Source organism: Suncus etruscus, chromosome 14 (assembly GCF_024139225.1).
Source record: "Suncus etruscus isolate mSunEtr1 chromosome 14, mSunEtr1.pri.cur, whole genome shotgun sequence".
NCBI classification, from domain to species: Eukaryota; Metazoa; Chordata; class Mammalia; order Eulipotyphla; family Soricidae; genus Suncus; species Suncus etruscus.
Window position 1 is genome coordinate 27,421,065 of NC_064861.1, and position 265,346 is coordinate 27,686,410.

Here is a 265,346-nt window from a genome sequence, read left to right on the forward strand (position 1 = left end):
CTGAAGTTATTTTGGGTGACAGTTTGCCACAATTGTGGTCCTAAAGAAATGAGTTCAGGGCCCGGAGAGATAGCACAGCAGCGTTTGCCTTGCAAGCAGCCGATCCAGAACCAAAAGGTGGTTGGTTCGAATCCCGGTGCCTGCCAGGAGATATTTCTGAGCAGACAGCCAGGAGTAACCCCTGAGCACCGCCGGGTGTGGCCCAAAAACCAAAAAAAAAAAAAGAAAAAAGAAAAGAAATGAGTTCAAAGAGAAACCTGACTGGTCAGTTGGTGGAAGGCCCCAAGATTAATGCCTCTGTATAGCAGGTATATAGATATATTTCTGGCAAAAGAGGCAACAGTCATGGTTTTGTGAAGGTCACAACTTCACTGAATTTCTAAGGATACCCAGTCCCCATGGATACAAGTAGGGCCAAGATAAGAAAGGGATATGATTTTATTTATCATAACAAGTTTAGCTTTAAAACACATTAAAATTTTTTAAAGCACCATGATTTACAAAGTTATTCATAGTAGGGTTTTAGACAGATTATGCTTCTGCACCAATCCTGCTGCCAGTGTCTTCTTCCCTCCACCAAAGTTCTCAGGTTCCTCCATGCCCCGCCCCCATCCTTGATAGGCACCTTTCACTTTAAAGTGTGACTATTGTAGTTTGGATCTCGTTTTTCCTCTTGTTGACTCTGGTCTGGATATTTAACTAGACCATCCGCTACACCACTGATGTACTCAAAACAGATTGCATTTAGGAAAAGAGTTTAGGGGCCAGAGAGATAGCACAGCGGTAGGGTGTTTGCCTTGCATGCAGCAGGCCCAGGATGGACGGTGGTTTGAATCCGGGCATCCCATGTGGTCCCCCGTGCCTGCCAGGAGCGGTTTCTGAGTGCAGAGCCAGGAGTAATCCCTGAGCGCCGCCAGGTGTGACCCCAAAACAAAACAAAAAAAAAAAAAAAAAAAAAGAAGGTTAGAGAAGGAAAGAAATAAACTGGAAAGTAAGAAGAGATAGATGAAAAACGGAATCAAGAAGACTCAGATGCATATGTATGTGGTGCAGAGGAATAGTACAGCTATACATATCCCAGCCAGTCAGCAACACTGAAAGCATGAGATTCAAACTTCAACAATCAATCTTTAAAAGGTCTGGGGGTGGCTGGAAGGCCACCTGGGCACAATGGTGGAGGAGAGTTGACACTGGTGGCTGTGCTGGATCACTATATACTTAATGCTCAACTGTGAATATCTTAATAAATCATGATGCTTTAACAAAATAAAAATAAAAAAATTTGGGCCGGGAAGGTGGCGCTGGAGATAAGGTGTCTGCCTTGTAAGCGCTACCAAGGAACGGACCGCGGTTCGATCCCCCGGCGTCCCATATGGTCCCCCCAAGCCAGGGGCGATTTCTGAGCACATAGCCAGGAGTAACCCCTGAGCGTCAAACGGGTGTGGCCCAAAAACCAAAAAAAAAAAAAATTTTTTTTTTGGTTTTTGGGTCACACCTGGAGGTGCTCAGGAGTTACTCCTGGCTCTGCACTCAGCGGTCACTCCTGGCAGGCTCAGAGGACTACATGGGCTGCCAGGATTTGAACCAGGGTCCGTCCTGTGTAGGCCACATGCAAGGCAAACACCTTACCGATGTGCTATCGTGCCAGCCCCCAAATAAAAATAATTTCAAAAAAGGTTCTTGTAGGGACCAGAAAGATAGTACAGCTGGTAGGGTGTGCTTGCCTTGCTGTTGGCTAGCCTGGGTTCAATTCTGGGCAGCCCATATGGCTCCTAAGCTCCACCAGAGAGAGGAATAAACCTTGAGCACTGCCAGTGCGCTCTCCCCCAACAAAACAAACAAAACAAAAATTCTGTAAACATCAGATCTAATAGGAATTTAGTGAAGAAATAAAAACAACTTAAGTCTTATAATTGGTGATCTCTTTGGCTTTTATTATTGTCATACATTGAATTTCGTGTTACCCAGGCCAAAAAATGTGGAGTTGGCAAACATCAGAGTTACTGTCAATTGTTCCAGCTCCCCAAAATGAATGGTATCAGTAGCTGTATGAGAGAACAGAGAAGCTGAAATCAACATTCTGTTAACTTTGGTTCTATTGCAAAAATATTCTGTTCCAGATATGCAAGATGAGTTTTTTTTCAAGGTTGGATCATGATTATACTATCCCTTAACATAGTGACTTAATAAAGTTACTGGCCCACAATAATTGCTAAAGAAATATGTTTTGAGTAAATTAATGCCACAAAGGTTAGTTTGGATTGCTAATCAGAACAGTATTTGCTATTATTTTGGATTTTGGCGTGGGATTTGTACACCCTGGAACAGTTTCTTCTTTCTGCAGCTAGTACTATTTTTTGTTGTTGCTGTTGTTGATAAAGAACATGCATTCTTGCACACAGGCACAGTGGTCCTGGAGAGAGTGGCACAGAAGTGTCAACAAAACTACTCTCAAATGGTGAGTTGCTTCTTTAAGGGGAGATTTTAATTGGGTTGGGTTTTAGTTGTTTTCTTTTTCTCAGAGGAGCCAAATAATTAAGAATCAGAAAATCATTTTTTTCGTTGTTGAAGTTGATAACTTTTCTTTGGAAAAACACCACGCGATGCCCAGGCTATATGTGCTGCTCAAGATTGAACCAGGCTTGCAATCAGAATGGTTGCATTCAAAGAAAGTACCTTACCTTTGCTACTCTCTTCAGTCCCTTGATAGTATTTTATTTTATTTTATTTTATTTTGGTTTTTGGTTTTTGGGTCACACCCAGCAGTGCTCAGGGGTTACTCCTGGCTGTCTGCTCAGAAACAGCTCCTGGCAGGCAATGGGGACCATATGGGACACCGGGATTCGAACCAACTACCTTAGGTCCTGGATCGGCTGCTTGCAAGGCAAATGCCACTGTGCTATCTCTCCGGGCCCCCTTGATAGTATTTTGTAGCTTCCTATACAGTTATCTTCCTTATTTACAAAAATTGCTTCTATTTCTCATCCTCTCTACATGTCTATCTTTATGAGTGGGCATTGTAAATATGCCTCTAATTTGGGAAGAGATATACTTGCATTTATTGTAATACATGAGGTGCAGAAAATCTTAAATACACCAGAGCTTGAGGTTTTGTTGTTTTTATCTGAAAATAATTGGTCAAGAATTTAGTAGCTTTGGGTCTGGCTCGATAGCACAGTGGGTGAGGCATTTGCAGTGCATGTGGCAGACCTGGATTTGATTCTCAGCATTCCACATGGTCCTCCTGGCCCTCCAGGAGTAATTTCTGAGTGCAGAGCAGGAGTAACCCCTGAATAGATGTGGCCCAAAATCAAATCAAAACAAAAACTAATTTAGTAGTGTGGACTGGAGTACAAGGGATAGGGTGCTTGCATGAAGGGACCCTCAGTTCAGTCTTCATCACCACATTTGGTTCCCTGAGCCCACCACGGGTAGTGTGAGTGCAAACACTGCAACATCCTTGGTGGGAGGTGGTGTAGTGAGAATGAGGAGGAAACCTGAATAATGAAAATGTCCTTATTGATAGCTCAAGAGATGAGTCCAACATCCTACTAGATTGGGAGAATCTGGGCAAAAGACCCGTCCACATTCTCTATTCACTCATAATATTCTCTATGAATAGCAAGCAAGGGAGCTGGAAATTGGCTGCAGAGAAGTACTCACTTTCTTGGTTAGTTCCAGTGGCAACTGACCTGGATGGAACTAACTACTTCTTGGCATATAACCCCAGCCTGGGGGTGCTGCAAAGAGATAATCCTTCCAAATGGAGCAATAGTACAATGGGAAGAATGTTTATTGTGCAGGTAGTCAACTGAGGTTCGATCCCTGGTACCATATGATCCCCCCGAGCCTGTCAGGAGTGATTCCTGATCATAGAGACAGGAGTCAGCCTTGAGTATCACACCTCAGAGTGTGGCCCCAGATCAAATAACATAAAACCAAAAAAAGAGATAATTCTTCCAGGTTGATTTTACTCAGCACTTTCCTTTTGAAAGGCCTAGGTCCTTCACTCAGATAAGTGGGGTGAAAAAGTTTGTTTCCTTGGCTCATCAAAGTAATCTTGCTGGGGCCCAAAAGATCAGATTATGCATAATTAAGATGCATTCTTGCATACAGCTGATCCCTGTTTGATCCCTAGAACCACATGGTGCCTGGCAAAGCCTGGTACAGCCCTGGAGGCCCCTGAGTATTGCTGAGGTGACTTAGGTAATTCCCAGCACTGCCACTTCTCACAGAGCTGCTGGTCCAGATGGTAGAAAACCCCCAGGATGGTTTCTAGGTCTCCTGTGCAGCACTGATTCTGACCATGATCCCTCCCCTGACCTTGAAAAAAATTTTTGGCAAATAAATTACTAAAAAAATTGTGGGAGTGGAGAGATAGGTTAGCGAGTTAAATAAGAATACTTGGCAGGTCAAAAAAAAAAAACAAAAAATCGGGCCTGGAGAGATAGCACAGCGGTGTCTGCCTTGCAAGCAGCCGATCCCGGACCAAAGGTGGTTGGTTCGAATCCCGGTGTCCCATATGGTCCCCCGTGCCTGCCAGGAGCTATTTCTGAGCAGACAGCCAGGAGTAACCCCTGAGCACTGCCGGGTGTGGCCCCCCCCCCAAAAAAAACAAAAAATCAGAGCAGTGACAAAAGCCATAAGGAGTCTGCCTTGTGTGCACTAGCTTAAGACAGACCGCATCTCATCCATAGAGTTCCCCAGTTTCCAGGAACTATTTCTGAGTGCATAGCCAGGAGTAACCTCTGAGTGTCACCGTGTGTGTGTGTGTGTGTGTGTGTGTGTGTGTGTGTGTGTGTGCGCGTAAGAATACTTGGTAGGGGATAGAGAGGTGGCTCAGTGGTTGGGCGTCTATCTTGCTTGTGCTAGCCTAGGAAGGAAGGACCGTGGTTTGATCTCCCCCCGGTGTCCCATATGGAACCCCAAGCTTGGAGTTATTTCTGAGCACACATACCCAGAAGTAGCCCCTGAGCATCACTGCGTTTGGCCCAAAAATCAAAAAAAGAATATTTGGCATACTATAGTAAGCTGAGAACCTTCTGCCTTCTGCACCTCAAAGGAAATAGTGAATAGGATACAAAAGCCACCCACAGAATGGGAGAAACTATTCGCCCAATACCCATCAGATAAGGGACTAATATCTAAGATATACAAGGTACTGACTGAATTTAACAAACAAAAAACAGGTGGCCGGAGAGATAGCATGGAGGTAAGGCATTTGCCTTTCATGCAGGAGGTCATTGGTTCGAATCCCGGCGCCCCATATGGTCCCCCGTGCCTGCCAGGAGCAATTTCTGAGCCTGGAGCCAGGAATAACCTCTGAGCACTGCAGGGTGTGACCCAAAAACAAAAACAAAAAAACAAAACAAAACAAAAACAAACAAAAAACATCTAATCCCATCAAAAAATGGGGAGAGGAAATGAACAGTCACTTCTCAAAGAAGAAATACAAATGGTCAAAAGGCACATAAAAAAGTGCTCCACATCACTAATCATCAGGGAGATGCAAATTAGAACAATAATGAGGTACCATCTCACACCACAGAGACTGGCACACATCACAAAGAACAAGAACAATCAGTGCTGGTGGGACGTGGAGAAAAAAAACTCTCATTCACTGCTGGTGGGAATGCTGTCTAGTTAGCCTTTATGGAAAACAATATGAAGATTCCTCAAAAAATTGGAAATTGAACTCCCATATCATCCAGCTCCTAGGGATATACCATGGGAATACAAAAACACAATACAAAAAAGCCTTCCTCACACCTATATTCATTGCAGCATTATTATTATTTTTTTTTTGGGCCACACCCGGCGATGCTCAGGGGTTACTCCTGGCTGTCTGCTCAGAAATAGCTCCTGGCAGGCACGGGGGACCATATGGGACACTGGGATTCGAACCAACCACCTTTGGTCCTGGATCAGCTGCTTGCAAGGCAAACACCGCTATGCTATTTCTCTGGGGATTGCAGCATTATTTACAATAACCAGAATCTGGAAACAACACAGATGCCCTTCAACAGATGAATGATTAAAGAAACTGGTACATATACACAATGTAATATTATGCAGCTGTCAGGAAAGATGAAGTCATGAAATTTTCCTATACATGGATGGACATAGAAACTATTATGCTGAGCCTGGAGAGATAGCTCAGCGGCGTTTGCCTTGCAAGCAGCTGATCCAGGACCAAAGGTGGTTGGTTCGAATCCCGGTGTCCCATATGGTCCCCCGTGCCTGCCAGGAGCTATTTCTGAGCAGACAGCCAGGAGTAACTCCTGAGCACCGCTGGGTGTGGCCCAAAAACCAAAAAAGAAAAAAAAAAAAAGAAACTATTATGCTGAGTGAAATAAGTCAGAGGGAGAGAGATAGACACAGAATAGTCTCACTGGGGCCGGGCGGTGGCGCTGGAGGTAAGGTGCCTGCCTTGCCTGCGCTAGCCTAGGACGGACCGCGGTTCGATCCCCCGGCGTCCCATATGGTCCCCCAAGAAGCCAGGAGCAACTTCTGAGCGCATAGCCAGGAGTAACCCCTGAGCGTCACAGGGTGTGACCCAAAAACCAAAAAAAAAAAAAGAATAGTCTCACTTACCTATGGGTTTTAGAAAAAATAAAAGACTTTATTGTAATAATGCCTAGAGACAATAGAGATTAGGACTGGAAGGACCAGGTCAGGATGTGATGCTCACAACAAAGAGTGGTGAGTGCACTTAGATGACTACACTAACAACTACCATGACAATGTTAATGAGTGAGAGAAGTAGAATGTAGAATGCCTGTTTTGAATACAGTCAGGGGGTGGGGAAAAAGGGAGATGGGGGACATGGGTGGTGGGAATGTTGCACTGGTGAAAGGGAGGTGTTCTTTTTATGAATAAGCCCAACTACAATCATGTTTGTAATCATGGTGCTTAAATAAAGATATTATTAAAAAAAGGGGGGGGGCGGTGAGGTGGTGCTAGAGGTAAGTTGTCTGCCTTGCAAGCACTAGCCAAGGAAGGACTGCGGTTCGATCCCCCGGCGTCCCATATGGTCCCCCCAAGCCAGGGGCCATTTCTGAGCGCATAGCCAGGAGTTACCCCTGAGTGTCAAACGGGTGTGGCCCAAAAACCAAAAAAAAAAAAAAAAAAAAAGAAAAAGAAAAAGAATACTTGGCTTACTGGGGACCCAGGTTTGATGCTGACACTATACCACATGATCCTCTAAACAGAGCTAGGAGTGAACCCTAAGTACAGAGTAGTCCTAGTCACCACTCTTTTTGTTTTTGTTTTTGGGTCATACCTGGTGGTGCTCAGGGGTTACTCCTGGCTCTGCACTCAGGCTTGGGGACCATATGGGATGATGGAAATGGAACTGGAGTCCATCTGGGGTTGGCCGCGTGCAAGGCAAAACACCTTCCACTATGCTGTTGCTCTGACCCCTAGTCACCACTCTTATGGCCCCTCCAAATCAAACCAAAAATAAACCTAAAAAATAAAATCTTACCTCTAGTAATATTGTTTTGCCAGACCACATCTCCAGAAAGTCTTAGAAACACAACAATCATTTTTCATTCTGGTAAAACAACTACTAGGAACGTTCCTGTAGACACAAGTTATATATTAAAATAGTATCTCTACAAATGGTATATTAAAACAAGATCTCCACATACAAGTAGTAAGTATAGGAAAGGGGCCGGTGAGGTGGTGCTAGAGGTAAGGTGTCTGCCTTGCAAGCACTAGCCAAGGAAGGACTATTGGGTGTGAGCCAAAAAACCAAAAAAAAGGGGGGGGGGAGAAAAAGTGATGTCATTACTTAGAGCCTGTCAAGGGAAGACATTGCTACAAGATTTTGACTTAGAGGTTACAGATTTTGTGTATGTGTGGAGGGGAAGGGGCAGCAGCCTTAGCCTTTGGAAAGCAACAGCACTTCTCTACTTCTGGCAACTAATAAATGTCTCCAGACATGGCCAAAACCTCATTCCAAGTTGAGAACTACTGTTGTAAACTAATCACCAAGAAATGACAAAGGCCCCAAGTCCAAATAGCCCTATAATATTCTCCCTCCAAAGACTCCTTTTTTTTTTGTAATAAGTTTTTTTTTTCTTTCTGGTTTTTGGGTCACACCTGGCAGCGCTCAGAGTTTACTCCTGGCTCTACACTCAGAAACTGCTCCTGGCAGGCTTGGGGACCATATGGGATGCCAGGATTCAAACCACCGACCTTCTGCATGCAAGGCAAATGCCTTACCTCCATGCTATCTCTCCGGCCCAAAAGACTCCCTTAAGTGATTTTTTGAAATGGACTTCCCCCTAGAAATAAGATAAAATTAGGTAGTTTGAACCACTCATATTTTTATAATTAAATGAGAATAACTGAGATGTATTTCTTTGGAGGCCATTGCCATTATGCTTTGGTTCTTTACTTTTTGGGGTCACACCTGGTGATATTAGGGCTTACTACTGCCTGTCTGCCCAGGGGTCACTCTGGGCTGTTCTCTGGGGACCATATGGGGTATAAGGGAACAAACCTGGCTCACTGTGTGCAAGGCAAGCATCTTACCCACTGTACTAGCTCTCTAGCCCTATATGCTGTGATTCTTACTAGATGCCTGCCTGTGTCTTACTTCCGTCAGTGAAAGACCTTCCATAGATGTACTCAGAGATTTGAGAGTATCTCTTGCAGTTGGGAGGGTGTATGTGAGGGGAGGCAGACTGTGAACTTATGTCTCATTCCTACATAGAAAATAGAGGAGAAGAAAAGCACTGGCAATGGTATGAGCAGCAGAGCTGAGGAATGTTGAGCTGCCCTAGGATGGGCCTGTATGCGCAAATTTGTCTGAACAAGAAGAGCAGGAGTGTTTTGTGTGGATCGCAAAGAACAGCCTGAAGAGTATCAGTAGGCAAATGAAGGACCAGAGAGAGTGAGTAAGATTAGGCACTTGTCTGGAGCCCTGCCAGGAGTGATCCCTGAGTATAGGGATCAAATCAAACAAAAAAATGACCAACCTAATTAATCTGGACAAGACCCTTTACTGCTAGTTAATTTAGACAAGACCCTTTACTGCTGGAAAACTGTCAAAATAAATATCCAGGGACTGGAGCACAATGGTAGGGTACTTGCCTTGCAAGTGGTTGACCCAGGACAGATCCAGGTTTGATTTCTGTCATCCTATATGGTTCCCAAGCCTTCCAGGAGCAGAGCCAGGAGTAACCCCTGAGTGCTGCCAGGTGTGACCCAAAATCAAAAAAAAAAAAAAAAAAAGAAGGTGACATTAAATATCTATTGGCCTCAGAGTGTAAACATCATCTGGAAGTAAAAGTAAAGAAAACTTTTGGGCCCGGAGAGATAGCACAGCGGCGTTTGCCTTGCAAGCAGCCGATCCAGGACTAAAGGTAGTTGGTTCGAATCCCGGTGTCCCATATGGTCCCCCGTGCCTGCCAGGAGCTATTTCTGAGCAGACAGCCAGGAGTAACCCCTGAGCACTGCTGGGTGTGGCCCAAAAACCAAAAAAAAAAAAAAAAAAAAAAAAAAAAAGAAATAGTTCTGTGGTCAGTGATTACAAGGAGTAAAATGTCCCTCTTCTCCAGCTGGGGACAGTAAGCCCATGGCTTACCCTGGGGAGGAGGCCCTCATCTCTGATCCAACCTGTTCTTCCCAAGTTAGTAGCCAGAACACCAAAGGGAGAGAGAGGATGTGGAAACAGAAAAGTTTTTTTGTTTTGTTTTGTTTTGTTTTTTGGGCCACACTTGGCGGTGCTCAGAGGTTACTCCTGGCTGTCTGCTCAGAAATAGCTCCTGGCAGGCACGGGGGACCATATGGGACGCCGGGATTCGAACCAACCACCTTTGGTCCTGGAACGGCCGCTTGCAAGGCAAACGCTGCTGCGCTATCTCTCCGGGCCCAGAACTTTCTATTTCTAAGGGGAACCAGAGAACCCATAGAACCTGTGTGAATATGACATAAGACCTATATCCATTGTATAAGTTTCAAGGGATGATGAATGATAAAAATGAAGTTTTGGTTTCATTTAAAATGATACCCCTGGACCAGAGAGATAGTACAGGAAGGAAGGACTTGCTTTGCATGTGGCTCTGTGGGCTGTGGCCAGCACATCTGGTTCCCAGACATGACCAGGGTTGACTCCTGAGCATCATGCCAGTAATGGCTTCAAAATACTGTTGGGTATGGCTCATCATCTCTCACCCCCAAATATACCCTACTGTGTGTTGAGTGTGTTGGCTATTAAAAAGTAGGATCTAGAATAGGATTAAAAGCATGCTCTTGAATTTTTGGTTTGTTAAGTCTTTAGGTCACATCTGTGGGGCTCAGTTTATTCCTAGTTATGTGCTCAGAGATCACCCTGGATGGGTTTGGGGAACCATATGAGATGCCACAAATTGAATCCAGGTTGGCAACATGCAAGGCAAGCACTCTACCTACTATACCATAGCTCTGGCCCCTGCACTTGAGCTCTACAGACAATGGGCACTGAATCTATTTGTCTTCAGAGAGCTGAGTAGGGCACAAAAAGACAAGGAAGTTCCTTCGGAAGCTTAGTCTCAGGTTTCACCCTCAGAATTCTGTACCTATCACAATCAGTTATGTCACCAAGAGACTTACATAAGCAGACCATTTTCAGGAGGCTCTGTGATGATTTGCTCTCATGAGCTTTCTGTGCTTTTGAGTAAGCATTAGAAGCAAATCCATGTCACCTATGTTCTTCAAGTGTAGAAACACAGGTAAAGCTTCCATTTAAGATGCTGAAGGAGGGGGGGGCCAGAGAGATAGCATGGAGGTAATTGTTTAAATGCCTTTCATGCAGGTCAGTGGTTCGAATCCTGGCATCCCATATGGTCCCCCGAGCCTGCCAGGAGCGATTTCTGAGCATGGAGCCAGGAGTAACTACTGAGCACTGCTGGGTGTGACCCAAAAACAAACAAACAAACAAACAAAAAAGATACTAAAGAAGGGATAGAAGTTGAATGCAGGGGCTCTCTCTTAATTAGGCTGTTAAGAAATCAGAGTTTGTCTGGTCCCTGTTTGGCAGATTCAGAAAACATTTTACATAAGCTTAATCAGGCTTAAAGACAGCCATTTGGAGAAAACAACTTTATAATTCAGCTCAGAGAACAGAAGCTGATTTATAAACCACGATGTGAATTTGCTGAGAAAAGCTTTATAGCTGGTATAACTAATACCAGCCTTGTGTTTTAGACAGAACTTCTGACTGGGTTTGCTTATTTATTTCAGACTCCTTGTGTGATGGGAAGACTAAACTACTTTAGAATAAAGAATACCAAAATTTTAACTTTATCAGGGTGTAAATTCAATAAAGGCAGAGATATTTGCCAATGAAAACCATGGGAGTAGATTATAGTAAGTAAGCAATCAATAAATGCTTTGGTGAATGACACTTTTTTTTTTTTTTTTTGGTTTTTGGGTCATACTTGTCAGCGCTCAGGGGTTACTGCTGGCTCTGTGCTCAGAAATCGCTCCATAGGGTGCTGGGACTCAAATCAGTCTGTCCTGGGTCGGCTGCATGCAAGGCAAATGCCCTACCGCTGTGCTATCTCTCCGGTCCCCTGTGAATGACAATCTCAATGAAATTTTTGAACCTTGATATTGGTCCTGCTCATTAGAATCTGTAGTACCTCTCCTGGAAGGGAGAATCCATAATACAACTTTGTTAGATGATGTGAGTTCTAGACTGTGGACCCCTCCCTTCTTTTATGACAACATCATCAGGGAAGGTGACACAGCTTATAGATGTGGTGGTGATGAAATTTGGGATCCACCCTGGCCTCGATAGCACATTTACAGACCTTCTTACAGGGTGACTTTTTCTTCCTTTCCTTTTTGTTTTTAGACCACACCTGGTGATGCTCAGGGGTTATTTATGGCTTTGCACTCAGGAAATCACTCCCGTGGGCTCAGGGAAATATATGGGCTACCAGGGAATCGAACGCAGGTCTGTCGTGCAAAGCAAGGACCCTACTTATTGTGCTACCGCTCCAGCACCTTTTTACTTATTTTTTAAATTTTATTTCTGGGTCACCCTGGGCACCATTCAGAGTTTACTCTTGGTTCTGTGTTCAGTGATCATTCCTGGAGGCAGTTAGGGTTCCATATACAGTGCTGGGGATCCTACTGGTATTAGTTGCTGGCTTGCAAGGCAAGCACCTTAAATCCTGTACTATCTCTTTGATGCTTTCTTTCTTAAAAATCTTGTCCCATTTTTCTGAAGGTTCTAATTTGACATTTTGTTGGTAACTGACTTCCAGATCAGGCAGGGAGTGGAAAATGGAATTGTGTTGGCTTATCTATGTTTTTACAGATGCCTAGGTGTGGCATCTTTGTGCAGGTGTGGATTGACCCAATGTTGAGTCCCGAAGCAGGAATATAGGGTTATCTCTGCCTTTGGACTTAAAAAAGCCCTTAATAGACTATAAAGCAGAGAACAGGTTGCTAGTGACATCTCTTGTGAACTCCTGGGGGCTGCAGGGGCCAGTAGCTTTGCCAGGAAGAAGTACCAAGTGAGGCTCAGAGAAGCCACCTCCTTCCTCTGCCTTTGAGTGGCCTTTGCAACGCTGCCTTAGTTATTAAGAAGTTCCCTTAGAGCTTGCAGTCAATCGATTTTCTATCGATTTATCGATCTTTTCCCACATTCAGAGAGGTTTTTTTTGACCTCTCCCTGCTTGATTGTGAGGTCTTAGGTGAAGAGCAAAGCTGGGGTGGGGGGCGGATTGGATGCGCCTTGTAACGGGAAACTGAGTCATCACACGGGTGTCGGTCCAGTGCTTGTCTGGTTAAGCCTTCCCTGCTCCACAACTGAGTCGGGGTCACCCTGGCCTTGTGCACTGGGCCTTGGGATGCACCTTGGGGTTCCACCTTGGCCTTGGGATGAGGGGTACAGCCCCTTGGGTGGAGGACCGAGATGCACCTCCATCTTTTGCAACGGCCTTTTCGAACTCTCATCCTTTCTCTTCCTTCCACACTTGAGGGTCCCTTCCCGACCCGTCCTTTGCACCGGGAATCAGAGAGGCCCAAAGTGGGAGGAGGAAAGAAAGGTGCGGGGCCATTCTTAGCCTGCCACAGAGTCCAGACCTCCCGGTGGACAAACAGGCCGAGCGCCAGGACCCCCCCCCCACACGCGGGGCTCGCCAGCACTGCGCATGCTCCGGCGAGCCCACTTCGTACGTCACATCCGGTCCCGCCCCCGCCGTTCTCCTCCCGCTCGCCGTTAGGGAGGCTCCGCGTCTCCATCGCCGCCGCGTCGCTCGCCGCTCTCCCCGCCTCTCCGCCGCCGCCACCATCACCGGGGGCACCCTAAGGGGGTCGCTGACCGGGCTGGCCCCGCGCCCCAGCCGACGACGCTTCAGCCGCCTCCCGCCCGTGGTGGCCGCCTCGGGAAGACGCGCGCTCGCCGCGGCCTCCCTGCTCGCCCACTTGCCGTCGCCGCGGGTCCTGGAGAAGCGGCCGCGGCCGGGGAGCGGGGCGTCGCGGTTCCAACGGTAGGGGAACGACCGCGGGCGTGTGCGCATGCGCGGGCGGCTTGCAGGCAGCCCGGCCGCCGCGGACCTTCCTGCCCGCCCCCCGCGCCCCCAGCGCCCGGCGTGCGCCCCAAGGGCGTTCGCTGCACGCCAGGCCGCTGGAGGGGGGTCGGGACGGTGCAATGCAGATGGGGGGGGCCCTCCAGTTTGGAGCGCTTCCCCCCCTCCCTTGCAGGTGCCCGCTTTGCAGCCGAACCCCTGTGCTCCTGCAACCTGCAAGGGTGTGTGTGTGGGGGTGTGGCAGGTTTCGTTTTTTTTTCTTCTTTTTTGCAGCCCGAGCTGCTGCTGGATCTTTGGGCCTCGCCCCTCCCCTCCCCTCCCCTCCGAGGGGGGAAGGCCCGGCTCCCCGCAATTGTTTGCTGAGCGGCCACCTCCCTTGCCCCACACTTCCTTCGGGGCTGGGCTGGGCGGGTGAGGGGGTGAAGCCCAAGTAAGCAAAGGAAAAAAAGAAGTGGGGGGTATGGTTTATTCCTGGCTCAGGAATAAATGCATTTTTTCTCTTCCCTAAGGTCATGTGAGACGAGTGGTTGCATGCATGCATGCAGACTTCCTTAAAATCGCTCGGAGAATGTGGCCAAATTGGGCTGCTGTCGAGGCCCGGGCGGGGTGGTGGAGGGGACCCGTGGAGAACGCACCCCGCCCTGGGCTTAGAAGGCCCAGGAGTTAGGGGGGCCGAGTTAAGGTTTATTAGGGGCTCTAGGGTTTTCGGGGATGAGATGATCGGACACGAAATAGGTTGACCCACTTGCCCAGTGGGAAGTGGGAAAAACACACACACACACACACACACACACACACACACACACACACCAAAAAGCAAGCATTTTTTTTAATCGATGAAAAAAACAAATCCAGCTAATCGACTTTGAAGACGATAGTTCGTTGTTGCCGAGTTTCCCCCCCCCCCGGGGGGGGCTCTCCAATATGCGGGGGTCGGGGCCTACGCATGTGAAAGTTGGACTTGTTCCTTGACCTCCGTCCGTGGAGCCTGCAAATCTGAAAAAGAGGGATCCGCACACTTTTAATGCAGCGTAGGCACATTAAATCGCTGGCGTGCACTTAATTTGAGAGGCAGACCTTGAAGTCGTTTTAAATGTCTCGTTTTAGGGAGGCGGTGTCTTCCCATTTTTGACTTTTTCCTTATTGCTAACTTGCAGTATTTTGTGACCTGCAGGTATTGTGCTTCTGTTAGTACTTGTTGAATGGAATGGAATGGAATGAATTGGATGCTATTTGTATATTCTCTAGCCCCTCCAAATTTTTTCTTTCTTTTAATTTTTATTTTGGGGCACACCCGGTGATGCTCAGGGGTTACTCCTGGCTATGTGCACAGAAATCTATTCTGGCTTGAGGGACCATATGGGATGCCTGGGGATCAAACTGTGGTTCATCCTAGGTCAGGGTCCATCCTGGATCAGATGCGTGCAAGGCGTTAAATGCCCTATCGCTGCGCCATAGCTCTGGCCCCTTCTTTTCTTTTTTTGTTTGGTTTTTGGGCTACATATCAGGCATTACTCCTGACTCTGCACTCAGAAATCCCTCCTGGCAGGGTCGGGGGATCATATGGAGTGCTGGGAATCTAACCTGGCCCTTCTGGGTCTGCTGCTTACAAGGCAAATGCCCTACCTACCCCTGTGCTATTGCTCTGAATTTCTTAAATTTTCCTACTTGTAAAAGTGAGGCAATATTTTATCTAGTGCTTTTTATTTATTTTTGTTTTGTTTTGGGGCCACACTATATGGTACTCAGAGGGTACTCTTTTTTTTTTTTTCCCCCTTTGCTTTTTGGGCCACACCAAGTGACGCTCATGGGGGACCTATGGGATGCTGGGGGAGTTGAACCATGGTTCCTCCTAGGTTAGGGCGTGAAAGGTAAACGCCCTACCGCTTGCACGACTGCTCCAGCCCCTCAGAGGGTACTCTTGACTCGTTGCTCAGAAAATTTTCCTGGCAGGCTCAGGATACCATATGGGATGTCTGGTATTGAACCCAGGTTGGCCACATGCAAGGCAAATGCCTACCCCACGGTACTGGGTACTGGTACTGGGTATTACCCAGTTTAATTGTGCCAACAATTAGGGATCTGTGACACAGCTTATATTTTCACAGAAAGGCCCTTTGCCATGTCATATGACATTGGGTGAAGTAACTGTACTTCTTTTATTAGAATGTCTTTAAAGGTTTTAGGACTAAGAAAAAGGCTGAAATGAATATAGTACACAGTAACCTATCATTCCCCTCCCCAAAAAAGCTACTTAAAAACATTATCGGGGCCAGAGCAGTGATGCAAGTGATAAGGCGTCTGCCTTGCCCACACTAGCCTAGGAAGGAATACAGTTCCATCCTCCGGCGTCCCATATGGTCCCTAAGCCAGGAGCGATTTCTGAGTGCATAGTCAGGAGTAACCCCTCAGCATCACCGGATGTGGCCCAAAAACCAAAAAAAAAAAAAATTATCATTCTGTTCATGCTTCCCCTTTAATTTTTGCCACACCCATTGACACTCGGGTTCCTCTCATCTTGGCTATGCCTTCAGAAATCTATCCTGGCTTGGGGAAACCATATGGGACGCTGGGGGATCGAACAGCGATCCCTGTCCTAAATCCGTCTTAGATCTGTCCCAAGATCTGTCCTAGGCTAGTGCTTGCAAGGCAGACACTTTACCTCTAGTAGTGCCACCGCTCCGGCCACCATGCTTCCCTTTTTGTTGTACATTAACTTTGATATGATATAAAGTATTTTAGTTATACATTCAGAAAATATTTAAAGTGTTAAATATACGCAACATTAAATTGACAGTTGTAGGGACCAGAAGTGTGGCTAAGCGACAGGATGTGCATTCATCTGGGAGGTGTTGGGGTCTTCAAGCTTCATCCATGTTGGAGCGTATATTCTTTTTTTTTGGGGGGGGGGGCTACACCCGGAGACGCGCAAGGGTTACTCCTGGCTATTCGCTCAGAAATCTCTGCTGACTTGGGGGACCCTATGGGACGCTGGGGTTCGAACTGCAGTGTGTCCTAGGTCAGCCGCGTGCAAGGCAAATCACCGCTCCAGCCCCTCTATTCTTATTTGTTAAGGCTGATTAATACATTCCATTGTATGTATTGACAGTATGCTTACATTTCATTTGTTGGTAGTTATTGGGACGGTTTCCAGCACCATTGTTCTATCTCTAGACCACACCTACTGATGCTCAGGGACTTCTGCCTGTTTCTGAGTGTGCTAGGGGTTTATTCCAGGGTATATTTGGGAAATGTGGTTCTGGGTCCTCCTGTATGCAAAGCAAGTGCTCAGTCATTTGAGCTATCTTCGACTCAACAATTTCCACCACCTTTTGGCTTTTGTCATGATACACTGCTATGATACACTGCTAGTGTATTAGTTTCAGTACTTGCTTTGAAATTTAGGGTGTTGGAACAAAACTTAGTCAGTGGGTAGGGTGATTGCCTTCCACACAGCCAATCTGGAATTGATCCCTGCACATTGCCAAGAGTTAATTCCTGAGTGCAGAACAAGAAATAAAATGGCACCACTGGTTATGGCCCTCCCAAAAAATTCAGGGGAAATAGTCCTAGGTCTATGTGCTAATTCTATGGGGGTTTTACTTGCTTTGTGCCACATCTGGTGGTGCTCAGGGCTTACCGTTACTCCTGGCTCTGCTAGAGATTACTTCTGGGCCTTGGGACCATATAGGGAGCCAGGGATTGATCTCAGGTTGGCTCTACTTAATAGAGCTGTACTATCAGTGGCCTCTAATTCTGTGGTTTTTTTTTTTTTTTTTTTTTGCCACATCCAGTGGTATTTAGGGATTGTTACTTCTGGTTTTGTGTTCAGGAATCACTCCTAGTGGACTTGGGAGACTAAATGGGATGCTGGGAATTGAACTCTGTTTGGTGGCTGTGCTATTGTTCTGACTCATCTGTGGTCTTAACTTTATATTTTCTTTTTTCTTTTTTTTGGTTTTTGGGCCATACCTGGCGGTATTCAGAAATTGAGAAAATTCAAAATTGCTTTTGGCAGGCTCAGGGGACCCACCATATGGGATGCTGGGAATTAAACCCTGGTCCATCCTGGGTCAGCTTTGTGCCCTATTGTTCTATCCCGTGTCTTTTTTTTTTTGGGGGGGGGGCACACCTAGTGACACTTGGGTTACTCCTGGTTATGCACTTAGACATCCCTCCTGGCTTGGGGGACCATATGAGACGCTGGGGGATTGGACTTTGTGTCCTATGTTAGCGCGAGCAAGGCAAAAATGTTACCGCTTGCACCACTGCTCCGGCTACCTTTCGTGTCTTAATTTTTTTTAAAAAACATGAGGACTTTCTCAGAACGTCTCCTCCACTTTTATTTAGCTTTTTTTTTTTTGGTTTTTGGGTTACACTTGGCAGTGCTCAGGGGTTACTCCTGGCTCAGAAATTGCTCCTGGCAGGTTTGGGGGACCATATGGGATGCTGGGATTCAAACCACTGTCCTGCATGCAAGGCAAACACATTACCACCATGCTGTCTCTCCAACCTCAGAGATTGACTTTATATCTAAAAAGGTTTCCAATGATTTTGTGTAGATAACAGCATACCATACATATTTGAGTATAAGCCGAGTTTTTCCGGCTTATACTTTGGTCATACAGGTTATTTGATTCGGTGTACTTGTGCGGGCACTGAGCGGCTGAACCAAAGAGGTAGGCGCCTGAACTGAATGGATGCCACTGAACTATTTAACTCACAATATTCTGTGCTTTGTATGAGACCGACAGCAGTGATGATGATATCTGCGAACTCAGTGATGATGACAATGTCCATGCTGATACCCTCATATCAGATACAACTGAATGAAACTCTGTTTGGACATACAGATGATGAGGAGGAGGAATCCAGTTTTGAAGGATTTTTGTTTTTGTTTTTTGGGCCACGCCCGACTGTGCTCAGGGGTTACTGCTGGCTCTCTGCTCAGAAATTGCTCCTGGTGGGCATGGGGGACCATATGGAATGCCGGGATTTGAGCCACCATTGGTTCTGGGTTGGCCGCTTGCAAGGCAAATGCCCTACCACTATGCCAGGGGTCTCAAACTCTCAAAGGCCCTCTGTACAACATTTGTGGCCTTGCCCTAGAAGAATCTTTTTTTGTTTTGTTTTGTTTTAGTCGTTTGGGTCACACCCCCCCAATGTTCAAGGCTTACTACTGACTTTGCACTCAAGGATCACCCCGACTTTGCCTCCTGTGGCCCCCAGGTAAATTGAGTTTGAGATCCCTGAGAGTATGCTCTCTCTCCAGCCTCAGTTTTGAAGGATTTTAACCTTTATGATTTAGCTTGATTATCGGTTAAGCTAAGGTTTTCTGCACTTTATTTAAAGTTTTTAAAGTCATTGTTGCTGGTTTACAGTTTTTCTTTAGCAATAAATACGAAAAACATTTAACCTACTGATTCCTCAATTATTGTAATTGTTTTGGGTATATATTTTTATTTTTGAAATTTACCAATGGCTGCTGCATTTTCCACCTCGGCTTATACTCGAGTCACTTAAGTTTTCCCAGTTTTTAGGGTAAAATGGGGGGGGGGGTGTCGGCTTATGCTCGAGTATACACGGTATTTAGATCTCAACTGAATATTTTTCAATACCAAGAATTTTTGTATTACAGAGGCGTGCTCCTTTAGTTAAAACCCTGTCCTAACCCTTTAGTTTTTTTTTTTTTTGGTTTTTGGTTTTTGGGCCACACCCGGCGGTGCTCAGGGGTTACTCCTGGCAGGGGGACCATATGGGACACCGGGATTCGAACCAACCACCTTTGGTCCTGGATCGGCTGCTTGCAAGGCAAACACCGCTGTGCTATCTCTCCGGGCCCTGTCCTAACCCTTTAGATTACTGCTTTTCTCTAGTCTTTTGTGAACATAAGAGGGATTTACTTAGTGAAAGGAAAGTGTAGCATATAGGTTATATATAAATTTGACTGAAGTCAGGAGCCTGTTTATTTTTGGGGGAGAGCAGTACTCCTTAGCAGTGCTGCAGGGCAATGTGTCAGCTTGATGGTTTGGTCATCAGGTCTGTGGTGCTCAAAGGTCATATGATGCTAAGGATTGAACATGGGGCCTCAAGCTTTTTAAGGTATGTGACCATCCGTTTAAGCTGTCTCTTTAACTCAGTTTTTACATGGTTGGTCATTTTCTTCTTGTGTATAATGAGCTAATTTGAGTAGGCTCATTTTGGGGCTACTTTGCAAATAGAAATATAAGGGCTCTGGAAAGGAAAGTAGTATACGAGCTCTTGTTAAATCATGTGATAAACTGGATATTAATTGTAATGGGATTGCAAAATAACTATCAGAATGATTTATTCACCAAAAAGATATTCCCTCAATGCAGATATTAAGAAACCCCCTTGTACCCGTGCCCTTCCTTCCTTCCTTCCTTCCTTCCTTCCTTCCTTACTTCCTTCCTTCCTTCCTTCCTTCCTTCCTTCCTTCCTTCCTTCCTTCCTTCCTTCCTTCCTTCCTTCCTTCCTTCCTTCCTCCCTCCTTCCCTTCCCTTCCTTCCCTTCCCTTCCCTTCCCTTCCCTTCCCTTCCCTTCCCTTCCCTTCCCTTCCCTTCCCTTCCCTTCCCTTCCCTTACCTTCCCTTCCCTTCCCTTCCCTTCCCTTCCCTTCCCTTCCCTTCCCTTCCCTTCCCTTCCCTTCCCTTCCCTTCCCTTCCTTCCTTCCTTTCCCTCTTTTCCCCATCCTTCCCTCTTTTCCATCCCTCCTCCTTTCCGTCCTTTCTTTCTCCCCAGTCCCTTCTTGCCACACTTGGTGATCTTGAATTACTCCTTGTTCTGTACTCAGGATGCTGGGAATCAAATCTGGGTTGGTTGTATGCAAGGCAAACTTCTACCCACTCTATTAGTGCTTCTGTTTTTTTATTAGTAAATACATATGTTAATTAGACTTTAACATTTCAAAATTTTTCTTGTGGTCAGAGTGATATACAGTATGTAGGGCACTTGACTTGTGCATGTTGATTCAGGTTTATCCCCATACCACACATGGTTCCTTGAGCCCACCAGGAGTGATCCCTGAGCATAAACCTAGGAGTAAGACCTGAGTATCACTGGGTGTTGCTCAAAAAATTAAATACTCCCCCTCCCCAGTTTTTTTTGTTGGTTATTGGGCCATCCCTAGTGGTGTTCAGAAATTGCTGCCATGCATCTCAGTTCTTGAAGGTTTGCTCCCAGTTTGGGCACCAACTGTGTATGCAAGTGTGCACTGCAGCCCTTAAGCCATCTCCCCAGGACTTTTTAAACTAACTTACTTACTTAATTAATTTATTTATTGGTTTCTGGGCCACACCCTGTGGCACTCTGGGTCACTTCTAGCTCTGCACTCAAAAATTGCCCCAGGCAGGCTGAGGGACCTTGTGAGATGGTGGGAATGGAACCTGGTCCCTCCCAGGTCAGCCGTGTGCAATGCCTTACTATCGCTCCAGCCCCAGGACTTTTTTTTAAACAACATATCAGCGAACTTGAACTTGAAGGAGTTTCTATTCTCTTAGAAATACATTAAACATAGGAATATTTAGAACAACTTGTGGCTAATGGTTTACAGTCAAGGAATGATAGACTGAGAGAAACTGAAATGGGTTAGAGAATTCCCCTTTAAGAATATTAGAAAAAAAGGGGCTGGAGAGATAGCATGGAGGTAAGGTGTTTGCCTTGCATGCAGGTCAGTGGTTCTAATCCCAGTGTCCCATATGGTCCCCTGAGCCTGCCAGGAGCGATTTCTGAGCATAGAGCCAGGAGTAATTCCTGAACAGTGCTGGGTGTGACCCAACCCCCTCCCCCCAAAAAAAGAATATTAGAAAATGGAAAGAGAAGCAGGAGAGAGCATCTTGGGTTGATGAACCACCAGTGATAACAGCAATAGGCAGAAGATATGCTTTGTATTGAAGAGATAATGAAATTTAATTGATTTCTACTGAAAAGGAAAAACTCCCAAGTATTTTTTTTTTTTTTTTTGGTTTTTTTTTTTTTTTTTTTGGTTTTTGGGCCACACCTGGCGGTGCTCAGGGGTTACTCCTGGCTGTCTGCTCAGAAATAGCTCCTGGCAGGCATGGGGGACCATATGGGACACCGGGATTCGAACCAACCATCTTTGGTCCTGGATCGGCTGCTTGCAAGGCAAACGCCGCTGTGCTATCTCTCCGGGCCCCCCAAGTATTTTTTATTAGGTTATTACCCAGGAGTGTTCCCTGAGTGCTGCTGGATGTGACCCAAAAACCAAAAAAAAAAAAAGTAAAAATCAGTAGGGGCCAGAGTGATAGCACAGCTGTAGGACATTTGCCTTACACCCAGCCAAACCTGGATGGCGGACCCCGGTTAGCTTTAAGGCATCCTATAGGTTCCCCAGGGCTTGCCAGGAGTGATTTCTGAGTGCAGAGCCAGGAGTAACCCCTAAGCACCGCTGGGTGTGACCCAAAAGGTGGGGGGAGTAAAAGTTAGTAAAGGAAAAATCAACAGGACTGGAGAGACAACTCAAAGGCTTAAGCATCATAGGCCCAAGTTCAATCCCTAGTATAAATAACATGGTCCAGGGGCCGGAGCAGTGGCACAAGTGGTAGGGCGTCTGCCTTGCATAACCTCAGAAATTGTTCCTGGCAGGCTCAGGGGACCATATGGGATGGCGGGATCCGAACCATCATCCTTCTGCATGCAAGGCAAACGCCTTACCTCCATGCTATCTCTCCTGCCCAATTTTTTTTTTTTTTTTAGTTTTTGGGTCATACCCGGCAGCGCTCAGGGGTTCCTCCTGGCTGTCTGCTCAGAAACAGCCCCTGGCAGGCACGGGGGACCATATGGGACACTGGGATTCGAACCAACCACCTTTGGTCCTGGATTGGCTGCTTGCAAGGCAAACGCCGCTCGCTATCTCTCCGGGCCCTCCTGCCCGATTTTTACTTTTTTATATGACTATAGTATATACTACATGCATCATGTAAAATAAGTGTTAATATCTCAAGACTTTAAGATCAGTAATAATCAAGAATTTTGGGGATGGCTGGGAAATAGCCCAGGAAGTAAGGTTCTTGCTATTTGCATTGACATTTTGGTCCCTTGAGCACCACTAGGGGTCACTCCTCAGCAGTCAGAACTAACTCACCCATAAGAGCCTTGGGGAAGTTAAATTACTTGTGGATGACCATAGAGATGACTCAGCTGTCTAGAGCTCGTATTTGGCATGTGAGTAACTGGTAGGTTTCTAGCTTCTTGGTGCTGTCAGGTCTGTGGCCCCCAAAAAGTCACATGTGGATAATTTTTGGGGGGAGGTAGATCTGGTGGTGCTCAGGGTTTATTCTTGGCTTTCACTGAGCACATTCCTGGTGCTGCTCAGAGGACCCTAGGAGGAGGTGCTGGGGATAGAACTTGGGTTTCCAAGTGCATTGCAAGTTCCCTTCCCTCCCCGCTATACTAATGTGCTAGCTCCCACATGTATATTTTTGCACACGTATGTGTGTATGGGGCAAGGGAGGTATTCAGTGCTCATACTCTTTGAGAGGTTAGCTGTGGTTAAATATTGCTGGAGAGTAGGGTGAAGATAAGGAGTGGCAGGAGACAAGTATGTACTTGTAGGTCATGAGAAGAAATTTTAGTTTATCCTGTATGCTGGAGGTTCTTAAAACTTGGTATACATTATAATTGCTTGAAGAGCTTATTAAATTAGATATCTAGACCATGTATGTTAGATAACATTGACCTTGGGTCCTCAGACTTTTTAAATGGGGCCAGTTCACTTTCTCAGATTGTTGGAGGTCCGAACTACAGTTTAAAAAAAACAACAACTGGGGGCTGGAGAGATAGCATGGAGGTAAGGCATTTGCCTTGCATGCAGAAAGACAGTGGTTCAAATCCTGGCACCCCATGTGGTCTCCTGAGCCTGCCAGGAGCAATTTCTGAGTATAGAGCCAGGAGTAACCCCTGAGCACTGCCGGGTGTTACCAATAAAAAAAAAAAAAAAAAAAAAAAAAAACCAAAACAAAAAAAAAAAAACAACTGAACAAATTCCTATGCACACTACATATAATCTTATTTTGAAGAAAAAAGCGGGGGGGGGGGGGGAACAAATACAATATTTAAAATGAAGAAAAGGAAAATTAAATCAGCAAATTTATCAGTATTTCAATGGGAACTATGGGCCTGCTTTTGGTGAGCTGTAGTTTGAGAACTGCCTGAGACTGAGAGGAAGAAGAGTTGAGAGAAAGAAAGGAGAGAAGAGAAGAGAAGAGTTGGAGAGTGGGGCACACATCCTACACATGTGCACAGTAGGCCTGGAACAAGTAGGCAGCTAAGCAGGCCAGCAGGGGCTGCAGAAAACCTGGCGGCCTGGATAAATATCCTTGACCTCATGTGCCCATGGGCCATAGTTTGAGGCTCCCTGATTCAGACTGTGTTCAACAAAGCCCTTCTCTCCAGATAAAGGTGGAGAACTTATGTTCTAGGTCTCTTTTTCAACCTGTATTCTGTTGGAATGGTGTCAGACCTACCAAAAGTTCCCATTTTGTACAGTGGGTAAGAGATTAAAACTACCTAAAAACTAATCTTATACTATTGGGTTTATAAATAAAATACTATACATAATAAAAGTATATAATTTTTTTGTTCCTAAGATGTTAGCTGGTCTATGAAATCTTTTTTATTTTCCTGGTCTGCAGTTGTAAAGAGATTGATGAAGTGGGTGATAACGATAGTATAGTAGGAAGGGTGTTTGCCTTGTATGCAGCTGCTCTAGATTCGATTCAGGCACAATATGTGGTTTCCTGAGCCCTGCCTGGAGTGATCTCTTAGCACAGTCCAGAGTAAGCCCTGAGCACCACTATGTGGCTCACTCTACCCTCTGCCCCTCAAAAGAAAATGTTGAAGAAAGCTGCGCTCAGTCACTTACCTGAAAAGTGAGCAGCTGGCACTTGGTATTGAAATGTGTATGTCTAATAATAAAATTTGTAATAATTAAAATACTGTTATTTTTGGTTTTTGGGCTACACTTGGCTATGCTCAGTGGTTACTACTGGCATTGCACTCAGAAATCACTCTTGGCAGGCTTGGTGGCCATATGGGATGCCTGGGATCGGACCCGGGTCTGTCCTGGGTTGGCCGCATGCAAGGCAAACGCCCTACTGCTGTTATCTCTCTGCCCCCCCCCCCCCAAATTTCTTAAATTGGGTGGGAGTGCTAGTGCAGTGGCAGGGCGTTTGCCTTGCATATGGTTGACCCAAGACAGACCTCGGTTCGTTCCCTGGCTTCCCATATGGTCCCCCAAGCCTGGAATGAGTTCTGAGCACACAGCCAGGAGTAACCTCTGAGTGTCAATGGATGTGGCCCAAAAACCAAAAAAATCCCAAACTTAAATACTAATTTTGTGTTTATTACCGTGTAACCATGTATTATATCCCTTGTAATTTTCTCTCTGATTAACAACAAAAAGGAGTCCAGAACTCTAGGCAATTGAAAACAATTGGGATTTTGTGCAAGTTTGATTTTAGTCTTGAGATCTGGGTGAATAGATGAAAGGAGATTTGGTCACAGGAGGTTTTGTCTCCCTTTGGCTTTATTACTTTTGTTTTGGTTTGAATAGCATGAAATCATGGCAGGAGGTTTTAAAGTAATTGATTGTGATCATGCAACCCTTATGAGTGCTTCGCAAAAGTCGCCAGGCTATTTACTAATAAACCTGTAGAGTTTAGCCAGTATACTTTGAATAGGAGGACTAATGCGTTGTCTCAAGGTGAAGTGTTTTGTTTCTAGTGGTCTGTGAGAAATGCTTGTGCTGTACCAATACTGCAGTTGGCTGACTGTCATCCTACGGAGTTATGCTTGTGTCCATTCTCCTGTGGAGTCATCACAAAGGATTATTCCCTCAAGTAATGTCTCAAGTTGGGCAAATCTGAGACATAAAAATAATAATTGTTGCCAGAAATACTTTATTCTTTTTTGTTGGGGGTCTGGTCTCACCTGGCTGTTTTCAGGAAGCTACTCGCAGCGGTTTCTGGGGCATTATGCCATGCTGGGCATTGAACCAAGGACTCTTACATGTGAGCAAAGTATATGCTACGGCTCTTTTAGCTATCTTCCTGACCACCCCCACTTCTTTTAAAGGAAATCTATTGAGGTTAGAGAGCTCTTTAATTTACAAAGCTTTGTAGTCTTGAATTCTCTTTTAGTTATACTTTATTGTAATTACACTATATTAACTGCAAAGCCAGTATGAATTTAATAGTAGACTTAAACAAAACAAGGTATTTTTCTGACTAATGTAGCGTCTATGAACTTTTGACAGATGAATTTATTGTAGGACCTTTTTGTTTGATCTTTCTGTTGACTTGATTGACTACTGTTAAGCGTCTTAGATGAATTCCTTGTCAGTTTCTCAGACTAGAAAGAACTCCTATAGAACCTATAGAGCTTATTGGCAACTTTTTCAGTTCCTCTTGTTGAACTGGAATGGAGAGGTGCTTCTTCGGTTTTGTGTTTGTTTAGAGCTTTATCTAAACTGGGATACATTTGCTAAGCTTTACCTTTGACTCATTGACTTAGACACCACAACACTTGTTTACAGACTTAAGTTTTGTTGTTGGGCTTTTCCTAGTAGTGTACTCAGAGTTCCCTTGGGGGAGTGTAAGGGGACCAAATTGATACTTATGCTGCTGTATTCCCCAGTGCAATGTATGTATTTTAGGATTTAAGCCATCTCCCTGGTCCTACAAGCTTAATGTTCTGTTTTGTTTTATTTGGGGGCCTCACCTGGCAATGTTCTGAGGCTGTACTTAGTACTTGGGAGTTACCCTGGCTTTGTGTGGGGGAATCCTGTGATGCCAGGGATTGAATGCAGGGCCTCCCTCATACATGCAAGGCAAGGGCTTCACTCCACTGCTGAGCTACAGCCTTGGCCACATTTTTGTGTTTCCACAGTTTATCTATATTGAGACCCAGTTCACTATGGGTGCTTTGTGTGGTAGTGATAAAATTTTTAGTGTTGACTAGTTATTGAGATGTTCTTTTAAAATTTCTTATCTGAATTGTATCCTATTTTGGCAAAAGCATTTTGGGAAAAGTTCTTTTTGTACATCTATCTGTTCAGTTTGAAGGTAGAATATTTTCCTCATGAAAATGGCAGTTTATCTTAAGAGGATGGGAATGTATCTACAGGTTGCCTTAATTGTAAAATCATAAAACATTTTTATTGTATTAGTTGTTTTGTTTGCATTTACTTCATCCTGTCTGTGAGGACATTTCATCAGACTTTTTTTGTTTTTGTTTTTGAGTCACACCCGGAAGTGTTCGGGTTGCTCCTGCTCTGCACTCAGAAATTACTTCTGGCAGCCTCGGGGGACCATATGGGATGCCAGGGATCTAGCCCGGGTTTGTCTTGGGTCAGCCATGTGTAAGGCAAATGTCCTACCCAATGTACTGTTACTCTGGCCCCTCATCAGATCTTTTGGGAGCATTTTCTGTGGCATCTCCAACTACTTTTCTTTTAGAGTTGAATATTGTAGTTTAGATTTTATGTTTATTTTCTAGGATTTCCATGATAAATTAGTACAAGTAAGGTTCTCTTTCTTTTTTGTTTTTTTGGGCCACACCCATTTGATGCTCAGGGGTTACTCCTGGCTAAGCGCTCAGAAATTGCCCCTAGCTTGGGGGGACCATATGGGTCCTGGGGGGATTGAACCATGGTCCTTCCTTGGCTAGCGCTTGCAAGGCAGACACCTTACCTCTAGCACCACCTCTCGGCCCCCAAGGTTCTCTTAAAATGGAAAATTTCCTCTCAGATTAAAAGTCTTAAAGGTTGGGTTGGAGCAATTGCGTAGGGTGCTTGCCTTACACGTGGCTGACCCAGGACCGACCTCGGTTTGATCCCCAGCGTCCCATATGGTCCCCTAAGCCAGGAGTGATTTCTGAGTGCATAGCCAAGAGTAACCCCTGAGCATCACTGGATGTACTCCCCGAATAAAAACCAAAAAAAAAAAAAATAAGTAAAGGCTAAAATTAAAATTCATGGGGTTGGGAGATAGTAAGACAGTACTGAGGGTAGGATAGAGTGCTTGTTTTGCATGTGATCAATCCAGTTTGATCCCCAGTATCCCATATGGTCCTCCAAGCATTGCCAGGAGTAATTCCAGGAGTACCGTATTTTTCTCACTATAAGACGCACCCCCACCCCAATGATGGGGGAAAATGTGTGTCTTATGAAAGGCATTCCATTTTGAGTTGAAGCTTGAATTCAGGGGAGGAGAGCATATACTAACCACCTGACATCTGCAGTATTACTCCCCTTTTATTATTGTGCACATACCACGTAGTCCGAGCAATCAGGTTAACACGTTTTCACCATCAAATATAGAGCTTTCCATTGAAGACTATTTGATTGCTGCTTTTATTTTTATTTTTATTTATATTTTGGTTTTTGGGCCACATCCGGTGATGTTTAGGGGTTACTCCTGGCTATGTGCTCAGAAATTGTGCCTGGCTTGGGGGACCATATGGGACTCCAGGGATTGAACCTAGGTTAGCGCATGTAAGGCAGACGTCCTACTGCTTGCGCCACTGCTCCGGCCCATACTTGAATTATTTTTTTTTTATATTAACGAAAAAGTATTTTAAAAAATGTTTTTTTTATTTTCTGATGTAAAAAAAAAAATTAAGTAAATGTCTTTAACCAGTTGTGGACCTGCATATTTGTATTTGTAAAAATACTTCAGCCTCGCAGACTGGTTGTTCCCAGTCCGCCATCTCCTGATGGCATCTCATGTTGCACCACTTGCTTTATATATATATATTTTTTTTTTGTTTTGTTTTCCACGTCTAAAAATTATGTGTGTCAAGTATAGTCAAGTGCATCTTTTGTTCTTTTTTTGGGGGGAGGGGGCACACCTGGCGGCACTCAGGTTATTCCTGGCTCTTTGCTCTGAAATTGAAATCACTCCTGGCTTGGGGGGGGGCATATGGGATGTTGGGAACAGAACCTGGGTCCACAGAACTCAGGTCCATCTTGTTTGGTCACGTGTCATGTCCTGCTGCTGTGTGATGGCTCCAGCCTCGATCAGGTGCATCTTAACAGAATAGAGTGAAAAATACAGTAAGTCCTGAGCATTGAAACAACAAAACCAAACAAAATATTAAGGTGTGGCAGGTCCCTTCTGCCAAAGAATCTAGGCAGAGAATTCTTTCTATGCTTCTGATAATTGTTCCTCGTCTGTGATAGCAAAGCTACATTCTGCCTCCCTCTTCACGGAGCCTCCTCAGTGTCCTTGTTTTTCTGTGCTGCTTTTACAAGGACATTAGGCATTGGATTTAGGGCTCACCCTAAATATAGGGTGATTTCATGAAATTGCATATGCAAAGAACCTCTATTTAAATGAGGTCACATTCTGAGCTTCTTGGTGGATATGAATACTTCATCCCATTACAGGTATAAAGGGAGTATTTAAATAATTTAAGATTCAAAAAGGGGTAGGAAACAGGATTAAGTGTCTAAACTTACTGGGCTGGAGAGATAGTACAGTGAGTAAGGTGGCTTGCCTTGCTTGTGGCTTAATCAAGTTTGATCCCTAGCATCCAATATGGTCCCCTGAGCCTGGTAGGAGTGATTCCTGACTCTCTGGATTGCCAAGCATGGCAAAAAAAAGCCCCCTAAATAATAAACAAAAAAACTAAACCTCAAAACTTTTTTGCAGTTTGCCTGAATTTTATTTTAAGCCACTATTCTGAATGCTCTCAGCAGTGCGCTCTAAATAGAAGTCTCCTATGAATAATTCTTTGCTAGACAGGTCCAAAGCATTGGCTGACCTGACCTTATTACCTTTTAGCAAGTTAGAATAGGTCCGGGGTAGCGAACAGGATTTTTATCCTCACTCAAAATGGCAAAATGCAATATGTGTTTCATATATTATTGTTAAAATTAGATGCTTTTGTGTGTTTGTCTGTTTTAGTAGGCCCCTGCGTAGTATGGCTCTCTGACTCTCACAGTTTAAAATTTTGGCTCTTTGTGTCGAACTTGTTTGCCACCCCTGGAATAGGTTAACTCTGGAATTTCAAATCGGACTCTCATTGATTTCAAATAATTTGAGGGCTAAAATATGAAGATTCTATGATACTTTAAATTATAAAAATTCACATAGATAAATAGTATAGTATAATGATTAAGAACAAGGGCTTGGGGAAGGGGCCCAGAAAAATAGCGGGAGGAAATAGTGCAGTGGGTAGGGAACTTGCTTTGTGCTGTTGACCCCACTTTGTCCCTCCTTGCTGGTCAATTCCTGCAAGAAGAAATCCCTAAGCATATCCCTTTATTCAGGGAGTAAGTTCTGAGCACTACTATGTGTGGGACCACCCTACAAAAACAGAAGCAAAAACAACAAACCAAAAAAGAACAAGGACTTTGCAAGCTACACTTTTCTGAGTCATATCTTTAAATACTGTCGCTGCTAGGGGGGCTCTGGGTAAAAGAAAAGCTTTAGGCATTTGTGAATCTCTTTCAAAAGAAAGGTTTATAAAAATAGTATCAATACGGGCCGGAGAGATAGCATGGAGGTAGGGCATTTGCCTTTCATGCAGAAGGTCATCGGTTCGAATCCCGGCGTCCCATATGGTCCCCCATGCATGCCAGGAGCAATTTCTGAGCATGGAGCCAGGAAAAACCCCTGAGCACTGCCGGGTGTGACCCAAAAACCACAAAAAAAAAAAAAAAAAAAATAGTATCAATACACGTAAAATATACAGAATGGCATAGCCTATTATTACTACGCATTCAATGTTAGGTTGTAATGATTTATTCATCATCATCATCATTACCCCTTCATCAGTTTCTTCAGGAGAGTGAAACTCATTACCTGGTAGGTTCATTACTCCTTTGTTTTTAATAGTGAGAATGAATTTGTACTTAGAGATTTTAGACTCCCATTCTACATTCTAAGCTTTAGGAAAGATAAGATTGTTAAGAAGTTGGGTAGTAGTAGATATAACTGGTTCCTGGTTTTAATAAGACATTTGTAATTACATAGTGATGTGTAGAGCTTCCCTCTAAAACTCTTCTAATGATGGGTTTGGGGAGCTACAGGATGTGGCTTCTTCGTAGAGTACTTGCATGAAACCCTGAATTCAATTTCCAGTCCACCGGTCCCTTGAGCAATACCCAGTGACAGGTGAGACTCCTGAATACCGATGGGTATTGAAATCAAACAGGGAAAAAGAAAGGCAAAAGCACAAGAAAAATAAAACAGCAAACCAAACCAAAATACTTATTCATTGTACAGCGGTCAGATTGCCCTTTCTATTATAGGATGAAACATTTTATTATACTCTACAAAGGAACTTACATAACTTAATTTTGTTTTCATTTTTCTGTTTTTAGATTTTTTGGACCACACTTGGAGGAGCTTAGGGCTCTGGGATAACTTGGTGATACCTTCCTTATGGGGTGCTGGGAATAGAGCTTGCTTTGGCTACATGCAAAGCTAGCTCCTTGCAGGAAGTATAAGTTCTCCAGACCTACATATAACTTTGAAGTTGTTTTTCAGTTCAGTAACTTGTGCTTTAGCAGCCATTTCAGGAGGTATAATTATCTACTAAAGGTTTGTTGTGGAATACAGATTTTATACCCTTTGGTTTATTATTATTATTTTGCCACACTCAGTGGTGCTCTGGACTTAAAGATCCTGGCTGCGCTAAGGGATTACTTTTGGTGTGGTTTAAGGACCATATAGGATGCCATAATTGATTATGTGCAAGGCAGATGCCCTACCACTATACTATTGTTCTGACCTCTGGGTTCTTGTTTTTTGGGTCACTCCTGTGGGGCTTATGTGGTATTGCTGATGGTATTCTGCTTTCAAGACCATGTACTGCCAGGGAAAACCTTGGTCTCCCACATGCAAATAGAAGATAGCCTACTTTATTTTTATTATTTTTTTTTATTTTGGGTCACACCCAGCAGCGCTCAGGGGTTATTCCTGGCTCTATGCTTAGAAATCGCTCCTGGCAGGCTCGGGGAACCATATGGGATGCTGGGACTCGAACCACTGACCTTCTGCATGAAAGGCAAACAAACGCCTTATCTCCATGCTATCTCTCCGGCCCCAGAAGTACAATTTTTAAGTGTTGCCTACTGAGTTACCTCCCTCTCCATGGCTTTTATTGTAATTCCTGCATGTAACTTGTAAGACAACTACTTCTTTTTTTTTTTTTTTTTTTGGTTTTTGGGCCACACCCAGCAGCGCTCAGGGGTTACTCCTGGCAGGCGTGGGGGACCATAAGGGATGCCAGGATTCGGACCACCTTTGGTCCTTGGTTGTCTGCTTGCAAGGCCCTACTGCTGTGCTATCTCTCTGGCCCCAACTTGAAAGATTTCTTTGCAAACCACACTGAATGATAATACTCCTTTGCTTACTTGAATCCTGTTGAACAGAATGCTACAATGTAGCTTACTGAGCTTATGAAAAGATTTCGTGGTAGATAACTAGAATTTACAGCACATGATGTTACTGAATACTAAATACTTTGACAGATAGGTTTTTCCTTCTCTCTCCAGCCTATTTGCTTTTGTCCTGTCTTCTCATGTTCTCCCTTTGTTGTTGTCAGGTGTTGCACACATCTGGCTGTTGGTGCTTGCATATTTTATTATTTTGGTTTTTGGACCACACCCAGCATCACTCTGGGGTTACTCCTGGCTCTGTGCTCAGGAATAATCGCTCCTGGCAGGCTTAGGGGACCATATGGGATGCCATAGATCAGGGGTGGCGAATAAGTTCGAACAAAAAGCCAAAATTTTAAACTGTGAGAGTCAGAGAGCCACACTACGCAGGGACTTGCCAAAACAGACAAACACACAAAAGCATCTAATTTTAACAATAATATATGAAACACATACTGCATTTTGCCATTTTGAGTGAGGGTAAAAATCCTTTTTGCCACCCCTGCCATGGATTGAATCCAGGTCCGTCCCGGTAGGCTATGCCCTACTTTGTTATCACTCTGGCCCCCAGTGCTTGCATATTTTACCTGTGCTTACTTGGCTGTAGTGCAGAGAGGGCTGCACTCCTTCCATTGTTCTTGGGCCCTTCCCCTTTGCTGGGGCTATACTCTTTAGTTGTGCTTAAGTACTTTCTGGTTATGTAGTGTTTACTGGAGGCTGCTGCTGTGTTGTTAACATGCAGGTGCTTGCCAGGGACTGAACTTTCTAGCTGAGATGCTCACACTTTTTTAAAAAAATGGTGCTGGGAGACATGCTAGGAACGAGTGGAGGGAGGATAACATTGGTGGTGGGAATGCCCTTCATTTATTGTCACTATGTATCGTAAATAATTCTATGTAAATGAACTTCAGTCACAATAAAAAAAAAAAAGAAAAAAGAAATGGTGCTCACAGGGCTGGAGCGATATCGCAGCAGTAGGGCATTTGCCTTGCACGCGGCTGACCCAGGACAGGCCTTGGTTCTATCCCCCAGTGTTTCATTTGGGTCCCCCAAGCCAGGAGCGCATAGCCATAGCCTGAGCATCACCGCATGTGGCCCATAAACCAGAAAAAAAAAAAAAAGGTGCTCACAAGGAATAAAGCATCTTTTATTGTTGGGGATCAGAGATAGCAGAATAACCAGATGCATTCTTGAGCATGTGGTAGCATTGGGGGGTTGAACTCAGCATCTTAACGCTTGCAAGTCAGATGTTCTAAGTCACTGAACTTGTTTGCTAGTCATTTTGCCATTTATTAGGCAAAGATGAGATAGGAAATTGGTTTTCTACCACCCCCTTGTATTATTTCACCTGTATAGGTGTTTTTTCTTTATATAAGGAGATCTAGGCTTAGTTACACGGAAGAAGTTCAGGTCATAGCTGCAGAATGGTGGAGTTGATACTGAATGTTAACCTTCCTGGTTCTGTTACCTGCACTTCCCCAGCATGTGCTATTACCTGTCTAAATCAGAAACCTCAGACAACTGACATTTATACACTGAATAAGTGCAGTCTTAAGCTCATTTGACACTTTTTTTTTTTATTTTTTATTTTTGGGCCACACCCGGCGTTGCTCAGGGGTTACTCCTGACTATCTGCTCAGAAATAGCTCCTGGCAGGCACAGGGGACCATGTGGGACACCGGGATTCGAACCAACCACCTTTGGTCCTGGATCGGCTGCTTGCAAGCAAACGCTGCTGTGCTATCTCTCCAGGCCCCATTTGACACTTTAAACTGGAAATGGTTCCTTGTTTCTGAGTGCATGCTGAAAAAAGTGCTGAGTGCTCTGAGTTTGCTGTTTGTTTGCTTGCACTTGGATCCTGTTGAGGAAATTGGATTATTTGAATGGGTCCAGTCTCTAAAGATACATACCGTCAAATTCAACGTGAAATACTTCCATTCCTTCCCATTTTATTAATTATATGGTTCTTATACAGGTTAGCCGTCTTAACTGAAACCCTTCTGAGGTTTTGCCTATAATTAGGTCACAGAAAGATTTTCATACAGGTACTTTTCAAAATGTACTTCAGTCTTTTTTCATGGCTATAGATGTGGGAAATTAATGCAATATTTGGGATGGTTGTTTTGGATCACCCTCAGCTGCACTCGGGATTTATTTCTGTACTCAGGGATCACTCCTGGCAGTGCTGCTCACGGGATCATATGTGGTGCTGTGGATCAAACTCTCATGTATCCAACTCCTAATAGAATTTTTTTCCTTCCCAGATTAACTGCTGAAGTACTGATCGAGTTCTGCGTTTCTTCAATGAGGAACTACAGGCTGATCTTCTGCCATAATCTCAAACAGCCATAAATGACAAAAAAATGCTTGCTCAGTGAGGGTAGCAGGTGCAGAAGCCGTTTTTTAAACTTAGGTGTTTAAGTACTCAAAGGTAAGTCTCTCTTTTTTTTTTTTTAAACATCATTATCCCAGGCTGAATAAATCCAGAGACTCAGGGTTTACCTTACTGCTATTTATTAACTTGAGGTTTTGTAATTATTAGCTGGCAGATTGTGTGAATGGAATGAAGAATGTCTAAAAATAATGTAAATAGATGACATTTTGCTGTTCCAAAGTTACTTTCCACTGTTTCTGTTAAGTTAGATGGATTGCCTTTTTTTATATTGTGACTTTTATTTTGTTTCAGTGGTTTAGTATGTATGGACCTAATTTTTGTAAAGCAAGAATTTTTAGTAGATTTATCTTTGTGCTGTTAGCTTTTTTTTTTTTTTTTGTGGTTTTTGGGTCACACCCGGCAGTGCTCAGGGGTTATTCCTGGCTCCAGGCTCAGAAATTGCTCCTGGCAGGCACGAGGACCATACCGGATTCGAACTGATGACCTCCTGCATGAGAGGCAAACACCTTACCTCCATGCTATCTCTCCGGCCCCTGTGCTGTTATCTTTCTATTGTATTGTGAAAGGAATTTTCTTTTGGGAGATGTTAAGAGGCCTTTTATTTCATTATCAGCTTTTGTAAAATGAGGACTCAGTGGCTATTCTTGTTGCTTTGTTGGGTTTACTCTTGAGTAGTGCTCGGGGGTTGAAATCTGGGCTTCTCACATGCTCTGCAGTCATATTTAGTCTTGAGTTTTTTTTTCTGGCCTTGTGTTGTTTCTGGTTTTTTTTCTGGATACTTTGGCTCTGTTCTCAGGAGTCACTCCTGGTGGGCTTGGTGGACCATAGGATTGCTGAGAGTGGACCTGAGTCAGCCACTTGCAAGGCTAGCACCCTATGCAATGTATATCTCTCAGGTCCATAAGCAAGATAGTTTTTTTTTTTTTTTTTTTTTTTTTTTTTTTTTTTGTCTTTTTGGGTCACACCCGGCGGTGCTCAGGGGTTACTCCTGGCTATCTGCTCAGAAATAGCTCCTGGCAGGCACGGGGGACCATATGGGACACCGGGATTCGAACCAACCACCTTTGGTCCTGGATCGGCTGCTTGCAAGGCAAACGCCGCTGTGCTATCTCTCCGGGCCCAAGCAAGATAGTTTTAATGAACAAAATTAAGTTAGATAGGGGCTGGAGCGGTGGCACAAGCAGTAAGGCATCTATCTGCCTTGCCCGGGCTAGCTTAGTATGAACAGCGGCGTCCCATATGGTCCCCCAAGCCAGGAGCGATTTCTGAGCGCATGTCCCTGAGCGTCATCGGTGTGGCCCAAAAACAAAACAAAGAAATTAACTTAGATAGACATGAAGGGAGATAAAGAGAACCAGTATATGTTCAAGTGAGAACATGGGTCTCTCCAGAGTGGAAAAGCAAGCAAGCAAAGATATGTGTCTAAAGGAGAACATAGGCTTGAGAGAGCAAGCCTAAAAATAGTTTCTTTTTTTGGTTTTTGGGCCATACCCGGTGGTGCTCAGGGGGTGCTCAGGGGTTACTCCTGGCTGTCTGCTCCTGGCAGACACGGGGGACCATATGGGACACCGGGATTCGAACCAACCACCTTTGGGTCCTGGATCCGGCTGCTTACAAGGCAAACGTCACTGTGCTCTCTCTCCGGGCCCTAAAAATAGTTTCTTATCTAAATGAATAGAAAATGAAATTTTCTGGTCCCATTTTCATCACAATATCTCAAAGACAAAAATTCTTCTAAACCAGATCGGAAAATCTTTGGAGTAATTTTGCAATACTAATAGGACCAATAAGAACATTCTTATTGAAAGTTGATACCTATGATCATTTTTCTTTGTGTATATGAATATATTATGTATATATACTATGGCTGCTCTGTCATGTAGAAATTCTTAATCTTAATCTTTTTGTTTTTGGTTTTTGGGTCACACCAGCACACGCTCAGGGGCCACTCCTGGCTCTACTCTCAGAAATCGCCCCTGGCAGGCTCGGGAGACCATATGGATGTCAGGATTTGATTCACTGTCCTTCTGCACGTAAGGCAGATGCCTTACCTCCATGCTATCTCTCCGGCCCCATCATTTTTTTTTTCCCATCTTAATCTTATTCTTACTGTGTATCATTTATTAAAAAAAAAAAATGGGGCCAGAGAGATAGCACAGTGGTAGAGAGTTTGCCTTGCACACTGCCAATCCAGGATGGATGGTGGTAAAATTCCCAGCATCCCATATGGTCCCCCAAGTCTGTCGAGTGATTTCTGAACAGATAGCCAGGAGTAACCCCTGAGCACAGCAGGGTGTGGCCCAAACCCCCCCCCCCCAAATTATCGCCTGTTTTGTTTATTTTAGATGCTTATGAATTGAGTTTGTTTGTTGTTTTATTTTTCTTGGTTTTTGGGCCACACCCGGCAGTGCTCAGGCGTTACTTCCTGGCTATCTGCTCAGAAATCGCTCCTGCAGGCATGGGGGACCATATGCTACCAACCACCTTTAGGTCCTGGATAGGATGCTTGCAAGGCAAACTCCACTGTGCTATCTCTCCAGCCCCATGAATTGAGTTTTGATAAAATTTTTGTAGCAGAGTTCATACATTGGGTTTGGCTTTTTAACTCTCATTAATAAGCTTGACTAATAAAGATCTTATTTGGGTTTTGGGACCACATTTAGTGTTGCTTACAGGGTTATTCCTGACTCTACTTGAGAGTTGTGCCTGTTTGGTGCTTGAAATGGACTTGGTCTGCCGTTTGCCTGGCAATTCAGTCAAGCTCTTCTTAGAGCCTTATTTTCCCCTTTGTTGTTATTTACTAACATTTAATGATTAGTTTTGCCACTGTTTAATGGATAAGCAAATATAAAAGGAGCCACTCACAAATAACTACATATTAGGGAAACTGATTGATGGTATTGAGCTTTACTATTGGAAACTGATATGGGCCTGATCACATTTGATTACATATTTAATAGATAAAAGCATTCAGGGTGTAAAACATTTTTTCTAATGTATTTGGTCTGTTGCCACCTCTGTTAATCATTCCAGCTGTTTTCCTTTTTTCTCATTTTTTGTTTTGTCTTTCATTTGGCAGAAAAGACAGCTTTGATTTCTGGCTGCAAAAAAGATATGAGGAAGAGCTCCTCCCCTTCCTTGAGTAACTGCAACTCCGTTCTTGCTAACAAAATATTTGGAATTCCACTTGATGAGCTGCAGCAGGGAGGACATCCAGACAATGAGGTTCCGTTCATAGTCCGCCACGTTGTGGACTATATTGAGGAACATGGTATACATTTCCTTATTTCTAGGGCTAGTCTTTGTTTTATAAATACAACTTTTTGTCTCCTTTTTGCCTTATATATTTTTTTCTCATACAGGAAGTCCAGTACAGTGAGGAAAGAAAATAGAAATTCTTAATTTAAAATTGTGGCTTAGAAAAGTCCAGGCTAGAGCATTTTTAAATCGTATGGGGGTGTGTGTGATAACATTTATAATAGATATGAACTCGGGTGGGGGTAAAAGAAAATAAACTCTGATATGTTGCATTTCTGGTATTTAGTGCCAAAACTACTCCAGAAAAACAGATATTTCAAGCTGGTTGCAGAATGAGCTAAGTATATGATTAAGTAGTTAGAGTTGCAGTTTGTTGAATTTTTGCCTTGAATTAATGTAGGAGGTCTGGAGCAACAAGGACTTTTTCAAGTCAATGGAAATGCTGAGACAGTGGAGTGGCTTCGGCAGAGATACGACAGTGGAGAAGAGGTGGATTTGGTTAAGGAAGCAGATGTTCCCTCAGCTATTAGTCTCCTTAGGTTTTTCCTTCAAGAACTTCCTGAACCTGTTATCCCAGGCAGTTTTCATATTCACTTGATGCAGCTTTCTCAAGGTAATACAATTTGATTCTTAATCAGTCCTTTAATATTTCTTTCAAAGCCCTTGCTCTTTTAGAAATCTTGATATGTAAATAATAATCACATAAGTTTTCTTATATTCTCACATATGTACGTAGACTTGGAGTTGTATCTTGTGATTCAGCTTCTTAGCTGCCTGTGGCATTATTTACTTCTTCTGGTGTTAATGGTGGTTTTAACCTAAGGCAATGGTCCTCAAACGTTTTAAATGGGGCCAGTTCACTGTCCCTCAGACCATTGGAGGGTGGACTGTAGTTTAAAAAAAATATGAACGATAGTGGCCCATGAGCTGTAGTTTGAGAGGAGGGACCGGTACACTTTTCACACCTGCACCTTGCGGTCCCGGTATAGTTGGCAGCTAAGCAGGACTGGCATCCGGGCAAAAACATCCCATGGGCCAGACCAGCCAAGGTAAATTTACCTCAGTAGGCTGCATGTGGCCTGTGGGCCATAGATTGAGGACTCCTGACCTAAGATGTAAGAGGAGAAGACAAAGGAAATAGAGTAGGGGAGTAGGAAAGAAGGAATCGAACTGATCCTTCTCGGGCAAATGCCTTACTGCTGTGGTATTTCTCCAGCTCCATCGCTGAGGACTTTTATACCTGTTTTGATAAATTTTCTGAGCAGAAATCAGAAAACTTCTATTCAGGTTTGGGATGTGTCTTGTTTTTGGACATCTCACTAAAAGAAATAAAAAAAATTGAACATCAGATTCTAAGTCAAATTAAAACGTCGATTTGTCCTTGTTTCTACCCTGCCTGCCTTTTATTTTACTTTATTTTTTTGGTTTTTGGACCACACCCAGTGGCTCTCAGGGGTTACTCCTGGCTCTGCTCAGAAATTGCTCCTGGCAGGCTTTGGGGACTATATGGGATGCCAGGAATTGAACTCAGTTCTGTCCTGGGTCAGCCTCGTGCAAGGCAAACACCCTGATGCTGTGTTATCTTTCCGGCCCATATACCCAGCATTTTAAATTTTAATGCTCATGCCTTATAAATGTGTTAGATTTGCATTGTGTTGCAGAGGTGGCCAAACTCATGCCATGTTCATATGAATGCTTTTTTTTTTTTTTTTTTTTTTTGGTTTGGCCACACTGAACTGTTCCACGCTACCTCCTGGTTGTGCATAAGGATCACTCTGGTTGTTTCAGGGGACCATATAGGGTGTTAAGGATTGAATCCTGGTCAACCACATGCAAGGAAAACACTGTTTTGCACTCTGCAATTGCTCTGGCACCCATGACTAGTAGTCCTTTTACCAAGATTTATTTTTTTGGTAAATAATAATTACATGTAAATCATAATTACAGAAGTTTTCTTATATTCTTATTTATTACATAAACTTGGAAGTTGTATCTTCTGGTTCAACTTCTTAGTTGCCTGTGGCACTATTTACTGGTGTTAATGGTCTTAGCCTAAGACAGAGGTCTGAAACTTTTTCTTTTCATTTCAATGTTTTAATTTTTATTGTTGCTTTACATAGAGTTTCTATAAAATTTTAATGTTTGGGCCCGGAATGATAGCTCAGTGGTAAGGCATTTGCATTGTACATGGCTGACCCAGGACCGACTATTGTTCAATTTCCGGCATTCCATATGGTTCTCCGAGCCTGCTAGTAGTAACCCCAGAGCATGACCAGGTGTGGCCCAAAAACACCAAAAAGAAAAAATGACCAAAAAGTAGAATCATGGGGGCCAGAGCAGTGGCTCAAGCAGTGGGGCGTTTGCCTTGCATGCACTAACCTAGGACGGACCACGATTCGATCCTCTGGCATCCCATAAGGACCCCAAGTCAGGAACGATTTCTGAGCACATAGCCAGGAGTAACCCCTGAGCGTCACCGGGTGTGGCCCCTCCAAAAAAGTAGAAACATAATCAAGAAAAAAATTGTTAATTAAAACAGACCTATAGGTCACTGAGCTCTTCTGTATAACAGATGTTTGGAAGCATACAAAAGAACATGGATGTGTAGTAGGTTACATTTTAGGAAAGAAATAAAAACGTGAAATATGAAGTAAACAGCTTTGATAAAAACACCAAAGAACTAGTTTCATTTTTCATTAGCCAGTTCACCCTGTATGCTTGACTTTTATCCTCCCCTTCTCTTCTAGAAACTATTAAGTTGTTGTTACAGCTCCAGGTTTTTTTGTGTTTTATTTATCTTTTAAATTTTATTTCATTGAAATCATTGTGGTCTAATTCAACCATAGTTGGATTTCATATATGTAGTGAATCAGGGCCATTCCACTACCAGTGTTGACCTCCTTCCACCATTATTCCTAGAGTGCATCCTATACCACCATCCTTTGCCCCCTGACCTGCCAGTATAACAGCCCATTTAAATTTCGATTGTTAAAGTTTAGGTCTCTTGATTCTACTGTTGTTGATTTTGGTCTGGATATTTAGTTCTGTCTCTACCAGTGTACCTGAGACCACTTGGCCCCTGGCTCATGGCCCCATCCCCATCCTTTCTTTTTTTCTTTCTTCTTAATTTTATAGAAAAACGCAGAAATATGAGGTAAAACAAAGTAATTCATGTCCCAAGATTCTATGAAAAAGATGGGAGTCTATTTAATAAGACTTAAAAAAAAGGGGGGTGGTGTAGTTTTTTTTTTTTTTTTTTTTTTTTTTTTTTGCAAATGCACAGCAAAAGTTGGGGAAAATAGAAAGGAAAAACCTTTGGCCTAAAAACAGGGTTTCCCTACCAATGAAACATCTTGCCATAAGACTAATTACAGGCGCTGGGTATACTAAGTTGTGTAACCCTTAAGTCTTCATTCATGGTTGAGTAAAAGTTTTTTTCAATCACTGTTGTTGCAGTTTAATTTCTGTGATTAGAGATCTTGGTTTTACACAGATCGTATGTTGAACTCAGGTTATCATGGAGTGTCTTGGTTTCATCGCACCATTGGGTGGCGATATAGGGAACCCGGCCCTGAAAGCAAGCTGTTGCTGTTTCCAAGTCACCAGGGTGTCATATGAACCCACTGGAGCAAGTCCATGCCAGGGCACCATTAGGGCCTTCCCCATCCTGGGGCTGGTGCAGAAAACTGCTGGTTCCAAAGATGGGATCCAAGGTCCAGGGTGAACCCGAATGGCTAGTTCACTATGAAAATGTTCAGGGTGAAAGGCCCTCCTGCAATCTAAAATTAATCAGTTCCTATTTGTATTAAAAAAGAACTTTTTTCTGTACATAAGATTTTCCCATTTTAATGTGTCTAAGCGAAAAGAACACTGCCACACGGTACTAGTGGTGCATATGGAGATAGAAATAGCAAGCTAAACAATTCCTATAACTTGGTTGTAACATGAACTCAGAATTCAAGAGAAACTTATCTACTAAAGTTCCCTACAAACACAATCCAAAAAAGGGATGGGAAAAACTATATCTACATAAAGAAAATACACAATAAGAACTATACTGATTAAGGAAATAAATCTAAAGAAATATATGAAGGAAATAGTCTGGGAGGGGGGATAAAATCTGGAGCACAGGGCTGGAGAGATAGCATGGAGGTAAGGCGTTTGCCTTTCATGCAGAAGGTCATCGGTTCGAATCCCGGCGTCCCATATGGTCCCCCGTGCCTGCCGGGAGCAATTTCTGAGCATGGAGCCAGGAGTGGCCCCTGAGCACTGCCGGGTGTGACCCAAAAACCACAAAAAAAAAAAAAAAATCTGGAGCACAGCCTCAGTTGCGACATGGTTTTGTGGAGTCTGAAAAATGGCTCCCAACAGTCACATATCAGGAAATATCTTAAGCTGAGGGTCTCTAAAAAGTCGAATCCAGTAGTGAGCAACGTCCACAATGAAGGGAAGTTGGAGAAAAGTGCCTGCCAAGAGCAAATCAGCAGCAGTGGTGGTGGCAGCTTCTTCTTGGGCCTAGACAAGGCAGGCTGGGAAGCTGTCCTTTGGAAGCTGGCTGCCAGCTGGTTGGGGTGGGAGGTGGGAGGAACATTCTGGTTCCTGAGGAGTTAAGAACTGAGAGTAAAAAGGGATAAATAGGGAGAAATAACAGATCAGGGATGAGAGAGTGAAAGGATAGAAAAGGATTTGTAAAATGGTAAGCAGGGGAGGGGGGAAAGGAAGAGCTATATATAACAAGAAGGACTGTATACAACATAGACAGTATGTAAAATACAGACGGACATTAGACATACATAGGTGTGGCCAACACTCACACACACACACACACACACACACATAGACAGACAGACAACCTATTTCCATAGGTTGCAGATGAAAAACTGACCCAGGCCTGGTGGAATGAGTCAGGGCTTAAAAAATATAAAGCTGGGGGCCGAAGAGATAGCACAGTGGTAGGGCGTTTGCCTTGCACGTATCCAACCCTTGGACGGACCACGGTTGATTACCAGCATCCCTGGTACCCTGAGCCTGCCAGAAGCAATTTCTGAGTGCAGAGCCAGAGGTAACCCCTAAGGCTACTGGGTGTGACCCCCCCCCCAAACAACAACAAAATGAAGCCAGTAAGTTAGATGAAAAGGTTTTCTATTTTTTAGGCAAATTATTGGTGAGGGTAAACCTTGCCAAAGAAAGGCTCCCTGGGTTAGATTGTGCATAGAGCATACTTAAAACAATCATAATTTTCGAGTCAAGAATACATAGCAATGGTAATGAGCACTGTAAAAGGAGTCTACACCACAAAGTATTGTCTTGAGCATCTGGGTCCCTTTCCTGAAAGCAAACAAATCATGGGCATTATGATATAATAGTAAACTATCTTGAATTGAAAATAAATTGCAAAAACATAATGAGTGCTATAGCAAGAGTCTATGGCATGCAGTTGCCTATTCCAATGGTATCTGCAGACATAAATATTAGATTAGCAGGCATAATTAAATGGAAAGTGAATAGAATAGCTTATTTGTCAAGACATCTTAATGAGCACTGTATTTTGAGTCTAATATAAATAGCATTGTAATGTGAAACTAGGGTGACTAATCTAAATATCCAAGAACTGTAAACAGAAAGATTAAAGTTATAAACATTAAAATTAAGACATTAAGACATTCTCATAGTGAGAGTCCATGGCTTCCAAATGTATTCTGCACCTGTTTGTATGGATAAAAGCAGTGCCTGCCTTGCCTGCGCTAGCCTTGGACGGACCGTGGTTCGATCCCCCTGTGTCCCATATGGTCCCCCAAAGCCAGGAGCAACTTCTGAGCACATAGCCAGGAGTAACCCCTGAGCGTTACCGGGTGTGGCCCAAAATCCAAAAAAAAAAAAAAAAAAAAGAATATTATTATAAACATTTACAAAGAACAGTTGATTTAACACCTATTCAATTTAAACAGCTGTATCTTGCTGCAGGTCTCTGAAGTATAGAAAACAATATAAGGCATTATGTTTCTCCCAGTTTCTTCTCCCTATACTCTGGGACCAATGGTGTTCGAGATAACTACCATTTAGACTGTTGCGTTTCTTCGTGCAGTTATTCTAAATACCACATAATAAGCGATATTCTGTATTTATTTTTCTTCTTCAGCTTCATTTAACATATCTTGTTCCATCCATGTTGCTGCAAATTGCATGATTGTATCATTTCTTACCGCTATGTGGTATCCCATTGTGTATATGTACCACATCTTCATGATCCTCTCATCTGTTGTTGAACATCTAGGTTGGTTCCAAGTCTTAGCTGTTGTACAAGTGCTGAAATGAATAGCGGTGTGCATACATTCTTTTGGACGAATGCTTTTCTGTCTGGGGGATAGATAGCTACTCAAAAGGGGAATTGCTGGATCATATGGCAGCTCAATTTTGAGTTCAGTGAGAATGCTCCTTTGTGTTTTCCATATGGGTTGGATCAGGAATCATTCCCACCTGCAGTGGAAGTTCCATTCTCACCACATTCCCGCCAACAGAAATTTTTGATATGTTTTATCCTCAGTGGTGTAAGTTGATATCTCATTGTTGTCTTGATTTGGATTTCCCTAATAATAAGTGATGATGAACATTATTTCATGTGTCTGTTGGCCATCTGTTGGTCTTCCTTAGGGAAGTGTCTTTTCCTCTCCCCATTTTTTGATGGGATTTGAGGTTTTGTGGAGTTAACCTTTGTGAGTACTTCGTACATCTAAGATATCAAACCTTTATCTGATGTGTTGATTGCAAAATTTTTCTCCCATTCAGTTAGCTGCCTTCTAATTTTAGCCCTATTTTTTTTTTTTTTTTGCCATGCTGAAACTTTTTAGTTTAATGTAGTCCCATTTACTTAGGTTTGATGTTATAGCTCTTGCCATTGGCATCCTATCATCGAAGACTTCTTTGAATTTTAAGTCTTGGAGTGTTCTGTCTGTTTTTCTCAGTAAACATTGTGGATTTGGGTTAATCTCAAGGTCTTTAATCCACTATGAATTGACTTGTGTAAGGTGTGAGATACGGATCAATCTTTAATTCTATACACGTGGTTATCCAATTGTTCAGCACAATTTGTTGAAGAGACTGTCTGTCCTCAAACTTTTTAAATGGGTCCAGTTCACTTTCCCTCAGACCAATAGAGGCTGGACTATAGTTTAAAAATACTATGAATGCTTTGGGGGTATTTCTGGCTTTGCCCTCAGGAATTACTCCCGTCTGTGCTTAGGGGAGGCCATGTAGGATGCTGCAATTCAAACCTGTGTTGGTTGCATGCAAGGCAAACACCCTGCCTGCTCTGGCCCCTTTATCAAGGTTTTAAAAAAATTAAGAACCTGAAGGAAGGTGCTAGAGGCCATTGTTTGCCGCCTGCCAGAGGCCAAGGCACAACTGAGGTTTTTCTGGAGACTGGGTGTAATGGGGGAACAGGCAGGGTAGGGAAGCCAGTGGCCTTACAGCCACTTTCGAGGCAGAGAGGGAGAGAGAGTGAAAGATCTGAGTTTGGGACCAGGGCAAGGATTCAATCAGATAAAGAACCAGGGAAGAGGGATAGACAGGAGAAGCAACAGGGCAGTCCAACAGTTTATCCAACGAAGCCATCTGGGAAATGCAGCTATAGTCCAGGAAAACCTGCCAGCAGCAGTAGCAGCAGCAGGGATTCCTCCCCTCCACCAATCGAGCTGGGGGTATACATATACACCCCTCAACTGCCTCTAAGTGACAGTTACCAGGGGGCCACTTTAAAGGGACAGACCCTTTTTATGACAGTTATGGTAGTGCAACCCAAGAGAAGGAGCTACTTACACAAGATTACTTTGTATAATGAAAACATAGTAAACGTAGGGATTCACCTTGAAAATAGAAACAAGGGCCCGGAGAGATAGCACAGCGGTGTTTGCCTTGCAAGCAGCCGATCCAGGACCAAAGGTGGTTGGTTCAAATCCCGGTGTCCCATATGGTCCCCCGTTCCTGCCAGGAGCTATTTCTGAGCAGACAGCCAGGAGTAACCCCTGAGCACCGCCGGGTATGGCTCAAAAACCAAAAACCAAAAAACAAAACAAAACAAAACAAAACAAAAAAAAAACAAAAACAAAGATCAGTTCAGAAGAGAACCAAGGAGAAGTGGAATTCCTTTTTGTTTAGTTCTAATTGTGCTGACTTTCTTTGTTCCTTTTAGGATATGAGGAGAAGAAAGTCTCTACAGTTTGTCTGTGAAAAAGTTTCACGATATTAAATTGTTTCTCTTACTTGCTTACTAGTAGTTGTTGTTGACTGGCATTGGCCGGTGAGTGCATTTTACATCGTATAGTAGGCACTAATTTGGAAACAGGTACAGTCACGTAATGAGATGTGATGAAAATTTGAAAAATAAACTAGAGAATCAGTGCCAGTGAGTAATGGTGAAGGAAAACATCCTCCAGCAATCGAGGGCTTGAGTTCCTTCTCTAACTTTTCTTTTCCACTTAATAGGTGAAATGTAAATCCCTAAGGCATTTGGTCTCAAGTAGAGGAAGTAAAGAGGTTTGGAATTGTTACAGTAAAAAGATAATGTGGGTGGACTAATGTGAACCTGGCAAAATATCTGAGCTTTGCTTTTTAACTTCATTAAAAATACACCTGTCATTATGTTTTATAGATGATAATAACGAAGATGAATTTGGAAGAAAGTTGAGGTTCCTCTTGCAACAGCTTCCACCTGTTAATTACAGTTTGTTAAAGTTTCTGTGTAGATTTTTAGCCAATGTAGCTTCACATCATGAAGAAATTTGGTCTGCAAACTCTTTGGCTGCTGTCTTTGGTCCAGATGTCTTCCAGTAAGATGTTTTCCTTAAAATTCTGTTTACTTAATTGAATTTGTGAAATAGAATCACAAGTATAGTATTATAACAATATAGCCCAGGGGTCAGAGGTTACTTCATGAGCCATTTTTTTTTTAAATAGTATGATTAATTCTTTTAGCATTTTGTAAACAGGGTGCAAATTAGGGCTAGGCTTTACAGATGGGAAAACTAAGGTACAGAATGATGACATAAATTGCTCAGGTTTATAAAATGACTCATTGGTTGTCCTTTATGATTACTGTGATTGATTTAAGCATGCTGAATTCAATCTGGACCTTTATTCTTAGCATTTACACAGATGTGGAAGATTTGAAAGAACAAGAAATAGTGAGCAGGATAATGGCTGGACTTCTGGAAAATTACTATGAGTTTTTTGAGAACGAAGAGGAAGATTTTTCATCTAATGATTTGAGTTCAATTACTGAACAGGTGAGAATAAAATATTCTACTTGGAGGGCTTTTTCTTTTAAATACTACATTTAAAAATTTTGGCGAAACACGAAATTTTAAATTGCTGAACTGGAAGCAGTTCTTTTAGTTTAATTTATGTAGTCAAAGGTGAAAGCTACATCATGTATTGCTATTTTTTCTAAACTGCTCTTTGTCTCTTCACTTGAAAATAAGAAAAAGACATTGTAATTAGACTATATATTATAGTCTTTTTCCCTTACATTATCTCATTGATTTGTTTGGTAAGAATAATGTTATTTTTGCAAAGACATTGCAATATAAAGTTGGCACAAAAATAGAATTTCAAAATAGTGGTGCAGTCAATGTCATTAATGGGAATAATAGGAAATTAATAGTGTAGGTTATAGTTAGTACTTTAGCACTGTGACTAATATGAAAATTGTCTTCTCAGACTTCATTTTATTTTGCTTGTATAGCTATGCCTTGAAGTAGGGGATTCCAGAAACTTTTTTTCTTTATAAGGTGAGACTCTTGATGCTGAATGATTGTAATTTAAAGCCACATAATTTCTGACTCCTCAGGTTCAAAACGCATTTGTAATTTTTAATTCTTTGTATAGATTTTATTTTATATTTAAGAGATATTTTCCAGGCAAACATTTTCTAAGTTAAAAACTTATGAGTTTAGCTGTATTTGGGGTATGGAGTAGAAAACTTTTTTTTAACGAAACAATTAATTCACCAGTATAAAGAACAAACTTAGTAGTGCTGCTCTTACCTGTGCCTGCCCTCTCCTGTTTGGTTTTTAAATCTGTTTTTCCAGGACTTTGTTTTTGTTTTTTTGTTATTGGGCTACACCTGGATGATCAGGGCTTACTCCTGGCTCTGCCCTCAGGGATCAGTTCTTGCAGGACTCAGGGGACTTTGGGGTTGCCAGGGTTGGATGTGCAAGGCAAGCAGCATATCCATTTAAGCATGTTTCATTTAAGCAAATGTAAATAATCTCTTTCTCAATGACTTTTACCTTTTTTTTTTTAATGATCCCCCCCCCCCCCCCCCCCGCCTGCTCTCAACGCCTCCCAATTGCTTCCAGCCTTGGAAAACAAAAAAACCTGCCTTTTTACTTTTTGGGGAAGGTTGGGGACCACACCTGGCTATGCTCAGGCATTACTCTTTTTTTTTTTCTTTTGGGGCCACACCTGTTGTCGCTCAGGGGTTAGTTACTCCTGGCTATATGCTTAGAAATCGCTCCTGGCTTAGGGGACCATATGGGATGCTGGGGGATCAAACCACTGTTCATCCTAGGTTAGCACCCTACCACTTTCGCCACCGCTCCAGCCCCTCAAGCATTACTCTTGTCTCTGCATTCAGATATTACTCCTGGAGAAGCTTGGGAAACCATATATGGTACCAGGAATTGAACCTAGGTTAGCCATGTGCAAGACAAGCACCATCCCTCTTTAAAAATAAAATTTTAAAAACCCAATCTTGCTAAGGAATCTTGTTGTTGTAGGCTTCTTATCCACTGTACTATCTCTGGCCCCTCTCAGTTTTTTTTTTTTTTTTTTTTTTGGTTTTTGGGCCACACCTGGCGGTGCTCAGGGGTTACTCCTGGCTGTCTGCTCAGAAATAGCTCCTGGCAGGCACGGGGGGCCATATGGGACACCGGGATTCGAACCAACCACCTTTGGTCCTGGATCGGCTGCTTGCAAGGCAAACACCGCTGTGCTCTCTCTCCGGCCCCCCCCTCTGAGTTTTTTAACAGGAAAATGGCATACCATGCACAGTTTTGTTTTTAAAAAACATGACCAAATTTTATTTATTTATTTTTGGGGCCACATCTAACTGCTTGGATTACTCCTGGCTTTGAGTTCAGAAAGTTTTCTCCTGGCAGGCTCAGGGGACCTTTTAGGATGCAAGGATTGAATCTGGGTTGGCTGTGTGCAAGACAGATGCCTTAGTATCTCTACAGTTTTCTCTATAGTTTTCTTTGTTTCTTTGACCATCTACACCTGGCAGCTCAGGGCTTATTCCTGTCTCATTGCTCAGGGATCATTCCTGGCAGGATTTTAAGGACCATGTAAGATGGATGCTGAGGATTGAATCTGGTTTGGCCAACCTGCTGGACTATCTTTGCAGCCCTGTTTTTTCCTTTTTATTTTAAATAAAACATAATTCATCAATAACATAATAAAATTTATCATTTTAGTAAAATAATTAAATCATTTACTTATACATTAATATTTCTTAAAGGTCTTATTGAAGTATATTTACTTATACATTTATATATATTTGTTATTTATATTGTTTAATATAATTTTATATGTCTCCTTAGTTCACTATTATATGGATATAATTTGATTTATACTACCAATCTTTACTTGAAAAGGTTACAGTCCAGACTTTCTGTTTATTTGTTTGCTTTTGGGCCACACTGGGCAGTGCTCAGGATTTACTTATTCCTGGCTACTCCCTCGGGAATGATTTCAAGCAGGCACTTAGGATAGGAAGGGATAGGATGCTGGGGATCTAACTTGAGTTTGTCTCATGCAATTCAAACCCCCTCCATGCTGTGCTATCACTCCAGCCCTTGAGGTCTTTTTCTTTTTTTCTTTTTTTTAGTTCTTTGACATTTTTTGTGTGTGCTAGAGTTTGAATTCAGGCCTCAAAAATTGAAACTCCCTAATCTATATCAATTCTATCTTTTCCTATCTCTTGTTTTTGGGCCATACTCACTGGCCATCCAGTGCCACCTAGTGGCAGTGCTCAGGAATTATTTTTGGTGATGCCTAAGGAACCATATGGGGGATGCTATAAAGTCCGGTCTGCCTCTAGCAAGGCAAGAGCCCTACCTGCTGTACTATTGCTCCAGCCCTTTCTTCCCTTTCCCCAATCTGTTTTCTGGTGTAATTATAGTGACTTCCCCCTTTCACTCTAAAATATATCTAGGAGGGCCGGAGCAATAGCATAGCAGTAGCGCATTTGCCTTGCACGCAGCCAATGCTAGACTCCTGTTAGATTCCTGCCATTTCATATGGTCCCCCAGCCTGCCAGGAGTAAATCCTGAGCACTGCTGGGAAAAACTGCAAAAAAGAAACAAAACAATATATTTAGGTATAAATAGGTTTAGGTAAAATTTATTATCTTATGGGGGCCAGAGCAAAAACACAGTGTGTAGGGCATTTATTTGCCTGGCACATGGCCGACCCTGTTCGATCCTCGGCATCCCATATGGCCCCCTGAGTCTGCCAAGAGTGATTCCTAAGCGCAGAACCAGGCCCCTGAGTACTGCCAGGGTATGGGCCCCCCCCCAAAAAAATCACAGGATTTATTAACACCGTTTCCCTTTATTTGCTATTATAAAGTGGCATCTTTTGGAGGCCAGAGAGATAGACAACAGTAGGGCATTTGCCTTGCAAGAGGCCAACCCAGGACCAGCGTTGGTTCGAATCCTGGCATCCCATATGGTCCTCCGTGCCTGCCAGGAGCGATTTTTGAGCCCACACGGAGCCAGGAGTAACCTCTGAGCGTAGCCGGGTGTGACCCAAAAACAAAACAAACAACAAAAAAAGTGGCATCTTTTAAAGATAATTTATCATAAAATGTTCACTTGTTCTTAAAATTGTGACACTTGTACTAACTAGGACTTTTATTAACTTTTCATTTTTATTTAAAATTTAAGTTGCTAGAGATTGAATTCAGGGCCTTATATATGTAAGACAAGTACTTCCCCAGGGTATGGCTTTTTATTTAAAATAATGTTTATATTGCTGTGAACTATATATTTTTATTTATATATAACAATTTATTTTATTTGTTTTTTGGCCACATCTGGTAGTTCTCAGTGCGCACTAACTCAGGGTTCATTTCTGGTTGGGCTCAGTGGATTGTATGCTGTGCCCTGCCTGTATAGAACCTGGTTCAATTGCATGCATGCTAAGTGTTTTCTAACTGTACTGTCTCTCAGTTTTCTATGAATACATTTGTTTGTTTGTTTTGGGTCAGGGATTACTCTTGGCTCTGTACTCAGAAATTGTCCCTGGTAGGCTTGGGGGTCCATATATATGAGATGCCGAGAATCAAACCACCTGTCCTGGGTTAGCTGCATGCAAGGCAAATGTCCTACTGCTGTGCTATCTCTCTGGCCCCAGAATACATGTTTTTAAAAATAGGGGGTTGAAGAGCCAGAGAGATAGTACAACAGGTCACACTGTCTTGCATATGGCCGACTGGGTTCTATCTCTGGCATCCATATAATCACCAAAGACACTCCAGAGTTATACCTGAGCACAGAACTAGGAGTTAAAGCCCTTGAAAGTTTTTCTTTCATTCAATATGTTAGTCTGTTTCTTTTCCCCACCTTTTCATTCTTTTTCAAGTATCTGGAACATAAGAAAACAATCAGATTGCAGTTTATAGTATGTAAATTCAGGATGGGAGATAAATGGGGAAGGAATGTGTGTATATATGTATATATGTATGTATTTAGCCAGAAATAGTAATTGATGGAACTTACAGTGGTACTGTTAAAATTTCCAACTTTCCTATTACTGTACATGCCTAAAAAACTTGGTTTAGTGACCTGCATTGAAGGTCAGTGGTAGAGTTTTTATGCTTTGCATATTTGAGGCCCTGGGTGTGAATGCAAGCACAGAAGAAACACAAACTTGGTTAAAGTGAAAAACTGACACATCTCTTCAAAATTATCCCACACCTCCTTTTTTTTGGCTCGGGAGCAACTCCCAGCTGGGGCCAGGGAGGGAAGGGTAGCTTTTAGCCTTGTAGTTTTTCCTTAAAACTTTATTGGCTTTGTTGTTTATCTTTTTGGGCCATACCTGGCTGTGCTCAGGTTTGCTCCTGGCTCTGTGCTCAAGTTCATTGTTGGTGGTTCTTGGGGGAACTATATGTGGGTTCTGTGGATTGAGGTAGGTTCGGCCACATGCAAAGCATACTATTCTCCAGCTTTTTAGTGACTTGTTTTGTTTTTGTTTCTGTGCCACAACCAGCAGTGCTCAGGGCTTGCTTTCTTCTGTTTTTGTATACTCATGGTGTAGTGCTCAGGGGACCATTATGGGATGCCATGGATTGAAGCTGTGATTAGCGATGTGCAAGCATTTTACCTGCTGTACTATTTCTCCATCCCCCTTTTAGTTATTTTTGATGCTTGTAAGAAATCTCATCTTCTAGAAACTCGGTGTGCCACCTCTCAAGTTATAGGTGTATTTTGTGGGAATATTTGCATACCTGACTTTACTTAGGGGATCACTCCTGGTGGCTATGGGAGGATCATATGTGGTGTTGGGGATTGAACCTGGGTCAGCTCTGTGCAAGGAGAGTACCCTATTTGCTGTACTGACTATTCCCCAATCACCTTTTAGTCCTTTTAGTAAAGGACTAAGGAAATAAGGTCTTTTTTTTTTTTTTTTTTTTTTCCTTTTTGGTTTTTGGCTCACACCCGGCAGTGCTCAGGGGCCTACTCCTGGCTCTATATTCAAAAATCACTCCTGGTAGGTTCGGGGGACCATATGGGATGCCGGGACTCGAACCACTGTCCTTCTGCATGCAAAGCAAATGCCCTACCTCCATGCTATCTCTCTGGCCCCAGGAGATAGGTTTTAAGGCTTAAGTTCATGCTTTGCATATGGCAGTCCTAAGTTCATTCCTGGTACTGAGCTGGCTTGGGTTTTGGACCCACCCACCAAAAACAAAAGGCCTGAGAAGTAATGCAAGGGCTTGTAGTGCCTACTGTACAAACTTATGGCCACAAGTCAAATCTCTGTGTCATTTATGGTCCTTCAGCACAATCAGGAGAGTGCTAAGTATTACTCAAAAACATATTTTGTTTATTTTCTAGGTTTTATAGACTTGTAAGAAAAAGGTGGTGCCAGTTTGCTTTATTTTATTTTTTTATTTTTTGGCCACATCCAGTGATGGTCAGGGGTTACTCCTGGCTGTGTGCTCAGAAATCACTCCTGACTTAGGGGACCATATGGGATGCCGGGAATCAAACCCAGGTCCGTCCTGGCCAGCTGAGTGCAAGGCGCAAATGACCTACTCCTGTGCTATCCAGCCCCTGCTCTTAATTTTTTTTTTTTTTTTTTTTTGGTTTTTGGGCCATACCCGGCATTGCTCAGGGGTTACTCCTGGCTGTCTGCTCAGAAATAGCTCCTGGCAGGCACAGGGGACCATATGGGACACTGGGATTCGAACCAACCACCTTTGGTCCTGGATTGGCTGCTTGCAAAGCAAACGCCGCTGTGCTATCTCTCCGGGCCCTACTCTTAATATTTTTATATTACTCCTGTAAAATCTTTCAGGATCTATCTTGATTTTTTTTTTTTGGTTTGTTTGTTTTTTTATCATATCTGGCTATTTTTGGTTGCATTTTTAAGTTGGCCTGACTTAAATTTCTTTTTTTTCTTTTCTTTTCTTTTTTTTTTTTTTTTTTTTTTTGGTTTTTCGGGCCACACCCGTTAGATGCTCAGGGGTTACTCCTGGCTACCCGCTCAGAAATTGCCCCTGGCTTGGGGGACCATATGGGACGCCGGGGGATCGAACCGTGGTCCTTTCCTTGGCTAGTGCTTGCAAGGCAGACACCTTACCTCTAGCGCCACCTCGCCGGCCCCTACCTGACTTAAATTTCTTACATTCATGTAAGAATGTAAAAAAAAAAAAAAGAATGTAGGTGAACCTACTTATTGTGGTATTGTTTTAATTTTTTTCATGATTTTGGTAATTAAAGGAGGAACTGTCTACTACTTAGTTTCATCCCAATAATCTCTGGCTTTAGAATCTTTTCTATAGAGTAGACCTTTTTATTGATAAGCATGTGAGAGATGACTGTTGATGATAATGAAGTATTTGAGAAATGACCTAGTCAGTGGCCATGTTCTTTATATGGGATCCTTAAATGAATGGAACCCAGTAGTGTGGTTTGAAGATATAGGTGATAATTATGTTTCTTTATACGTTTGAGAAGGCAGGTAGCAGCGTTCTCCACAAGCTGGAGTCTGGAGAGCAGGCATTTCACGAGGCCCTAGAGAGGGGAATTACAGCAGTCAAAGAAGGAAGAGATGTAAGTATGGATGAGGATTTATATAAGTGGAGTTGAAGCAGCTGCTGCACACTCACGGCAGATTTATAGTAATTAATGAAGCAGAATTATGTGTAGATGCTTTAGTCATGAAGAAGAGGATTTAGAAGAATTCTCACCCCCAGTTCCTTGGGGGCCACTTCAAGTGGTTTTGGGGGGCTGTGTCATGACAGGGATCTAATCCAGGAACCTTGCATATGCAAAGCATATGACCTGCTACTTGAGTCACAGTCACATTCCCAGCCAAGAACTTTCGAGGATATCTGTAGGATGAGAGAGAATGTTTTAATTTTAAACTCTTAAATGTTTATTCTTTTTTTTTTTTTTTTTTTTTTTTTTTAGCTTTTTGGGCCACACCTGGTAACACTCGGGTTACTCCTGGCTATGCACTCAGAAATTGCTCCTGGCTAAGGGAACCATATGGGACGCGGGGGAGGGGGGATCAAACTGTGGTCTGTCCTAGGCTAGTTAGTGCCTTATCACTTTGTGCCACTGCTTGGCTTCCTTAATGTTTATTCTTTCTGATTTAATTCAGTCTTTTCTTACTGTTGGAAGTTATATTAGGAAACCTAGAAGTGGGGAGGAAAATAATGCAACTTAATTAATTGATGCAATTAATATTAATGTCATATCTTAGCTGATTATTATTGATAATATTAGAGGACGTCATTTAGTTTACATGAAGCATATTGGATTGGGTATTTTATATACAGTATAATCAAATTTAAGCTCTTTAAGTTTCTCAGAGCTCTTGGCGATAGCCATACCTGATTTAAAAATCATGATAAAATGGTACTTCTAACAAAAATATGTTGATAGTGAATACTTCACTATTTTCTTCTTTTTTTTTTTTTTTTTTTTTTGATTTTTGGGCCACACCCAGCAGTGCTCAGGGGTTACTCCTGGCTGTCTGCTCAGAAATAGCTCCTGGCAGGCAGGGGGGACCATATGGGACACCGGGATTTGAACCAACCACCTTTGGTCCTGGATTGGCTGCTTGCGAGGCAAACGCCGCTTTGCTACACTATTTTCTTCTTCTTCTTCTTTTTTTTTTTTTTTTTTTTTTTTTTGGTTTTTGGGCCACACCCAGCGGTGCTCAGGGGTTACTCCTGGCTGTCTGCTCAGAAATAGCTCCTGGCAGGCATGGGGGACCATATGGGACACCGGGATTCGAACCAACCACCTTTGGTTCTGGATCGGCTTTGCTTTGCATGCATAAGGTCGGTGGTTCGAATTCCGGCATCCCCTATGGTCCCCTGAGCCTGTCAGGAGCGATTTCTGAGTGTAGAGCCAGGGTCACTGTATTTTTGGTGACCCAGAAACCAAAAAAAAAAAAATTGTTTACTTTTGGAGATGCAGACCTGGCTTTGATTTGGGGCATCGTGTATGCTTGAGATTGACTATAGGATTCCAGCCTGGAAAGCATTATTCGCTTACTCTTTAGAGCCATTGTCCTGGTCTTCCATTATCCTTTAAGGATTTTGTTTGTTTGGGTTTTGGACTATACCCAGTAATGCATAGAAACTTTTTTTTTTACCCTCCTTTAAGTATTTTGTTTGTTTTGAGTTTTGGGCTATGCCAGTAATGCATAGAGATTATTTTTAGCTCCGGGCTCAGTGTTTGCTCCTTTGACAGTACTTGGGACCATGTGGTGCTGAACAAGGGCTTTCTGAAGCGTGTGCTCAATCTATTTTTTTTTGGGGGGGGGCCCACACCCGTTTGACGCTCAGGGGTTACTCCTGGCTATGCGCTCAGAAATCGCTCCTGACTTGGGGGAACCATATGGACGCTGGGGGAATCGAACCGCGGTCCATCCTATACTAGCGCTTGCAAGGCAGACACCTTACCTCTAGCGCCACCTTCCCAGCCCCGTGCTCAATCTATTGACCTGACTTATTATTGGCCTTTAAGATTTTTTATTTTGGGGGCCGGAGAGATAGCATGGAGGTAAGGCATTTGCCTCTCATGCAGAAGGTCATCGGTTCGAATCCCGGCGTCCCATATGGTCCCCCGTGCTTGCCAGGAGCGACTTCTGAGCATGGAGCCAGGAGTAACCCCTGAGCACTGCCGGGTGAGACCCAAAAAAAAAAAAAAGATTTTTTATTTTGTTTTGTTTTGGGGTTATACCCAGGAGTGTTCAGGGGTTACTGCCTTCTCTGGGCTTGAGGATGCTCCTGGCAGTGGTCAGGGATCAATCTTGTACTTCCTACATGCAACACATGTGCTCAGCCATGAGCATTTTCTCTGGCAGTCCTGTGGTTGTATCCAAATCTTTATGACTCAGCATTGACATTTTCTCAACAGTTTTTTGCTTATGTTACTGGTTATAGTGAAAGTCTCTTGATCTTGTGATTAATACAGTGTTTCTCAATTATTTTCTGTCATGCCCTCCTAGGAAGAACAAAACATTTTCTGCGCCCCCCCCCCCCCTCGTGCGACTGTAAATAGTATCTTTATTAAAAAAAACTTTAACCTCAAAACAAAAAATACATAATTTGAGCTGATTTTAATCAGAGGTGATGTCTGGATTAATGACTACATTGAGCACGTTTTGCAGTGCATAGCTTTTCGAAGCAGGGTTTGAAGCAGGACACAGCAACTCTCAGCTCCAGAAACATACAGAGACAGAAATACCGGGCTTAGCTTCTTATGACAGTGTTTGCTGAGGTCAAACGCTCCCCCCTTTACGGAGCCTCTTGAGCCCCCCCCCCCCAGGGGCTCGCCCCATTATTTGAGAAGCACTGGATTAAGAGGACATGCTTTAGATAGGACATGCTTTAGGATGGCAGACTCCTCTTTTCTTAAAAAAAGTGATACTACATATAGAAATACTGGACTAAGGTAGCAATTCTAGCTATAATGATCGTTGCTATTATATATAGATGTTTACTCAAAAGGGCTGTGTACAGCATATTCATAACAACATAGACCTGGGAGAAGTTAAGTTGTTAGTAGTGGTTAGTTTGGACATAGCAGGAATGTGAACATAGATCTCTGCCTTGTACTTACTTTTTTCTGGAGCACTTAAGTACTTAATACTTGAAAGTAGACAGTCTACTTGTTTTGGAATGAAGTAAAATATCACAATGTGATTTCCATTATTCTATTGCCATTTTACTTTCTGACACTATTGTAGTAATTATATTTATCGGGAAAAACATCCATTATAAGTAGAGGTGATTTTTTTTCTTTTTTGGGGGGGTCCACACCCTACAGCGCTCAGGGGTTACTCCTGGCTCCATGCTCAGAAATCGCCCCTGGCAGGCATAGGGGACCATATGGGATGCCGGGATTCCAACCACCGTCCTCCTGCATGAAAGGCAAATGCCTTACCTCTATGCTATCTCTCCGGCCCCTGATTTTTTTCATTTTACTGCTCATTGAAATAATTTAAAATTTAAAAAATGTTAAGACCATTTATAGCTATTCCTTAATATAACTTAGAAATGTTTCTTGTTGTTGGTTTTCTTCACTAATATTTCATTGGCTTTCTACTTGAGTGATCATCTCCTTATGTAGCCAAGTTGATAATGGAAGATATATACATATACACATTTATTAGATTCTTCCAAAATGAATTACAATCTTGACTTGTAATTGTTTATATCAATAAGTGTGGTTTTTTTTTTTGGGGGGGGGGGGCACAACCAGTGACACTCTGAAGTTACTCCTGGCTGTGCGCTCAGAAATTGCTCCAAGCTTGGAGGATCATATGTGCGCGATGGGGGGGGGGGGTCCTTCCTAGGCTAGTTTATTAACCTCTCCCACCATGAGTTCTTTTTTATTGTAAAGTCCTATCTCTTCAGAAATTTAATGAGTTATTTTAGATAGATAGTTGATATTTTTATGTAAAGTTTTTTGTTTCTTTTGTTTATATTTTCTAATACACACTTAACACTTTATGAAAAACATATCTTTTTTCCCACAATTACTCTATTAAAATTTTATTTAATGATGCACTTGGAAATTGCAGTGGTTAACTAGAAGTCTTTGTAACTAGTTTTGAAATAGGGCTAATTTTAACTGTAGTTTGCAGATTCCAACATAGTTTAGTTTGTACTTTTTTTTTTTTTTTTGGTTTTTGGGCCACACCTGGTGGTGCTCAGGGGTTACTCCTGGCTGTCTGCTCAGAAATAGCTCCTGGCAGGCACGAGGGACCATATGGGACACCGGGATTCGAACCAACCACCTTTGGTCCTGGATCGGCTGCTTGCAAGGCAAATGCCGCTGTGCTATCTCTCCGGGCCCTAGTTTGTACTCTTATTTGTGTCCTGAGTGATAAAAATAATTACTATATTAAAATGTCATAATTTCATACTTACTATGAGAGAATGGTTCAGATCCAGGGATGTGGATCAGTGGTCGCACTTGCTTTGTATGTATGAAATCCTAGGTTTGATTCCTCGTGCTACAAGAGGGTGAGAGAGAAGAGTTGTATGTTTCATTAAGTTTAATTCTCATTTCCCTTTTATTTATCTAGCTTAATGAAATTTCAGAGGAAGAAGAGGAAGATGAAAAGCTGGAACATATAGAAGAACTTCCGGAAGAAGGTGTGGAGAAATCAAAATCAAATGACATGCCAGAGATGGTACAATTGAGGATGACTGAAAACATCCTAGAACCAAATAGTGTTACAGCATCATCAAGGTAGTATTCCCCCCCCCCCTTTATTAAACTTTAAGCACCATGATTATAAGCATGATTGTAGTTGGGTTTCAGTCATAAACAGAACATCCCCCTTCACCAGTATAGCATTCCTGCCACCACTGCCCCTCCCACCTTCCCCAACCCTGCCTGTTTTTTTTCTTGGGGTGGGGGCCCACACCTGGCGGTGTTTAGGGGTTACTCCTGGCTGTCTGCTCAGAAATAGCTCCTGGCAGGCGGGATTTGAACCAACCACCTTAGGTCCTGGATCGGCTGCTTGCAAGTCAAACACAGCTGTGCTATCTCTCCGGCCCTCATGACTTCATTTTTATTTTAATGGGTTGATAGTATTACATTGTGCAGATGTACAATAGCTTCTTTATCTGTTTTGGGGCACTTGGATTGTTTACAGATTGTTTATATCTGTTTATGGGCACTTGGATTGTTTACAGATTCTGAGTATTGTGAATAGTGCCGTAGTGGAAATCAGAATGCAGATACCTATTCTGCATTGTGTTTTGGGCTCTTAGATTACAGGGTTATATGGAAGCTCAATTCCTAGCTCAAATTTTGAGGAATGGTCATATTATTTTCCGTAAAGGCTGGACCAGTTGATATTCTCATCAGTAGTGAATGAGAAGGGTCCCTTTTTTCTTCATATTCACAGTAATACTTGTTGTTTTTGTTCTTTCTGCCATTCTCTTTGTTTTGAGGGGGTTATATCATTTTCATTTTCTTCTTTTTTTTTTTTTTAATATGAAACGCTTCATGAATTTGCGTGTCATCCTTGCGCAGGAGCCATGGTAATCTTCTCTATCGTTCCAAATTTAGTATATGTGCTGCCGAGGCGAGCACCATTTTCATTTTCTTAATGATTTAGTGATATAGAACCATGTGCCTTTTGTTCATTTGGATTTTTTCTTTGAAGAAGTTTCGGTTCATCTAGTCCCCATTTATTGATAGAATTGGATGTACTTTCCTTTTTTCCCCAATTTTTAAAAAATCTGTATTTTATATTCAATGTGAAACTACGAAGTTATTCATAATTGGTTTTCAGGCATATATTTTCAACACTGTTCCCTCCACCATTGATCCCCGTCCCTTACATTTGCCTCTCAGATCCCCTCTCCTGTCTGCACCTACAAGAGGCACTTTATATATAAATAAATAAATTTATATAAAATATATAGTATATAATATACTAATATGCAAAACATATTATATTTATATAAAATAAATATAAAATAGATAAAATATGCATTATATAAAATTTTTTTGTACTGTGATTTATAGTACTGTTGCTGATAGGGTTTTATACATTTTTCTCACCTTTCATCATCATCTCCTCCTGTTATGACTGCTATTCCTCACCATAGGCATTTCCTACTGTTCCCCTTAACCCCATTGTCCAGCTCTCTCAAGGAGATGGTTTTCTACTGAATACATGTTCTTTGTTTCCATTGTCTTTGGGTATTTGTTACTCCACCATTATGATTCTTTATATCCTGCATATGAAAAAGATTCATTCTGTGTCAACATTTCTCCCTCTAACTTCACTCAGCATGATATTCTCTAGGTTCATGCATGTCAGAAGCAAGTTACGTAACTTAGATCTTTCCTTATGACTGTTTTATTGCATACATGTACCATAGTTTTCTTATCCAGTCATCTATTCTTGAGCACTTTGGTTGTTTTTAGATTTTGGCAATTGTGGATAATGCTGCAAGAGATATAGTGGTGCAAATAATTTTATTTTTTCATTTTGCTTTTGGATCCTTGGGTTATATCCAAGAAATGGAATTGCTGGATCAAATGGAAGCTCAGTTTGTTGTTGTTTTTGGGTCACACCTGGCGGCGCTCAGGGGTCCACTCCTGGCTCTGCACTCAGGAATCACTTCTGCCAGGTTCAGGGGACCATATGGGATGCCACCGTTTGTCCTGGGACTGCTGCATGCAAGGCAAATGCCCTACCACTGTGCTGTCTCTCTGGCCTCAGTTTCTAGGTTTTTAGTTTGTTCATATGGTCTTACAGAAAAGCTAGCTTTTAAAAGTTGTGTGAATTTCTGGGCTGGAACGGTGGCGCCAGGCGATGGGGCGTTTGCCTAGGATGAACCGCAGTTTGATCCCCTGGTGTCCCATATGGTGCTCCAAGCCAGGGTCAGTTTCTGAGTGCATAGCCAGGAGGAACCCCTGAGCATCACCAGTGTGGCCCAAAAACCAAAGAAAAAGAAAAGTTGTATGAATTTTATAAACATTTGCTTATGAAAATGTTCAGTAGGATAGCAAAAGATCACTTTTACATCATTGTATAGGGGTAGAAATGAATATATTTTATTAATTTTCCAAGATAAAATGAATTTTATGAAAAAAGATACGTGTTTTTTTAGTTTACAACATTATTGGTTTTTTTTGACAAGTATTAAATCATCAACATATGATATGATTTTTAATCTTTATTACTAGGGTTGATATTGCTGATGATGTTATTAATGCCAGTGAAAGTAACAGAGACAGTTCAGAACCTGTGTCTAGCACTGATTTGGGCAGTGAAGTTATGCAACAAGATTTTGTATTTGAGGATGGTGAAAATAACCAGGTAAGAAATGCAAACACGGGGCAGGGGGAGGGGGAAAGAAAAAGAAATGCAAACACAGGGCCGGGAAGGTGGTGCTAGAGGTAAGGTGTCTGCCTTGCAAGCGCCAGCGTAGGACGGACCGTGGTTCGATCCCCTGGCATCCTATATGGTCCCCCCAAGCCAGGGGCGATTTCTGAGCCCATAGCCTGAAGTAACCCCTGAGCGTCAAACGGGTGTGGCCCCAAAACCAAAAATAAAAAATATGCAAACACAAAAAGAGTCATGTAAGGTATATAAATGATAGTTTCACGTGTTCTTTTGTACCAGAAACAATAGTTTAGTATCTTTGCTGTTATACATATTTGCTTAATTAAAAATTCCAAATGGCCAGAGAAATAGTACATTGGGTTGAGAGCATGTATTGTCACCCCTACCACACCCCAAGAATTCACGTTTTCCTCAGTAGAGGCCTGGAATTATTCTGGTAGAAAAATAACATTTAAAAAAATTAAAAACTATTTACAACTGCTGGGACTGGAGAGATAGCATGCCTTGCATGCAGAAGAACAGTGGTTCAAATCCCGGCATTCCAAATGGTCCCCCGAGCCTGCCAGGAGCCAGGTCTTGAGCGTAGAGCCAGGAGTAAATGCCAGGAGCAATGTCTGAGCGGAGAGCCAGGATTAACCGTTGAGCACTGATTGGTGTGACCCAAAAACTAAACCAAAACTAATCTATTTATAACTGCTGACCTGGAGCAGTAGCACAACAGTCGGGCTTTTGTCTTGCACGTGGCTGACCCAGAACAGACCTCAATTGGATCCCAGGCATCTTCTATGTCCCTCAGGCCAGGAGTGATTTCTGAGTGCATAGCCAGGAGTGACCCCTGAATTGACGTCACCAGGTGTGGCCCAAAAACCAATACCAAACAAACAAACAAAAAACCCAACTATTTACAACGGCAAAGAAGCTACATTTTCTGTTGAGGTGTTTGGTAGTATGATTCAGTTGTACCTTTTTTTTTTCTTTTAGGGGATAAGTACTATCTTTTTATTCTTTAAGATATAAGTAATATAAATAAAATTATGTTAAATAAGTTATTAATATTTTATTTTAAAGAGGCATCAGAAATGATCAGATAATCCCTAAATAATTATTTTTACAAATGGTGAGAACTTGTGGATTTGAAGTGAGAAATAAAGGTCCAAGACTGCTATATTGCTGTTTCTCCAATTCCTGACTTGCCAAAAGTTTAAACTATCATGACATTTTGAATTTGAGTTTTCAAATTAGTTTTCCTAGTTATCCCTGACTCTTGCTCTAGAAAAAATAGGGTAAGAAGACATACTACAATAAATTTTCAATGGTCATATATGCAATATAAACATAACATAAGCAAACACCAGTGAAAGAATATAGAGATCATAATTCAAGAGATATTAAAATAACTTCCAGAAATAGACAGCTATATGTTTTTGTTCAACTGAGAATATTCTTGACTTTTAATGTGGGAAAACTATTTTATTGGTTCTTCAAAGAATATTTAGTGAGTTATCAATCACTTTTAGAAAATATGAGAGGTTTTGTTTCATAGAGATATAAGATATTTAACCAAGTTTATATGAGATAAAACTAATTATAAAAGTATCCTGAAAAACAGACATAAATTTTAAAATATCCATGGTTTTCTTTTTTTGTTGTTGTTGTTGTACCTTTTTTGTTTGTTTGTTTTTTGGGTGACACCCGGCAGCGCTTAGGGGTTACTCCTGGCTCTATGCTCAGAAATCGCTCCTGGCAGGTGGACAATATGGGATGCTGGGAATAGAACCACCTTCCTTCTGCATGCAAGGCAAATGCCCTATCTCCATGCTATCACTTCAACCCCACAGTTGTATCATTTTTTAAACTATTTGCTCTGGAAAAATTTTTCATGGGACAGGATTTTTCTCCCAAGGCTTTGGTTGGGGGTCATCCCCCAGTAGTATTCAGGGCTTACTCCTCTTGGTTCTGTTCTTTTTTTTTTTTTTTTTTTTTTTTTTGGTTTTTGGGCCACACCCGGTAATGCTCAGGGGTTACTCCTGGCTATGTGCTCAGAAGTTGCTCCTGGCTTGGGGGACCATATGGGACACCGGGGGATCGAACCGCGGTCCGTCCAAGGCTAGCGCAGGCAAGGCAGGCACCTTACCTTTAGCGCCACCGCCCGGCCCCATTGGTTCTGTTCTTAGAGATCATGCCTGGTGATATTTAGGGGATTTAAGGTGCTGGGTATCAAATCCAGGTCAGCCATGTGCAAGGCATGAAATTCAGCTGGTGTAAGTCTCTAGGCCAAAATTAAAGAGCTTTAAATGGTCCATATTTTGTCACTAACTTGCTTAGACTTTAGAGTTTAATGTTGACATATATAAATATTAAAAAATATAGCTGGAGAGATAGTCCAGCGGTTAACACATTTGCCTTGCATACAGTTGATCCAAGTTTGATCCCCAGCATCCCATATGGTCCTCCTAGCATACTACATCAGGCATAATTTCTGAGTTCAGAGCCAGGAGTAATCCCGGAGCATTGCTGAGTGTGGCCCCAAAACTGAAGGAAAGTAAATAAATCTTCCACCCCCTAAAAGAAAAAGAATTTAGATAGCTTGCTTTAGCAAGTGTGTAGAGATGTGAAGATGTAAAACTAGGCAGTTAGGATGTTCTAATTATGGATGGCTAAGAAAAGGGTGAAGACCAGAGAAATTCCTGTGTATAATGCTATTTAGGTTTTAATTGGCTCTTAATGTAATCCCAGCAACCCAGCCTGTAAACTATCTTGGCAATATAATTGAGCTACAGGGGGCTAGAGAGATAGGAGGAGGGTCTTGCACCTGGCCAACCCAGGTTTAATCTCCAATATTGGATATTGTCCCCTAATTCCCGCCTTTCAGCTCATAGGCACCACATTTTGCCTAAAAACAAATAAACAATACTGTAGCTGCTGTGCCTATCTACTGCTTTTGTCACTAACTTAATCAGCAGTACTGAAGTTCTTTGGCTTACCTGAATTGAGGTTATAGTACCACAGATAACCTTTAAAGGGCCCTGTTTGTGGAGAAGGGAGAAAGATTGGTGTATTTTGCTCAGCATTTTAGAAAAACCAAGTTAGCCTTTTTACATGTATAAAGAAATGAATATTTTACTTAGAATGAATTTTGAGGAAGTAAAATGTCCTTGTTATGAAAAACAGATTTTGGTTAGTTTCTTGTTTTTTTTTTTTTCTTCTTTCTTTCTTTTGTTTTTTGGGTCACCCTACAGTGATCAGGGGTTACTCCTGGCTTTATGCTCAGAAATCACGCCTCGGGGGACCATATGGGATGCTGGGATTCAAACCACCATCCTTCTGCATGCAAGGCAAATGCCTTATCCATGCAATCTCTCCAGCCCCATTTTTTTTTTTTTTTAGATTTTGGTTAGTTTCTGAAGAAAATATTTATTTCCTTTTACGTTAAATTGGATTGTCTATACTTTAGCCTAACTCTTACTTGTTTTACGGCATGATATAGAACCAAGTCACATAAAATGAGTTTTACCTCACATGTAGGTATAACTGAAATGGTGAGGTTATAATTAAAGTAAATTTATGATTTTGTTAAGTAAATGTTGTGGATAAATCAGCCTTTATATTTAAATGAGGAATTGGTGATATCTTAAATATAAGTTTGGTGGTATTTTGTAATCGCGCTGTATAGTTCTTACGAGTGCTTTTTATTTTATTTATTTATTTATTTATTTATTTTTTGGTTTTTGGGTCACACCCGGCAGTGCTCAGGGGTTACTCCTGGCTCCATGCTCAGAAGTCGCTCCTGGCAAGCACGGGGGACCATATGGGACGCCGGGATTCGAACCGATGACCTTCTGCATGAAAGGCAAACGCCTTACCTCCATGCTATCTCTCCGGCCCCTATTTTATTTCTTTTTAATTTTTGTTTCTTTTTCTTTTTTTGGGGGGGGAGGGGAGCGGTCACACCCAGAAGCACTCAGGAGTTAGTTACTCCTGTTAGGCTCAGGTTTACCATATGACCTCGTGGAAGGCAAATGTCCTACCTGCTGTGCTGTTGCTCTGGCCCATACACTCTGATTTTCCTTTACATAATCAAGTAATTTATTTTCATACTTATGTAAAAGAAAGCAGCACTGAGACTGATGTTTGGTTGTAGGTAATGGTTGTTATTTCATGTGCTCAGAATTCATATTTAAGAATGTAAATCTGGGGCCGGAGAGATAGCATGGAGGTAAGGTGTTTGCCTTGCATGCAGAAGGTTGGTGGTTCTAATCCCGGCATTCCATATGGTCCCCTGAGGCTACCAGGAGCGATTTCTGAGCGTAGAGCCAGGAATGCTGGGTGTGACCCAACACCCCCCCCCCCCAAATGTAAAGCTACATTTTAAATTTAAAAGATGTTGAATTTTTATTTTTGTTTAATTTTGATTCTGGGACCACACCTGGTTGTGCTCAGGGATCACTGCTACGGCTCGGGAACCATAAGTGATGCCGAGAATCAAACCCAGGTTGACTGTATAAGGAAAGCCTTACCTGCTGGTCTGTTCTTGAACTTTAATTTAAAACTTTGATTTTTAGATCAGTAATCTTCATACTTTGGGACAGGTGATCTCTGTAGACTTGTAAGTTTTTTTGTTTTTTTGTTTTTGTTTTTGTTTTTGGTTTTTTGGGTCACACCCGGCGGTGCTTAGGGGTTACTCCTGGCTGTCTGCTCAGAAATAGCTCCTGGCAGGCACAGGGGACCATATGGGACACCAGGATTCGAACCAACCACCTTTGGACCTGGAACGGCTGCTTGCAAGGCAAACACCGCTGTGCTATCTCTCCGGGCCCGACTTGTAAGATTTTTAAGGATCTTTTAAAGCTTTTGTTCTCATAGTACATACTGATAATTTGCCATTAGGAAAGATTAAAATGAGAAATAAATGTTTAAGCTCACTCTCTTACTCATACAGTATAAGTTTTGAAGGAAAATTAATAGTTATTAAAATGTTGTTAAAGAGGGCCATAAGAATAAAATCTAATAACCTGGAGGCTGGAGCGGTAGCACAAGCGGTAAGGTGTCTGCTTGCACACACTAGCCTAGGACAGACCACAGTTCAATACTCTGACATCCCATATGGTCCCCCAAGCCAGGAGTGATTTCTAAGTGATAGCCTGGAGTAACAACCCCTGAGCGTCACAAGGTGTGGCCCCAAAACCAAAATAAATAAAATCTAATAATCTAATTTGGAGCCAGGGAGATAATAATGTAAGTTAGGGCACTTGCCTTGTATGTGGCAGACCCTGGTTTGACCCCCAGCATCCCAATTGGTTTCCTAAGAACCATTTGGAGTAATTCCAGAGTGCAGAGTCAGGTCTTATCCCTGAGCCTCTCCAAGGTGTGGCCAGCCCCAAAACCCGAATAAATATATTAAAAATATATAACAAACTAATTTAGATAGGGAACTTCCTCCTAACAAAATTCCGGGAGGGCTGCATTAATACTATGTTTTCTTTTTTCAGTCCTTAGGTATACTGTTAGCGCCATGCAGTGACCATGGGAATAGTGAGGATGGCAATCTTGAGAGGTAAGCATTTTCTCTGTTTCATAAACTATTTTGAGAATTGGAGCTTTTTACATATTTTTTGGGTGAAATCTCAAAATGTTTTTATTTGATATACATTTTATAGTATATACATTATATTCTAAGCCAGCTTTTTGTTAAAATGGTTTATAAAATAAACAAATGTCTGTTCAGAGTGTGGACAGTAGTAGTAATAATTTAGGAAACTTAACAGAACTTAAAAAACATTGAAAGGGAAGAATACAGCCTCCTAGAGAGACTTAAAACAATTGAGAGTTAATTGAGTACATGTCTTTCAGAGTGTGTCACAATCTTGGAGCTATGGATAGATAGATGTCTTACTGAAAGACAAATTTGTACAGGATATTTCTATTCCCCTTTGAATTCCTAATTGGTGTAACACATAATGCAGGCTGCAAGTGAATCCTTATTTACCACTTTGGTCTGTAATTCTGAGGGGAGCAGGGGCGTTCCCTGAGCATGAATAGTACAGCTATGTTAACTTGGAACAGACAATCCCTTTGAACCATGGTTTTCCAGAATTTTTTGTTTCTCGGGGTAGATTTGGGGTCTTGTTACCATTTTTATAATTTTTTATGCTGCAAAGAAGTATAACTTTCCTTAGGAAAATGACAATATTCTGAAAATGTGTATTAGTGGAGATTTTGCAGAGTAGATTGTAAATACTGAGAGATGCCATTTAGCTTTACTAATTTGGTGACAGCCTGTTGACAAGGGTAAATTTTTGTTGTTGTCATTGCTTCTCTTAATTGTGAGCTGGAAAACCTGCTCTTTGAAGGTAAGTAGATTCTTTGGAGCCATGTCTCTGGAGTGTCCCCATACTCTGAAGGTCCACAGATTTCCTGCTTACAGCAGTTCCTTGTGCTTCCTTTCAGGAGGCAGGAATGATCCTCTTCCAGCCCAGGGAATATTGGAGCTATGGGCTGAAGATGTAAGATTAACAGGCATCCCCAGAATGATGACATCTGGATTTGGTAGAACAATAAGGATCCATTTAGTGAGGACACAATCTTTTTGGAAAAAGTTCTTTCCTGTTCAACTTGTATATAGGTTAGCAAACTTGTTTTTTAGATCCAAAGAGTTCGTTACTTAGGTGAATTACACTTTGCATGTTTAACACTTATGTTTTTTGGATGTAGGCGATATAAGTCTTTTAGTCTCTTACAGAAAGAATTTAGCTCATTGTACCATTTGCTCCAATTCTAAATTAAGGAAGGTTTAGGGAATTTAGTTCATTTCTCTTGCTCGGGGAGAATAGGGTAGTTATAAATATAACAGACAAGATGACTTGAGAGCATCTTATCAAGATCAGTACCTGTCTTCTGAGTGCACAATCTGTTATGACATGGTAGAGATACACTTGTATCTTTATAAATTGCCATAAGCTCTAGGGATTAGAACTTTCTCAGCAGGCATATTTGTAAGCCTAAATTATAGAAACTAGATGTTCACTTGACTCTGGAGATAAGCAGACAATTTGTAACAGCTTTTGCTCTAATCCTGTCCTGCATAGGACAGGGAAATACGAAGTGAATGGTTTCTATGCATTTCCTTTTTACATGCTACTGTTACAGGAAGGAGAGATTTAGGAACAGTAATCATTTTGATTGTAATAGGGTATAGCTTAAAAAATAGAGAATTCCCTGAATCGGGAGAATAAAATAATTAAAGTTAATACTTATTTTACAAAATCTTTATTATATATTCAGTCCTATGGGTGTCTTTGTAGATTTTAATTTTTCTTTAAAAATGTTTTTCTTTAAGGGAGTGGATATTTATATGGGGAGGTTGGAGAATGTTATTTTTCTGAACCTGAAGTGATTCTGTGGATCTTTTCAGTAGTGTGCGATTTTCAGATATAGGGCTCCAAAGAATGGGCATATGTCTGTCCTAGTTGTCATTTTCTTTACATTGTAAATGTTAACTTCATTGGAAAGAGGAATCTATGTAAGAAATATTCAGTGACAGTAGTTTACTTATTCTTAAAAGACTAATAACTTTACTTGTATTTTTAGGAAAGAATATTTATCATTTGACAGTGATAAGTTGTCTGACTTGATGCTGGTAAGAATTACTTTTTTCTTATTGTTCTTAAAGTTGTTTTTGGGTCTAGATCAGGGTGGTGCTCGGTATTACTCCTGGCTCTGGGCTCAAGGGTCACTCCTGATAGTGCTGAGGGGATAGAAGTAGGGGTGGCTACCTGCAAGGCAAGTATTTTAATGCCTGTACTATTTTTTAGACTCTGGTTCTTGAAGTCTTTGCTAGGTTCATTCTGCCCATTAGTCTTTTAACTCTTGGGTCAAGTAGATTTAAATATAGAAGTCCTTAGAATTAAGCATGAGCTTGACTTGTTATGTTTGATGACAATAGACTTGCTTTTGAAAATGCTGGATCTGGGGTCTGGTCTTTTGTCTCCCATTAGATACAGTATAAAATTAAAAATTGGGGGCTGGAGAGGTAGCACAGCAGTAAAGCGTTTGCCTTGCACGCAGCCGACCCAGGGCAGAAAATTTCGAATCCTGGCATCCCATATGGTCCCTTGACCCTGTCAGGAGCAACTTCTGAGCACAGAGTTAGAAGTAACGAGAGCCACCAGCTGTGACCCAAAAACCGAGAAAAGAAATTGTACTTTAGGCTTTAGTAAACCAGGACATCTATATAAGGATATGTGCTTGGTGTGAGAAGCCTTATAATTTTGAAATTGATTTTTATTTTTAAATACAGGACTCTAGTAGCAAGATCTGTGATTTAAATGCCAACACTGATTCAGAAGTGCCAGAAGGTATAAGTGTTGGTTTTCAAGGTGAAGCAACATGTGTCCACATTCCACTTTTAGATCTGAAGAATGTTTCTGATGGTGATGAATGGGAAGGTAATTTTACCTAAGCACATAGTTTACCTAATGCTGTTTGTAACTGAAATGACCTAGAGTGGTACTGAGATCACTGCCCTATTCTGACAATCTTAATCATCTTGATTTTTGTCCTTTCACTCATACAGATTAGTGAGTGTTTTTTCTAAAATTCTCTAATGAGATTATGGGGCCAACTATCTGTATGAACTGGAACTTCTTCTGATTCATTAGCTTTGATGATGGATGTTAGAATTGATTAAAAGTAAAATCAGATAGGTTTTATTATACCTGTCTTTGAAAGTCTCTAGTGTTGTATATTATAGGAATTTTAATACTTTAAACAGGGTAAATAAAATATCATAAATAAAAATTTATGATAATCAGAAATACTTTTAAAAATTATCTGGCATCTCTGTATTATGAAGGTTTGGGAGTAGAATCTAAATAATTTTTATGAAGGAAAATATTTAAATATAAAAAGCAAGCAATTTGCTTTGTATTTGTCAAAATTCAGCTTAAAACTTGCATTTCACTGTGTAAGTTTTATTTATTTTAATTTTAAACTTTATTGATTGGTTACTCCTGGTTCTGTACTCAGAAATTGCCCGTCAGGCTGGGGGACCATATGAATGCCAAGAATCGAATCAGGTCCCTCCCGGGTCATCTGCCCACAAGACAAATTCCCCACCTATGTGCTGTGTCTCTGACCCCTATTTTATTTTATTAATAAGAAGAAAACGAAGTACTTGAATCCAGTCAATAAATTTTTTTTGGGGTCACACCCGGCAGCGCTTGGGGTTACTCCTGGCTTCACGCTCAGAAATCGCTCTTGGCAGGCTCAGGGGACCATATGGGATGCCGGGATTTGAACCAATGACCTTCTGCATGAAAGGCAAATGCCTTACCTCCATGCTATCTCTCCGGCCCCAAGTCAGTAATTTTTATGCTGAATTACTTTTGGGGTGGTAGTAGCTTTTTGCTTTGATATCCCTGAGAAAATTAAAAGGGTTAATTGGATGGATAGATATTACAAGGCAAATTTAGGAAAAGATCCATGGTAAAATGTAGATGATTGGTATATGGATGTTCACTGAGAGTCTTTCAACTTTCTGGTATATTTGTAAACTTTGAAACAAGTGTTGGGGATAGGAGAGTTCAGAATAAGCAACACATTTGAGTCAGAGTCCTTCTGGATCATATATTTTACTAATCGGAGTGACAATAAGGCAACACAGGAATTTCAAACAAAATTTCTTGTTCAGTTAAAAGATGATCCATTGGTTGGCTTACTATTGGCAGGTTAGCTGATAACATGCTTTTCCAATATTGAGGATTTGCACAGTCAGTCAATATCACACACTCTTTGCCACCTCTAATTTGTCTCTGTACTTAAAATGGGATACATTCAAAGTGTCATTTTCTGTGCCAAATTTTATTACCGCTTTGTGGTTTTTTTTTTTTTTTTTTTTCTTTCCCTTTTTTGGGTCACAACACCTGGGAGTGCTCAGGGGTTACTCCTAGCTCTATGCTCAGAAATCACTCCTGGCAGGCTCCAGGGACCATATGGGATGCCGAGATTCGAACCACCGTCCTTCTGCATGCAAGGCAAATGCCCTACCTTCATACTATCTCTCTGGCCCCTACCACTTTGTATTTTATATAACTGTTTGACATACTCAGTGGCATATTGCATGTCTACATTAAATCATACTAGTTTAGTTTTTGGGCCACACCTGGCTCCTGGCAGGATTGGGGTGGACCATATGAGATTCTGGCAATCAAACCTAGGTTGGCCATATGCAAGGTAAATTCCCTAATCACTGCTATCATTCTAGCCCCTAAATCAAGTTTTATAGGTTTTGTGTTACTCAGAACATTTGCAATTTGTGCGGATATTTCCCATAGTTTTGTGATATGTTCGCATTCTGGTGGCAGTGCAGATAAAAATCCCTTTTAGATTTTCATCTTTACTATAATAAGTAGAGGCATCCCTGGAGTGTCAGTAGGAACAGAGGCAAAAAGATGGGCTTTGATTATGCTAAGGCAGTGGTCAGCAACCTGCGGCTTGTTACACTTTGAATTTGGCTCTTCTGTGTGCTGGGCGGCCGCTTCAAGAGTCAGGACTCTGCACAGAGCCTCTGTCAGTGCACGCCCTGTGTGGCTCTCAAAATAAATTTCAGTCGTGGTTTTGGCGAGATTTGGCTCAGTTGAAAAAAAAAAAAAAAGGTTGCCAACCACTGCGCTAAGGGATTCACTCCACGTTCTCTTGGAAAATAAATAGCCCTTACGATTTTTCACCAGAGGTTCCTAATCTTAAATGTGGGTGTGTTTTTTTAATAACAAACTTTAAAACTGCTTTTTATAGAGGTCATGTAAGTCATACTCTACCAAACTGTTGTGTGCCCCAATGATTTGGCACCAGGTTCTGTCAGTGCGATACCCCGGAGTCCTCCAGCAGTCCTGAAGACCACACCCAGTTGGTATTGGGGGCTCCTGCTCAACTAGGAGTTGAACTCAGGGTCTCATATACACTAGCTTGTGTTCTTCCTCTTGAGCCATATCCTTAACCTCTGCACTTGTTTCAGGCATAGAGGAAACTTGATTCTGTGTCCCATTTTAGCCAATTGACAGCTTCCCTAAAAAGGTCCTGATTCTGGGCTGGGTATTTTGGAGCAAGGGTGGGGGGGAGCAAACTCCACAGTCCCCAGAGGTTGTTACTCCTGTCTCTGAGCTCAGAAATCATTGTTGGTGGGACCCAGGGGACCATATGGAATGCCCAGGAATCAGCATTCGGTTGTTCCCGTGTAAGGCAAGCAAGCACCCTCCCTACCTGTTGCATTATTGATTTGGCCCCCTGAGCTATTTGTTTTTATGTTTGAATCTGTTCCTTGGGTAGAAGGTGAAGATAACTCTGAATTCCTGGTTTTTAGTGCCTGAGTTGTCCCTCCAGACTCAAAAAACCCTGCCAGCTTCCAGCTGACTTTCCAGGAATAGGTATTACTAAGAGAACCAGAGGTATGGGATATGTGTGAAGGTTGGCTGGATCTTGCATGTGTGATCAACCTTGGTTTGATCACTGGACCCATCTAAGCACCTTCAGAGAGACCCTGAGCACTGAGCAGGTGTAGCCTCTCAACACCTCGGGTGTGACCTTCAAAGAGGAGAGGGACAGAGTGCCATCGCCAGGCATCATGTAAACCTCTCAGTTGTGATCTTGGATGATGGCTATTAGCAGACCATGTTGTTATTCCTTTCCACTTGATTTTCTACAGTTAGGAGTTAAGATATTCTAAACATGTCTTTTTTTTTTTTTAATAGGCCAGCTGATTTTAGAAAACAAGAAACTTTAGAATCTGTGAAACCTCGTTTAGTGCAGTTCTTCTAAATTTTTTTAACTTTTTGGACCATTTCTGGTTGTGCTTGGGGATCAATCATGCAGTACTTGGGGTACAGTATGTAGTGCTGAGATTTGAATCTGGGTTGGCCTTGTGCCAGAAAGTGCTCTCTGCTCTCACTCTGACTCCATCTTGAAACTTAATAGAGAAGTGGTATGACTTCAAATAGAAACTCATCTCACTCTTCATGAGGACATGGGTGTTTTGTTTTTGCTCAACTGTTAGGCAGCAGAATTCATTTAGCAAGCAAGATGTATGTGACTACTACAGCATGAATTTGAAACACCTGTCCCAGCAGAGGTCTTGCCGTTTAGTGAAAGTTAACATCTTTCCTGCTAATGCTTGAACACAGTAAATGTTCTCACAAAGTAAACTAAGGAGAGATATTTTTGTCATAAAAATTTTACTGAATAATTTCAAGTACTGCCTGTTTAAGAATTTCCATTTCGTCAATATTGCTTGAGTTTTAATAAATATCCCTACTTTGACTTTTTTTTGGCCTTGCTTGTTGAAATGGAAATGTATGTTTGTGTTTGTTTTTAAAGTTTGGTTGTTAGTAATTTCTTTGTATAAACTTTTTTAAGTAGAATAGCTAACTGGTTTTACGGAAATGTTTTTGGTATCTTTGGCTGTCTTAGTTATGTGTATGGTTTGTTCTGACTGTGCTGTGTGTTCACTTTAGTATTTTTTGCCATTTTTTTCCATTTTATTAGCGTCATGCCCTATCACTTTTCCCCTCATTGATTTCAAAACAATGCATCTGCAGAGAGATGGGGAGGGTAAGTATGGTTCACCATAGTTTAGTTTTGTTTTTGTTTTTGTTTTTTTTTGCCTTTTTTGTGGTTCACTTTGTTTGCCTTCTTAATAGCCCTTCTCCTGCTGTCCCCATATCTTCGGAAAAATATTCTGGGTTAAAAAAATACCCAGAAGAAATTGATTTACTTTCTTTTCTTAAATTAGGAGATTTCTCATAAAATGTTTACTACTGTTACTTGTTGGGAAGCAGGTACAAGGGTTGCTTTGTTAATAATCACTTTATTGCTGGGTTTATTGTGGGATTGCACGCTTTGTACCCACTTTTAGTTATCAGATTTTTCTGGACTTCCAAAACTAACTAAATTACATTCTTAATCTGGAAAAAGAAGTAATGCTTTAAATTGCTAATGCATTAAGTTACTAAAGAGAAATATTTATTGTGTGAAGAAAAATATAACAGTCTTGAATTTTGACACTGTCAAGCCATATTAAAAGAAAACTTAGCTCATTTTTACTGTTAATAAACTCAGAGCATAACAATTTTGAATTATAATTATTAAGACCATACATACAGATTAAAAAAAGGTTTCCCTCCACTCCTGGTCTCCAGTGATACTGGAAACTAATTTTGTATATGGAATATATTGTGGATTGATTGTGTATTCATCTTGTGTTTTGCATTTAATCAAAACATTTATGCAAAGATAACAGATTCATTTGGTTTCATTTGTAAACATAATTAAAATGGCCTTGATAGTTAATGACGCTGAGTTTTGTATTGATAATATTGTTGTGTTTTTTTAAATACATGAATAAAACTAATAGCTACAGTTTAATGTTGGAGACCACATGCTGTCAGATGAGTTAATGACTTTTGTGGAAAATAAAATTTTTTTTCTTAACGTGCTGGAGAAATGAACCTAGAGCCTCAGTTTTTGAGCTTATACTTGTACTGGTGTGCCATATACCTGACCATCCCCCTCCCCAAATGTTACTGTTCTTTTAGAGTCAAAGAGCTCTACTTGATAATATTCTGCATAGTGTGGGGGAATGGCTTCTACTCCTTCACATATTTTACATGGCATTATCAAGATAAGCTAAAGTTTTTGTTGAAGACTATTTGTTTCTAAATGAAAGCTTTCTCCTACATGAAAAATAATATTAAATATCATTTTAAAGTGCTTGACAGTGTTCCTTCTTGCTCTGCAGCTGAGTTCAGAAATTTAGACCGAACATTCATGTGAAAATATACATCTGGGTGAAAAAAAATCAAGTTCAGATAACATTATCTTAGGAAGATCCCTAGTTTTTAAAAACTTGCATACACACATACATGATACATTTTAATGAACTTCTATGTCAATTACAATTTAAAGAACATATAGCTGATTTCTTTTCCCCAAGTAAAATTATGACCTATGGTACTATTCTTTGTTTTGCAGAGCCATTTCCTGCTTTTAAGTCTTGGCAGGAAGACTCAGAATCTGGAGAAGCTCAGCTGTCTCCACAGGCTGGACGTATGAATCATCATCCCCTAGAAGACTGTCCTCCAGTATTATCACATCGTAGTTTAGATTTTGGGCAAAGCCAGCGTTTCCTCCATGACCCAGAAACAATGGATTCCTCATCTAAAGCCCTTACTTTTGCTCGGTATATGATCTTTATGTGCTTAAGAGAAGTGATTCCTGTACCATCCTAAGGATCTGAGATAACTAGTTCTCCATATCTTTTTTTGGGGAGGAGGGGGGAGAGCACACCTGGCAGCACTCAGGGATTACTCCTGGCTCTGTGTTCAGAAGTTACTCCTGGAAGGTGAGGGGACCATACAGGATGCCTGGGATTAAACCATGAGCATTTTTATACTTTATAATGATTTTAACCCTTAAGTTCTGGGTTAAAATTGAGGTATAGTATTTGAAATTTAGACTCAGACATTTCCTGTTGATGCATTTATTCATTTATGACTTAAATACAGAACTGTAGAAGGGATATAGTTAGTAGTACTTACCAGTCTTTAATCCTTTTATTATAAAAACTAAATCGATCCTGAATAGCAAAAGTATTTCCTCTTATTTGAACAATAAAGGCAGGCTCTCAGCTGCTGTTCTTTTTTCGTCTGCCCAGACAACTTCTGAATAATTTCAAATTGTTTTCTTCACCACTAGGTTAGATTATATTGTGGCATATAACACTTTCTGCCCTTGAATGTCAAGGCCTTACTTTCACTTTATTATTGTAATTTTTCATTGTGGGGACTTGTTCTAGCTGTGCCCCAGGCTGGGGAAGGGAGAAGTCTCTTGGCCACACTCACCAGTACTTGGATTCTATTAAGGTCACATAGGCAGTGTTGAAGGAGCCATATAGTACCAGAAAATCAAACCCAGGCCATGGTTATCACTTGGCCCACATCCCTGCCCATCACAGAAAAGTTAGACTTGTAATCAGATCAGTAATACTTGAGTATAGAGAAGATGACACTAACACAGTTTTCGCCTTTTGTTTGAATTTAGGATAAGAAGGTCATCTTTTAGTTCAAAAGATGAAAAAAGAGAAGATAGAACACCTTATCAGTTGGTTAAGAAACTTCAGAAAAAAATTAGACAATTTGAGGAACAGTTTGAAAGGGAAAGAAAAAGCAAGGTAAGTTTATGGAATAGTTTATTATGAGAATTGTGTACTAAAACAGGAGGTTCTTGTGAGGTCCTTACTTCATTTCCCCTCAAAGATGATGACTAATACTCACAATTGCATCTTTATATATCTACTTTGAGTAAAGAACAGCTTTTAGAATTTCAAAAGCAAGTATCTTATATTTTCAAGTTTTTTTTGTTTTTGTTTTTGTTTTTTTTTGTTTTTGGGCCACACCCGGTGATGCTCAGGGGTTAACTTCTGGCTATGCGCTCAGAAGTCGTTCCTGGCTTGGGGGACCATATGGGACGCCGGGGGATCGAACCGCGGTCCATCCTAGGCTAGCGCAGGCAAGGCAGGCACCTTATCTCTAGCGCCACCGCCCGGCCCCACATTTCCCCCCCCCCCCCCCTTTTGGGTCACTCCTGCCTCCATGCTCAGAAATCGCTCCTGGCAGGCTCGGGGGACCATATGGGATGCTGGGATTTGAACCACCGTCCTTCTGCATGAAAGGCAAGCGCCTTACCTCCATGCTATCTCTCGGCCCTGAATACAGTTTCTACTCTCTCAAAAACTGATTACTGGGCTGGAGAGTATGAGACGTAAATACATTTGCTTGAATGCAGCTACAATGTGTATATCCCTGGTTGATATTGCATATATGATCCCCTGAACACTACCAGGGACCAGTCCTGATCATGGACTGATCATGGAGCCAAGAATAGCTTTCTTCCCCAAAAACAGCCAAACGAAAACCACAGTACTATGGAGGAGTGACATTCAGTGCTTAGAACTTGTGATGTAGAAAGAGTATTATACTTGGAACCAGATGACTCACACTCAAATCTGGCTTCTGCCAGTGGCTAAACTCTGACAGAGGAGACTGAAAAGGTAGTAGAGTGCGTAGGACGCTTGTCTTACACGTAGGTGACTTGGATTTGGTCCTCGTGAGCCAACCTGGAGTGATTCTTGAATGCGGAGCCAGTAGTACCTCCTGTGCATCACTGGGTGTAGACCAAAAAAATACCCCCCTCAAAAAAAAGCAACTGACGAGATTACTATTTTATATTTTGTTTTACATACCAGAGTTAGCATAAGGACAATGATAGATTCATGAGTACTTCAAAAGCAGTGGTATGCCACACCTTTAATATTAATGCTGTAGACTTAAATGGTATTGTATTCTATTGCCTAAATTATAATAATTTTCATTATAATTTGTTGGCTATCTTTATTGAAGTGCTAGGATTCGCCATACTATATTAATCATACATTTTTCATGCTTACATCAACTCCCATCACTAGGGACTCTATTACTCCAATGTCCCAAGGACAAAACCACAGCATAAAAGCTCAGTTCCCTTCCAAGAATTTTGAAAAATCATTTTAGCATCAACTCAGAATCAGAAATCGCATCATCTAAATTGTATTCAATTGATGAGTATGATCCTCCCAGTTGTATAATGTCGGAGAGTCTGTTTCTAACCATGTCCCCACATATGAAACATCCTGCCTTATATAGTTGAGGAAAGTTGGAAATGTGAATTGGGTGAAATCTATGCTCAGGGTACTGTATAGTGTGGGCATAAGATAAACATTGCTTACCACAAAGTGTCAGTTGTTCTGTTTAATTTTTCAGCCCTCCTACAGTGACATTGCAGCTAATCCAAAGGTATTAAAATGGATGACAGAGCTTACCAAACTTCGGAAGCAAATTAAAGGTATAAAATACCCTTTTTTGGTAATGCATTTGTATTTTTAAAATTGCTTTTATAATAACAATGAGAATTACATTAAATAGTTTGATGATTCAGGTCCGAAGAGAGAGATAAGTGGACCAAGTGGATGCTTTACATTGCAGGAGGCTTAGGCTTACACTATAGCACTACATAGTTTCAGAGTACCACCATGAGTAGCTCAAATGCCCCCAGACCCCAAAAATAATAATAAATTTTGCAGGCTGGAGAGATTGCACAGAGGTAAGGCATTTGCCTTGCATGCAGCCAATTCAAGACGGACAGTGGTTTGAATCCCGGCATCCCATATGGTTCCCTGAGCCTGCCAGGGGTGATTTCTGAATACAGAGCCAGGAGTAACCCCTGAATGCTGCTGGGTGTGACCCAAAAAAAAACACCACACACAAAAAAAAGATTAAAAAAAATTTTTTTTTGATGATATGTCACCAACCCAGAAGCCCCTCCTTTGTCAGTCTCACCCAGTATAGTTGCTCTTAATATAATAGGTACCTTTTAGTAGTCTTTTTTTTTTTTTTTTTTTTTTTTTTTGGTTTTTGGGCCACACCCGTTTGACGCTCAGGGGTTACTCCTGGCTATGTGCTCAGAAATCGCCCCTGGCTTGGGGGGACCATATGGGACGCTGGGGGATCGAACCGCGGTCCTTCCTTGGCTAGCGCTTGCAAGGCAGACACCTTACCTCCAGCGCCACCTACCCGGCCCCAACCTTTTAGTAGTCTTTAACAGTTTATTATATTTTGGGGGCAGAGTAGGGGGGAGAGAGTGATTAGGTGACCGTGGCAGTGATTGGGTGCTATTCTTGATGTTGGTCAGCATTCTTGGTAGTCCTGGGGGATCATGTAATCACAAGGATCAAGTCCAGACTTTTGATAGAAATAGGCAATATTTTGGGGCCGGAGCAGTGGTGCAAGCAATAGGGCGTCTGCCTTGTACACACTAACCTAGGACGGACCATGGTTCTATCCCCTACGCCCCATAGGGTCCCTAAGCCAAGAGCGATTGATTTCTGAGCGCAGAGCCAGGAGGAACCCCTGAGCGTCACCGGGTATGGCCAAAAAAGAAATAGGCAATATTTTATCCTTTTTGTTCTTTTTTTTTTTTTTTTTTAAAAGCCACACTCAGTTGTACTCAGGGCTTGTTCTTGGCTCTGCACTTAGACTTGTTTGCTGGGCTTGGGATTCTGGTGAAAGGGACCAGGCACAGGTCAGCCAAGTGTAAGATGTGCCCTAACCACTGTATTATCATTTTTGTCTCCCCATATATTTTGTTTTGGGGCCAGCACCTGGTGGTGCTCTGGGGTTACTCTTGGATCTGCACTTAGAAATTACTCGTGGGGCCGGCGTGGTGGCGTTAGAGGTAAGGTGTCTGCCTTGCCAGTGCTAGCGTAGGACCGTGGTTCGATCCCCTGGTGTCTCATATGGTCCCCCAAGCCAGGAGCAACTTTTGAGCTCAGAGCCAGGATTAACCCCTGAGCGTCACCGGGTGTGGCCCAAAAAAACCAAAAAAAAAAAAAAAAAAAAAAAAAAAGAAATTACTCGTGATGACTTGGGGGACCATGTGGGATGCTGGGGTGAGGTCAAATCCAAATTGGCTGCGTGTGAGGTAAACAACCTACCTACTGTACTATTGGCTCTGGCCCCTTGCTCCTATATTTTATCTTTCTTACAGTGCTTAGTATTTTGAGTTTTCTGTTGTTGTTTTGTCTATTCTGCCAGTGCAGGACTTACTCCTGGCTCTGTGCTCAGGAATCACTTTTGATGAAGCTTAGGGTCCCATATGTAGTGTGATGGGGATCAAATATGGGCCCATTGTGTGTAAGGCAAGTGTCCCCTCTGCTGTACTACTGCTCAGGCCCTAGTGCTTAACATTTTGAGATATTTATGAATCAGATATCAGATTACTTGTCTTTTGTTGTTGTTGTTGTTGTTTTGTTTTTGGGCTACACCCAGTAGTGCTCAGTGATTTCTCCTGGCTCTGTGCTCAGAAATCACTCCTGGCAGGGTTGGTGGACCATTTGGGATGCTGGAGATTAAACTCAGGTCAGCCGCATGCAAGGCAAACGCCTCCCCCACGCTATTCTATTGCTGTGGCCCCTGGACTTAGGAATTACCCCTGGTGGTGCTCAGAGATCAGATGGGCTGTTGGGGAGAAAACGTGCTTAACTATGTGGAAAGCAAGTACCTTACCAGCTGTACTATCTTGCCGGTCCCTTGATCTATTTATTTTTTGGGGGGACCACACCCAGCAGTGCTCAGGGGTTACTCCTGGCTCTGTGCTCAGAAATCATTCCTGGCAGGCTTGGGGGCCTGTATGGGATGCTGGAAACTGAACCTGGGTCAGCCGTCCACTGTGCTGTATCTTGGGCCCCCTTGATTTTTTTTTTTTTTTTGGCCACACCAGGTGATGCTCCAGGTTACTCCTGGCTATTTGCTCAGAAATCGCTCCTTGCTTGGGAGTCCATATGGCACACTGGGGGATCAAACCACGGTGTGTCCTAGGGTAGTGCCGACAAGGCAGACGCCTTACCGCTCCACGCCACCACTCTGGCCCCTTGATTTTGTTTTATACTTCCTTTTCTGTACATTCCATGAAATTGGGATCATATCTGATTTTGTATACTAATGTATCTCTAATATTCATAAGAACATCTTTTGGATAGTAGAGTGAATTATGTACCTAGAGATGCAGATAAGGCACTTGCTCAATCTCTGGCACCATATATTCCCTAAGCCCTACTAGGAGCGATTCCTTGCACACAGAGCCAGGAATAAGCCCTGACTACAACTAGGCATGGACCCCACCCCACAAAAAAAGGTATAAATTACTCTTCTCTTTACCATAGCTCTTCTTATATAACTTATTATATTACAGTATATGTTAACTTATGTAACTATCATACTATGACTTATTGTATACAATATTTCATACTGTTGAAATACCAGAACCAGTATTCTTATAGTTTTCTTATATGTATAGGTTTTCTTACATGCTTATTTTACTTACTTGCATTTTAGCTAAAATATTACTGCTCTAACCTTTTGGTTCTGAAATGTAGATGCAAAACACAAAAGCTCTGATGGCGAATTTGTACCTCAGACACGTCCACGTAGCAATACTCTTCCAAAAAGCTTTGGCTCTTCCCTAGACCATGAAGATGAAGAAAATGAAGATGAATCCAGGATCATTCAAAAGGAGAAGAAGCCATCTAAAGAAGCAACTCTTGAACTTATTCTGAAAAGACTGAAAGAAAAACGTGTGGAAAGGTGTCTTCCCGAAGATATCAAAGTAATCTTTATCTTGTTCGCTCAGACTTTCCTTGGGAATCACTAAAAATATGTCTGATCCTTGCTTAGAGAAATCTAAGTAGTCTGATTGGCTGTGTTGTCTGTATATACTCTGTAATTTTGGAGTTGCATAAAATTCTTTCCAGCACACCACAAGTGCCCAGACCATTCAGGGACTATGTTACAATAATAAAACAAAAAATAGTGACTTGATTATTGATATTGGAGACAGCTGATAAGATGAATAAAGAGCATGAAACATTCGTTTGACCCAACCTCCATCTTTCCTAAATACTTGTTATAGGAAGATAATTATCTAGTGAAGTTTGTCTAATTTCATTCTGGTAGTATGATGATTGGGACTAAGTAGAGAGGCTTTTTGTTATAATGTTGAGATACTCTGAAATATACCTGCACTGTTTAAGGGTGATCCTGGGACTAGAAAGTAGCTTGGTGGTAGAGCAGTTGTCTGTGTTGATAGTCAGTACTAGGTGGCAGGTTGGAAATGTCCTATGGAACAAAAATGGAAAGATTTGAGAACAAATGAATATGGGATAACCTTACTTACTGTTGTATCATTCTGAGCACTAAAGATAGGAAATGAATATTGCAGTGTAAAGAGATTGCCACACCTGGCAGCGCTTGGGTTACTCCTAGTTCGGAGCTAAAAAATTGCTCCTGGCAGGCTCAGGGGACCAGGGATGCCGGGGATCGAACCTTGGTCCATCCTCAGTCAGTCATGTGCAAGGCAAATGCCCTACTGCTGTGCTATCACTTTGGCGACACCCCTCCACCAGATGGTCACATATTAACACTGAGTTTTTTCAATATCTTTTCATTGTCTTGTACAAGGTTTTATTTACAGTTTAGCAGAAATACTGGGGCCAGAGAGATAGTACAGTAGGTAGGGTGCTTGCATGTGTATAACCAATCTGAGCTCAAGCCTCAGCAGTTCTGAGCACTGCCAGGAATGATCTGTGAGCACAGAGCCAGGAATATGCCCTCAGCATCATTGGATGCTCCAAAACCAAACTGAAAATGATATGTGCTATGTCTGTGCCTGTGTTTTGTGTTATGTGTGTGTTCCCTATTTATGATAGAAGATTAAAATGATAATGTGCGAGTTTGGCACAATTGTAAATGCTTATATAACCTATTGTTTAAGTCTTCATTGGAACTTTATTAATGAAGTATCTCCAAAATTAGCCTGTTGAGCAGAAAAGTTCCAGTATCTCTAACAGGCTAACAAAGGCCATGAGAACCTAATTTATTAGGGATTAGGTTGTATACAGACTTGAAAAATGTTTTTTTTTTTTTGTGGTTTTTGGGTCACACCCGGCAGTGCTCAGGGGTTATTCCTGGCTCTAGGCTCAGAAATTGCTCCTGGCAGGCACGGGGGACCATATGGGGTGCCGGGATTCGAACCGATGACCTCCTGCATGAAAGGCAAACGCCTTACCTCCATGCTATCTCTCCGGCCCCGTTGAAAAATGTTTTAAAATAAACATTTGGGGGAGATTATATTTATGTTGTTTAGTGACTAATCCTTGTGTGGAACTCAAGACCATTTGATGCTAGGGATTGATCAAGGGACTCCCGCATGTTGGCAGCACTTTGAACCACCTCCCTAGCCCAAAGGTCCATCCTCCTTCAACCTGATTCTGTCTGTTATGGCAGTGAGACTAATGATGGTGCCAATGGATTTTGTTTCTTTTTTCTTTTTAGAAAATGACTAAAGATCATTTGGTGGAGGAGAAAACTTCACTCCAGAAAAGTCTCCTTTTCTATGAAAGTCAACATGGAAGGCCGGTAATGTGTCTAATGCTAAGAAGATTTTAGATTTTTCTCTTCAGAATGATCACGAATCATTTCTGTCTTCATTTCTACATCTTCAGAGATGTATTAACTTTTTTAAAATGTATTTTGGAGATTGCCTACTTATTTTAAATAGCATTTTAAAAATAGGGGAGAAAGTCATTATTACTTAAAATTTTATACATTTAGATTTCTGATGACTAATTTCTTTTTCTTGCTTCAGGTGACTAGGGAAGAAAGGCACATTGTTAAACCTCTTTATGATAGATACAGACTTGTAAAACAGATGCTGACCAGAGCTAGCATCACCCCTGTTCTTGTAAGTTTTACTGAGATCTGCTCTTTAAAAAAATCACGATTATAGTACATTGAAGTAGTACAACCCAGGTGGCAAGAATTGTATAGAAGGATGGGGCCAGAGTGATAGTACAGCAGGGAGGGAGTTTACCTTGCACGCAGCTGACCCAGGTTCAATCCCCCGGTATTCCATATTGGATTTTTTTTGTTTTGGTTTGGTTTTTGGTTTTTGGGCCACACCCGGCGATATTCAGGGGTGACTCCTGGCTGTCTGCTCAGAAATAGCTCCTGGCAGGCACGGGGGACCATATGGGACACCGGGATTCGAACCAACCACCTTTGGTCCTGGATCAGCTGCTTGCAAGGCAAACACCGCTGTGCTATCTCTCCGGGCTCTTTTTTTTTTTTGGTTTTTTTTTTTTTTTTTTGGTTTTTGGGCCACACCTGGCGGTGCTCAGGGGTTACTCCTGGCTGTCTGCTCAGAAATAGCTCCTGGCAGGCACGGGGAACCATATGGGACACCGGGATTCGAACCAACCACCTTAGGTCCTGGATTGGCTGCTTGCAAGGCAAACGCCGCTGTGCTATCTCTCCGGGCCCTTCCATATTGTTACTTGAAATCACCAGGAGTAGTCCTGAGTATCACTAGGTAGTTGTAGTCCAAAAAGCAAACAAAAAACTTCAGAAGACAAAAAGAATTGTGTATATATATAAAATTAGGTTACTGATTTGAAAAGAATAGAAACTTTTAAGTACTTGCTACTGTTTCTTAGGCACTTTTATTATCATTTTATGTATAATTTTGTCATAAAATTCTGACAAATCCTAACAGGTAGAATCTGATAGCCTTATTTCAGAGTCATTGATACTGAGACTTGGGAATGATGCACGGGAATACAGGATTATCTGCTTAAATAGAACTAACCCTACCTCATCCCCAATTTTGGAACCTTGACAGTTTATGTTTGATTCATGTCATTGCAAAGGCATTTATTTTGGTGGCTAAAGAGATAGTGTAGTAGGTAAGGCACTTGCCTTATACATGGCTGACAGGTTCAATCTTGGGCATGGAGTATTGTTCCCTGAACCCTACCAGAAGTGACCCTGAGCATGGCTCAAAATACGGGGGGGGGGGGGGGGGTGTTAATGGTTTTTTTCATTGTCATAATAATGTCTACTTAATTATACACTAAGTATGAACAGAATTTTCAATTTTTCAAGTTCAGTTTTTTTAATAATAAAATGTGTGCTTTAATGCCTTACAATAAGACATAGCACATTATAATGCCCTTCTCTCCCTATGTCAAGCTCACACCCTATATTTATGTACTTTTGGGATTGGGGGGTTAGTTTTTGAGCCACACCTGGTGTGGCTCAGGGATTATTTCTGGTTCTGTACTCAGGAATCACTTCTGGCAGTGCTCAGGGAGCCATGCCAGATTTAGGGATCAAACTTAGGTTGGGTGTCTGCAAGGCAAGTTTCCTAGCCACTGTACTAGCTCAGGCCCCTGTGCATTTTTTAAAGAAAACTTAATATTTAGGTGCAAATTTGCTTTATTCCTCAAAACTAAATTAGGGGCCAGAAAGTGTGATACAGGGCTTAAAGCTTTCGCTTTGCATGTGGTTGACTGGTTTGAGTCTTTAGTACCACCTACTGTCTCTGAGCACAGAATAGCAGAGTACACCTGTGTGAAAATGCCTAGGGCCATATTTTCAACCTCAGGTGAAGGCATCTGAAGCAGGGTTGCCATACGAATTAATAAACTAAGACAGTCATGAGGGAGAAAATCATGGAGTCGGGTGGCTTCTTGCTTCATAGTCTCCATGCGCACCAAACCGAAACTTATCTTTATATTTACCAGTTCAAATTCAACCAGGAGGGAGAGAGTATAGTGGGAGACAAAAGTTCCTATAAACTAATCTAGCCTAGGTGGACTTTTACATGTCAAAAGGATAAGTGAAAAGGAAAGAGGAATCTGGGGAATGCCTTTGTTTGAGGTGTTCAACACAACTGGGTATGGCCTGACAACAAAACCAAAACTTAACTGTGCTGGAGAGAAAGCAGAGCAGTTGCCTTGCACATGTTCAACCTGTATTTAATCTCCCACATTATATATGTTCCTTGGAGCCCTTGAGCACCACATATGGTCCTGTGGCCTAGGAGTGATCCCTGAGCATAGAATCAGAAATAAGTTCTAAGTACGTCTGGGTATAGCCCCCAAACCCAAAACAAAAAAACACATTATGTTATTAGACAAATGGCTCTAGAATTCTCTCAGTTCAAGTAAAAAGTAGTATGTTATCCCATTTTGCAGGATTTCCTAGTAATTTACCCAAGTTAAATTTTTATTTTATTTTTTTTTTCGGGGCCACACTTGGTGATGTGCAGGGTTTACTCCGTCCTGGATCAGCCGCATGCGCTATTGCTCCGGCCCAATTTTTACATGTTTTTTATTTATTTATTTATTTTTATTTTATTATTATTATTATTTATTTATTTTTTTTGGTTTTTGGGCCACACCCGTTTGACACTCAGGGGTTACTCCTGGCTAAGCGCTCAGAAATTGCCCCTGGCTTGGGGGGACCATATGGGACGCCGGGGGATCGAACCGCGGTCCGTTCCTTGGCTAGTGCTTCCAAGGCAGACACCTTATCTCTAGCGCCACCTTCCCGGCCCCTACATGTTTTTTTTTAAAAATAGCTACTTCCATTGGGGTTTCCTTAATACTTTCACTGCTATTCATTTCTTGAAGGTTCATATTATTTGATCTTACTGATCAATTTTATTTCTCATAAAAGCTAGTATTTTTATGTTTGGTTTGGTTTCTTTGGCTTTTTATTTATCCTGGCAATATGCAAGGGTTACTCCAGGTGGTGCTGGGGGGGGGGGGGGGCGACAGACCATGTGAGTGCCAGGGATTGGACCCAGACTTCAAGCATGTTGCAAAACATGCTTTGCAGTTTGTTGAGCTATCTGTCTCACCCCTATTTGGTCTTATTATGTTTTGTTTCCACACCCGTCGGTGCTCAGGAATTACTGTGTCGGCAGTCAGGAATTATTCCTGATGGTGCTCAGGGAACCATATGGGATGCTGGGCATTGAACCTGGATTGGATGAAGTGCAAGGCAAGTGCCCTACCTGCTGTACTATCACTCCAGCTCATATTTGGTCTTTTTTTTTTTTTAAGTGACCATCTCAACACATGTTTTTAAATAGTTTTTGTATAGATTTTATTCGCTGACTATGAGGTATACTGTGTCATTAACATTTTCATAATTTAAGAGTAAAGTCTTTTTCTTCATAAAAGCACTGTAGATTTTCACAGGTTTTACTTGTTTGTTTTGTATTTTTTGGTTCATACCTGGTGATGCTCAGGGGTTACTCCTGGCTCTGCCCTCAGAAGTCACTCCTGGCAGACACGGGGAACCATATGGGATGCTGGGATTCAAACCGGGGACCATCTCTTGTTGGCTGCGTGCAGGACAAATGCCTTACCGCTGTGCTATTGCTCTGGCCCCAGGTTTTACTTTTTTATATGTGTAGTTTAGAAACCACACTTGGTGGTATTCAGGGGTTACTCCCAGCTCTGTTCTCAGGACCACTTATGGTGACAGGCAACCATTCAAATTTGGAATCTATGCAAAGCATGTACTCAGCAGATTGAATTTGCTCTTTGGCCTCAATTTCACAGGTTTGAAAAAAATTGACTTTATAGTTAGTATTTCTTTTTTCTTTTTGGTGTTTGGGTCACACCCGGCAGCTCTCAGCTCATATTTGGTCTTTTTTTTTTTTTAAGTGATCATCTCAACACATGTTTTTAAATAGTTTTTGTATAGATTTTATCTGCTGACTATGAGGTATACTGTGTCATTAACATTTTCATAATTTAAGAGTAAAGTCTTTTTCTTCATAAAAGCACTATAGATTTCCACAGGTTTTACTTTTTTGTTTTGTATTTTTTGGTTCATACCTGGTGATGCTCAGGGGTTACTCCTGGCTCTGCGCTCATAAATCGCTCCTGGCAGACACGGGGGACCATATGGGATGCCGGGATTCGAACCAATGACCTTCTGCATGAAAGGCAAATGTCTTACCTCCATGCTATCTCTCTGGCCCCTATAGTTAGTATTTCTAAATGTCAAGGACTTACATGACCTTCACAGAAAAATTCGTAGTAAAAAATATTCTATTAGAAAGAATAGTTTCTTGCCCTTTTTGTGGGGGTTATATTTAGGTGTTTTAAGGGTTTACTCCTGGCTCTGCACTTAGGGATCACTCCTGGTGGGGCTAGGTACCACAATGAGTGCTGGTTATTGAACCCATGTGGTGTGTGCAAGGCAAGTGCCCTGCCCATTGTACTATCTCTCTGACCCCTGGAAAGAATAGTTTTTCAGCATATAGTACTATGGACGTGGTGCTCGCGTGCATGTGTTGTATTGCTCACATCTCTTCTCTTGAAATTGTACTTTCGTACTTTATGCTGGGATGTATACTGGACTCTCAGTCTTTGGAGAAGCCTTGGCTTTCTCTTGAGCAGATCTCCTTTCTCCCTCCACTCAGAATTTTAAATAAAACTTTTTTTTTTTAAATAAAACACTTGGCAACTCCTCTAAAAGTTAATCATAGTGCTATGTAGGATCTGGCATTTCTCCTTCTAAATGTATGTCTTAGAGAATAGAGAACAAGTTACTCAAAAGTTTATAATGTCCATAGCAGCATTTATCATAATAAAATGTAGAAACATCCCAAATGTCTAGCTGAAGAATAAAAAATTGAGGTATAGTCATGTAATGGATTAGTATTTAGTCATTTAAAGAGTAAAATACTGAAATGTTACACTTAGATCAGGGGTCTCAACCTCGAGGCCCGTGGGCCGTTTGCAGCCCTCCGTACAACATTTTGTGGCCCTGCCCTAGAGGAATCTTTTTTTTGTTTTGTTTTGTTTTAGTTGTTTGGGGCACACCCCCCAATGTTCAAGGCTTACTACTGACTTTGCACTCAAGGATCACCCCGACTTTGCCTCCTGCGGCCCCCAGGTGAATTGAGTTTGAGACCCCTGCCTTAGATGAAGCTTGATCTTTTGCTCATGAAAGAAATTTAAACTCGAAAGGCTACTTTTTTTCTGTGATTTGTTGTTGTTGTTTTGTTTTATTTTTATTTTTTTGTTTTTGGGTCACACCCGGCAGCACTCAGGGTTTATTCCTGGCTCTATGCTCAGAAATCACTCTTGGCAGGTATGGGGGACCATATGTATGCCGGGATCTGAACCATTATTCTTCTGCATGCAAGGCAAATGCCTTACCTCCATGCTACCTCTCCAGCCCCCTTTCTGTGATTTATTTATTTATTTATTTTGGGTTTTTGGGTCACACCTAGCAGCGCTCAGGAGTTACTCCTGGCTCTATGCTCAGAAATCCCCCCTGGCAGGCACAGGGGACCATATGGGATGCCGGGATTTGAACCACTGTCCTTCTGCAAAAGAGGCAAACGCCTTACCTCCATGCTATTTCTCCGGCCCCTTCTGTGATTTTTTTTTTTTTTTTTTTTTTGGTTTTTGGGTCACACCCGTTTGACGCTAAGGGGTTACTCCTGGCTATGAGCTCAGAAATAGCCCCTGGCTTGGAGGGACCATATGGGACACCGGGGGATCGAACCACAGTCCGGTCCGTCCTACGCTAGTGCTCCAAGGCAGACACCTTACCTCTAGCGCCACCTTCCCGGCCCCAACCTTCTGTGATTTTTTAATGCATTTATTTATTTATTTATTTATTTATTTATTTATTTATTTATTTATTTATTTAGGTTTTTGTTTGTTTTGATTTTGGTTTTGTGGCCATACCCGGTGACGCTCAGGGGTTACTCCTGGCTATGCACTCAGAAATTGCTCCTGGCTTGGGGGACAATACGCCGGGGGTTGAACCGAGGTCTGTCCTAGGTTAATGCTTGCAAGGCAGATGCCCTACCACTTGCGCCACCGCTCCAGCCCCTAATACTATATTTATTTATTTATTTATTCATTCATTTAGGTTTTGGGTCACACCTGGCAGTGCTCAGGGGCTACTCCTGGCTCTACGCTCAGAAATCGCTCCTAGTAGACTTGGGGGACCATATGGGATGCCGGGATTTGAACCACCATCTTTTTGCATGCAAGGCAAATGCCCTACCTCCATGCCATCTCTCTGGTCCCCTAATGCATTATTTAGAATAGAAGTGTCCTAGAGACCCAAAATTAGTTTTGTTTGCTAAAAGATTGTGGACAGGGCAGGGGAGCAAACAGATAACAGTTGTTTCTTTTTTGGGGGGGGTGATGGGGTGAGGTCACACCTGGCAGCACTCAGGTTACTCCTGGCTATATGCTCAGAAATTGCTCCTGGCAGGCTCAGGGGATCATATGGGATGCCCAAATTCAAACCACCGTCCTTCTGCATGCAAGGCAAACCAGCCCCAACAGTTCTTTTTTTTTTTTTTTTTTTTTTTTTAGTAATGAAATGTCCTGAAATGTGAAATTAGGTGAAATGTCCTGAAATTAGATAATACCAGTAAATTAAACTAAATTGACAGCCACTAAATTGAATACTTCCATAGATAAACGTAATATGAATTATATATGTTAATTACGTCTCAGTGCCGTTACTACTTTTAAAAAAAACATCAAGGAATCCTTAGGCCAAAGAAAGCTAGTTAAAAGGGGGAAGTGTTGGGGTCCAGATAGATAGTACCATGGATATTCCTGACCTGGGTGGGGATCAATTCCCAGCATTACCTATGGTCCCCTGTCTTGTGCCCTGCCAGGAGCAAGTCTTGAGCATAAAGCAGGAATAAACCATGAACACTACCAGGTATGGCCCGAAAGCACCCTGCTCCCATTACCTCCAAAGTGTTCTCAAGATTTGAGCCTATGCCTTCATCTCTGTAGTACACTGCATTATATGTGAGAACCTGGGTTTGATTCTGGCACCACAAAGGAAAAAATGTTAATGACTTATTTTCATTTTAAATTAAAATATAATCGAACAAATTATCTTTATCATGTGTGTACATATAACAAGAAAATAGAAGCTCTTGTTAGGATTTTTGTTTGTTTGTTTGTTTTTTGGGCCACACCCGGCAGTGCTCAGGGGTTACTCCTGGCAGGCACGGGGGACCATATGGGACACCGGGATTTGAACCAACCACCTTTGGTCCTGGATCGGCTGCTTGCAAGGCAAATGCCGCTGTGCTATCTCTCCGGGCCCTCTTGTTAGGATTTTGAAAATAAAATCTGATATCTGTAGAGCAGTTAAGGGTTCAAAAGTCACTTCACAATTCACTTTTTAAGTGAACTTTACTTACAAACAAAACTACTTGTGCATTACAGGGGTCTCCATCTACAAAGCGTAGGGGTCAGATGTTACAACCAATCATAGAAGGAGAAACTGCACATTTTTTTGAAGAAATCAAGGTAATTTTTAGGAGGCATTAATTACTCTTTATAGTGTATTTTTCAGTGGCCACGGATTACTTATTATTTGGATACTTTTCTGTTTTAGGAAGAAGAAGAAGATGGTGTTAGTCTGCCCACTGAGTTAACTGATATCTTAAAAACTGCTGTACAGGCACAGTCTTCATTTGAAAACTCAGAATCTGATGTTGAAGAAAATCAAGAAAAATTGGCTCTGGATCTCCGATTGTCAAGTACTCGAGCAGCTTCTATGTATGTGTGCTTGCTTGTGCTTTGGTCTTCTTTTCTTTTCTTTCTTTCTTTTTGTTTTTGTTTTTTTTGTTTTTGTTTTTTTTTTTTTGTTTTTGGGCCACACCCGGCAGTGCTCAGGGGTTACTCCTGGCTGTCTGTTCAGAAATAGCTCCTGGCAGGCATGGGGGACCATATGGGGCACTGGGATTCGAACCAACCACCTTAGGTTCTGGATCGGCTGCTTGCAAGGCAAGCGCCGCTGTGCTATCTCTCTGGGCCCTTTGGTCTTATTTTCACAGCTAAATGCATATGTAAGCTCTGGAGATCACTCAAATGGCTAGAACATATGCATTACATGTAGAAATCTGGGTCTAATCCTGACACTGCACAGTCCTCTAAGTATTGGACTAGGAATATGACACAGATGGTAGAACATGTGCCTTACATGTATGAGGCCCTGGGTTCTTTCTGGGGGGAGGGGGGAACACCCGGCAGAAGTTAATCCTGCCAGGCTCTTGGGACCATATGGGATGGTGGAAATTGAACCTTGGTTGGCTGCATGCAAGGCAAATGCCCTACAAACTGTGCTCCATCCTCCAGGCCCTGAGTTCTTTCCCAGGCACCTCATTTACAACAGGGTGAGCCCCCACAACAATTAAAAGGGAATTTGATGTTAAATAGCCTAGTATTTGAAGAGAGTAACCAGGATGTTGAAGAATTATATCGCCTTTTTAAAATGTGATTTATTGGGTGGACAGAGCAGTGGTACAGTGGGTAGGGAGCTTGTATTGCATCGGATGATGGCTGTGCCCTCAGGAATAAACAATAAATATTATTTTTAATATTCATTTTATTTATTTTTATTGTTTTTGGGCCACAACCAGCAGTGCTCAGGGGTCACTTCTGGCTCTGCGTTCAGAAATTGCTTCTGTCAGGTTTTGGGACCATATAGGATGCTTGGAATTGAACCTTGGTTCATCCCAGGTAGTCCATATGCAAGGCAAATGCCCTATCGCTGTGCTATCATTCTGCCCCCTCCCAATTTTTTTAAGTACGATTTACAAATGATACTTTCCAGTTTTGTTTGTTTTTGCCCCCCCCCCCCCCTTTTTTTTTGCACCATACCCGGTGACGCTCAGGGATCAAATCTCGGTCTGTCCTAGATTAGTGTGTGCAAGGCAAATGCTTTACTACTTGCGACACCACTCTGGCCCCTTGCCTTTTTTTTTTTTTTTTATGGTTTTTGGCAGTGCTCAGGACTTGGGTCAGGGACCACTCGTTTTGGTGCTTGGGGGCAATATGTGGTGCCAGGGATCAAACCCAGTCAGCCACATGCAAGGCAAACATCCTGTCTTCTACCTGCTGTCTCTCCAGTCATTCTTACTTTTGTTTATTTCTTTTTATGTTTTTGCTTTTGGATGGGGTGCTGGGACTACTCAGTTCTTGGGAGAATGGGCAATGACAGGGCTCGAACCCAGGCCTCCAAAGCTGTTTTCCTGGTCCCATTATGTTTGGGGGGGGGGTGGCCCATACCCAGCATTGCTCAGGAATTATTTCTGCCAGGCTCAGGGGACCGTATTGTGGTCTGAGGATCGACCCAGCTCAACCATGTGCAAAGCAAAGTGACCTTTCCACTGTATTTATGCTCCAACCCCATGTTTTATTTATTAAACTAGTCTTTATAGGTTTTGAAAAATTCTAATGTTTAATAAAAACTAAAATTTTATATTTGCTGTGTAACAAAATAAAAATTATATGGGCTGGGGAGGTAGTTTAGTGGCTAAACCTTTTGCCATGTGTGCTACTGACTCAGGGTTCAATTTCTGGCATAGCACCCTTGAGCCTCACTGGGCATGTCACCCTTCTCTATTTTTTTTATTTTTGGATTGTATTACACACCTCTGTTGTATCTTTTTTTCTTTACTTTGATTTTATTATTGTAATAACTTGATGTTACACACTATAACAGGCTCTGTGCTTGGAGGACTATATTGTGCCAGAGATCAAACCCAGGGGTTGGCTGCCAGCAAGTGATTTTACCCCCAACAAGCTAGTTCTCTAGCCCCTGACATTGGTATAATCTTTTTTTTTTTTTTTAATTATTTTTGGGCCACACCCGTTTGATGCTCAGGGGTTACTCCTGGCTAAGCGCTCAGAAATTGCCCCTGGCTTGGGAGGACCATATGGGACGGGGATCAAACTGCTGTCCTTCCTTGGGTAGCGCTTGCAAGGCAGACAACTTACCTCTAGTGCCACCTCTCCAGCCCCTTGTATATTCTTAACGCTTATTTGGCTGACTTTATTTAGTTTGTACCTAATTTTAGCACCACTCTTAAAAACAAATCAGATGTGGCTTAGAGGAATAGCCCCAGGGGTAAGAAGTTCAATGGGGGAGGAGGGACATAATCAACAGCGTCCTTTAATGTTTTCTTCCCATGTTAATTTTAGGCCTGAATTACTGGAACAACTTTGGAAAGCCAGAGCTGAAAAAAAGAAATTACGTAAAACATTAAGGGAATTTGAAGAAGCATTTTATCAACAAAATGGAAGGTTTGTTGAGTATCACAAAGATGCTTAAACTCATGGTGCCCTATGTTAAAATAAATAAGTAGAAATAAATCTGTTCCTAGTTGGAAGAATGCAGATAAGGATGCTAACATTAAATGTGTATATGAAAACATATATAATGTAAAGCAATATTTCAATAAGAGTATTTTTTAGAGCTCCAAGAGATAGTACAGCGAAAAGGGCCTATACTTACTTAGGGCTGCCCTGGGTTCAATTCCTATCACCTAATGGTGCCTAAGCCTACTGGAAATGATTTATAAGTGCAGAGTCGGGGGTAATCTCATAGTACAGCTGGGTATGGTCCCCTGATCCCACCAGGAGTGACTTGTGAGTGCAGAGCCCTGGGGTAAGTCCTGAGCACCAATCGGTGTAGCCCCAAAACATAAATTTTCATGAAGGACTGAAAATGTACAAATTTCTTTTTTTTTTTTTTTTCCCCTTCTAAAGTTTTATCTCTCTTTACTATGTCCCTTGTATGGGGGAATCCTAGACTGGAAACTATTAGGATCACCCTGGGCATGAAATGAAGCTCATATCATTAAAAAAAATATTTCTTTATACTCTGAAGCTCTGATGTAATGGAAGAAAAGGGGCTAGTGTAAGCAACAGCTAATAAAATATTTCAAGATTGTCCAGGGAGACTGGAGGGGGAAAATTCAGAGATGTTGAGGGGCCACACCTAAGTTGGGGGAAAGGAGACAAGAACATGTGCTGTTCCAGACTTCAAAACATTGTTGATTCCAAGCTTTGTTGACACCTTAGCCGAGTGCAAGGCACATGCCTTAACTTCAGAAGTATCTGGTTCACTGAATGGAAAACTTTTTTTATTTACTGTTCTTCAATTCTGTTAACTTTTGGGAATGATTCTGAGCCACTCTATTTCTTCCTTTAGAAAAAAAATACCATAACAGGATTGATAGCTCATTTGGATTTCTCTATTAAGATATTGTTGCTTAGACTTTCTGTTGAGTAATTGTGGGGTTCTCATTTTCAAGGTGTGTGGGTCAGTGCAGCAGGTATTCAGATGCTTTTAACTAGGTACACAGTTGACCCAGTGAGGCTCTATTAAAAGTAAGGAAAATACATTTGAAGTTAGTTGGTGGCCAGAAACTATAGTTGAATTATCTCAGGCCTAGGGGCCAGAGCAATAGCAGAGCAATAAGTTGTTTGCCTTTTACACAGCCAACACAGGACGGACCTTGGTTCGATTTCCAGCATCCTATATGTCTCCCCCCCACCCCCAGCCAGCCAGGGACGATTTTTGAGTGCAGAGCCAGGAGTAACCCCTGAGCACAGCCGGGGTTAATTAATGATAATAAAATTATCTCAGCCTCAGGAATATTTGTACAAGTAACTGAATGGCCTTACCAGTTACTTGGAAGCCCTTCCATTATAAGATACCTGTAGCTATCTGGTAAGTTCCAAATGTTTAATTTGAGAGTATTGTATATATTTGGTATACATGGCCAACAACAGCTCATGTGCAGGAATGCGTTTTTCAATTAATGATCTTTTAGTCTTACGAAGAAAAAATTGCTAATGAATCTTCTTATTAAATGGACTTCCCATTGGATATTCATTCAGTTGAAAGCACGAAAGCTACCTTTTGTGACTATTGGTATGTTTTATGTCCATTTTTTGAACCCACAGTTAACTGAGTATTTTGTCATTCTACAACTTCAATACGTCTTTTTTCCTCTATTTACTTTTAGTTGTTAGTAAGTAGTAACATCATACCTATCATTAGAGATCTCCATACAAGGGTTTCAGTGATATTTTTGAGGAATGGGGAGTTGGTTCAGTTTTTTTATTACAGAACTACTCTTTATACAATCTTTAATTTGGTAGCATTGAATGTCACCTTAGGACAACTTTTTGTTTTTCTCCCCTAGGAATGCACAGAAAGAGGACCGTGGTCCCGTGCTTGAAGAGTACAGGGAATACAAGAAAATTAAAGCCAAGCTTAGGCTTCTTGAAGTTCTAATCAGCAAACAAGATTCTTCAAAATCCATTTAAAATGTGCTCCTTAAAAACATCATAAAATCAATCAGTTGTATTCCCTGAAGCTATCATCTTGTGTACTTGGCTGGTACTTGAGTTCATTTTGTCAGGCACTCGTTCTTATTTTGTACTTGGTTATAGTGCCACTAGAGAAATAATGGGAGGGTAAGTAGACCCTCTCTGGGGAGTGTGATGTTCCATATTAACCAGACTGTCCTCTCCACCGTAGGAAACATGCAGGTTTCTTCGTTGTTTTGTACTACAGATACATTCTGTTAGCAGAAGACTAGTATTTTATCCTTTCAACTTCAAGAACTTTGGAAAAATAAGCTTTTTGTTCACCAACTTTTATTTTTTGTTTTTCATTGCTGAAGAAATTTGAGAGGAAAATCTTCACATTGACTTCTTCAGTTGCCTTTTTCTTACTGAATGACTGAAAAGTTGAAAGCAAACCTTATGAATGTGTGCATATGCAATTGTGTGTTTTCCTAGAAAACCAAAATCAACTGAAATTCAAGTCCTACTGTGGAATACCTTTCTGTTTAATTCCCAAAGTAGAACATTCTCACCGGTAGTAAGTTTGCAGTTCTGCAGTTCAGTGGTCTCACCTTTCCTGGATGAAGATACAGTGGTAGACCAAAAGTGACCTTGCTTATTATTAGTTGGTGAAAACACATACCATCACGCATAGGACTGAATCATATCACATGCTGCCTCTGGAACTTCAGTTACTGTTTACTTCCTCAGTTACTGTTTTATCTGCAGGTGGTGTGTGATTTGTCTGGACCAGATCCTGCATTTACACACACACACATACACACACACAACACACACCCTGTATTTCTATACACACCCACACCATCTCCAGATAATGTGAGAACATAGCCATGTCAGTATGGAGGAATTCTGCTGGTGCTCAGATTTTGTGTGTTCAATTAAATGGGCTTAAATTGGCAAAAGAACTCTTATGCCTGAAATAAGTTTCTTAACAAGGGGTCTATCACTGCATTTTTATTTGTAGCTTCAGAGGGTTGCATTATTTTCTTCTCTTTGAATTATCAGATTCCATAAATCCATCCTCTAAAAGGGATCACCTTTTGCAAAGTCACATGCTATAAACCAGGATACTGAGTACAAGATGTAGTGAGTGATATGCCCTTGTCATGGCTGAAGCACATCATTTGCATGGCTTTTTCTACAGGCATTCTCCTAGTATCATTCTGCTGCCAAGAGTGTTTTCACAGAATGCTGAAATTTTTGATGCTAAACAATGTAACGGTCATTAACAGCATAGTCCCTTCAGGCTGATCTTTAAGTGTTATCATTTTTTTCCCCTGGTGCTCTTTTGGATTGATGAATATGTTTTACTTCGACTGTGCCCATGTTTTGCATGCAATGACTCATGCATGATTTTCTTAATTAGCTAATACAATTGCTTTATACAAGTGAATCTTTGCAGCATCCTTTAGTAAGGTGAGGGAAGCATGAACCTCAGACCTCTGGCACTGTTATATAGTAAGCACATGAAGTAGCTTAATAAGTAGCATTTCTAGTACTTCACATTTCACCTATGTGCTCAATGCCTATTTTGAGGGGAGGGAATTCTTTTTGGTAGTGAACTGTGTAGTTGGGGAATTTATTAAAAAAAAAAAAAAAAGCACTAAATCCAGCTGTTTTCATGTGGTTTCCTTTTTAAAGTGGTTAAGTTATTAATAATATGTACACCTGGAAAAGTGAAATTGAAAATGCCAAAAGCGTATTGTTTTGATTTGACTCCAGCATGCAGTGTACCTTTAATTTCAGTCTCCAGATTGGAGTATATCCAAACAATTTAATGTGCACTGTATATTGTTTTATATGAATGTTTTATTTTATATACCACATGCAAAAATATCCATATGCACTATTTAAATGTTTTAAATAATATATTCCTTCTTTATAATTCTAAATCTATATGAGTACCGTATTTTTATAAGTCAGTGGCCTGCCTGGTATCATTTTAGAATTAACAACTGCTTCATGATGTTGGTTATTCACTGTTAATGTTTGGCTGCAAGTAGAGTAGATAGAAGTGGCATGGCAGCACTTAATGCTATGTGACAGTATTTGTGTCATAGTTGAGGTGGTAGAATTAGGCAGTTTGTGATAGGTTTACTTTGGTACAAATAAAAATGCGATATCTATATACAGTTAATATATAGATATATATATCACCACCCATATAATTGCATTGTCTTGCACTTGATTGTATAGACTTTTGTAATAAAAGAACTTTAATGTTCTAAGTCACTGTAAATGTTTTTGTTTTCACTAGATGTTTTTAAAAAGACAGAGATTTCAGGTGTATCATCTTGCTTTAATGTTCATAGCTCTGTTTGAATCATCCCACCAGGAACTAGACTGTGGGGATAACAGGTTGCTAAGCCACATGGGTGGTTAGATAAGAATGGCCATGTTCTGGGTTCCCTTGTGGGAAGTTTAGGGAGAAGATGCAAAGAATAATAGCATTTCTTTAATGCTGCACATAATTCTATTAAGAAAATTGGATAGTCAGACTCTTGAGAGAAGAACTTGGACTAAGGAAGGTGAAATCCAGAGACTGTTAAGCACCAGTGTAGAAGCTGAGTTTGTGGCCAAAGTTGTTGCTTGGGGTAAGAGGTTTTTTTGTAACCACCACCAGCACCACCACCCCCAAAATTGAAGTTTCCATAACTCTGCTTTGACCCACCTGAACAATATTTACACAACACCCTCACCGTCACTTTCTAAATATAATTAGATTTAACTCTGGTACTCTTACCTTACTCTCAATTTTTATTTAATTTGGGGGGGGGGGGTTTGGGGATACACCCGGTAGTGCTCAGGGGTTACTTCTGTCTCTGCACTCAGAAATCACTCCTGGCAGGCTCGGAGGACCATATGGGATGTCAGATTCAGCAGCAAACACTATCCACTGTGCTATCATCTATCACTTTGGCCCCTTATTTTTAACTTTTTTTAGCATGTTTTGCTTTTAAAGTAGTCAAGGAAGCACTTTGGGAAAACATAACATGTCTCTTTTGAAACTCTTAAAAAATTTAGTTTGAAGATATCAGCGAAATTTCTGTAGATTGTTGGAGAATTTGTTCATTTACCTTTTCCCAGGAAACTTCAAATTGGGAAGAATGGAGGTGAGAACATTACTTCATTTAGTAGTGTATACTGGTATTTCCATAGTCCTATCTATGCATTTATTACTTTACCGATGGTCAGAGGAAGTCAGGACATGATAATGATGAGAGCACCAACAGTCCCTTCCCTTCCCAGCACTGAGAACTGACTTTCTCTACTGCTTAACCCCACTTAATTAGATGGCCTGTCCTGTGAACGTTAAGCAGCATATTTTTGTACTTTTCCCTTTACATTCTTAGAATTTAGTAATAAATGTTGTTATAAAATCCCTTTTGTGTACCAGTGTATGTATTCTGTGGAGGCATGTACAGTGGGACTCATTCAGGAGCACTGATTTTCTAGAAACATTTCATAATTACTGACAACGGTTTTATGGTTTGGGGGCTACATATTTGGAGCAGTACATGGGAAGGACCATGTTGTGTCAGAATTACACTGGAGTAAGTCACATGCAGGGCAAGTGTCGCACCCCTGAAGACTGGCCCCTTGATGAGAGATTTTAGGTTTTGTGCTCTTAAAGTTTATGTAAAACCAGGAAATGGAAGGCAAGTCATTGTTAGAAATGTTTGGTACTTGGGTCCCAGATTCTTATCTCTGCTTGTCTCAGTTAAGTAGTTGAAATCTTTTTCATTACTCGGTTCAGTTTTAAACTGACGTAGCGTAGTTCTTTCTCCAGTTCCACAGCATATAAAAAGAGTCTAGAGGATTGTTTGGGAGGAAAGAAAAAAACGAGTAATACTTTAAATGTATGATGAGATGTTAGTAGTTGCCTATGTGAAAAGTTTTGAGTGGACAGAGTAGGGTGCTGGGATTGAGTTTAAGACTACCACATGCCAGGCATGTACTCTGATACTTGAGCTTTCTTCCTGACCCTGGAAGGTTAAATTTCAAACCTCATCTAGCCAGTTATATCTGTATTAAATCTGTGTAGAGAATAACTGCTCTGCATATCAACTATAAAGGCAGAAGGAAGGCAATTGTACTCACCTTAAATCTAAAGTGTCATACTTTAAAGTTTGGTAAAAAGTGACCCCCCCCCCCCAAAAAAAAAGACCAACAGGTAAGGTTATGGGTTTTGGGGAAAATCGGTGTGACACATATCCTCAATGTTATGCTATCCCATAGTTCCTGATTAGAATAAATGCTTACTCTCGAAATTCTTGCTGAGTGACTGGCTGATAGTCATCTTCAATATCTTCAGAATCATACTTTTTCTCAAGCCTCTCTTTCCACTTTTTCATCCTCTTTGCACTTTGAACCTCCTGTCAAATGAAAGGAACAGTATCGACTGCAACTTTTCCATTTGTCTTTAATAGGACTTAAGCATCTTAGGGTTGAACATCTTAACTTGGCTCTTGTGACTAACTCCCCACACCATTACCATCACCATCACCATCACCACTGGATCCTTAAAGAAGCAAATATGCTTGAGAGTGCATCTGTGGGTTCTCTTTGCACTCTACTGCTTCCTGTGACTTCTTTTGTCTTTTGATTTTGTTTGGGTGGTGATACTTGAGTTATTTCTGGCTCTTCACTCATGAATTACTCCTAGCGGTACTTGGGACCATATGGATTAACATGATCAACCCAGGTTGGCCATGTGCAAGGCAAGTGCCCCCTACCCACTGTATTCTCTGGCTCTGACTTAAGTCTAATTAGCAGCCTCTAGTTCCCCTCCTATCCATGATGAGTACATCATCTCCCACATACCCATCTCAACTGAAAAGTTTTGTTGCTGAGCTCACCCCTCCTAGATAGTCCTTCCTGTACTTTGTCCTCTCCTACTCTATAGTATCCAGAGAGCTTTTATTTTAGGAAAAAAATCTCTGATAGCCCTAGAGAAGGAAAGAAGACTTTGGGTCTCTATACGATAGGCTTGAGAGTAAACTAGCATTAAACTAGCTCCAGCAGCAATCCAGCGTGGTTGGTTCTTCAACTCAATGAGGTGACTGGTCCTAGTTACTAAGGGGAAATAGTTACTAGAAAATGGGTATAGAGAGGGCTGTATTGGAAACCTAAGGAGTTTCTGAATGTTCCTCTCAATAATTAAGGCTCTTTTGTGAGGCCCTGACATCAGGTAGGGTGCTTGTTTTGGAGGCGGCTGACCTATGTTCAACCCCCTGGACACTTATGCTCTAAGTACTCCCAGGAGTGCCTGCTATTTTTGTCACCAAAAGAAGTCGCTTTTTTTTGGGGGGGGGTCACACCCGGCAGTGCTCAGGGGTTACTCCTGGCTCTATGCTCAGAAATCGCTCCTGGCAGGCTTAGGGGACCATATGGGACACCGGGATTCGAACCACCGACCTGCATCTAGCAGGGGGTCTCAAAGGCTGCAAACGGCCCTCTGTACATTTTGTGGCCCTGCCCTAGAGGAATCATTTTTCGTTTTGTTTTAGTTATTTGGGTCACACCCCCCCCCCAATGTTTAAGGCTTACTACTGACTGCACTCAAGGATCACCCCGACTTTGCCTCCTGCGGCCTCCAGGTAAATTGAGTTTGAGACTTCTGGCAGGCAAATGCCTTACCGCTGTGCTATCTCTCTGGGCCCAATAATTCGCTTTTTAATGAAAATTCCTCAAAAGAAACTACTGTGAATATAATCAAGGAATTGTTATTGCATAGAAGTGATAACTGTTGAAACACATCTCCCTTTGGTTAGCCATAAGGGTGAACTGATTGTCCTACTAATAAACTGTTCTGACTCCCAAAGACTGCCCTAGGAAGTAGTAAACTATAGTGATGCTGGAGTGAATGGAGAGATTGTGTGTGTGTGTGTGTGTGATGCTGGAGTGAGTGGAGAGATCGTGTGTGTGTGTGTGTGTGTGTGTGTGTGTGTGTGTGTGTGTGTGAGAGAGAGAGAGAGAGAGAGAGAGAGTCAGCACTGCTGATTACGTGGCTACCTCTAGAAGCAGCCAGTGACTGGCTTGAAACCTTGGTGTCCTGCTGCATTTCACCTTTCTAGACCAAACTTCCACACAGCCCTGCAGAATTCCAGCCATGGTGGTGATTGGGCCAGGCCTTTCAGGATATTTACTTCCCATCAGTCCGACCCTTTGTAATCTCAAGCCTTGAGAGCAGTACTATTTGGTTCTTCGGTCTTTTTCCTTTGTCATCCAATATATATGTATTTTTTTATGGTTTTTGGGCCACACCCGGTGACGCGCAGGGGTTTCTCCTGGCTATGCGCTCAGAAGTCACTCCTGGCTTGGGGGACCATATGGGATGCCTGGGGATCGAACCGAGGTCCGTCCTAGGCTAGCACTGGCAGGCAGACACCTTACCTCTAGCGCCACCACGCCGGCCCCATCCAATATATATTTAAGCAGTTCTCCATAATAAAATTCCTGTCATCTGTACTACTGGTTTTCCTGCTTAGGTCCTGACTGGCTGATAAAAACAAGTATGTTTTTATTTTAGGGCCACACCTGGTGCTGCTCAAGGTTACCCTGGCTGTGCACTCAGGAATTATGCCTCGTGGTTTTTGGGAAACCATATGGGATGCTGGGGATTGAACCCCTGTTGGCCACGTACAAAGCAAGCACCTTATTTTCTGTACCATTCCAACAACCCAGTATATTTTACATCGTCAAGAGTGCTTGTCCTCAAAGAATGTTTCTGTATCTTGATTTTTTTCAGATGTTATTTTTCTTGTTTTCTTCCTACTTTGACACTATTATAAATATAATCAGATATGCTAATGAACTTGCTGATTGCTTACACGTTGGATTTTTCTGTACTTTATCGAAATATCTAGTTATTTTTCAGTTCATAGGAAAATAGAAACGTGGTTATTTTTCCCTTGCTTTTAGTTTCACTTTTGGGGGGGTTTGGGTCACACCTGGCAGCACTCAGGATACTCCTGGCTTTGTGCTCAGAAGTCTCTCCTGGCAGACTCGGGGGACATAAGGGATGCCACAGATCAAACCCTGCCTGGTCCATCCCAGGTCATCGTGTGCAAGGCAAACGCCCTAGCACTGGCCCCTCAGTTTCACTCTTGTTTTCAGTTTCACTTCTAAATTGTTCTGGCTAGTTTCCTCTGGTACTGCCTGGCACGTCCCTTGTTCCCCTATGAGGATGAGGCAGAAAGTTGATTGGTAAGTTGAGGTAGATCAGTGATCGATTTCCACTGATCACTGTTGTTTCCCCCTCAAGTTATATCTTATCAGATATTTAATATCTGTACGAAACTATCTTGTACTTTTCAGATTTACTAGTAGAATTAGGTAATATTGAGCTAATGTTGACTCAAACCAATCTGGGAGCAGTTAGAAATAGAGTAGTGTTTTATTTTCTTCTACTTGGTATGGATAAGGGGACTGATTTATGATTTTTTAATGCATACTTAAGTAAAATCACATTAAACTATAGCCATGACCTGCACATCTGGCTTGAGAGTGCTTGAGAGATGGAATTTATGCAATCTAAGTTCTTGTTTTACAGTGCCAGGATCAAGTCCAGGGCCTAAGCATTGTGGTTCTACCACTTAGTTCCCAGCCCATAGTTCAATAAATGTTTTGTCCTTCTTATTAGAAGAGATGTAGATTCTGGGAGAAATATTTGAAGGTGGCAACTTTTGCCCTGAAAAATGCAAATTGTTTCCATTCTCATTATTTGGGGAAGGGAGCTACACCTGGCAGTGCACTCAGGGGTCACTTTAGGTGTTAGATGCTTGGGAGACCAAAACACGCACCTCTGAGCTTTCCAGCTGGAAAACCTGAACACTTTTCATTCTTTTCCTTTGGCTTGTAGGGCCACACCCAGAGCTGTGCTCAGGGCTTCTGGCTCTGAGCTCAAGGATCACTCCTGGGGTGGGTTTGGGGACCCATATTGAGTTCTGAGAATAAACCCAATTCAGATTTCTACTCTATCTGGCCCCTCATCCATTCTAACCAGAATGTTTTTTGTTGTTGTTGTTGTTTTGTTTTGGACCACACCCAGGGGTGCTCAGGGGTTACTCCTGGCTGTCTGCTCAGAAATAGCTCCTGGCAGGCATGGGGGACCATATGGGACACTGGGATTCGAACCAACCACCTTAGGTCCTGGATCGGCTGATTGCAAGGCAAACGCCGCTGTGCTATCTCTCCGGGCCCCAGGATGTTTTTTTAATAATATTTCTAATGAAGTACCACTATGAGGAAACTAGTCTTACCTGATTATCAAAGCCTTCTTTTCCGGCCTTTTCTGTCAAATCTCTAGTTTCATAATGAGAATTAGAAAATAAAAATTAGAGGCATAGGACAATGAAAAGGAAAATACTGATGTAAAATACTACCAGGTCTGTAGTAAGGATCTGAATTGCATTTCTGTTTTTATGTTGCTATTTGGGAAAAGGCAAGTAATAAGTTCTTGGAATAACATTTCTTACAGAAAAATGCTTATTTTAAAACTCATTACCAGAAGTCTGGGCAAGTGATTTTTTTTTGGACATTAAAATGATATACTCAAATGTATATGTGGATATAAATAATGTATGTAAAATATTTTTATTTTGACAGCTAAATAAATACACTTTAAGTAGACTAAACTGCTTATATTTTTAAAGGGACACTACTCTTCTGATTGGTTTTCTTTTGTTAAAGCTCTTTCTGAATGACCCGACTGACCTTAATTATAAATTAGCTTAGGTTTCATAACAACTAGAAATTAGAAGGCACTACTAGGTTATGTATTGAGACTAGTATGTTGGAATTGGAATCAGTGTGTTGGAGGTAGCTTTGTAATCAAAACCATGCCTACACATGTTTCTACTTTAGAGCTTTAAAATAGTAAGTGAATATGTTAAGAAAAGTCATCTTACCCTTCATCCGTTTCAGGTTTCTTTAAGTTGAGTTTTTCCAGAGCATTGTTGTAAGTCTGAGCGTAATTTAAGATAAATTAAGACAGTTTAAATACTAAAAATACATCGTGCTTTAATTTTGATCAGAGCAAAACAGAGGTGTGACACTTACTTTGGTTTACTTCCCCCTTTTTTAGGAAGGAAAAACTCAGTGCCCCCCCTAGGAAAGTTCTTTTTGTTGGTGGTGGTGGTTTTTGGGTCACACTCGGCAGCGCTCGGGTTACTCCTGGCTCTACACTCAGAAATTGCTCCTGGCAGGCCCAGAGGGCCACATGGGATGCCAGGATTCAAATCACCATCCTTCTGCATGTAAGACAAACACCCTACCTCCATGCTATCTCTCCGGCCCACTTTTCCAATTGCACCTGTGTTTCTTGCCCTCTGTGTCAATACAGCACCTCTAGGTGGCAGTATCACCTCCATTAGGAACGGGTGGGTGGGGTTTGTCACACTCCTTTTCCTGCCTAAACTGTTAACTAAACTAAGGTTTGCTGGGAAAAAGGAAAAAAGGTCACTACACGAACCTGGAAAAACATGAAAAGAATGAACAATTTTTTTTTGTTTGGGGTGGTCCTAGCTGTATTAGGGATTACTCTAGACTCTGTATTGGCAGTGCTAGTGGGATCCTATAAGACGCTGAGGATTGTACTGAGGTTAGCCCCCTATAAGACACCTTACAGACATCTGTAAGACCACCCATGCACTATTGCTTCAGTTCCATGAGTGAACATTTGAATGTTTATAACCAATTTCATAACTGAGGTAAAAAGATGAAAAGAATTACTAATTAGGCTCATTGGGAGAACATCTTACAATAGTTTTCTTTACATGTTGCTAGAGTAAAGCCTACTAACTCAGCACAGCTGGGGAACCTCCTCTGGGTGAAGCACTATTGAGACTGCTGAGAGGCAGAGGACAATTCTGTGTTGTTAGAATAGAATATTGGGGTCAGCAGTGATGAGCAGCGGCCCAGAGATGAAAGCTGTCTGGCAACAGCAGTGTTGGGCTCAGACTCCTTGCTAGGACACAGTGCTGTAAATGGAGGCCAAGAAGGTAGAGCTTCTATAGGTAAGTGAGTGGCAGGCTCATAGGCTGGGATTATGAGACTGAGAACAGCCTGCCTAGAATATTTGAGTAAAGATTTTGAACTTACTTTGATGGGACAGAGAAGAATTTTGAGCAGAAAAGTGATCAGAGTTGGATGGGCACAGAAGTTAGAACAAGTTTAACATCACTATGCAGAAGACTAGGTAAAAGGTACCAAAGGCCCTAATCTCATGGTGGCAGTTAGAATTCAAGATGTCCTTAAGTTTATTAGTGAAGTCTATGGAAGTTACAAAAAAGGCTTTGCAACAGCCAATATACAGCGTAATTAAAAAAAAAAAATCCATGCTGGGGATATGAATAGCAAGTGGGAGGTTCTTGCACTGCCCCCTGTGTATGCCTCCTATAAAAACAATAAAATGTTTTTCTTTGATCTGGAGTGACTGGTATAGTGCCACCTTGAAAAGGGCTGAAGCACGTGTCAGTAGGCATAGGGCCCCATGTTTGATCCTGGCACTGCATGATCTCCCAGTATTTACTGGATGCCTATGTGACACCAGCACTGCTGGGAAGAGATTCCCACCCCCAAGTAAAAGTGAGAAAGATTTGTCATAGAGTTCTGAGTTTAGTAATTTTCCAGACATCAACATTGAAAACTTGGGGGGAGTGGTCGGAGCCTTGCCAGCGCTAGGAGGGACCGTGGTTCTATCCCTCAGAATCCCATATGGTGGGGCCGGGGAGGTGGTGCTAGAGGTCTGCCTTGCAAGCGCTAGCCAAGGAAGGACCGCGGTTCGATCCCCCGGTGTCCCATATGGTCCCCCCAAGCCAGGGGCAATTTCTGAGAGCTTAGCCAGGAGTAACCCCTGAGCATCAAACGGGTGTGGCTGGAAAAAAAAAAAAAGAATCCCATATGGTCCCCCAAGCCAGGAGTGATTTCTGAGTGCTTAGCCAGGAGTAAGTAACCCCTGAGCATCACTGGGTGTGGCCAAAAAAAGAAAAGAAAATTTGGGGGAAGAAAGTTTTCCAACAGAAACTTTGCATTTAAAAAGTAACTCATCCTGGGGGCGGGAGAGATAGCATGGAGGTAAGGTATGCAGAAGGACGTTGGTCCTCCGAGCCTGCCAGGAGCGGTTTCTGAGCATAGAGCCAGGAGTAACCCTGAGCGCTGCTGGGTGTGACCCAAAAAAACAAAAACAAAAAAATAATAATGATAACTCATCCTTCTCTTTACATTTTAAAAGTCAGTAGTTGTTATTTCCCTGATAGTGATAGGACTCTGAGTTACACAGAACCAAAAACAAAACAAAACAAAACAGAAACTTAAACCCTTTCTGCATGGGGTATACATATTTAATTACAAGACTAAAATATTTGTTTTAAAAGTCTTAATTAGAAAAGAAAATTGGCATACCTCCTTTATCATTTTACCAAGTTCAAAATCTGGCTTTCTGCCTATTGAATAATCAGCTTTCACTTCAGAATAGGTGTCATTAATAATTGCCAAGAACATGTTCTGAGGAGAAATAGCAAAATGTTAGTGATTTTGACAAGTGTTTGGATTCAAAAAATTTAAAGTTGAAAAGTAACATGCTCAATATAATAAAACAGATGCAGCCTATGGTATAGTAATGGGAAATGCCTTATATTGTTACAGGGAAGTCCAGGTGAAGACTTAAGAGTTCTTTTTTTTTTCGGGTTTTTTTTTGTTTGTTTGTTTGTTTTGTTTTTGTTTTTGGGTTACACCCAGCGGCGATCAAGGGTTACTCTTGGCTCTGCACTCAGGAATTGCCTCTGACAGGCTCCGGGGACCATATGGGTTGCAGGGAATCCAATTGAGATCTGTCAGGGTTGGCCGCATGCAAGGCAAACGTCCTACTGCTGTACTATTGCTCTGGCCCTGAGTTTTTAAACTGGCCTTTTTTTTTTTTTATTCTAAAGAAGTGAAATAAATGTGCAAACTGATCCTTCTTACCAGCAAGACAAAGAACACAAAAAAGATGAAAGTGATGAAATAAATGGGTCCCAAGGCACGATTGGCTTGCTGAATATCAGCAAAATTAAAATCTCCAAGGAAAATTCGAAATTGTGTAAATCTTTGATGGGAAAGAAATAAAAAACAATGATCACTATACATACAGTACAATTAATGAGATTATCAATATGTCTCTGGCCAAAGCATACAGATCTGTAAATCAGATGTAGAAAAATTCCTAAAATGCAAGATTTGAAATACCTCAGTAACCCGACAGTTCAGAAAATGACAGGCTTTGATTTAACTATGAGTCCCTGTGCCTCCAAAAGTTTAATCAAGAGATGAGAAGCCCCAAAACCAATCAATCAAAAACTAGTCTAAAAAACGAATTGAATAAATCATAAAAAATATTGTTACCCACTGTGCTATCACTCTGGCCCCACTTAGAAATTTTATTTGGTTGAGCCGGAGGAGTAACCTAGCAAGGATGAGCATTTGCCTTCCATTTGGTTGACCTGGTTTTGATCCCTGGCTTCCCTTATGGTCCTCTGTGTTTGCCAGAGTAATTCCTGAGTGCAGAGCTAGGAATAAATCTTGAGCACCGCGGGATATATCTCAAAAACAATTTTTAAAATTTTTATTTAAACACTGGTTTACGTTAGTTGCTCGCAATACAGTTGTTTCTGATATTCCATGTTCCAACACTAATCCTACCACCAGTGTAACATTCTTTCCACATTGTCTCTGATCTCCCACCCACACAAATATGCCTGCTCCCTTGATAGGCATGAAATAATTTACTTATAAAGTTTTTATGCTAAACAGAGAAATGCTGATTAGGAAAGAAACCAAATTCAACAAATTTTGTATTTTTCCCTGCCGGTATTGGACAATAAAAGGTCTGTTTTAGTATTTATAATTTGATATTTTTGTCCTTGATTTGTGTTTATGCAAGAAAAGAGGCACCATTTCTTCTTTCCAGAAATTAGTTTACTAAAACCTTTTAATTTCTGTAAGAAAAGTGCATATAATATCGAGAGTAAAAAACATCAAAGTAGTTTACCGTGTGGTTTATAATCACACAGGAACTGGAGGCTTCACATGCAGTGTACCAAACTTTTTTTCCTCTTTATTAGAACTTAATTTATCCTTCTTTATTTTTTCAAGCTAAAAGGAAAACACTTGGCTCTTCAGCATATATAGGATTATATTGAACGAAAATACTATCTTGTAACTGCTTCCTCCTACCTGTTAACTTTGTCTTCTATTGAATTAAACTCTATATAGTAATGTACTATTTGTGCTCAGTTAATAAGATTTCTTAGTTTCTCACTTGCAGGTATGATTGATTCCTTAAGATGCTCCATATTTTGTTTCTGTTGCCCTGCCTCTTAAGTTCAGGTTAAACTAACAAGGTGTTTCCAGTCAATCTTTGCATCTCATACCTGTCCCAAAGAAAAGTTTTTTCACTCATTTCTCTACACAAGTTAATTTGTTCACGTGTCAAATCCAGTCCATTGAATTTAAGGGTATGGGGCTGGGCCACATCTGTGATGCAAGGACTTCTCATGTGACTCATGTGTTTCTCTATATTGAACTATTTTTGTTGTCTGGTCAACTGAGTCTTTTTTGGGGCTAGGAAGGCTACCTTCCAAACTTTGTTCAAAGGCCCCTTGTTCCACTCCCATCTTGTTTTGTCTAGCCAGGCTGGACAGTTCAGTCCAGAGCCGAGTATGCAGCTGTGGTGCTCAGGGTCCTCCAGTGCCATACATGGTGTGCTCAGGAATCTTATAGCTCTACCTGCCAGTGCTGTTGGAACCCTGTGGTGCCAGGATCAAACCAAAGTCAGGTGCATGCAAGGTATGCAACTCAACTCCTGTACTATCCAACCCCTCAACCGATAGCTTTTTAGAGGCCATATCTAGCGATGCCCAAAGCGTTACTCCCTGATCTATGCTTGGAGGTCGCACCCATGGTCCTCAGGGGATCATGTGATGCTGGGGGTCAAACTGAATCCAGGTCTCTAGGTAAAGCCACAAGCTCCTTTCTGGCTCCTCAACTGGATTTTCAGTCACAAATTATATAATCAGTTCTAAAAATTGATACTTTTCAAAAATGTCACTTTTCTCTGAAGATATTTTATGAATTGTTTTAGTTCTCTAAATACAGTAAGTATTGCAGTTAAGTCTTCCTAGTAGTTTGAGCTGTTGGTTTTTGCTTCTGACACTCTGCCCCTCCTTTAAAAGTTATTTGTTAAGAACTTTTTTGTTTGTTTTTTGGATCACACTCAGCTGTGCTCAGAGGTTACTTTTGGCTCTGAGCTCAGAAATCTCTCCTGACAGGCTCAGGGGACCATATGGGATGCCGGGAATTGAACTGGGACCTGGCGTGCAAGGCAAACGTCCTACCACTATGCTTTCTCTCCAGCCCCTGTGAACACAATCCTATTTAACAAGTTATTGGAGAATTCATTTGAAGTTTAGGATAAAGCTAACCTTATTCCAGAGAGGATTTTTGCATCTGCAGGTATCTGCAGACAACTTTAACTTGAGTCCAACCTAACTCCAAATTCAAGGCCTGACTTTCTAGGACTACCCAGGCTCCAAGTCCCAAGGACAGACTGAGCTTTGACTTGGGATGCAGAGCTTCTGCTAGGTATGTGGGTAGACTGTCAGAAGGAATTCTCTACCACTCCCTTGCAGCCTTGTCCTCCCTCTTCCACCTCCACACACACATCCAGGTGTTGTATCTTTGCATTCTGTCTTCTCTCTGACCCGGCCAGAAGGATCCCCTAGTGCAGAGCCAGGCATAATCTCCTGAGCATCACTGAATGTGGCCCAAAGACAAGCCAAAAAAAATGGTTAACCCACACAATAGAGTAATACTCAACCTTTAAAAGGAAGGAGATTCTGGGTGCTGGGGTGTGGCTTGATTGATAGCACACATACCTTGCCTGTGTAAGGCCCTGGATTCAACCTCATGCCAAGCGTGCTCCCCCACACCCTCATCAGCACTGCTGGGTATGGCCCCAACAACAATAACACTTTTAAAAAGAAAGGAAATTCTGACATACGGATGAATTGTGACATTATGCTTAGTATCACTGGACAGAAATCAGCTATATAAATAGTGTGATTTTAATAGGTACCTGTGATCCATGAGAGAAAGTAGGAAGATGGATTGATGGAGTGGGTGAGAGGGAGCTAGGTGTTGCTTAGTGGGGACAGTTTTGTCAGATAAAAAAATTCTGGAGATGGATGGTGATGGTTTTACAGTGTGAATATGTGTAATACAATTGAACTGCATACTTACATGATTACAATGATAAATTACTTTGTAATTTTTATCACAAAAGGTATACCCTAAAAGAAAGATATACACTTAAAATCATCCAGATAAAAATAACTTTGGGGTTGGACCCAACAACTGAATTTTTGCTTTATGATTGGACCTCTTATTACTCACTTTTTGTGTTATTTTTCAATGCTTTCTCTATTTCATTGACTTTTTTTTTTTGTTTCTTGTTTTTGGACCACACCCAGAGGTGCTCAGGGTTTATTCTAGGCTCTTGCTCAGAAATTGCTCCTTGCAGGCTCAGGATGTCGGGATGTTGGGATGTTGGGAATCAAACCTGGGTCTATAGCAGGTCAGTTATGTGCAAGGCAAACACCCTACTGCTGTGCTATTGCTCTGGCCCCAATATTTAATTAAAATTTAAAAATTGTTTTGAAGATGAGATTGATTTGAGTAACCTAGTGCATCAATGGCAAAACTTACCCATTCCAAACTTATTTTTTTCCTGTGATTTAAACTACTCCTCCTCATTTTTCAAAGAAAATTTTCTAAAGTTCTGTAATTTGCCACATTTCTATAAATTCCATGCCTAGTTACTTTTGTTATTAATACTATAAGGCTATTAGGAAAAGATCAAGTTGATGGAACTACAGACATTATCCACTCAGAAGAAGCTAATTAGACTTCTCAAAGTTTTAGTTGGAAAACTTTCAGTGATCTAAAACAGCCCTTGTACTTATCCAAAAGTTAGTAGCGGCATTGGAAAGTAAAATGATACTTGTTTCTAGTTCATTCTTCTCATGCTTGATTTAGTAAAGAGTTATTTCAAAAAACCGTGAATTTCAAAAACTGGTGCCTTTGATTATTTAAGTGTAGATGGCAAAAATAGGTCAAACTAAGACATTTTTAAGACCAGAGATCACCCCCCCCACACACACAAATTGAAAGAATATTAGGACTAAAAAGATAGTTCAGTGGGCAAGGCACTTGTTTTGCATGTGGCTCACCCTGGATTGATCCCAGGCATCCCATATGGTCCACTAAACACCACCAGGAGTATTCCTGAGTATCTCCAAGGTGTGATCCCACCAAAAATGAAAGGATCATGGGTAAATTTGGGGGTTCTACACTACACTTAAAATTGTTGCAGTTTTCTTATAGCCATATGTTAAACCAGCACTGGAAATTTCCAAATGATGACATTTGGAAAACTTAAATAGGCCATTTATCCCCAGACAAATGTGTTTAATTTCACAGAATATATTTCGATGACTTTTTAGATTGTCACAGTTTTCTTTTTGTTGTTGTTGTTGTTGTTATTGCTTTTGGCTTTTGGGTCACACCCGGCATCGCTCAGGGGTTACTCCTGGCTCTACACTCAGAAATCGCTCCTGGCAGGCTCTACACTCAGAAATCGCTCCTGGCAGGCTCGGGGAACTGTATGGGATGCCGGGATTCGAATCAATGACCTTCTGCATGAAAGGCAAACACCTATTAACTCCATGCTATCTCTCCGGCCTCCACAGTTTTCTTAAACTTGTTCTACCTACCCCAAAAGATTACATTTATTCAAATTATTTGTACAGTGGGTAGGTTACTTGCTTTGCATGCAGCCAGTCCAGGTTATCCCATATGGTTCCTCAAACCTGTCAGGAGTGATTCCTGAGTGCAGACCCAGGAGTAACCCATGCGGACCACCAGGTGTAGCTCCAAAAACAAAATACCCCCCCCCAAAAAAAACAATTAAATGATTTGTCTTAGGGGCATGGTAAAGCATTGTGTCTTGTGTTATGGTTATGCATATGACCTGAGTTTAAAGTCCTGAAACCACACACACACACACACACACACACACACACACACACACACACACACACACACACAGCCCTGGAAACACATATACTCCACTTTTAAATTTTATTTATTTTTGGGTTTTGGGACACACCAGGAAGTGCTCAAGGCTTATTCCTGTCTTTGTGCTCAGGGGACCATATATTTCTCAGGGGTTGCCACATGCAAGGCAAGTACCTTAACCCCTGTAGTATCCCTCAGCCTCAAATAATTTCTTTAAAGCCTGAATACCTTCCCGATATTCTATGTAATATTTGTTGCTTGTACATGTATCTTAAAAACCATAGCTTTACTAGATCAACAAAGGATTGTAAGGTATTGGTAAAAAGATTCTAAAGATGGAGAAAACATTTAAAGTATTTTTGGCCCAGAAAATGAATATAGATAGAGATGTGGATATCATTTATGCTATTTTTTGTTTGTTCTTGTTTTTTTTTTGGGTCACACCTGGCAGTGCTCAGGGGTTACTCCTGGCTCCATGCTCAGAAATCGCTCCTGGCAAGCATGGGGGACCATATGGGATGCTGGGATTTGAACCAATGACCTTCTGCATGAAAGGCAAACGCCTTACCTCCATGCTATCTCTCCGGCCCCCATTTATGCTATCTTAAGCAATAAATGTTACACCACCAGTGAAAAACTAAAAGTGATTTTTCTAATGACATTTTAGGTAATAAAATGAACTTTAACATCCATACCTGGAATGTAACATTTAAATCAGTGAAAATACTAAACCAGGTTTAAATATGTCAAAGCAATGCTATTCTTTTGTGTTTGTTTTTGTCTTCTGTTTTTGGAGTGGGTGGTGCCAAGGATCAAATCTGGGCCTCCCTCATGCAAAGCATGTATCCCTGTCCTTTATGTTATGCCCCAGCCTAGAGTTTGCTATACTTCTCATACTTTATCTTGGCTTCTTTGCTAACACCAGAACATATAATTTTATACTGAATGCTTACATGGAATTTTGAAAGGTGGAAAAGTCCTCAACCTGTGATCCAAAAACAAGATATCCTAATTGAGCATAAGCGAAGAATATTATAAAGAACATGACAGCAAGTCCTGCTATGTCTTTGAAACATCGGCCCAAGGTTGATGACAGCTGAGACATTGTTTCATTAATGCTTATGAATTTGAATATCTGAAAAAGAACAATGATAATTGAGATAGGGAAATTGGATATAATTAAAGTTTAATTTCTGAAGAAATCTTTAAATTTAAAGCAAGTACTTAATGATGAGTATTTTTTTTTTTTGCTTTAGTTTTTGGGTCACATCCGGCAGTGCTCAAGGGTTACTCCTGCCTCTATGCTCAGAAATCGCTCCTGGTAGGCTCAGGGGACCATATGGGATGCCAGGATTCGAACACTGACCTGCATGCAAGACAAATGCCTTACCTCCATGCTATCTCTCCAGCCCCGATATATTACTTTTTAATTAAGAAAACCCTTCTGGGGGCCAGAGTGGTGGCGCAAGTGGTAAGGCATTTGCCTTGTAGTTCCATCCCCCAGCGTCCCATATGGTCCCCCAAGTCAGTTGCGATTTCTGAGCGCAGAGCCAGGAGTAACCCCTGAGTATTACTGAGTGTGGCCCAAAAAAAACAAAACAAAAACAAACAAACAAAAAAAAAGAAAGCCCTTTTGTTTTGCATGACTTCTCACTTTGTTCCCATTATGCCATCTACTTTAACAAACTATTACACCCAATATGCTATATCAAGTATTATAAAACAGAAATACCTTTAGCCATGCAAAGAAGATGGTAACAGCAATGACGTTGTTGTAATGGATGTACCAGTATGCAAGAAAATGAAAGTCTGAATAGTCTTCTGTATTTTGTAACAACAAATCAAGGAAAAGAAAACTATTTATAATACATTGTAAGTTGAAGATAATGGTCATGGAGCACAACTAAATGGAAAAATAAAGAAGGGTTAAATTAGAGACTATTTCCCCTTCTAAATAACCACAGCTTAAACACACATAAAAATAACACCCATTTTTTAAAAGCAAAGAACAGGGCCCGGAGAGAGAGTACAGCGGCGTTTGCCTTGCAAACAGCTGATCCAGGACCAAAGGTGGTTGGTTCAAATCCCGGTGTCCCATATGGTCCCCCGTGCCTGCTAGGAGCTATTTCTGAGCAGACAGCCAGGAGTAACCCCTGAGCACCGCCAGGTGTGACCCAAAAACAAAAACAAAAACAAAAACAAAAAACAAAAAAAAGCAAAAAAAAAAAAAAGCAAAGAACAACTTTATCAGCCACAAGCCCCAAACTGACCAGCCAGGCCACTCAGACTTTTATATAAATAAAAGGAAAGCTAAATGGATAGAAGCTTAAACATAATGATCATAAAAGTAGAAAAATATGGGCCGGAGCAATAGCACAGTGGGAGAGTTTTTGCCTTGCATGCAGTCAACACAGGAGGGACTCCAGTTTGATTCCTGGCATCCCATATGGTCCCTGAGCCTGCCAGGAGTGCAGAACCAACAAAAAAATAAAAAGGGCCATTGGGTGTGACCCAAAAAGCAAACCAAATAACAAACTAAAGTAGAAAAATATAATTGTCTAGCTGTCCTAATTCAGTGATTTTTGATCTTTTTACTTTGATGAAAATAGAAAAACTGTGTGGACACTAAGGTATAAATAAAATATTATTTATTAATAAAATATTTGCATAATGCTATTAGGCTGGGTGATAGCTTGACAGGCCTAAAGGCTGAATGTATATTTTATATGCAGGGGTTCCAGGTTTGATCCTTAGCACCACAATATCCCCTGAGTTTTACTGGGAGTTTCCTTTGAGCATAGAGCCAGAAGCAGCCTTGAGAAGCACTGGGTGTGGCTACAAATCTAAAAACAAAATAAAATTATACGAAAATGTTTGTAATAGCACTACTACATTTGATAAAGAATAGGGAATTTCTGTGACTGGCATTGAAATATAGACTGACTGGTAGTTGAAAACCAGTCCTAATCTATCTGCATTTTTTTCTTTCACAAAACAAATGCACAGAATAATTAATTCTGAGTAGACTGTAAGGGATTCTGCTCCATGTGAAACAAGATACTTAAAAGTTTAAAGTTTAGGGGCCGGGCGGTGGCGCTAGAGGTAAGGTGCCTGCCTTGCCTGCGCTAGCCTTGGATGGACCGCGGTTCGATCCCCCAGCGTCCCATATGGTCCCCCAAGCCAGGAGCGACTTCTGAGCGCATAGCCAAGAGTAACCCCTGAGCGTCACCGGGTGTGGCCCAAAAACCAAAAAAAAAAAAGTTTAAAGTTTAATCATCAAGCAATAGAAGAAAAATATTAGTTTCCCCCAAACCAGCCCTTTTATAGCCGTTCACAACTCATTTTGGTTTTATTGTGTTTTATTTTTGTCTTGGGGGTTACACTTGGTGATGTTTAGAGTTTACTCCTGTACTCAGGACTTTTCTATCACTCCTGGTGGTGTTTAGGAGATCATATGAGATGCTGGGGATTGAACTTGGGTTGCTCTTGTACAAAGCAAATGCCTTACCTGGTGTTTGATCTTTCCATTCTCAGGTTTATTTTTGGAGACTATACCTAGCAGTGCTCAGAAGTTATTCTAGCTATCTGGTAAAGCTAATCCTGGTGGTGCCAGCTAGAGGAACAATATGTGGTTCTGGGAATCAAGTTAGGGGTGATTGCATATAAGAGTTTTTTTTTTTTTTTTTTTTGTGGTTTTTGGGTCATACCCGGCAGTGCTCAAGGGTTATTCCTGGCTCCAGGCTCAGAAATTGCTCCTGGCAGGCACGGGGGACCATATGGGACGCAGGGATTTGAACCGATGACCTCCTGCATGAAAGGCAAACGCCTTACCTCCATGCTATCTCTCCGGCCCCGCATATAAGAGTTTTAACCCCTGTCCTAGAAAGGCCCTCTTTTACAACTCCTTTAGAAAAGGATTTTCAGAATCTGGCAATCTTAGAAACCAGAGTTCATTTTATACCTGTCCTAAAATTTTTTCTTTTAACTTCCATTGCCTGAAATACTCAGATAGGCATTTAATGCTGTAGCGTATGTTAAACATAATAGGGTAAACTAATTAGACCATGACACTTCCTGGTAAATTAAAAAAATATTCTGAGGGGCTGGAGCAGCACAGCAGTCGGGCATTTGCTTTGCACATGGCAAAACAGGACGGACCCCAGTTTGATTCCAGGCATCCAGGCATCCCATGTGGTCCCTTAAGCCTGCCAAGAGCGATTTCTGAGCACAGAACCAGAAGTAACCCTTGAGCACTGCTGGGTGTGGCCCAAAAACCAAGGGACCGGAGCAGTGGGGCGTTTGCCTTATTCGTGCTAACCTAGGATGGACCACGGTTTGATCCCCCGGCGTCCCATATGGTCCCCCAAGCCAGGAGTGATTTCTGAGCACAGAGCCAAGAGTAACCCCTGAGCACTGCTTGGTGTGCCCCCCCAAAAAAAGAAAAACAAAACAAAAAAACTTTTTTTATTATTTTGAAACAGATACTTGATTGGCTATAAATGAGGGCCAACAGAGTTTATAAATTAGACTGCATAAATCCAGTTCAGCATTTGTGCTGCCTTTGAATTATTTCCCCAATCTTTGTCACTCTGTGACTAAGGCTCTCCCATTTTAGCATTCATTACTTTCTTTTTTTTTTTTTTAAACATACTGAAAACTGGATAAAATTTATTGAAAGAAGTCTAAGATCTATGTTCTTCAGTTGAATGATTCACAATAGCCAAGTGCTAGTTCTACCCAAATTTTATGGACAGATTTGACTAATTGTGTAGTCAAAATATATATATATATATTTTTTTCTGATTTAAAGTCTCATTTACTTTGATTCTCATGGACTTCCCTTTGTGTCTAAGTGACTTTTTTTTCTTTTATTGTAAGAATTTATTCAAGAGACAAAATTGATTAACATAATGAGGTAAACTAACATAACATAATATAATGACCTAACATAACATATAATATAATTGATATAATAATAATAATTCAAGTCAAAGAAAGTTTCTGATTAAAAACACAATTTTTTCCATAATGGCTTACATATCTTTCACAGTAGTATTTTAGGTACATATTAACATTGAGTCAGAGGAATACCCATCACCAACTATGTCCTCCCCCCATTCCATTTCCCTTTTTACAACCCATATACCCCACCATCACCCCTCAGGCTGCTAGAGTAGGTGGACCCCTCTTTGTCTGGCGTACTATTAGTGATCACATATCTGTTTGGTCCTGGAACCCTCCCTTGTTTCCCCCTCTATTTAAGAGGCAGAGCTAGAAAATTCGAGGTATGTGGTTTTGTTTCATTACTTTCATTAATTTATTCATCCTGAGATTGGAGAGATAGCACAGCGGTAGGGCATTTGCCTTGCATGCAGCTGGCCCGAGAGGGACCCAGTTCGATTCCCAGCATCACATATGGTCCCCAGCCTGCTGGGGACTATTTCTGAGAGCAGAGCCAGGAGTAACTCCTGAGCACTGCTGGGTGTGGCCCCCAAACCAATCAATCAATCCATAAATAAAAGTAAAAAAATTATTCTGCTGGCTTTGGATTTTCTTTCAAAATCAATGTTGAGGGTAGAGGCTGGAGAGGTAAGATGTTGGCCTTGGGCCGGGCGGTGGCGCTAAAGGTAAGGTGCCTGCCTTGCCTGCGCTAGCCTTGGATGGACCGCGGTTTGATCCCCCGGTGTCCCATATGGTCCCCCAAGCCAGGAGCAACTTCTGAGCACATAGCCAAGAGTAACCCCTGAGCGTCACCGGGTGTGGCCCAAAAACCAAAAAAAAAAAAAAAAAAAAAAAGATGTTGGCCTTGCATGCAACTGACCTGACTTCAATATCTTCACTCTATTGGCTCCCAATAGCTTCCAGGAGAGATCCCTGAGCACAGAGTCAGGCTAACCTGGATGAATACAAAACTTTGCTTTTTATACCTTCTTTATGGATGAGTTCTGATGGGAAGCCCTCCAGTATTTAAATATTATACTTACCAACAAAAGTAGTAATTCTAGCCAGTTCCAAATACTTCTGAAATAGGCAAATTTAAATTCTTTTAATTTTTTGACTTCTTCTATTATGAAGACAATAAAAAAGATAAAGAATATGATTTCACAGGAAGCAATAAAATAATCATAGTAGCTGATATATTTGAAGAACTTCACAGAGTGGAAATGCCATGATGTAAGTATTCCTCCAGTTACAGGGAACTCAGCCACCAATCTGTAGGATTAAATTAGTAACTCTATCTATAAATTAGTAGCTATCAAGCATATTTACTAAAGGTGGGGCTTCTAATTAGTAGTTACATGTACCTTGTATCTTTTTGTTGTTGTTGTTGTTGTTGGGCCACATCTGGTGGCACTCGGGGTTACTCCTGGCTCTACTCTCGGAAATTGCTCCTAGCAGGCTCAGGGGCCCATATGGGGTGCTGGGGATTGAACCCGGGTCCACCCAGGGTAGGCTATGTGCAAGACAAATGCCCTGTTGCTGTGCTCTCGCTCCGGCCCCTATACCTTGTATCTTAATGATATTCATTTGTATGACAATATTAAAGTGGTGGGTTCAATTAAAGAAGTTTTAGTTGTTTTGAGGTCAGATTTGATAGTACTAAGAGTTTATATAAATGGCATTTAAAGGTAACATGATAACTGTAAAACCTAGAGATAGGAAATCTGAACCTAATTTAGAATTACAGGGCCTTTATATGATTTTTAGGCAAGTTACCACAACGACTTTTAAAGAGAATTCATTTTACTTTATTTTTATTTATTTATTTATTTATTTATTTGTTTGTTTGTTTATTTATTTTGGTCACAACCGGTGATGCTCAGGGGATGCTCCTGGCTATGCGCTCAGAAATTGCTCCTGGCTTGGAGGACCATATGGGATGCTAGGGGATTAAACTGTGGTCCATCCTAGGCTAGTGCATGCAAGGCAGACGACTTATGTCCTGCATCACCACTCCAGTCCCATTATTTTACTTTAATATATTTTAAAGAACATGGTCGCTATATTTTATTGTCACTTGGATACAGGCAAAAATCTGCAAATCATAGTAACCACCATATACCATGACAGTGAAGATACAAGACTCAAGAAATAAAATGGCTCTTTGAGACTAATGCATTCTAGTGTAGGCCAGTTTAGTAACCGTTTTCCTAGGCCTTCTCAGCCTGATTGTATCAAGCATTCACTCTGAGAAAACTGATTTATTCCTTAGGCAGACTCAGTTAGGGTGATCATAATTTTTTTTTGCCAGTGCTTTATTCTAGAACCCTTGCTTAAGCAATTGAACATAGTTAAGTTTAGGCAGATGATCGAAAAGAATTAGACTAAAGGAAATATTTATTTTTCTTCTCTTCTGGGCCTAACAACTTAGCTAATTCAGTCATGTTATTATAGTGTGGAAGAGATGCAAGAGGGGGACCCTCCTAGCAATTCTTGCTGCTCGGGCACTGTAGTCCCCTACTTGTGCTCAGGGAGCCTCCAGGGTCACACCTGTTGCTGGAGATCAAACTGGGATTGACAACATGCATGGCATGTGCTTTAACCTTAACCCCTGTAACCAAGACCAACTTTTAAAGTGCAAACTCATTTCAAGCTTATACAATATCTGCTAACTTTCATTGGTCAGAGTGAGTTACATGGTTGAGGCTAGCATCAAGTGCTGCATAACATTACATTGCAAAGAAGTTAAGGGGAAGGACCATTTTGTCAGGTCATCACAGGCAGTCATTATATCTAGGGTGCTTTTAGATATTGTTGGAATTTAAATGGTTCATGAGATGAAACAATGTTTGTTTTTTAAAAAAACAAGCCCATTGTGAAAAGAAATCAACAGCTCTGATGAAAAGGAATAAATAAGACAAAATATTACAAGTATAGAATTGCAGACTTATCAGCAATAAGACTAAATATGCTTAACATAAAAGTAATATGTAATTCTCTACATTCTCAATATACTCTTACAATGAAGCAACAAACATGATCATGACCTTTTCTTTTATTGGCAGGGGTACATTATATTAATTTGAAGCTCATGGATTTAATCTCAGTATAAACATGCACAGATTGTAAACTCATGAGGACTTTAAATGCTTTTTAAAATTTAATGTACTACTAAGTTTTGAGTCACTCACCTGATGATGCAGAACAGATTAACGTTGGCATTGTATAAGGAAAAATCAATAAAAATAACTCGGGTCCCTCTTGTGATCCAGCTATTTGCTCGAAGGTCCCTAAACTTGTTTCTGGCTTCAGATTTTGATTTTGATAAAGTGAAAATAAATCCCCCATTTCTGTAAACACCAACAAATCCCCAGTGCCAAGGGGAGTTGGTATTAGGAGCAGAGTACTTCCATCTGTTAGACACAAAAGGAATAATGGAGAAATGAGGAAGTTTTTCTAAGTGCTGTAAGGATTCAAGCAACATTTAGTTTAAAAGTAATAGTGGGGGGATGGAGCAGTGGCGCAAGTGGTAGGGCATGCACTAGCCTAAGACCAATGGTGGTTTGATCCTCTGGTGTCCCATATGGTCCCCCAAGCTAGGAGCGATTTCTGAGCACAGAGCCAGAGTAACCCCTGAACATCACCAAGTGTGGCCCAAAAACCAAAAAAAAAAAAGGTAGTAGTGAGGGGGCCGGAGAGATAGCATGGAGGTAGGGCATTTGCCTTGCATGCAGAAGGAAGGGTTTGGAGAGAGAGAGAGAGAGAGACAGACAGACAGACAGACAGACAGACAGAAACAGACAGAAACAGACAGACAGAAAGACAGAACAATGGTAAGGCATTTGCCATGCATGTGTCAGACCTGTGCTTGCTCAGTGTTACCACATAATGCTCTCCCAAGACCTGCCAGAAGTGAGACCTGAGCACAATTCAGTGTGGACCCAAAACAAAACAAAAATTTCCTAAATAAAAGTAGTAGTATGTTTGCAACTATTTTTAAGCAAGATGACTTAAGGATTAAATAAGGACTAATATTTAGTGTTTTAATATTTAGGTGCTTATTGTGAGCAGCACATCAGGCTAGATACTATGAGAAAAAAAATGAAAACCCTCAGGAAGGATCCTGAAAATGATGTTTTCCCTTCACATGTTGTCTATTGTCTTACAAGATGACCAGTGTCTTTAGTAGGATAAATACAGTTCTGATTCTGAAATATTTGTCTCGGTGCGCATGTGGGGGGGGGTGAAGGTGCTTTATATTGGGAGTTAAAGTTTTTGTTGTTGTTTGTTTTGCCACTCTATGCTTTAATCTGGGGCCACTGGGGTTCTGTGTCTGGGCCCATTCCTGGCAGGACTTGTGGAACCATAGTAGTACCAGGAATTTTTGTTCATTTTGGGCCCTAAAACAAGTCTTATGCTCAAGACTTATATTCCTGGCTCTTTACTCAGTGATCAGTCCTAGTGGGCTCAGAGTACCATGCATAGTGCCAGGGATTAAACCAGGTCTGCTACATGCAAGGCAAAAATACCTTACTCACTGTACAATTGCTCTGGCCCTGCCAATAATTTTTTGGTTTGGTTTGGGAGTCACCCCCAGTTGTACTCAAGGCTTACTCCTAGCTCTGTGCTTAGGGATAACTCCTGAGGTTTTAGAGGACAATATGGGATAACAGGGATCAAACCAGGTTAGCCACATGCGAGACAAATGGCCTATCCATTATACTCTGGCGCCTCTAGTTTTAATTTTCTGAGATTAAAAAAAGTCTTGATTATTTCTTTTAGTTTCTTTTTCTTGTTTTTTGGTTGTTTGTTTGTTTTGTTTTTGGGTCACACCTGGCAGCATTCAGGGGTTACTCCTGGCTCTATGCTCAGAAATTGCCCCTGGCAGGCACGGGGGACCATATGGGATGCTGGGGTTCGAACCACCGTCCTTCTGCATGGAAGGCAAACGCCTTACCTCCATGCTATCTCTCCAGCTCCTCCTTTTAGTTTCTATTCAGTTTCTTTAAAAAAGAATTAACTTTCTCCCAAAGCCATTTGAGACTTAATTTACTCTGGAGAAGCCTGTGTTGTCTCTTGAACATGTATTCCTCTTTCTCTTCTCTCAGCACACTTCTTTTTTATGCCATGTTCCTTCTCATCTGTATCAGGACTCATACTGAACTATGAATTCTGGGTTGTAAAAGAGGATTTAGTTTTTGCACCTGCCTCAAAGTCTCTGTCCACAAGTCAAAATAAACACACACAGGTGCTGGTCAGCACACTTCTATAAGTAAATTTCTTTCAATAAGAATTATTTTGAGGGGCCAGAGCTGTGGCGCAAGAGGTTTGCCTTGCATGCGTTAACTTAGGACGGACCAATGATCAATCCCCTGGCATCCCATATGGTCCCCCAAGCCAGGAGCTATTTCTGAGCACATAGCCAGAAGTAACCCCGAGCATCACCAGGTGTGGCCCAAAAAGCAAAAAAAAAAAAAAAAATTACTTTGAGGGACTAGAGCGGTGGCACAGCAATAGGTTGTTTGCCTTGCACTCGGCTGATCTAGGATGAACTGCAGTTCAATCCCCCTTGGACAATCAGCCAGGAGCGATTTCAGAGCACATAGCCAGGAGTAATTCCTTGAGTGTCATTGGGTGTGGCCCAAAAACAAATAATCAAACAAACAAGAATTATTTTTGCTACATTAAAACAAAACAGTGATCCAAAAAGGACCATTCCAATACATTTTGCTATTATAGTCCAATATTTATGTGTATAAGTATGTGTGTGTGTGTGTGTGTGTGTGTGTAATGAAACCATAAAGATAAATATTCCTATTTAACAAAAGTTCCACAGTTGCATTTTTGAGTGTTTTACACAATGATTAAATTAAAGTTATTAGAAAACTTGTATATCAATCTTATTTTGGCTTCCAATTTTTTGTTTGTTTGGGTCACACCCGGCAGCACTCTGGGGCTACTCCTGGCTCTATGCTCAGAAATTGCCTCAGGCAGACTCAGGGGACCATATGGGATGCCGGGATTCGAACCACGGTCCTTTTGCATGCAAGGCAAACGCCCTACTGCTGTGCTATCTCTCCAGCCCTGACTTCCAATTTTTATATATTTATTTTGGTTTGGGGCCACACCAAGGGTGCTCAGGGCTAACCACTGGCTCTGCACTCAGGGATCACTCCTAAAAGGGGATCATGTAGACTACTGGGGGTTGAACCTGGCTTGGTTGTGTGCAAAGTAGGCTCCTGACATGCTGTACTATAACTCTAGACCCTGGCTTTCAATTTTTAAATAATGTCTATTTTTTTTTTGTACCTGTTTGGGTTTTTGGGTCAAATTTTGCAGTGCTCAGGCCTTACTCTTGGCTTTCTTGGCAGTACTCAGAGGACAATATGTGGTGCTAGAATCTAACTAATGGTAGCTTGTAGGTACGTACCTTAAATCCTGTACTATCTCTTTGGCCTAAAAAAATGTTTTTGAAAGGATATTACTTCTTAGACAAATAAACACAAATAGGTTAGGATAACAGATTTACAAAACCATTTTCAAAACCAGAGTGTTTTGGTATTTACATTTTTTGTAGTTAAGAGAATTTGGAATAATAGATAAAGATCAGGAAACCTGAGTACCAGTTTTTTTTGTGGCCCAAAACGCAAAAAAAAAAAAAAAAAAAAAAAAAAAGTTGTGTGAAACTAAGAGTCTAGTTTATTTTATTTTTGTACTTTTGGGCCATGCCTGATGGTGCTCAGTGCTTAGCTCTGTGCTCAGAAGTTCCATGGCAGTGACCAGGAACCATATGCGGTGCTAAGGACTGAATTTGAGTTGGTTGCATGTGAAGTGCTCTACCCACTATACTGGTCTCTGGTCCTTTAGATTCCAATATAAAATGTAAAGCTTAATCATTGATTTATCTTGTCCTTTTGGAGGGGGGATTTTGGTCATACCTAATGACCAAATGAACCTGTGCTCAGGTTCATTGCTCTGGGGTGGGGGTAGGGCTAAGGGACCATATATGCTGGAGATTGAACCAGAGTGGACCTTGTATGAATCAAGCACCTAAATCCATGTACTATCTCTCTGGCCTGTCTTTTAAATTTTTTTGTTTTCAGATTGCACTTGGTGTAGTGCTCAGGGATTACTCCTGACTACTCTCAAGGATCACTTATAGCAGGGTATTGAAGAACGTATGTGGTGCTGGAGATCAAATCTGGGTTTTTCACATGCAAGACAAGCATCTTATCCATTATATTATATTATCTTTTTATCTCCCCATCTTGTAAATTTAGTAAGGAAATAGTGAATACTACTATATACTTTGGGAGAATGTGTCACCTTAAGTATAAAATTACTAGACTTATAAGAATTACACATTTTCTTGCATCAAAAGAACCCAAAAATTAATGCCAAGGAAAGGTAAGCTAACAAAACTTAATAAGTTTATTAACAAGTTAATAAAACAATGATTATATACTGAGGAAGGTTGATCAACAAAGACAACACAGAACTGAAGAGAGAGAGACAGTCCAGGTGCTAACGCGGTTGCTTTAATCACCACATGTAGTCTCCTGAGCACCATCAGGAGTGTGAGTGTAGAGCCAGGAGTAAGCCGTGAGCACAGCTGCTGTTGTGCCCCATAAAACAAAACAAAATGTAATAATTTTCTTATTTGTACTATAAACACTATGAATTACAAAAATGGTTAAAGTATATGGAGAGCTAAAAGGTAGAGAGGGATGTAGTCATAGTGCAGGAGGTAAGGCACTACAGTCGATTCCTGTAGTTGCTATATAGTCCCCTCAAGTAGTACCGAGCTTTATTCCTGAGCACAAAGCCAGAACTATCCCTTAACTATAGACAGGTTTGGCCCCAAATACCTCTAGAAATCAGAGAAAAAACATATGTGGAGAGAGTGACATAACAGAAAATACCCTGATAGGTAAACTTCCATGATAGAAACAATCAAGATGGTCAAATCAAGTAATAGCAGTGTGTGTTGTTTAGTACTAGGGCATATGTCCATAAGAAAGGATTTAAAAAGGGCTGGAGAGATAGTATAGTGGGTAGGGCACTTGCCTTACATGTGGTTGATTCAGGTTTGACCCCTAGTATCCCATATGGTCCCTTGCGTGTAGAGCCCCAGGGGTTACTACTGAGAATCGCTGAGCATGACCCCCAAACACAGAAACAACAAAAGAAAATGACTGAAAAAGCTAAAACTTGGAGCCATGGAAATTGGTAGTTGCAACGGGCAGAGCTTTGTACTCATTTATGGCACTCATTTTTAAAGTATTATTATTTTGTTTTTGGGCCACACCTGGCCATGCCCAGGACTTTTTTGTGGCTCTGCTTTCAGAAATCACTCTGGGAAGGTCTTAGGGCACCATATATGGTACCAGGGATCAAACCTAAGTTGGCCATGAACAAAGCAAGTGTCATACATACTATACTGTTTTTCTAGTCCCCCCCACATATCACTTTATTATATTTTAGGAAAGATTTTTTTTCCATTAGTAACTTTCATAGGTTCCAAAATGTAATGATAACTACTGTTTCTGTGTCTGTGGTTTTTGGGCTTATATATCTGTACTTTGGAAGTTCACATTTTGATCTTAAGTGTAGATATGAGTTTGACAGTAATCTCTTGGAGAAACGGTATAGCCAGATACAAAACCTGTAAAGCACAACTGCTCCCTTTTTAGTTTTGGCAGCAAAAATAAGATATCAATGAGGTAAGTCAGTGAAAGAAGGCTATGTATTTCTCGGACACTTAGAAGGATCCCAAGAAACAGAAGGCATATGTTTGAGTCTAGCCAGAGGCAGAAGTTATATTTCCCTGAATACTATAAAAGAAAAAAATGAAAGCTTTGCCATGTTTTTAGCACACTAACAAAGCAATAAGAAAATATTTCCCATCTTTCAGTAAATAAAATAATTTCATGCCTTTTTTTTTTTTTGGATTTGGGGCCACATCTGTCAGTGCTCAGGGCTAACTCCTGGCTTTATGTTCAGGGAACATGTCTAGTAGGACTTGGGGGGGCATATAAGTGTTGGGGATCGAATGCAGGACTGTAGCATGCAAGGCAAACACCTTACCTACTGTACTATTGCTCCAGCATGCTTTTTTTTTTTTTTTTTTTTGGTTTTTGGGCCACACCCGGCGATGCTCAGAGGTTACTCCTGGCTGTCTGCTCAGAAATAGCTCCTGGCAGGCACGGGGGACCATATGGGACACCTGGATTCGAACCAACCACCTTTGGTCCTGGATCGGCTGCTTACAAAGCAAACACTGCTGTGCTATCTCTCCGGGCCCGCTTTTTTCTTTTTCACAATTTTAAAAGAGAAATTGCTAGAAAAGTGATGTGTAATTTTTTTTTTTTTTGGTTTTTGGGCCACACCCAGTGACGCTCAGGGGTTACTCATGGCTATGTGCTTAGAAATCGCTCTTGGCTTGGGGGACCATATGGGACACCGGGGGATCAAACTTCAGTCTGTCCTAGGCTAGCACGGGCAAGTTAGACACTTTACTGCTTGTGCCACTGCTTTGGCCCTAGTGATGTGTAATTTTATGCTACTTACTCTGGATCAAGTTTAAGGCCAAATTCAGCTAAGTCTTCATTTTTAGTAGTGTATTTGTCATAACATTCATTCATCAAAGTCTGAAAGGATGAATAGACCAAACATGTGTTGTTGCGGACTTTCAGTTGGCGTACTCTGGGGACTCCTAAAAGTATGTTCTCATAGTAGATACGACTGCTGTTTTTTAAGTCATACAAGTCCATGTCATTGTACCAGGTGTCCCAGTACAGACCTTCCAAAAGGGGTCCTTCCATAAACTATACATAGAAAGATACATGTTAAGGGAAAAACATTTTCATGTCAGCTGTTAGAATCTACATCCATGTTTACATTATCTAAGCATGAGTCAGTAATTTTGAGGATTAGTATGCAAATCAAATTTTTGTATACACCATTATGATGATGATATGATGTTTTGGGGGAATTTGTTTTTTGGGGGAGTTAAATCATGCCCATCACTGCCCAAGGGCCGCTTCTAGCTCTGTGCCAAGGAGTTAGTTCTGATCATGCTCAGGGGACCATGAGGTACTGGGGATCGAAACCAAGAATCCTGCAGTTAATCAACCTATTGGTTTGCCCCAAATTTAGTGTTAATATTGATGGCTAATATTTTACTGAGTACTTATGATGTAGCAGGTCTTGCTTTAAGCACTTTATAAGTATTAACTTCATTACCTTTTTTTCCTCCTCCTCTCATATAGTGGGTGCATTGAGAATTGTGCCCCAAAACATAAATCAGAGCTAGTCACATCTATAAGTCATGACTTTACCTGGTAGAGCGTTTGCCTTGCCTGTGGCTAACCTAGCACAGACCTGGGTTTGATCCTCAGCATCTTTTTTTTTTTTTTTTTGGGCCACACCCGGTAACGCTCAGGGGTTACTCCTGGCTATGTGCTCAGAAGTTGCTCCTGGGTTGGGGGACCATATGGGACACCGGGGGATCAAACCGCAGTCCGTCCAAGGCTAGCGCAGGCAAGGCAGGCACCTTACCTTTAGCGCCACCGCCCGGCCCCGATCCTCAGCATCTTATATGGTCCCCCTGAGCCTTTCAGGAGTGATTTCTGAGCACAAAGCCAAGAGTAACCCAAGCGCTGCCAGGTGTGGCTCCAAAATAAAGCATAAATAAATAAAAAGAAATTTGTCCTCATTTTTTTACTCTTACTTTCAACAAAGCTGTTTTGAATGGCTATTATGTGTCCCAAAGCTATTTTATCTGTAACAATCATATAGTACCTTACCTTCCAAAAATCAGTTATGGTGCGAATAGACTTAAAGTTGGTTCTTTCTTCACCAAGCATAGAAGTCTCCAAAAATAGAGATGACATAGCTTTGTTTAAGTAATATACATGTGGGTTTACCATTCCAAGAGTTACTGAGGAGAAGAATTATAGTTTTAAATTTTAAACTTTGTTTATAGGCACTAAAATTATGTTTATAATTAGTTCCCAATTATTTTAAATATCCAACTTTGTTTTATCTAATAAAAATTATGATAATAACAGTAATTACTAAAATAGAAATAGACAAACCAGAAAGTTTCCTAAAATTCTATTATTAAAAGTTATATTGGCATACATTATAATTTTTTTGTTTTTGTTTTTGGGTCACACCCAGCAGTACTCAGGGGTTACTCCTGGCTCTACGCTCAGAAATCACTCCTGGCAGGCTTGGGGGACCATATGGGATTCCGGAATTCAAATCACTGTCCTTCTGCATGCAAAGCAAATGCCCTACCTCCGTGCTATCTCTCTGACCCCACATTATAATTTTTTAATGAAAATAATGTAACCTTATTTATATTATCATGCTATTTCCTTCAAATTAGCTTTTTCTCTATAGAGAGTAGAAAATTTGAATAGTTGATGCTAAGAATTTTTTTTGATGGTGATAGAGCAGCATTCATCCCTGTTCAAGGGTTGTTCCTGGCTCTGTGCTATGGTCACTCCTGATAATGCTTGGGATAGAAGTGGGTCGAATGCCTTATTTCTATGCAGTACAAGGTTATTAATACATAATGGTCTGAATCCCTTCCTCTAAAGATATTATCTCCTCCTTCATAGTTTTTTTTTTCCATGAGAAGTGAGAGAATGCATAGAGATCACTAAAATCTGCATTAATCCTGGTTCCCAGAGAACCACCAAGAACTATCCACAAGCAGTACTAGTTACTTGCTCTGGCTACAGCTCAGTAGTTTTAAAAAGCGATTTATCTTCAATGTCCCAGGGCCTTAACCCTTGCAATGTTTCTGTGGCCTCAAAATGGCATCTTAAAAACCTTATAGTTTTATGATTCTATGCTCAGAAACCACTCCTGGCAGGCTCGGTGGGGGAGCATATGAGATGTCGGGATTCGAACCACCGTTCTCCTGCATGCAAGGCAAACATCCCACCTCCATGCTATTTTTCTGGCCCCATTTTTAGTATTTTTATTACCAAAATGATCTATAATTGTCATTAATAAACCAGTCTAATGTACATTCATTTAGATGTTTGGCTACAGTTAGTTGTCTTTTCAGTAAAGATATGACTGAAACTCATTCATATGATACCAAATAATTAGCTATCTGATGACATATGTCATATGTCATCATATGGTATATATGTCAGTAATATATACCATATGTCAGACTCTTTATTGTTGTTTGTTATAGTGCTGGGATAGAACCTAGGACCTCACATGTGCAGTGTATATACTCTTAACACAGAGTCATCTCCCCATCTCATCACCATTGACTGTTAAAGCTTTTCATTGTATCTGTGACCTAGAATTTTGTTCCTTGAGAATTAGCAATAAATGGGGCCAGAGCAATAGTCAAGTAGGTAGGGCATTTGCCTTGCATGAAGCCAATTCTATTGATCCCCAGCATCCCATATGGTCCTCGTATGATCCCCAAGCTTACCATGAGTAATTTCTGAGTGCCACCGAATGTGGTCCAAAAAAAAAAATTCCAAAGATTTAAAAAAAAGTCACTTAAGATGCCTTACCAATGGACCAGAGAGATAGCATGGAGGTAAGGCATTTGCCTTGCATGCAGAAGGAAAGTGGTTCGAATCCCAGCATCCAATATGGTCCCCTGAGCCTGCTCGGAGTGATTTCTTAGCATAGAGCCAGGAGTAACCCCTGAGCGTTGCAAGGTGTGACCCAAAAACCAAAAAAAAAAAAAAAAAGCATTACCAAGATCATAATTGTTAATATGATTGAAGATGCATAATCTATAATAAAATATAATATTAAAAAAAAGAATCAGCAATAACATCAGCCTAAATGAACTTAAGATGTCTAAGATGTGGTCAGATGTGGGAAAGGTGCTTGTCTTGTACTTAGCCAACCTTAGTACATACCAGAACCCTCCATAGCCTTCCATATCGCACAGAGCTAGAAGTAATCCCTGAGCACTGGGGAACAGACATTTAGGGAAGACAGATACACAAGTCAGGTGTGGCTCCCCAAAATAAAAGTGATCTAAGTTGTGACACTTTTTAAGGAACTTGAATAGTTTGAAGAACTATAGTTTTATGAAAACAGTTTTCATCATCTCTACACCCTAGTTCAAACAACATCTTCACCTATATCTGGATACTTACATATACATAAGTTTATTAAAAATATAAAATAGAGCAATAACTCCCGAAATGTGGCTTTAATTTCTTCTTGCTTTCTGTAATGTAGACTATGTGGGGGTCCTGTTAGATATAAAACAGTAGTTTTTCTTACATTATGCATTAAAGTAACAGTGTTAGATAAAAAAGCAACATTTGGTTGTTACACTGAAGCTTCCAATAATTGTTTAATTCTAACTTTTTTTTCCCTTTGGGGCCATATCATAAAATGGTCTGAGATTCCCAGATTATGCATTTAGGAGATGATGCTGAGGGCCCCAACTTGGGCTTTCTGCATGTAAAGCATGTGTTCAGACTATGTGGCTATCTCTCTGGCCCTTATGCCTAATTTTCTAGTATTGTGTGGGGGTGGGAGGATGGCTAAGACATTTTATGATTGTATATCAATGACTGGACTGGTGAATTTCCATAACCTGGTTGTTTCCTCACTAAGGTCTTGTCTTTATAATAAAAAAGCCAGACACTAAGCAAACCACCCCTCCCCACCTCCTCTGGTGTCTGTGCCAGTTGCTTTTCCCACCCGTCAAAACGGAAACTTTGGTTTCTTCAGGAGGGGAAAAGGCAATTGGCCTGGGGTTCAAGGTCAAGGTCACACCTCCCCCCATTAACAAAAGACAATGAGATGGGCGACAGGTGGCAAGCACCAGTGGGAATCCCAGGCCAAGGGACCAGTGCCTTGTCCATCGTCCCTCTCCAAGAGAAGGCTGGGAGCTAGCTCTACGTGCGCCGGAGGTCCAGCCTGTTGGGGAAGAAAGTCTGACACCCAGGGGACCTGGACTTGCAAGACTGGCCCTGTCCTTTTCACTCCTGGGAGCAGCCCTTACCGCCTACATGCCAACGGGATGCTTCAGCCATGCTTCAGCCTTTGTCGCAACTGCGCCTGCGCGCCACACTCCTGAACCTGCGCACGCTACCTGGGCGGGGTCAAAGTTACGTGTGCGCAAGCGCTGGAACACCTGGAAGGATTTAGCTGAGGCGGCCTTGGTGGCCTTGGGAAGAGCCCACCTGTCTGCTGACACTTCTTGCAACCCTTACTTCAGGGCACATGGTCAGTCATTAAAATGATGCTATCAATGACTGTATTCCCCGATACTTGGCAGCATTTATTGTCATTGAAAGTTAAGTATTTTGTTATTTTTTTTGGGGGGGTGCCACACCCAATTATGTTCAGGGATTACTTCTGGCTCTCTGAGCTCAAGGAATTTCCCTGGTGGGATATGAGGTGCCAGGGAATCGAACTTGTGCTACCGCATGCAAGGCAGACACCCTACCGATTGGTCCAGCCAAGTAAGGTGTTTGACTTCATCTTGTGTCCTTTAAAGAAGAAATAAATATCCTAAAAAGTCATTTTTATTATTATTTTATTTCATTAAAACCGTTGTGATTTAGAAGGTCTTTCATAGTTGGATTTCGTACATACAATGAATTAGGGCCAATCCCACCACCAGTGTCTGTCTTCCTCCACTGTGTTTCCAGAATACATCCCAAACCACTATCCTTTGCCCCCCAGCCTACCAGTATAATAGTTTTAGATTGTTAGAATGTGGGTCTTTTGATTCTATTGTTGTTGACTTTGGTTTGGATATTTGGTTCTGTCCATTTTTTTTTTTTAATCTTCACCAATGGATCTGAGTCTGCTTGGCCCCTGATCCCCATCCTTTCATATTTGTGTTTCACCTCCTTCACTCAGTTTCTTTCCTTCTCATTATGCTCTGGGGCCAAGGGTATTCACAACAGCTCCCATTTACACCATTGCACTACTTTACGGAGTTATTCTAAATATCACATTTATCTATTGTTCTGTAAATATATTTATCCTTCTTCTGGCTTACTTCATTTAACATATCTAACAGTTCCATCCATATTGTGGCCAATTGATAATTTCATCATTCCTACAGCTATGTAGTATTCCATTGTGTACATGTACCACATTTTCATGATTCCCTCATCTGTTGTTGGACATCTAGGTTGATTTCCAAGTCTTGGCAATTTAACTGAGTGTTGTAATGAATAGCAGTGTTCATACATTCTTTTGAATGAATGTTTTTCTGTTTTGGGGATAGATGCACAAAAGAGGGATTGCTGGGTCATATGGCAGCTCAATTTTGAGTTTAGTGAGAGCCCTCCATACTGTTTTCCATAGGGATTGAACCAGGTAGCATTCCTTGGTCATTCCCAGACAGCATTAAAATTATTATTATTATTATTTTATTTTTTTGCAAATGCCCTCCCTACCGTGTTATTGCTCCAGCCTCAAATCTGGGTTCCTTAATTCATAGACCTTAATGACTCAAAGGTCTTGAAGAACTAGAGAGAGGCCTATTTGGTCAAAGCAGAATCACAATTTCAGGAGAGATTAAGTTATGATTAACATTGTAGTTGTTAAAGTCAATTGAAGTTTAAAGATCTTGCTTGATATGGCTTGATTCAGTGATATCAGTATTTCAGTAGGTAGATGTAATAGTTCCACTTGCTGCTATCCAACCCTGGGAAATTGGGTCTGAAGCAGGGTTGCCCTGAGAATTAATAAACCAAGAAAGACCTAAGGGAGAAAAACATGAAGACAGGGAGCTTTCCAGCCTCTGCCAAACTGACTTCTTTTTTTTTTTTTTTTATCTCTTTTGACCAGCTCAATCCACAACCAGGTGGGTCAGTGATAGACAAAAGTACCTTCTCAAGCTAATCAAATCTAGGTGGGTCATTACATCTCAAAAGGAGTGGATGAAAGAAAAGATGAAGAAAGGGCAGAGTCTTTGTTTCAGGTAAAGCAGGGTGTGATCTCTGTGTAGTAATACAGCAGGTGAACAAAGTGAGTCTTTTTATTTTTATTTATAACTTTTTAGTGGTCACACACAGTGGTGCTCAGGACTTACTCCTGGCTCTGTGATCAAGGATTGCTTTGGACTGTGCTAGGGGAACCATATGGGATGCTACTGAATAAACCTGGGTCAGTTGCATGTAAGACAAGTGCCCTACCTGCTGTACTATTGCTCTGGCTGATGAGAGCCTTTTTTCTTTTCTTTTCTTTTCTTTTCTTTTCTTTTCTTTTCTTTTCTTTTCTTTTCTTTTCTTTTCTTTCCTTTCCTTTTCTTTTCTTTCTTTCTTTCTTTCTTTCTTTCTTTCTTTCTTTCTTTCTTTCTTTCTTTCTTTCTTTCTTTCTTTCTTTCTTTCTTTCTTTCTTTATTTCTTTTCTTTATTTATTTCTTTATTTCTTTCTTTCTTTCTTTCTTTCTTTCTTTCTTTCTTTCTTTCTTTCTTTCTTTCTTTCTTTCTTTCTTTCTTTCTTTCTTTCTTTCTTCCTTCCTTCCTCCCTCCCTCCCTCCCTCCCTCCCTCCCTCCCTCCCTCCCTCCCTCCCTCCCTCCCTCCCTTCCTTCCTTCCTTCCTTCCTTCCTTCCTTCCTTCCTTCCTTCCTTCCTTCCTCCCTCCCTCCCCTCCCTCCCTCCCTCCCTCCCTCCCTCCCTTCCTTCCTTCCTTCCTTCCTTCCTTCCTTCCTTCCTTCCTTCCTTCCTTCCTTCCTCCCTCCCTCCCTCCCTCCCTCCCTTCCTTCCTTCCTTCCTTCCTTCCTCCCTCCCTCCCTCCCTCCCTCCCTCCCTCCCTCCCTCCCTTCCTTCCTTCCTTCCTTCCTTCCTTCCTTCCTTCCTTCCTTCCTTCCTTCCTTCCTTCCATTTTTGTGCCACACCTGGCAGTGCTCAGGGGTTATTCCTGGCTTTGCATTCAAGAATTACTCCTGGCAGGCTCAAGGAACCATCTGGGATGTGGGGGATCGTACCTAGATCCACGACTTGCAAAGTAAGCATCTTACCCACTGCACTATCTCTCTGACCTGACAGTTGTTATTTTTTTTTTATAGATACAAAGTAGGGGGAAAGGGAGGAAAAAGTGGATTGTTTATCACAAATATTATATTAGGCATTTTGCTCAACTGTGCAGATTAAACAATTCCTGATTTACTGGTTTAAGATCCTTTTTCTGGGGTCACATTTATAGTAAAATATGGAATGGTGATGTGGGGGTTAACCTAAGTAATTCCATTTTGGGACATTTATTTTGTTTTTGCTAATGATTGCCTTTGAAATGCAAAACCTAAATCATCATTGTAAACCTCTCCCTTACTTTTTGTATGTTTACATATTTTTATAATTACTTTATTTAAGCACCATTGCTACAAAATTGTTCATGATTTAGTTTTTTGTCATAGAATGTACACCACCCTTCACCAGTGCACTTTTCCTGCCACCAGTGTCCCTGCATTTTACTTCTCTCTCTCTCTCTCTCTCTCTCTCTCATTCTCTCTCTCATTCCTTTTTGACACTGTGATTTGCAGTATTGTTAAGGATGGGGTACCATCCATATCCCCTTTCAGCACTCATTTCTTGTCAAAGTGATCAGTTCCAACTATCATTGTCATAGTCGACCCTTCTCTCACCAAATTTTTTGTCTAGTGATGGGAGGAGAAATTGACTGAACAGTAAGTGATCTTGAACATGAAGGTAATTGTTCTAGAATTAAATATGCTTATGATTTTAGAACCATTATAATTTTTGCTGAATATTATTTGATATGAAAAATATAGAAGTCTATTTGACAGATTTAGACTTATGAAGTTTCTTTTAAATATTTCAAAATTTAATTTTGCATGAAACTATGGAACACTCATAATGTATACATGTTAGTATTCTATGAAGAAATAGGTATATCAGTATTTAGAAAGCAGTATCAATAAACTGTATGAGCACTACATATATTTAAATCGTTGATATTCATAACCTGTAATTTTTAAGTGTTTGACTTAGTGTTAAAACACCACATTTTATGGTAGTTTTCAACAACTACAAACCAGATTTTTCTGTAGGCTTCACAAACCAGACAAATAAATGCCAGAGAAGTGTGTCAAAGGATAAATAATATTGAAAATATGTATTAGTTATATTACCTAATTATAGCCATAATCTGTTAATACAGCTATGGATTTCAAAAATATAATTGGATATATATTAATAGTATTGTGTCTTCCTACGTTGGTAAAATTATTAAAGTTCTTCACTTTCATAGAGTCCAGATTGCGCTGCCAGACGCTGAAACTCTCCTTCAGGGTTAAACGCTTGTTTTACATCCAAACCTTTCCCATTCAGTGCTAAGTATTTGCTGAAAGTTGGTCGAACTCGTAACTGCTTAGGAGCTGGAAGAGTCTGGTTTGCACGGACTGAAATAGATGAAATAAAAATGAATTTAGATTGGGCTGGAGAAATAGTACAACAGGAAGGGCATTTGCCTTGCATGTTCAATTTCTGGCATCCCCTATATTCCCCTGAGCACCACCAGGAGTGATTCCTGAATGCAGAGCCAGGAATAAAGCCCGAGCACTGCTGGGTGCAGTCCCCTCAACTCGGCCAAAAAAAGAAAAAAGAAAAAGAATTCACTGGCTGTAGAGAGAATACAGCAGGTAGGACTCTTGGTTTGCATGCAGCTGACCTTGCTTGGATCACTGCCATCTTATATGGTTCCATGAGCACTGCAGAGTGATTCCCGAACACAGAGTCAGGCATAAGCCCTAAGTATTTCTAAGTGTGGCCCAGATACCAAAAAGATAAAAAAAAAATGGACCAAGAAAACATACCCATTATTTTGAGTAGTTAGAATGGTGCTCACAAGCAGTGTTTAGGGATTCAGGAACTCAGAGCTGCTCTGGTTGGGCCTCCATCAATATGCCTGAAGACACTTGGGAGGCCAAGTGGTGCCAGGGATCAAACTCATGTGTCCAACCCATGTTCTATCTCCTTACCCCTGCAAACCCATTCTAATTTAACAACACAAAAAATATTTTTTCTGTTTATTTTTTGGGCCACACCAAGCAGTGCTGAAGGCTTACTTCTGACTCTCACTTAGATTCACTACTAGTAGGGATTGGGGGACCATAATGACTACAGGGAATAGAACCCCTAAGTCCCTGCATGCAAAGTTGACTGCGTACAAGACAAGCACCTTAGTTGCTATACCGTCTCTCTGACCCTGGAAAGAAAAGAATTAAATCTATTCTTCATGGGGAAATACCTCATATTCTATACTGTGTCTGGATTTTAGTTTCTTTTTAATGTTTATTTTTGGTTCATATCTGGCATTCCAGGTGCCAGGGATCTAGTCCCAGACTCCTGTATATGAAGGATATGCTCTTATTGGGACTTGTGTTTCTTTTCTTTTCTTTTTTTTTTTAATTTTATTTTGTGTGTGTGTGTGTGTGTGTGTGTGTGTGTGTGTGTGGTTGTATATTAAATCTTCCTGGGCCCTTTATAACACTTGGTTTGATAGTTTGACATACCTGTGACATCTAATCTTGTGTTACATGTAATCACTCCAGCTTCATTAACTGCAGACACAGTATACCAACCGGCATCTTTCTTGGTTACATCCTTTATCAACAGAGTAATTCTTCCAGTGTTATCTTGATATAAGCTGAAAATAAATAATTATTATTTTTTCTGTGCAAATGTATTTACTTTGCTTCTGACTTACAGACTTAGGCTACTAGGAATAAAAAGAAACATTTGAAAATTCTAAGACTGCAGCTAATCATGGACAATTGGTTATATATTATGTTATGTTATGTTGTTATGTTATGTTATGTTAAGTTGTGTTGTGTTATGTTATGTTATGTCATGTTATTTTATGTTATATTGTATTATATATAAAATTTCCTTCTTGACCTTGTTTATGCCATCTGTGTTCTGGAGCCATTTTTATTTATTATTAATAAAATGGTAAATCCTAACTTCATGTCTTAAGTCCTAATTTGTGGAATCTGTCTTACCTAGGTTTATTTTATTTGTTATATGTTAAGAACTAGACACATTGAGATTATAACTACATTTCAAAGTATAATTGTACTCATTCAATTAAACTATGTTAAGTCTAGAAATACATTTTTAGGGTGAAGCAAAATAAAATTTTTTTGGGGGGGTCACACCTTTTGATGCCCAGGGGTTACTCCTGGCTATGTGCTCAGAATTGTTCCTGGCTTGGGAGATCATATGAAACACCATATGGGATGCCGGGGGATCGAACCGTGGTCCGTCCTAGGCTAGCGCTTGCAAGGCAGGTGCCTTACCTCTAGCACCACCACTCTGGCCCCGATTTTTTATTAAAACTTATTTAGAAAGATTTAGAGAGAAGTATGTGTCCAAGAAAGAACACAGGCTTTTCTAAAGTGTAAATAAAGCAAGCAAAGAAACAAAGAGACAAACAAGCAAGATGGGTGTTGAAGGGAGAACTCGGGCTTGAAAAGCAAACCTAGAAATACTTACCTTATTCGATCAGTGTTGAAATGCACCATTTCATTATTTCTTTTCCAAAAAATCTTTGGTGGTGGTATAGCTGAAATTTGACATTCTAGCTTCACTGATTCTCCCTCAAAAACTTTCTTGCTCTGTGGTTTGAAGATAAACATTGGTGCTCTTCTGTGTTCCTTTGCTATATATAAGTAGAAAGGCAAGTATTTGAAATATCAAAAAATGTTAAGCCAAAAAAAGCATTTTAAAACTTATATGTTTGTATAAAAGTTTTAAAGGGCTGGGCAATGACTAAAAGGGACAGAACATATTCTTTGAAAGAGTCCCAGGTTTGATCTCTGGCAACAAAATTGTTGGGAGTGACTGCCAGTATCCCTTCCCCAACCCAAAGTTTTAGAACTCTAAAACAATAATAATACCCTGGATTATAATGATTTCCTTCAATGAATTGATTATAATCATATTTGTCATTTTTCCTATGGGAAGACTGCATGAATGATGGAAAGAATACCAGACAAAATTAGGTTCATGGGGCCGGAGAGCTAGCACAGCAGTAGGGAGCTTGCCTTACATGTGTGTGGCTGACCTGGGACAGACCCTGGTTGACTCCCGGCATCTCATATAGTCCCCCGAGCCTACCAGGAGCAATTTCTGAGTGCAGAGCCAGGAGTAAATCCTGATCACCACTGGGTGTGGCCCCAAAACAAAATAGAGTTCAGATCTTCTCTTTCCACGCTATTCAAGCCAAACTGAATAATTTGTTTAGCTTCTTGGCAGCACAATTTTATATATTGTGATAATAGAGTCTATTGTCCATAACACACAATGTTATTCAGTGGATCCACTGAGATCACAAAGAAGAACTTTTATATAAACCCTAAGATAATATACAAATATCAGTAATCATTTAAATTTTACTTATCTACAGATGTCTGAGGGGAAAATAAAACCTTTGGTTTTCTGAATGAGAAATGAGCAGATTGGATGATGTCTTCTAATGTCCCTTTGAGCTCTATTTCAGGAGCTTTGGGCCCAAAAATGATTTGATAAAGTGTAATCACTCAAATTAAAAACATTTCTAGGTCACTAGTGTTCCTCTTAGACTTGTAGTATTTTATTATAAAGAATAATCTTAGGAGGACTGGAGGGATAGAACAATAGGTAATAGGTTCTTGCCTTGCATGCGGCTGACCCAGTTCAATCCTGGAACCCCAGAGGGTCCCCTTAAGCCAGTGTGCAGAGCCAGGAGTAAGCCTAAAGCATCTCTGGGTGTGGCCCAAACAAAACAAAATAATCTTAAAGATTTTTCACTGATATGAGTAGAATTAAACTAAAATAATATTGTTTCAGGGACTGAGATATAGTACAGTGGGCAGCCTTGCACATGGCTGGCCCAGGTTCAATCTTTGCTTGGCATCCCCTGGGGTCCCCTGAACACCACTAGGAATTATCCTTGGTCAGAAACAGGATTAAATCCTGAGTTTAGCCTAAAAACAAAAAAAAAAAAAAGAAAGAAAATTGTTTATTTAAAAAATTATCAGAAATTACAGCAAAATATCTGTTATGTAGCATATTATTACATACTGTACATTTTCAAAATTTTTTCTGGACCATACCCAGTTATGTTCTGGTACTATTCCCAACTATGTGTTCTGTGATTACTCCCTGCAGTGCCTGGGAACCACATAGTGCTCGGTATTGAACTGAATCTCCTGCATGTAATGTGTGGGCTTAATCCATTGAGTTATCTATCTGACCAAAGAACTTCTTTGGTTTTGTTTTTGGTTTGGGGCCACACCCAGTACTGTCAAAGGGCTGTTCCTAGCTCTGCTCAGGAATGATTCTGGGTGAGACTCAGAGAACATCAAGTGTTGCCTGGGGACTACGAAGTTGACTACATATCTTTCCTCCATCCACCCACCCCCCACACTCAGAAATTGCTCCTGCCAGGCTCAGGGACCATGTGGGATGCTTGGGATCGAATCTGGGTCAGTTGCATGCAAGGTAAACACCCTATCAACTGTGAAATTGGTCTTGCCCCATATCTTAACTTCTTTTTCTTTTCTTCTTCTTTTTTGGGGGTGGGGCACCTGGTGGTGCTCAGGTGGTGCTCCTGGCTCTGTGTTTAGAAATCACTTCTGTAGGCTTGGGGGACGCCAGGTATCAAACCCAGGTTGGCTACGTGTAAGGCAAATGCCCTACCTGCTGTGCTACCGTTCCAGCCCCCATAGCTTACTTTAACTTCTTGACTGCATGTCTTCACTCCTGCACTATTTCTCTGATCCTACCCAAGAACTATTTTTGGTTTTTGAACCCCATCTGATGGTGCTCAGGGGCACTTCTGGTTAAGTGCTTAGGAATTGCTTTTGGGAGTAGTTGATGGATCAGATGGTGCTGGGAATCCAGCCGTGCTAAGTATGCACAGTAGCCTGTTGAGCTCTCTCTTCCACCTATCAACTTTCTCCCCACTCCTCCGGGCCTTTTTTGGGGGTCTGTTTTTGGGTCACACCCAGCGGCACTCAGGGGTTACTCCTGGCTCTGCACTCAGAAATCGCTCCTGGCAGGTACGGGATTCGAACCACCATCTGTCCTGGGTTGGCTGTGTGCTGCAAGGCAAATGCCCTACCACTGTGCTATCTCTCCGGCCTCTCCTCGCCTTTATTATTCCCTATCCAGTAGTACTCAGATACCACTTCTGAACCTGAACATGGGGCTTAGCGACCATGAGGTGACCATACTGTACTGAAGATTGAATTGGTATCCTGTATGTACTCTATTTAGTCCTTTGAGCCATCGCCCCTGAATTTTGCCAAACTTTGAGATAAGACCTTTCCCAAATCTGTTTTCTAAAGCAAGGAGGTAATTAGAGAGTATTTCCAAGTAAGGAGACTCTAGTCTAATGCTACAATTTGACATATACTATTCCATTTTAAATTATGCATGATTGTGATAATTCTGTGAAAATAAGTAACATTGATTATTTTAGAATGTAGATGGGAGAAATGATTAGACTAATACATTTCTCTTTAAGCCCTGTTATTTAGAAATACTTATACCACTATGGTTTCAGATAAAAATTACACTGCATTTTGTAGACATCATAGATGTTAGCTTTAAATATGAAGTCTGTTGGGCAAAGTCTGTTTGTCATTTATCTGTTGCTGTGAAAGTTGCTCTGGGTGGTGATTAGGGCCCAGGCCACTCCTGGAGGTATTACAGCTGGGGGTATGTGATTCCTTGGAACATATACCACAGATGAGCCACATCCTTGACCTTGAGCTTTTTGTTTTTAACATTTTTCTTTTTAAGTATTTCTGGATTTTAAAGAATTTTCAACAGTTTTTTTTGAGGACCTACCTAGGACATCCAGCTGTAGAGTAAAATTGGCTTCTCCCGCTCTATTCTTAGCAACACATGCATAAGTTCCTGCATCTGAAACTCTGACCACTTCAAAGATGAGTGAATGGAAACCCTTCTCAGACACAATCATTTTGTGAAATTCATCTGTGTGAACTGGTCTTCCATTTAGATACCATGACACATCAGGGACAGGCAGTCCACTCACCTAGGAACAAAACAAAGATGGCATAATTTTACATTATTGCATAAATGGTTTTATGTCCATTTTTCATTTATGATTTTTTTCGTTTTGGTTTTTGGGCCACAACCGGCAGTGCTCAGGGATTACTCCTGGCTCTGTGCTCAGAAATCACTCCTGGCAGGCTCAGTGGACCATATTGGATGCTGGGAATAGAACTCAGGTCCATCCTAGGTTTTCCACTTGCAGGGCTAAACACCCTACTGCTGTACTATCTCTTCGGCCCCTCATTTATAATTTTTTTTAAAACAATTTTAACAAGTAACTGATGAGTTTGTGATGGAAAATACAGAGAAAAGCTTAAAGAGATATTTTACGGCCCAGTAAATAGCTTTTTAAAACTAAATATTAGAAATTAAAACCTTTGATACTATTTCAGACTATTTCAGACTACTTGTAGCTCTTTTATATGCAACTTTAGGCTCCTATGATTAAAAGAAATTGAGCAATTAAAAAAATTGGGGATCCTCTCTTGGTGGTGCTCAGGGCCTACTTCTGGCTCTGTGCTCAGGAATAATACTGGCTATGCTCTGGGGACCATTTTTTCCTTCTAGAATTGAACAGAGTCTGCATATGCAAAAGAATTACCTTATCCTTGAAAAAAAATCTCTCTGCCATGAAAAGTTGTTTGAATCTGAAGAACTCATCGAGATCAAGAGAAAATATACTGGCTTGAAACTTATATTTTTATTCTCCCCAACAGTGATCAGAGACTTGGGGCTCTACAGGTTATATGTGGCTAATATGGCTTGAACCTAGCAGTATTTGGGGGTCACTAAGACTACCCCCGCAAGTTATGCTCAGGGGACCATAGAGTGCTGGTAATGGGACCTGGGGCCTCTGCATAATAGGCACTATACTCCAGCCCTTGGAAATATCTCCCTAGCTCTGTCTTGTATTTTTTCCCTTTTTTTGGACTCTACCCAGTTGTTCTTAGGTGCTACTCCTAGCCCTGTGCTCAGAAGTGACAGTGGCAGTACTAGAAAATGCTGAGATTTGAGCAAGGCATTCGCATTAAACCCTATACAATCTTTCTGGTCACTGTCTTGGATTTCTTGATGGAAAACTAAGGTAGCAATCTACTTTAGAAATTCTTTTGTTATGATGGTTTCACATAAATACAATACTAAATGATAGGCAGTGTTGTGAATACATTCTGCCTGTTTATTCAATTTTTCCTCTTAATAACTTCATGAGGTAGGAACATTTGTTATTTCCTATTTCATAGATGAGACATAAGTAGAGACATTAAGTGACTTATTTAAAATTTTACAGCTGGGAAGCAGCAGAGCCTGGATTCATATCCAGGAAATACTGACTCTAGTTTTATTTATTATTTATTTTTATTAATTAATTAATTTATTTTTTATTTTTGGGCCATACCCAGTGACACTCAGGGGTTACTCCTGGCTATGCACTCAGAAATCACTCCTGGCTTGGGGGACCATAGGGTAGGCCAGGGGATTGAATCATGATCTGTTCTAGGTCAATTGCATGCAAGGCAAATGCCCTACTGCTCCAGCCCCTAGTTTTATTTTTTTAATTAATTTATTTTGGGGGGGACCTCACATGGTGGCACTCAGGCATTACTCTGGGCTTTGGACTCAGAAATTGCTCCTGGTAGTCTCTGAGGACCATATGGGATGTCAGGTGTTGAACCTGGGTCACAGCTGTGTGCAAGGTAAATGCCCTACACATTGTGCTATATCACTCCAGCCTGATTTTATGTTTTTTTTTTAAATCTATTCATCTTTCTGCTTCTTAAAGCATGAGGAGCATAGGAAGTATTTCTCAAACTTCTTTTTTTTTTGAAAACTAGAGGAAAAGAGCATTGTAATTTATTTTATTTTATTTTCTGGCCCCAACAGGCAGCACTCAGGTTACTCCTGGTTTGGTGCTCAGAAATTGCTCCTGGCAGGCTTTGGGGACCATATGGGATGCTGGGGATCAAACCCAGGTTGGCCACATGCAAGGCAAACACCCTATCTGTTGTGCTATCACTCTGGCCCTGAAAATAGCATTTTTTTCAAAACTTAATATCCTATTTTTGGGGAGGTTTACACCCAGCAGCGCTCAGGGGTTACTCCTGGCTCTATGCTCAGAAATCGTCCCTGGCAGGCTCGGGGGACCATATGGAATGCCAGATTTGAACTACCATCCTTCTGTATGCAAGGCAAACGCCTTACCTCCATGCTATCTCTCTAGCCCCTTAATATCCCATTGTTAATTTTCCTTTGTTATTCTGAAAACTCTTACTTTGAAGTCCATTCTGCAGAATCTTCCTTCTTCAACTGACATGTTCTCTGGCACTTGAGTGAAACGAGGAGGGTAAAATTTCTCCTGGATTGCATCCTGATCATTCACGTCTCCCCTCGAAGGTGATCGACTTCTAAAAAATATATTCATAATCACTATCCAGAAAAGTTATTAATGCTCTTTCTTTCACATAAGTAATTTCAACTATCATATTCGAAACCTTGGGGTTTATTTGACCTGATTCATAATAACAATGGTGAGGTCTTTGGGGTTTATTTAATGTAGTATATTTGACTGCTTTTAGAAATGGCATCACAGGCTTGGCGAAATAGTATAGTAGGTAGGGTACATGCCTTTTGAAGTGGCCGACCCAGATTCTATTCCATAGGCACCCCCCATACCCCAACACACCAGGAGTAATTCCTGAGTGCTGAGCACCACCACCAAGTGTGATTCCAAAATCAAAAGAAAGGAAGGAAGGAAGGAAGGAAGGAAGGAAGGAAGGAAGGAAGGAAGGAAGGAAGGAAGGAAGGAAGGAAGGAGGAAGGGAAGGAAGGAAGGAGGGAAGGAGGGAAGGAAGGAAGGAGGGAAGGAGGGAAGGAAGGAGGGAAGGAGGGAGGGAGGGAAGGAAGGAATTTAGAAGTACTTGGTAACTAGACATCTTTGTTTCCTTTTTTGTATAGTATCATGAACTGAAGAAATGGCTATTAGAAAAACAGAGTAGTACTTCATGGACATTTCTTCTTACCAAGTACAAAGACTGTATAGTTTAGATTACCATGAGAAAGTGGTTCATGAAAACGTTGTCCAGGCTTATTAGACCAAAATATTTAAAAAGTTTTCATTGAGACTGAATCTTTGATCATCATATTGGACCTTACAAAATTCACATGGATTTTTATAAAAGATATGTATAAAACTTGAGAGCTTTTATAAATAGTTCATGTTTAGGTTGCATCATTTTAGGTACTAAACTACATTTATTCTTAAAGATAAAATTTATTTTTTTTACCTTACTTGTGACATAGGAACTTGCAGTCGCGCATGCTCAGCATTGTGCTGCTTGAAATAAAAACAAAGTAGGAATATTAAGTTGCAGTTGTTGGCATTAATGGTATTAAATAAAGAAGAAGTGAGGAGTTGTAGTTGATTGTATTTTGGCTATATTTTTAGAGTTGTTAGATATTCTTTTTTTTGTTTTGTTTTGTTTTTTGTTTTTGGGCCACACCCGGCGGTGCTCAGGGGTTACTCCTGGCTGTCTGCTCAGAAGTAGTTCCTGGCAGGCACGGGGGACCATATGGGACACCGGGATTTGAACCAACCACCTCTGGTCCTGGATCGGCTGCTTGCAAGGCAAACACCGCTGTGCTATCTCTCCGGGCCCTGTTAGATATTCTTTAAAAGGTTAAATTTAGTGAGTATACTAGGGGCCAGAGATACAGTGCAGTAGGTAGCTTGCTTACAAGTGGCTGACCTGGCACTACACATGATCCTCAGATTGCATATGCTAGGAGTGATCTCTGAGCCCAGAGCCAGGAGCACTGGGTGCTGCCTGGTGTGGCCCATAGCCAAAAATTATATATAGTGTACTGAGCTAATAGTCTAGCAGGAAATCCCTAGAATTAAGTGGACCATGCAAGAAGTATGATTTACAAAAATTAGACTTTGTTTTAATGGTGGTTAGTTTTTCAGATCATCACTTTACCAAAAAGTACGGTGTGTACCCAAGTGTCATTGAAATGGGGGCACAGTACAGGTTGTTCCTTAGTAAAACAGGAATAGACATGAAGTCACTTGTTTTGGCAGTAAATGCATGGGATTATGCCTACTTCTTAAAAGTGGCACCAACAGCAGTAAACACAAGTTAGACTGGAAAATACTTCTCTTTTTAGCTCCTGGCATTCAATCCTAATGAACATTGTAGAAGATATGTGTATCTCTCTAAAAGGTATTAAAACAACATTAATTACTTCCTGCTTAATAGAAATATGTTTAACTTAAGAAGTACCTTTTAGGATTCATACTGAGTACCAGAAAATTCTTCCTATTATAGCATGAAACCAGGAACTGATGAAACTATTTAGTTTATTAGAAAATAACTATTGGGAAATATTTAGTGCCTGTTTTGTGTAGCTCGCTCTAACTGGCACAATGGGAGGTAGAAGTGAAAATACGGTTTCTACCCACATAGATGAAAAACATTAGATTAGTAGCACAGAATATTTCATTAGAAACTATTTTGATGAATATATGAATAGATTCTGCCATTTTAAAATAGTTCTTACAATTCTGTAATATACTCAGCTCATTGAACTATCTCTCAGGCCTCTTATTTAAAAGTTTTTTTAAGAATCAGAGAAACATCATTGTTTTTCAATATATGAGTACTTTGAGTATTTTTGTTTGCTTTTTTTTTATTTGGTCACACCCAGCAACGCTCAGGGGTTACTCCTGGCTCTATGCTCAGCAATCGCTCCTGACAGGCTCGGGGGACCATATGGGATGCCGGGATTCAAACCACCGTCTTTCTGCATGCAAGGCAAATGCCCTACCTCCATGCTATCTCTTCGGCCCCCTATTTGTTTGTTTTTTGTTTTTCAGTTACACCTGGTGGTGTTCAGGGCCTACTCCTGACTTTGCACTCAGTGATCGATTCTGGCAAGGCTTGGGGGACCTAGTGTGGTGCTGGGGATCGAACCTGGGATGACCTATGCAAGGCAAGCTATACTATCTCTCCAGCCCCTACTTTTAATTTAGATTAATAAAGAATGACTTGTGTCTTATTCTCACTCTAACTGATACCAAGTTAAGAGAACCTACCAACCCAGTCATGCTCGGACTCTATAATTATTTGAACTAGGACAAATGAACTTGCCAAAGTCCTTTTTAGCCATTTAAAGTGCTTTAAATTTAAAGTGGTTTAATCACTGTTGTTCATTTGTAAGAGTCTGCTCTCTATTAGTAAAGTTCCTTGTATTTTTGTTTGTTTGTTTGTTTGGTTTTTGGGCCACACCTGGTGACGCTCAGGGGTTACTCCTGGCTATGTGCTCAGAAATCACTCCTGGCTTGGGGGACCATATGAGACACCCAGGGATCGAACTGCTGTTCGTCCTAGGCTAGCATGCACAAGGCAGATGCCTTATGGCTGCACCACTGCTCCAGCCCTGACCTCCTTGTATTTAACAGGGGGAGGGCAAGGAAGCTTGGTGGTGTCACAATTCTATTTCTGGTTAGGTAGAACTAGGAGTGATCTCAGCTAAGATGACCTCATCAGGAGCCCATATATAGGTGTCGAGGATTCAACAGTGGGCCACAGTTTAATGCAAGCACCTTTACTCCTGTACTATTTCTACATCCCCCAGAAACAAAAATCTTGGTTTGGCTTGTACATGGAGCTTAAAAATTTTGAATGCCCAGTTGTATCTCTCTGTCTCTCAACTTCTTGTGGACTTCTTCTTTTTTTTTTTTTTTTTTTTGTTTTTGGTTTTTGGGCTACAACCGGCAGTGCTCAGGGATTACTCCTGGCTGTCTGCTCAGAAATAGCTCCTGGCAGGCACGGGGGACCATATGGGACACCGGGATTCGAACCAACCACCTCTGGTCCTGGATCGGCTGCTTGCAAGGCAAACGTCACTGTGCTATCTCTCGGGGCCCCTTCTTGTGGACTTTTGAGGGAAGGAATGGGAGGTCATTACTGAAGAAGAAAAAAAAAAAGAGGATTAAAGATTCAAGCTTTCTCTCCCAACTTTACATTTCCCTTTAAATTAGATTTACTTTAAGGAGCTGGAAGTGACAGGAAAGCAGGCAGGATGTTTTCCTGGCACACAGCAAACCTGGCATCCCATGTGGTCCCCTGAACACCACCAGGATTAATTCTTGAATGCAAAGCAGGAGTAATTCCTGGGCATAGCTTGGTGTGGCTCCCAAACAAAAACCATTCTTTTTTAAAATCATATTGATCATGTGGGCTGGTATGATGGTGTAATGGTAGTGCCCTTGCCTTTCACATGGGGCCACTTGGAAAGATCCCTGCTCATCTGTGAGCACTGCCAAGAGTAAGTTCTAAGTATAGAGTCAGGAGTAATCTGTGAGCATGCCTGGAGATGCCCCAAAACAACACAAAGCAAAATCATTTTTGTTAGATACAGCCTGTGGTATATTCACAATGTGTGTCTTTGCTCGCTGGAGTTTCTTCTTGTAAAGGATGCTTTTGTTTATCTTAGAGTCTATTAAATATGTCTCCACTCCTCTCCTCTCCTCTCCTCTCCCCTCCCCTCCCCTCCCCTCCCCTCCCCTCCCCTCCCCTCCCCTCCCCTCCCCTCCTCTCCCCTCTCCTCTCCTCTCTCCTCTCCTCTCCCCTCTCCTCTCCTCTCCTCTCCTCTCCTCTCCTCTCCTCTCCTCTCCTCTCCTCTCCTCTCCTCTCCTCTCCTCTCCTCTTCTTCGCCTCTCCTCTTCCTCTCCTCTCCTCTCCTCTCCTCTCCTCTCCTCTCCTCTCCTCTCCTCTCCTCTCCTCTCCTCTCCTCTTCTTCGCCTCTCCTCTTCTTCTCCTCTCCTCTTCTTCTCTTCTCTCCTCTCCTTCTCTTCTCTTCTTTCTCCACATCTGGTGCTACTCAAGGCTTACTCATGCTTCTGTGTTTAGAGTTCACTCCTGCCAACGTTCACAGGACTATATACTGTGCTTTGTACTGGGGCCAGCTGTATACACAGCAAGTTTCCCTAAACTCCTGTATTATCTTTCCACTTCAAAAGCAGTTTTGTTTGGTTGTTTTTTTTTCTTTTTTAATGCCCCCTTCTACCTCCTTCCATATCCCCTGCCTGCCTTAAAACAGGTATTTTTACTTCTCTCACTCATTAACATTGTCATGGTAGTTCTTAGTGTGGTGATTTCTCTAACTGCATTCACCACTCTTTGTGGTGAGCTTCATATTGTGAGCCAGTGCTTCTGGCCTCATTTCTATTGTCTCTGGGCATTATTACAATAATGTCTTTTTAAATTTTTTTTTCTTTTTTTCCCCCATTTCTTCCAGAATCATGTTTTGCAGCATAGTTTCACAAAGTAGTTTCTGATTACCCTTTGGGTTTCTATACTATCTGTAGTGATCTTCCCCCTTTTTCTTTTCTTTTTTTCTTTTTCTTTTTCTTTTCTTTTTTTCTTTCTTTGTTTTTGGGTCACACCTGGCAGGCTCAGGGGTTACTCCTGGCTATCTGCTCAGTAATAGCCCTTGGCAGGCACCGGGGACCATATGGGATGCCGGGATTCAAACCAACCACCTTAGGTCCTGGGTCAGCTGCTTGCAAAGCAAACACCGCTGTGCTTTCTCTTCGGCCCCTACCTCCTTTTCATTTCTAATCTGATTTATTAAGTTTCTCTCTCTTTCTTTTTTTGTGAGTTTTGCTAGTGGTTTATCAATCTTGTTTATTTCTTCAAAGAACCAACTTTTGCTTTCATTGATCTTTTGAATCATTTCCTGGGTTTCCACTTCATTAATTTCTGCTCTAAGCTTTATTATTTTCTTCTGCCTACTTATTTTGGTTTAATTTTGTTGATCATTTTTCTAATTTGATAAGCTGTGTCATTAAGCTATTTATATAGGCCCCTTCTTCCTTCCTGATGTGTGCTTGCAACTTTGATTTTGAGTCTATGTTTGTTCTGACTATTCAGATATATTTCTTGTATGCAGCAGAATGTTGGATTCAGCTTTTTGATCCATTTTGCCTTTCTGTGTCTCTTAGCTGGTGCATGTAGCCCATTGATGTTGAGAGAGATAATTGTCATGGAATTTAGAGCCATCTTTGTGCAGAAGCTTGGCATGTCTTTAGGTTTGTCCTGTCTTAAAGTAGACCTTTCAGTTTATCTTTTAAGGTGGCTTTGAGTCTATAAAGTTTCTGAGCTGCTGTTTATCTATGAAGCTTTGTATACTTTCTTCAAACCCAAAAATGAGTCTGGCTGGGTGCAGTATTCTAGGTGAAACATTCATTTTGTTGAGTTTTATCATTATATCCCACCATTGTCTTCTAGCCTTGAGTGTTTCTTGTGACAGGTCTGCTGTAAATCTTAAGGATGCTCTTTTGTATGTAATTTCCCTTGTAGATCTTTCTGCTTTCAGTATTCTATCCCTATATGTGGGATTTGTCACTGTGACTAGGATATGTCTTGGGTGCTTTTCTTTTGGTCTCTTTTAGCTAGTATTCTTCGGGCATGCAGGTTTTAGTTGCATGCAGTCTTTAGCTCTGGGAATTTCTCTGTAATGATATCCTTGACTGTTGATTCTTCCTTGGGATTTTGATCTTGGGTATCTGGGACTCCAATGATTTTTATGTTGTTTCTGTTGAGTTTATCAAAGACTTCCATTTTCATCTGTTCACATTCTTTGAGGATTTTTTCCATTGTCTGATCATTTACTTTAAGGCTCTTTTTCAATCTCTTCTGTTGTATGGAGTTGTTCTGCATCTCATCTTCCAGATTGCTGATTCTGTCCTTAGCTACTGTTACTCTGTTGAAGAGGCTTTCATCTACTGAGTTTTTTAGTCCTGTTATTTCAGTTTGGAGTTTTCTGATTTCTGTCTTTGTAGTCTGTTCAGCTCGAACTATGCTTTCTTTGAGTTCTCTGAACATCTCCCATATTTCTACTCTAAACTCCTTATCTGAGGGGCTAACTAGGTGGTTGGTACGTTTCGGGTCATCATTATCTATGCATGCTGTTGTCCTGTGCTGTTTCCCCATTGCCACACTTGCAGTATGGTTTTTACTATGTGTTGTGGTGGGTACATGGGCTAGAAGATGCACAACACCATGGAGTGAAGCTGAGCAGCTACTCCTCTGGTTTCACCTTTATTAGGCAGAGACAGCCTACCCTGTGCTCGGCTCTGAAGAGATTAAGTTTGCTGTTGTTGGGGCCTGGAGAGATAGCACAGCGGCGTTTGCCTTGCAAGCAGCTGATCCAGGACCAAAGGTGGTTGGTTCGAATCCTGGTGTCCCATATGGTCCCCTGCGCCTGCCAGGAGCTATTTCTGAGCTATTTCTGAGCCAGGAGTAACCCCTGAGCACCACCGGGTATGGCCCAAAAAAACAAAACAAAACAAAACAAAAAGTTTGCTGTTGTCTTCTTGGCTGCCTTATGCAAGAAAGCATAAAAACCCTGGTTGTTTGATTTTTGGACTACACCTGGTGGTGCTCAAGACCTACTCCTGGCTCCTGTTTATTCCTGGCAGGCTCAGGGGACCATATGAGATACCAGGGATCAAACCTGGTTTAGCCTTAGGAAAGCATCCCACATGCTATCCTATCACTCTGTTCATTATGATCTCTCTTTAATAACTAATGGAGCATCGAAATGATGGATTTTTGTTTCAGATGCTACTTATAAATAGTTAGACAAGCAGACATCTAAGAATAACACAAAACTTCATTTAGGTAAAGATCATTCTAATTTACCTGTGGAGAATCTTGTGTCTCATTGTCATTTTGAGCTTGGAAAACAGCAGCTGCAGTCTGTGGTCCTAGCAATCTGCGAGCCATCTTTTCCTCATATGTTAATCTCTTTAAGGAAACAAAGCATTAAAGATTAAAAAAAAATTAAGACATAATAAAAGTCATTTGTACAGTTATTCCTTAAAACTAAAAAAAATGCCAAAGAAGAACTGTTTAAATATTGAAATATAAGTAATACTGTGCTTTAAAATAGCTTTTTCTTCAACCAGGGAAAATTTCAGAGTAGAAAGTTACTTCTCTTGTCTGTGATACTAACTTATGTTTTCTATTTTGCTCCTAGGAAGGCAGGTATAATAACTATAAATAAGACCCTACCAAGTAAAGGAAAATTCTTTTATTTTTATTTTGCATATTCCAGTTAATTTGGTCTATGAATAAAGTACTGATTGTCTTCACTACTTTTTTAATATATTTTTGGGGGCACACCCAGTGATGCTCAGGGGACTATAGAGATTCCAAGGATTGATCTGAGTCAGGTGTGTGCAAAACAAGCACCAAACTGGCTGTACTATTTTTCTGGTCCAGTGTTTACTTTCTGGTAAACACTGAATATTTGATATACTAATTTCTGGTTGAAAACAGTACAACTAGTATGTTAAATGTATTTGGATTAAAGTCTTATAATACTGTTTCAAGGATGAGCAGCAAACACAATGTGCATAATGAGTTACATAATGACAATATTACTATTTATCAATAACTTGTTCTGGAGCATGTCAAGTTTATTTATTCATTAGTTACTTGCCAAATGATCTACTGCAACTGTACTATTGCTCCAGCCTCAAGGAATTAACTCTTTTTAGATAATTCTATTCCTTACTGATTTTATAGGCATAGCTTTATGAAACAAAAAGAACTTTCTTATGGGGAGTAGATTATATTGTTTAATTGGTTTGTATGCAAAATAATCTCTCACTTGGTTTCCATTATGAAGAAGGCTGTCCTTGCATTTTAGCTTTCTCTCAAGATCTTGAATCAGAGCTTCTTTTGATCCTTGTATTTCATGGTTAGGAGTCCTTGGTGTAGACTTAGCATTTGCACTTTGTGATGGTGTAGTATTTACAGATTGTCGAACTGAAGGTTGTTGATAGCTTTAAAAAGAAAAAAAAAACAGATTTTAGGTAACTGTATAGCAAAACTGTAAAGCTAACACTATTAAAAACTGTGACCTGGGGCTGGGTAGGTGGCGCTGGAGGTAAGGTGTCTGCCTTGAAAGCGCTAGCCAAGGAAGGACCGAGGTTCGATCCCCCGGCATCCCATATGGTCCCCCAAGCCAGGGGCGATTTCTGAGCACATAGCCAGGAGTAACCTCTGAGCGTCAAACGGGTGTGGCCCAAAAACCAAAAAAAAAAAAAAACAAACAAACAAAAAAAAAAAAACAAAAAAAACTGTGACCTATGCTATAATGAAGTTAAAAAATTAAAATGTTTTAAATTAAACTTGTATGTATCTAAAATAGAATTAATCTTGTGGATACTAGGTTGAATGTCACTCAATTTTGCTAAAAACATGCCAACTTCCTAAAAACATAGTTTCTATGTTGTAAGATGGTTATCAGCTTTTTTTTGTCTTGGCAAATGAAAACAAGTTCATATTTAGATTAGACTTAAAAGGGGATGACCTCAGAGATTTTCTCCAAAGAAGTTAGTATAAGTCTACTTAGTGGCAGTTTGTAAGCCCTTCCAAATCTTAAAATTGAATTTCTCACATTTGATTTATAACTGACTGATTTGGGCTTGAGTGTGATGATATTTAGTACCTTTTGAGCATCCTGTTATCCCATGCAGATAGTTTGAAATTGGTGGTGATGAGAGTAATTGATTTATATTACAAAATAATGTTCCTCCTACAGAGATGGTCTTTAAAATTTATGAGCACAGCCATAGATATTTAGTGAATATTCTATTGATTTGAATAGAATCTGCAGGCTACATGGTTTCTGACTTTCCTTTTAATTGAAATTTCTATTCATTTTAAATTCTCAAAAATCCAAGTTTGTAGTTATATAAAAAAAGAAATAACTTCTGTAGTAAGTTTCTTCAACATTGCTTAGTAGCTTTTAGAGACAGAATGGGGGTGATTAGAGAAAAAATAATAAATTGAAAAATGTTTGGGCAAAGGAAAGCAATTTAGATAGCAGTTTAGAATTTGGTGTCCTCCCTCCCTCCCTCCCTTCCTCCCTCCCTTCATTCCTTCCTTAATTCCTTCCTTCCTCCCTTCTTTCCTTCTTTCCTCCCTCCTCCCTCCTTCCCTTCCTTTTGTTTTCTTTTTCTTCTTTTCCTTTATTATAGAGAAATGTTTATTTTACACATTCATTTACTTACTGAAAGTGGTTAAAGTTGGTAAGGTATTGGATCTGAACAGTAGTATAAGGGGCAAAAGGAAAATACATTTGGATAACAGTTTAGGAATTTAGTGATCTTCCTTTCTTCTTTCCTTCCTTCCTTTGTTTTTCTTTGTTTTTCTTTTCTTTTCTTTTTCTTTTTCTTTTTCTTTTTTTTTTTTTTTTTTTTAGGAAAATGTTTATTTCACATCCATTTACTTACTGGAAGTGGTCAAACTTGGAACAACAGTGGGGCCTGAGTGATAGTACAGTGGATGGGATGCTTACCTTGTACACAGTTAATCTGGATTCTATCCCTGGCATCTCATAAGGTCCCTGAGCACTGCTAGGAGTGATTATGGAGTGTAGACCCAGGAGTAACCCCTGAGCATTGCTTGGTATTGCTACTCCCTAAGTTCCCCACCCCAGGTAGGGAGGCAGTATTCATTAAAAAAAAAAGTAGGTGTGAGTTTTTACCCATAAGATTCATAGTGGTTTTACGTCAAAGGAACAAAATGGGTTTAACATTTTATTAGGAGAATTCAGCATTAACATACCTTAGGAACAAATAAATCTGCTTTAGCAAATTGCAACTATGCTAATCAAATTTTAATATTTAATGAGTTACAATAAAAATAATGAATGCTTCACAAATTTGCATGTCATCCTTATTTCAAGTTATGATCTTAAATTTTCTTTTAAGAATTCTTGCCTTGGGGCTGGAGAGATAGCGTGAGGCATTTGCCTTCCATGGCTTTCATGGTTCGAATCCTGGCATCCCATAAGGTCCCCTGAGCCTGCCAGGAGCAATTTCTGAGCATAGAGCCAGGAGTAACCCCTGAGTGCTGCTGGGTATGACCCCAAAACCAAAAAATAAATAAATAAATAAAATCCTTGCCTTCCCAGAGCTTTCTATTAATTCAGATATAAGGGAAGGATTTGGGAAGTACTGTATTTTTTTTTTTTTTGGTTATTCGGGCCACACCCATTTGATGCTCATGGGTTACTCCTGGCTAAGCTCTCAGAAATTGCCCCTGGCTTGGGGGGACCATTTGGGATGTCAGGGGATCAAACTGCGGTCCTTCCTTGGCTAGCGCTTGCAAAGCAGACACCTTACCTCTAGTGCCACCTCTCCGGCCCCTGAATTTTTAGATATATTATGTCAATCGTACTTTTTTAAAAATAATATCTTTTTTAAGCATCTTGATTACAGCCATGATTATAGTTCAATTTTAGTCATATGAAGAATATCCCCCTTCACCAGTACAACATTCCCATCACCCAATCTCCCCCCCCCCATATTCAAGACAGGCATTCTACTTCTCTCACTCATTGACATTGTCACCATAGTTGTCAGTGTAGATATTTCTCAGCACTCTTTGTGGTGAGCTTCATATCATGAGCCAGTTCTTCTAGCTCTCATCTTTATTGTCTCTGGGATCAACCATACTTTTCACTAATTTATACTTTTACTAATTTATAGGGTGGGCCCTATGGATGTTAGCTAATGTGGGAAAACTAGACACAACTCTCAATGACTGTTTTACCATTGTTATCTTAAATATACCCAGTTAAGGTCTTGGTCTTTTCTTTCACATGTTTCTGTTGCTATATTCACAAGGATAAATAAAATAACTTGTAAGGCTTGAGATATAGTACAGGGGTTAAGATGCTTGCCTTCATCTAACTGATCCCAGTTTAACTGCCCTACCACCCAGCATTGCATATAGCTCCCTAAGCACCACCAGGAGTGCTCTATGAGTACAGAACCAAAAAGAAAAAATCCTTGAGCATTGGTGATTATGGTCCCCAAAACATACACACACACACACACACACACACACAATTATTCTTGGTGGTGTTCAGAGACCATATCGGGTGCCTGGGCTTGAACCCAGGTTAGCTGTGTACAATACAAATGCTCTACTTGCTGTATTATTGCTCTGGTCCCATATGTTTTGAGTTTTGGATCATAGGAGTCAGTGTTCGGGACTTACTCATGGCATTCAGGGATCACTCATGGTACTTGGGAGACCATATGTAGTGCTTGGGATTAAACCTAAATCAGCTATATATGAAAGGCAAAAGTGCCTTACTGCCTTACCTATTTTACTCATTGCACTTTTTGGCCTCAAGGAAATTTTAAAGTTAAATTTAAATCTAGAAATTGGAGATACTATCTGTTGATAGTTGTGTGTTTGTATGCCTTTTGGGGGGATGGTTTGGGCCATACTGGGAAGTGCTCAGGCATTACTCCTAGCTCTGCACTCAAGAATCACTCCTTGCGGCCGGAGAGATAGCATGGAGGTGAGGCGTTTGCCTCGCATGCAGGACAGAGGTTCGGATCCGGCATCTCATATGGTCCCCCAAGTCTGCCAGGAGCAATTTCTGAGCATAGAGTCAGGAGTAACCCCTGGGCACTTCCAGGTGTGACCCGAAAACCAAAAAAAAAAAAAAAAATCACTCCTTGAGGGGCTAGAGCGGTGGTGCAAGTGGTAGAGTGTTTGTCTTGAACATGCTAACCTAGCATGTACCACGGTTCAATCACCTGGTGTCACATATGCTCCCCCAAGCCAGGAGCGATTTCTGAGTGAATAGCCAGGAGTAACCCTGAGCACCACCGAGTGTGGCCCAAAAAGCAAAAATAAATAAATAAATAAATAAATAAAATAAAAATAAAATACTCCTTGAGGGGCTCTTTGTAACATTTGTAATATTACCCTCTTTATAACATTTTTGTCTTTTATGGTTTAGTATTACAAACATTTGTTAAAAATTGTTTTATGGGGGGTGGAAACTTGGCAGTGCTCAGAGCTTATTCCTAGCTCTATATGCAGGGATCACTCCTGGCAGGTTTAGGGGAACATATTGGGCCCCAAAATTGAACCTAGGTTGGACACATGCAAAGCAAATGCTTACCCACTGTACTTTTACTTTGATCCCACATACATCTGTTTTTAACTGTCACAATATAATGTAATATATTTGAGAATCCAAGAGATTCAAGAATCAAACCTGGGTATTACTGATATGTATATAATATCAGTAACTTTACTCATTTACCAATTTAGATGACTGAAGTACTAAGGCTTGGTTTCTACACATATTATAAACTATCATTATACTTAGACACTGACGATTAGTTTTTAAAAATTATTTATCATCTAAACCCTTAGTTTTGTTACAGCTAAGAAAACTGAATTAATAAGAAAGTTAATGCTTAAGCTTTAATGAAAAGATAATCCAGCCTTCAAACTTCTCTAGATCAAAATTCAAAAGATTATTTTAGTAGATGGAGAAATATTAAGTCCATCCTAACAATGAGGGAGTCGTACACACATGTTCAAAAGGCCAGAGCTTTCCACCCTGTGCAGTTGGACATGATTGGGTATCAAGTGGCTATGGGAAGATTAAAAGAGTTATCTCTGGTGGCTGAAAATGGAACAGCTAAAGCTGGAACTTTGATCTCTTCTTGGGCACTTCTTATGCTTCAATTTATTATCCTTTCCATTTTTGCCTTTCTTCCTGTCTTAGTTCTCTCTACAGAGCTAGGTACATAATTGAGGTTAAGAAATATTTATTTGATAGCTTTTTTTTTGGAGAGGAACTTGAAACAGAATTGTAAGACAGCATTATAGTCAGAAAAATTATTTTAGATTTAAAAATATGGGCAATTCAGAAAGAACAAAATTTACAGAATAAGGTCTGGAGCGGTGGCACAAGCAATAAGGTGTCTGCCTTGCGTGCTAGCCTAGGACGGACTGCGGTTCGATCTCCGGCATCCCAGTGGCGATTTCTGAACATATAGCCAGGAGTAACTCACTGGGTGTGGCCAAACAAAACAAAACAAAAAAAAATTTACAGGGTAAAATGTAATAAAAATTCACATTGTGTGATAATTGGTATGTGGAAATTGGGAGGACTCTCAGTTCTTGAAAGTATTATTGAAGAATATTTCTTCAAATCTATGACAGTACCATATTTGTAGGTTAAAAAAATTGTCTGTTGGGGGCCGGGCGGTGGCGCTGGAGGTAAGGTGCCTGCCTTACCTGCGCTAGCCTAGGAGACGGACCGCGGTTCGATCCCCCGGCGTCCCATATGGTCCCCCAAGCCAGGAGCGACTTCTGAGCGCATAGCCAGGAGTAACCCCTGAGCATTACCGGGTGTGGCCCAAAAACCAAAAAAAAAAAAAAAAAAAAATTGTCTGTTAGCTATTTCAAATGGTTCAGCTTAGTGTGCATCCTCACAAATGTTTTTATCTTTACTTTCTTTTTTTTTAAGCTTCTCTTAAAAATCTGAGTTATAATTGACATATAATTTTAATACACATTTTGGGTTTGCCACATAACAATTTGATTTTTTGCGTACATCAAGAAATGATCACTACATATGACTATATCTGTCACCTAAAGTAGTTTTAAAATGGTTTTTCTTCTACTAAAGTATATAATTTTATTAATAACCAGTTCATATGTATTAAACATATGACAAAACATGGTCATGGTTTTTTTTTTTTATTGTAAAAAGTACTGAAAAGGTTTCCTTGGAAGTTGATTTACTGTACTTAAGTATTTCAGAGTTGTCACCAACATTAAGACTCCCTAGAAAGATTAGCCCCTTGAAAAAATTTGCACGGAAAATTTGCAAGAATATCAGCAAATCTGTTGATAAGCCTGCAGCAAAGTATATTCCATCAGGCAGTTTTCCAGATGATTTAAGTCTCTGATATTCTAGCCAGCCAAGGAACAGGAAAACTGATAGGCCTAAGTTTGCATAAGCACAAAGTATTTAGTTCATGTTTTAAATAAGCACAACTATGCCCTTCTTCATATCAGGTTCTCTTAGGACAGTTTTAGTTCTGTGGAAATAGTTCATGCTTGCACAAGGCTGCAGGCATTCTTTGTATTTAGATTAGCCCCTCTAATGTGAACAAATAATGAATTTTAGGCACCCAAGAAAATCTTATGGCTTTGTCTAGTCAAGTCTTTCTTATAATAGCAAGGAAGTTTCATATCCTGAAGTGTCTAGATCCCAAATTTTTCTTTTTAGCTAATTGGATATTTGGAATCAGAGAGGAAACTAGGAAGAAAAGACCAAGACTTAGAAGACACTTTACAAAACTGGTAGAATAATTCACTGTTCTTGAGTATATTAGAACTTGTATTTTTGGGTTCAGCTTTACATGGGCACTGGAGGTGACCTCTTCTTATTTTATTTTATTTTATTATTTTTGGGTCAGATTTGTAATTCATTGTGCTCTGGGAGAATTGTGGAATGCCCCTTTAAAGATATAATGCTTTTCCTAGTTATGGAAAAACAAACTATGTACTACCTCCTCCCCAATATTCCCCTTCCATTCCTACTTTAATTAGAAAAATTATTTAGGGCCAGGGAGATGGCTCATGAGCTGTACAGCATGCTTTCAGTGTCCTAGGTTTGATCCCTGCCCCCCCCCCAAAAAAAAACCACCCAAACCCTCACTTACTTGGAATCCACGGTGGATGGAATTTTACTGCTACTGTAATCAGGCTGTGATGGCAATATGGAGCTGAGGAAGCTGGCTGGGGATTGAGTATAAGGAGCTGTCACCCTTTGGCCAGGGTTGGAGCCTGTATGCTGCTGAGGAGAAGCAGGGAAAGCAGAGGAGGACATAGTGATGTGAGAGCTCATTGTTGAGGAGGCAGAAAATTTTTGCTCTGTGCACTGGCTTGGCTGGATGATAATTGAAGACTGTTTGGTCTGGCTGGAGAAGCTGGAGATTTCAGGTCCAGGAGGTTGCATTCTGGAGCCACATGGGTTCTGGGACTGGATGAAGTGTTTTGGACGTTCGTAGTTAAACATGCTTAGCTGGTGTACAGAAGAAGCCAATTTATTATTATAGTGAAATGCTGCTCCTAGCAGGTTGGGGTTCCAGACTTGAGACTGCAAGCCTGGAATTGCAGGAGGTCTCGAGGAATCAGAGACCTCTATCTCCTTGGAGAGCTTCCAGAAGTGCTGTGCTTCAGGCTTTGATGAGATGGGCTTCACTAAAAGAATGTTATTCCTTCAAATAGACAAAATAATTTAGTCATGGAATTTGCATAAAACTCAGTATTGTTAGCTATCTTTAGGAGATTTCTGACTTCTTTTTCCTTTTAGAACTTTATGCTAAAAAAAAAAAGCCATGTCAACCTAGGACTTTACTGCTTCTAGTCTTCCCTTTTTATTTCTGTCTTTGCATAACTTGCTCTTAAAATATTTATTCCTGAGGCTGGAGAAATATAGTGCAGTGGACAGTGGCCTTGCATGTGGCTGACCTAGGTTCAATCCCCAACATACTATATAGTCCCTGTAGAATCACCAGGAGTGATTCCTGAGTACAGAGCCAGGAGTAATTCCTGAGCATTGATTGCCAGGTGTGGTTCCCCCTACTCAATTTTTTTATTAGTATTTCTTTCTCTTAGTAATTGTGTGTGTGTGTGTGTGTGTGTGTGTGTGTGTGTGTGTGTGTGTGTGTTTGGGTCCGGGGGTTATCTCCCAAGCAGTGATTAGGTATCTTGGAGGCTACACCTGTGGATATTTGCCCTACCTGCTGGATGATTGAATGCTAGGGCTCAAGGTTGTAGGGCACTCTTGAGAGCCTCTAAAAGGCCTCTAGCACTACAACTTGCTGTGCTTGGGGGATATGTGGTTCCACGGCTTGAACTTGGGTTCTTATGCATGTAAAGCCTGTGTCACTAAATGTTAAGCTCTTTCTCTGGCCCCATCAGAGTGGTTCTTAAAGCATAATCAGGAACTTCAAGGTGCACAGCACAAAGATTCAGTTTGCTAAGTGGTTATATATGAGGTGAAATCCTTTGATATTACTCAGGATATTAACTTTTGTTCAGAGGTTCTTACACTAGAAAAATAAAATTATTTAAAATTAATAGCAGTTAAAGATGTGGTAAATCTTCACTTAGCATTTTGGTGGACTAATAGAAATCTTAGAAAAGTGGGGGTGGTGGACAGAGTGATAGTACAATGGGTAGGGCATTGCTTTGCATGCAGCCAACCCGGGTTTGATCCCTGGCATCCCATATGGTCCCCTGAGTCTGCTAGGAGTGATTTCTGAATGCAGAGCCAGGAGTAACCCCTGAGAACCACCAGGTGTGACCCAGAAACCAAAAAAAAAAAAAGAAGTTATATGGACACCAGGTCTTTTAATAATATTTCATTCAATTTAGGCTATTTATTTCTCATCAGTATTATGATGAAATGATGTTAACTAAAATGAGGTTATTTGGGGGATGGAGAGATAGCACAGTGGTAGGGCATTTGCCTTGCATGCAGTCAACGCAGGACAGACCCCAGTTCAATTTCGGGCATCCCATATAGTCCCCCGAGCTTGCCAGGGGCTATTTCTGAGTGCAGAGCCAGGAGTAACTCCTGAGTGCCACCAGGTGTGACCCCCCCAACAAAAAGCCCCCCCCAAAACAAGACTTAACTAAAATGAGATTATTCAAGAATTTTTTGTAGAACATAGTTTCTATTCAGTTAGAATTCTTTCCATTGCTTATCAAAATGATGAAATTCTCTGGTATACCAGTTAATTCATGCCCTGATTATCTGTGCTGAATATCGTCTTTGTAAATCAAGGGAGGCAATATACTTTTTTAAATTAAAAATGTCACTGCTTGTCTTCTACCTTCACAATTTCACAAAGGAGAGCTCTAGAATAGCTGGAGTTCATTGTTGTCAACTTTGAATAGATCTTTACTGTTTCACTGCCTCTTTTTTCCTTCGTTATATTGCCCATCATTCCAAAGTAGAAGCTAATGGAAGAAATGTTATTTATGGATTATGCTCTCTGATGATGGTTTTGGTGTTATCTTGGTTATTTATAATTTCCCTTTTGTGACTCTTACCTATTGACTATGTATTTTAGGCTAGTTTGGATTTTTTTTTGAATTTTTTGAATTGGCAAATAAGAAGTACAGAAGGAAGTGAGACAACTGTGAAACAGGCCAGTATCTCACCAAGTAAAGATGGGTACTATTTCTCTTAGCTGCAGTAGTTCTTACTTCCTACAGTAGACTCCTCTTTTTCTCTTGGATAAAGAAATCATTTGCCACTTCATTCAGGCTTGAAAAATTATATTTCCTCTAATTATACCCACTGGTGTGTAAATCTAAGCAGGGAAATAGTTGAGCATTATACATTACATATAAAATATAAACCTTAATACTGATTCTGTTTTTATTCAGAAGATAAGGTAAGATGAAAGTATAGTGCATGGCTTGATGCCTTCCAACACTGATTTGATCCCTAGCACCACAGGGTCTCCTAAACCTAACTGGTATAGCCCTGGAGGTCCCCAAACATAGTGGGCCTGAGCACTGCCAGGGTGCCCCGGATGGTCCCTGGAACCATCTGAGTACAATCTGTGTAGCACCACATCTCTGCATCCTTGGGCTCTTGCACTGAGTTATCTGCTGGTTTGATTGAGAATTGTAGGGAGTAGACCTACCAAAAAGAGAGCGTTACTTGGGAATCCACACCCAAAAGAGATTCTTTTATAAAAGAACACTTAAAAATCACATTTTTAAATTCAATTTTATAAACACAGGCACTTTTTAAAATAATAATAATAATATGTAGTATTTCATTGTAATAAAAATAATATAGTAAATTACTATAATCAGTAACGATTCAGGATTCTTTCTTTTTGTTTTGGGAAATAAACAAGTTCCCATAAAGAAAAACAGTTCCATCACCATTTTAGCCACTGTCATGCAACATAAATATATTAAAATATCCATATTCATTAATTTTTACATAAAACCTGTTTGAAGCTACAGGTGACTAGATTATGGTCTGCTATGGCACTTCAATATTACATTTAAAAATTGAATCGCTGTCAGATAGTTAAAAATTAATGGTTGAGGGGCCGGGCGGTGGCGCTAAAGGTAAGGTGCCTGCCTTGCCTGCGCTAGCCTTGGACGGACCGCGGTTCGATCCCCCGGTGCCCATATGGTCCCCCAAGCCAGGAGCAACTTCTGAGCACATAGCCAGGAGTAACCCCTGAGCGTTACCGGGTGTGGCCCAAAAACCAAAAAAAAAAAAAAAAATTAATGGTTGAGTTTGTCATACAACATTCCAACACCCATCCCTTCACATTTCCTGCCACCAGTGTCTCCAGTTTTCCTCACTTCCTGCCCCTCCCCTATTCCTACACACCACAGATTGCCCTTGTGGCAAGACACTATTCTCTTTGGCATCCCTTATGGACCCCTGAGCCTGCAACGAGTGACTCCTGCGTGTAGAGTCAGGTGTTACACCCCTGAGCATGGTCAAGTGTGACTCAAAAACAAAAACAAAAACAAAAAAATGTTTTCTTTTGATCCACTCCCAGCAGTGCTTGAGAATGCGCAGTGCCTAATCAGACTGGGGCTTCTCTTGTAGAACATGCACTTCAGCCCTGTGACCATCTTTGCATTCTGGAGTGTATTTTATTTTACTGGATTTCTTTTGTGCCATTTCCACTGGTGCTTAGCGCTTACTCCTGGCTAAGTGCTCAGGGATCACTCTTAGAGGTGCTCAGGGGATGATAATGTGGTGCTGGAGATTGAACCAGAGTCTGCTGTGTGCTATACAAGTGCTTTCACACTTTTACTGTCTCTCCAGCCCCCTGGGAATGTATTTTCAAAATGAGCTGTATTAGGTCTTTAGAGTGAAGCTTTAGTTAGATCCTCTCTAAAACCAAAAAACTAAAGCAACTCAAAAATACAAAAAATGTAACAACATTATTTCTAGATGAGTAGTTTGAAGTTAAGGATTTATTAATTCTATTGCAAGTTTGAATCCAGAGTTTGATTCTGAAGTTCCTTTTTGAGCAGGCAAATTTATTTATTATTTTGGGTTTTGGGAACCACTGTTCTTGACTGTTCTCAGGGTTTACTCCTGGTTCTGTGCTAAAGGATTGCTTTTGGCACAGATAAGGGAGTGAACCCCACATGACTACATGCAAGGCAAGTGCCCTATCTGCTCTATTATCTCGCCAGCCTGAGTAGGCAAATTTTTCAGATATATTTCAGATACAAAGAATTAAGTTGTTTAATAAATAACCAGTAAATATTTTTCAAAAAGAGCTCCTCATTTTTCTTTATACCTTTGAGAATTTTGACTCTCCTGTGTATTTTTCTATGAGCCTACAGGTTAATAATTACTATGCTTTTAAAAGCTCAATTTAAAAATACATTCTTTTGTAAGTTTACTTTTTTTCTTGACTTTGTCCATTTCATTTATATTCACAAAGATTTTATCTTCATAGTTTTGTCCAACAACAACTCTATGATAGATTTTATCAGAGTGCGTTGCTTTAAATATTGTCACATTTTTAATACTTAAAAAACATTTAGTCATTAAAATGAGTGCATTTTCCTCATTATAGCACTTACAGCTATGACTTGCATAAGAAACTGAGAGCATATTAGAGGATACTTGGAAAACACAGGTCATTACCACAATAATATTTAGACCAAGTGACCTTTTCAAGGAAAAGGTATGATTTGATTATTAATTTAATAATGACACAAACTCTCCTTTACCATTTCTTAATGCCTTTTAGCTTCAATGGAATGAATAGCTCACTCTTTTCTCAAACATTTATATAATATCATTACTGAGCTGTGCCTTTCAATCTTTATCTGAAAATCACCTTTGTATTCACCTCTCTGATTTGGACAACATACAAAACAAAACCCTAAACTGTAGCAGGAATAAAGAAGGGACTTACCCGTGGTTTCAGAGTGCCAGCTGGGTTTAACCAGCTAGAGAAGGGAAGGAAGAACCATCCTCTTCCTTAACAGACTAATCTAGTAGCTCTGTGCTGAGTGTTATAACACTAGTGACTTTTATCAGCTGCCAAACAGTGACATCTGATGTGCCTGCCTGTCCATCTACCTATGCTGGCATGTCAAAGTAAGAGTCCACAATCTAAACAATATCTCAGATGTCTTAGAGATATTTAAGAAGTGGGATTACAGGCGCTTCTCTTGCAGCCTCTGTTTTAGATGTGAATTTTGACTATGAGCTATAGCAAGCTCAAAAAAAGTAATGAATTGGGAAACGGGTGAAAAGTGAAAAAAAATCCTCATTTTCTTTTTTTTTTTGTAGTGGAGACAATTTATTGAGACTTCTGTTGAGAAAGGCAACTAAAGGGAAAAAGCATTCTTAAACTGGCATTCTGTATTGTAATATTTCTCCAGAAGACCAACAAAGGATGACCTCCAAATTGGCTTCCTCTGAATAGAATTTTCTTCATCTAACGAGCTTCTCCTCTTTCCGGCTCGTAAAATGGGAGTAGAAGTCGAATGGAAATGAGTGTATTTTAAGGAAGAGGGTGTGGTGTGGTGTGGTCAAAACTGGGAGAGTAAGGTCATGGTGATGTGTCACCAGGATGGTGGAAATGCATAAGTTGATAACAGCCAGTTTTCTCATTTTGTATGACATGTCTCCTTGGCCTTTATGTTATGGTACTTTATGTTATCGTTGTTTTTGTTATTCCCTCCACATCTCATTGTGCTCAGGGCTTACCCTGGCTCTGTGTTAGGGATCATTCCTGGAAGAGCTCAGGGACCACATGGGATGCCAGGGATTAAACCCAGGATGGCTGCATATACCCTGCCCACTGTATCATCTCTCCAGTTCCAGCCCTTGTACTTGTATTCTAAAAAATTTTGAAACAGGAAACAGTTGAATGAATAACAATACAATTTGGGCTCTTTTTTGTCTATTCTTTCTTTGCTTTCCTCTTATTCCTAAGAATCACCTGATTTTTTTCTCTTTTTTCATCAAAGAGAAAAACCATCTTGGTATTTAGTTTTCTTTTTTGTGCAAGTAAATAATTGCTGAGATAGAGGGCTGCAAATGAGCAGTTGTGGTGAAGAGGGGTAGGTGGCTTGAGAGACATGCCATTCAGAAGATATTATCTCCACTTGCTGGCATTAGTGTTTGGATGCTTTTGTTGGTTAAAAGTAACACTTCTTACCAGAATATTTTAGATTATTCTCAAACCAAGTGAAAATAGTCTACATGGGGACCAGTATGAGACCACATGCCACAGAGGTAAATGAGAAGTAAATGAAATAGAAGTGAGTAAAAAACAGTTAGAAAAGGTTGAGAAACTCTGGTTTAAAGCAATTAGATTGCAGAAAATAGATATTTGAGCACTTATGAGCCATGTACAATTCTTCACAGCTGACCAGGTTTAGAAAGTTCAGAATAACTGATCATTGCTGCGTGGGCACCCAGTCTGTACTTAGCGGAAAAACACACTAGACTAAATGAGTAGGTGTGTTTGTCTACAAAGTCTTATTTCAGGAACCACCCAGAATATTTCTCCACATCTGCTCAGTGCTGTTTCAAATTCCATTTATAGGGACAAAGTCTTTCAATTCAAATTAGACATAAAATGTAAATTTAAGTGACAATAAAGTCACATAAATAGCCAACACAGCATTTACTTTGAGTAAGGCACTATTCAGAGCGCTTTAAATATGGTATATGTGACTGATTCTTGATTTTTCTGGAAGAGAATGGGATGTATTTGGACAAGGAAGAGGAGATACTAGATGTGAGGTCTTTTAGTCCCTAAACGTTTGAGATATACCCTAATACTCAAGTAGGGAAGAATTTTAAAACAAATGGCTAAATCTTCATTTTTTATAAGGTAAGTTTTAATGTATTATACAGTTCCTGAAGAGTTTTAGTTGCTTTTACTCTTTTTTTTTTTTGGTCACTCTTGTGGAGCCTGTGGCACTTTTTTTAATCATCAATTTTCCTTCCTTCCTTCCTTCCTTCCTTCCTTCCTTCCTTCCTTCCTTCCTTCCTTCCTTCCTTCCTTCCTTCCTTCCTTCCTTCCTTCCTTCCTTCCTTCCTTCCTTCCTTCCTTCCTTCCTGCCTGCCTTTCTTCTTTTCTTTCTTTCTTTCTTTCTTTCTTTCTTTCTTTCTTTCTTTCTTTCTTTCTTTCTTTCTTTCTTTCTTTCTTTCTTTCTTTCTTTCTTTCTTTCTTTCTTTCTTTCTTTCTTTCTTTCTTCTTTCTCTCTTTCTCTCTTTCTCTCTTTCTTTCTTTCTTTCTTTCTTTCTTTCTTTCTTTCTTTCTTTCTTTCTTTCTTTCTTTCTTTCTTTCTTTCTTTCTTTCTTTCTTTCTTTCTTTCTTTCCTTCCTTCCTTCCTTCCTTCCTTCCTTCCTTCCTTCCTTCCTTCCTTCCTTCCTTCCTTCCTTCCTTCCTTCCTTTCTTTTCTTTTTCTTTCTTCTATTTCTCTCTCCCTCCCTCCCTCCCTCCCTCTCTCCCTTCCTCCCTCCCTCCCTCCCTCCTTCCCTCCCTCCCTCCCTCCCTCCCTCCCTCCCTCCCTCCCTCCCTTCCTTCCTTCCTTCCTTCCTTCCTTCCTTCCTTCCTTCCTTCCTTCCTTCCTTCCTTCCTTCCTTCCTTCCTTCCTTCCTTCCTTCGTTTTTGGGTCACACCTGTTACTCCTGGCTCTACACTCAGAAATTGCTTGGGGGACCATATGGGATGCCAGGTATGTTACAGTGTTACAGTGAATACTCACTGAAGACTCCAAAATTAGTAATAAAGGGTTTTTTTTTTAGCGTTTTCTAGACAGATTAGCCAAATTAAATTTTTTTTTTGGTTTTTGGTTTTTGGGCTACACCCGGCAGTGCTCAGGGGTTACTACTGGCTGTCTTCTCAGAAATAGCTCCTGGCAGGCATGGGGGACCATATGGGACACCGGGATTTGAACCAACCACCTTAGGTCCTAGATCGGCTGCTTGCCAGGCAAACGCTGCTGTGCTATCTCTCTGGGCCCAGCCAAATTAATTTTAACATTTTTATTATTTGAGGATTACACTGCAATCTTCCATCACTATTTCTTACTTGAGAAGAATATAATATTGAGTCAAGTGCCAAAATGGGTATTTTAAATCACAAGTGCTATAAGTGGGGTTTCCTTTTATGATAACTTTAGGCCATTTACTTAAAATTTCCAAGCTTTCACAAACCTAGAGAAACATATGCATGGTAACATGATAGTAATGGGAGATTTCAACATGCCACTCTCACCACTGGATAGAACCACTACAACATGTGCTCAATAATAGCTGGATCAAAGAGGAAAACAGGGAAGAAATAAAGAGATTCACTGAGAATAAGGGCTATAAAGAAACAAATTACCAAAATCTGAGGGCATAGCAAAAGTAGTAATTAGAGGAAAACTCATAGCAATACAGGCCTAGCCTACATCAGAAAAGAAGAAAAAGACAAAATCAGCAATCTAAAGGCACACCTTAAATATCTGAAAAACCAACAGAAAAGGTACCCAAACATATGTACACACACACACACACACACACACACACACACACACACACACACACAAATAAATCCAGAGCAGAAATCAATAATATAGAAACAAGAAAACAATACAAAGAACTAATGAAATCAGGAACTGTTTTTTTTTGGCCACACCCATTTGATGCTCAAGGGTTACTCCTGGCTAAGCGCTCAGAAATTGCCCCTGGCTTAGGGGGACCATATGGGATGCCGGGGGATCAAACTGCGGTTCTTCCTTGGCTAGCGCTTGCACGGCAGACACCTTACCTCTAGTGCCACCTCACTGGCCCCTGTTTTTTTTTATTTTTTTAAATATTTTTCTCTTTATTTGAATATCTTGATTACATAAATGATTGTGATAAGGTTTCAGTCATATAAAGAACACCCCTCTTCACCAGTGCAACATTCCCGCCACCAAAGTCCCAAATCTCCCTCCATCCTACCCCACCCCCACCTGTACTCCAGACAGGCTTTCCAGTTCCCTCATTCATTCACTTGATTATGGTAGTTCTCAGTGTAGTTATTTCTATAACTGTGCTCACCACTCTTTGTGGTGAGCTTCATGGAGTGAGCTGATGTTCCAGCTCTCCTCTAATTGTCTCTGATTATTGTTACAAAAATGACTTTTATTTTTCTTAAAAACCCATAGAAGAGTGAGACTATTCTGCGTCTCTCTCTCTCTCTCCTTCTGACTTATTTCACTGAGCATGATAGATTCCATGTACATCCATGTATAGGAAAATTTCATGACTTCATCTCTCCTGACGGCTGCATAATATTCCATTGTGTATATGTACCACAGTTTCTTTAGCCATTCGTCTGTTGAAGGGCATCTTGGTTGTTTCCAGAGCCTGGCTATTGTGAATAGTGCTGCAATAAATATAGGTGTGAGGAAGGGATTTTTGTATTGTATTCTTGTGTTCCTAGGGTATATCCCTAGGAGTGGAATAGCTGGGTCGAATGGGAGCTCAATTTCCAGACTTTGAAGGAACCTCTATATCGCTTTCCATAGAGGCTGTACTAGACAGCATTCCCACCAGCAGTGGAAAAGAGTTCCTTTCTCTCCACATCCCCGCCAGCACTGATTGTTCTCATTCTTTGTGATGTGCGCCAATCTCTTGTTAAGAATAAACAAGATAGATAAAACTTAGGCAAGACTCACAAAGAAAAAAAATGCTTAAATAAAATCAAATTAGGAGTGAAAGGGGAAAACCTACAATAGAGTCCCCCACAAATACAAGACATCATGAGAGCTTATTATGAACAATTGTACTCTATTAAGCTAGAGCACTTAGAAGAAATGTACAAATTTCTGGAAACACAATCTCCCAAAATTGAGGAGGAGGTAGAAAACTTAAACAGGCAAATAACAAATAAGAAAATTGAAATAGTAATTAAGAATCTCTCCAAGAATAAAAATTCACAACCAAATGTGTTTACAGGTAAGTTTTATCAAACATCCAGAGAAGAGTCTCATCCAAAATATCAAAGAGATGGTAATCCTCCCTAATACTTTTTATGAAGTTAACATTATGCTCATCTTCAAAGCTGACAGATAAACTACTAAGAAAGAAAACTACAGACCAAACTCACTGATGAAAATTGATGCAAAAATCCTTAACAAAATATTTGCAAACTGATTCCAACAACACATCAAAAATATTATACAATATGGGCCCGAAGAGATAGTACAGCGGCGTTTGCCTAGCAAGCAGCCAATCCAGGACCAAAGGTGGTTGGTTCGAATCCCGGTGTCCCATATGGTCCCCCGTGCCTGCCAGGAGCTATTTCCGAGCAGACAGCCAGGAGTAACCCCTGAGCACCATCGGGTGTGGCCCAAAAACCAAAAAAAAAAAAATATATATATATATATATATTATACAATATGACCTCATGGGTTTCATCCCTGGTATGCAAGGATGATTCAGTATATGCATATCAATCAATATCATATACCACATCAGTAAAAGGAAGATGGCATGATATACACTGAAGACCCCAAAGAGTCCACAGAAAAGTTCCTAGAAACAATAAACCAATACAGCAAAGTAGCCTGCTGTAAAGTCAATACACAAAATACAGTTGCATTCCTTTATACAAATAACGACTCAGAGGAGAAAGTGGTCAAAGAGTCTATCCCATTTATATAGTCTCCAAAACTATCAAGTACCTACAAGTCAATCTAACAAGGGAAGTGAGAGACCTGTACTATAAAAACTTCAGAATACTAAAGAAAAAAATTGAAGAAGACCTAAGGAAATGGAAGAACATTCCATGCTAATGAATTGGAAGAATCAATATTATCGAAATAACCATCTTACCTAAACTACTTTATAGACTCAATGCAGTAACATTCTTTAAGGACTTAGAATAATCAATTATAGAATTTGTGTGGAACCATAAAAGACCTATGACACCCAAATCTATACTGAAAAACAAGAAACTGGGAGGCATTTCATACCTAACTTTAAACTCTACTACAAGGTTATAGGAATTAAAATGGCATGGAACAAAGACACTTTCAGACCAAAGGAAAGAATATCCAGTGACATGTAGATGGTCAATTAATCTTTGACTAAGGAGCCAAGAATTTGAAATGAAATAAAGACAGTATCTTCAGGGGCCGGGCGGTGGCGCTGGAGGTAAGGTGCCTGCCTTGCCTGCGCTAGCCTAGGAGAGACCGCGGTTCGATCCCCCGGCGTCCCATATGGTCCCCCAAGCCAGGAGCGACTTCTGAGCGCATAGCCAGGAGTAACCCCTGAGCGTCACAGGGTGTGGCCCAAAAACAAAAAAAAAAAAACAAAAAAAACAAAACAAACAAACAAACAAAAAAAAGACAGTATCTTCAACAAATGGAGTTGGAAGTATCTTCAACAAATGGTGTTGGAACAATTGGATATATACATGTAAGAAATTAAAAATCCATATCTCGCACCTTACTTGAAAGTCAATTCATAGTGGATTAAAGACCTTGAGAATAGACCCGAATCCATAAAGTTCATTGAAGGATACATAGACAGAAAACTCCAAGACTTAGACTTTAACGAAATCTTTGATGAATGATGCCAGTGCAAGGGTTATAGTATCAAATCTGAATAAATGGGTCTATATCAAACTAGAAAGTTTCTGTATGGCAAAAGTAACATGGGCTAAAATTAAAAGACATCTAACTGAAAGGGAAAATGTTTTGCACTCAACACATCAGATAAGGGTTTGATGTGTAGGATATAAAAAGTACTCACAAAGGTTAACTCCACAAAACTTCAAAACCCCATCAAAAAATGAGGAAGAGGAAATGAATAGACACTTCTTTGAGAAAGACCAACAGATGGCCAACAGATACACGAAAAAATGTTCATCATCACTTGTCATTAGGGAAATCCAAATTAAGACAACAATGAGATATCATCTTATCTTATTGAGTGAGGATGCCACATATAAAAAATACTGGGAACACTGTGTTGGCCGGGCTGTGGTGAGAAAGGAACTTTCATAACTGCTGGTTGGAATGCTGCCTGGTCCAACTCCTTTGGAAAACACTATGGAGGGTACTCAATAAGCTCAAGATTGAGCTGCCATACAACCCAGCAATCTTCTTTTGGGTATCTATCCCTAGGATAGGAAAACATTCATTCAAAAGGATGTATGCAGACCACTATCATTACAGCACTCAGTACAATAGCTAAGTCTTGGAATCAATGTAAATGTCTAGCAACAGATGAGTGGGTCGTGAAGATGTGGTACAATGGAATACTACATAGCTGTAAGGAATGATGCCATCATGCAATTGGCCACAACATGGATGGAACTGGAAGATATTATGTTAAATGGAGTAAGCCAGAAGAAGAATAAATACAGAATGATATCACTTATATGTGGTATTTAGAATAACTGCAAGAAGAAATGCAATGGTCTAAAGGGGAGTTGTCGTGAACACCCTTGGCCTCAGAGTATAGTGAAGAGAAGGAAAGAAATTGAGTGGAGGATATGAAACACAAATATGAAAGGATGAGGGAGGGGCAAAGGCCAAGTATTCTCAGGTGCATTGGTGGAGATTAAAAAATAAAAAGGGGGTTGGCCCGGAGAGATAGCACAGCGGCGTTTGCCTTGCAAGCAGCTGATCCAGGACCAAAGGTGGTTGGTTCGAATCCCGGTGTCCCATATGTTCCCCCTTGCCTACCAGGAGCTATTTCTGAGCAGACAGCCAGGAGTAACCCCTGAGCACTGCCGGGTGTGGCCCAAAAACCAAAATAAATAAATAAATAAATAAATAAATAAATAAATAAATAAATAAATAAATAAATAAATAAAAAGGGGTCACAGAGAGATAGCATGCCTTGCGTGCAGAAGGACGATGGTTCAAATCCCAGCATCCCATATGGTTCCCCATGCTTGCCAGGAGCGATTTCTGAGTGTGGAGCCAGGAGTAACCCCTGAGTGCTGCTGGGTGTGACCCAAAAACAAAAAACAAAACAAAACAAAAAAGGACAGAACTAAATTTCCAAGCCAAATTTAACAACAATGAAATCAAGTGATCCAAACTCTAAAATGTAAACTTTAAATAGGCCTGTTATACTGTCAGGCTAGGGAAGGGGGGCAAAATGGGGTGCTTTGGGGTGCATGACAGGAACATTGGTGGAGGGAGATCTATTGATACTGATGGTGGATTAACGCTGATTCATTGAATGTCTGAAGCCCAGCTATGAAGGACTTTGTAAATCACAGTGGTTTCAATAAAATAAAATTAAAAATTATTTCTGAATTTTTGTTGTTTTTTGGGGGGGGCACACCTGGTGATGCTCAGGGATTACTCCTGAATATGCGCTCAGAAATTGCTCCGGGCTTGGGGGACCATATAGGATGCTGGGAATAGAACCTCGGTCCATCCTAGGTCAGCTGCGTGCAAGGCAAACACCCTACCACTGCACCACCACTCTGGCCCCTAATTTCTGAATTTTAATAATTAACTAAAAAACAAAATCAGTACCTGTTCTGCCAACCTAAAGCAGAGGGGTCCTGAAAAGCTCAAATGAAATGGGAAATCATGAAGCAGACTGTTATGTATTATAATATGTAACTTCAACCAGCTTAATTTTTAATAATATTCACTCATCTTGCTTAAGATATGATATGGTTGGTATTCAGTAAAAGCTTGTGAATGTCTATGTAATTTTTATCCACAATGTTTCTGATTTTATTAATTAAAAAGATACTCTCTTAATGTGAGGGATGAGGTTGCAGTATTTCATGCATGAGTGGGGCTGTGGGTTTCATTTCTGGGACTACCCCCAAATTCCCAAATCATGCTCCCCTATGAAAGATGCTATAATTTATGCTATAAATTTAAGGTTTATTAAAAGTTCTTAAAAGCTTCCTATTGAAATATACTAATGGAGAAAATAGTATTTATCTGTATTTATCTTCTAAAACTTGTTTAGCACTGACAGACAAGAACTGACAGACACATAGGATGGGCTAAATAAATTAGTCCTTTTGTATTTGGGGGTCACACCCTTAGAGCTCCTAGTGACTGGCTCTGGGGACCATACAGGATGGCAATGATCAAACCCCTGTCGACCATGTGCAAGGCATACTTTACCTTGCCCAATGAACTATCATTTTGGCCCTAAAGTCTTACATTAGTCTTACATTGTACACCACACCTATTCTTTGCTTTTGTTTTTAAAATATTAAAAATATTTTAACGGTTTTTTATATATTTTGGCTTTTTGCATTGGAGTAGAGGGATTGTGGTATATATATTTTTTTGTTTTGTTTTGTTTTGTTTGTTTGTTTGTTTGTTTAAAATATTGGCTGCCAAATTCACTTGCTGGATTATCTTCCAATTTAAACATTTGTCCTCTATATGCAAAGGTTTTATCTGTATTCTAAGAATACCTGAAGAAATTCATATCACAAATATTTTACTTCTTTGTATTGAAAGAGGGTTTTGAATCCTTTGGGGAAAGAATTCACTTATTCAAAATCTGAGTATTAGTGATTCCCCTCCTCCCATAAATATCTATAACAAACCCTTACATGTAGATCTACTCACATGACTTACTATTTCAGTCACGGTGAAATACCTGATGGAGGGTAAGGGAGAAATGCCAGAGTGCAAGTGATTCATCTCAGAATGCAAGCTCTACAGGGCAGGAACTTAGTCATAGTCACTGTTCTAGTTATAGAACCAGGCAAAAAAATTTTTTTTAAGTGAGTGATTCTACCCTTACCATTCTGGTTGCATCTTGAAAAAATTTTTATTGTTGGTGCAGAAATTCTTTGGAAACTGCTTCTCATGTTCAATGTAACAAAGTCATTCAAGAACAGTTGATGTAAGTTTTTCTTTAATATTATCTAGATTTTTATCCACTGAGTAGCTGTTGCTGCTGCAGGAAAAGGAGGCCCTGTTTGAAGAAAATTTTCTCATGAGTAACTTTGGCAGGCCCTCTGTCTTTACTAGTTCTTTTCCTCCTGAAAAATTGAATGAAAAGATAAATTAATTAAAACATCAATTAAAAATAGAATGAGTTACCAGTTCAGAAAATGGCATACAAATATATTGGTAGTCTTTCTCTTATTTCAGGGTTGAATTAGAGGGTCATCTTGAAAAATAATTACCTGGGGCCGGGCGGTGGCGCTGGAGGTAAGGTGCCTGCCTTACCTGCGCTAGCCTAGGAGACGGACCGCGGTTCGATCCCCCGGCGTCCCATATGGTCCCCCAAGCCAGGAGCGACTTCTGAGCGCATAGCCAGGAGTAACCCCTGAGCGTTACCGGGTGTGGCCCAAAAACCAAAAAAAAAAAAAAAAAAAAAAAAAGAAAAATAATTACCTGGGAAAACAAAGAGTCTTGCTGCAAAAACTGCAGTCTCAACCTCATTTTTTGCAATACATTTGAACTCACCAGAATCTTCAGGAAACACTGTGATAATCAAAATACAGAGTTCCTCTAGAAAGGGAAGAAATTTTACCTGAATCAGAGTTAATTGAGTATCCAAATCAACATATATACACTGAAAGGTAACAGAGAGAGTAGGTACTAGGAATAGAGTATTCTTGAGATTAAAAAACAACAACAACATGTTATATTAGATTTGTTTTACTTTGGGACCACACCTGGCAGTATGCAGGACTTACTCCTGGCTTACTGCTGGGTTCACTTTTGGCAGGCTTGGGGACCTTCTGGGGTGATTTACCCACTGCACTATTGCTCTGACCTCATGATTTTTTTTTCTTGAATGTGCCCAAGTAGAAAAATTTAAAACCAGGACTGAGAGATAGTATAGAGCAGGGGTCCTCAAACTTTTTAAACAGGGGGCCAGTTCACTGTCCTTCAGACTGTTGGAGGGCCAGATTATAGTAAAAACAAAAATTATGAACAAATTTCTATGCACACTGCATATATCTTATTTAGAAGTGAAGAAACAAAATGAGAATAAATACAATATGTGGCCCGCGGGCCGTAGTTTGAAGACCCCTGGTATAGAGGATAAGTCAATTTGCTCCTGTTTCAAATCCTCTGTTTTGAATCCCTGGGTACTCTCTATAGACCTCTAAGCACCTCCAAGGGTTATTCCTGTGTACAGAGCCAGGAGTAGCCCTCATGCACTGCTGAGTCTAACCTCAATCCACCCCCCCACCTCAGGAAAGCAAAATTAAATAAAATTATAACAAAAGCCAGTTCTATTATAGTCCTTATTATTTGTCTTTTGAACATGTTAACCTCCCCCAGCCCCACTCCTGCCCATCTGAAGCATGTGTTTTCCTATTGTCCTATCTCTTTGCTTTTACGATTGTTTTTTGCTGTTAGACTGAATTCTTTAAAAGCAGGGGCTAAGCTAGTCCTTGACTCCTAGATTACTTCTTTTATTTATATAACTGATGAGTCACATGTGCTCTCCTAACTGAAATTAAAGGAAGAATATCTGCTCTTTGAAGGTAGGGACATTGTCATTATGGCTTACCATATTTTTCTCAGTGCCATCAATAGAACCAGGTCAGTCTGTACTCAGCAAATATAAGAATGAAGGAATATGTGAAAAATATACTGAAACATCTTAGTTATCTTGTTTCTTTTATTAATTCAATAATTAGCTACTCTTAGCCTTAATACTTCTCATGAAGGTAAAAATGGTTTAGGAGGAAAATTCTTCTGTTACTATTATTGCTCAATCATTTATTATCAAGATATCGAAAAATTGTGCTTACCAGGAGTTGATGACAAACAAGCTTCTGAAAGATAAAACAAGAGAATAGAGAATTTTGATTATAATTTAGTTGAATGGAGGGGCCAGTCATAAATAATTTGAAGCAAATACAAGGTTGGCTGTAATCTGGAGTCATATTCTGTACATTCTGTAGAAACTCAGAAAAGGTACACAAAGCAATGAACACAGACAATGCACTAGAAGAGCTGTATTTTAATCCTCATTTTATTGCTAAATTATCCTCTTACTGTGAAAATTACTTCTCTGATTCTTAATTTTTTATTTGGGACATAAAAGGTAAGACAAGATTATATCTTATCTCTGAATGTAGACCATTTTTAAATACTGGTTTTGAGATGGCCTCTTTCTTCTAATAAAATGCTTTTTCAAAAAGATCTAGCAAAAGTAAAATTGATTATAAAAATCATAAAAATACTGTAGTGTTACTATATAAAATATACCAAAAGGTTTAAGATAGTTTCCAAGGGGATGAGAATATGGTTAATTTTAAGTTTCTAACTTATGGTACACATATGTATTTTCCCTTTCTTCACTCAAAACTGAAGCTTAGATCCTCGAGAAGGACTCTGCCCACTTTTGGCCTGTGGCATTTTTACCCCATTCAATTTCTTCTCTCTCTCTCTCTCTCTCTCTCTCTCTCTCTCTCTCTCTCTCTCTCTCTCTCTCTCTCTCTCTCTCTCTCTCTCTATTCTGTTTTTGCATACAGAACCACATAACTGGAACCATCTTGCTCTGCTCTCAAATTGAGAAGCAAATACAGAGGATACCAAGTCCAAATAACTGTATGATCATTAAATAGTAATAAAAATGATCAGACTTAATCACCAAATCTAAAGCCAACAACAACAGAATCGATACCCAATCTACAACAAGCTAGGTACAGAGGGGATCACTTATATTAGCAGCCTGGGGGTAAGGGAGGGGGGTATCGGATGAATACTGGGAATGGGGGGGAGGTCAACTCCGGTGGTGGGAATTCCCCCATTTCAATGTTAATATGTACCTAAAATATTACTATGAAAGATATGTAATCCACTTTGATCAAAAATAAAATATTAAAAAAAACTCGTTTTTCAGAAAATGCAATACATGTTATTATGAAAAGAAGTACCATTATTATTTTTTTGTTTTTGGATTTTGGGCCACACCGGTTTGATGCTCAGGGGTTACTCCTAGCTATGCACTCAGAAATCACCCCTGTCTTGGGGGGTCCCATATGGGACGCTGGGAATCGAACCACGGTCTGTCCTACGCTAGCGCTTGCAAGGCAGACACCTTACCTCTAGTGCCACCTTCCCGGCCCCAAAGTACCATTATTTAATAATGATGTTTCTTTCTTTTTTTTGTTTTTTGTTTTTGTTTTTTTGTTTTGTTTTGTTTTTGGGACACACCCAGCAGTGCTCAGGGGTTATTCCTGGCTGTCTGCTCAGAAATGGCTCCTGGCAGGCACGGGGGACCATATGGGACACCAGGATTCGAACCAACCACCTTTGGTCCTGGATCAGCTGCTTGCAAGGCAAACGCTGCTGGGCTATCTCTCCGGGCCCTGATGTTTCTTTCTAAACCAGTGAATTAGTGTTCAGTTTTTTTAAATTAATACTTAAATGAACATATTTTCTTAATTTGGAACAAGAACTATCTTGAGCTTATATCCTGGCTACAAAGTTTATTAGCCCTTTTTGACCTTAGGCAAGTGTTTTCAGTTTTGGTTTTCTTTTTTTTGGGGGGGGGTTGGGGACACATCCGGTAGCACTCAGGGATTACTCCTGGCTCTATGCTCAGAAATTATTCCTGGCAGGCTGAGGGACCATATGAAATGCCGGGATTCAAACCACTGTCCTTCTGCATGCAAGGCAAACGCTTTACCTCCATGCTATCTCTCTGGCCCCCAGTTTTTTATTTATTTATTTATTTTCTCTGGTGGTGGTGGTGGTGGAGAATGTTTTTGGTTTTCTTAAAAAATGGAGTGAGGAGTAGAGCTCTGTAAACTATAGGTTATGACTTGCATATGGGAGCCCAGTGTTTTATTCCTGGAACCTCACGGTAACTTGAATGAACACAGTCAGAAGTAAACTCCAATCTAATAATAGTCCTGGAGAGCTGCTGGCTGTGACCCCAAATAGTAAATAAATGAAAATGAAAGAGTAGAGAGAGGGGAAAGAGAGAAAGAGAAGAAAAAAATTTGCCACAGAGTGGTGGTGGGAAATGTGCACTGGTGATGGGTGTTGTACATTACATTGTATGACTCAGTCATGAAACTCAGTCATGAACAACTTTGTAACTGTGTATCTCATGGTGATTCAATTAAATAATTTATTTATAAAAATAAAAATAAAGGTCCAAAGGCAAAAAAGAACCTGTGGGTTCTATTCATGGGTACAAGTAATAAAAAATATAAAATGAGGGGCTAGAACAATAGCATGGAAGATAGGACTTGCCTTGCACATGACTGACCTGTATTCAATCCCCGGCGTCCCATACAGTCTTCTGAGCCACCAGGAGTGATTCCTGAATGCAGATCCAGGAATAACCCCTGAGCACTGCTGAATGTGACCCCAAACCAATATATATATATGTATGTATATATACATACAAATACTTTATATATGTGTGTATATGTGTATATATGTATGTATATATACATACATACATATATACACATATACACACATATATAAAGTATTTGTTTTTTATTTATCAGACCTAACTTTTTTATTTAACAGGCCTTATTAGGAAGATAGTTGCCCCTTTTGCCCTCTTGCTCCCATAACACTTTTGGTTGTTTTTGAGCCACAACAGGCAATTCTCAGGGGTTACTCCTGACTCTAAGATCAGGAATTACTCTTGGCAGTGCACAGGGGACCAAACAGGATGCTGGGGATTGAAACCTTGGTCAGCTGTGTACAGGCAAGCACTCAGGTCCCCATAACCTTTTAAAATTGATAAAGATATTGTGATTTTTAATATTGTTAATTATGTACATAACTACAACATTGTACCCATCACCAGTGTATCCACCTCCCTTCCCCAATGTTTTCATTGTCTTTCTCTTTCAGACCTTCCCACTTCTCTTCTGACACATACGCAGTTTCATGAATCGTTTTTCTCATTGTGGTGCTTTTTTGTCCTTTGTTGCTACCTTGATGTGTATCTTTAAGTTCCATGTCTTGACAGGAACATTTTAAAGTTTGGATGTTGGAGTTTTTAACTCATATTTTATTTTTTAGAAATTAAAATGGAATTCATTCCTTGGGTAGATGGAATACTCTTGCAATGGCTCTAAACTCCCACAAAGCAACTGCCCTTCATACTGCCAAATGGTCAACCCACACAACTACTATGGAGTTATTTCTGTCACCCATCGTTTTGTTTTATGTTCTTTCTGAGGTCATGCAGGTAGAGGCTCTTTTTAAATACACTTTACAAGAAAATGCCATTAATTCCTTCTACTTTGTCTACAAGTATGTGATAGGAACACACAAAAAAATGGTTAAAACTGAATCTATCCACCAGTGGTCAATACACAGTGGCTGTACTAAAGTTAAATAATGGGAAAGCTAATGATCAGAGAAATTCAAATAGTCTTCTTTATCTTTAGGTGATATAAAATCAAACACAAAATAGTGAAAGAAATATTAGATGTGATTGTGATCAACTATATATTTTAAATGCATTATATTTTTAACCTTAGTCCTTATTGTTTTTTTAATTAAATAATTTTTATTTTGACCAAAGTAAATTACAAATTGTTCACAGTAATATTTTAGGTTCATAGTGACATTGAATCAGGGGAATTCCCACCACCAGTGTTGTCCTCCCTCTATCCCTGTTCCCAGCATGCATCCCATTTCCTCCTCCTTTGACCCCTGGGCTGCTAGTATAAGTGGTCCCTTCTGTGTCTAGCTTGTTGTAGATTGGGTTTCGATTCTGTTGTCATTGGCTTTGGATTTGGTGTTTAAGTATGATAATTTTTTATTTCTACTCAATGTTCATACACCTATTTGGTCTTGGTACCCTCCATTATTCTTAATTTGCATTATAACATTTTTCTTTTCACAAATAAATTGTTTGAGAAGTTTTAGGGTATTTTGATATTTATTTATTTATTTTGGGGGGTCATACTGGCAGTGCTCAGGAGTTACTCCTGATTCTGCACTCAGAAATCACTCCTGATGGTGCTCAAGGGACCACATGGGATCCTGGGGATCAAACCCAGATAGACCACATTCTAGGCAAATACTCTACCCACTCTGATATCAAAAGGCCCCATTGGTGTTTATTTTAAAAGTGGAATCACACTCAACCAACTCAGACACAACAAGTGCATAAAAGCACATTCTTTTCTCATCCTGATATTTCTAGCATGTTTCAAGGACAGTGTCAGAGACAACTTTTTCTCCTCTAAAGAGAGAAAAAGAATGATCTTTACTCTGTACAATAGCTAAGACTTGGAATCAACCTAGATGTCTAACACATGAGTGGATCATGAAGATGTGGTACATATACACAATGGAATACCACATAGCTGTAAGGAATGATAGATGGAACTGGAAGATATGCTAAATGAAGTAATACAGAAAGATGAAGGATAAAAAAGAATGATATTATATGTGGTCTTTAGAATAACTGAATGAGGGATTGCAGTGATTTAAATGGGTATTGTCTAGAATTCTCTTGGCCCCAGAATATAGTAAGGAGAAGGAAAGAAATAACCTGGAAAAGGAAAAAGACAGATGTGAAACAATGGGTGGGGTGGGGGACAGGGATCAAAGGGACTCAGATACATTGGTAGTATTAAAAAAGGACACAGATAAATATCCAAACCATAGAATCAACAATACTGAAATAAGACCCAAACTTGAACCAACAAAATGAGGTGCCTATTATGATGGCAGGCTGCAGCATGGGCAGATATGGGATGGATTTTGGGAGCAGTGGTGGAGGGACGGAGGTTGACACTGGGGGTGGGATTGGTGCCGTAACATTGTATGTCTAAAACTCAACTATGAAGGGTTGGAGTGATAGCACAGTGGCTAGGGAGTTTGCCTTGTCTGTGGCCATTTGAACCCTAGCATCCCTTATGGTTTCCTGAGTCTGCTAGGAGTAAGTCCTGAGCATAGCTGAGTGTGGCCTCCCTCAAAACAAAACAAAACAAAACAAAACAAAACAAAATAAAAAATTTAACTGAATTTTGTAAGTCACACTGCTTTAAATAATAAAAAATAAACATTCTGGAAATAAAAATATTATTTATTTTTTACTGGAATTTAATAAAATTTAGTTCCTATATTTACATAAGATTACTAAATTGATTGGTTACAGATAGCAGGATGATTTCAAAATGTCTGGATTCTTTTTTATTTTTATTTTTTTTTATTTTTGGGTATCTCCTGGCACACTCAGGGGTTACTCTTGGCTCTGAGCTCAGAAATTGCTCCTGGCAGGCACAGGGGACCATATGGGATGCCGGGATTCAAACTGTCATCCGTCCTGGATCAGCTGTGTGCAAGGCAAATGCCCTACCACTCTGCTATCTTTCTGGCCCATAAATTCTTGACTAAAACTAGAATTATTTTTATAGTCTCAGTTTTAAAAATACATGTTACCTTTCCTGAAGAGGCACCGATCTATTTCCCAAAACTATCATTCCACAGATCATATATCAGTGTCTTAATCTGTCTTCTTTTCTGGTAAATAATTCTTTTAATTGAATCACTGAGATTCACAGTTACAAGGTTGTTCATGATCGAGTTTCAGTCTTACAATGTCCAGCACCTGTCATTTCAGCATTGCACATTTCCCTCCACTAATATCCTCAGTTTCCCACCTGTCCTCTTTGCTGTTCTCCCTCTTGCTTGTCTTTAGAGCAGACATTTTTCTTCTTCTCTTTCTCTTTCTTCCTTTTTTTCCTTTTAGGCACTGTGGTTTGCAATATTGTTACCAGAAGGGTATCATTAATTTTCAAATATCATTGCCATATTAATCCTTTCCATAACTGCACTCTCCCACTCTTTGTGGCAAGCTTCCAGCCATGAAATAGTCATCCTGGCCCTTAAGAAGACTAAAATAAGAATTAATATAAATACGTTTTTAAAATTAAAACATTGTGTACAGTGAACTTATATTATGGGTTTTCTGTAATCATTACAAATTTAAGTATTCAATTTCCATAAACTAGTGATGTTTTGGAAGATTTTCTGTCTAAGATGGACCTTTTTTCTGATAAAGAGATAATGGGGCCTAGTGGTATTTGGCCCATTGGTACTTGGAGTGCAAGACATAGGCATTGTCAGGTGTCAAACTCAGGGCCTGATACATGAAAGACATGTGTTCTGCCAATTGTACTCATCCTGTTCCCCAAGAAGGACATGTAACTTAACTTCAAAGAATATTAAACTGGAAAAGATTAAGTATCTATGTATGTGAGTTGAGGACAAAGATTGGGAGGTAAATAGTATTGGTAAATAGAAACAGGAAATAATACTTATGAAACACGAAATTGTATGTCAATTGTATGTCAATTTAGTGCTATTCATTCCTCACATATGGGGAAAGCATTTTATAACCACTCATCCATCTATAACCATTCCACAACCCTGGGATGTTCTATGATCAGATGCCTGGGTTTAGTATTCATTTGGTATGTTGAATGTCCCCTAAGCCTCAGTTTTTCTGATCTGCAATATAGACACAACATTTATTTCCTAGTGTTTTTTGTTTGTTTGTTTGTTTTGGAGTCTACCTGGTGGTGCTCAGTGGTTACTCCTGATTCTGCATTTAGGAATTACTGCTATTAGTGTTTGGGGAATTATATGGGGTGCCAGGGATTGAACCTGGGTGCACTGCACACAAGGCAAATATCCACTGTAATATTTCTCTGGCCTCTCTAATGTTTTGAGGATTAAATAAGATAATTTACAAAACCTAATTCATATATTCCATGTATCTTGTATTCAATAAGTGTTATCTGCAATTGTTTTTGTGATAATTATTGTATGTAGGTTCAAGTGAAGTTCCACCTTTCTTATCTAGCCTTCCTTGATTTTCTTCTGTCAACTTAACAATCTTTGTAGGTTCAGCTTTAAAGTGTTGACTATTGTGTATGTTCACTTGGAAGGTCCTTAAAATACTGTCCTTGGACTTCAGGAATGTGGCTCAGTGATAGAATACGTACTTTGCATGTGTGCACTTGTGAGTTTGATCCTTAGCAGCCCTAGATCACTGAGTGTGACCTCTAAGTCCCTGACATCTCAATCAAGTATGGGACCCAAAAACCACCTCCATGCACCCCAGGCACTACAAGCAAGAGTGAGAACCATAACCAAGAATATAGCCTCTGGACACTGAAACAAGTGAAATCTTGGACATCACCACAATAAAATTGATAAATAGTTTTTAAAATGCTTGAAGAAACATATATAAGGACTGTATTTTTTTATGCCTATTATCAAAGACATACTAGTCAGTTGATTACTTTCATAGTTATTCCTGAGCATTTATGGGTGTGAGGGCTCCATGCCTCAAAAAACCAATTAGTTGGGTCAGGAAGAGATTAATAGTTGTTCTAGGAGACATATGCTTCTTAGTGCTTTTCTTTTTCTTCTTTTTTTTTGGGGGGGGGCATAGTCCATTGTGCTCAGAACTTACTCTTGGTTCTGTTTTTAGAGATCACTCCTGGTGGGTTTTGAGGACCAAATGTGGTGATGAGGCTCTAACCAAGATAGGCTGTATGCAAGTATCTTATCTTCTGTACTACCTCTCTGGCTCATTTTGTGCTTTTGTTTTTGATCCAACCTGAGACATAAAAGTGATGTAGAAATTACTTTTAATCTGAGTCATAAATCCTCATACCACAAGAGTCTTATGAAGTTAACCAACCTCAGAACTTCAGATTGAGAGAAGATATTGGACATTTTTGTATCTAAAATCTTCAGAGAACAAAAATAAAACTCAGAGAGATTATATTATTGCTCAAGGTCATGTAGTCTGTTTACTAAAGAATCAAGATTAGAATCTAAATGTCTTTCTTGTCTTCTAGTGAAATCTGTATAGGTCTCTAGGAAATTGACTCTTACTGTTATACATTGGAAACTATGACTGTAAGACTGAGTAGTTGAGATGATAATTTTATGTTTTGTTTTGTTTTTATAAAAATAGCATGTATTTAGGGTTTTGGCGTGATGGGAACTGAGTAGTTATTTCACTGTGTATGCAATTTCTAAGAGGGTAGACTCATTTAGTCTGTTCACTCTTGTATCCCTAAAGCCTAGAATAGTTCCAGGCACATAGAAGAGATTCTCAGTAAATATTTGTTGAATAAATTTGCTTTGCTAGTAATATCAAGGTTGGGAATCAAGGTTGATAATGTAGATTCTAATCTTTAAGTATTATATTATGGAAATAAAACCATAAAACAGCAGGGAAATTGGATGTTACAAAACTGAAATGTTTCCTCTCCAATAGGAAGATAAAGATTAAGTGGAAATTTGTCTGTGGGGGAAACTTTTGGAACTTCTTGGAAGGAAAGCCTTAAAATTAAATATCATGGGTACAGAGTGAAGCTAGAATGTAGGGCATTTTTCTTGTACATGGCCAATTTGGATTTGATCCCGACATCCCATATGTTCCCATAGTACCGCCAGGAGCAATTCTTGAGTTCAGAACCAGTAGTACCATTGAGAATTGCCAGGTGTGGGGCTCTCCACCCCCAAAAACCAGTAGTACCATTGAAAATTGCCAGGTATGGGGCTCTCCACCCCCAAAAAATAATCAGTTGGTTCAGGAGGCAAGAATTTTTTTAAACTTCCTTAGAATATCTAAAAGGTGAAGCTAGAATGCACTTGCAGAATAGTTTTGGTAGGGCATGGGATTCAGTTTTTCACATACGTTATTAAGGTTAATGAGAACAGAAGAGAAAATCCAATCCTTATAAAAGGGAAGTCAGAATGGATTTTCTATCGTTGTAGTTATTTCCTGCCCCATGCACCAATAGATTTCATGGGCCAGGGACCAGAAAGTACTTGTCATTTGTTCAATAAGTTGTGGAGCCAGGCAGACTTCATATCACCTCCTAAATTTCTCAGCCAGTAAGAAGAGGCAGGATAACTAACGTAACCAAGAAATAACCTGAACCTTCTTCTAAGATATGTCCTTGGTTTAGTATAAATTAAACACATATGTTTGAAGATGTTATAGAATTGATTAAAAATTGAGAGAGGCCTAGTAATGTCTGAGAGGCCTCAAAATCAGAAGGAATAAAATATAGTTCTGGTTCTAGAGCTGTTATTCATTAGATAAAGGACCTTGAGCAAGGCTTTTTGGAATTTTGTCTTCATATCTAATGAGTAGTGAAAAGTGAAATTGCCCATAAAGTTTCTTCAGGGTCTATTTGTAAATATGAAAAAATGTTAGGCTCTTATTATATTTTAAAATATCAAAAATCCGATTTTCTTAATTACAAGAGTAGATAAAATTCCATCATCTGGCAGTAAAAGCAAAAGCAGTTAGAACTTAGGGCGATAGCTTAGACTGCAACTCTGAATGCAGTGGTTTGAAAGATGAGCATTAAAAATTAAATAAAATAAGATACTGTTTTATTCATGAAAACATATCTTTCAGAATTTACTGGGCTAAGTGGTAAAACTAAGAGTCAGGATGATAGTTCAGCATAAGCCTTGCCCTGAGTTTAGCTCTCAGAACTGTGTGTGCCCAGCATCACCTGGTCCCTGAACAATAATTGTAAAAATTTTATGTCCCCAGCACCACTGGCATTACTTCTATTAAAATCAAACCAGAGAACCACCTCCACCTCTTCTAGAAAAGGAATAATTTTGAGAAGAAAACTTACTCTTTGGAAGAGCTGGGACCAATTCACTAAGTAAATTTTTGATAAGAGGAAAGTAGGCCAAAAAAAAAAATGTGAGACCCTCAAGGGATAGAAAAGGATTTTTTTTTTAAAGCAAAAGAAACTCCTGCTTGCCTGCTATAAAATAATATCCTTAGTACCAGGATAAAAATATGATGTATTTAGAGTAGTTTGCACCCTACAATGTGATATATCCTGAACTGTTCCTTTTGATTCTAGGTAGCATCAGGGATGTCCTTGAGAGAGGAAACTAGCTAGGGATTTTGCTTTGGTGATGAGTTATGCTAGCAGGCTTCATGTCTCACGTAAATGGTAACCTTTGCTGAATGTAATCCTAGCTCTTTGTAAAGAGAACAGAATTAGACTTCACCAAATGAAGAGTCCAAGACCTTGGAAATCTTATGCTGGAAGGATAACAAGACACAAAGATCACAAATGAACAGGGAAGCTGCTCTTATAAAATTGCCCAAATAGCTAGGATAGCTGCAGGATTATATTAGCTTCAGTGGCCTGGAAGATAGAATATTAGATTTATTTATATTTTGAACAGCTGAAAAAATCTGATAGAATATGAGTATTAGGGATGAATTGGGAAGGAGAACAGAAGTGAGGAATGCTGAGCATATATAATATTCTAGGTGTCTTAAATGTCTGCATTACTGAGAATACTTAGTGAAAATTCATACATAGGCTAAATTGTACATTCTTTGAAAATATATAACTATATTTATTTGACTTGATGGAGAAATTTATGATGATGACCTACTGAATTTCATTTGCTTATTTGATAGCTTTATTATTTCTCTCCTATTTGATAACAGATACCATACTAAATAACCTTTATTCATAGGAAGATAATTAATTTGAAATGTCCACACAATAACAGATATTAAGAAAGACAATTTTATTTTATATTTTACCTAACAGTGCCAGAGAAGGGAGAAAAGAAAAGAAAACTATATGTATTGTCAGATATGTAGATACAAAGATTCACATTACTTTAAAAACAAGGTTGACTCTCTCAAAGATGGCTCTCAGGGATGGCTCAGTTGTAGAGTTCCTGCTTTGCTTTACAGCCACTAGTTCCATCCCTGCGTGCCTATATGACTTTATGGGGCTCAGCTGTTTAGGATTTCCCAACTTCACAACGTGTGTGATCTCTGGCCCAATAAAATCGTGTGTAAGTGTGTGTGTGTGTGTGTGAACAAAAGAACAAAATGTCTGATCCCAAGAAAGACAGCAACAGTGATAAGGAAAGGAGAAAAAAAATACTGTAGATACTCAAGTATAAGTTGAGTTTTTCTGATGCAAAATTTATGCCGAAAAACTCCAACTCATCTTATACTCGTGTCATACAGGTGTGTGTGCACCAAATCAAAGGTACAGTAGTCTCCAGTGGTCTTCTGCCGTCTTCTGGAGGGGCGGTGCTTCAGCTCAGTACACCTGTCATGGCTGAGCTGAAGAGGTAGGCAGCTGAACTGAACTGTATGTACTGTACTGTTTAACCCACAATATTCTGCGCTTTGTATGAGACCCACTGCAGTGATGATATCTGCGAACTCAGTGATGTTGACAATGTCCATGCAGATACCCTCACATCAGATACAGCTGAAGCTGTTTGGACATACAGATGAGGAGGAGGAGGAGGAATCCAGTTTTGAAGGAGTTTAACCTTTGTGATTTAACTTGATTACCTGTTAAGCCAGGGGTCTCAAACTCGCAGCCCTCTGTACAACATTTTGTGGCCATGGCCAGCCTTCAAATATTGCAGTATTCGCGATTATTCTCTTACCGAATAATTGCAATAAAAATCGCATTAGTAAGAAAAAATCGCATTAAACATTCGCATACCCCAAGCAGTTTCGTTCAGGGTATGCAAATGTTTAATGCGATTTTTTGCGATTTTTTTTTTTTACTAATGCGATTTTTTATTGCGAATATTTGGTAAGCGAAATCCCTTATGCGGCCCTGCCTTACCCCAACTTTGCCTCCTGTGGCCCCCAAATAAATTGAGTTTGAGACCCCTGTGTTAAGCTATGGTTTTCTGCACTTTATTTAAAGTTTTAAAGTTATTGCTATAGTTTACAGTTTTTCTTTAGCAATAAATATTGAAAAACATTTAACCTATTATTCCTCAATTATTGTAATTGTTTTGGGTATATATTTTTATTTTTGAAATTTACCAGTGGCTGTTGCATTTTCTACTTCAGCTTATACTCGAGTCACTAAGTTTCTGTTTTTAGGGTAAAAACTAGGGGGGGTCAGTTTATACTCAAGCCCGCTAATACTGGAGTATATAGTGTAAATAGAAAAACAAGGGGCTGGGCGGTGGCGCTAGAGGTAAGATGCCTGCCTTAAGGTGCCTGCCTTGCCTGCGCTAGCCTAGAATGGACCGCGGTTCGATCCCCCAGTGTCCCATATGGTCCCCCAAGCCAGGAGCGACTTCTGAGCGCATAGCCAGGAGTAACCCCTGAGCATCACCGGGTGTGGCCCAATAACCAAAAAAAAAAAAAAAAAAAAAAGAAAAAAAAAGAAAAACAAGGTAACTATTGCAATTAACTTGCAGATTTTTGTTTGGATATCGGTGTGGTTCAACCTTCACTGCTCTCATTTTCCACTACCAACATATACATTGCTTAGGGCTTTCTCAGACAGCTTGTTTGTTTGTTTGTTTGTTTGTTTGTTTTTGTCCTGAGCAATACTCAGAGCTTACTGCTAGCTCTGTGCTCAGGGATCTCTCCTTGTAGGTGCTGGAGGACCATATGGGATGCTAGGGATTGAACCTAGTCATTCTAATGCAAGGCAAGCACCTGACCTGCTCTGCTATCACTCTAGCTCTATACTGTGCTTGTTGACAAGTATAATGCTGCAAAATAAATGAGGAATGTAATTTTTGCTGGTCTTGAGAGTCTAATGAGCATGGGGAATAACTGGGACATATCTCAAAATGCTTCTTCTTTGAGGGGGCATTTTTGGGTCTTGTTTAGTGTTTCTCTGTGACTTGATCTTTTTAAAATTTGGAGCTATATCTCAGACTAATCTTGCATCATGCAATGCCAGGGATGAAACCAGGGCCTCTTGCATGTGCTCCAGCCCATTTAGCTTATCCTGGACTCTGAGACTTAATGTTTTAAATCAGATATTTAATGACTTTTTAAAAATTAGTTAATTTCTGATCCACATATTTCCAATTGGGGCAGCCAGATGGGACTGAGTGCCTTTTATCTTTATGGTTTATTCAATTACATATCTTGTATTTTGGTGTTACTTGGTCTTTCTCTCCACTCCCAACCTCACCCTGTCTTTTCCCTTTGTGATGTCTCATACTCCAGAACTTTTTATGTGACTTGGGCTGTTTTTTATGGCATGATGAGCTCAAGGTAGGAGAATTTCTCACAAGGAGGTTTGGGGTTTGAAGAAATAATATATTTATTTTTGATTTTGATTTTTTTTAGTTACACCCAGAAATACTAGGGACTACACTGACTATCATTTTTCTTTAAAAGTGGATGCCCTACCATTTTTCTTTTAAAACATTTCCTTTTTATTTTATTTTGTTTTGATTTTGGAGTCACACCTGATGCCATTCAGTGATTACTCCTGACCCTGCACTCAAATCATTTCTGGCAGGCTCTGGGAACCATATGGGATGTTGGAGATTGAACCTGGGTTGGCTGCATTCAAGACAAACACCCTACCCGCTGTGCTATCACTCTAGCCCAGGGCTGGCGAACAGAATTTTGACCCTCACTCAAAATGGCAAAATGCAATATGTGTTTAATATATTATTGTTAAAATTCTATGCTTTTGTGTGAATGTTTGTCTGTTTTGGCAGGTCACTGCGTGGTGTGGCTCTCTCTGACTCTCACAGTTTAAAATTTTGGCTCTTTCTGTCGAACTTGTTCGCCACCCCTGCTCCAGCCCTTCTCTTTTATTTTATTTATTTATTTATTTATTTATTTATTTATTTATTTATTTATTTATTTATTTACTTACTTACTTGTGATTTCTAGGAACCTCCATTATGGCAACAAAGAAACTTATTTTTAAAAAAAATACAATTTTTAGAAGGCTTTTTTTTGGGGTGGGGGCTACACCCAGTGACTCTCAGGGGTTACTCTTTTTTTTTCCAACCTATTTTTTTTTTGGTTTTTGGGTCACACTGGGCGGTGCTCAGGGGCTACTCCTGGCTATCTGCTCAGAAATAGCTCCTGGCAGGCACTGGGGGAGGGGGGGGAACCATATGGGACACCGGGATTCAAACCAACCACCTTTGGTCCTGGATCGGCTGCTTTCAAGGCAAACAATGCTGTGCTATCTCTCCAGGCCCTCAGGGGTTACTCTTGGCTATGCGCTCAGACAGAAATAACTCCTGGCTTGGGGGACGATATGGGATGATGAGGGATCAAACTGCAGTCTGTCCTGGGTCAGCCGCATGCAAGGCAAATGCCCTACCACTGTGCAACCACCCTGGCCCCTGAAGGCTTCTATAATAAAAGGAAAAAATAAAGATCAAGAACTGAGAAGTAGTACAACTAATAGGATGATTGTCTTGAACATGGCCAACTTGGGTTTGATCCCTGGCATCCCATATAATCTCATGAGTGCTGCCAGGAATAACCCTAGAGCATCTCCAGGGGTGGGTCCTTTAACCCCTCCAAAAGAAAAGTCTTTTTTTTTTTTTTGTGGCTTTTGGGTCACACCCGGCAGTGCTCAGGGGTTACTCCTGGCTCCAGGCTCAGAAATTGCTCCTGGCAGGCTCGGGGGACCATATGGGACACCGGGATTTGAACCGATGACCTCCTGCATGAAAGGCAAATGCCTTACCTCCATGCTATCTCTCCGGTCCCAAGAAAAGTCTTAGTGTTTGTATTATATAGCAAGCTACTTTTCCTTGGCTTTGTTTGATAAAAGTTTAATTTGAATTAGAATATTTTGTTCTTATTTAAGAGTGATATTTAAAAATTGACCAAGTCTGGTCAGAGTAATAGCACAACAGGTAGAGCATTTACCTTGCACTGGCCAACCTGGGTTTGATCCTCAGTATCCCATATGGTCCTCTGAGCCTACTGCAGGAGCAATTTCTGAGCGCAGAGCTGAATCCTAGAAAGGGGAACCTGTAGCATCAAGCCCGCTTTTCAAATAAACACACACACACACACACACACACACAATCCATCTTATTTTCTGAATTGGAGATATTTGGTTTGTTTGTTTGTTTGTTTTGGGGACCACATGGGTGCCCAGTGATACATCTGGGATTGGACTCATATAATTAAGAGCATTAACTTCTGAACTCTCTTTCCAGCCAGAGATTGATTTGTGTGTGTGTGTGTGTGTGTGGTTTTTGGGTCACACCCAGCAGTGCTCAGGGGTTATGTCTGGCTCCAGGCTCAGAAATTGCTCCTGACAGGCACTGGGGACCATATGGGATGTCAGGATTCGAACCGATGACCTTCTGCATGAAAGGCAAATGCCTTACCTCCATGCTATCTCTCTGGCCCCCAGAGATTGATTTTTAACAGCTGTAAAATGAGGTTAATCACCCAGGCAATGCACTAACCACTGTGTGTTTTCTTATACACTTCTCTACCTCCTATATGTAGGGTTATTATTATACAAAGAAGAAGACATAATTTAAGGCAACTGTACCAAAGTAAATTAGTAAATTAGCTAATACATTGTGGGACCAAGCATAAACTCCACATAGTGGGGCCGGGCGGTGGCGCTGGAGGTAAGGTGCCTGCCTTACCTGCGCTAGCCTAGGAGACGGACCGCGGTTCGATCCCCCGGCGTCCCATATGGTCCCCCAAGCCAGGAGCGACTTCTGAGCGCATAGCCAGGAGTAACCCCTGAGCGTCACCGGGTGTGGCCCAAAAACCAAAAAAAAAAAAAACAACTCCACATAGTTCATCTCTGGATCAGACAACTTTCTTTCTATGGAAAAGATCCTAGTAGTGCTGGGGACTACAAGTGTTATACATGCTAGTGCTCAGGAGCCATATGGTGCCTTGGATAAGACCTGAAGTTCTGTGCATGTGAGACACGTGGTCCAGACACTCCCTTATTTTTTGGGGGGGTTTTGGGGGCGTACCTAAAGGCTCGCAGGAGCTACTCCTGGTTTGGTACTTAGTAGTTACTTCTGGAAGGGCCATGTGGAACCAGGGATTGAATCTGGGACTCTTATAGGCAGAGTATGTGCTCCTCAGTTGAAAGTATTTCATTTTATTACCTTTATGGTGAGCAAATCCAGTGTCTCATACATGCGTAGCAAATTTTTTACTGCTGAACTACATTTGGGACCCAAGAATAGTGAACTCTTAACCGGCACTATAAGAAATAAGCTTCTTCTTCTAGAGCCAGAGAGATAACAGGTTATGATGCTTGCCTTGCCTACAGATGACCCTGGTTCATATCTCTGCAATGCTTATGGTCTTGGAGCGCTACCAGGAGTGATCCATGAGCATAGATCCAGAAATAAACCCTGAGTTCCTCTGTGTGCAACCCAAAAACAAAGACAGGAAAGAAGGTAGGAAGTCATGTTTCTAACCATACTTTTTCTTAACACTCACAGAAATCACATTTTTAATTTATCATTTCTAAAATTAGTATATTTTTGAAAACTGGAAAAAATTTTAATACATACAAAAAGTTGCAGTGCTCAATGTCAACCAAATGAAGCCTTCTTTACCTAAAATACAATATAAATAACTTGTATGCAAGTGAATCAGAAGTAGCAGGTCTAACCATACTTTTTGATAAATTATGTTTTGTATGGAAATAGAAAGGAACGAGACCTAGGTTCTAAGGAAAACCCTGGAGATCTTCTTTATAATTAATCTTTGGTTTTAAGATGTCTGCTTATAATCTCATATAAAGGACCTAGGGGAAGAAACTTAGTTCTTTTTCTGTTTGTTCTGGTCCACACCCAGCAGTGTTCAAGGGTTACTCTGGCTCTGCACTCAGAAGTTACTCTTGGCAAGCTTGGGGGACCATATGGGATGCCGGAGATTGAACCTGTGCAAGATAAATGCCCTACCTGCTGTGCTCTTGGGCCAGTCCTGAAAGTTAGTAATTTTGTTATTGTTGTTATTTTATTTTTGGACTATTGCTGATGGTGCTCTGACCTTAGTCATAACTCAGTGCTTAGGGAACACTCCTGATGGTACTCTGGGGACCATGTTGGGTTCTGAAGATCAAATGCAGATTGGGTTCATGCAAGGCAAGTGTTTTGTGATGTTCAATAACTTTGGGTAAAAACTAAATATCAGGGGCCGGAGAGATAGCATGGAGGTAAGGCGTTTGCCTTTCATGCAGGAGGTCATCGGTTCGAATCCCGGCGCCCCATATGGTCCCCTGTGCCTGCCAGGAGCAATTTCTGAGCCTGGAGCCAGAAATAACCCCTGAGCACTGCCGGGTGTGACCCAAAAACCACACACACAAAAAAAAACAACAAAAAAAACTAAACATCAGAGGCAGAATTCTTAGTATGTTGAACAAATAAAATTATTTAAGAGAGCCAGAGAGATACCTCAATAGGGAGCATATACTTAATATGTAGAAGGCCCAGATTCAATTTTCAGCATTGCATAGTTCCCCGAACAAAGCTAGGGCAGTGCAATTAGGTCAGAGAAGAGGCCATCAACTGTGACAATGATAGTTGAAAACAATCACTCTGGACAAGACAAGAATTGGGTGCTTAATGGGGGTAAAATGACATATGTGATACCCCTTCAGTAGCAATTTTGCAAATCACAGTGTACAAAAAAGGAAAAAAAAGGAAGACAGAGAGAGAGGGAGAGGTAGATAGAGAAAGAGGGAGAGAGAGAGAAAGAGAGAGAGAATGTCTGGCATAGAAAGGCAGGCAGGGTCCCGGAGAGATAGCACAGCGGTGTTTGCCTTGCAAGCAGCCGATCCAGGACCAAAGGTGGTTGGTTCGAATCCTGGTGTCCCATATGGTCCCCCGTGCCTGCCAGGAGCTATTTCTGAGCAGACAGCCAGGAGTAACCCCTGAGCACTGCCGGGTGTGGCCCCCCCCCCCCAAAAAAAAGAGAGGCAGGCAGGGGGTGGGGGAAGGGAAACTGGGGAAACTGGTGACATGAAATGTGCACTGGTGAAGGGTATTGGACATTGTATGACTAAAACCCGATTATGAACAACTTTATAACTGTATCTCACAGCGATTCAATTTTAAAAAATTATTGAAAAATTAAAAAGCTTGGAAGACTCCTGGACACCAAGCCTGGCATGACATGGTCCCCTGAACATAGACTCCTGAACATCTCTGGGTGTTTCCAAAAACCAAAAAGTTTAGGAGACCTACAGGACATATTTTTACTTGATTCAGTTTTCTCCCTATAGAATACAATAGAAAGATGCCTGACTTTAATTCTTTTGAGAGAGTTACTAGGAATTATACAAGGGTAAGAAATGAGGATGATTAGAACAGTTTAGCAGGGTATATTTCATTCTTCACTTTCTTCTTTTAGCAATTTAATTTAGCTCATTGTCACCTTGGCAATATCAAACTGTGAGAGAGACTGAGAAGCAGAGTACGGAGTAGGGGGAGAAAAGTGTGACCGTGACAAGATCATGAAAAGGAGGAGCTCTTTGAAGTGCCAGGAGAGAGGAGGCTCATGATAGTAGACACATTAGCGAAGTGGGAGCTTTTCAGGAAGCTTGTAAAGAAGCTGCAGTTTAGAGAGAACTGAGAAAGTCAGGCTTCCGCAGCTTGAGACCTTATCTTAGAACTGTTCTGGTCCCTCTTACTACTTCTGTGAAAGCACAGAAGTTATGTTCCTTAGAATCTTAAACTCATTGAATATTGCAGATCAAAACCACCTTGAAGCCCTTACTTTTAGTTGTTTCTGTTTTGGATTTTGGGTTACACATGGTAGTACTCGGGGACCAAGTACTTCTAGCTTGGTGCTCCTGGGTCAGTCTTAGACAATCTTAGGGGACCATGGGGTGACAGGGATCAGAACTTTCTACTGAGAGAGTATGTGCTCAGCTCGTTAAAATATCTCACAGTCGGGCCGGAGAGATAGCATGGAGGTAAGGCGTTTGCCTTTCATGCAGAAGGTCATCGGTTCGAATCCCAGCGTCCCATATGGTCCCCTGTGCCTGCCAGGAGCAATTTCTGAGCATGGAGCCAGGAATGACCCCTGAGCACTGCCGGGTGTGACCCAAAAACCACAAAAAAAAAAAAAAAATCTCACAGTCGGGCCGGAGAGATAGCATGGAGGTAAGGCGTTTGCCTTTCATGCAGAAGGATGGTGGTGCGAATCTCAGCATCCCATATGGTCCTCTGTGCCTGCCAGAGAGCATATACCTGAGCATAGAGCCAGGAGTAACCTCTGAGCGCTGCTGTGTGACCCAAAAACAAAAAAACAACAATAACAACAAAAATCTCACAGTCTCTTTACTTTTAGTTTAAAGGGAACTTGAAGTGATCATTTAGATATGAGAGCAAATTTTGTTTCTGGCTAAAAACTCTGTCTCTAAAGGACCCTTTGTGTATGTGTGTGTTTAGGTCTTTATGAGTATGGGGTGTGTATATTGGATCTGGTTTATAAGATGCTTTAGAGTGAGGGATGGTGATTTTAAATACCTTTTGAGTTAATTTTAACTGAAGATAATTTTAGTCATCTGTTTGACTAACAAATTCAATCAGTTGGTAGACGATTATTTAGTATCTGCTCAATATATTCCTCAGTTTCTGCGTGTTGAATAGCATACTGTAGAGACATAATTTAGATAACCCTTCACTTTCTAGGTGCTCACATATTCTGTAGGAAAATAAATGATGATGATCTTTACAGAAGAACCCTTCATAGTGTCACAGAATTTCCTAGGATTTCCTTGGTAATCTTGTCAAAATGCAGATTTTGATTTATTAGATCTTTACTGTGCTCTGAGATCCTATGTTTACCCCAAACTCCCAGAAAATACAGAGGTTACTGGTTCACCGACTACATTTTGACAAGAAGATAAACAATAATAATATTGACTAACATATGAGTCATGCTTTGGGAATGGCTTCTAATTAGAACATGAGATAGAATTTAGGAAGATTGATTAGGATCACAAAAGATTTGAAATCACCAACTTGAAAGAATATTTGCATCTCATAGCAACAGTATTCACAATAATCCAAACATGGAATCAGCCTAACTGTCCATTGACTGATAATTGGATAAAGAAGCTGTCTTATATGTATATATTCAATGGAATTACCACTCTGCCATTAATAAAGATGAAAATTGGGTGTCAGACAGATAGTAGAGTAGGTAGGACACTTCTCTTGTGCATAACTACCCAGTTTCTATCCCCACCACCTCATATGGACCCCCTGCCAGGACTGATCCCTGAATGCAGATACATGATCCCTGATCACTGTCAGGTGTTCCCCATCACCCTACCACAGCCAATAAAAGATGAAATTAAAAACAATGATGAGGTATCATTTCATGCCACAGAGACTGGCACACATCACAAAGAACAAGAACAATCAATGCTGCCAGGGATGTGGGGAGGAAGGAATTCTTTGTTTGTTTGTTTGTTTGTTTTTGGGCCACACCCAGTGATTCTCAGGGGTTACTCCTGGCTACGTGCTCAGAAATTACTCCTGGCTTGGGGGACCATATGAGACATGGGGGGATCAAACCTAGGCTAGCGTGGGCAAGGCAGACAGACAGATGCCTTACCGCTTACACCACTGCTCCAGCCCCAAGGAAGGAACTCTTATTCACTCATGGTGAATGCTCTCTACTCCAGCCTTTATGGAAAACAATATTGAGATTCCTCAAAAAACTGGAAATTGAGCTCCCATATGATCCAGCTATACATGCCTAAGGATATACCCTAGGGAAAAAAAGCACAGTACAAAAATGCCCTCTGCAAGCCTATATTAATTGCAGCTCTATTTACAATAGCCAGAATCTGGAAACAACCCAGATGCCTGACAACAGCTGAGTGGCTAAAGAAATTGTGGTAGATATACACAATGGAATACTAATGCAGCTATCAGGAAAAATCAAGTCATGAAATTTTCCTATATGGACATGGAAACTATTATGCTAAGTGAAATGAGTCAGAGGGAGAGAGGTAGACACAGAATAGTCTCACTCATCTGTGGGATTTAAGAAAAATAAAAGGTAGTATTGTGGGCCAGGGTGATAGCACAGGGTAGAGAATTTGCCTTGCATGCAGCCAACTCAGTTCTGACCTGGGTTTGATCCCTGGCATCAAATATGATCCCTTGAGCCTGTGAAGAGCAATTTCTTTTTTTTTGTTTTTTTTTTTGTTTTTGGGCCACACCCGGTGACGCTCAGGGGTTACTTCTGGCTATGCGCTCAGAAGTCGCTCCTGGCTTGGGGGACCATATGGGACACCGGGGGATCGAACCGCGGTCCGTCCTAGGCTAGCGCAGGTAAGGCAGGCACCTTATCTTTAGCGCCACCGCCCGGCCCCCAAGAGCAATTTCTGAGCGCAGAGCAAGGAGCAACCCCTGAGCACAGCCAGGTGTGGCTCAAAAACAAAACAAACAAAAAACAAAAAGGAAGGTAGTATGGTAATAATACGGGCGAGGTGGCGCTAGAGGTAATGTGTCTGCCTTGCAAGCACTAGCCAAGGAAGGAACTCGGTTCAATCCCCCGGAGTCCCATATGGTCCCCCCAAGCCAGGGGCAATTTCTGAGCGTGTAGCCAGGAGTAACCCCTGAGCATCTAACGGGTGTGGCCTGAAAAACCAAAAAAAAAAAAAAAAGAAATAGAATGCTTGTCTCAAGTACAGGCAGGGGGTGGGAGAGGAGGGAGATGGGGGAAATTGCTAGTGGAGAGGTTGCACTAGTGAAGGGAGCTGTACTTTTTTTTTATGACTGAAAACCAACTACAAATATGTTTGTAACCTTGGTGCTTAAATAAAGATATTAATAAACAACAACAAAAGGTATCATCACATGTAGTTGGAATTAATAACCCTGAAAATGAACTGGGTGCTGAAAGGGGATAAAGTGACATTCATGGCACCCCTTCATTAACACTAGTGCAAACTACAGTGTCAAAAAATAAGAGAGAGAAAAGTAAAATGCCTGCCTAAGAAACAGGCAAGGGAAAGGGGTAGGAGAAAATAAAGGGCATCAGGGAGGGTGAGAGGAAAACTGGGGTCATTGGTGGTGGTAAATAAGCAGTGATGAAGGTTGTACATTATATGACTGTAACTCAATCATGAACAAATTTATCTGTGGGAAAAACTTCATTATGAACAACCTTGCAACCACTCTTTTTTTTTTTTTTTGGTGGGGGAGCCACACCTGGTGGCGCTGAGGGGGTACTCCTGGCTCTTTTTTTTTAGAACTCTCTCCTGGTAGGCTTGGGGGATCATATGAGATGCTGGGAATCAAACTCGGGTATGCAAGGCAAACGCCCTACTGCTGTGCTATCACTTCAGCCCCAGCAACCTTTTTTTTTTTTTTTGGGGCCACACCCAGTAACGCTCAGGGGTTACTCCTGGCTATGTGCTCAGAAGTTGCTCCTGGCTTGGGGGACCATATGGGACACCGGGGGATCGAATCCCGGTCCGTCCAAGGCTAGCGCAGGCAAGGCAGGCACCTTACCTTTAGCGCCACCGCCCGGCCCCGTTTTTGTTTTTTTGGTTTTTGGTTTTTGGTTCACACCCGGTGGTGCTCAGGAGTTAATTCTAGCTCTGCACTCAGAAATCGCTCCTGGCAGGCTCAGGGGACCATATGGACTGCCAGGATTCGAACCACTATCCTTCTGCGTGCAAGGCAAACACCTTACCTCTGTGCTATCTCTCCAGCCCCACCAAACCATGGTTTTTAAAGGAAAAAAAAATACTATTAAACTCTAAGAAAGAACAAAATCATGCAATTTGCTGCAATATGCATGGAACTAGGCCACTGCTCTAGCCCTGAGTATCATGCTTTTTAACTCATCATGTGAACTAGTACTTTTGGTATGTGTTATGCTCCTTAGATCTACTAAAAACTTACACTCATACACTTATATATTCAAAAGTAACATCATGGAGAACCTAGCTTGTCTATGGGATCTGCTGAAAATGAAAAGGAAAGTTAAGTTGCTAAGTCATCATCAGTGGGGGGGGGGGGTTCTTTACTTTTTGAATGGTGAGGGAGAGACCACATTAGCATTCTTGGGCTGTTCTTGATGCACTGCTCAGAAGACCATTCAATCATTCAAACTAAAATCAGGGCCTGGAGTTGTCTCATTGTGGACCACTTGCCTTGCAGGCACAAGGCTGAGAGGTTGAACCCTGTTCTTGTCACATATTGTTGAATATAATCTCGGTGGTACAGCCATTGAGATTCTGGTGTTACAAGTTTGTGATCTCCTTTATACTGTCCTCAGGTGTTTTACATCACAACAACCAAGTGTATGGCAGCCAGGAGCACAACTAAGTTTCCAAGCACTACAATCAAGTCTTTAAAGCCTGAACATCACTACAAAAGAGGAAGGGGAAAGGGGCAGGAAAAAAAGGGAAATTTTGAATTTATTTTTCAAAATTCCCATAGGATTTTTATATAGTTTATAATAGTTAGTTTACTTATTTCCATGTTAAAGAATAAATAAGATTATGTAGGTGACTATATTTGTAAATGCACTTTTACATGCTTTTAAACATCTATAGCAGTGGAATTACACAGGGGAAAAAGCACGTGAAGGGTGTAGGAGATGATTTAGTGGCTGAGGTGTTTGTATCTACTGTAAATCTACGCTGAACATTTAGTCCCCAGAGCCATCTGTTAGTGCTGAGTATGTTATCCTGGAAGTTCTGCTGTCTGTGATCCCTATCACTACAAATGATTTCTAGCTGTACCATAACTGGTTATGTTTGAACATTGCACCCAGTGGGTCCAATCCCTTCTAAGTAGCACAGCTAAAGAGATGTAAGACTTGAGTACCCCCAAGATAGTACCCAGAAATCCAAGGTTTGGGGCAGCACTTTATCCTTTGACTGTGTACTGAACCACCTGGCAAGTAATATGAGAATCATCGAGAGTGGTACCTAGGTCTCTTGAGCTTTGCCCTTCAAACCAAGGGCAGCAAAGAAATATGTGAAGTCCAACAGGGAGACACTCAAAGAACTGGAGCACATGCTTCGCTCGCAGGAGCCCTTGGTTTGTTTCCCAGCACAGCGTGGTCTGTGCCTTGCCCCCAAACTTTCAGATATGACTTGGGAAAAAGAAGTGTGAGCACTATGACCAAGGGTAAGCCTCTCCCCGGGGGAGATTGTGTGTTAACACCAGAACATGTGACTCCTGAGGTGCACTGCAACTAAGTTTGTATGCACTGAAATCTGATGTGTGCCACCTGATAGGCACCACAGCCAAGTTTGTATACAGCACCTGGTTTTTGAAACAGCAGCAAAGGGAATGGAAGGGAGAAACATTTTAAATACTGATTAAAAAAAACACAATGCAATTAAAATCTTTTTGTTTTTTGGGGGGGCATATTCAGCAGTATTTGGGGGTCACTTCTAGTGGTGCTGGAGCACCCATGTGTTCCAGGGATTGAACCACAGTCACCTACATGCAAAGCATGGCTTAAGCCCTGTACTATCTCTCTACCTCTTCATTTTAAATTTTGAGAATTATCGCTAAGTTTTTCTTTTTTTAAATGATATGCTCTTAGTTTTTATGGTAGATAAATTTCCTCTTAAGTGGTATAATTTCCTCTTAAGTGGTATAATATGAGATTTCAGTTTTCTGTAATTTTTTTTTTTTTTTTGCTTGTTTGGGAAACAGGCTTAGGGCTGGCTCTTCACTAAGGAATCACACCTGGTGAGCTTGGAAGGACCATAAAGGATGCTGGGGCCTGAACTCAGGTTGATTACATGCAAGGGAAACACCTTATTTGCTGTACTATTTCTCTGGCCCCTGTTCTGTAAATTTGCAATTTTTTTCCTTTTCTGGCCACAACGGTCCTGATTTTGTGCTCAGGGATCACTCCCGGCTAGTCTGTGACCCTATGTAATGCCAGGGATGGAACCTAGGTCAGCTGTATGCACCCTACTCTCTGTTCTATTTTTTTTTTTTTTTGGTGTTTGGACCACACCCGGCAATGCTTAGGGGTTACTCCTGGCTATCTGCTCAGAAATAGCCCCTCTGGAATTCGAACCAACCACCTTAGGTCCTGGATCAGCTGCTTGCAAGGCAAATGCCCCTGTGCTATCTCTCCTGCCCCCCTCTGTTCTATTTTTATCTTTTTACACAAAACTTGTCACACCAAATAGCTAATACTGACATTAACACATTTCTTATTTCATTTTATTTTGGGGAGGGTTGGGACCACACCCAGTGGCACTCAGGAGTTACTCCTGGCTCTGTGCTCAGAAATCACTCCTGGAAGGCTCGGGGGTCCATATGGGATGCTGGGGACACCAGGGATTAAACTTGGGTCTGTCCTAGGTTTGTGTGCAAGGCAAATGCCCTACCAGCTATGCTATCACTGTGGCCCCTATTTCTTATTTTTATTTATGAACAGTTATACCTTACTCAGACTAATTTGAGACTCATGTAAGTTGGGGAAATTTTGAAGTAAAAAGCTTAAAATCTAATGTACAGGTTAAATTGTGATGGATATTATACTCACTGCTCTGTCAAAACATACATACTTACATTATATTCTTTTCATACTTTTCTTTTTTTTTTTTTTTTTTTTTTTTTTTTTTTTTTTTTTTGGTTTTTGGGCCACACCCGGTGACGCTCAGGGGTTACTCCTGGCTATGCGCTCAGAAGTCCCTCCTGGCTTGGGGGACCATATGGGACGCCGGGGGATCGAACCGCGGTCCGTCTCCTAGGCTAGCACAGGTAAGGCAGGCACCTTACCTCGAGCGCCACCGCCCGGCCCCTTTCATACTTTTCAAAGCATTACATCTATCTTCCATTTTGCTGAGAAAAAACTTTGAATATAAATTATGCCCATGGGTATAATTCTGAGTTTAGAGCTACTTCATCTATACAGTTTGTATCATATTGTGGTTATTTAGGAAATGTTCAATAAAAACAACATAATACTGGTATTTGACTTGTCAGTTGTGGCTCAGGGCATCACTGGGACATAGAGCAGCATTCTTGCCGAGGAATATGATCCTCACTTGATTCTAATTTTATCTTTGGAGTGCAGCTTTTAAATATGAGGACAGCTGGTGTTGGATAAATCTGTCTTCACAGACTGTAGGAGATTGAAATAAGAGCAAATATTTGAGGTTAAACCCAAATGCAAAAATACAGAAATGGCTACTGGTCAAAGAGCACTTTTTCACTGTGAATTCTTAGTACTGTTCTACTTGAAATTCAAGATAAATCAAGTGTAACTAATATAGGTATGCACCAAATTTCAGGTGTAAGTTTCCTAAAAGGTGAAGCAGAGTTCTTTCTTTCCACTCCATCTCTGCTCTGCTGCTGAAAGTGATAAGCTATTTTTGTTCACAACCTCTTCTCTTTCTCCTTGTGTAAAAGTTTGCTAGCAATGGAATTGGATCATACTTCCATTTTGGGATTGAATTAATAATCCTGTGTGGGTTGTTTCTGAAAGTCTGAAAAGGAAAGGGCCCCAAACTTCTAGAAGATTCTCCTCTAGGTGACTATCTCACTAATTGCCAATGGCTAATTAAAAGTGGTGAGCTCAGAGAACAGTCGGGTTCCTGGCTTTTCTTCAGCTGACTGAATTACTAAGGTAGGAAACTGCTAAAAATACATGAGAGCACAAATTCTCCTGCCAGAGGGAGAGTACTGAGATAACTTTCCTCCTCAGCTGGTGTTGACATCATTTATTCTTCTAATGAACAGTACAAGTAAATTGGAGCCAGAATGAGAAATAGATTTGGCAATGGCCTCACGTCACTACAAGCCCTTAGCTCCATCCTGCTACTGTTGTTTCTTTTCAAGCTCATTTAATTAGAGCCTCTAGTTCCTGATGGAGATTGTTAAATGCATCAAAGTGAAAACTCAAGACCAAACTCAGCTAATCTCAGGGAAATCACTGGATTGCTTTTAGTCTCAAATATATCCTTGCTACATTTTTTCCCCTATATCAATTGGGTTTCACCGTTTCACCCAATGGGGAAGATTCTCTTCCACCTTGGAGTAAAAATTCTTATTGTGGTTGCAGTTTCATATATCCTAATTTGAGAGCCTTTGCTGGTTAGAATTAATCTATGGATCTTATTTTAATGAGAATGGAAGGGAAATCTGTGTAAATTTGTACACAGATATTTATCCTTTTAAATTTAAAATTTTTATCCTTTTAAAAAGATAATTGGGAGTTGTCTCAAATACTCTTGATCCCAGAGTATAGTGAGTAGAAGGAAAGAACTTGAGAGGAGGAGAAATACACATATGAAATAATGGGGGTCAGGGGCCAAGAGGTCTCAGGTGCATTGGTGGTGTTAAAAAGGGACAGAACTAAATATACAAGCCAAAGTTAACAACAATGAAATCATGAGGCCCAAACCTTAATAATCAAAAGTTAAAATGGACCTGTTATGCTGGCAGGCTGGGATCAGGAGTATGGGATATATTCGGGGAACATTGGTGGCGGAAGGTTGACACTGAAGGTAGTATTGGTCCTAAAATATTGTATGTCTAAACCCCAACTATAAAAAAAAAACTTTGTAAATCACTGGGGCCAGTGTGGTGGCACTAGAGGTAAGGTGTCTGCCTTGCCAGCGCTAGCCTAGGACTGACCGCGGTTCAATCCCCCAGCATTCCTTATGGTCCCCCAAGCCAGGAGTGACTTCTGAGCGCATAGCCAGGAGTAACCCCTGAGCATCACCGGGTATGGCCCAAAAACAAAAACAAGAAAACAAAAACAAAAAACAAAAAAAAACTTTGTAAATCACTATGGTTTCAATAAAATATTTTTTAAAAAGATACCTCTTGATTTTTTTAAAAAACACACAAAAGATAAAGTATATTCTCTTTTAGTATTATAAAAAGAAAGTTGCCCTTTTTTCTTTTTTTTTCTTTTTTTTGTTTTTGTTTTTGTTTTTGGGTCACACTATTACCATCTTACACTTATTTTAGTGATTGATACTCTCCAAAATGTGCTTGTACATATTCTTTGACCTTCAGAGGAGTCTGTAAAGAAGACAGATATTGGGCCAGAGTGATGGTACAGTGGCCAGACTCTTTTGCCTTGCACGTTACTGACTCAGGTTCCATCCCTAGCCCCACCAGGAGTGATCTCTAAGCACAGATTGTGAAGCCCTGATGACTGCTGGTGTGGTTTCCAAAAGAAAACAAAACAAAGACATATTATATCCCTTTATTATGCTGCTGGATCAGAGAAGTCAGCAGATTCAGACTTGGCAGCTATTGTGGTTAAAAGATCTAGGACTTCTGGGATTTCATGATTCATTAGCAATGAAAGCCTCTCTCTAAGTTTGGAGGTTTGTTCCATTTTATTTAATTAATTATAATTTTATCACAATTTTATTTAATTAATGATATATTTCCACAAAACAATATTCTCCTTATAGAAAATAGAGAAACATAGAGCTGGAGAGGTAGCACAGTGGTAGGGCACTCGCCATTCATGTGCTGACCAGGGCGGATGTGTGCTTGATCCCTGGCATCCCATATGGTCTCCCAAATCAGGAGCGACTTTTGACTGCAGAGCCTGGAGTAACCCCCTGAGTACTGTGAAGTGTGGCCCCCAAGCCCCAACCAACCAAACATACAAAAGAAATTAGAGAAAAATGACAAAGAAAAGAAAGTTTAGTGACCAGGGAGATTGCTTCAGCAGGCTGGATGAAGCATGTTTTAGAGAGCCCAGGTTGGATTCCTGGCACTACATGGTCCCCTGAACACTACCAAGAACAATTCCTGAGTACTGCTGGATGTAGCTCCAAAACAAAACAATTGCAGAAGAATTATAACCAAAAATGTTCTTTGCTTGGATTTTGGACTATATAAAGGATGGAAGGAAAGATGATGTAGGCATTTTTAGTAATCTTCTATTTCCTGGATTTAGCATACTGTACACACCAGACATTTTAATCTGCCACCCCTTCAGTGCTGAGTTGATTATGGACTCTAGACCTTCAATGCTCAGCTGTGAAAAGTGAGCTAAAATTCTTCTGCTGTCCCTTGAAAGATCAGCCACATACATATTTCCTTTCTCCATTCACCTTTTTTCTTTCATGAACCTTTATTTATATCCTTTTGGTTGTGTGAATAATTTTTAGTCATCTTTCTCTGCTATTTGACTTTTCCCATCTTAAAATCAAAAACTCTGCTTTTGTTGCCTTTCCTTCCATTCTGCCTGGCTTCCCCATGTGGAGTTAAGACTAATAATATAACATTGAAAACAATGAACAGCCTTTCACTAGTCTCCCATCCATCCAAATGTACCTAGAAGGTACATTTGATCAGAGAGAGGAATACTAGCAGGTAGGGTGTTGTTTGCCTTGTATGCGACCAACCTGTGTTCGATCCCTGGCATCCCATATGGTTTGCGGAGCCTGCCAGAAGTAATTTCTGGAGTATAGAGCTAGGAGTAACCCCAAACCTCTGAATATGGCCAAATAACAACAACAACAACAACAACAAAAGTATAGGTACTTTAGAATTTCCAGGTATTTGAAGTAAGGGATTTATGAGTTTCAGTATCTCTTTAAATCCCTTCAGCATTCTTTTAACATTTTAAATGACACTTATTAGATTAGTATTTATTGATAAATAACATTGGGAAGCCAGTGTACTGCTTTTCTAGAAATTTACAATGTCAGAATTACTATTTTCCTGCCATTTCCAAGGAATTAGCCATATCTGGTTTCTTCCATTGCAGGATTAATATGATATGAAAAACCCCAGCCAACCAATAACCTTGATTCAGTAATACTCACAGCCTCCTGTTGTCCCTCTGGTTGTCTGCTGCTGTTGTAACCACAGAGAGATCTTCTTGAGGCTGGATTTGTCTGAGGTAGGTAGATCCTTCTTGCTGGCAAGGAGAATTGTAAACTAGAATGACTGAGAGCAAAGGGGTTAGGGTATCAACTGGGAGGACTAGGGCATGGTCCTAGTGATGTAGTCTCAGTTGACCTCACATGGGAAGTACTCATCCTCCCAACAGAAAAGTACCATATAAGTACTCTGAGCTTATCACTAGTATACATCAGATCAATAGGAAAACAAGAAGATCAAAGGCAGGGCAGAAACCTTCTGACAAAGTCTTCTGACAAAGAATTCTTAGCTGGAATGTTACAAATTTTGATATAGGCATTTTAAGGGCATTTAAGCCGTGCTTCCTCTAAATACAGTAGACAGAAGATATCACAGTTTCACAGATATTAATATTAGCATTGGTTTCAGTGAAGGATCTCTCAAAGACTCTTCACTTCCCGTACTCCAAAACTAGATCTTTATGGAGAGGTATATGAAACAGCATGTTTTCTTCTTGAAAAAAATTTCTTTTTAAGTTTTGGGCCACTTCTGGCAGTGCTCAAGGGTTACACCTGGCACTGCACTCAGAAATTACTTCTGGCAGGCTTGGAGGACCATATGGGATATCGGGGATTAAATCTGGTTCAGTCCCAGGTAGGCTGTGTGCAAGGCACACAGTTGTGCTACCAGTTGTGCTATCACTTTGGCACTTCTACTTAAAATTTTAAGACTTCTGAAGCTAGAGAGATAGCACAGTGGCAGGGCATTTGCCTTGCATGCAGCCAACCCAGGAGGAATGGTAGTTCGATTCTTGGCATCCCATATGGGCCCATGAGCCTGCCAGGAGTGATTTCTGAGCTCAGAGCCAGGAGTAACCCCTGAGAGCTGCCAGGTATGTCCCCCCCCCAAAAAAAAAAAAGAAAGAAAGAAAATTTAAGACTACTGCTTCACACAATTCTGTGTATACTTTTGATTGTACTGGATTGATCAATACACTTAATACTTAAATACAATACAAAAAATTAGATTAAAATAAAGGATCTAGTTTAGTGGTAGAATATTTCGTCTTGCTGTGGTAGGCCTATATCACAAAGCCAAACAAATAGAAAATAGAAAAACTTATTGTCATGAGTAAGGTAAAATTTTATGTGACAGTGTATACTTATAAATTTTGTGATCAAATAGTAAATTTATTTATTTATTTATTTATTTATTTATTTATTTATTTATTTATTTTGGGTTTTGGGTCACACTCTGCAATGCTCAGGGATTACTCCTGACTCTGTGCTCAGAAATCATTCTTGGCAGGCTCAGGGGACCATATGGCATGCAGGAGATTGAACCTGGGTTCAACCCAGGTCGTCGCATGCAAGGCAAAGACCCTACTGCTTTGCTCTTGCTCCTTCTCATAAATAGTACATTTTAGTTGAGGGTCTAGTATGTGCTCATACTGAGCAACTAGTTTGTTTAGTTGGTTTTTGGGCCACATATGGTGGCACTCAGGGGTTACTCCTGAATCTGCACAGAAATTACTCCTGGTAGGCTCAAGGGGCCATATGGGATGCCAGGGACAGTACCCAGGTCAACCATGTGCAAGATAAACTCCCTCTCTGCTATGCTATTGCTCTGGCCCCATACTGAGAAACTAATGATCTCTATACTAAGTTCACTTGAAGTCCTTAGTAATCTTTAATTGCCCTTAGTAAGTAATCTGAAGAAAGTAATGCAGAATTACTACAATACAGTAAATTATTTTGGCAATGAAGGGAAAGAACCCTGTACCTTATATGCAAAACAGGCACTCTACCATTGAGCTTCATCTCTAGTCCCAAAATTAAGATTTTTGCTTTTGTTTTACAGTGTTTAGGTTTGAACCTAACCTTTTTTTGTGTGTGTGCATTTTCTTTTTTCCTTTACTTTTAGGGGTGGTGGTACTGGTGGTCCATATTTGGTTGGTGCTTAGGACTTATTCCTGGCTCTGTTCAGTGATCACTTTTCTTTTTAAAAAATAATATCTTTATTTAAGCTCCATGATTACAAATATGTTTTTAGTTGGGTTTCAGTCATAAAAAGAACACCCCCTTTCAATAATGCAACATTCCCACCACCAATGCCCCCCATACCTTTCCTTCCCCATACCCCTGCCTGTATTTGAGACAGGCATTGTACTTCTCTCAGTCATTACCACTGACATTCAGTGATCACTCTTGACTGTTATCTGGGGGCCATATGGTGTGCCAGGGATAGAACCCAGGTTGATTGTGTGCAAGGAAAGCACCCTCTCTATTGTGCTTGTGTGTTTTGTTTTTATCTCCAAACTCTTGATTTTATTTTTAATAATCAAAACACACTGGATTGTCAGTTAAAAATTAAAATGATGTTTGCTGCTGATGACAGAAATTGAAAATTTCAGTATAATCTTATTTTCAAATAACAGTGCAAAAGACAAATTGTCCTGGAATGATTTATTACAAATAGGCCTTTCACATGAAAGGTTGGCATGTCCCTTCAGAAGTAATTTATCTGATGCAATTCCAAAGTGCTGATGGTTTAGAGGTGGGAACCTGTGACTCAGCAGCTGGGCCAGGGAAACTGCTTTTTGCCAGGCTGCCAAATCCCAAGGCAAGTTTCAGGTCATCCAAACCAGATTCTTGAAAAAAAATTTTTAAGCAGATGAGGACCTGGATTTCAGAAGAGAGAAAACATGTACACAGATAGTAAATTACTTTGACCACCAGATTAGTATATGAAAAAGTGTGAACTTTGTAGCTGAAATGATATCATAGTGGGGAGGGTATTTGCCTTGCACATGACCAACCCAGGTTCGAGTCCCAGCATCCCCTGGGGTCCCCCAAACCTGCCCGAAGTAATTTCTGAGTACAGAGACAAGAGTAACCTGTGAGTACCATCGGGTGTGCCCTTCCTCCAAAAAAAGAAGTGTGATCTTTGAAAAAAGATCTGGATCCTTGGGAATCTTTGACACAAAGATTGTAATTGTTTCTGAAAAACTAGTTATCTTTATTTTATAAAGGTATCTGGTTTGGGCTCTTTTATCTTTAATGAGTTAAAGAAAATCTTTACCATATGTTTATATTTGTGGCAATCATAATTTTGCCTTAAAAATGTATCCTAGGGGGCCCGGAGAGATAGCACAGCAGCGTTTGCCTTGCAAGCAGCCAATCCAGGACCAAAGGTGGCTGGTTCGAATCCCGGGTGTGGCCCCAAAATAAAAACAAAAAAAAAAAATGTATCCTAGGACTTAAGCGATAGTACAGCAGGTAAGCAAAGCTGGGTTCGACCTCTGGCATTCTATATGGTCCTCTGAGTACTGCCAGGAATGATTCCTGAGTACAGAGCAGAGCCAGGCATTAGGCCTGCACACAACTGGATGTGATGCTCAAACAAAACAAAGCAAAATATAATCTTTATTGAATGGAGAATGTAGGACAGACCCTAACTCTAATCCCTAATGCTACATTTGGTCTTCTGAGTTCCACCAGGGGTCACTCCTGAGCACAGAATCAGGATTAGTCCTTGAGTATTGCATGGTGTTCCTCCTATCTACACCCCTTCAAGTGCATCCTTTGGTTCTTGGATATAGTTCAACAGTAATAGTTTGTACAGCATAGTGTCCCCTTTTTAATAAAGAATAGTAAAACAGTAAAACCAGTATGAATGTGGGAAAAGGAACTATTCACTGTTTGTGGGAATGTCAACCAATTCAATCTTTTGGGGAAAAATATGGATACTCAAAAATCTAAGAATTGGTGTCTTTCCGGGCCGGAGTTGTGGATAAGACAGACTCTGCTGGGCCCCTTAGGCTCGGCAGACATTTGGGGGCTTCCCCCAGCTTGCTTCAACCTGGGAACTTTGTTCTTCTCCGGCATTAATCCCCTGAGGGCATGCCTCGGCTGAGGTGTGTCTTTCTGGGCCGGAGTTGTGGATAAGACAGACTCTGCTGGGCCCCTTAAGCTCAGCAGACATTTTGGGGCTTCCCCTGGCTTGCTTCAACTTGGGAACTTTGATCTCCTCTGGCATTCATCCCCTGACGGCTTGCCTTGGCTGAGGTGAGTCTTTCTGGGCCAGAGTTGTGGATAAAGCTGATTCTTCTGGCCCCGTTAAGCCCACCTATAAGGGGTTGAAGCAGAGGAGCGTGGCCACGAAGCGAAGCTGAGCAGCCGCTGAGCAGCCGCACACTCCACCTAGCCAATGAATATCACCACAACACGTAGAAAAACCCACAGCATAAGTGTGACATTGGGGAAACTACGCAGACAAACATCAGCCATAGAGAATGAAGATGGAAACTCCGATGACCCAACAATGGCCAACCACCTAAGCAGTCTTTCAGAAATGGAGTTTAGAGAAGAAATATGGAGGATGCTCACAGAACTCAAAGAAAGTATAGATCAGAACACTAATAAAAATCAAGAGAATATGAAGATAGAAATCAGAAAACTCCAAACTGAAATATCAGGTCAAATAACAGGTCTGAAAAACTCAGTAGACGAATTGAAGAACATAATGGATGAGCTTTCCAACAGGTTAAAAGCAGGTGAGGATAGAATTAGTGCGCTGGAAGATGCGATGCATAACAACTTTACACAGCAGAAGAGATTGAAAAAAAAAAAAGCCTTAAATCAAATGATCAGACAATGTAAAAATTACTCAAAGAATATGAGCAGATGAAAATAGAAGTCTTTGATAAGCTCAACAGAAACAACTTTAGAATCATTGGAGTCCCAGAGACCCAAGAAGAAAATCTCCAGGAAGAATCAACAGTCAAGAATATCATCACAGGGGCCGGGAAGATGGCGCTAGAGGTAAGGTGTCTGCCTTGCAAGCGCTAGCGTAGGATGGACCGTGGTTCGATTCCCTGGCATCCCATATGGTCCCCCCAAGCCAGGAGCGATTTCTGAGCACATAGCCAGGAGTAACCCCTGAGTGTCAAATGGGTGTGGCCCAAAAAACAACAACAAAAAATTTCATTTTAGGCATGAGATTGACAATATTGACACTGATAGGGTTTCATGCAAAATAAACATTCCAACACCATAACCTCCACCCGAGTGTGGGCTTTCCTCCATCATGTCCCAGAATCTTTCTCACCCCCTTTCTAACCTCCCACCACCCTGTAGTGTTATACTTCCTAAATGACCTGCTTTCAGTTTTTGTTGCCTTCAAGTATTGGTTGTTTCTGTACTATATATTTTTATATTCTACATATGAGTGAGATTATTCTGTATCTATTCCTCTCCTGACTATCTTCATTCAGCATATTACTCTCCAGATCTATCTCTGTAGTCTCAAACTGCATCATCTTTTTTTAGGGTGGGAAGAACACATCTAGTAGTGCTCTGGGATCACTTACTGGCCATGCGCTCAGGAATCATTTCTATACATATGTGTTTTTTGTAGTTTTGAGGTTCTTTTGGGTAAATGGCAAGAAGTGGGATTGTTGGTCATATAGGAGATCACTTCCTAGTTTTTTGGGAAGTATCTATTTTTTTTTATATTTTTGTGCAATTGGATTCTCTCTTTTGATTATTTTGAGTTTTAATGTTATAAACTTGTTTATAAATTTGTTTAAGTACCTGTTTTCAGTTTTTTAAAGGTTTACCGTATTTTTTGGTGTATAAGACGACTTTTGAAACAAAAAAAAGTCAACCGAAAATCAGGGGTTGTTTTATATGCCGAGTATATCCCAAAAAATGTTTCAATATGCCGCTAAACAAAAATTGTCTGGATATTGCCACAAAATGAATTTTCCAACTCGATCCTGCACCAATCACTGCAAGGCTGCTTGGACCGCCTCTCTAGCTCAGTCAATCCAAGCAGGCTTTTGATGCATGCAAATTAGACAATGTTCTGTACCGAATCTACACTGTCAAAAGCCTGCTCAGATTGGCCAGAGTCAAAGAGGAAGTCTATGACAGTATAACCTTTGAACCTTTGCTTGTTGTGATTGGCTCACTGTGGTACATACAGTTGCAGCACAGGAACGTTCTGTCTGATATAGTGGATATAGGCCTAAACCTATGTTTTAACTGCAAAATTAGGGGGTCGTCTTATACGCCCAGTCATCTTATATGCCCAGTCGTCTTATACGCTGGCAAATACGGTATATCCAGAAATGGAATTGCAGTATATGGTAATTTTATATTTGATGTTTTGAGGAAAAGTCAATCTATTACTTAAAGAGATTGGACTATTTTATTTTGCACCCTAACCAGCAGGAGGTTTAATTTTCTATTCAAAAACTAATAATCACTTTAATAGGACCTCATTGTGGTACTGGTTTTTATTTCCCCAATGATAATTATCTTTTCATGTGCTTGTAAGTCATGTGGGATATTTTTATTTGTTTGATTTGAGGCCACACCTGGCTGTGCTCAGGATTTACTCCTGGCTCTACACTCATCCACTTGGGATGCCAGAGAATAAAACTGGGTCAGCTGCATGCAAGACAAACACCCTTCCCACTGTGCTATTGCTCTGGTCCCTCATGTGGGATTTTGAACAAAACCTCATGCTTTGATATCTGCTAGGGCATCTGATTGTTGAAATAGAAATATTTGATTATTCCCTCTAATATATGTAACAATCCTTAAATTTACATTTCTTTATTTGGGAGTGTCCCACCCTGGTGACACTCAGGGGTTACTCATGGCTATGCACTCAGAAATCACTCCTGGCTTGGGGGAACCTAGGGGATGCCGGGTATCAAACTCAGGTCATTCCTGGGTTGGCTGCGTGCAAGGCAAACACCCTGCCACTGAACTATCGCTCCAGCCCCAAATTTACATTTCTTAATTTAAGATTTTATATATTAACTTCTCTAAAGTCTTACATAGAAACATGTTGCTTTTTACAAGGTTTCTGGCATAGACTATCCCTGAACCTTTTGCAGGGGCATGCAAGGACTCTTGAGGGACTCAGGAAAATGTAGCCATGGTGATAATATCTATTCTTATGGAACTACAGTGTGAGCTGTTTTATGCCCCCAATTTTTGTTTGGGGGCCTTCTTTATAAGATTTATTTGCTCTTGTCCTATTTTTAATGTGAATGTTGTTTATTTTTAATAAAAATAACAGTTATGAAAATGTATTAGGTATTGATTCGGTTGGGCCATTTTATATGTATATATATACATATATATATATCTTCTTTATTTTAGTAGAATATTAACTCTTAATGGTAGGATCTCATTTTTGTTATTTATTATTATATCCCAGAATCTAACACAATATTGGCTAATGTGTTCAACAAATATTATTGAACCAAAAAACAATCCTTTGAGATTGTTTCTATGATTATCTTTATTCACAAAGGAGAAAGCTAAGGATAAGAGATATAAAATAGGATGTATGTATCTCATTTGATTAGAATGCTTTTCTGATACATGCAAGTCCCTGATTTTATTCCTCATATATACATATAAATATATACACATAAAATAAGAAATGAACACAAAATTTGGGGTAAGGGTACCCCTCAGAGGACAAGGGTTATGCTTTGTAGGAGCTACAGGTTTGATTCCTTTATATTCTGAACCCCTTGTCTGCAGTGGCCTTTTCCTACCTGCAGTGGCATCAACTATGACTCCCCCATTAAAAATGTAAATAATGGGGCCGGAGAGATAGCATGGAGGTAAGGCGTTTGCCTTTCATGCAGGAGATCATCGGTTCGAATCCCGGCGTCCCATATGGTCCCCCATGCCTGCCAGGAGCAATTTCTGAGCCTGGAGCCAGGAATAACCCCTGAGCACTGCCGGGTGTGACCCAAAAACCACAAAAAAAAAGTAAATAATAATAGAATAATAGAATCAATAATAGAATCAAGGGATTAAACTTTAACAATCTAAATTCAAAGGGGCCTGTTACACTGGCAGGCCAGGGGGTAAATGATGGTGGGATAGGTTGTATTCTGGGTCCATTGGTGGAGGGAGGTGGGAAGGGCCCTGACTAATTGTATATCTGAAATTCAACTATGAAGGACTCTGTAGGTCACAACTGTTTCAATAAAATAAATTAAAAAATAAAAAAAAGAGAGGGGGCTGGAGAGATAGCATTTGCCTTGCATGCAGAAAGACGGTGGTTTGAACCCCAGCATCCCATATGGTCCCCTGAGCCTGCCAGGGGTGATTTCTGAGCATAGAGCCAGGAAGAGAGAGAGAGAGAGAGAGAGAGAGAGAGAGAGAGAGAGAAAGACAGAGAGAGAGAAAGACAGACAGACAGACAGACAAAGACAGAGACAGACAGAGACAGACAGAGACAGACAGAGAGAGAGAGAGAGAGAGAGAGAGAGAGAGAGAGAGAGAGAGAGAGAGAGAGAGAGAGGCTGGAGAGATAATACAGCATAAAGGATGAAGGGCACTTGGTTTGCATGTAGTCAACCAGGGTTTGATCCCCAAAACCACATAAGCACTTCCAGGAGTTATCCCTGAGTACAGAGTCAAGAGTAAGGTTGAGCACTGCCATGTTTGGTCCCCTCCAAAACAAACAAAAATTAAAACTATTTCTCCAAGATTTGGGGGCATGAAATAACTTGCACTGCAGTTCCATAAGAATAGATATCACCCTGGCAACATTTTCCTGTGTCCCTCAAGAGTCCTTGCATAGCACTGCAGAAGGTTCAGGAATGGTCTGTGTTCTTCTCTAACTCTTTGAGCTATTTCTCTCGTTCCATTTTCATATATTTTTTACATCTCTGGACCAACAGTAGACCACAATAGATTGACAGGTGAAAAATACTAGACTTTAGATTCATGTATAAAATAAAAAGTGGGACTAGATGATCAATGTCTAATGTAGCAAGTAAAGAAACCCTGGCAACTGTACCCACAACCCACAGCCACTGCATGTAAATGGCCAAACTTTACTGCTTTAAAATTAATCTCTGCGCAGATGCCAAGGAGATAAAAATCCCAGGTACACTGGTTTGAAGGCTGAAAAGTCTGAGGTCTTTTTGGACTTGAATGTGGCATCCTCCCCATAACCAGAAGTATTGTCAGAAGTCCCAGTAGTCACACTCACACTCACAGCCTCCACATGTAACCAACAGCCCAAGTTCAGAGCTTCATGATAATCTTGGAAGAAATGCAAGTCAAGCCAATAAAACTCATGGGTACACTGGTCTTCAGGCTGAGAATTCTGGCGTATCTTTGGGATGGGGGTGGGCCAAGTCTTCATCTTGCCAAAGCCCCAGAAGCTGCACATTCCACAGTCACCAGAATGCAAATGTCTCAGCTTCACTGCTTCGTGACTAATTTCTACAGACACAGAAAGGTAATGAAGGGCCCGGAGAGATAGCACAGCGGTGTTTGCCTAGCAAGCAGCCGATCCAGGACCAAAGGTGGTTGGTTCGAATCCCGGTGTCCCATATGGTTCCCCGTGCCTGCCAGGAGCTATTTCTGAGCAGACAGCCAGGAGTAACCCCTGAGCACCGCCGGGTGTGGCCCCAAAACCAAATAAATAAATAAATAAAGGTAATGAAAATTACAGATTCACCAGTTTTTAGGCTGAAAATTCTGGGGTCTTCTCAGAGTGGGGATAGGCAGTCAACATTGTCCTACCCCCCAATACTACCAGAAATCCCAACACCCACACCCACTCCCAGCTGCAGTCATGTAAATAACAACCTGGCTTCACTGCTTCATGACTTATCTCAGGAGAGATGCAAGCCACGCCACTGTAACTCATCAGCCCACAATCTCATCTACAGATTGTACAGTTCCTGCCATTGCAGTCATGTGACACCTCCAGATTCCACAATACTGACATCCCAGAAGCAACACATCAAATTAGATGGAAAGTAGCATAGAAGCTTGCTAAGTTCAATAAAAATTAAAAAGTAGAAGATTCAATTATCAATAAACAACTTAGTAAACCCTCAGATAATAACTTTAATACTCACTATGAAATATAACAATATTTTACCAATTTTTCTTTTACTGAAGTATTCTTCTATAATTCTATTAATTATTTAGTTATAACTTTAGTTGTATGTTTAATTGTAACATATAAAACAAATTATTTTGTAGATGGTAAGGCAGCAGGCATGGATGTGGGTGGAAGCTGTGGGCAGTGATGGAGGAAAGGTCACACTGGTGATAGGATTGGTGTCAAACATTGAGTACCCCCAAAAATTGAATTATGAATAACGTTAGTAAAGCATAGTGTTTAAGTGAAGTAAAAAAAAAAAGATGAGGAGCTAAATCTGTGACTGGTGGGACCAATCACAGGCTGAAAACTCTGGGGGTATTTATGCAATAGAGGTAGACAAATTCTCACTCCTCCCACCCACTGGAAAACCCAGCAATCCCAGCTCACACCTAAGATTTTGATGGCATAGAAACAGCCCAACTCCACACCTAATCTCAAAAAGAACATGTATATCGAATCTTGTCCGAGCTGACAACTTTGGGGCCTTCTCAGAATGCAAGTGAGCACAGATTCCTCCTTTCTGCCTGAAATCACAGCAGCCCAAAGCCACACCTGACACTGCCTGACATAGAAACCTAGTTCCATAGGTGAACTTTTTCAGACTGCCACACCACCATATCATTCAAGATCTATAACCTCTGGACCGCATGGCTGCATATGCAGCTGTGCAGTAAAAATACCTCCAAATTCACAATACTATTGGCACAGTGGGATCACAGCAAATTTGATAGGGAAGTTTCATTGAAGCCCACCAAGCTCACTAAACCTTAACAGTAACACAGAAGGCACAACCAGCACTAGGCTAGACCAGTATATCCTTTAGACAATGACTTTAATAATACTATTGAGAGATATAGCATTTATTACAAATTGACTCTTATTAATCTAAGTTTTGATAATTTGTCTTTGTGTTGTAACAAACAGTATGTGGAACTTGTGACTTCATGGATGGCAGATTGAGGTGCTGGTGGGAAATTAGGAACAATGGTGGAGGGAAGGTCATATTGAAAGTGAGATTGGTGTTGGAACATTTAATATCTATTTGTTTTGGTTTTTGGGTCACATCTGACAGAGCTCAGGGTTACTACTGGCTCTGAGCTCAGGAATAGCCCCTGGCAGGCTTGGGGGATCATATGAGATGCCAGGAATCACCAAAGTCTGTCCAGGGTTGGCCGCATGCAAGACAAACGCCCTACTGCTGTGCTATCGCTCTGGCCCCAGCATTTAATATCTTAAAACACTTTATTATGAGCAACGTGGTAAATCATGGTTGTTCCAAACAGCCAGGACTGGACTTAAAGGGGGTTGCAGTGTCCCTCTGGGAAGGTTTGTGTAGGAGTTGTCGATGGTGATGGGAACAGAGACCATATTCAGGAGTGAGTTTGATTTGAGTCCTTTTATTTTCTAGCATGCTGCAGTCATCATCTCTCATTAGGCAATGACCCCACAAATCATTTTTAAAGGGAGTCTAGGGGGTTTCCAAATAGTCATAATTGACCTTAAAAGCTACTTGTTCTCATACTACCTTAGGCAAAAATTAGAAGTTAAGCTGTATGTTTAGTAAAAAAGAAAATCTTGGCTATTTTTTTTTTTTTTTTTTTTGTGGTTTTTGGGTCACACCCGGCAGTGCTCAGGGTTACTCCTGGCTCCATGCTCAGAAATTGCTCCTGGCAGGCACGGGGGACCATATGTGACGCTGGGATTCGAACCGATGACCTCTTGCATGAAAGGCAAACGCCTTACCTCCATGCTATCTCTCCAGCCCCGGCTATTTTTTTTTATCATATTGGCTTACATATCTTTCACAGTGGTATTTTAGGTACATATTAACATTGAATCAGGGGAATACCCATCACCAAATTTGCCCTCCCTCCATCCCCGTTCCCTTCCTGCAATCATATCCCTCCATCACCCCCCGAGCTGCTAGAGTAGGTGGTCCCCTCTTTGTCTAGCTTACTATTATATATCTGTTTGGTCCTGGTACCCTCCCTTGTTTCCCCCTCTATTTGAGAGGTGGAGCTCAATAATTCGAGTTATGTGGTTTTGTTTGATGGAAAGAAAGCAATAGAATGGAGTAAAAAATAAGAAAAATTAAAATAAAATAAAATAAATCAAATAAGCTGAACATGGCGAAGTCCTTCTAGAGGCTTTCAACCTCAGTTTGAGTGAGGACATGAAAAAGATAATTGAAACACCACATCAATACAGAAAGAAATATCAAATTAAATATCCAGTGAGCACTACAGCAATAAAGACAAGCACTACTCAATAGTCTTGGTTCTGAAATCAAACCATGCCGGAGTACAAAAAGAGAAAGATAAAATAAAATAAAATAAAATAAATTAAAATTGGAGACATCAACTTCAATATCTACACCAAAATAAAGACGTCAATAAAAATCGATTAATCAATAAATTTATATGTGGAAAAATGATTATTTAGTGCTTTTTATTCTTTTTCTCCCTGCATAGGCACAGTAACTATTGGGGATATTATAGAGGAAATTCCTTTAGCCTAGGAAATACAGGGTTTCTCCACCCCTGAATTATACTGTCATGGGATTAACTATAGACTCCTTGTATGATCATTTACTCTTCTCTTGGTGCTTTTTTGGTGTATAGAAGACTTCTGCTTCGTCATGGATGGTAAAATCAGACCTCTGTATCTAGAGAAATCTTGACTATTTTTAAAGTGAATTTTACTTTTAAAATCACTTGTTTAAAACAATTTTTCTTAGTTCTTTTTAGGAGTAGAGAATATTGTATAATGAAACAGATAGGGTAGTAAAACTTCTAAAACAGTATGCTAATTTGTTAAGTTTGGAAAAACATACAAGATAAAGGACCCAGGGAAATAGCTTAATGGATTGGAGCTCATGCTTTTCATTCAGGAATCATATGTGGTTCCCTCAGCACTACTAAGAAAGGCCTCCAACGTGCTCACTTCGGCAGCACATATACTAAAATTGGAACAATACAGAGAAGATTAGCATGGCCCCTGCGCAAGGATGACACGCAAATTCGTGAAGCGTTCCATATTTTTCTTGGAGTTTTTTGCAATAAAAAAAAAATAGAAAGGCCTCCAAGCACTGTCAGATGTCTGCTTATTCCAAAATAAGGTAATCTGGTTAAAATATTTTTGAGGGATAGTACTTCCAAACAGTGGTCAGGGACCCCCTTGGATCTCTCCCATCCACAAGTTTAATGATTAGGCCCAGCAATGCAGTATTGTTTAGGCCCTGCATTACTAGAGACCCAGCATTGCTTGGAAGCTCCAGGGCCACACCTGGCAGTTCATGGTGTATATGTGTGTGTGTGTGTGTGTGTGTGTGTGTGTGTGTGTGTGTGTGTGTGATACAAAGCCAGGGATAGAACTCAAGACTTTGTGCATGTGTCATTAGTCTCTGGTCCCTTACTCTAAAATGATTTTAAAAATTCAATTGTCTTATACTTTAAATTGGTTTAATGATTATAATTTTGTTTTGAAAATCTCAGTCAGTACATGCACTAAATACTATCAGATACCTGAATTGTACAAAGCTTTATGCTAGGTAGCAAAGAAATATGAGAGATTGTGTTTTGGTGTGCCAGTGATAACTGAACCCAAGGTCTGGTACATGAAGACAGCAAATACTCCTCTGAGCTATATTCCCAGAGTACCTAACACAGTGGTCGGCAAGCTGAGGCTCGCGAGCCACATGCGGCTCTTTACACTTTTTAATGTGGCTCTTCGGTGTGCCGGGCAGCTGCTCCAGGAGTCAGGACTCTGCTCCTTGCCTCTGTCAATGCACGCCCTGTGTTTTATTAGTTAGTTATTGAGTTATTAGTTAGTTAGTTAGTTATTGTGTTATTTTAACCTCCCAACCTATGTAGATACTTGCATGCAGAATATTCTCAATAAAAACTTATTGAAACAAAAAACAGTGTACCATCCTATGTATTTTCAGTTTTAAAAATGTGGCTCTCAAAATAAATTTCAATCGTGGTTTTGGCAAGATTTGGCTCAGTTGAAAGAGAAGGTTGCCTACCAGTGACCTAACACATTTGAAGATGACCCTTAGCTCAATCTTATAAATGTCATGAGACCATCAACTAACTACAGCAAATAATAAACAATATGACAGGGCCTGGAGAGATAGCACAGCGGTGTTTGCCTTGCAAGCAGCCCATCCAGGACCTAAGGTGGTTGGTTCGAATCACGGTGTCCCATATGGTCCCCCATGCCTGCCAGGAGCTATTTCTGAGCAGACAGCCAGGAGTAACCCCTGAGCAACACCGGGTGTGGCCCAAACTCCAAAAAAATAAACAAAACAAAACAAAAAAACAATATGACAGCATATATTAGTATCATTCGTGCCTTAAGTTACACTTGTAGTGTTATAGGAAGTCAAGAAGAAACTTCTTTTAGCTCTTGCAGTTGAGAAAGTATTCATGGAGGAAAGTATTCTGGAGGATATTTATAATCTATCCAGAGAGACAAGGTGGGGTGGGGAGACTGGAAGATTGACAGATAAAAGAAAAGTATGCCTGGTGAGCTCAGAAGGAGGCATATTAATTATGTCATTTGGGGAACCACACATAGTTTATGGGAGTAGATAAGAAGGAAAAGATTGAATAGATACACATAAGACCTAAGTTAGAAATTGTGAATACATTTGCACTGCCAATAAAAACCACTGGGAGTCTGGAGAGATAATTTAGTGATTAAGGTACATGTATTGTACAAGGCTGACCCAAGTTTGGTCTCCAGCACCACAGGGTCCCTGAGCACTACTGGGTACATTCCTATAGGTCCTTTACGACTTCTGGGACAGCTTAGACATTTCCCAGAACCAAAGGGCCTGGAAGCATCATATCCACAAATCTCTCACATTGAACTGCTGGTCCAACTGGCAGAGAATTGTGCCCCTGAACAGTACTTAGGAGCCCTGACTCCTACGAAAAAGGAAAAAAGTTCCTCCAGTAGTTCTTTACCTAGGGACTGGAGTGATAGCTCAGCCTTAGGGCATTTGCCTTGTATGCAGCAGACCTAGGATTGACCCGGGTTCGATCCCAAGCATCCCATATGCTCCTCAAGCTTGCCAGGAGCATTTTTTTTTAATTTTTATTTTGACCATATTGGCTTACATATCTCTCACAGTAGTATTTTCGGTACATATTAACATTGAATCAGGGGAATACCCATCACCAAATTTGTCTTCCCTTCACCCCCATTCCCTTCCTGCAACCCATATCCTCAACCATCACCTCCCAGGCTGCTAGAGTAAGTGGTCCCCTCTGTGTCTAGCTAACTACTAGTAATCATATATCTGTTTGGTCCTGGTACCCTCCCTTGTTTCCCCCTCTATTTGAGAGGTGGAGCTAGATCGTTTGAGTTATGTGGTTTTGTTTGAAGGAAAGAAAAGCAATAGAATGGGGTAAAAAAATCAAATAATCTGAAAATGGGCAGAGTGCTTCTAGAGGCTTTCAGCCTCAGTTTGAGAGAGGACAGGAAAAAGGTAATTGGAACACTGCAACCGTATAGAAAGAAATATCAAATAAAATATCCAGTGAGCACTACAGCAATAAAGACAAGCATCACACAATAGTCTCGGTCCTGAAATCAAACCATGCCAAGTGCAAAAAAAAGAGAAAGATAAAATAAAATAAAATAAAATTGGAGACATCAACTTCAATATCTACACCAAAATAAAGAAGTCAAAAAAATCAATCAATCAATCAATATATATGTGGATAAAAGAATTATTATTTTTCCCCCTGCATAGGCACAGTAACTATTGGGGACATTATAGAGGGAATTCCCTTGGCCTAGGAGATACAGGGTTTCTCCATCCTTGAAGTATACTGTCATGGGATTAACTATAGATTCCTTGCATGATCATTTACTCTCCTCTCGGTGCTTTTGTGATATATGGAAGATTTCTGCTTCATCATGGATGGTAAAATCAGGCCTTTGTATCTAGAGATCTTGGTGTCTGTATAGTTCAAGGAATGGAGCTTATGATGAAGTCTTTGTGGTTCTAGCAGATCTGCTTCTTCAGTGTCGTTTTAATCCCTCTTCTGTAGTGGTGGTCTTGGTTATTATGTTGCTCCTAGGATGGAGCCTGGGATATAGTCTTTCATTATGTTTCTGGAAGACCCATTCAGTTGCAATTGTCTCAGTCAGACCTCTGGAATTGGAGATCTTATTTGTTGAACAGGTCATAGACCAAAAGCTAGGCTAGAGCTTTATTTATTGTTGTTGTTGTTGGTCCTGGGATGTGTACTGTCCAGTCATGGTTGTAACAACCAGTCATTTGTAGATAGCTGTCTTGGCTTTTGCACAGATCAAAGGGTGACAAGTCTTCTGATTTTGTCTTATCGTTGGCTGGTGAGGAAGGACACCTTGCTCTTAGATCAAGTTGTTCCAGGAGTGATTTTTGAGCGCAGAGCCAGGAGTAACCCATGAACACCTGGGTGTGTTCATGCCGGGTGTGATCCAAAACCAAAAAAAGTTTTTTTTTTTTTGCCTGAATTTTAGGTCATATCCAGGAGTATTCAGATGGATACCTATTCCTACTGGTGTATTGGTACTACATGTAGTGCTGGGAATTGAATCAGGATTGACTACTTGAAAGTCGAATACCTTATGACCTATAGTATCTCAAGCTCAAGTTGGATTTTAGAATTTTGGAGGGTCAGAGCTGAATATCAGACCCTGGTCTAAGTTAGCCTCTAAATCACATCCTGGGTTCAGGTACTTTTTAATAAAAGTATCTCTCTCCCCTTTTCTTCATTCTGTTGTTAATGTGATGATTGTCATTGCACACACTTGGTTGTGGTGCTTTCATACTTCAGTTGCCATGCATGGAGGATTACACAATTTAGTTGTAGTGTTCCCACACAGTTGACTGGTATGCGAGAGATGGCACTGTTGTGGCATCAAAGATTCCAAATGGATTTGTGAGGATTTTCCACATTAGGATTTATGAGGCCATGAGTCACATGCCAAAGTGTGATCCCAGCAGCCCTGTTTTTTGGGACCCCAACACCACGCCCACATGTGGGTTTCTAGCATTCAGCAATTAACTAAATACAAGCACACAACTGAAGTGTGTTACCCCTAGTGAGCACATGTGACTGCACTGCAATCCTCTCATTACAACAAAAAGGAAAGAATGGACTTAGATGAGCTCAAGTGGTAGAGCACAAACCAAAGATGGATGTGAGACCCTGGGTTGGTCTCTGGTACTATATGATCCCTGAACAATGTAGGATGTGGTCCTTATTTTAGTTATTTATTTTGGTTTTGGGACACCTAGTGGCACTCAGGGGTTACTCCTAGCTCTGTGCTCAGAAATCACTCCTGGCAGGCTCGGAGGACCATATGGGGTGCCAGGAATCAAACCCAGGTCTATCCTGGGTTGGTGCATGCAAGGCAAACACCATTCTGCTGTGCTATTGCTCTGGCCCCGGTCCCTATTTAAAAAAAAAAAAAGAAAAAGAAAAAGACTGACTTTGACAACTGTGACTGGCAGAGCTTTTCCTGGGACCAGTAAGAAAGAACCTAGCCTAGGCTCTGGCCTAGGATTTGTACAAAAACTAAGATATCTAATTCCAGAGATCTAAATTTGACAACCACAACTGAGCAGAACTTCTGGAACCATAAGGAAAGACTCTATCCTAGGCTTCATCTTAGGATCTGTGCAAAACCCAAGATGAATAATTTCAGAAGACTGACTACAACAACCATGATGGAGCAGAACTTCTAGACCATAAAGAATGACTCTAAAAAAAAAGAATGATTCTATCCTAGATTTTATCCTATGACCTGTGCAAATACCAAGATCTCTAATTACAGAGGACTGATTTTGTCATCCATAACTGAGCAGAACATATCCTGAAACCATAGAAAGACCGTGGGGTTTGATAATGAGCATGTCTGGAGCCTGTAGTTGTTCCCATGACAATATGCTTGAAGGGTAAAGAAACCCTGTATTTCTTAGGCCAAGGGAATTCCCTTTCTAATTTTCCCAATACTTATTGTGTAGATGCAAAAAACAAACAAACAAACAAAAACCCAAAAAAAAAAACACAAAACCTTGCCACACCAGCCATCCTTCCTTTTTGCTTTTTTTCTTTTTCCCCTCTTTTTTTCTTTCTTGGGGTTGTTGTTTTGTTAATTTTTTGTTGTTGTTATTGCTTGTATTTTTTGTTTTGTTTTTCTTCTTTTTATTTTTATTTTATTTTATTTTTTTTTGGTTTTTGGGCCACACCCTGTGACGCTCAGGGGTTACTCCTGGCTATGCGCTCAGAAGTTGCTCCTGGCTTCTTGGGGGACCATATGGGACACCGGGGGATTGAACCGCGGTCCGTCCAAGGCTAGCGCAGGCAAGGCAGGCACCTTACCTCCAGCGCCACCGCCCGGCCTCTTGTTTTTCTTCTTTTTTCCCTTTCTTTTTTTAAATTGATATTGATAGCCACTAGATGGACTCCTCCCAGCTTTCTTTTTTTTTCCTTTCCTTTTTTTTTTTTTTGGTTTGGGCCACACCCGGTAATGCTCAGGGGTTACTCCTGGCTATGCGCTCAGAAGTTGCTCCTGGCTTGGGGGACCATATGGGACGCCGGGGGATTGAACTTCGGTCCGTCCAAGGCTAGTGCAGGCAAGGCAGGCACCTTACCTCTAGCGCCACCGCCCGGCCCCTCCTTTTCTTTTTTCAATAGAACCACACAAGATGATTATCTTGTTATCCCTCATAAATTAAGGGGAGGTGGAAATGGATGGTACTGAAAGCAACCAGTCATATGAACATCAAATGGAAATAAAAAATGATCAGCCCAAAGTCAACAACAACAGAATCATTACCAATCTACAACAAACTATACACAAAGGAGACCTGATACACTAGAAGTCCAGGGAGCAAATAGGGAGGTATAAGATGCATGCTGGAAACAGGGGTGGAGGGAGGACAACACTGGTGGTGGGAATGATCCTAATTCATTGTCACTACGTACCTTAAATATTACTGTGAAAGATTTGTAATTCACTTTGGTCACAATAAAAATATTAAAAAAAAGGTAAAGAAGAGAAAATATGGGGCCAGAGAGATACCAAGGAGGTAAGGTGTTTGCCTTGCATGCAGAAGGTCAGTGGTTCCAATCCTGGCATCACATATGGTCCCCTGAGCACTGCCAGGTGTGAACAAAAACTAAAAACCAAAAGAAGAAGAAGAAGAAGAAGAAGGAGGAGGAGGAGGAGGAGGAGGAGTAGGAGGAGGAGGAAGAGGGAAATATCACATAAAAGAATATGGAGCTGGGAAGGTATAGAGATTATGCTTAATAGGACACATACTTAGTATGTAACTGACTCCTGTTTAATACTTGGCACCACCTAAAAATATGCTCCTGGCACAGCATATTGTCTCCAGAGCACTGCTTGAGGAGTAGCCTCTGAGCAAGTAGCCAGTGATCTGGTTATGGCCCCTAAACCAAAATGAAGCAAACAAAAAGATAAATATTTGTTAAACAAGTGTTTATTGGCAACCTGTTCTGTCACATTTGCTTTACTAGTAGTTTTTATTAGGATCATAGCTATAGAGATATGTTTTAGTCCTTGTCCTCATGGAGTTTACAGTCTGATGAAAGACCAGATCTTGGTTAGGAAAAGAAGATAAAGTGTCAGTTTTATTTGAAATAAGACCACCTTGAAAAGAAATGGTGTTGACTGTTCCGAACAGATTGCTTGTATTCTGTTTTTAGACCTTGGGAACAACTTCAGGATAGGCAGCATACCAGAAGAACAGCTGCATGCTATATTCTGAAAATCTCAAATATGTCTCCTTCATTTTTCCAGACCCACAGCACTAGGGAAGTGAGCCAAGCTTTTTTCCTGGCTTGTGTTACTCCTCACGCTGTTCGTTTTTGAATGGTGGCAGTTTCAAATATTCCTGCCTTTGTCTTAAAGTGGATGTGAGAGAAGGGAGAAATGAGAGAAGAATAAAGTATAGAATAATTAATAATAAATTAATTACTAAATCAATAATAAATTTATAATTAATATTAGATGCAGCACTAAGTAGCAATAATAATGCTAGAAGTGATATTTATTGATATAATAGTAATAGTATGATGATAGTAGGAGTAGTATTGAGTGCTTGCTTTGGGCTATACATTATCATGAGTGATTATATATATAATACCTATTTTAACAAACACAGTCAGTATTCCTAAAAATCAACTATTTCTTTTTGTGACTTTTCATGAATAAAGAAATGGAAGTTTAATATAATAAATGAAGGAGGTGTTTTTTGTTTATTTGTTTTTGTTTTTGTTTTGGGTCACACCTGATGGCTCAGGGGTTACTCCTGGCTCTACACTCAGAAATTGCCCTTGGCAGGCTCAGAGGACCATATGGGATACCGGGATTCGAACCACCCACCATCTGTCATGAATTGGCTGTGTACAAGGCAAACACCCTACCTCTGTACTATCTCTCTAGCCCAGGGGTTTCAGACTCGTGGGCTGTTTGCGGCCCTCCGTACAACATTTTGTGGCTCATGGCTGGCCTTCAAATATTGCAGTATTCGCGATTATTCGCTTACGGAATAATCGCAATAAAAATCGCATTAGTAAGAAAAAATCGCATTAAACATTTGCATACCCCGAGCAGTTTCGTTCGGGGTATGCAAATGTTTAATGCGATTTTTTGCAATTTTTTCTTACTAATGCGATTTTTTATTGTGAATATTTGGTAAGCGAATAATTGTGAATACTTTGCGCCTAGCGCAGACGTTATTTCCGCTGCTCCTGCCTGCTGTCCCTTGCATTATCGGAGGCCTAAGGAAGAGAAGGGAGAGAAGTTTATTACAGAATTAGATTTTGTCATACCTTCATCATGACTTCATCAAAGCCTGCAGTGAAGAGAAAGATTGATGACAAGCAAGACAATTTTAGGAAAAGTGGGAGACGCAGTATTTCTCTGTTGAGCTCAGGGGCATCCCCACATGTCTTATTTGCTCAGAGAAAGTTGCAGTGCACAAGGAATGCAACTTGAAATGCCATATTCAACTAAACATGCTGAGGAATGTACAAAATATCAAGGAAATGAGAGAGCCAAGCGGGTTGCCATTTTTAAAGCATGTTTAATGAGGCAACAAGATTTCTTCAAGAAAGCAACCAAAGAGAATGTTGCATCAGTCGAAGCTAGTTACATGGTTAGTGAGATGATTGCTAAGACAGAGAAACCATTCACAGAAGGAGAGTTTGCTAAAAAAAAAAAATGCATGTTACAGGCTGCAAGTATTATCTGTCTGGAAAAAAAAGGTCAGTTTAGCAAAATCAGCCTTTCTGCTAACACTGGCAGAGCGCATTTCTGACATGTCAAGTGACATTTATCATCAACTGTGTGAGAAAGCCAAATGTTTTGATGCATACTCAATTGCTCTTGATGAGGGCACAGATATAACAGACACTGCATAGCTCACAATTTATGTCCGTAGTGTTGATTGCAATTTTGAATTGACAGAGGAGTTGCTCACAATAATTCTAATGCATGGCCAGATCACCGCTAATGAGATATTTCGGCATCTGTGTGATGCCATTGATAATGCAGGTTTGCCATGGAAGAGGTTTGTTGGAATAATAACCGATGGAGTGCCATCGATGACAGGGAAGAAAAATGGACTGGTGGCACTTGTTCAAAAAAACTTGAAGAGGAGGGTGTAGAGAAGGCCATTGCTCTTCACTGCATTATCCATCAGCAGGCCCTTTGCAGTAAATGCCTGCCGTGTGACAATGTGATGTCTGTTGTTGTGAAATTCATCAACTAAATCAAATCCAGGGGCTTAAAGCACAGGCGGTTTCGTGCTTTTTTAGAGAAAATGGAGTCAGAATATGGAGATGTGCTCTATTTCACCGAGGTACGTTGGCTCAGCAGGGGAAATGTCCTGAAAAGACTTTTTGAGTTGAGAGAAGAATAAAAGCCTTCATGAAGAAAGATGGGAATGCTGTTTCTGAGGTGAGTGATCACAAATGGCTCATGGACTTAGCTTTTCTTGTTGACATCACACATAAGCTGAATGTACTAAATGTTACTATGCCTGAGGCAGCTTATCAGTGCTGCCTATGTCAACGTGAGAGCATTCTCCACAAAACTTGTGTTATGGAAATCCCAGCTCTCTCAGACAAACTTTTGCCATTTCCCAGCATGCAAGGAATTTTTGGATGCAGGCATAACATTCAGTGGTGAGAAATATGTTGATGGTATTTTTAAGCTAGAGAAGGAATGTGATCACAGATTTGCAGACTTCAAAAAGCACAGAGCCACTTTCCAAATTTTTGTGGACCCCTTTTCCTTTGATGTGCAAGATGCCCCTCCTGTGCTTCAAATGGAGCTCATTGACCTGCAATGCAACTCTGATCTCAAAGCCAAGTTCAGGGAGATTAGTGGAAAAGCAGACATGCATGGGCAATTTTGAGAGAATTGCCCACCAGCTTTCCCAAATGTTCACGCGCACCATGTGCCTTTTTGGGAGCACATATTTGTGTGAAAAGTTATTCTCCACATTGAACTTCAATAAGTCAAAGTACAGGTCTAGACTTAATGATGATCATCTTCAAGCATACTGAGGGTCTCAACTGCTTCTTCTCTAAAGCCAAATGTGGTTCAGATTTGTGAGAAGAAGCGCTGTCAAGTCTCTGGCAGCAAGGAATAGGCAAAAGATGCCATGTTCAGAAGAACTGTTTATGATCTTCACTCAATGTTCTATTCATGTTCAGAAGAAATAATTAAAACTGCTAATAATGACGTTTAAGGACTTTATTTTTGTGTGTGAAATCCCTTATGTGGCCCTGCCTCACCCCGACTTTGCCTCCTGTGGCCCCCAGGTAAATTGAGTTTGAGACCCCTACTCTAGTCCCTTATATCAAGGTTTGAATATATTAATTAGGGGCAGATAGATAATATAAATGGCTCAATGCATGCTTTGCTTGTAAGGTAACCAGTTTTGATTCTTGACACGTGGCATGGTCATCCCTCAAGAACTGCTCGAATTTATTCCCTGAGCACAGAGCTGAGAATAGCTCCTGAGTTCCACTAAGTGTTTTCACCTACTCAAAAAAGATTAACTTTTTTGTGGGGAGGGAGATGAACTGTTTTTTTTTTTTTTCGGTGATGCCAGGGAATGAACCCTGGGCCTCGGAGATGAACTTTTCTATAACACATGGCTCCTAAGTAGATAATAATGAAAAGTATATTGGAATAGATTTTTAAATTTCTTATTTACAGAGCTCTGAAATCTAAAAATAAGTGAATATAGAGCACAATGATGTCAAAGCAATATATAAAGCCTATACTTTAATTTCATAACTTAATCTTTCAATTAGGAAAATAAACATTTTACTTACCTGGCAGAGGAGATACCATATCACGAAGATGGTTTCCCCAGGGCAAGGCTTATTCATTGCACTCCGGATGTGCTGACCCCTGCGATTTCCCCAAATGTGGGGAACTTGACTGCATAATTTGTGGCAGTGGGGAACTGCATTTGTGCTCTCCCCTAAAGAAAAAAAAAAAGAAAAGGAACATTTATCACTTAGCCCCTTCAGTTATTTATTTCTGGCCAGTCTCATTTTATTTTAGCCTCCACTTACCAGCCTCCTTTTATTTTTAAGTAAATAGCAAAAATTTTTTGTACTATTTTATCCATAAAAAATGCCTGAATGTCTCTCCAAAATATTTATTTTTGGTAAGGTAACGTTGGACAACATTCAGTGTTTGCTTGAGGGCTATTCCAGGATCAGTGCTCACAGAGTCACTTCCCAACCATGCTGGGGGGACTGTGATGTGCCAGGGATTGAATCAGGAGCTTCTGCTTGTAAAGTGTGTGCTCCAGCCCTTTGAATATTACTCATATTTCCAAAAGATGAGTCTCCAAGTCCCACAATGCCATTATCATATCTGAAAATCAATAATTTCAATGATCTAGTCATTTTTTTTTTTTTTTTGGTTTTTCAGCCACAACAAGTGATGCTCAGGGGTTACTCCTGGCTATGCACTCAGAAATCACTCCTGGCTTGGGGGACCATATGGGACACCGGGGATCGAACTGAGGTCCATCCTGACTCAGTCGCGTGCAAGGCAAACATCCTATCACTGTGCTACTGCTCTGGCCCTCTAGTCTTTTTCTTAACACGCGTGCTCCAATCTGGATACAAGTCAGGTTCAAAATTATAGGTCAACTTTTAAAATTTTCTTTTTTTAATTTTATTTATTATTTTTACAGGCTATTGACATGTAGAACATAATGGGTTCAACCCTCAACTCTGCATGATCCCTGCACTACTCAAAGTCACCTCTAAGCATGGAACCTGGATTAGTTCCTAAGCATCAGTGGATGTGTTCCCCCAAAAAACTAAACTAAAACTTCAAAATAAAAATTTCCTACTACCAAGTTATCTCACTTCTATTTACCCCAATACACAAAACATTAATTTGAACATTATTTCCGTACATACTTTTCCATGTTTAGTGCAGTAATAGTATTAAAGCCAAGAACTGATAACCTAAATGCTCAACAACTTATGGCTCAGAGATGATTAGCATTAGATGATTGCTATTTACTAAATTTCTACTCTGTCAACACAAAGCTTGGTGCTTTGTATACATTATCTTACTTTACTCTGATTTCAAAAAATCTTATAAATGAAAAGTATTATAATCTCCACTTAACATGAATCTACATGTGGACAGTTTCTATGAGCTGACCAAAAATTGTTGAATCTGTCAGAGTTGGAATTAGAATAAAGATGAAGCTAATCCAAAGACTTTATCTTTTTTTTCTTTCATTCTTTCTTTTTTATACACCCAGCAGTGCTCAGAGATTACTCCTGGCTCTACTCAGAAGTCACTTCTGGCAGGCTTGGGGGAGACCATATATAATGCCTGGGCTCGAATCTGGGTCGTCTGCATAAAAGGCAAAGGTCCTACCCACTGTGCTATTGCTACGGCCCCTGATAGCCTATATCTTTAATCCTTAAATTACTGAAGAAACTTATGCTTAAGATGTGGTAATATGGGTGGAGGGTAATATGGGTGGAGGGAAATGGGAAGGAAATGGGGAATATCGATGGCAGGAAAGTCACACTGGTAAAGGGTGGTATCCATTCTAACACTGAAACCGAACTATGAACATTTCTGTAACCACAGTGTTTAAGTAAAGAAATTACTAAAAGAAAATAAAAGATGTGATAACATGAGAGCAGAGCAGTAGCGAGAGGGAAGGAAAGGAATTAGTAAAGGTCATACTATAAAAGATTTTATCTTTTTATTTTTGGTTTTTGGGCCACACCCGGCAGTGCTCAGGGGTTACTCGTGGCTGTCTGCTCAGAAATAGCTCCTGGCAGGCACGGGGGACCATATGGGACACCGGGATTCGAACCAACCACCTTTGGTCCTGGATCGGCTGCTTGCAAGGCAAACGCAGCTGTGCTATCTCTCCGGGCCCCAAAAAGATTTTATCTTGGGGCTGGAGAGATAGCATGGAGGTAGGGCGTTTGCCTTCCATGCAAAAGGATGGTGGTTCGAATCCTGGCATCCCATATGGTCCCCCGCGCCTGCCAGGGGCGATTTTTGAGCGCAAAGCCAGAAGTAACCCCTGAGCAAAGCCGGGTATGACCCAAAAACCAAAAAAAAAAAAAAAAAAAAAAAGATTTTATCTTACGAAATTCTTGTTAATGATATCTAGGATGCTCAGGGTAGGAGGCATTTGTGGTCTAGTGGTTGGAAGTCAGTGGTGACACCTGACATGCTGAGGCAGTGGTGGGCAACGTATTTTTTCAACTGAGCCAAATCTCGCCAAAACCACGACTGAAATTTACTTTGAGAGCCACAGGGCAAGCACTGACAGAGGCTAGGAGCAAGGACCTGATTCCTGGAGCGGCCGCCCCGCACACAGAAGAACCAAATTAAAAAGTGTAAAGAGCCACAAGTGGCTCGCCAGCTAAGCTTGCCAACCACTGTGCTGAGGGAACCATGTGGGATTGGGGATTAAACCGGAGTCTCCTGAATGCAAAGACAAATTGAACCAACTTCACAAAATTATTCCTCATCTACATCATGTTATTTCTCTAACTCCAAACCAGAAATAATTGTATTTTTCTCTCCTTAAATCATGGAATTAATATATTTATTAGTATATAAACTTAATGTTTATATTTCAAGTACATTTATGGTATGTGTTTTTTTAATTGTCATCTGCTCATTGTACTAGCAAAGTCTTAATGAAAGGAATTATGGTGTCTTACTCCTTTAGTGATTGTGCTGAACCTAGTGAATGAGTATACCCAATGAAATAAATTTATGCTAATTCAGGAACTGGACTTGGAAATTCCTTATTTAAGAATTATGTTTGTAGGGGCTGGGAAGGTGGCGCTAGAGGTAAGGTGTCTGCCTTGCCAGCGCTAGCGTAGGACGGACCGCGGTTCGATCCCCCGGCGTCCCATATGGTCCCCCCAAGCCAGGGGCGATTTCTGAGCACATAGCCAGGAGTAACCCCTGAGCGTCAAACGGGTGTGGCCCAAAAACCAAAACCAAAACCAAAAAAAAAAAAAAAAAAGAATTATGTTTGTAGGGACCAGAGAGATACTACAGCAGGTCAGGTATTTGCCTTGCTTGCATGTGACCTGGGTTCAATATCACTATGAGCCCACAAAAAGATTTTTATAGACTATTCCTTTATATCAATTGGCAAATAATTTAAGACCAGTACTCCCTACCCCTTGAGTCGAAATATGGAACGCTTCACGAATTTGTGTGTCATCCTTGCGCAGGGGCCATGCTAATCTTTGTATCTTTCCAATTTTAGTCTATGTGCTGCCGAAGTGAGTACTTCTAAGAAATTTTGGGCTGAGCTCACTTCCACAGAAAAGTGTTCCCAGTGGTTTTTGTGATTTTTTTGTGGTTTTTGTGGCTGTCTTGCCTACGATCCACTTGTTCTTCAGCATTTGATAGAAGTGTTTTGGTTGAAGTTTCAAAGTAGAAAGAGGGGAGAGACAGTTCGAGAGAGGCATATAGTTTTTACCCAGAATTGTATAAACCAAAAGGAATGGAGGAATCCAGGCATATCTTTTTTAGTGCCCTTTTTCTGTGGACACGCAGCCTGATTATGGCATATTGTCAATTTTGCAAAAGAAATTGAACTTCCTTCTTCCTGAGTCTTCCTTACTAAATCTTCCTTATCTAAATCTGGAGCACATCTGAATCTGTTTTATCTCCACTCCTACATGGTAAAGTGAACAAATCACCTGATGAAGAGATGGGAGATAGATTTGAATCCTTGTGTGGCTTTAGACGAATAACATGGTCTCTCTGAACTTTGGTTATTCCATAGTAGATTAAGTTGTATTTCCTTCTTCCCACTTGTATAATTGCTAGTGAATGAAAAGAGGTAATAAGATTGAACCTAATTTTTGAATTATAATATGCTGTAATTGTCAGGCAGATGAGGGCTCATAAAGGAAATCTAGACTGCTTTCTAGAAAGCTCAAGTGCCACAAGGTGGCAGCAGGATCCTAACTGCATGAATCTAAAAAATAGGAAGGCCCTACTATATGTTTACCACAAAAAGTGGTGAGTGCAGTTAGAGAAATATCTACACTAACAACTACCATGACAATGGTATTGACTTAGAGAAATAGAATGCCTGTCTCGAATACAGGCAGAGGGTGGGGGAGAAGGGAGTTAAGGGGCATTGGTGGTAGGAAGGTTGCACTGGTGTAAATGGGTATATACTTTTTTATGACTAAAACCCAACTACAAACATGTTTGCAATCATGGTGCTTAAATAAATATATTATTTTAAAATATAAAAATAAAAATAGGAAATAGATTTGGATGCTGTTTTGCTCTATTTTAAGATAAGGAGCAGTTATCCTTTGCCACTGTCTACATTTCTTCTTCCACCCATTTCTTCAACTCCATATTAAATAATTTCTCACGCACTCCCCTTTTTGTCGTAGTTTATTGATTTGGGGAGAGGTGCACATCTCACAGGGCTTACACCTAGCTCTGTAGCCAGGTATCATTCCTATTAGCATTCTAAGGATCAAACGTAGGCCTGCTGTATGTTGCTGTTTTGATAATGCGATGACGAGGGTTGCTTAGCATGCACTTGGTTGTGACACTGAGGATCACACTTGACATGTGGAATAGTGCCAGAGAAAAAAATGAAAGACCTCGGACCTGCAAAGCAATCACCCTTCCAGGCCACAAGGTACACATTCTTTTTTTTTTTTTTTTTTTTTTAAGGTACACATTCTTTTTTTTTTTTTTTTTTTTTTTTTTGGTTTTTGGGTCACACCTGGCAGTGCTCAGGGGTTACTCCTGGCTCCAGGCTCAGAAATTGCTCCTGGCAGGCACAGGGGACCATATGGGGCGCCGGGATTCGAACCGATGACCTCCTGCATGAAAGGCAAACGCCTTACCTCCATGCTATCTCTCCGGCCCCAAGGTACACATTCTTATATAAGAATTAGACCAGGGGGCTGGAGAGATAGCATGGAAGCAAGGCGTTTGCCTTGCATGCAGAAGGACGGTGGTTCAAATCCCAATATCCCATGTGATTCCCCGAGCCTGTCAAGAGTGATTTCTGAGATTCTCAGTCTTGTGTACTTAAAAAAAAAAAAAAACACACAAAAACAAACCAGCAGAAAATGCCTCAAGAGAGAATCTGTGATTTTTCTATTATTTTAAATAACACATTTCAGTATATGGGGCTTTAGTGTTTGGCTTGCTATCCCAATTATATTCCGTTTAGAGTCACATACGCCATGTGTGTAAAGACTTATGACAAAGGAAGGTAAGAATGAAGAAAACGAACCTTAGATATTAGTTCTTTTGTTCTATACACAAAATATCTACTTCAGGAATAGCAGAGTGGTGGTGAAATAGAGATTGTGGACTTAAGAAACCAGTAGTCACTCATTAATAGTTTCTTATTCTATGGTCTAGTTACTTGTTTATGTTTACAATTATTTGAGTCTCTTAGTTTCCTCATCTATAAAATGAGCATTATACAATCACCACCACAATTCTAATGACATTCCTCGAGTTTAAAAGGATTTGTTGCAATTTATCAAAAATCGCAAGGCATTGTGTTAAATAAAATAAGCAGAGGAATAAGGAAAAATACTGGATGATCTCCCTCATCTGTGGTATGGAGAGAAAAAACAAAGGAACAGACATTAACAAACATGGCAAAACTTTGGCCTTGGTTTACAAAACTAAGATTACCAAGCATAGTTGGGAGATGTTAGATTATGCCTTATTTTACCCAAAACAAAGATCATTCCTGGTTTCTTTGAATCTGTTTGTTTACAAATTGTTTTCACCCGAAACAAAGATTATCTTATATGTAAATATGATAGTTAACTTTTTTTTTTTTTTTTGTTCACACTCAGCAGCACTCAGGGGTTACTCCTGGCTCTATGTTTAGAAATCGCCCTGGCAGGCACAGGGGACCATATGGGAAGCCGGGATTTGAACCACCATGCCTTACCTCCATGCTATCTCTCCAGCCCTTATATGTAAATCTGGGCAGGATAGGCTTAAGATAGTTTGGGCTATCTGTCCTTATTGTGTTCTTACTTCCCTAGCTGGCAGTGGTCTTTGTAAAAACAACTATTCTGGCAGGCAATTCCTCTCAATATGTGGTAGAAGATGGCCAGACTACACGTGTTTCATCTTCAGCCTGGTTTGGATTATTTTGTGCAGTGACTCTGCTTTAGACTTGTTCACCTAGGGTTGAAGATATGGCACATGAGGTGCTTTTACAGGGAGAGACTTGGAAAGGAAGAGATGGACTAGACAAAAAGAACTAAAGGACAGCTGGAGCAAGAGTACAACAGAGAATACAAGCAGATAATGCAGAAAGTACAGCAAAGAGCAAAGCATCCTTGCAAGCTGCTGACCTGGGTTTGATCCTCGGCATCCTTTATGATCCTGTGAGCACTGCCAGGAGTAATCCCTGAATACAGAGTCAGGAATAAGTCCTGAGCATAACCTGGTATGACTCAAAAACAAGCAAAAAGGAAAAAAAAAAAAAGAAGAAAAAAAGAAAAGAAAAGGGAGGTGAAAGGACATAGTAGAGGGTTTTGAACACTTTGGTGCTGACAAAAGTGCAATTAATTTATATATATAAACTATAACTTTTTTTTTGTGTGTGTGTGGTTTTTTGGGTCACACCCGGCAGTACTCAGGGGTTATTCCTGGCTCCATGCTCAGAAATTGCTCCTGGCAGGCATGGGGGACCATATGGGACGCTGGGATTCGAACCGATGACCACCTGCATGAAAGGCAAACGCCTTACCTCCATGCTATCTCTCCGGCCCCTATAAACTATAACTTTTAACAATGTTGTAATCATGTTATCTGAAATACAATAAAAACTTAAAGATTAGGAATTTTCCTTATTAGGTATATAATATATATTATATATTCCTGGCTTATATTATTATATTATTCCTGGCTCTAGGCTCAGAAATTGCTCCTGGCAGGCACGGGGGACCATATGGGACGCTGGGATTCGAACCGATGACCACCTGCATGAAAGGCAAACGCCTTACCTCCATGCTATCTCTCCGGCCCCTATAAACTATAACTTTTAACAATGTTGTAATCATGTTATCTGAAATACAATAAAAACTTAAAGATTAGGAATCTTCCTTATTAGGTATATAATAATATATATTATATACTTTGGGATATAACTTTGGGAAAAATTTTTTAACCTCTTCCTCTGATAATATTATCATTGTAAATGCAAGCAGTCTTAGTGATAAGGTTTTTTGTTTGTTTGCTTGTTTGTTTGTTTTTGTTTTTTGGGTCACACCCGGCAGCGCTCAGGAGTTAATCCTGGCTCCATGCTCAGAAATCGATTCTGGCAGACTTGGCGGACCATATGGGATGCCGGGATTCGAACCAATGACCTTCTGCATGAAAGGCAAATGACTTCCCTCCATGCTATCTCTCCACCCCTGATAAGTTTTATAATAATTAGTAAGTTATTACTTAGAACTATTTTAATACACAAGTACCACTGGAGAAGTATTAACTGTTCTTCTTACTACCACCCTAGAGTTATTTGGAAGATGAATACTTATATTTATAAATAACATATTATTTATGTCATTGTGATTATTAGTACTGGTATATATGTAAACAAAAATATTCACAGCAAGTAAATTATTGTTTGCTTATGATGTAGGGTTAGGAGTATTATTTTAACATTTTAAAATATCTATTCTTACACTATCATTTGAGGGTATTCTTGGCTTTTCAATTTTTTTGTAATCTAAAAACAATAATAATTAACATTTATTGGGAACCAGCACGTGCAAGACCCTGGCTTCAATCCTTGATACCACATACCCCCCACTCCCTGCCAGCACTACTGGGAGTTCTGTGTATCCCTACAAATAATAACAACAGCAATAACAACAAAATACACACACACACACACACACACACACAGAAAAACTCTTTTTGAGCCCTTCAATGTTTCTGAGTCTGTGCTTTTTCTATGTTATATGAGAAGCTAGAATTCAGTCAAAGTATAAAACTCCATGTAGAAAGATATTCATTACTTGGGGCTGGAGAGATAGCATGGAGGTAGAGCGTTTGCCTTGCATGCAGAAGGACAGTGGTTCGAATCCCGGCATCCCATATGGTCCCCCAAGCCTGCCAGGAGTAATTTCTGAGCATAGAGCCAGGAGTAACCCCTGAGCACTGCCAGGTGTGACCCAAAGACCAAAAAAAAAAAAAAAAGAAAAGAAAAAAATACTCATTACTGGGCTTGAGAGATACTACAGCCAAGATACTGCTTGCCTTTTAACCAGCTAACCGGGTTTAATTCCTACCATCTCTTATGGTCTTCTGAACATTGCGTGAGTAATTCCTAAGCCAGGAGTTACCTCTGAGTATGGATGGATGTGCCCCCCAAATATACTATTACAGTGTAATTTATTACACTGAAAAAACTTAAAAGCAGTCTAAACACCTAATCACAAAAATGATTAGTAGAATGCTGTATAGGTTTGTAAAATAGTGACCAGTAGTTTTCAGGTAATCTTCACTCAGCAAGTAAATCTGGCCCTGTCCTGGACACTCAGAATTGAAAAGTATAAAGGCCAATCTGTGGGTGAGGGATCAGTTTTATTAAAGCCAGATGGTAGCTGGAAGCAGAGTGCTGTGTGTGGAATTAGAAAAGCAATGGACAGCAGGAATTAATGCTTTATGTATTTGTGTGGATTTAAGACACAGTATGAATCAGAGCTGCCGAGGAAATGCCTGAAGGGGAAGTGTCTTGAGTTTAACCTTAAAGGAAATTATAGATCAAAATGGGTTACTTTCTAGACCAGAGTAAAAGTACTATGAGCAAAGGCTCAGAAACTATATATTTTTTTCATAAAGTGACAATTTTGCAAGTGTTAAAGAAGATGAATGAGTGAGCTTAGGAAGATGAATGGGTGAGCTCTGCTTTTGCTTTCAACAGATACAAGACCATTACAACACACAGAAAAAGTTTCCTGGGGTTAGCTCAGCTGCTGAAAGCTTCTGCTTTATCAGAATGACCCTTAGTCCTTAGTACCTCACACTCGTTCTCAGTGAGCTTCCTGCTTCAGTGTTATGTGGGACCCCAGCTCCAAAGTGGAGTGCTGTGGTCTATGGTACACAATCAGGTGTGAATAAGCAATGCCTTCCATTCAAGTGTGTCACCTCCAGTGAGCGCCACAAATAAAAGATGTGCAAGCAATGCTACCAGAAGTGCACCACTAGAAGCCCCTTCTGAGCACTACAAAACATACACAAACCCAACACCAGGCAAGTACATATGCAAGTAATGGTTCCATCCATTATATTTCCTTTTCTCTTTCTATCTCTCACTAAACAGTGTCCCCGCTTCCCATTAGTGGTGCTGGGAATTGACTCTAGAGCCTCACCAATGTGACTCTACCTGAGTCATATCTCCAGCCTTTACTTAGCTTAAGAGCTACATTTCTGTGCCTTTAGGAGTCTAAGCTAACTCTATCTGAATACTGTTTTTAGGTAAGAGTTCCTTGCATCTAATACTTGAGACTGTAACATTATTTCATTTGTTTCCTACAGCACTGCTGAAAGTGATCCCTGAGCACTGAGCCTGGAGTAGCTCATTACATCACTGGCTCTGGCATATTAGAAAAATTAGAAAATTAGGGCCGGAGAGGTGGCGCTAGAGTTAAGGTGTCTGCCTTGCAAGCGCTAGCCAAGGAAGGACCGCGGTTCAATCCTCCGGTGTCCCATATGGTCCCCCCAAGCCAGGGGCAATTTCTGAGTGCTTAGCCAGGAGTAACCCCTAAGCATCAAATGGGTGTGGCCCGAAAAATAAAAAAGAAAAAGAAAAATTAGAAAATTAGAAAAAATATAGGTATTTGGTGCCAGAGCGATAGCACAGTGGGTAGGGCATTTGCCTTGCACATGGCCAACCTGAGTTCAATCCCTGACATCCCATATGGTCCCCTGAATTCCACCAGGAATGTCCCCTGAGTGCAAGGGCAGAAGTAACCCCTGAGAACCGCTGGGTGTGGTCTCCCCAAAAAAACAGAAAACAAAATTATAGGTATTCAGAACAACATTACCTTTAATTCAAGAGAAGAAAGAAAATGTTTACATTTTTTTTGTTTGTTTTTTTTTGCGTCACACCCGGGAGTGCTCAGGGGTTACTCCTGGCTCCACTCTCAGAAATCACTCCTGGCAGGCACGGGGGGGGGGGGGGGGGGACCATATGGGATGCCGGGATTTGAACCGATGACCTTCTGCATGAAAGGCAAATGCTTTACCTCCATGCTATCTCTCCAGCCCCATACATTTTTAACATACAGAGAAACTGCAGCTCAAATTTAATAGTATAAATGAGCTTTATCCAAGGGAGAACTAAAACTGCTTATGATTTACTAAGTTACTGAGTAGCCTTTCTGAAAATATTCTGACTTTACTATATAGGTATAGGTTGGGTTTTATTTTTAATATTTAAATCTTAAGATATATCATGAGAGTTTAATAAATCTGGAACAGAGTGAGTGGAGTAGGGTCACTGAGCTAGTAGGAGGAGGAAGCAGACACTCTGGTGGAAGGTGTGATGTTGAAACGTTGTATATATGGGGGGCCGGGCGGTGGCGCTGGAGGTAAGGTGCCTGCCTTACCTGCGCTAGCCTAGGGCGGACCGCGGTTCGATCCCCCCGCGTCCCATATGGTCCCCCAAGAAGCCAGGAGCAACTTCTGAGCGCATAGCCAGGAGTAACCCCTGAGCGTCACAGGGTGTGGCCCAAAAAAAAAAAAAAAAAAAAAGAAACGTTGTATATATGAAACTATCATTAACAGTATTATAAATCATTGTGTTTCAAATTAAAAAAAAACTATAACCAACTGTGAAAGTGCCACTGATGAAGTTCCTCAGCTCTAATGATAGTGTCATATTGACATTTCTTATACATTAAGAATAAGGAATGAAAAGCCATTTTGTAATCTAAGCTGCTTTATCTGCATAGGACATTAATGTGATTTTAACTTAATTTTAGTGGTAAAGAGTGGCATTAATAGTAGTTCTAGGGCCCGGAGAGATAGCACGGCGGTGTTTGCCTTGCAAGCAGCCGATCCAGGACCAAAGGTGGTTGGTTCGAATCCCGGTGTCCCATATGGTTCCCCGTGCCTGCCAGGAGCTATTTCTGAGCAGACAGACAGGAGTAACCTCTGAGCAACACCGGGTGTGGCCCAAAAACCAAAAAAAAAAAAAAAAATAGTAGTTCTAGTGAATAAAATGTATGTTATATCTAATAAGTCAAACAATAATTTATATGTTAAAATAATTTCTCCAACTTTTTATCCAAATGGAGGTCTTTTTGACTTTTATAATTAATTGAATATAAATGAACTTTATAGTTTACATATCTGAAAGTAGAATTTCTTTAGATACAGTATTGTTTCTACTACCAGATATCTAGGAATAACTTGTACATAGTTCATTGAATCTGGTAAATGTGTTTCGTACCACTCACTGGTGCTATTTTTTTTTTATTTCTTACTATCATTATCTACCACAAGTTATGGCTGCGTGGCTTCTTGCAATATTAGGATTATTCCCCTAAAGATAGGTGTGTGTGCACATATGTTAGCAGACATATAAGACAAACCAATCTGCCTAAAGCAATATTGAGCAATCTACAGTTCTTTCTTTGGGTTTTGGCTTCTCCTTTAGGCATCTTGCACTATTCCTAGCCATTAGCTCTCCATCTCTCATTTAAGAAGAGCTTTGACATTATTAACTTTAATATATTGATGTCTAGTTGATCTCAGTGATCCCTTTGATTCATCTCTGTGTATGATGGAGATGGCAATATTTCATAATTTTCTGTGGTGCAAAGCACTGACAGTGGTGAATAAGCCCCATAAGGTCCTTCTGGAAAATTTTGTTTAGAAAGCCATAAAAGGGGCCGGTGGGGTGGCGCTAGAGGTAAGGTGTCTTGCAAGTGCTAGCCAAGGAAGGACCATGGTTCGATCCCCAGCCATCTCATATGTTCCCCCCAAGCCAGGGGCTATTTCTGAGTGCTTAGCCAGGAGTAACCCCTGAGCATCAAACGGGTGTGGCCGAAAGACAAAAAACAAAAACAAAACAAAACAAAACAAAAACATAAAAAGCTATAAAAAATAAATAAATAAAATAAAGAAAGCCATAAAAGAGTGGGTTTATACATTTTGAAACCATAGCAACCAAGTGACAAACTACAAATACCAGACGATGGTGGCAGTTCATCAGCAACTCATACCAGTCAAAGATGACATTTAAAAAAAAAAGGAAATGTTCAGGGGTAACCAGCAGGCCCCCGAAATCATCACAGTGGAAATTAATATTGTATTGCTTCTCTAGTTTTCATTGACTTGGCTCTCATTTTCCTTATTCCTGTCCACCTTCTTATTGTTTTGTGAAAGCTGATAACAATCTTCAGATAACAGATGAGAATGAAGCTCAGGAATACAATACTGAAGCACAGATAGAGCAGTTGTGAAGAGTAGCTGGGTCATTTTGGAGGGTCAGTGTTCAACAGAGGCTATCTGGTCCCTGTTGCTGTCCTTGGTAAAAGGGAGGTTATTGAAGGGCTCATATGCCAGGTGAGAGGACAATATGAAGGGAATAGACAGTGGAAGAGAAAATAACCAAATCATGTGATTTCCCAGTAGGCATGACTTATACTTCCAACCTCAGGGATTTACTGTCAGCTGATACCTTTCATTAGCAATTAATACAGTGAAAATGCAGATACAGAAATGGAGACACTTTGCACTTAGGACGTGAGTTTGCACATGATATTCCCAAATATCCAATCAGAGTATAAATGGCAGTAAAAAGAATGCACATGATACACACCAAGATATCAGAAAGGGAGAAATTGGTGATCAGTATGTTAGTGATTGGTGATGTTCTAAGCTGCTCTCTGCTTCTTAAAGATAATGATGAAAGAGAGATTTCCAAAATGACCCAAAATTAAAACCACCATATAGACTATGAGTTGTAGGAACAAGGCTAGAGAAAGGGGTTAACAGGAGTCAAAATAAAAAGATGAAGAGTTCTTACTCTTAGCACTGGTTTTATTGAATTTCTTGTAGTTTAGGGAATGGTTCCATTATGTCTGGGTTATAAAAAAGAGCTTTCTTGTATTAAGTGTGGATATTTCAGGCATCAATTCTTGGTGAACACTTAGCTCTGAGGCTTCCAATGAATTATTAGTATGATTTAGTCTTCACTGATCTTTGTGCTTGAGTGGAAATGCATGAATCACTTGAGTATGGTCTTGAAATTCTAAAAATTAAACAGACCCCAGAATATTAATGCAAGTTCTTTCAAACCTAGACAATACTGTGGTGGAAGAGGACAAATACAGACTTCAAGAATTGCTTTATCTCCTTCTGGACACTTTATATCATTAATGTAGTCAGGCAAGGGAGTATGATAACAGTAGAAGGCAGTCTGAATACAGTGCCCATCCTATATGGGGGAAAAAAGAGACCATGTGGGTATGCACACACCTGCTTTAATGGTGTGTATAAAAGCCACAGGATGCTAATTAGGTCATTTTGGTGAGGGTACTATTTGGAATAAGGTTCCAATTGCTGGGTGTATCATTACTGGATGTCTGTAAGGCTTTGATATAAATCAGTTAGCCTTGATATTCAGTGTAATTCTCTTTAATGTGGAAATATTGTGTTATTGTGAGGGTAAAATGAAATTATTCAACTAAATTTATCCATCAGCTGCAATACAAAGCACATGGTAGGAGTTCAGTTTAGATGTATTGAGTCACTGCCCCAAGTTGGTTTATGATTTCTAATCTAGATGCTGGAATCATAGGTAATCCCTGTTAAATAATAGTATATGCCTACATTCATTCTTTTACTTCTTCTATAACCTGGGGCTGAATTCATCTCTGCACAAGGAACTTCTGGATATGTGGCTCAGTTTATGAAGAGTAGGATAAGGAAATCTATGCCTTCTGAACTATCATTCAGAGTTAACTTTATTTTGAAATCATTCCTATAGTTTTATTCTCTAAATTCCTCCTTATTTTCAAAGGAGAAAGAAAGATGTTTTGGGCCCGGAGAGATAGCACAGCGGCATTTGCCTTGCAAGCAGCCGATCCAGGACCAAAGGTGGTTGGTTCAAATCCCGGTGTCCCATATGGCACCCCGTGCCTGCTAGGAGCTATTTCTGAGCAGACAGGAGGGGCGTAACCCCTGAGCAACGCCGGGTGTGGCCCAAAAAACAAACAAACAAACAAAAAAGATGTTTTGATTTATGACTCAAATTATATTTCATGGAATTACTAATGCCAGGATATACAGTAGGCATTAAAAACTCACCAGCAGGGGCCGGGCGGTGGCGCTAAAGGTAAGGTGCCTGCATTGCCTGCGCTAGCCTTGGACGGACCGCGGTTCGATCCCCCGGTGTCCCATATGGTCCCCCAAGCCAGGAGCAACTTCTGAGCACATAGCCAGGAGTAACCCCTGAGCATTACCGGGTGTGGCCCAAAAATCAAAAAAAAAAAAAAAAAGAGTTTAAAAACTCACCAGCAGGGCTGGACAGATGGTATAGTGGGTAAGACTCTTGCCTTTCATGCAGCTGGCCAGGATTTGATTCCTGTGCACCACATGTGGTCACAGTAAGAATGATTCCTAAGCACAGAGCCAGAAGTAAGTAGCTCTGAGTACAGCGGGGTGTGGCCCTAAACACCTACCCTTCTCTCACTGTATCTCTCTCACTCTCCCCACAACCCCTGGGCTAGAGACACAGCTCAAAGGCTTAGCATGTAAGAGGCCAAGTTTGATCTCCAGCATTGCTGGTTCCCTGAGCACCACCAGGATAAACCCTTGAGCACTAAGCCCTTGTGTAGCCCTTGAACGCAGCAAGGTGAGACCACAAAGCAAGCAAAACAAACAGAATAAAAAAACAAACATTCTGAGATTTCTGGTAAAATGAGGTCACATTCAAAGAGGGCAGAAGAAAAATCCCCATCATCTGAGGTTATTCTTTGTGAATTTGATAAAAAAAAAACACAACATAAACAACATTGGTTGAGGAAGCTGAGAAATAGGAATGAAAGGGATCAAACTTTTATATTCTGCTAGAAATTACCCTGACTATTCTCACACTCTTAAGTTTAAAGACAGCTTCTTACTGGCAACTAATAACCTTAGAAAGAGTGCTTGTTATGTTTGTCACAGTTGTAACAATAGATATAAAGATAAGAGATACTTGGGGCTGGAGCGATTGCACAGCGGTAAGGCATTTGCCTTGCATGCAGCCAACACAGGATGGTCCCTAGTTAGAAACCCGGCATTTCATATGGTTCCCCCAGCCTGCCAGGAGCGACTTCTGAATGCAGAACCAGGAGTAACCCCTGAGCACCACCAGGTGTGACATCCCCCACAAAAAAGATAAGGAATACCATAAAAATACCACACATAAATAGAAGATGTTGATTAAAGCAGTATATTTCATAAGAAAGATATGTGGCTTAAAAATCTGATGTGAATATAAGTAGAAATAGCAAAATTTATAGGGTTGGTTTGACTTGAAGGATTAGAACCTGGAGAATTCAGAAACTCAGCAGATATATAATTCAAAGTTATTTGTTGAAAGTAAAATGTCAGATCAAATTTAAACTCTTTTTCACAGTCATTGGACTAGAAATATAAAGGAGAAAGCTTTGATTGCTTATTAGAGACCTCTTTAGAACTCTATCATACCAAACAAGCTTTTCTTAGCAATGGAAAAAAATAAAAGGAAGAAAACCATAATTATTTAGGAGACTGATTTGCTAGAAGGAGCATTAGATTTTATTTATTTTTTATTTTTTTATTTTTTATTATGAGAACAAAGATGCAAAGAAAGAGGACAAGGTAAAGTTACAGTGGGAAGACAATCATCCATAAACAGAATTCTCAGATTTCTTTTTTTTTTTTTTTTTTTTTGGTTTTTGGGCCACACCCGTTGACGCTCAGGGGTTACTCCTGGCTATGCACTCAGAAGTCGCTCCTGGCTTGGGGGACCATATGGAACACCGGGGGATCGAACCGCGGTCCTTCCAAGGCTAGCGCAGGCAAGGCAGGCACCTTACCTCTTGCGCCACCGCCCGGCCCCAGAATTCTCAGATTTCTTCTTTGATTTCTTCTTGGTGACACCTTAATTTTGAAATTTCAGCCAAAGAACATTAAGAAAAATCAAACAGAACCCACGCACAATTTCTTTGTCCCTCAAGTCCCCAGATTGTAGTACATTATAACATTTCTTAGCAGTACACAAAGCAATCTAAAGCCTTAAAGTTTATGTAACTCCTTTAACATTGAAGGTATAGTTTTTTTTTTTTTTTTTTTTTTTTTTACAGTTCCATGCACATGCATATTAGTTTAAGTTAACTGAAAAGTTTGGGGCCTGGAGAGATAGCACAGTGGCCTTTGCCTTGCAAGCAGCCGATCCAGGACCTAAAGTGGTTGGTTTGAATCCCGGTGTCCCATATGGTCCCCCGTGCCTGCAGGAGCTATTTCTGAGCAGACAGCCAAGAGTAACCCCTGAGCACTGCTGGGTGTGGTCCCCCCCCCCAAAAAAAAAGTTAACTCAAAAGTTTAAGTGTTTTGGGGCCGGGCGGTGGCGCTGGAGCTAAGGTGCCTGCCTTGCCTGCGCACGGACCGCGGTTCGATCCCCCGGCGTCCCATATGGTCCCCCAAGAAGCCAGGAGCAACTTCTGAGCGCATAGCCAGGAGTAACCCCTGAGCGTCACAGGGTGTGGCCCAAAAACCAAAAAAAAAAAAAAAAAAAAAGTTTAAGTGTTTTTTTTTTTAAGGATTAGAGTTAAAGGAGCACAGTAAAAACGGTGTTAGAGTGGCAATTGTTGTTTGCATAGGCTCACCTAAATATGGGGGACATGGAAAGGAAAAGCCTTGGCCTAAATACAAGGAGACCCTACCCCTGAAGTTTTCTAACATAAGACCAACTCTAGGCTCTGGGCATACTGGGCTGTCTAATCCAAGTCATTGTCTCTAGTGCTAATACACTTATTTTTCACACAGTTGCTGTTGTTGGTGTCAGGTTTTTGTATTAAAGATCCTCAAATCTGCATATCCTACATCGAAGACAGGATGATGTGGAGCGTCCTCTAGTTTCACCTCACAATTAGAGGGCAATGCAGAGAGCACTGTCCTGAAAGCAGGTCGTTGTTGTTAAGTCTTCTTGGTGTTAAGGGAAGTCTGTCTGTCTGTCTGTCTGTCTGTCTCTCTCTCTTTTTCAGGCCACACCCATTTGATGCTCAGGGGTTACTCCTGGCTAAGTGCTCAGAAATTGACCCTGGCTTGGGGGGACCATGTGGGACACCGGGGGATCGAACTGCGGTCGCAGTCCTTCCTTGGCTAGCGCTTGCAAGGCAGACACCTTACCTCTAGCGCCACCTCGCCGGCCCCAAGGGGAAGTCTCTTTCGAGTAGGTCAATGTCAGAGCATCGGTAGGGTCTTCCCTGGTAGAGGTTTGCTTCCAGGTGATGTTATTGACAACCTTGGTTGTTTCGTAGATGGCTTCCCTGGTTCAGGGAATCATATTGATGTTGCGTTATACCAAAGCTAGAATTTAGTGATTTCTTCTGATAATTTTTTGTGCAATAGTGCATTCTAAAGCTATGAGATTATTTTTCAGATCACATAAACAAGAAAACATCTGGAATAATTAGATCTGTAAAAAGTTATCATTTTAAAATATCATTGCATGTATTTAACAGTATTATTTTTGCATGAAATAAATGTGAAAACACATTGGCAAGCATGTTTAATTTTTTTCAATTAAATTAAATTTCCTGCTGGAAATTTCTAGCTCTGTTTTTGTTCTTTTCACCTTCAATGTTTTCTTTATTTATTTCCACAACTGCTTTTTTCTAAGTGTATTTCTCTATCAGAGGGTGCCTTGTAAGTTTCTCTGTAAATCATCGATCGTCTTTCCTCTTGGTTTATTGATGCACCAGACAATCAATAGCTTCATTTCAGAAACTGCTCCCTTGAATGTGAATCATTGCATAGAGGAAAGAAATTTGGCCATTTCTAAAATATCTTGAAGAGTCAGAGGCAGGAGTCAGAAATCTCAATAGCTATGACTTTAGGGGTGTGTGTTTGTGTGTGTGTGTGTGTGTGTGTGTGTGTGTGTTGGTGGGGGGAGTAAGTGAGAGATTAAAATGAGTTTCCATATAACCCAGCAATTTCCCTTCTTGACTTCTACCCAAGGGTCCAAACTTTATTCAGAAAAGGCTTTTGCACTCCTGTGTTTACTGAAGCACTGTTCATAATAGCTAACATCTGGAAACAACCCAAATGTCTGCACACAGATGACTGAATAAAATAGCTATGGTACATACATACAGTGGAATATCACTCAGCTATAGGAAAAGATGAAATCATGCAGTTTGCTACTACGTGAATGAACTAGGGTATGATGCTGAATGAAAACAACTAGAAGGAGAGGGACAGATACAGACTGTTCTCTCTCATGTGAGTTATAAAGAATCATAGTAAAGCAATAACAAATGGTCAAAGATTCCAAAACTTATCTGAGAAGGAATCTTCCTTCAGGTTCCAAAACCAGGACCTGGAGAGACATGGGTCTGGAAGCAAATGTCAGCACAGGAAATAATCTACACAGTGAAAGGGGGTAAAAACAGGTTCAGGAATTTGAACAAGCAAGCCTTCCACTCCTAAGAGGCAGGTAGCTTAGTGGTAAAGACCAGAGAATGAATGCCAAGCCTTCCTGAGACCTGGGCTTTTTATTTTCAAGAATCAGAGCACACCTTAGGGTGGAGAACGAATATTGAATAAGGTGGAACCCAGTAATCCAACACTGATCTACAGAATGGGTTTACTAGTGTGTGTGTGTGTGTGTGTGTGTGTGGTGTGCTGTGCTGTGGGGAGATATGGGACTTTAGATAAGGCCCTAAGATAATGGTAGAGGGAAAAATCAATCCGATGGAGGAATAGGTTTGGAACACTGTGTGAATGTCATTGTCATTGGCAGTATTGTTGTAAATCAGTGACTAAAATAAAATTAAAAATATATAAGAAAATTTAATAAAAATATTACTTTGGGAGCCAGAGCAGTGACGCAGCACAGGGCTGACCCAGGATGGACCTCAGTTCAATCCCCCATTGTCCCATATGGTCCCCCAAGCCAGGAGAGATTTCTGAGCACATAGATAGGAGTAACCCCTGAGCATCACTAGGTGTGGCCCAAAAAAGAAAAAAAAAAAAAAACAAAGCAAAATATTGCTTTGATTCTTGTAGATATGATAATTAAAGTACATCTTTAAAATATGTGGTATTTGCTGCATATGTGTGTGGGTATGCATATAAATATGTTAATTTTAAAATTGGCTTTGTCAGAATCAGTGTTAAAATATTCCTAAAGTTATTAACAAGTAATAATAGTTCTTAGAAAATTTACTACCGGGGCTGGAGAGATAGCAGAGTGGTAAAACATTTGCCTTGCATAAGAACAACTCTGAAGGAACCCAGTTCGGTTCCCAGCATTCCATATGGTCCCCCAGCCTTGCAGGAGTAATTTCTTTTTTTTTTTTTTTTTTTCTTTTTTTCTTTTTGGTTTTTGGGTCACACCCAGGAGCGCTCAGGGGTTACTCCTGGCTCTACGCTCAGAAATCTCTCCTGGCAGGCTCAGGGGACCATGTGGAATGCCGGGATTAGAACTAATGACCTTCTGCATGAAAGGCAAATGCTTTACCTCCATGCTATCTCTCTGGCCCCATGCCAAATCTTTTGAAAAATAATTTGTTTAGGGGCCAGAGAGATAGCATGAAGGTAAGGTGTTTGCCTTGCATGCAGAAGGACGATGGTTCAAATCCCGACATCCCACATGATCCCCAGTGTCTGCCAGGAGCGAATTCTGAGCGCAGAGCCAGGAGTAACCCCTGAGCGCTGCTGGGTGTGACCCAAAAACAAAACAAAACAAAACAAAACAAAACGTTCAGAGTCTCCTTCTGGATTTCAGTGCCATCACTGTTCACCTGCCCTTTGGGGCCAGCCAGGTTGGTGTCCGGAAGGGAATAGGGAACCTCACGCCTTAATCACTTCCACCAAAGGCAAACGGGTCTGTCTTTTTGGGTCTTTCCCAGCATCCTTCCCGGTCCCAGCACCATTGCTGAATCTTTATTCCCTGGGAACCGTGAGACCTGTGTGTGGGCAAGAACAGGGAGGCTCTACTCCTAATTCCCTCTACCAAACTCAAATGGAGCCTTCTCTCTAACCTCCCCTCAGTCTCCTTCTAGATCCCAGAACCATTACTGAAATTCTCTTCCTTCCCATCAGTCCTCCATTTCCCGAATTGCGCAGATACTTGTGCATCTATGCCAAGTCATTTCAATATATATCATAGACTTTTCCTGACAGGTTGGATCTAGCACTTCTTTCAACACCCTATTACTCCAGCACTCAAAACCACTAAATGCAAAGATCAATGGGAGAATGTGGTATATGGAGAGAAATCTGGGCAAATCTCCAAGTCCACCCAAATGCCTGAACTTTATAGATGAGGACCAAAATCAACAGTTAATGGTTTAGCAATGGAAATCAAGGAGTCACTAGCCTACAGATTAAGAAATATATAGATGAGCAATTCAATAAACTCAAAGAAGAATTCTTTCAGAAGAAGAGAGAATCCATACAAATAGAACTGAAGGAAATAAAAAAAATGTTAGAAAGTCATAATAATAGAATCACACAGGTGGAGAATCCCATAGATGAACTTAAAGACAAAGTACAAGCTAGTATTGATAAAGAAGTCAAAAAATAAATGAGACAAAATCCTGGAAAAAAATGTAAGGTACTTAATGAATAATCTCCAAATTATAGGAATTCCAAAAGGGGAAGAAAACGGGAAAGAGGAAGAACAAGTAGTGAGGGAGATAATAGCAGAGAACTTCCCCACTCTTGGGAAAGAGGTTTCTCTACAAATCCAAGAGGAAAAAGAGTGGCAAACAGAGCCCAGAGCAATGGCGCTAGTAATAAGGCATCTGCCTTGCATGCACTAGCCTAGGACAGACCGCAGTCCAACCCCCCAGCGTCCCATATAGTCCCCCAAGCCAGGAGTGAATTCTGAGTGCATAGCCAGAAGTAACCCCTGAGCATCTCCGGGTGTAGCTGAAAAAACAAAAACAAAACAAAAGAGTGCCAAACAAAATAGACCATAACAGAACAACACCAATACATTTTGGGTTTTTTGGGTTTTTTTTTGTTTTTGTTTTTGTTTTATTGGGCCACACCCGGGAGTGCTCAAGGGTTACTCCTGGCTGTCTGCTCAGAAATAGCTCCTGGCAGGCACGGGGGACCATATGGGACACCGGGATTTGAACCAACCACCTTTGGTCCTGGATCGGCTGCTTGCAAGGCAAACACTGCTGTGCTATCTCTCTGGGCCCAAGAAAGGGACTCTTATTCACTGCTGGTAGAATGTCAACTAGTTCAGCCTTTCTGGGATATAATGTAGATATTCCTTAATAAAAAAAAAAAAAACACCTAGAAATTGAGCTTCCATATGATCCAGCAATGCCACTCCTAGAGATATACCTTAGGAATCCCAAAATACCATGCAGAAAAGCCCTCTGCATTCCTATTTTCATTGCAGCATACTATTCACAATAGCCAGAATCTGCAAACAACCTAAGTGGCTGAGAACAGATGAGTGTATAAATGTTGCAAAACAGTCCTTAGGATGGCCTTGGATGGTGGATGGAGGGTTGGCCAGGTGGCTCCATCCCCCATTAACCGGTGGGTCTGGGTCCAGGAAAGCAAGGGGTATTGAACTCACTCACAGGCAGGCTTCCAGAGAGATAACATCTTTATTGCCCTGGCCAACAGATGTGGCTGCTAACTATTCTTAGCTAGCCCTGCATCTTACTTCTTTCATCCATGTCACCTCCAACCTTCATTCTGGCCAAAGACCAAAAAGACCTTTTCCCTTGGCCCAAAGGCCTTATCTCACCTTTCCAAGACCACTCCCAGGAATGGGCGGGGTCTTGCAGGTAAAGATAACGTAATATCCGCTTCCCAAGACCCCTCCCAGAAATGGGCGGGTCTCAGGTAGAATCACCTAAATTCAGGGTGGCATCACATATAAACTGTGGTACATCTACATAATAGAATATTCTGAAAGTGTCAGAAAAAGATGAAGTAATGATATTTCCTTAGACATGAATGAATATGGAGAGTACTATGCTGAACAAAATGCGTCAGGGGAGAGGAATAGACATAGAATGACTGCACTCATTTGTGAAATAGTAAAAAAAATATATGGTTTTAACACACAGAGACAACAGAGATGAGAACCAGTCCATGGAAAGAAGTTTGCCACAAATAGCATAGAAGTACAGTTAGGGCACAGAAAGAATCGTTATGCTAGTGATAGCCTTTTCTTTCTTTTTTTTTTTTTTTTTTTTTTTTTTTTGGTTTTTGGGCCACACCCAGCGGTGCTCAGGGGTGACTCCTGGCTGTCTGCTCAGAAATAGCTCCTGGCAGGCACGGGGGACCATATGGGACACCGGGATTCGAACCAACCACCTATGGTCCTGGATCGGCTGCTTGCAAGGCAAACACCGCTGTGCTATCTCTCCGGGCCCACCAATACATTTTGTAATCCAAATGGCAAAAAACAAAGAGAGAGTGACTCTTTAAAGCAGTAAGGGAGAAAAAAGAACCCTCAGGTATAAAGGAAACAACATAAGAAGCAAACTAGATCTTCAGTTTGAAACAATCTAGGCAAGAAAAGAGTGGAATGACATATTCAAACTACTGAATGAAAGAAACTTTCAACCTAGAGTCTACTACCCAACAAAACTTCCATTTACCTGGGAGGGAAAATTAAAAACATTCTTTTTGTTTGTTTGTTTGTTTGTTTTGTTTTGGATCACACCCAGCAGCACTTAGGGGTTACTCCTGGCTCTATGCTCAGAAATTGCTCATGGGGCCCGGAGAGATAGCACAGCGGTGTTTGCCTTGCAAGCAGCCGATCCAGGACCAAAGGTGGTTGGTTCGAATCCTGGTGTCCGATGTGGTCCCCCGTGCCTGCCAGGAGCTATTTCTGAGCAGATAGCCAGGAGTAATCCCTGAGCACCGCCGGGTGTGACCCAAACCCCCCCCCCCCAAAAAAAAAAAAAGAAATTGCTCCTGGCAGGCTCGGAGGACCATATGGGACACTGGGATTTGAACACCAATCTTCTGCATGCGAGGCAAACGCCTTACCTCCATGCTATCTCTTCTACCCTAAAAATATTCTTTTTTTATAATTATCTTTATTTAAACACCGTGATTACAAACATGATTATAGTTGCATGATTACAGTCATGTAAAGAACACCCCCCTTCAACAGTGCAACATTCCCACCACCAATTTCCCAGATCTCAAAGAAGAAATACAGATAGCCAAAAGTCACATGAAAAAATGCTCCACATCACTAATCATCAGAGAAAAGCAAATCAAAATTACAATGAGATATCTCATGCCACAGAGACTAGCAAACATTACAAAGAACAAGAACAACCACTACTGGTGTGGATATAGGGAGAAAGGAACTCTTATTCACTGCTGGTGGGAATGCCGTCTAGATCAGCCTTTGGAGAAAACTATGGATATTCCTTAAAAAACTGAACATTGAGCTCCCATATGACCCAGCAATACCACTCCTAGGGATGTACCCTAGGACCACTAAAACACAGTTCAATAATGCCCTCTGCACTCCTATGTTCATAGCAACACTATTTACAATAGCCAGAATCTGGAGACAGCCCAGATGCCCAGCAACAAATGAATGGCTAAAGAAACTGTGGTACATCTATACAAGGAATACTACACAGCTGTTAGAAGAAATAAAGTCACAAAATTTGCTTATACATGGATGGATATGGAGACTATTATGTTGAATAAAATAAATCAGATGGAGAGACATAAGCACAGAATACTCTCACTCATTTGTGAGATTTAAGAAAAATAAAAGACAATATAATAATAGCATGCAGAGACAATAAAAATGAGGGCTGGAAGGACCAGCCCATGATATCAAGTGTATCACAAAGAGTGATAAGTGCAGTTAAAGAAATAGCTACCCTAACAGCTATCATGACAACAATAGAGAGAAAAAATACAATGCTTGCCTTAAAGACAGGCAGGGGAGAGGGGAGGGAAGGGGCCGGGGGACAATGGTGGTGGGAAAGTTGCATTGGTGAAAGGGGAATGTGCATTTTATGGCTGAAACCCAATTAAGAACATGTTTGTGACCATGATGCTTAAATAAAGATATTTATTTATTTATTTATTTTGGTTTTTGAGTCACACCTGGCAGTGCTCAGGAGTTACTCCTGGCTTTATGCTCAGAAATTGCTCCTGGCAGACTCGGGGACTACATGGGATGCCCGGATTCGAACCACTGTCCTTCAGTGTCTAAGACAAACACCATACCCCTGCGCTATCTCTCAAGCCCTAAATAAAGATTTTTTTTTTTTTTTTGGTTTTTGGGTCACACCCGGCGGCGCTCAGGGGTTACTCCTGGTTCTACGCTCAGAAATCGCTCCTGTCAGGCTCACTTGGGGGATGCCGAGATTCGAACCACCATCCTTCTGCATGCAAGGCAAATGCCTTATCTCCATGTTATCTCTCTGGCCCCAAGATATTATTATTATTATTATTTTGTTTTGTCTTGTTTTGGGGTCACACCCAGCAGCTCTCAGGGGTTATGCTCAGAAGTCGCTCTCCTGGCAGGCTTGGGGAACCATATGGAATGCCGGGATTCAAACCACGGTCCTTCTCCATGCAAGGCCTAAACTCGATGCTATCTCTCTGGCCCCAAAGATATTATTATTATCATTTTTTTTTTTTTTTTTTTTTTTTTTTTTTTTTTTGGTTTTTAGGTCACACCCGGCATCACTCAGGGGTTACTCCTGGTTCTATGCTCAGAAATCGCTCCTGGCAGGCTCAGGGGACCATATGGGACGCTGGGATTTGAACTGATGACCTTCTGCATGAAAGGCAAACGCCTTACCCTCCATGCTATCTCTCCAGCCCCAAAGATATTATTAATGAAAGAAAAAAGTAAGCAATAAGTAACCTTGAGAAAATAGAAAAATATTGTTTTTATTTTTGAGCCATACCTGGTGATGCTCAGGGTTTACTCCTGGCTTTGTACTCAGGAATTACTTCTGGTGATAGTGTTTTGGCGACTATATGTGGTGCTGGGAATTGAACCTGATTAGGTTGGTTGCATACAAGGCAAATAACCTGCCCATTGTACTATTGCTTCAGCCCAGGATTGTGGGATTTTAAATACTGCTCTATCATTTTGAAATGTTAGATTATACATTATTACCTTATACTAGAATCTGCAAATATTATGTGTGAATTTTGTTAGAAGTATCTTCTTAGTTTATTTCAGTGTTTAGTTATTTTAAGGTAGATTAGAAAATATAAGGGGCCCGGAAAGATAGCACAGCATATGGTCCCCCGTGCCTGCCAGGAGCTATTTCTGAGCAGACAGCCAGGAGTAACCCCTGAGCACCGCCAGGTGTGGCCCAAAAACAAAAACAAAAACAAAAAAAAAAGAAAGAAAGAAAGAAAGAAAAAGAAAATATAAGGGGCTAGAGAGATAGTGCAGTGAATAGGGCATTGACTTGGACCAACCTTGGTTTGATCCCCGAAGCCATGTATAATCCCCGAACTTCACCAGGATTGATCCCTGAGCACAAAACCAAGAGAATGCTCTGAACACCACTGGTATCTCCTCAAAACTAAAAAACAAAACATACAAAAAAAATATTATTTATGGCTAAAGATTAGCCATATTTATTTCTAGGAATTATTATAAGGAAGTTAAAGTTTAACACACAATTATGTTTGAATGTATTTAAAATGTCTTTCTACCCAGACCTAATTAGTATTTTATGACATTTCAGCAGAAAAAAATTGGTTTTTTTTGGGGGGGGGCACACCTAACAGTGCTCATGGGTTACTCCTGCCTCTGCTTTCAGAAATCACTCCTGGCAGGCTCAGGGACCATATGGGATGTTGGGGATAGAACCTAAATTGGCTGTGTGCAAGGTAAATGCCCTCCCAGCTGTGCTATTGCTCTGCCCCCTCCAGGTAAGTATATATATATTTTTTTCAGGTAAGTATATTTTTATGTGAAAGAGGGCTGGGGTCAGTTATTTAATGACATTTTTAATTCATGAAATTTGGTTGCTCTCTCTACTTGTACTTGAAATATAGGCAAAAGTGATATATCTCACTTTCTGGCATATTCAAGAGTCAGCATAAGCTTTGCCATACTTTTCTATCTCTTTCGTGATAGAAATTAATGTTTCAAATGATGGCTAATTTGTCATTCAGTGTCTGCGGTAAAGACATGTTAATGAGGACTGCAGCTGATCCACAATAAGCATAAGTAACAGAACATTGTGATGTTGTTTGTATGTGGTTTGGGGACCAAACCTGGCAGTACCTCAGGGCTACTTCCAGCGTAGTACTCAGGATTGCTACAGGCAATGATTCAGATCATGCAGTATGCATGCAAAACATGTGCTCAGCCCCTTTAGATATCTCTCCAACTCTACTATTGGAATCTTGGAATCATTTATTATTGCTTTATAGCCTAACTAATATGTCTATACTTGCAATATTTGAGGAAATCTGAAAATATTTTTAGGAAATAAGATATTATAAAAAAAAAAAAGGAGCGGGCTTGGAGAGATAGCACAGCGGCGTTTGCCTTGCAAGCAGCCGACCAGGACCTAAGGTGGTTGGTTAGAATCCCGGTGTCCCATATGGTCCCCCATGCCTGCCAGGAGCTATTTCTGAGCAGACAGCCAGGAGTAACCCCTGAGCACCGCCAGGTGTGGCCCAAAAACCAAAAAAAAAAAAAAAAAAAAAAAGGAGCAGAAAATATTTGAAGGCATAAAATAGGACTTTCATAAAATATGAATAAATTTTTAAAAAAATCTTAAGGGATTTTGACAGAAAATTGAGCAAAGCTAGAGAGATAATTGGTGGTAGATCAGATAGAATATATTTATAAATTATATATTTGGTATGTCAAAAATATAAAAAATTCTAAAGGCCAGAGGAATACTGTGGGATTTAAGTGCATGTGACTGGCCCACACTTAATCCCTGAGAGTAATCCCTCAGTAATCCCTCACCACTGCCAGGTGTGTCTCAAACTATCTCACAAATTTATATTTGTATATAATATAAATGTATATATAATTTTATTTTATTATATATATTTCATACAACTAACTCAGAAGCAAAAACTGAAAAATTGCAAGCAATTTAATTTTTAAAAGGGGTAGTAGCTCTAAATAGACATTTGTTCAAAGAAAACATGTTTATTGATGAAGAATAGGTACAAAGAAATCACCTCATTAATAATTAGTGAAATTGCAGGTCAAAACATAACAAGCTGCCACTTCAGATTTGTTTGAATGTCTCTTGTCAAGAACAGGTAACAAGTGCTAGTGAGGATGGAGAGAAAATAGAACCTTTTCCATTGTTGGTAAGAATGTAAATTGAGGGGCCGGGAGGTGGCGCAAGAGGTAAGGTGCCTGCCTTGCCTGCGCTAGCCTAGGATGGACCACGGTTCGATCCCCCGGTGTCCCATATGGTCCCCCAAGCCAGGAGCGACTTCTGAGCGCATAGCCAGGAGTAACCCCTGAGCGCTACCGGGTGTGGCCCAAAAACCAAAAAAAAAAAAAAAAAAAAGAATGTAAATTGAGTGCAGTCACTGGGAGACTGTGGAGGCTTCCTCAAAGTAGTAAAAGTAGAACTCCCATATGACTCAGCAATTCTGTTTCTCAATATTTATTGAAAGATAATAAAAAATATTAACTTAAAAATATATAGGAAAGAATAAAAAAAAAAAAGAGCCAGCATTTAAAAATTAGAAAATGGGGGCTGGCGAGGTGGCACTAGAGGTAAGGTGTCTGCCTTGCAAGCGCTAGCCAACTAAGGACCGCGGTTCGATCCCCCGGCATCCCATATGGTCCCCCCAAGTCAGGGACAATTTCTGAGTGCTTAGCCAGGAATAACCCCTGAGCGTCAAACGGGTGTGCCCTGAAAAACCAAAAAAATTAAAAAAAATAAAAAAATTAGAAAATGTCATGCATCTGACAAGAAAAATTTAAAGACTGCAAGTTAAGGAGTGAGAAACTAACTCCCTTTTTGTTAAATGCCGAAACTTCATCCTTCTATTCTTAGTCACCAAAAATCTCTTGCCATATATACATTTGGGCCACAGCCATTGATGCTTAGGGGTTACTGTTGGCTATGCTCTCAGTATTCACTCCTGGCTTGGGGGACCATATAGGACACCTTACTGCTTGCACCACCACTCTGGCCCCTCTTGCCCTATTTAAACCCATGCATGGACATCAAAAATTCTTAAAGAGTGGCCAGAGAGATAGCACTGAGGTAAGGCATTTGCCTTGCATGCTGAAGGTCGGTGGTTCGAATCCCAGCATCCCAGGAGTGATTTCTGAGCATAGAGCCAGGAGTAACAAAAAAATTCTTAAAGAACCAAAATAAGGGCCCGGAGAGATAGCACAGCGGTGTTTGCCTTGCAAGCAGCCGATCCAGGACCAAAGGTGGTTGGTTCAAATCCCGGTGTCCCATATGGTCCCCCGTGCCTGCCAGGAGCTATTTCTGAGCAGACAGCCAGGAGTAACCCCTGAGCACCACTGGGTGTGACCCAAAAAGCTTAAAAAAAAAAAAAAAAAGAACCAAAATAAATAATGAAAATAAACACTGAAATATGATTGGTAGAGAAGGTTTTTTTTTATTTTGGTCAAATTTCTTTTATGTACTCATCAAAATACAGTGTGCACAACAGGAAGAAACACCAAAGCAATAAGCAAAACATAAAATGAGACTCAGGTATAATATCATAAAGCAATATCTGTCACATAAAAATACTAATTATTCTTCACAGCAATTGGTTATATAACTGGAATTTTCCTAAATAAAATGAAGTTGATCAAAGGTTACCTCAGAGCATTTTTGCTGTTTTGTTTATGGTTTTCAGAACCATAAGTAAGGAATGACCTCGATTTGATTTATCACAAAAATTGACTGAATTGAGCTTTTTTTTGTTGGTATAACTGAATAGTTTTGTCTCTGGAAAATTTCAGTGCTATTCTCTTTTTAATTTTAGCACTCTCTAACTAAACTCTCCCTTCTCCTCTGCCCATAAAATATAGCCTATCACAAACACTAAATTCATTTGTGACTTGGTACAGATAATGTGTTTCCCAAATTAAAATGTCTCTGTTCTTTCTAAACATATTCTTTTTATAATTTTGAACTTGCTTCTGTTTTCCTCTTTAAATAGACAGTAAATGTTTTATGTATTATGCATTGACCACATTCTTTATAGTAGCCAAAATATGGCACTATCACTTATAGTAGCCAAAATGTGATCAGTATAAATGTACATCAATGGATGAAAAAATAAAGAAGTACACACATGGTAGAATAATATTCACTCACATTAAAAATAATCATAGTGTCTTAACACTCAGACAACTTAGCAACAGCAACAACCTGCTTTGCAGGGCAGGCTCTCTGCATCTAATGGTGAGGTGAAACTAGTGGATGCTCCACATCATCCTGACTTCGATGAAGGAAATGCACAGAAACCAGAATCTGGGGCCGGGTAGGTGGCGCTGGAGGTAAGGTGTCTGCCTTGCAAGCGCTAGCCAAGGAAGGACCGCGGTTCGATCCCCCGGCGTCCCATATGGTCCCCCCAAGCCAGGGGCGATTTCTGAGCACATAGCCAGGAGTAACCCCTGAGCGTCAAACGGGTGTGGCCCAAAAACCAAAAAAAAAAAAAAAAAAAAAAAGAAACCAGAATCTTTAACTACAGGAACCTGACATCAACAATAGCTAATGTGTGAAAAAATTTCACCAGGACCACAAAGAATGACTTAGGGGTTGGACAACCTAGTATGCCTGGAGCCCAGAGTCAGTCTTATGCCAGAAAACTTCATGGGTAAGGTCTCCTTGTATTTAGGCCAAGACTTTTTTTTCCCCCCATTTTCTCCACAGTTTGCTGGGCCTATGCAAACAGAAGAGCTTACTAAACTTAAAAAAATAACTAGTAAAATGCCTGTTTTGAATACAAGCAGGGGATGGGAAGGAGGGAGCAGGGGCATTGATGGTGGGAATGTTGCACTGTTGAAGGGGGGTGTTCTGTTAATGACTGAATCCGAACTACAATCGTGTTTGTAATTATGATGCTTAAATAAAGAGTTTATATTTATTTATTTATTTATTTTTTTGGTTTTTGGGCCACACCCAGTGACGTTCAGGGGTTACTCCTGGCTATGCGCTCAGAAGTCGCTCCTGGCTTGGGGGACCATATGGGACGCCAGGGGATCGAACCGCAGTCCGTCCAAGGCTAGCGCAGGCAAGGCAGGCACCTTACCTCTAGCGCCACCGCCCGGGCCCCAAGAGTTTATATTTAAAAAAAATAATCATAGTGGAGTGCAGCGGGTAACACAGGTTCGATCTCTGGCATCTCATATGGTTACCTGAGCCTATCAGAAGTAACTTCTAAACACTGCTGGCTGTGGCCCAAAAACAAAAAAGAAAAATAACATAGTTTATCATGTGCAATAAGACAGGTGGATTTAAAAAACATTATGCCATGTGAAATAAGATAAGGATAAATATGTATGATCTCAGTTATGTGTGGAATCTAAATACAAAAACAACCTATGTTTTTGTCCCTAGCACTATCTGGCCTCCATATGTGGAAGAATGTAGGAATGTCAGAAGAATATTACATTGGAGGTAACCAACCAGTCAGCTTGAGTATGGCTATGGCTATGAAGGTTCTTGATGCCTCAGAGCCAAAACAGTATTGCATCCTTGGGCAGAACCAAGCCACCTCAATTATTGAGTTCTATGAAGAGTAGCTTCTGGGCTCTCTGAGCACTATTTGGGACCTCCCTTCCCAAAGAAAATACATGGCCACATAACCTTTTTAAATGCCGTGCAGAGAAGTCAAATCAAAATGGCTTAAAGAAATAATATCAGACTTGAATTTACAAATTATATTGGGTATAGGCAGATGTCTCCCTGACAATTAAGCTAGAGATATATTTAAGGATTCAATACATTGGCCAAGTAAGTAGAAGCAAAAATAAACAAATGGAACTGCAATTAAATTAAAAAACTTCAGCACCTCTTTCCTTCTGACTGGGAGGAAATATTTGCCTACCACTCATCATTTTACAAAGAGCACCGGAAGAACTTTATACAAATAATATTTAACTCCAAAAAAATTGAGAGAAAGAATGAACAGGAACTTCCTCAAATAATAAATACAAATGTCCAAAAGGCATATGAAAAAATTTTGATATTACTAATCACCAAGAAAATGCAAATCAAAATGACAGTGAGATTTCACAACAAAGAGACCTGTACACATCTAAATGAAAAACATTTCACATCAAAGAGACCTGCACACATCTGAAAGAAAAACGATACCCAATGTTGGCATGGATGTGGGGGAGGGGGAAGGGACCCTCATTCACTGCTAGTGGGAACATCAATTGCACCAGCCTTTGGGAAAACAATATGGACATTTTCCAAAAAACTAGAATTCAAGCTTCCTCATGACCCAGCAACTTCACTCCTAGGAATACACTCCCATGGGCTCAAAATCACAATGCAGAAAAGATTCCTATGTTCACTGCAGCACTATTCATAGTAACTAAAATCTGGAAACAATCCAAGTACCTAAGAACAAATGACTGGATAAATACATTATATTCACACACTAGAATGTTATAGAGCTGTAAAAAAGATGAAAATTTTCCATTTACTGCTATGTGGATAGATATGGACAGTATCATGCTGAATGAAATTAGTCAGAGGGAAAGAGACAGACACAGAATGACTCTCATATTCAGGATATAAAGAAATACAGTAGGGGAATAACAAATGCCCAAAGGCAACAGAAGTGAATAATTGTGCTTTGGGGTACAATATGACATTACATGATATGCAAATTATTACAATAAATCTTTAAAGTTCTCATAAAATTCTAATTATTTAAGACAATAGTTTTTTGTTTGTTTTTTTTGGGGGGGACCATACCCTGAAGCGCACAGGGGCTACTCCTGGATCTGTGCTCAGAAATCATTCCTGACAGGTTTGGGGGAATATACAGGTTACAGGGGATTGAACTTGGGTCCATCCTGAGTTGGCCTTGTGCAAGACAAAACATCCAACCACTATGTTATCACTCCAGCCCAAGACAATAGATCTTAATTAGGTTTACTATGGAGAAACATTTTTTAAAAGTATACAGTTAAGTTGTTTAGTTGAAACTTAAAATGTTGTAAATTAGTTTATGTGTCAGATTTTCTTCTTCTTCTTTTTTTTGTTTTGTCACCCAGATGCTGCTTGGGGTCTATGCCTGGTTCAGTTCTTGGGAATTGCTCCCATCAGTGCTCAGGGGACCATTTGGAGCTAAGAATTTAAACTCCAGCTTGTAAAACATGTGTTCTAGCCTATCAAGCTCTCTCCCTGATTCCTTATTTATCAGATTTGCTATAAAAGGTTAAAAAAAAAAAAAGAACAAGAAAAGAATTTGGGGGACTGGAGAGATAGTACAGTGGTAAGGCATTTACTTTGCATGCAGCTGACTTGGGATGGACCCAGTTTGATTCTTGGTATCCCATATGGTCCCCTGAGCTAACCAGGAGCAATTTTTGAAGTACAGAGCCAGGAGTAACCTCTGAGCGTAGCTGGGTGTGGCCTCAAAACCAATCAATTAATAAATAAATGAACTGCTTTAAAAAAAGAAAAAGATTTGAGTGTGCATTAATACATATGTGTTTATTTATTTATTTGTTTATTTTTTGGTTTTTGGGTCACACCTGGCAGCGCTCAGGGGTTACTCCTGGCTCCATGCTCAGAAATCGCTCCTGGCAGGCTCGGTGGACCATATGGGATGCCCGAACTCAAACCAATGACTATCTGCATGAAAGGCAAACACCTTACCTCCATGCTATCTCTCCGCCCCGTGTTTTTTTTTTTTTTTTTTTTTATGAATTCTTATATATGTATATAAAATCCTTCTATGTAGGAGTTTATTCTCTGTTCTTTTCTGCCATCTGGTGGCATGTGAGTGGATCATTGCATCTGGAAGGAAAACTTAGTATTTGACATAAAAAAAAAAAAATGTAGCTTTCTTGGGCCCGGAGAGATAGCACAGCGGCGTTTGCCTTGCAAGCAGCCAATCCAGGACCAAAGGTGGTTGGTTCGAATCCCAGTGTCCCATATGGTCCCCCATGCCTGCCAGGAGCTATTTCTGAGCAGACAGCCAGGAGTAACCCCTGAGCACTGCCAGGTGTGGCCCAAAAACCAAAAAAAAAAAAAAAAAAAAAAAAAGGTAGCTTTCTGAAAAGCAGGCAGTAGTTTATAAGTGGTAGAAAGTTGTGGTTTCCGGGCCGGGTGGTGGCGCTAGAGGTAAGGTGCCTGCCTTGCCTGCGCTAACCTTGGATGGACCGTGGTTCCATCCCCCGGTGTCCCATATGGTCCCCCAAGCCAGGAGCGACTTCTGAGCACATAGCCAGGAGTAACCCCTGAGCATCACCAGGTGTGACCCAAAAACCAAAAAAAAAAAAAAAAAAAAAAAAGAAAGTTGTAGTTTCAAACTTTAAAATAACAAACAGAAATATTGAGACACAGACAGACAATTTATGTAGGACATAGAAGTTTGGCTTTCTTTTTTTTTTCTTTTTTTGTTTTTTGGGGTCACACCCAGTGGCGTTCAGGGGTTACTCCTGGCCTGGCTATTAGTGCAGAAATCGCTCCTGGCTTGGGGGACCACAAGAGATGCTGGAGATGGAACTGCAATTTGTCCTAGGTCAGTGCTTGCAAGGCAAACGCCCTAGCACTTGCACCATTGCTCTGGCCCCCAGAAGTTTGACTTTCTGTGTTATTTTGAATTTCTTTCTTTCTTTTTTTTTTTTGTTTTTGGTTTTTGGGCCACACCCGGCGGTACTCAGGGGTTACTCCTGGCTGTCTGCTCAGAAATAGCTCCTGGCAGGCACGGGGGACCATATGGGACACCGGGATTCGAACCAACCACCTTTGGTCCTGGATCGGCTGCTTGCAAGGCAAACGCCACTGTGCTATCTCTCCGTGTCCTATTTTGAATTTCTTACCCACTCTTTTTTTCCTTACCCACTCTTTTTAGAATTTTTTTTTGGAGGGGTCACACCCGGCAGCGCTCAGAGGTTACTCCTGGCTCCATGCTCAGAAATCGCTCCTGGCAGGCTCGGGGGACCATATGGGATGCCAGGATTCGAACCACCGTCCTTCTGCGCCTTTTGGGGTCTCAAACTCGCAGCCCGAGGGCCGCAAACGGCCCTCCGTACAACATTTTGTGGCCCTGCCCTAGAGGAATCTTTGTTTTGTTTTGTTTTAGTTGTTTGGGTCACACCCCCAATGTTCAAGGCTTACTACTGACTTTGCACTCAAGGATCACCCCGACTTTGCCTCCTGCGGCCCGCAGGTAAATTGAGTTTGAGACCCCTGGAAGGCAAACGCCTTTCCCGACTCTTTAAAAAACAAAAATCCTGCTTTGTTCTTTTTGCACTTTCAACTTCTATCTAGTTCTAAGTAAACTGAGGAATCACAGTTAAAAAATAAATTTCTTCAGGACTTCTTTCCTTTATATCAATGTTGACTTGGTCTTGTTTCAATGTGTTGTCTCTTTTAATTCACTCCTAAATAGATGAACACATAAAATTAACGAAGAAACAATAGTGTTATGGGCCAGAGAGATACTACAGTGGGTAGGGTGCTTGCCTTACATCTGTTGATGTTGGTTCGATCCCAGCATGCTTATGGTCTCCTGAGCCCCACCAGGAGGGATTCCTAAATGCATAGTCAAGTAATCCTGAGCACAGAGCCAGGAGCAGGTGTGGCCCAAAAATTTATAAAAAGAAAAGAAACAATAGCCTTAATCAAGATATCTACTACATGGGCTTAAGAGATTTATAAGGCAATCCAGACCCCTAGAAACCAAACATTCTTCTCACATCACTGAGTGTGTCCACTGTAAAGGAAAACAAAAATATTTAACTCATTACTAAATCTTTTTGTTTGTTTGTTTGTTTCTTTGGACCACACTCATTTGATGCTCAGGGGGTTATTCCTGGCTAAGCGCTCAGAAACTGCCCCTGGCTTGGGGTGACCATATGGGATGCGGGGGGGATCGAACCACAGTCCATCCTTGGCTAGCGCTTGCAAGGCAGACATCTTACCTCTAGCGCCACCTCACCGGCCT

The 265,346-nt window shown here is 40.7% G+C and overlaps 3 protein-coding genes and 5 non-coding genes across 12 annotated transcripts; 3 read left to right on the plus strand and 5 right to left on the minus strand.

The window, feature by feature from the left end:
• The first annotated feature begins 13,203 nt into the window (after nt 1–13,203).
• FAM13B (family with sequence similarity 13 member B) lies at nt 13,204–98,115 on the plus strand. Of its 5 annotated transcripts, none has more exons than XM_049785993.1 (22): nt 13,204–13,493; nt 34,223–34,389; nt 37,433–37,624; nt 38,012–38,224; nt 46,259–46,436; nt 46,751–46,892; nt 58,447–58,613; nt 61,074–61,206; nt 66,723–66,787; nt 68,821–68,869; nt 69,530–69,677; nt 73,768–73,833; nt 75,253–75,460; nt 76,321–76,450; nt 78,078–78,159; nt 81,248–81,477; nt 83,202–83,285; nt 83,515–83,610; nt 90,947–91,030; nt 91,119–91,282; nt 93,710–93,811; nt 95,722–98,115. In XM_049785993.1, exons 3-22 carry the CDS (start codon nt 37,468–37,470, stop codon nt 95,843–95,845), a joined length of 2,622 nt encoding a protein of 873 aa, XP_049641950.1. In that variant the 5' UTR covers nt 13,204–13,493; nt 34,223–34,389; nt 37,433–37,467; the 3' UTR covers nt 95,846–98,115. The 5 variants fall into 5 exon arrangements, with proteins under 5 accessions (XP_049641950.1, XP_049641952.1, XP_049641953.1 ...); XM_049785995.1 differs by having other exon boundaries at nt 81,338–81,477; XM_049785996.1 differs by lacking the exon at nt 83,515–83,610.
• On the minus strand, nt 59,361–59,465 carry LOC126029193 (U6 spliceosomal RNA). The gene has a single exon (XR_007502842.1). It is a non-coding gene; the product is annotated as a U6 spliceosomal RNA (small nuclear RNA).
• Nucleotides 98,116–99,608: 1,493 nt separating the features above from the next.
• On the minus strand, nt 99,609–131,988 carry PKD2L2 (polycystin 2 like 2, transient receptor potential cation channel). Its single transcript, XM_049787362.1, has 14 exons — nt 131,958–131,988; nt 131,098–131,196; nt 128,752–128,885; nt 127,514–127,770; nt 121,135–121,356; nt 118,987–119,215; nt 114,735–114,905; nt 113,956–114,137; nt 107,855–107,975; nt 107,294–107,395; nt 104,800–104,855; nt 104,152–104,194; nt 100,151–100,263; nt 99,609–99,699 (listed from the first exon to the last, which is right to left on the minus strand). Exons 1-14 carry the CDS (start codon nt 131,986–131,988, stop codon nt 99,609–99,611), a joined length of 1,851 nt encoding a protein of 616 aa, XP_049643319.1.
• On the minus strand, nt 123,070–123,196 carry LOC126028830 (small nucleolar RNA SNORA40). Its single transcript, XR_007502529.1, has one exon. It is a non-coding gene; the product is annotated as a small nucleolar RNA SNORA40 (small nucleolar RNA).
• Nucleotides 131,989–136,164: 4,176 nt separating the features above from the next.
• On the minus strand, nt 136,165–159,927 carry MYOT (myotilin). The gene is made up of 9 exons (XM_049786016.1): nt 159,572–159,927; nt 152,680–152,854; nt 151,707–151,811; nt 145,284–145,330; nt 144,272–144,404; nt 141,775–141,982; nt 138,433–138,598; nt 137,451–137,584; nt 136,165–136,337 (listed from the first exon to the last, which is right to left on the minus strand). Exons 1-9 carry the CDS (start codon nt 159,925–159,927, stop codon nt 136,165–136,167), a joined length of 1,497 nt encoding a protein of 498 aa, XP_049641973.1.
• A 59,412-nt stretch (nt 159,928–219,339) lies between these two features.
• LOC126028966 (U6 spliceosomal RNA) lies at nt 219,340–219,446 on the plus strand. The gene has a single exon (XR_007502632.1). It is a non-coding gene; the product is annotated as a U6 spliceosomal RNA (small nuclear RNA).
• A 10,332-nt stretch (nt 219,447–229,778) lies between these two features.
• LOC126028842 (U1 spliceosomal RNA) lies at nt 229,779–229,941 on the plus strand. Its single transcript, XR_007502540.1, has one exon. It is a non-coding gene; the product is annotated as a U1 spliceosomal RNA (small nuclear RNA).
• Nucleotides 229,942–233,164: 3,223 nt separating this feature from the next.
• Nucleotides 233,165–233,268, minus strand: LOC126029185 (U6 spliceosomal RNA). Its single transcript, XR_007502835.1, has one exon. It is a non-coding gene; the product is annotated as a U6 spliceosomal RNA (small nuclear RNA).
• Between the last annotated feature and the right edge of the window lie 32,078 nt (nt 233,269–265,346).

Excerpts from the sequence above, each read along its gene's own strand:
- PKD2L2 (XM_049787362.1), bottom strand. The coding sequence starts at position 131,988 with ATGGCTGAAGCATCCCGTTGGCATGTAGGCG. Across the intron at positions 114,906-118,986 it reads TAGAATTACTACTTTTGTTG|TTGTGCTCCATGACCATTAT; the intron begins GTAAGTATAATA and ends TTTTCCATTTAG. Across the intron at positions 107,396-107,854 it reads TTGTGTTCTTTGTCTTGCTG|AACATGTTCTTGGCAATTAT; the intron begins GTAAGAAGGATC and ends ATTTCTCCTCAG.
- FAM13B (XM_049785993.1), top strand. The coding sequence starts at position 37,468 with ATGAGGAAGAGCTCCTCCCCTTCCTTGAGTAACTGCAACTCCGTTCTT. Across the intron at positions 76,451-78,077 it reads AAAGGGAAAGAAAAAGCAAG|CCCTCCTACAGTGACATTGC; the intron begins GTAAGTTTATGG and ends TTAATTTTTCAG. Across the intron at positions 83,286-83,514 it reads AAAGTCAACATGGAAGGCCG|GTGACTAGGGAAGAAAGGCA; the intron begins GTAATGTGTCTA and ends TTCTTGCTTCAG.
- MYOT (XM_049786016.1), bottom strand. The coding sequence starts at position 159,927 with ATGTTTAACTACGAACGTCCAAAACACTTCATCCAGTCCCAGAACCCA. Across the intron at positions 152,855-159,571 it reads CCATCCACCGTGGATTCCAA|CTATCAACAACCTTCAGTTC; the intron begins GTAAGTGAGGGT and ends TTCTTTTTAAAG. Across the intron at positions 136,338-137,450 it reads CACAAGATTAGATGTCACAG|TCCGTGCAAACCAGACTCTT; the intron begins GTATGTCAAACT and ends CATCTATTTCAG.